The following is a 243793-nucleotide window of genomic DNA, read 5'->3' on the forward strand; positions in this document are numbered from 1 at the left end:
GTACTGCAGAAGTCCTTCAGTCCACCACAATGATACCAGCTGAACTAACCTGCATATGGTATTTGTCCCTCTATCCACTGCCTTAGGAGGCAGGGTGGAAATACGTCTCTACCAAAGGAGGTGTAAGGTGCTCCTTCTCTCCACTAGTCTGCACGTCACCCTTGGGCGAGGTGTAGCACCTGCTTAGACCCCCGATCAGGGTCATGAGAAGCCATGGGAGCAGGCGGTGGATGGCTGTATGAGCAGCTGGTGCATATCACCAGTCCTGGTTATGCGACCACTGACACCAGGCAGACAGTCTCTGAAGAGTATTGATAATGGCTGGGGTCACCTGTCTTGTAAAGACACTGCCCAGAAGGCAATGACAAACCATTTCTGTAGAAAAATTTAACGAGAACAATCATGGTCATGAGACCATGATCACCCACATCACATGATGATGATTATCTCCCGCCTGTTCATAGATTTGACAAACGCCTCAAACTTCACTATTGTTTCTGCTTCCATCACCTTCCCTGGCAGCACAATCCAGGTACCTAATACTCTCGAAAAACAGAACTTGCCTCACACAATTCTCATTTAAATCTCCTGTTAACGGTGGGAGGACTGCACAGGATTGGAAAAAAGCTGCAGAAGGTTGTAAACTCAGCCAGCTCTATCAAGGACAGTAGCCTCCCCAGCATCAAGGACACATTCAAAAGGTGATGCCTCAAAAAAGCAGCATCCATCATTAAGGATTCCCATCACCCAGGACATGCCCTCTTCTCATTGCTCCCAGCAGGGAAGAAATACAGGAGCCTAAGGACACAATCAACAAGTCAGGAATAGCTTCTTCCCCTCCGCCATCAGATCTTTTTGAATGGACAATGAACCCATGAACATTACCTCGCATTTTTTATTTTTCCCCTCTCTTTTTGCACTACTTGTACATCAAAAATAAACTTAAATATTTGTTATTGCAATATATAATAATGAAGACCATAAATTACTTCACCCTGCTACCACAACTCGTTTCACGTTATATATGTGATTTTAAACCTGATTCTCATTCCCCCCTCATCGTCAACCTATTCCTTCAGTATCTGGCATTTCAACCATAGGAAAAAGACACTGATACCAACCCGATCCATGACACTTATAAGGTTGTGTACTTCAATCAGTTCATCCCTCAGAGCCCAACTCGCCAAAGAAAATTATCTAAATTTGTCCAACCTCTCCCTATAGCTAATAGCTTCCAGGCAGCATCCTGGCGAACAACTTCTGCAACTTCTCCAAAGCTTCCACATCTTTCCTGTAATGTGGCAACCAGAACTCCATACAATTTTCCAAATGAAGCCGAACCAAAGTTTTACAGGCAGTCCCCGGGTTACGAACGAGTTCCGTTCCCGAGTCCGTCTTTAAGTCGGATTTGTATGCAAGTTGGAACAGGTACATGCGGTATTATTTAGCATCAGCTAGTCAAACATTTGTCTTAGTATACCTTTTACCTTTCTATGCATACAAAATACTTAAGAAACATATGTATTTCAATAATTAAATCAGTGCGATGCTTAGTAATAATTGTAGCTTTCATCGGGGCAGGGCCTTTCACATGCTCTATTATTCTCATTTTATCCGTTATCCTTTAAAATTGTTCCGATCATCAACCAACTGTAGCCTAACGCTTTTCCAATGACCGATGGCGTTTCACCTCTTTCCAATCACTTTATTATTTCCACTTTATTCTCAATCTTGATCGTTTTCCATCAACGGAACAGAAACACTGCAGATTCAGCAGCAGCCGCGGGCAGCGGGTCCTCACCTGGGCTCCTCCGGGTCCTAAAGTCCACCTGCACTGAGACAGGCTAAATAGGACAAGTGGGGGTGGTGCTGACTGGAAGGGGGGGTGGGGGGAGGTCAGGGTGAATCTTGCTAAGAAATGTTTAAGCCAGATACAAAGTTACACATTCAACACAGTGTTAACGGCAACGACTTTAAATGGCGGATGGCGTCATGATCCGACTTAAAATGGCAGACGGCATTCTCCTTCCTCCGTTCGTAAGTATGAGTTGTGTGTAAGTCAGACGTTTGTAACTCGGGGACTGCCTGTATACAACTGCAATGACTTCCTCGCTTTGATACTCAATGCCCCTACCAATGAATACAAGCATGCCTTATTACCCTCAGAGTTCTGTTAACAATATCCAGGAAAGGTTTAGTTAAGCATTTTTCACCATTAGGACCTTTTACAAATGGGTCTCTCTAATTTGTTGGAACTATCAACAAAAACAAAAATACAAACCCTTCAAATTCTCATTCCAATCACAAGAGTTGACCCGATGAGTTTGAATTCCATTGTAAAATAGAGCTTTGAATGAAAAGAAACAGTTTGTTTCTGTCTTTACTTTCTAATTCGAACTGAATTAGATGATGATTTAAGCAAGCTCTTACTGTGATCTTGTTACCAACAATATATGCTCCTACAAATACAGGTTTCCATCATTAATCAATCTAAGCTAGAAAGACCTAATACTGTAAAATCAGATCAAACAGATCTTCATGGGAGCTTTCTCCCCCCAATACTGCCAGAAAAGATAGGACGAGTTGACTTGGGACTTCAGAATCAGAATCAAAAATCAAGTTCAACATCACTGGAATACGTCTGGAAATTTGACGTTTTGCAGCAGCAGTACATTGCAATTCATAATAAAAAAGATAAATTACAATAAGAAATATTTTTTAGGATTAAATTAGTGCAAAAGAGAGAGCAAAATAATACTGAGGTAGTGTACGTGGGCTCATTGTCTGTTCTAATGGCGGAGGGGAGGACGCTGTTCCTAAAGTCTTGAATGTGTTTGTTTGGCCTCTAGTGTATCCCTTATTATGCTAGCAATGAGAAGAGGGCATCCTAAGTGATGGAGATTCTTAATGATGGAGATCCTTAATGATGGGTGCCATCTTTTTAAGGCTTCGCCTTTTGAAGATGTTTTCGATGGTGGGAAGGCTAGTACCCATGGTGGAGTTTTGCAATTTTGTCTGATCCTGTGCAGATCCTCCTCCACACCACACGGTGATGCAACCAGTGAGAATGCTCTCTGTAGAGATTTGCGAGCACGTTTTGTGTCATACCAACTAAACTAACATAGTGGTCTGTGACTGTATATTTTAAAATAAATCACTGTATCTAGTTTCCAGGGTGAGTTATCTACCAGCAGCACTTGGGGATAGAATGTCTCAGAATTTCCCCAAGTACATTCTGTAATGATTTGAATATTACACCCCCCCCCCAGAAATATGGGAATTTTTGATTTAAAATGCTTTATTTTGCAGAGTCCCATCCTTAGCTACATCACTCCCACATTACCCCTTCAGAAACGTCATAGAACCACCTCTGCCTCTGGGCAAACGCCAGAGAAATTCAGTTTTTGTACTTCCACTGCTCAGAACAGGACTAAAATTACATTAAAATATAAAAATTTAAGTTTTCAACTCAGAGTTTCTTTAGTTTTCTTGCCAGCAAAGTTCTACAATGGTGTACTTGGCTTTCTGGAGGAGCAGATTAAACATACATAAACATGAGTGGGGGGGTGAAATAATACGGTGATTGCTCAAGTGAGGTATGATATTCTTCTCAGGGGTTAGTCCCTCAATGGAGAACGCCTGTGCATGACTTTGTTTGACATCGTGAGGCTGACGTATGGGCAGCCACCACATGGCCCTCGACAGATTGGGGTCAGGGTCCAGAGGCACGGTGTACAAGATGACTGGGGACCCTTCACTGCTGCAGCCTTCCTCCACCTTCACTGCCATCGTGACGTGTCACCATCTTCCACCAGCTCCACCATTGAGGCCTTGGTTGGATTGCTCTTTGTCTGGATCCTCCCCCCCCTGACCTTACCACCATGGGTGACTCTACCACGAGCTAAACTCCAGATGTATAACCTCTCACTCTCGGGATCTCAGGAAATGTTATGGTCCAATTCCAGAGTAACTTGAAGGGAACAGAAATGTCTGACACCTGAAATAGCTTCAGCTGAATAATCATGTTAAATTTGTTTCCTTGTTATCCTCTTGACATTTAGCAGGACGGGTAATTTCAAAAAAAATCATCAGCAAGGTCTGGTGGTGGGAAAGGTGGCTGGGGGGGGGGGGGGGAGAAACCCGACAGTTCTAATGGACCAAAACTGGCATCAGCACTAGGTTCAGGGGAGTCTGTTCTCACCCACCCTCTGTACATAATTTCAGAAGACCACAAGACATAGGAGCAGAATTATGCCATTCAGCCCATCAAGCCTGCCCCGCCATTCCATCTTGGCTGATTTATTATCCCTCTCAACACCATTCTCCTGCTTTCTCCCCAAAACCTTTGGCATCTTTACTAATCAAGAACATATCAACCTCTGCTTTAAATGTATCCGATGACTCAACCGCCACAGTCATCTGTGAATTCCAGATTCACCACACTCTGGCAAAAGAAATTCCTCCTCAGCTGTGTTCTAAAGGGATGGCCTTCTATGCCAAGGCTGTGCCCTCTGATCCCAAACTCCTCCACTACAGGAAGCTTCTTCTCCATGCTCACTCTGTCTAGGCGTTAAATATTCAATAGGATCCTATGTGATCAACCCTCATTCTTCAGAAACTCCGGTGTGTACAGACCTGGAGCTATTAAATGCTCTTCATATTCATTCCCAGGATCATCCACACAAACCTCCTCTGTGGACCATCTCCAATGCCAACATATCCTTTTTTAGATAAAGGGACAAAAACTGCTCACCTCAAGTGCAGTCTGACCAATGCCTTATAAAGCCTCAGCAATACATTCTTGCTTTTATATCCTAATTCTCCAAAAATGAATGCTAACATTGCATTTGCCTTCCTCACAATCGACTCAACCTGCAAGCTAACCTTTAGTGAATACTGCACCATGACTCCCAAATCCCTTGGCACCTCAGAACACTGAGTTCACATTGGCCCTCACAAGTTAGACTAGTTGTGAGGATTGATGCAGACTGTTTAACGGGAACGTTATATCTGTAGTAGGAGGACATGAATGAACAAGCCAGCAGACACTCCTTTAAACAGCATAGCCCAGTGGTAAGCAGTATTGAAGATAGAATCTCAGAGTAAAAGACATACAAGACATTGTTGAGGCCTAATTTGGAAAATTGTGGCTGTTCTGGTCACCTACCTACAGGAAAAATATTAATAACATTGAAAGAGTACAAAGAAAATTTAAAAAGATACCGCGAGGACCTGAACTACAGGGAAAAGTCGAATAGGTTTGGACTTTATTTATGGAGCATAAGAGAGTGAGGGGAGATTTGATCTATGACTGTAGTCCCACAGCACAAACAGGCTCTTTGGCCCATCTTAACCTGCCAACCCAGATGCCACTGACATCTGGTCTTACTTGCTCAGGTTTGGCCTATATCCCTCTAAAACAGGGTTTCCCAACCTTTACACCATGAACCAAGGAGTCTATGGACACCAGGTTGGGAACCCCTGCTCTATACCTTTCCTATCCATGTATCTGTCTAAATGTCCTTTGAAAGTTACTATTGTTCCTGGCCTGATCAATTCTTTTGGCAGCTCATTCCAAGTACACACCACCTTCTGCATGATGAGGTGGCCCCTCCAGTGTTGTCTCCCTCTCTACCTCTAGTTTTTGATTTCCCTTGCCCTGGTGAAGACATCAGCTTAAATAGTTGACAGTGAAGGGACACCGACAGGGAAAAAAAAATGAAACAGGACTGACAAAGCTTTCACAAGTTGTACCTGCCAGTGCCATTACAGTGAGCAACAGTTAAAATCAAAGGCATACTTAGGAACATGGCAATGCCCACTGCCCAGCAAAGAAACACACCCCCACCCCCACACACACACACTCAAGCACTTGCTCAGGAAACCAAAACAGTCAATTGCCCAGGAATCCTTGTCGTGATTATCTATGGCACTCAGTTTAGAGTATCTCCAGCTTTTACAAGAACAAGAGATGATGTATAGAGCATAGAACAGTACAGCGCAGGAAGAGGCCATTCGGCCCACAATGCTGTGCCTAACCCATTAAATTATTAATCAAATGCCTAACTAGACTAACCCCTTCTACCTACACAATGTCCATTTCCTTCTATTTTCTTCACATCCGTATGCTTATCCAAACGTCTCTTGAAAATCCCTAACGTATCTGCCTCTACTACCACCCCATTCCAGGCACCCACTGCCCTCCGTGTAAAAAAAAACCCTGTCCTTCACAGCTCCTTTGAACTTAGTCCCTCTCACCTCAAATGCCTGCCTTGGTATCTATATTATGAAATTAAATTTTTAAAAAAACATGAATCCGGAAAAAAAATCAAATTCTGGAAACACTCGGCAGGTCAGACAACAGCCGTGTAGAGTGGAACAGGTCAAGGTTTAAACCGAGGACTTCCTGCCGGAACTCGCGAGTCCAACGACAAAGTCCTCAGCCCGAAGCGGTAACTCTGTTCCACGCTCCCCAGATGCCGTCTGAGCTGCCGAGCGCCCACAAACCATTAGCTTGACACCAGGGCGCAATGAAACCTCTGCTAGCGTGAAGCGCACGAGCAGTTCACACGGCTACAATAAATGCAACGACAAATACAAAAAAAAACACAACTGGATGGGGCAAAGGTTGCAGTTTCTAGCATTGTCCGTTCATAATGATTTTCTTCCATCCTGCATCTCTTGGTATATGCAGCAAAACGATTAACTCTTTCTATGCATGGAGTAGCGGGGCTGGCCCTGCCGTGCAAAAGGTTATCATCGTCAGTCGTCGCTGCCGAGAGTTTTTGGAGATGAGGCTTCTCCGTAAAGGCAGGTGCGGTGTCATCTATCACACAGTCCCGAAGAAGGATCTCGGCCCGATACGTCGACTATTAATTCATTTCCATAGATGCTGCCTGACCTGCTGAGTTCCTCCAGCATTTTGTGTGTTATCACACGTGAAGTCGCCTTTGACTCCCTCCACCGAATACCTTGAACTGGACAACGACCCACCACCTCCCTCCGCATCCGAGCCCCCCCCCCCCCCCTCCCGGTCGGGGAAAATAATTTTTAAAAAAACAACTTAAATACTAGTCGGGTAGAAAAGAATTCAACGGCGGGTTTGAATGAAGCCCGAAGCTTTCTAATGACACATTAAGTAGCCAGGATGAGGGCTGAACTCCAAAATCCAAACCCTTCTCCAAAAGCCAGTTGGGTAATCATCGGGAAAAGCGCGGTCCCGGGCAGGATTAGAGTGCGGTACAACATATTGGTCACACACAAGATAGCACTTCTAACGGTCAGCAGCGAGCTCCAGACGGCAGGTTACTTCACACAATTCCAACAAAAAAAAAGACAGAGTTATCTTTTTACCTTTGTATTTCGAAGCTGCAGCCTTTTCTCAGGAAGAATGCCCTCTTCCGCATTTTCGATTTCTTCTCTCTCTCCGCGAGGTGAATTACAATAAACCAGCAGCGAAACTCACAGGAACTGCATATGGACAACACCGGCTGGGGCAACACGGTGAGCCCTCTCCGCGAAAACACTCTCCTCAGTCCACACTGCTTCAGTCACACAAACCGCCCGTCAGCGTTACATCCGGAGAAAATGTATATTTTATTTCCCCAAGTTAGATAGTGGGGAGCGTTGTCACAGCCTGCCTTTAAACCTGGAGAAAAGGGGACTGAACTGCACCGTCTGCAGATAGTAATTAAGTCACTAGAGATGGACAAGAGCTGCAGATTGAATAGAGCTCTTCAGGGTCCTAGCGCCCCGACAAATCAGCGATTCCGAAAGAGAATCGGAATTCATCTCTCCTTTGTCATATCTCCAGGGCGCAAGGAAATTCCCTGCTCGCGTAAAGCTGATAAACAACATTCATGGTTATAATAAGTACAATAATAAAACAGCGATCAAAACAAAACAATGCGTCAAAAAGATAGTAGTTGCGTAACTTAGTCGGGTAGAGTTACCACCAAGTATCTAGGCCAGTATTTCTTCCTCACTGGACATCACTTACTGATGGAAAATGGACACTTTCGTAGTTGTGTTCATGAGGGATTAATTTCTGTTGTGCTTCCTACAGCGATGCCTCTGTGAGAGAGTCTGTGTTTTCCTAATGGACCTCACCTCGGAACCAGAGTGGAAGGTTACCCTCAATCCCGAGGGGCTGCCAAGAAGGGAAAAGGACAACAATTCAGCTGTGGATTCCCTCTGGCTTTGAAATGCTCTGGTAGGGATGCAAGAGGCGCTGAAGAACAAAATCAGAATCAGATTTACTGGCGTACATCGTGAGATTTGTTAACTTTGCAGCAGTAGTATGATGCTGGGAAAAAAACTGAATTACAGTATATATATATATATATATATACACACATAATATTTAAATTAAATACTACTTATAAGACTCCTGGCAGTGTGGAGGATCAGAGGAATCTTGGGATCCGAGTCCATAGGACACTCAAGACAGCTGCACAGGTTGACTCTGTGGTTAAGAAGGCGTACGGTGTATTGGCCTTCATCAATCATGGAATTGAATTTAGGAGCCGAGAGGTAATGTTGCAGCTATATAGGACACTGGTCAGACCCCACATGGAGTACTGTGCTCAGTTCTGGTTTCCTCACTACAGGAAGGATGTGGAAACCATAGAAAGGGTATAGAGGAGATTTACAAGGATGTTGACTGGATTGGGGAGCATGTCTTATGAAGATAGGTTGAGTGAACTCGGCCTTTTCTCCTTGGAGCGACGGAGGATGAGAGGTGACCTGACAGAGGTGTATAAGATGATGAGAGGCATTGATCGTGTGGATAGTCAGAGGCTTTTTCCCCGGGGCTGAAATGGCTAGCACAAGAAGGCACAATTTTAAGGTGCTTGGAAGTAGGTACGGAGGAGATGTCAGGGGCAAGTTTTTTTTTTAAAAACACACAGAGAATGGTGACTGCATGGAATGGGCTGCCAGTGATGGTGGTGGGGGTCTTTTAAGAGACTCCTGTCCAGGTACATGGAGCTCAGAAAAATAGAACAAACCCGAGATAATTTCTCAGGTGAGGACATGCTCGGCTGAAGGGCCTGTATTGTGCTGTAGGTTTTCTATGTTTCCAAATAAGTAGTGCAAAAGCAGAAATTTAAAAAAGTAATGAGGTAATGTTCATAGGTTCAATGTCCATTCAGAAACCAGATGGCAGAGGGGAAGAAGCTCTTCCTAAGTCACTGAGTGTGTGCCTTCAGGCTCCTGTACCTCCGTCCCGATGAGAACAAAGCATATCCTGGATGATTGGGGTCCTTAATTGTGGGTGCTGCCTTTCTAAGGCATTGGTCCTTGAAGATGTCCTATATGCTGGGGAGGCTAGTGCTCATGATGGAGCTGACTAAGTTTACAACCCTCTACTGCTTACTTGGACCTTGTCCAGTAGGCTCCGTGTGTGTGTGTGCGTTACTTACACACACACACACACACACACACACACACACACACACACACACACACACACACACACACACACACACACACACACACACACACACACACACACACACACACACACACACACACACACACACACACACACACACACACACACACACACACACACACCTACCTACCTACCTACCTACCTACCGGTACATTGGCCTTTATAAATCAAAGTATTGAGTATAAAAGTTGGAATGTTATGGTGAGGTTATATAAGACATTGGTGAGACTGAATTTGGAGTATTGTGTGCAGTTTTGGTCACCTAATTACAGGAAGGATTTTAATAAGGTTGAAAGAGTGCAGAGAAGTTTTACAAAGATGTTGCCGGGACTTGAGAAACTGAGTTACAGAGAAAGGTTGAATAGGTTTGGACTTTATTTCCTGGAGCGTAGGAGAATGAGGGGTGATTTGATAGAGGTGTATAAAATTATGATGGGTATAGATAGAGTGAACGCAAGCAGGCTTTTTCCACTGAGGCTAGGGGAGAAAAAAAACCAGAGGACATGGGTTAAGGGTGAAGGGGGGGAAAAGTTTAAAGGGAACATTAGGGGGGGCTTCTTCACACAGAGAGTGGTGGGAGTGTGGAATGAGCTGCCAGATGAAGTGGTAAATGCGGGCTCACTTTTGAGATTTAAGAAAAACTTGGACAGGTACATGGATGAGAGGGGTTTGGAGGGATATGGCCCAGGTGCAGGTCAGTGGGACTAGACAGAAAAATGGTTCAGCACAGCCAAGAAGGGCCAAAAGGCCTGTTTCTGTGCTGTAATGTTCTATGGTTCTAGTGATGCAGCCAGTTAGAATATTCTCCATGTTACAGAGAACAGAACAGGAACAAGCCCTTCAGCCCACAATGTTATGCCAAAATAATGCCTAACTGAACTAATCCCTTCTGCCTGCATTATTGTCAAATCCCTCCATTTGTGTGCCAGTCTAAGAGTCTTTCAAATGCATTTCACGTGCCTCCCCCACCATCCCTGGAAGCATGTTCCAGGCACCCACCCCTCTGTGTAATAAAAACTTGCCCTACCACCTTCTCTGAACATAACCCTCTCACCTCAAATGCATGCCCTCTAGTATTAGAGATTTCGACCCTGGATAAAAGATACTGGCCACCTACCCTATCTATGCCTCTCAATCTTACAAGTTTCTATCAGGTGTCCCCTCATAAGGAAAAGACTCGCATTTCATATACAAATGTGAATATTTTCCGTTTGCTGTTGATTTCATGGATGTGAGGATGGGTGGAGGGTGGAGAGTTTAGCATTTATCCTGTGCTCAATATATTGATGCGATTACGCAGGTACAACAGTGACTATATTTCCTTAAGAATCTGAGGAGATTTGACATGTCACCGAAGACTAACAAATTTCTACAGGTGTACAGTGGAGAGCATTCTAACTGGTTGCATCGCTGTCTGGTATGGAAGGGCAAATGCCCAGGATCGGGAAAAAGCTGCAGAAAGTTGTAAGCACTAGCCCCACCATGGTCACAAGACTCCCCACCTTCATGGATATCAAAGGCAGCATCTTTCATTAAAGACCCCCACCAACTGGGATATGCTCTCTTCTCATTATCAGCATCAGAGAAGAGGTACAGGAGCTGAAGATGCGCACTCAATGTTTTAAGAACAGCTTCTTTGCCTCTGCCATCAGATTTCTGAGCAGTCCATGAAACCATGAACACTACCTCACTATCTTGCTCTCTATTATTTTTTACACTATTTACTTTTATATATTGCTATTGCAATTTATAGTAATTTTTATTAATTGCACCATACTGCTGAAAGAAAACAATAAACCTCACAACATATATCAGGATGTAGATGCTTCACAACTTCCTGATTCTGATTTACACTTGGAGCACGCGAGGACTGAGCAAACCCAGAGGAGATGGGTGAGAGAGAGAGAGCTGGTGGGTAAGCAAGACCGGGGCGAGACACAAAACTGCAGATACCAGCATCTGGAGCAGAGATGCTTGTTTCTCCAGGCCAGAACGGGTTCAAAGAAGACAGAAATGAAGAGGAATAATCCAGCTTTAGGTTAAGTGAGGACAGTGCAAGTTGTGCGGGAGATGGGTCAACGGTCAGCCGTGATCTCACTGGCTGGCAGAGCAAGCATGCGGGGGTACCTGAAGGAACGACCAGTCTGGTGGACAGGCTCAGCAGGTGGGGGGGGGGGGGGGGGGGGGTGGGGGGATGGAATTGGAATTCACGTCGAAACTCAGGGTCCCGATGCAGGGTGTCCACCTGATAACGTGGACAAGATCTGGTGTGAGATGGGAGAGTCAGCTAGTTTTCGATGAAGGGAAAAAGGCAAGAGACAAACTTGAAAGTGAAACAGGGAGGGAGGGACCGGGAGTTAAGGAATTTCCAACAACAGACGGAAGAAGCAGGCTTGCATTCTGATAGCTGTTCCACCTTATACTGCCAGCAATTTTCAGCAAGTGTCACCTTCCATGAAGAAGCCCAACGCACAACATGAGTGGCAAAATGGGAGCTGCAGTAACAATTAGTGGGCCAGCGTTCCATTCTCTGAAAATAACTTTCTATTTCCATCCTCTACAGCTGCACAGTGGTGTCGCAGTTAACGTTACGCTTTACAGTGCCAGCGACCTGGGTTCAACTGTGCCTGTAAGGAGTTTGTACATTCTCCCTGCGACCACATGGGTTTCCTTCCACAGTCCAAATATGTACAGGTTAGTAGAGTTAATTGGTCACATGGGTGTAAATAGGTGGCGAGGGCTTCTTGAACCAGAAGGGTCTGTTACTGTGCTATATCTCCAAATAAATATCTATTTGTCTGTGGATGATATTGGAACGCTGTCATGAAGTCATAAATATCTGTCGATGTAAACACATAATGAATTCTGGTCTCTTTTTAAGCAATCACCTACGGCTCATGGTATTCAAAGTGAATTTATTATCAAAGTATATTATATATACATATACACATGTACATATCTCACCATATGCTACATGAGATTCACTTTCCTGCGGGCATGCACAGTACAACAGATAAATACAACCGAATCAATGAAAATATGCACACAGAAGACTGACAAATAACCAATTTGTGAAAGACAAATGTTGCAAACACAAAAAATAATAATAAATGTCTACATAAGTTGTAGAGTCTTTGAAAGTGAGCCCATTGGCTGTGATGTCATAAGCTCTGATGTCAGGAATCGTCATTCTGAAGGGAGTATTTGCAAGCTTGTTTATTAAAGACAATATCCCATGGCTAAGAACTAGTTACCTATTTAAACGACCCACCAGAGCCTCCTCTATATCTAGCATTTAATCTGCAGAGCATGAAGAATCTTGTTGACTTATATCTTGGCTTAATGCATCGATCTTTTTGACAGAATCATTTCACAGCATAGAAAGCAGCCAATGCAGTGTTTGTTGAGCATCCAGAATAAGGAAGGATGCAATTAGATTAAGGGTGATGCAGCAAGCTCTCCTCAGACTGATTCCTGGGATGGAGATTTGTAAAGCAAGCTGGAACTAGGCGGCGTTGACCGGAGTTTAGAAGGATGAGAGGTGATCACACTGAGAATCATAAAGTCATGGAATACTACAGCACAGAAACAGGCCCTTTGGGCCATCTAGCCTGTACCAAACTATCAAGCTGCCTAGTCCCATCGACCTTTACCCAGACCATAACCTTACCCCTCCATGCATGCTTTGATAGGTACAAAACACCTAAGGGACTCAACAGGTTAAGACCGTAAGACATAGGAGCAGAATTAGGCCAGTTGATTCATTGAGCCTGCTCTGCCATTCAATCATGGCTGATTTATTATCCTTCTCAAACCCATTCTCCTGCCTTTTCCCTATAACTTCTGACACCCTTAATAATCAAGAGCCTATCAACCTCGGCTTTAAATATACCCAATGATTTGGCCTCTGCAACATCTGTGGCAATGAATTCTATAGATTCACCACCTTTTAGCTGAAGAAATTTCTCATTATCTCTGTTCTAAATGGACGTCCTTCTATTCTGAGGCTGTGCCCTCCGGTCCTGGACTCTTCTTCTTTTGGACACATCCTTCCTCTCTGCCTCTGTCTAGGCCTAGCTAGGGTAGGTGCAGGATTCTTCACCCACACACATGTATACAGATAAATGGAAGATCATTACTCTGGGGCCAAGGTGCAAAGCACAGTACATATTGTCTCTCCCCAAGATGGCAGTGGAAGCTTAGTTGTCAAGAGTATTCAGAAATCAACAGGTTTTCAAATATTAAGGAAATCAAACATGGCTTGGGGCTTGAGGTAAGCCTTGACCTTATTGAACGGAAGAGCAGGCATGGCCGAGTACTGCTCCTATTTCTCATGTTTCTCCTGTTCCTTTGATTTATCTTTCAACATTCATTGATTTTCCTAGGCTGTCATCAAGGTGGATCGACAAAGCCACCTCTTCACTCATCTCATTCTCCCTTCTATTCTTCGATTATTTCATTGCACTCCTGAGCCTCTAACAGTGCAGAGAGGTGAGGCGATCACTGCTGCAAACCATCCCTTTCCACGGCTAAAGGATCCTTTCTGAGTCACTCCTGTGCAGCACCTTTTCGAAGTACAAAGTGAATTTATTATCAAAGTATGTACACCAAATACTACCCTGGAATATAATAGAATCAATGAAAAACTTCACTCACTTCAACGCTGAACTGATGCCACAATCTATGGACTCGTTTTCAAAGATTCTACAACTCATATTCTCAATATTTATTATCATGTTTTTTTCTGTATTTGCACAAATTGTTGCATTTTCTATGTTGGTTTTTTGTCCGTCTTTGCGTGCAGCTTTTCATTAATTCTACTCTGTTTCTTTGCATTTACTGTGAAGGCTCACAAGGAAATGAATCTCCGCAATGTACATAGTGACATATACAGAATGTACTTTGATAATAAATTTACTTTGAACTTTGTAACTATACCCAAACAAAGACGGACAAGCAACCGATGTGCAAAAGAAGAACAAATAATAATAGTACATAATAACAAACAAAAACAACTTCTTTAATAGATATAACCATTCCAAACATAACATACAGAATTCAATAAGTGAAAAACACCAGAAATATGCTGAATTAAAAGAGGAAATTGACAGATTATGGAACATGAACAGGGTGTACATTGTCCCGATAGTAATATCTATAACTGGTGTCATCCCAAAGTCACCACAGAATAGCATTAAACAATTAGGCCCACACAGCAATATCAATGTAAATCTCCAGAAAGCCACAATACCAAAAACCACTAGAATAGTCCAAAAGTTCCTAGCAAATGAGAAATGTGCGAGCTTGGGTATGCCCACATCTCAGAGTTTATCAGCTTGAGCTGAGGAAATAAATAAATAAATAAATAAATAAGAGATGGATAGATAGACAAATAACTAAATAGATAAATAGATTGATAAGCAAACAAATAATAAATAAATCAATAATACTGAGAACCTGAGTTATCACTTTCAAGGTGTCTACAGCTCATGTTCTCAGTACAACTGATTTAATTATTTATCTGGTTAGTTATCTATCCAACTATCTATCCATTTCTTTGCTTATCGATTTATTCATTTATTTGTTTACTTTTTGTATCTGTGCAGGTTGCCTTTCTTTTGCACATTGGCTGTTAGTTACGTTGTTTGTGTGTAATTTTTCAATGATTTTGTTGTGTTTCACAAAGAGGGAATCCGCAGATGCTGGAAATCCGAGCAAGACACACAAAATGCTCCGGGAACTCAGCAGGCCAGGCAGCGTCTATGGAAAAAAGTACAGTTGATGTTTCAGGCTTTTGGCAAGACCGGAGAAAACAAGGATGAGGAGTAGGTTTAAAATGTGGGTTTGGGGAGAGGGAAACAGGGTGGTAGGTGAAAATGGGAGGGTGAGGGATGAAGTAAATAGCCAGGAACTCGATTGGTGCAAGAGGTACAGGGCTGGAGAAGGTGGGAGTCTGATAGGTGGGGATAGAGGACCATGGAAGAAAGAAAAGGGGAAGGAGAACTAGAGGTTGTGTTGTGTTGTATTGTGTTTCTTTGTTCCACTGAGAACTCTTTCAATAAAGTGAATCTCAAGATGACATAAAGATACTTTGATAATAAATTTACTTTGAACTTTGAAATCCTTAAGGAAACTTCTCATAGTGGATGCTCGCACAATTTAATAACAAAGGAATTGTTTAATAGGAGGTTATAGGATTTAGTGCCAAAAACTGTTATCTTGAAATAGATGGCGTTTATTCTAGCCAAGAGATACATTTTCAGGGATTGAGGAGCCATCCCCTTCACTTTGATATAACGCACCAAAAAAAAAGCACAGTGGTGCAGCTGGCAGTGCTGAACCTCAGAGAGCCAAACACCCAGGATCAGCCCCAAACTCTGCGTGGAGTTTGCACGCTCTCCCTGTGACCAGGTTGAGTTTCTACGGGAAGCCACAGTTTTCTCCCGAATGCCAAAGAAATGGGGTGGAGAGGATCCCAGGATTAAACGGTTAACGTATAGGTTCAATTCCCACCTCTGACTTCAAGCAGTCTGTACATTCACCCTCATGACCACGTTTCTTCCGGGTGATCTGGTTTCCTCCCACATTCCGCAATGGGAAGAAGTCTCTATCCATCTTCTGGATCTGTGCCTCTTATCATCTCATACACCTCTATAAAGTTATTTCTCATCCTCCTTTGCTCCAAAGAGAGTTGCCCTCACTCACTCAAGCTGTCCTTAACATATGCTCTCTAGTCCAGGTAGCACCCTGGTAAATCTCCTCTGCACCATATCCAAAATTCCACATCCCTTCCTATAATGTGGTGACCAGAACGGAACACAATATTCCAAGTCTGGTCTAGCCAGGATGTTATAGAACTGTAACATTATGGCATGGTTCTTGAACTCAGTACTCCGACTAATGAGAACCAATGCACACCATACACCTTCTTAACAACCCTATCAACTTGCACAGTAACTTTCAGAGATCTATGGGTGTGAAGAGTGGCAGGGTGGATATACATCTCCACTGAAGGAGGTGAAAAGCACTCCTTTCCTCCACTAGCTTGTAGGTCATGCTTGGGCAAGACAGAGCATCTGCTTAGCCCACCCCCCCCCCCCACCTCCACCACCCCTGCAATCAGGGTCACGTGAAGCCATGGGAGCAGGTGGACGGTCCTATGAGCAGCCGGTGCATATCACAAGTCCTGGTTATGCGACCGCTGACGCCAGGCAGACAACCCCTGAAGTCTATTTATGTTGGCTGGGGTCACCTGTTTTGTAAACCACATCTGGAGAGAAAAAAGTCTCCTAGAACCATCACGGTCACGGAAAGACCCTGATCGCCCACATCATACGACATGACACATAATAATGATGACAGATGTGAGCCCCAAGATCCCTCTGTTCCCCCGCATTGTTGAGAATCATACAGCTCAACTTCTGCCCGACTTGTCCATATTGAACAAGATATCTGCACTGAGATGATAATTCAGTCTACAGGAGGGCACACAACACCAGTCCAGGTAAGAGGAGAAGCAAGGAGTGGCACAGTGGTGTACTTAGAACCCCTGTTGGTTCATAGCTGAGGGACCCAGGCTTAATCCTGAACTCACTCCCCTTATGACCACTCACATCCCAAAGTATAGTACGTGGGTTGATGGGTTAATGGGCTGTTGTAAATTAATCCTGGAGTAGTGGGCGCTGGAATCCAGGAGGAATCAAGAACGTGGCAAGAAGATAGAACATGGAACTTAAATATGGAACAGATTTCATAGGGAAAATTGCTGTGGGGTTGGTATCGCAAGCAGACATGGACTTGATGGGACAAATGGCCTCCTCCTACATTTTTTTGAAATATAGATGAGCTTGGCTTGAGTTGCAGCACGAGGAGCAACAATCACAGAATCTGTTCTCAAGGTAACGGCTTATGATATGAGGCAGGTTATTTGTAAGATATCGATGACTGAGGTACCGAGAAGCAAAGTACACAAATTCACCAATGGGAAAATAGCTCGTGTGTCGACAGACAAACCAAAGTCAGTCAGATATAGACAGCTAAATTGATGAAGAGATGTGTGGTGGAGAAAGAATAAACAAGAATTGACAATAAACTGGACTGGTCAAAGAACACTGAGGTTGTCTACAAGAAGGGTCAGAGCCGTCTTTATTTCCTGAGGAGACTGAGGTCCTTTAACATCTGCTGGACGATGCTGAGGATGTTCTACGAGTCTGTGGTGGCCAGTGCTAACATGTTTGCTGTTGTGTACTGGGGCAGCAGGCTGAGGGTAGCAGACACCAACAGAATCAACAAACTTATTCGTAAGGCCAGTGATGGTGTGGGGGTGGAACTGGACTCTCTGACGGTGGTGTCGGAAAAGAGGATGCTGTCCAAGTTGCATGCCATCTTGGACAATGTCTCCCATCCACTCCATAATGTACTGGTTAGGCACAGGAGTACATTCAGCCAGAGACTCATTCCACCAAGATGCAACACTGAGTGTCATAGGAAGTCATTCTTGCCTGTGGCCATCAAACTTTACAACCCCTCCCTCGGAGTGTCAGACACCCTGAGCCAATAGGCTGGTCCTGGACTTATTTCCACTTGGCATAATTTACTAATTATTATTATTTAATTATTTATGGTTTTATATTGCTATATCTCTACACTATTCTTGGTTGGTGCGACTGTAACAAAACCCAATTTCCCTTGGGATCAATAAAAGTATGTCTGTCAGTCTGTTTGTCCGGCAATGAGTTACACAGATATACAGACTAATAGCAGAGGGAGACAGAGGGGAGGAAATAGAAATAGATAGATAAATAGATAGACAGATGAATAAATAGATAGATGGAAGGATAGATAGGTAGATAGATAATTAATTAATAAATAGGTACTAATGAAGATGTGATTGCTGAAAAGCTAAAATAACTAGCGTTTGCCCAATTATTTTGGAGTTTGTTCTACAGGGATGCTCATCACGTTTTGAATAATAAATGAAATGTTCTTTTCTACAATAGGATTTGTTTGGCAGGATTTGCACTAATGGGCAAACCTTGCTGAAAGCAGTATCAGAGAGAATTATTAAACCACCTGGTTAATAAAATGGCCAGTAATAAACATTGTTCACAGAACTTATGCAGTCAGCTCCCAGCTTGTTGCGACTACTGTGCTAACAAAGCAAGCCATCAAATACAGCTTTACACTCAACCTAAACAGAAATAACTTGCATTTACATGAACTAGTGATCTCTTAAAGATGAAGGGTACTGGCTATCATACAGTTGCATTGTATCTCTCAAAGGCTTTATGACATCTTTGTATGGTCTGGTTACACTTCACATTCAAGATGCACCTTATGAATTCTATGTGTATTTTCGTGCTCCGCACTGGCTCAGTAAAGCAGCCAGCATAATCAAAGCCCCAGTGACCCCGGACATTCTCTCTTCTCCCCCTTCCACTGGGCAGAAGATAGTAGTGTGATCACTCGAGTTCAGTACAGTGTTCTCCTAAGGGGCTATCCTCAGGTGGCCGTAGAAGCTGATCTGGAATCCACATCTTCTGGTGCAGTGTGGTGGTGGATGTGATTTGTGGTTGTGTCTTTTGGTGGTTCAGACTTTACACAGTTGCTGCTTGATCTCTGCGGCACAGTGGAGGTGCTTCCATGTAACGCAGCTCCCTCATGAACAGACTTCCCCTGGGTGCATCAATGGAGTACAATGTATTCCAGTTTTTTGATGCAATGCGAACTTCCTCAGGCTAATTTTAATGCCATCTTTGAAACGTTTCCTTTGCCCACCAGGGGTTCGCTGACCTTCCTTCAACTGGGAGTGAAGGTTCTGTCTGGGGAGACTCGAGTTTGGCATCTGAATGATATGACCTGTCCATCGGAGTTGGTGTTGCTTTATTGTTCACGTTGGCCTCCTCCAGTACTCTGCTGTTCGAACAAAAGGCCACAAGACACTAGAGCAGAATTGGGCCATTTGGCCCATCGAGTCTGCTCTGCCATTCAGTCATGGCTGATCCTTTTTCCCCTCCTCAGCCCCACTCCCCGGTCTTCCCCTGTAACCTTTGATGCCACGTCCAATCGAAAACCTGTCAAGCTTGCATTAAATACACCCAACGACCTGGCCTCCACAGCTGCCTGTGGTAACAAATTCCACAAATTCATCACCCTCTCGGTAAAGAAATTTCTCCGCATCTCTGTTTTAAATGGACTGTTTTAAAAGCCTCTATCCTGAGGCTGTGCCCTCTTGTCCGAGACTCTTCCACCATGGGAAACATCCTTTCCACATATACTCTGTCTAGGCCTTTCAAAATTTGGAAGGTTTCAGTGAGATCCCCCCTCATCCTTCTTAATTCCAGAGCTATCAAACGCTCTTCATATGATAACCATTTCATTCCTAGAATCATCCTTGTGAACCTTCTCTGAAGCCTCTCCAATGCCAGCACATCTTGTCTAAGATGAGGAGCCCAAAACTGTTCACAATATTCAAGGTGAAGCCTCACCAGTGCCTTATAAAGCCTCAGCATCACATCCCTGCTCTTGTACTTTAGACCTCTTGAAATGAATGCTAACATTGTATTTGCCTTCCTCACCACTGACTCAACCTGCAAGTTCATCTTTAGGGTGTTCTGCACAAGGACTGCTAAGTCTCTTTGCATCTCAGATTTATGGATTTTCTCCCTATTGAGAAAATAGCCCGCACATCTATTTCTCTAAAGTATTTTATTTGCCACTTTCTTGCCCATTCTCCTAACCTGTCTAAGTCCTTCAGCAGCCTACCCATTTCCTCAACATTTCCTGCCCCTCCACTAATCTTCATATCATCTGAAAACTTGGCAACAAAGCATCTATTCCATCATTGAAGTCATTGATATACAGCATTAAAAGATGACCCAACACCTACCTCTGCAGAACACCACTAGTTGCCGGCAGCCAACCACAAAAATATCCTTTTATTCCCACTCACTGCCTCCTACCAATCAGCCAATGCTCTAACCATGCTAGTAACTTTCCTGTGATACCATAGGATTTTAACTTGGTAGGCAGCCTCATGTGTGGCACTTTGTCAAAAGCCTTCTGAAAATCCAAATATACAACATCCACTGCAGCCCCTTTATCGATCCTACTTGTAATCTCCTCAAGGAATTCCAACAGGTCCGCCAGGCAAGGTTTTCTCTTAAGGAAACCAAGCTGATTTGGTCATATCTTGTCCTGTGTCACCAAGTACTCCATAACCTCACCTTAACAATTGACTCTAACATCTTCCCTACCACTGAGGTCAGGCTAACTGGTCTATAATTTCCTTTCTGCTGCCTCCCTCCTTTCTTAAAGAGTGGAGTGACATTTGCAATTTTCCAGTCCTCCAGAACCATGCCAGAGTCCAATGGTTCTTGCAAGATCATTACTAAAGCCTCCACAATCTCTACTGCTGCCTCTTTCAGAACCCTAGGGTGCAGTTCATCTGGTCTAGTGCATCTGTCCTTCCAAATGGTCCTCAAAATCTTTTCCCAATCATGAGTGAAGCCCACAACTTGAAATTTAAAGGGCAACAGATACTAGAGAGGTGTAGCAGTCGTTGAAATGTGAAATTCCTGGTTAACCCCTTCTGTACCAGATGCAGCGATTCATATTGACAGGCTTACAATACACTGCGAGGACAGAACTGTTGAGTCTCTCAAAAGCAAAGGGGAAGGTGTAACGTGGAATAATACAGAAACCAAAAGCCATGGATGAACCAGGACTAGATCAGTGGGCCTTAAGCCTGGTGACCCAGGTCTGTACAAGAAAACCAGGTATGACATGCGAAGGACAATTTCAAGAGCAAAGAGACAACTCCAAGGAGTAATTGGAGGCAACATCGGATGTATGACAACTCTGGCAGGGTTTGCAGGGCAGTACTGTGGTGAACTACATATACCTGTCTGGACATGCCCCCCTGCTGACTGCTCCTGTGACTCCTCCCACAGACCCCTGTATAAAGGCGATTGGAGGCACTGCTCCTCTCTCAGTCTCCAGAATGTTGTGTGATGGTCTCTTGCTGCTGACAGTGCTTTCTTCCAGCTAATAAAAGCCTATCTCTCGCCTCACGTCTCCGAGAGTTATTGATGGTGCATCAAGTACTTCCTACAAAGTGAAACCCAGTGGCATGAACGACAGCGATGTTTCACTACCAGATAATCTCAACGCCTTCTATGCCCACTTTGAAAGGGAGAATATAACTACAGCCATGAAGATCCCTGCTGCACCCAGAGACCCTGTGATCTCTTTCTCAGAAGCTGATGTTAGGCTGGCTTTAAGGAGGCTGAACCTTCGTAAGGCGGCAAGCCCCAGTGGAGTACTGGTAAGGCTCTGTAAACTTGTGCCAACCAACTGGAGGGAACATTCAGGGACATTTTCAACTTCTCACTGCTACAGTCGGAAGTTCCCACCTGTTTCAAAAAGGCAAAGTTATACCAGTGCCTAGGAAGTGTAATGAGAGCTGCCTTAATGACCATCACCCAGCAACACTCACGTCTAGGGTGATGAAATGCTTCAAGAAGTTGGTCATGGCTAGAATGAACTCCTGCCTCAGCAGGGACCTGGACCCACTGCAATTTTCCTATCACCACAATAGGTCTCGATGGCTCTTCACACAGTCTTAGATCACCTGGACAATACAAACACCCATGTCAGAATGCTGCTTGTCAACTATAGCTTAGCATTTAACAGCATCATTCCAACAACCCTGACTGATAAGTTACAGAACCTGGGCCTCTGTATCTCCCTCTTCAATTGGATCCTTGCCTTCCTAACCAGAAGACCACAATCTGTGCGGATTGGGGGTAATATCTCCTCCTTACCGACGATCAACACTGGCACACCTCAGGGGTGTGTGCTTGGTCCACTGTCTTATTCCCTCTATACCCATTACTGTGTGGCTAGGTATAGCTCAAAGACCATCTATAAATTTGCTGATGATACAACCATTGTTGATAGAATCTCAGATGGAAATGAAAGGGCACACAGGAGTGAGATATACCAGCTAGCTGAGTGGTGTCACAGCAACAACATTGCATTCAATGCCAGTAAGGCAAAAGAGCTGATTGTGGACTTCAGGAAGGGCAAGAGGAGGGAACACAAACCAATCCTCATAGAGGGATCAGAAGAGTGAGAAATTTCAAGCTCCTGGGTGTCAAGATCTTTGAGGATCTAACTTGGTCCTAACATATTGATGGAATTATAAAGAAGCGAGACAGTGGCTATATTTCTTTCAGAATTTAATGGAAGTTGGTTTGTCAGCTGAAGCACTCAAACTTCTCTGGAATGTACCATGGAGAGCATTCTGGCAAGCTGCATCACCATCTGGTATGGCGGGGCTACTGCACAGAAGCTACAGTAAGTCATAAAATTATTCAGCTCCACCTTGGGTACTAGCCTCCGTAGTATCCAAGACATCTTCAGTGAGTGGTGACTCAGAAAGGCTATGTCTAATACCAAAGTTCCCCATCACCCAGGACATGCCCTCTTCTCATTGATACCATCGGGAAGGAGGTACAGGAGCCTGAAGACACACACTCAGTGATTCAGGAACAGCTTCTTCTCCTCTGCCATTCGATTCCTAAATGGACATTGAATCCTTGGACACTACCTCACTACTTCTCAATATATATTATTTCTGTTTTTGCACTTTTTTAAAATCTTTCCAATACTTACTGTAATTGATTTACTTATTTATTTGTTTTTTCTTTATATTATGTATTGCATTGAACTGCTGCCACTAAGTTAACAAATTTCATGACACATGCCAGTGATAATAAACCCAATTCTGATTCATGTCCATATGGTTAAAAACTCCAGCAAATTTGTTGAAATGATTTCTCTTGCACAAGTCTAATCTAATGCTATTTTCTACATGTCTTGTTACAGATTAGTTTTTAATAAACTCTAGCATTTTCCCAATTAACCTGGACCATAGTTCACTAAGCTCCCATTGTTTCCTTTTATAAATAGTGGGGGTACATTTTTCACCCTCCAATCTGCAGGAAGCTATATTTAGTAAGTTATCAACCAATGTATCCGTTCTGTCATATGGTCTTATGTCTTATTTCCACAGCAACCGAAGTATGTCTACAGTAACATCTTTTAATACTCAGGGACGCAGATTATCAGACCAGACTCTGGAGATTTATCGGCTTATAGCGCCATTAATTTCTCCAGCACTATTATTTCACTAACACTGATATCCTCTTTGGCATAGCAGAAGGGGAAATTGCTATTAAAGCACCAATGATCACTGACTGGGGCTCAATTCCCACTGTTGCCTACAAAGAATTTGTACATTCTACCCCTCGCTACACAAGTTTCCTCTGGGCGCTTCGCTTTCCTGCCCCGTTCCAATGAGGTACAGGCTGGGGTTAGTGGGTTGGGAGTGTGATGTTTCATCTGTAACTCTAGAAACTAGTTGAAAGAAAACCACAGGAGCTCGGGATAACCTGTCTACTTAGTTTTTCTTAGTAAGGCACTCACACATGATCTGCAGGCGTAATGACATATCCTATTCACGTATGTTTTACATATAATCCATAATGAATTATGAGAGTGCTCAAACAATACATTTACTCAAATATTACTGAAATATTGAATACACTACATTCCTCCCTGCTTAGCTATCAACTCCAACTCAATGTAGAATGCATCTCAACTCAAATATGTAACACATTGCTATCTAGTCATCTTATATACACAGTATATTATATAGTGCAGCTACTATACCAGTATAGAAATCCACAAGAGTGAAATTTAAATTATCCCATTTACACCTAAAGAGTTATTGCTATGAAAGATTTCTTACTCTTGTGGGGTAACATCTTTCCTGACGGTGGGGGGTGGGGGGTGTGGTTGGGCTTGTGGCTGTGAAACAATCTCAGGCTCTGGGTCCTCCTCCATGCTGGTTGTAGGAGTTGACTCTGAGGCTGCTGGAAGTGGTTCTGACAGCTCTGGACACGTTTCTTCTCCAACAATTGACTCTGCTCTCATCAACTGATCGAGGTGTTGTCTCCAGATGACATTAGGTGCAATTTCCACTGTGTAGGAGAGTGGTCCAGTTCAGTACATAATGATTCCAAGTACCCACTTTAGATTGCCTCTGTAGTCCCTCGCCAGGACTGCTCGTCTGGGAATGAAACGTCAAACCTCCTCGTTTGAGGAGCCCTCAATTTCTCTCAGCTGTTTGTCCTGCAAACTCCTGAGAGTGGGTTTGAGAAGATCTAAGTGTGAACGCAAGGGACAACCCAGGAAATGCATCTCTGGTGAGTTTATAGGATGTGGACTGTGCTGCATTGCGATACTTAAGGAGGAAACCGGCGAGCTTCTGATTCAGTTTTGGTACAACGTGTTCTGCTGGCATTGTTTGCCGTGCATTCTGAAACACCAGTCCTCGAGAAGAGGCTTCTCAACGCATCAGTGTGTGAGGGTGTGGCGGAAGCTAGTGGGAACACTTCTGGTAACCTTGTAGCTGCATCTATTGCTCCCAACAAATTTGTGCCCATGAATGCTCCAGCAAAATCCACATGAATACCCTGCCAGGGCAATGCAGGCTGTTCTCAGGGATGGAGGATGGAGAGGCCTTGCTCTTGGCATCTTCTGGATGTGTTGGCATTCTGAACAGAGTAGGGCAAGCTAAGTGATCTGCTGATCCATCCCAAGCCACCAAAGCTTTGAGCCAACACTTTCATTTTGACCATGCCTAGATGACAGGCATGTAGTTCCTCTAACACTTTAGCTCTTGTCTTGGATAGTACAACAACTCTCAATCCCCACACAAGACAAACACCCCTCCCCATCAAGGGCAAGCTCATCTGGGCATTGGTAAAATAGGAGAACTGGAACCTCTGCTACAGATTCCAGCCCTTTTGGGTTTCCATGTAGACCTTGAACAATGTGGGGTCTTTTCTGGTTTTCCTTTGGATTATCTCTGCCGTAATAGGGAGACTTACACTTTGCATCAAGGAGAGTATGTCAAGATATGTGGCATTTCCTTTTCCAAGGGTAAATGGGACAATCCATCAGCATTTCCATGGTTAGTTGTCCTCTTGAATTCAATCTTGTAATTATGTCCTCCAAGAAATGGAGCCCATCATGACATTTGTGCTACTGCTGTTAGTGGAACACCTTTCTGTGGATTGAAAATGGACGCTAGTGGTTGATGATCAGTTATGAGGGAAAACTCTCTCCGATACAAGTACCGGTTGACACATTTTATACCCCACACCAGACAAGGCCTCTCTGTCAATGAGTGTGTAATTTTTCTCTGCAACAGTAAGGGCACATGATACAAAGTCTAGGGGGCGTTCACTTCCATCACTCACAACATGTGTCATGTCTGTACCCGTACCATAAAGTGAGGCATCACAGACGAGCTTCACTGGACAATGTGGATCATAACGTGCGAGTCTAGTATCTGACATCGTTCTTTCCTTTGCCTTTTGGAAAGCCACCCCGCACCATTGCATGCACTGCAATTTCTTCCCAACCTGTTCTAATGAGTTCAAGGGATGGAGCACGGTAGCCAGGTTTGGCAGGAGCCTGTCATAGTGATTGACAAATCCTAAAGAGGAGCACAACTCTGAATGGCCTTTGGCATCCACCGCTGCCTAAACTTTCACAGCACACGGTGCAATTCTTGTGCATCAATGGTGCGATCCCAGTCAGTGATGCTTGGTTTAAAGAATTCATACTTATTGCGTCACGCTCTGAACCCATGAACTAACACCGTCTTGAGATTTTGCAGATGTTCCTCATCACCGTCACTGATAACAACGATGTCATCCAGGTAACACTGAGTGCCTGGACAGCCTTGCCTCACTTGGTTCACAGCTTTGATGCTACTCCAAAAATAAGTCTATAATAACAATAAAGCCCTTTGCAAGTGTTTGGGTTCTTCTTCAATCTCCGTCTGTAAGTAGGCCTTAGCTAAGTCCACTTTGCCGAAGTGTTTCCCTCCAGAAAGATTTGCAAAGATATTCTCTATCCTGGGCAGAGGGTATTGATCTGCTTTCAGTACTGGGTTGATGGCACATTAAAGTCACCACAGATCCTGGCAGACCCATCCTTCTTGACTACTGGACACCGACATTGTACATGGGCTCCACTCAATCTTGGAAAGAATTCCTTCAGCCTCCATGCGACTTAGCTCACAGGCTACTTTATCATGGGTGGTGTAAGGAAGTGGATGGGCTTTGTAAAACTTGGGTGTGGCATTTTCATTTAACACTATTTTACTTTTAATGAGTTGGAGTTTTCCAACGCCATCCTTGAACCCTGCTGTGGCATCATCCAGTGCCTTTCTTAGTTCACTTTCAATGGACTTTATTGCAGGGGATGTGGCATGCAAATTGCGAATGGATCTCCAATCAAATAGTAGTCGCCTCAGCCAATCACGACTCCATTATGCTGACCTTCCTGTTTTTTTTTAAAACCACAAACAAGCTCAATGTAGCTTGTTAGTTGTTGCATTTCACTGTTACAAATTTCCTCTTTTAATCAAACTCTTGGTTCTCTTGCAGCCCAGTCCTCGGCCCTGTTACTTCTCCTTGCAACTATTTATGCTATCTGTTTGGATCTAATCTTTACAACTTCAGAACAGTACAACACAGAAACAGGCCCTTTGACCCACCTTGCCTGCACTGAGGGGTGACATTTTACCCAGAGGGTGGTTCCTACATTTAATAAACTCCAGAGAAAGTGTTTAAGGCAAATACATTAACAACATTGAAACACTACTTGGACAGGTAAATGGATAGGAAAGGTTTATGGATCTGAACCAAACATTGGCAAATCTTAGATGGGGATGGATCTAGGTCAGTATGGACCATCGAGTCATAAAAAAAGTACAGCACAGAAACAAGTCCCTCAGCCCATCTAGTCCGTGCCAAACCATTTAAACTACCTAGTCCCAACTTCTCTTAAACATTGAAATTGAGCTCACATGTACCAACTGCACTGGTAGCTCGTTCTATATTCTCAACACCCTCTGAGTGAAGAAGTTTCCCCTCATGTTCCCCCGAAACTTTTCACCTTTCATTCTTAATCCAGTTGGACAAATGGTCTCTGTTTTCGTACTGTTGCCCCTCAGATTCCTATTCAATCCCTCTGGAGCTCACCTTAAACACATACTCTCGAGCTCTTCATTCCCCTCTCCAGGGAAAAAAAAGTGTGCATTCACCCTGTCTATACCCTCATGATTTTATATGTCCTTGACTTCATGCAACAGACAAACTGCATGACTCTAAGCTGCTCTTTTTTGTTTGGTACACGAGTAATCCGTTGCTGTAAGGTGGCACTTCAGTTTGACAGTAAACAATACAATCCAGTGGGAACCAAAAGATGGGTGGAAGGGAGGAATTAAAGACTTACAGGTATCCTGACCAGGTCAAATGGAGTTTTAAACTGACGACCCTAACCCTAAAGTAGTACGATCACTCGAGTCAAGTATGATGCTCTCCAAAGGGGCTGTCTATTGGTTGGTGCTCGGAGGTCTGGAGAAGCTGATCCAGGATCCACATAACCAGGGTGTGAGGGTGGATTCCCTTAATGGAGAACACCTCTGCGGGACTTTGTTTAACATGGGGAGGCTGATGTATGGGCAGCCAACACACTGTCCAGAACAGATCGGGGTCAGGGTCCAGTGGCATGGAGTTCCCTAAAGTACAACTATTTATTGAATATAGATTATGATTATAGTGCTTTAATTGAATATTATGTTTCACTATCAATATAACATAGTTTGAATAGGAGCCTATTGATAGGAGATACTAGCATGGATAGAAGATTGACTAACTGGCAGGAGGCAAAGAGTGAATAATGGGGCCCTTTTCCAGTTGACTACTGGTAACTAGTGGTGTTCCGCAGGGGTCAGTGCCTGGACTGCTTCTCACATTATGTCAGTGAATCGGATCAAGGAGTTGATGGCTTTCTGGCCACGTTTGTAGATGATACAGAGACAGATGGAGGACAGATAGCATTGAGGAAACAGAGTTTGCAGAAGGACTTACGTTAGGAGAATTTGAGCGAAGAAGTGACAGATGGAATAAAGTGTACGGTCGTGCACTTTGCATGAAGGAAAAAAGGCATAAGCCTATTTTCGAAATTGGGAGAAAATTCTGAAATCAGAGGTGCAAAGGGATTTGGAGCCCTCATGCAAGATTTCCTAAAGGTTGACTTGCAGATTTGGTTAGAGTTAAGGAAGGCAAATGCATTGTTAGCATTCATTTCACAAAGACTAGAAAATAAAAGCAAGGATATACTGCTAAGGCTTTGGTCAGATCACATGGAGTATTGTGAGCTGCTTTGGGCCCTTCGTCTAAGAAGAGAAGTGCTGGAATTCAAGAGGATCCAGAGGAGATTCACAAGAGTGCTCCCAGGAATGTTCAAGTTCACACATGTTGAATGTTCGATGGCTCTGGGATGTACTTTCTAGAGTTTAGAAGAATGATTGGAGCATCTCACTGAAACTTACCTAATTTTAAAAGCCTTGATAGAGGAGAAGTGGAGAGGATACTTCCTAGTGTGGGGAGAGTCTAGGGCCAGATGGCACAGCCTTGGAATACAAGGACATCCTTTTAGAATAGAGATGAGGAGGAATTTCTTTAGTCAGATGGTAGTGAATCTGTGGAATTCATTGACACAGACAGCTGTGGAGGTCAAGTCCTTGGTTATATTTAAAGCAGAGGTTGATAGTTTCTTGATTAGTAAGGGCATCAAAGGTTTCAGGGAGAAGGCAAGAAAATGGGGTGGAGATGGATCATAAATTAGCTGTGATGGCATGACAGAGTACTCTCGATGGGCTGTATAGCCTATTTCTGCCCCCATGTACATTAGCCAACTTGAATGCCAGTTCTCTAACTGCAAAGCCAAGTTTCTCTGCAGTTATTGTGTGTGGATTCAAAGGAAAGTAGGGGGCGAGCCTTCAAAATAATAATTCCTATATTATTTTCGCCAGCTTTATGGATGACAATAGCTAGGACAGGAGTACAGTGCACTTGAAGGTCAGAGAGAAGCATTTCAGAGATTGATGTAAACTGACTCATTTTCCTTCAACATTTCTGTTTCAAAACAGATTTACATCAAATTCTAGATATTTATTTTTCTACTTCCATTTAAAAAAAAAGCTAACTTCTTCCTTGCCTCGTAGGTAGGTTACCATGGAGACTCAGCAAATCCTGGACAGGAATTAAGAAATAGTACGGAGAAAATTTGCTAAGGACCAGAGTTATAGGGTGAGGTTGAGTCGATTAGGACTTTATTCCCTGGAATGTAAGAGAACGATGGCAGATATGATAGAGAGAAACAAAATGATGAGGGGTAGAATCAGGGTAAATACATGTAGGCTTTTTCCACTGAGGTTGAGTGGGACTAGAACTAAAGGTCATACAGTAGGTCAAGGGTGAAGGGTCAAATGCTTAAGGGGACAGTCTTCACTCCAAGGCTGGTGAGAGTGCAGAATGAGCTGCCAGAGCAAGTGGTGGCTATGGGATCAATTTCAACATTTAAGAGAAACTTGGGTAAGTACATGGATGAGAGGGGCTATGGTCTAGGTGCGGGTCAATGGTGTTATGGTGTTGTCTGTGTCTTATGCTTGTCGCTGAACCATAATCAATTCTGGTATGTTTCACATACTGGCAATAAAATGATTCTGATTCAGTACTTCCTGTAACTAGTAAAGTGGCCACATAGTCTTCCACTGCTGTAGCCCATCCACTTCAAATTTCGACATGTTGTGCTCTTCCACACGGCACTGTTGTTACGCGTGGCTATTTGAGTTACTGTCACCTTGATCCAGTCTGGCCATTCTCCTCTGACCTCTCTCATTTTAATAAGGTGTTTTCCACAGAACTGCCACTCACTGGATTTTTTTCTTTGGCACCAGTCTCTGTAAACTCTAAAAACTGCTGTGCATGAAAATCCCAGGAGATCAGCAGTTTCTGAGATACTCAAACCACCCTGCCAACAATCATTCCATGGTCAAAGTCACTTAGATCATATTTCTTCCCCTTTCTGATGTTTGGTCTGAACAACAACTGAACCTCTTGACTGTGTCCACATGCTTTTATGCATTGAGTTAATGCCACTTAATTGGCTGATTAGGTATTTGCATTAACAAGCATACCTAGCAAAGTGGCCACAGAGTGTAAATAGGAATGGGCTTTCACTGAGTTGGTATAGCCTTTTCATGGTCAACTATAGAGCCAAAGGTTTACCCCACTCCTTGTATCCAACATCAATTAATTTTCATATGTCACAAAAACCAAGAGACCAAGAATTGTGCTCTGTGGAACCCAGAATTAACAGCTATTGTGCATACATTTATCACTCCGCTTTAGATCCCATGTACCAGTCTGCCTTGACCAGACTTCCACCTGTAACTTTATCATGGAGACCACAGCAAATATACTTCCCTCACCAACTCTCCTTGAAATATTCCATCAAGTTGGTGAGGCATGACCGTGCATTTAGAAGAAGTATGCTGATTGTCGCTCATTAATCTGGCCTTTATGAGTGACAGATGATATTGTCTCTTCAATAGTTTGTCAACCAATGAAGTCAAACTGGCTGTCCAGTTATTATTCAATTGATTCTTTCCACCTTTGAAAAAAAAACACTAGTATATTACTATATATATATATAACACTAGTATATCCAGACTTTGGCTCTTGTAAGTGGGGGATTGTAAAAAGATGGTCAGACCCTCAACAATTTCCTCCCTTGCTTCTTTTAACAGTCTGGAATATTACTCACTCGGGCCTAGTAAACCTCTCAACATTTCCTCATTACTCTGTTTATCCTATCTCACACTCTTCCCCTTAACTACAACTTCAATTTCCTCTACCGTTTAGTAAAGACAAATGTATTTCAAGAACTAAAAGCTTCAACCAACCATCTGCCTAAACACATGGGCTTACTTTTCTACCCCTGATAACCATCCCACCCTCCCCTTTTCTTTAATTACCTATCTTTGCTTTACATACTTAACGAAAACTTCTTTGATTTTACCTGCCAATGTTTTGCCGTATTTGCTTTTCTAATGCTGGCCAGAGCTAGGACATTTCATATGAGCTTCACTTTGTGCTTTATCCCATTCCCTGAGCTCTAGGTGTGGATGTTACAGCCTTTTCCTTAAATAATGAAGTGCTGGGAACACTCGTCTGGTCAGACAGAGAGAGAAAAAAAATAACGTTTCAGATCAAAGATTGTTCATCAGAATTCTTATGAAAGGCTTTAGACATGAAACTTTAATTCTTCTCTATATACCATTTTTAAAGTGAACTAAAGGAATCGTTCTACTTGTCACATGTACATCAAAACACACAGTGAAAAACACGACAACAAATGCTATCTGAGGATGTGCAAGTGTCACCATACTTCCAGTGCCAACATGCCATGCCTCCAATATACGAACTCCAACCTGGACATCTTTGGAATGTGGGAGCAAACCGACATGGTCACGGGGACAAACTGTACACAGCATTTCAGTAACCAACACAACTGCAATGAGACTTTCCTGTTCTTAACTCCCACCCCTTTGCAATAAAGGTCAAGGTGACATTTGCCTTTTTTTGATTACGTACTTATTTGAGTTGCCGGCATTTGATGGTTCAAGCACCTGAGAACACATAGATCACTCTGAACATCACCCATGTTCAATTCAATCTCTTCTCATTTAGATAATAAAACACCTTTCAATTCCTCTTACTGAAGTGCATGACATTATAAACACAAAAGATTCTGCAGGTGCTGGAAACCCAGAGCAACCCACACAAAATGCTGGAGGAACTCAGCAGGTCAGGGAGCACCTGTGGAAATGAATGAACAGTCAACACTTTGGGCTGAGACCGGTCATCAGAACCTTGTGCATGACCTCATTAAACTCCGCATGCCAGCTGGTCATTCAATCAAGACAGATATCTTTGCACACACCTCCTGGAGTTAAGTTGGTATCAGAATCAGAATTCTCAAAATCAATTTAATATCACTGGTATTTCATCACAAAATTTGTTAACTTGTTCAATGAAATACATGATAAATAAATAGAGAAAAAAAACTGAGTTACATTAAGTGTATACATGTCTATTAAGTAGTTAAGTTAAAATAATAAGTAGAGTGGATATTCCAAGGTCTTGTCCCATGGACTAACAACATAAAAGTGTCCTTGAGTTTCAATGGATTGAGGTATCTCTGTCCATCCACCCTGCACGGTGCTTGATCTTCTTTGTCTTGCTGAGGTGGAATCAAAACATCTGATGAGCCCACATGGCACATCTCAAGACCCTGCCTCTTATCACAGTGCCATGGTAACGTAGCTGTTGGCGTGACATTATTACAGCTCGGGGCGCCCCAGAGTTTGGAGTTTGATTCCGGCGCTACTCTGTAAGGAGTCTCTGTACATCTGTGGGATTTCCTCATATGCTCCAGTTTCCTCTCATTGTCCAAAGATTATCAGGCAGGTTAAATGGTCTGTAAATTGTCCCATAATTAAGTTAAGGTTAATCAGGGTTTGGGGTTGCTGGGGCAGTCTGGGTCAAAGAACTGGAAGGGCCTATTCACACTGTATCACTAAATAAATACACCCCTCTGTGAGCAGAGGCCTTTTTGAGAGTTTTACTTGCCTCATAATCAGCATTATTTTCAAACAGAGTTAAGGACACATCAATTTAGAAGAAAGTACACAAGAGTATGGGCCCTTCAGCCCATGATGCTGTGCTGACCTATATAAACCTACCCCACGATCAAGCCATCTCTTCACTTGTACACAGGCTATAACCCTCCACTCTTCTCACAACCATGGGCCTATCGAAGAGTCTCTTTGACGTCCCTGCTCTAATGCCAAGCTCCACAGCACGTTCCAGGCACCTACTACTCTCTGGGTTAAAAAAAAACAACTTACTTTGACATCTCCTCTATTCTTTCCTCCACTCACCTTGAATGGATGTTCTTTGGTGTTGACCATTGTGCCTGGGAAAAGGCATTGGCTGTCCACCCTATCTAAGGAAATATTGACTAGGTAAGGACTTCAGTGCTTCAAACACTGAAGATTGAGGGGAGATTTGACAGAGGTTTACAAAATTATGAGAGGGATTTAGATATGGTAAATGCAAGCAGGTTTTGTCCACAGAGGTTGGGTGGGACTACAACTGGAGGTTAAGGGTGAAAGGCAAAAAGTTTAAGGGGAACTCCAGGCAAACTTCTTCACTTGGAAAGTCATGAGAGTGTGGAACATGCTGCCAGTGCAAGTGGTGCTTGAGAGCTTGATTTCAACGTTTAAGAGAAGCTTGGATAGGTACGTGGAAGGTAGGGGTATGGAGGGCTATGGTCCCGGTGCAGGTTGATGGGACGAGGTAATTAAAATGGCTCAGCATGGAGTCGTTGGGCCAAAGGGCCTGTTACTGTGCTATTTCTTTTCTATGACTTTCTCACTCTCTCATCAAGTTGTCTCTCATCTTTGTTCACTGCAAAGAGAAAGGCCCTAGCTTGTTCAACCTTTAAAACACATTTGTCAGACACAAATTGATCAAAAACTTCAATTATAGTTAGGAAAGGAGTCACTTACTATTCCCATCCTCATTTTGACAAGACTAGTCAAACCCATCATAAGAACAGAAGCAGCCGTAGATCATTTTGCCCATTGTACTTAGTGCACCATTCAGTAAGGCTATGTCTCATCTTTCCCCACTTCCTGCACTAACCCCTTAACCCTGGTGTAACACGGAGGGACCAGCAACGGTGCACTAGCTCCACAGTTTGATATAACAGTGGAACCTGTGGTGGGCAGGCAGCTTCATGAAGCAGAAGCCCGAGTATCTGACTTCCAGCACAATCCATACGTCTGCACCGCGACGCATGGGTGTACAGTTCAGGAATAGGGGACTTTTAGTCATCAGTTCCCTATGGAACCCAGCCGAACTGGAGTGATTGAAACACTCTTCATTCTGCACCCTTAGCACTTTATTCCAGTGTCAAAGTTCAATATAAATTTTTTAACAAAATAGGTAGAGTACCTATAAAAAGTATTCACCCCCCACCCCCCATGGAAGTGTTCATGTTTTATTGTTTTACAACATTGAATTACAGTTGATTTAATTTGGCTTTTTTTGACACTGAGCAACAGAAAAGACTCTTTCATGTCAAAGTAAAAACAAATTTCTACAAATTGTCTACATTTATTACAATTATTAAGCGCAAATTGAATGATTGCATATTTACTCACCCCCTTCAAGTCAGTATTGAGTAGATGCACCTTTGGCAGCAATTACAGCCTTGAGTCTGTGTGGATAGGGGTTTCCATCAGCTTTGCACATCTGGACACTGCAATTTCTGTTTTTTACAAGATTGCTCAAGCTCTGTCAGATTGCATGGGGATCGTGAGTGAACAGCCCTTTTCAAAAACAGCCACAAATTCTCAAATGGATTGAGGTCTGGACTGTGACTTGACCACTCCAGGACATTAATTTTGTTGTTTTTAACCTATTCCTGTATAGCTTTGGCTTTATGGTTGGGGTCATTGGCTTGTGGGAAAACAAATCTTCTCCCAAGTCACAGTTCTATTGCAGACTGCATCAAGTTTTCCTCCAGGATTTCCCTGTATTTTGCTGCATTTATTTTACCTTCTGCCTTCACAAGCCTTCCAGGGCCTGCTGCCGTGAAGTGTCCCCACAGCACGATGCAGCCACCTCCATGGTGTGTTTTTGATCACGTGCGGCGTTTGGCTTATGCCAAGCATAGCATTTAGTCTGATGGCCAAAAAGTTCAAGTTTGGTTTCATCAGACCATAGAACCTTCCTCTGGCCGACTTCAGAGTCTCCCAAATGCTTTCTGGCAAACTCTAGGCAAGATTTCATGCGAGGTTTTTCAGCACTGGCTTTCTCTTTGCCACTCTCCCATAAAGATGTGACTGGTGAAGCGGCTGGGAAATAGTTGTTGTACACACAGTCTCTCCTATCCCCGCCACTGAAGCTTGAAACTGCTCCAGAGTCGTCACAGGGCTCTTGGTGGCCTCCCTCACTAGTCATGAGTCACTCAGTCTCTCAGTTTTTGAGGACAGGCTGCTCTCTGCAGAGTTACAGCTGTGCCATATTCTTTCCATTTCTTGATGACTGACTTAACTGTACTCCAACAGATATTCAGTGACTTGGAAATTTTCTTATATCCATCTCCCGGCTTGTACTTTTCAATAACCTTCTTGTGGAGTTACTTGCAGTGTTCTTTTGTGTTCACAGTGTAGTTTTTCGCTCGGATACTGACTCACCAGCAGTTGGTCCTTCCAGACACAGGTGTACTTTTACCACAGTCATTCGAAACACTGTGACTGCACACAGGTGATCTCCAATTAACTAATTACGTGACTTCTGAAACCAATTGGCTGCACCAGTGATGATTGGGTGTGCCATATTAAAGGGGGTGAATACTTACGCAATCAATTATTTTCTGTTTTATATTTGTAGTTCATTTAGATCGCTTGGTAGAGATCTGTTTTCACTTTGACAGGGAAGTCTTTTTCTGTTGATAAGTGTCAAAAGAACCAAATTAAATCCACTGTGATTCAACGTTATGAAACAATAAAACATGAAAACTTCCAAGGCAGTGGGGTGAGCACTTCTTACAGGCATTGTATATGTTACTGAATACTACCCTGATTCCAGCTGCATGCAGGAATTCACAGTAGAACAAAGAAATACAATAGAATGAATGAAAAAATTACAAAGACTGACAACCAACCAATATGCACAAGAATAGAAACAGTGCAAATACCAAAAAAAAGAATAAATAAATAATTCCAGACTATTGGGTGTTATTATTACCTCAGCACACCCTTACATCACTCAATTTTTTAGATGCTACACAATAGCATAATTCCATTTTCAGTGACCAGTTAATGTTAGAAGCACAAAATGCTGGATGAACTCAGCAAGCCAGGCTGAGACTTTTTGTCATGACTCGAAAGGACGAGGATAGAAGCCGGAATATTGAATACTCTGACTTATGAAAGCTAATGTGCCAAAAGCTCTTCTTACAACCCCGTCTACCTGTGATGCCACAATTTGGAATGTGTATTTCCAGGTACCTTTCTGCTATCCACACACCTCATTTCCCCACCATTCACTGAGTAAGTCTGACCCTGGTTTTGCCCTCCCAAAGTGCAACACATCACACTTGACTGCGTTAAATTCCAGAGCAACACACACAAAATTCTGGAAGAACCTATCAGGCCCGGCAACATCTATGGACAGGAATAAATAGTCAACGTTTCAGGCTGAGACCCTTCATCAGGGCTCAGCCTGAAACATCGACTGTTCATTTCCCTCCATAGATGCTGCCTGTTTTACTGAGTTCATCCAGCATTTTGTGTGTACTGCTCAAGGTTTCCAGCATCTGCAAAATACCTTGTGTTTAAGTTAATGTTAGATGTCTGCTTGATAGAACCCATCCTGAGTCTTGTTTTTAGCTTGCTTCCTGAGAACACAGATTTAGCCAAATCGTACTGGAGCTTAAAAGGTTAAAATTTGAGGTACCATAAACCAGAGTTTGTGTATCTGAAATGAATATATACTCCCTCGAGTCTTGGAGTTTGAGAGGTGAGTTGCAGTATTTAAAATGTTAGAACATTTTACTGATGTGGTTAAACAGAAGCTATTCCCTCTGGCCAGGAAATGTTCAACAAGAGGCAGGGTTGGATATTTAATGCTAAGCTGTTCAGCAGCAAAACCAGGGAAAGGGAACGGAAAGGGAATTCCTTCCCAGACACTTACCCTTTCAGCATGTGTTTCCAATACTCCCTCTGCCATGTATGAACTACCTTCCACCCAAATACACTGTTTCTATCCACATCAACAGCTCTTTGGGTAGTGAATTCCATACTCTCACCACTCACTCTTCAACAGATAGCAGCTGATCTTTTAAAATCATATTATTTCTACATTTTTCAGACTTATATTTCTTGTCATATCTCTCAAACTAAAAGAGTTAAGTGGTCTTTAATATTTTTCATTAATATCAATAATACTGAAAACACTCATTTGAGCATGATGGTATATTGCCAAGTGGGTCGAGAAAACATTGTGTTAAAAGTTTATTTATTTCAAATTGAGATTTGAGTCATGCTGTACCTCTCTCTCTCCCTCTCCCCATTCTCCTTCTACCTTTCTCTTCTCTTCCACCTCTCTCTCACCTTCTCTCCCAGCTCGCTCTTTCTCCTCTCCCACCACTCTCTCTTTCTCCCCCTCCTTCTCTCTCCCCTCTCCCACCTCGGTCTCTTTATCTCTCTCTTTCTCTCCTCCCAACCTCTCTCTCTAACTCTTGCTCCCACTCTCTCTCCCTCCCTCTCTCCCCCTCTTCCTTTCTCTCTCTCTCTGTTTAGCAGTCTGTTTTGTGCAAAACTAAGCATGTATATTTATGAGTAATGAAACAGACAAGAGATAACAAATATTGATGAGATGCTTAGACATCAGGAAGTATTGATTTAGACTAATCAGAGTCAAAAATCACCGGAAGATGTGTGTGAAACAATTTAGACTGGTTTCATTGTCTTGAAGACTTAATAAATCATGGTTCAAACAACATTTATTGAGCTGACTATTGAATGAGGCAGGATATCAACAACATTGTGATAGAACCAAGTAATAAATCCAGATCCCTTCTTTATATAATCATTCACAGAATATGGGCATTAGGGTCAAGTTTGTCCCGAGCTTTCCCAGAGAAGATAATGATGAGGCAGCTTCCTGTACTGGGTGTAGATAATGCTACAGTGCTGTTGATAGGGAATTCGAAGGCTTAGGCCCAGCAACGAGGAGGTAAAGTCTGCGATGTTGTGTGAGTCAGTGGAGAGTTCTTCCATAATGACAGCCACCCGTGTCCTTGTCAGGGTTGCTTGTTGCTTTGCGAGATCCTACCTAGGCAGTGTCTCTTCCAGGTGGAACACGTGGCATTCACGGGCATCGGTGATGGAGAGTCCGAGCTGAGGCAGCTCAATCTTGCGTCCCCTTTTGGACGTGGGGTGTCGAATGAACTTCAACTGAGTTGTGGGTCCACACAGTAACCCGAGAGTAATTGGGAGGAATTTTATCTTTCATCTCTCCCCTCATTTGCTGAATACCTCAATGCATTTCAGAGGCCAGGGAGTGAGAGCCACAGTTCAGAAACACTGCGGCCGGTCTGCATGTCGCAGTCTCCCACAGCGATTCAAACCATGAGCTATTTATTAGTGCGATCACTCGACTCGAGTGTGATGGTGTCTATTGGTGGGTGTTCAGGTGTTGGTAAAACAGAATGAAGGGTGAGATCTTTCCAACTCGTTAAAATGCTCTGTCCCCCAATCTATCTCTCTGAGGTGGATTGACTTCACATCCACATGAGAGACAGAAACTCTTGTTAACAACTGGTCAGAACTCTGTGACCTCGGATGTTGCGCCAATCCCTCGGTTCTACTGTGATTTCTTGGCATAGAGTTTGACGTGCTTGAAAGGCCACACATACCCCAGATCATTGGATGCTTTGGCAACTATGCTACCACCTCTAGCACAGCTGAATTTCCTCTTGACTACTCTTGCTGGATTGTCTCTTGCCTCTCGCAGAGGAATGTCAGGAGGTTAAAGCGGAGCAGTTACCAGTGTGACTTAGATGCACAGTGAGGAGTATCCTGACTGGCTGTATCATGGCCTTGGATGGAAACACCAATGCCTTTGAACGAAAAAGACTACAAGAAGTCGTGGATTAGCCCAGTCCATTTCAGGAAGAGCCCTCCCACCAGTGGGCACCTCTACAAGGAGTGCTGCCACAACAAAGCCACATCCATCATCAGGGACCCCCATCCTCCAGGCCATGCTCCCATCTCACGGCTCCAATTGGAAAGGAGGTTCATGAACAGTTATTACCCTACAAGCATCAGTGCCTGAGCCACCGTAGATAACTTCAAACACCACGACTCTGAACTGATCCCACAGCCAATGGACTCTCTTTCAAGAACTTATGTTCTCAGTATTATTTATTTACTTGCTGGTTTGTTCTTATTTTATTGGGCATTTTCAGTTTGTCTTCTTTTGCACATTGGTTGTCAGTCCTTGTAGTTTTTCATTGATTCTGTTGTATTTCTTTGTTCTACTGGGAATGTCTACAAGAAAATGAATCTCAGAGTAGTACGTGTACTTTGATGATAAATTTACTTTGAACTTTGAGATAGATGCTGTTAGGTGCCGTGATACATTTTGTTGGACCTGCTGGTCTCGACTTGTTCCAGTGTTCTACGGAAGGATCCTCCCAGCATTCCTGCAGGAGAACCATGGGCCAGTTGGCTGGGATAGTTCTATCCATTCACTGGAGTGGAGAAGTCACTGCCAACACTCTCTAGTGACTGTGTGTTGTTGGAAGTAACACCCCGAGGTCATGCACCAGTGCTGCCCACTCAAGGAATTACCTCCATGCCTCCACTGAAAGGAATTTTTGTAAACACAAGAGATTCTGCAGATGCTGGAAATCCAGAGCAACACACGCAAAATGCTCAGGGAACTCAGCAGGTCAGGCAGCATCTATGGAGAGGGATAAACTGTCAACGTTTCGGGCCGAGATCCTTCATTGGACTGGAAAGGAAGGGTGAAGAAGCCATAATAAGGAAGGAGGGGTGGGGAAGGAGTATGAGTAGCAAGTGATAGGTGAAACCAGATAAGGAGAAATAGGGTGGGAGGGGGGGTGAAGTTATAAGATAGAAGGGGATAGGTGGAAGAGGTAATGGGCTGAAGAAGAAGGAATCTGGTAGGAGAGAGGAGTGGACTATGTGGAAAGGGAATAATAAAAGGTGAGGAGAAGAAAAGAGTGAGGGGAGCCAGAATGGGGAAGGATGAGATCGGTCGTGGAGTCGGTTCATAAAATTTGGGACAACATTGTGGGCTGAATGGCCTGTACTTTTCTGTACTGTTCTATTCCATTGTTGATGGGTATTATAGAATCCGATGAACTTTCAAGACCAATCCAGTAGTCATGGTTACCTTTGTTAATGCAAGTTTGTAACACCACCCAAGCTTCTTTCTGTTCTGTTTTGTAACTTCAAAACATCAGACTCATTCAAAGGAAGAACACAGGAGGCCTAACCTCGTGTTTGCATAGAACACACGTATCACATGGAACTGTGATGACATATGCAATTGATGTATTTTTACATATATTCTGTAACTAATTATTTAAAATGAACAAAAATGCTTAATCAATGTACGCGTATGTGTACGCGCGCGCATGCGCGCGCACACACACACACACACACACACACACATAGACACACACACACACACACACACACACACACACACACACACACACACACACACACACACACACACACACACACACACACACACACACACAATTACTGAAATATTAAACCTCAACATTTCTTCCAGATGTTGTGCATTTTCAGAGCAAGTAGACCCAGGTCTAACTCTATCATCAGATAATGGAATGGTGCTCAAAGGTAGGGGGAAGGGAAAGGGAGAAGGGGGGGGGAAGAGCGAGGGAGGGAGGGAGGGAGAGAGAGAGCAAGAGAGTGAGAGAGAGAGAGAGGGAGAGGGAGAAAGAGAGAGAGAGACAGGGACAGAGAAAAAGAGAGAGAAGTGATACCTTACTTCCATCGCAGATCTCTCCCCCTTCAACCTTCAGATTCAGTTTATCTGTCATTTAGAAACCACAAATGCAATGCAGTTAAAAAATGAGATGTTCCTCCAGAATGATATCACAAAAGCATATGACAAAACAGACTACACCAGAAAATCCACATAACGTTTGGCAATCCCTAATCCAGAGTCTGCGTATTAATATCGCGCTACCGTCTTAGCGCGTACCCCGGAAAGGAGCTCCAAATCCACCAGACAAAACAAGACCAAAAACTAAAGTTTACAAGACCTGCACAAAACCATATAGTTACAACAGTGCAAACAATAGCATAATTGATTAAAAAAAAAAGACCATGGGCACAGTAAAAATAGTCCAAAGATGTTAAAAGACTATAAGTTCAAAAGAAATCACCACACAGTTTCCACAAGTCCCCAGGGTCCCAACAGACTCGCCATCCTACGCAGGCGGCAGAAAGGAATACCCCTGCTATGGACTTCCACAGCGCCGCCTGACTCAGCCTCGCAGACGCAGCACACACCGAAAGCGACCTGACCGCAGCGGACTCTGAGTCTGTCGAACTTCCGAGCCGACGACCATCCCCTCCGGCACAGCTCCGAGCACCATCCTCTGCCGAGCATATTAAGACGGCCCCGTCAACGGCCATCGGCAACGCGACCCCGAGGACTGGGGGCCTGTTCTTCCCAGCAGAGACCCGGACCTCACAGCAGCAGCAGCAATGAAGAAGGTCTTCCTGGAGATTTCCCAATGTTCCTCCATGCTCCCACATCCGTTTTCAATTGATTATGATTGCGCACGGCACCCCATTTCACAAATAACAGATAATCAGCTCCGGAGTGGCCGCTGCAAGCTGCGTCGCGCCGCCATCTTAGAAACCTGAATAGCATTTGAGAAGTGGTCACGAGGAGACTCAGCATGTTGCCATAGAGAACTACAGCACAGAAACCTGACCTTAGGCCTATCTAGTCCAGGCTAACTCAGCCAAACCCCATTGACCCACACCCAGACCACACCCCTCCCATCCATGTAGTTATCCAAACTTCCCTTAAATGTTGAAATTAAGCCCACATCCACCACTTTTGCTGGTAGCTTGATCCACACTCTCACCAGCCTCTGAGTGATGAGGTTCCCCCTTATGTTCCCCTTAAACATTTCATTTTTCACCCTTAACCCATGTCCTCTAGTTGTGATCTCACCCAACCTCAGCAGAAAAAGCCTGCTTGCAAATACGCCTCATAATTTGTCTGCGTAACTTGTCCTGGATGCAGATTGCTGGTGTGGTCCATGGCAGGAAAGCCCAAAGACAGGTCAGGAAGTTTCCACAAGCATCCCTCACCCTTTCCCAACCACACACAACCTCCCTCTCCTCATTCTATCTGACCCTGGTTAATCAGGGCTTCAGCTGCATTGACCCGTTGAAATCATATACTCTCTAGTGAGGGAGAAGGGGACAGGAATGAGCTTGAAATCTATCTCTGCCAGGAGTTATTCTGATTGTCCTCTCCTGTTGAACCATATTTAATCTTCCTTCTCAGAAGTATAATCGGTTCAAACTCTTGCCAGACTCATTAATGACGTTTGCTGCCAAGCTTTGGAAGGAATTGACCGGGTAGGTGTTGAAGCTTCCTCAGGTTAGAGAGTGTAAAGCCAGAGGCACTAGGTCAGGACAATAGATCAACCACTGAGCACAGAGATGAGGATAAATTAATTTACAGACAGACATACATACTTTATTGATCCCGAGGGAAATTGGGTTTCGTTACAGCCGCACCAACCAAGAATAGTGAAGAAATATAGCAATATAAAACCATAAATAATTAAATAATAATAAGTTAATCATGCCAAGTGGAAATCAGTCCAGGACCAGCCTATTGGCTCAGGGTACCTGACACTCCGAGGGAGGGGTTGTAAAGTTTGATGGTCACAGGTAGGAATGACTTCCTATGACGCTCAGTGTTGCATCTCGGTGGAATGAGTCTCTGGCTGAATGTACTCCTGTGCCTAACCAGTACATTATGGAGTGGATGGGAGTCATTGTCCAAGATGGCATGCAACTTGGACAGCATCCTCTTTTCAGACACCACCGTCAGAGAGTCCAGTTCCACCCCGGCAACATCACTGGCCTTGTGAATGAGTTTGTTGATTCTGTTGGTGTCTGCCACCCTCAGCCTGCTGCCCCAGCACACAACAGCAAACATGATAGCACTGGCCATCACAGACTCGTAGAACATCCTCAGCATCGTCCGGCAGATGTTAAAGGACCTCAGTCTCCTCAGGAAGTAGAAACAGCTCTGACCCTTCTTGTAGACAGCCTCAGTGTTCTTTGACCAGTCCAGCTTATTGTCAATAAATAAAACACCCAGGATCTTGACATTGTTCACTCTCTCTACTTCTGAGTCAGAGTCACGCAGGTCTACTTGACCACTTAGAAGCACATTTTCACTTTTTATAAAACTGTTCCGGTTCCACTTTGCCCTCCCCACAATGCCGACAACTCCCCGCAGATCAGCTGTGCACCAGGGGTAGCTCCTCGGAGTGAATTAACCTACAAACACGCACCTCTGGAATGTGAACAGGGACAGTGAACATGCACAGGCACAGAGAGCTCCACACAGCCAGTACCCAAGATCAGGAGTGAACCTGCTACCAGATCATCTTCCCAGTTACAATAAAGGATTTATCCAAATTGTGGGAAGAAGCTGAAAAGTAAGTCGTGATCAGGTCCAAGTTAAATACCAGTGATGTTTACCTTGCAAAACACACTCAATTGAGATCGCTCTCAGGTTGGAGGATTTTCCATCTGGGTAGCTTCCAACCTAATGAATGAACATCAACTCCCCTAAATTTCAATCATTTCTGCCCCCTCCTCCTTCTTGTTCTTCTTTCCATTCCCCATTCTGACTCCCCCTCACTCCTCTGTTCCTCACCAGAACTTCTTGGAGGCTCTCCTCCTTTCCTTTCTTCCATGGTCCACCGTCCTCTCCTATCAGAGTGTTTCATCTTCATCCCTTCACGCCTTCCACCTATCACCTCCCAGCTTATTACTCCATTCTACCTCCCTGCTCACCTACCTTCCCCCTCACCTAGTTTCACCTGCAACCTGCCAATCTGTACTCCATCCCCTCCCCACACATTCTTATTCTGGCTTCTTCCATCTTCCTTTCCAGTCCTGAGGAAGGGTCTTAGCCCACGACAGACAGTGGTTGTTCCTCTCTGTAGTTGCTGCTGCAGCTACAGAATCTCTTGTGTTTAATATTTACCTTGCAGTAACTTGGAAATAAGACCACAAGATTATAAGATGTAGGTGCAGAATTAAGCCATTGAGTTTGCTCCACCATTATGGCTGATCAATTTTTCCTCTCCACCCCAATCTCCTGCCTTCTCCCTGTATTCTTTCACGCCCTGACCAATCAAGAATCTATCAACCTCTGCCTTAAAAATACCCAGTGACTTGGCCTCCACAGCCGCGTGTGGCAATAAATTCCACAGATTCACCACTCTCTGGTCAAAGAAATTCCTCCTCATCTCCATTCTAAATGGATGCCTCTATTCTGAGGCTGTGTCCTCTGGTCTCAGACTCTTCCACCATTGAAAACATCCTCTCCACATCCACTCTGTCAAAGCCTTTCACGATTCAATAGGTTTCAATGAGGTCACCCCTCATTCTTCTGAATTCCAGTCAGCGGAGGCCCAGAGCTCCTCACATGACAAGCCTTTCAATCCCAGAATCATTTTCATGAACCTCTTTTGAACCCTCTCCAATGTCAGCGCATCCTTAAAGGGCCCAAAACTGCTCACAATACTCCAAGTGAGGCCTCACCAGTGCTTTACAGACAGACAGACAGACATACTTTATTGATCCCGAGGGAAATTGGGTTTCATTACAGTTGCACCAACCAAGAATAGTGTAGAAATATAGCAATATAAAACCATTAATAATTAAATAATAATAAGCTAATTATGCCAAGTGGAAATAAGTCCAGGACCAGCCTATTGGCTCAGGGTGTCTGACACTCCGAGGGAGGAGTTGTAAAGTTTGATGGCCGCAGGCAGGAATGACTTCCTATGACGCTCAGTGTTGCATCTCGGTGGAATGAGTCTCTGGCTCAATGTACTCCTGTGCCTAACCAGTACATTATGGAGTGGATGGGAGACATTGTCCAAGATGGCATGCAACTTGGACAGCATCCTCTTTTCAGACACCACTGTCAGAGAGTCCAGTTCCACCCCCACAACGTCACAGGCCTTACGAATGAGTTTGTTGATTCTGTTGGTGTCTGCTACCCTCAGCCTGCTGCCCCAGCACACAACAGCAGTTGTTCTGAATTTTCAGAGAGTTCTGAATGATTAGAGTTCTCCACCTCGGAGGAATGAGATAAGACCATTAGATCATAAGACGTCGGAACAGGAATAGCCCGTGTGGCTCATCACATCTTCACCACCATTCCATCATGGCTGATTTATTATTCCATTGTCCTGCCTTCTCCCTGTAACCTTTGACACCCTTACCAGCAAAGGAGCTATTAATCTCCGCTTTAAATATCCCTAGAGACTTGATCTCCGCAGCCATCAATGGATTCCACAGATTCACCACCCTCTGGTTGAAGAAATTCCTCCTCATCTCCATTCCAAAGGGACGTCCTTGCACTCTGCAGCCGTGCCCTCTGCTCCTGGACTCCCCCACTGTATGTCCACTCTATCTAAGCTTTTCAATGTTCAATAAGTTTGAGATACCCCCTCAACGGCTGCAAGTACAGGCCCAGAGCCACCAAATGCTTCTCATGTGTTAACCCTTTCATTCCCGGGGTCATTTTCAAGCACCTCCTCTGAACTCTCTCCAATGCCAGCACATTCTTTCTTACGTAAGGGGCATGAAACTGCTCACTCACAATGCTTAGCCCTTGAGTATACCCCAGGTTGAAAATGAAACCCTCCTGACCACTAATGGATGCAAAGAACTTGGGATATAATAGGCAAGTGGCATTGCTATGATTTTAATGAATGCTGTATCAGTGTTCAGTAATAGAGACCCCTACTCCTAGTTCTTCTGTTCATGTTCTTCTCTAACTGCAACGTATCAAATTCCCTTCCAAAGTCTCTTATTGCATCTACACTCAGTGGCCCATTTATTAGGTACACCTGTACACCTGCTTGTTAACAAAAATATCTAATCAGCCAATCATGTGGCAGCAACTCAATGCATAAAAGCATGCCGACATGGTCAAGGGGTTCAGTCATTGTTCAGAGCAAACATCAGAATGGGGAAAACAATGTGATCTAAGTAACTTTGACCTTAGAATGATTGTTGGTGCCAGATGGGGTGGTTTGAGTATCTCAGAAAATGCTGATCACCTGGGATTTTCATACACAACAGTCTCTCGAGTGCAGGTTCCAGACCTTTATTATACCATGGACCAATACCATTAAGCAAGGAGTACCTGGACCCCGGGTTGAGAATCCCTGCTCTAGAGTTTACAGAGAATGGTGCAAGAAACAAAAGAAACATCCAGTGAGCGGCATTTCTCATTAATGAGAGGTCAGGGGTGATTGGCCAGACTGGATAAAGCTGACAGAAAGGCAACAGTAACTCAAATAACCACACGTTACAACAGTGGTGTGCAGAAGAGCATCTCTGAACACGCAACATGTCAACCTTCACTCAGTGACCACTTTATTAAGTAAAGAGGCCACTCAGTGTATTCTCTGGATTAAATCATAGACCTCCAGATGATTTTCATATCAATGCGGATTTTACAGCATTTCTTTTCCAGCATTTTAGCAAGTGCTCAGAATCGAGTGAACGTTGTTTATGACAGACTTTTAATCAACTGTGCAGACAATAGTCTGCTTCCATTAGATTTGAGAACAAACCTTATCTCACAATTAGTATGAATCAAAAATGTAATAATTTCAGTTCTTTCACCTCAAACAAGTCTGTGATGCTTGTGACGAACATGGTGATGAATTCAGTCACAGGAATACTAATTTGTCACTTCAGGCATAATTGCCCTTGGGTATCAGATCCAGTAAACATGTCCTGAGTATTAAGTCAGCAACTAAATCCACAAATAGATAGTTTATGATCCACTGACAGGAATAATTTTCTGTCATTCTGTCTCTGATTCACATTAAGTGGTTCGATTCTGATGTGTGTTTGTGATGGGAACTTTGAAACAGGCATTCCATGAAGTGATTTAATTGGCTTCAGCTTAGAATTTAATCACGGAAGGAGGTATGCTCATTCTCTTGATCTCTCATTTAATCCCGCATGGTATTGATCGTCAGCAGATGTTTCTCACAGTGACCGCAGGTCTCATTCTCTGCAGATTTTCATTGTTTCCAGCCATCGTTCAAACGTTTTGTATTCGTCCACGGATCATGCCACTTTCCCCCCTCATTTGTCCTTTATCCATCAGTTGCCACTTCGAGCAGCTACAGAGCTTACAGACGTCCTGCAGTATAATCATGTCAGCACATTTAGTTGTAGAGCAAGAAACAATGAAAGGCTGTAACATATCGCTCCAGAATGTACAGTAAAATTCTGATGAATTGCTGTCTGAATTTAAATATCACTCCAGATTTACAGTAAAATTCTAACAAACTGCCATCTGATTTTTCAGTAACTCGATGGTTCAGAATTTGTTCCTGTTAAATTCACTGACGCCCTGATTGCTGTACTGCCTTCAAACTCACCAGGATTCATTCACACATTCCCTTTACACTCAGCTGGGGAATTTCCCAGCTTCCCTTTACACTCACTGGGAACCTGTTCCTCCTGTTAATGTAAATGCACTAGTGACCATTCCCACTGTCACTCTAAACTCTCAATGATCATTCCCCCATCACTGTAAACTCACCAGTGACCATTCCCCCGTCATTGTAAACTCACCAGTGACCATTCCCCTGTCACTGTAAACTCACCAGTGACCATTCCCCTGTCACTGTAAACTCACCAGTGACCATTCCACCATCACTCTAAACTCACCAGTGACCGTTCCCACCATCACTGTAAACTCACCAGGATTCATTCACACATTCCCTTTACACTCAGCTGGGGAATTTCCCAGCTTCCCTTTACACTCACTGGGAACCTGTTCCTCCTGTTAATGTAAACTCACCAGTGACCATTCCCACTGTCACTCTAAACTCTCAATGATCATTCCCCTGTCACTGTAAACTCACTAGTGACCATTCCCACTGTCACACTAAACTCTCAATGATCATTCCCCCATCACTGTAAACTCACCAGTGACCATTCCCCCATCACTGTAAACTCACCAGTGACCATTCCCCTGTCACTCTAAACTCACCAGTGACCATTCCCACTGTCACTCTAAACTCTCAATGATCATTCCCCCATCACTGTAAACTCACCAGTGACCATTCCCCTGTCACTGTAAACTCACCAGTGACCGTTCCCCTGTCACTGTAAACTCACCAGTTACCATTCCCCCATCACTGGAAACTCACCAGTGACCATTCCCCTGTCACTCTAAACTCACCAGTGACCTTTCCCCCATCACTGTAAACTCATCAGTGACCATTCCCCCATCACTGGAAACTCACCAGTGACCGTTCCCCTGTCACTGTAAACTCACCAGTGTCCATTCCCCTGTCACTGTAAACTCACCAGTGACCATTCCCCCATCACTGTAAACTCACCAGTGACCATTCCCCTGTCACTCTAAACTCACCAGTGACCATTCCCACTGTCACTCTAAACTCTCAATGATCATTCCCCCATCACTGTAAACTCACCAGTGACCATTCCCCTGTCACTGTAAACTCACCAGTGACCGTTCCCCTGTCACTGTAAACTCACCAGTTACCATTCCCCCATCACTGGAAACTCACCAGTGACCATTCCCCTGTCACTCTAAACTCACCAGTGACCTTTCCCCCATCACTGTAAACTCATCAGTGACCATTCCCCCATCACTGGAAACTCACCAGTGACCGTTCCCCTGTCACTGTAAACTCACCAATGTCCATTCCCCTGTCACTGTAAACTCACCAGTGACCATTCCCACTGTCACTGTAAACTCACCAGTGACCATTCCCCCATCACCCTAAACTCACCAGTGACCATTCCCCCATCACTCTAAATTCACCAGTGACCGTTCCCACTGTCACTGTAAACTCTCAATGATCATTCCCCCATCACTCTAAACTCACCAGTGACCATTCCCCTGTCACTGTAAACTCACCAGTGACCATTCCCCTGTCACTGTAAACTCACCAGTTACCATTCCCCCATCACTCTAGACTCACCAGTGACCATTCCCACTGTCACTGTAAACTCACCAGTGACCATTCCCACTGTCACTGTAAACTCACCAGTGACCATTCCCACTGTCACTCTAAACTCACCAGTGAACATTCCCACTGTCACTGTAAACTCACCAGTGACCGTTCCCACTGTCACTCTAAACTCACCAGTGACCGTTCCCACTGTCACTGTAAACTCACTAGTGACCGTTCCCACTGTCACTCTAAACTCACCAGTGACCATTCCCCTGTCACTGTAAACTCACCAGTGACCGTTCCCACTGTCACTGTAAACTCACCAGTGACCATTCCCACTGTCACTCTAAACTCACCAGTGACCGTTCCCACTGTCACTGTAAACTCACCAGTGACCATTCCCCTGTCACTGTAAACTCACCAGTGACCATTCCCACTGTCACTGTAAACTCACCAGTGACCATTCCCCATCACTCTAAATTCACCAGTGACCGTTCCCACTGTCACTGTAAACTCTCAATGATCATTCCCACTGTCACTGTAAACTCACCAGTGACCATTCCCACTGTCACTGTAAACTCACCAGTGACCGTTCCCACTGTCACTGTAAACTCACCAGTGTCCATTCCCCTGTCACTGTAAACTCACCAGTGACCATTCCCACTGTCACTGTAAACTCACCAGTGACCATTCCCCCATCACTCTAAACTCACCAGTGACCATTCCCCCATCACTCTAAATTCACCAGTGACCGTTCCCACTGTCACTGTAAACTCTCAATGATCATTCCCCCATCACTCTAAACTCACCAGTGACCATTCCCCTGTCACTGTAAACTCACCAGTGACCATTCCCCTGTCACTGTAAACTCACCAGTTACCATTCCCACATCACTGTAAACTCACCAGTGACCATTCCCCCGTCACTCTAGACTCACCAGTGACCATTCCCACTGTCACTGTAAACTCACCAGTGACCATTCCCACTGTCACTGTAAACTCACCAGTGACCGTTCCCACTGTCACTCTAAACTCACCAGTGACCGTTCCCACTGTCACTGTAAACTCACTAGTGACCGTTCCCACTGTCACTCTAAACTCACCAGTGACCATTCCCCTGTCACTGTAAACTCACCAGTGACCGTTCCCACTGTCACTGTAAACTCACCAGTGACCATTCCCACTGTCACTCTAAACTCACCAGTGACCGTTCCCACTGTCACTGTAAACTCACCAGTGACCATTCCCCTGTCACTGTAAACTCACCAGTGACCATTCCCACTGTCACTGTAAACTCACCAGTGACCATTCCCACTGTCACTGTAAACTCACCAGTGACCATTCCCCCATCACTCTAAATTCACCAGTGACCGTTCCCACTGTCACTGTAAACTCTCAATGATCATTCCCCCATCACTCTAAACTCACCAGTGACCATTCCCCTGTCACTGTAAACTCACCAGTGACCATTCCCCTGTCACTCTAAACTCACCAGTTACCATTCCCCCATCACTCTAGACTCACCAGTGACCATTCCCACTGTCACTGTAAACTCACCAGTGACCGTTCCCACTGTCACTGTAAACTCACCAGTGACCGTTCCCACTGTCACTCTAAACTCACCAGTGACCATTCCCCTGTCACTGTAAACTCACCAGTGACCGTTCCCACTGTCACTGTAAACTCACCAGTGACCGTTCCCACTGTCACTCTAAACTCACCAGTGACCATTCCCCTGTCACTGTAAACTCACCAGTGACCGTTCCCACTGTCACTGTAAACTCACCAGTGACCATTCCCACTGTCACTCTAAACTCACCAGTGATCATTCCCACTGTCACTGTAAACTCACCAGTGACCATTCCCCTGTCACTGTAAACTCACCAGTGACCGTTCCCACTGTCACTGTAAACTCACCAGTGACCATTCCCCTGTCACTGTAAACTCACCAGTTACCATTCCCCCATCACTCTAAATTCACCAGTGACCGTTCCCACTGTCACTGTAAACTCACCAGTGACCATTCCCCTGTCACTGTAAACTCACTAGTGACTATCCCTTGTCACTGTAAAATCACCGCAGATGCTGGAATCCGGATCAACAAACCAGATGCTGGGGGATGTCAGTGGGTCAGGCAGCGTCTGTGGAGGGAATGGGCGGTTGATGTTTCTGGTGGAGACCCTCCATCGTGCACTGCTCTGAAATGCTGTTGACTTTGAACAGCATTGTGAATACGCAAATTAGTTTATTTGTTTTTTAAAGTTAGTGCAAAGAATAAATAGCAGTGGACCATGGAGAAAATGACAGAGCTCTTTTCAATCTTGAATGGTACATTAAACAAGAACCAGTGCTCTGGGTCAGCTGCTGTGGGGGCAACTATTCACATCTTAATGTGCAACTCCTGGGAGGAGAAAGCAACGCAACCTGACTCACCCCATCAGTGAGAGGGCAATGGGTAACGTATAAAAGGCCCTGTTAATGATACACAACGTGCAGTGATTTATACTTAGATAATTAATCATTTAGCTGTGTGAGTTGAAAAATTATGAGGTCTTATCACTCAATTTGGTGGTGAAAAATTAGACCTGCGTTTTATGAACAGAAAAGGCATTTATTTGTTCATATATATCTTTTATTTAGAGACACAGCATGGAACAGCACCTTCCAGCCTCACAAGCTGCCGCGCGCAGCAACCCACCTCTTTAAGCCATAGACTAATCACAGGTCAATTAACCTGCTTACCTCTTTGGACTGTGGGGGGAAGCTGGAGCACCCGGGGGAGAGCCACACGGTCACAGGGAGAATGTGCAAACTCCTCACAGACAAGGCCGGAGTTGAACTCTCAACTCCAATGCCCTGAGCTGTAATGGTGTTGTACTAACTGCTACTCTACCGTGGCACTCAAGTCATAAGTTTGTCCAGTCAACACAGGCTTCTGATACTTTCTACTGCCCGTTATGCTGCTGCGTTTAGGACACAATCAGAATCAGGTTTGTTATCACTGACATGTGACGTGAAATTTGTTAACCAGGCAGCAGCAGTTCAATGCAATACATAATTTAGCAGAGAGAGAAAAAAAATTAATATATAATAATAGTAAATAAGCAAATCAGTTACAGTATACATATATTGAATAGATTTTTTAAAAATGCACAGAAATACTGTATATTAAAAAAAGTGAGGTAGTGTCCAAAGATTCAATGTCCATTTAGGAATCGGATGACAGAGGGGAAGAAGCTGTTCCTGAGTCACTGAGTGTGTGCCTTCAGGCTTCTGTACCTCCTACCTGATAGTAACAGTGAGAAAAGGGCATGCCCTGGGTACTGGAGGTCCTTAATAATGGACGCTGCCTTTCTGAGACACCACTCCCTGAAGATGTCCTGGGTATTTTGTAGGCTAGTACCCAAGATGGAGCTGACTAGATTTACAACCTTCTGCAGCTTCTTTCGGTCCTGTGCAGTAGCCCCTCCATACCAGACAGTGATGCAGCCTGTCAGAATGCTCTCCATGGTACAACTATAGAAGTTTTTGAGTGTATTTGTTGACATGCCAATTCTCTTCAAACTCCTAATAAAGTATAGCTGCTGTCTATCCTTCTTTATAACCATATTAATATGTTGGGACCAGGTTAGATCCTCAGAGATCTTGACACCCAGGAATTTGAAACGGCTCACTGTCTCCACTTCACAGCAATGAATGTCCTCCATTTCCGTCTGCCCTTGGCCACTCAGATGCAGAAGGATTCTTCAGTGTAAGAACTTTTTTTGACCGGTCAGGGTTGTTAGCCCTGAGTTGAACCCCTGAACCTGGAGGACTGGTGTATTACTCTTAGTTTGACCTCTGCCCTTTGATCTGTTTGGCATTGGGGACACAAGCTTCCAAGCCATGTGGACCTCTTAGCTTCAGATAATTGAGTTTAAATTTTTTTTTAAAAACAGAAAATGCCAGAAACACTCCTCTGGTTAAGCAGTTTCACTAGAAATTTAATGTTTCACTTCAACCACCCTTCATCAGCTCTGATCTGCTAAACACTTCCAGCAGATTCTGTTTATATTACTTTACTGTTACTTTTGATCTTTACTGTTCAAGCTGGTAGGGTAGGGAGGCCATGCTGAACTGTCAATGGTACAAGCATTTGACTAAGGGTCATCTGCTTCCCTAATTACCGATAAAGGGATCTCATGTGTCACAACTGTGTAGGGGAGGCGAGAGTATGGTGAGGGTTAATAACCAGTAAATTGTGATGCAGGTTGCGCTAATGTGGTAATAGGGAACCACAGACGAAAGCTTGCCAGCCGGTGGTGTAGTGCAATCTGCACTGGACTTTGAGGTGAGTGGTCCTGGGTTTGAATCCAGCCAGCTCCTTGCACGCTTTCCATCAGCGCAGGGTTGAGCATTGAGCTAGCAACTCGGCCTCATTCAAAAATGCTAAAGAAATGGCAAGGTTGCTGCCTGGTGTGCCACAAGATGCGGAAAGGAACAGACTGAAGTAGAGACTTGCAGTGACCCAAGTTTCAGCAACTTCACTTTTGACTGGTCTCCTGGTGACCTATTACTTTTAATAAATCGCCCATTTTTTCAAACACAAACTCCATGTGATTTTTCAGTTTGCTCCTACACCAAACAACAATTTTTTCCCCACAAGCATCTCCAAAAAAAACCAGATTACTTGGGCACTGGTGTTTTGCTATTTCTGGAAGCAGGTAGATTCCAAATTTCTTGCAGATAAAATAGTGACCATACTTCAATAAAGTACTTCACTGGCGATTTAACAAAGTCTTTAACGGTTGCAAATTAGTGCATAATTTTTCCGGTTCGTTCTCTCTCTGTTTCTGTAAATTGGGGGTCAGGATTTTTGCTGTTTGTGTCTCTCTGGATGATCTGACATAGATATGCTTACTAATCAGATGTAGATTGGACTGCAGGATTGAGAGCCATGTGCGGTGAACTTCTCGTAAAAATAAACGCCAATTCAACATTATTTGAAAATGGTAAGCACGAAGATATAATAAGAACACTGGTACCTAATTTATGGGATATAATTCCTAGATGAAAGTGGGCAGTTTTGAAAGGACTAGAATATAAAAGAAAGGATAATGCTGAGGCTTTCTAAGGCATGGGTCAAACCACATTTGGATTTTTCTGAGCAATTCTGGGCCCTGTATCTAAAGAAAGATGTTTTGGCCCTGGAGAGGTCCAATGGAGAGTCACTGTAATCCAAGAGTGAAAAACTGAATGTGTGAGGAGCACTTGGCATCTCTGGCCTGGGTTTCAGAAGTGTGGGAGATGGATATCACTTGCAACCTAGTGGATATTGACGAGCTGGATAGAGTGCATGTGGAGAGGATGTTTCCCTTAGCGGAAGAGTCAAGGATCTGAGGGCACTGTATCAGAACAATGTCCCTTCAGAACTGAGATGAGGAGGAATTTCTCCAGGCAGAGGGTGGTGAATCTGTGGAAGTTGTTTTCACAGAGCTGTAGAAATCAAGTCACTAGGTATAGTTGAAGTACTGTATGTCTTTCATTGGTAAGGGGGTTAAGGATGAGAAGACAGGAGAAGAGGATTGAAGAAAGACCCATTCTTTCCTTATGAAGGGTCTCTACCCAAAACATCAGATATTTTATTCCATTCCATAGTTGCTGCTGATTTGTTGAATTCCTCCAGCATTTATGTGTTACATTACTTCTCCTATGAGTTATTGTCTTCTCGGCAAATTAATTCAACCATCCTGCATCCTCACTGAACAACCTTCATACTTGTAAACAATAGAGCGCATCTGCAGGAGTTAAATTGGAGAGTTCCTTCAAAAGGGGCAGGAGGCAAAGAGTGGGAATAAAGGGGACCTTTTCTGGTTGGCTGCCAGTGGTTGGTTCTTCCGTTGAGTACAGACCCAGAGCCATCAAATGCTCCTCATATGACAAGCCTTTCAATCCTGGAGTCATTTTCGTGAACCTCCTTTGAACCTCCTGCCTTTCTTAGATAAGGGACCCAGAACTGTTTAGAATTCTCCATGTGAAGCCTCACCAGTGCTTTATAAAATCTCAGCAGGATTGAGATCAACCGGGGAAGTGGGCCAGGCAATAGCAGATGGAATTTAACTCAAGAGTAAAGTGTTGCATTTTGATGAGTTAATCAAGGGCAGAACTTACACCGTGATTAAAAGGGTTCTGGAGAGTGTTGTGCGAGTACACAGTTCCCCTAGGTGGAAAAGCAGGCGCTTGCCAAGCCTTCCGACATTGGCCAGGGCACTGAATATAAGAGTTAGAATGTCACGCCACAGTTGTACAAGATGTTGGTGAGATCGCACTTGGTGTATTGTGTCCAGTTCCAGTCGCCTAGCTAGGTGAAGGATAACATTAAGCTGAAAAAGATTCTGAAATTCTTTCTGAGACTTGAGGGCTTGTGTATTAAGGAGAGACGGTACAGAGGGGGCTTGGAAAAGAAGGCACTTGCCAAGCCTTCCGACATTGGCCAGGGAGTTGGAGCCTGAGGGGTAATGTCCATCTTGGGCTTTTGTTTGCATGTCATTCTAACTCTCCTTCCCACTCACACACAAACCTGTCCATCCTCGGTCTCTGCCATTGCTACAGGATGCCAAATGAAAACTGGAAGAAGGATATCTCATATTCCACTTGGCTAGCCCATATCCCAGTGGTTTGGTTATTGAATGTTCCAATTTCAGGCAACTTACACCCCGACCAAAATGCTCCCACACACACCCAGATTCAGGTTTGGATACAAATTCATATTTATCTAGCACCTGTTCAACGCTTCAGTGGTTCCATTTAATATCAGAGTGTACAATCTGAAATTCGTACTCTTCACAGACATCCACGAAACAGAAGAAAGCCCCAAAGAATGAATAACAGAAAAAAGGTTAGAACCCCAAAGCATTCTTACCCCCTCCCATGCAGAAACAGCAGCAAAGCATCACCCCCTTCCCCCTCCCTCCACTTGTTCCAGCAGGGAGCATCAGCCCCACCCACCAAACAAGCAATAGCAAAGCCCCCAAAGAAACCATAATCTATGTCCATCAAAAACTAGTCCATAACCCAGCATTATATATTGAAAAATAAGGTAAAATGCATCTATCTATCTATTTATTTATCCATCAATCTTTTTCTTCTCCTTTGGTTCTTCCTTTCCACACTTTACCCCCGGCTTGTTCTCCATCAACCCCTTCACATTGGATTCCACCCATCACCTACCATCCTGTATCTCATCCCCAAACATACTGCAATCTTCTTGTATCCTCTCCGTACAGCAGCAGGGTCTTGGCCCAATATGTTGACTTACACCCTTTGCCTCCACAGATACTGCTTGATCCACTGGGTTCTTCCAGTGCCCCGTTATTATCCTTCACTCCGGTGTCTGCGATCTCTTTTATCCTCTCATAAAGTCACAACGTTGCTGGTTCCACTGTGTAAAAACATAAGTAGAGTGAAATGCATCACCAGAACAAAAATATCGCAGAACGTTTAACATATTAATCACAGAGGCCAATGTAATACATCATAGACAGCCACAATTTCAGCATGAGGAATCTACGATTAGACATAAATCTCAGAAATCTGAAACAAAAATTCATCAATTATACACTGATAGATAACAACACTGAGTACACATATCGTGAATGTACGAAGTCAGACATATTCAAAGCCAAGCTAAATATTGGCAGAATAATGGCTAAAAATATCAAACTCAATTCTGTAGCGTTGTTGCTCATCTTATCGATAGCCAGTGAGTAACCACGGTAACATTAGTGAAAGAGTAAAATATCTGAGAGAGTTTGAAGGCAAAGCATTACCCCAGTGAGTCAAGTTATGTTCAAGAGAGTGTCCCTAAGCAACCAGAGGAAGATTAGGGAGAGGTGAGAAATGATGGATTAATTTCACAGAGAACAATAGAGTAACAGTAGAGGAGACATTGGAATTTGAAGAGAAATGTGGTGGCAGATGGCTTTGTCTTTGGCCTGGTGCCTGTTTCAATCCAACTGCATTCTACTTATAGAGAGCAGGACAAGCTGGCCCCCTTCACTAAGAGACCGAGGAAGTGCTCATACGTGTAGTGTGAATGGTTGAACTTAAACAGCCTCTGATAGTCTGAGGCATTTACAAACTAATGGATCAATATGATTAAATACAACGTAAAATATTAAAATGCTTTAAAAAAAAATAACAAAAAGGCACAACTACGGTAGCATAGCAGCTAGCACAATCATTCTACAGAACCAGTGATCACCAATCAAAGTTCAATTCCCACCATTGTCTGTAAGCGTTTGTACATTCTCCCCACAACCGCATGGATTTCCTACCTGTTGTGCATTTAATATTTCAATAATATCTGAGCAAACCTGTATATATTGCTTGATTAAGTATTCTTGTTCTTTTAAATAACTAATTACAGGTTATATGTAAAAATATGTTAATTACATATATCATCATGCTAACATGTGATACGTGCGCGCCTCTGTTAAAGTAAACTCGAAGTTAGACCCGCATTTTGGACTCTCATGACTTCCTTTGAATTAGTTTAATGTTTTAAGTTACAAAACATAACACTAACTAAATGTGCTCTAGTTTCCTCCCACATATAGGTCAGGGTTAGTGAGCTGTGGGTACACTATGTTGGTACCATAGAAACATAGAAAACCTACAGCACAATACAGGCCCTTCAGCCCAAAAGGTTGTGCCGAACCTGTCCCTATCTTAGAAAGTACTAGGGTTACCCATAGCCCTCCAAAAGTCTCTTAAAAGACCCTATCGTATCCGCCTCCACCACCGTTGCCGGCAGCCCATTCCACGCACTCACCAATCTCTGAGTAAAAAACTTACCCCTGACATCTCCCCTGTACCTACTCCCCAGCACCTTAAACCTGTGTCCTCTTGTGGCAGCCATTTCAGCCCTGGGAAAAAGCCTCTGACTATCCACATGGATAGCATGGTGACATTTGCAGGCTGCCCAGCATAATCCTCGCTGATTTGATTTGATGCAAACGACGCATTTCACTGTATGTTTCAATGTACATGTGGCAATTAAAGCTCATCTTTAAAAGCAGGTGAAATCAAGAATGAAGAACTTAAAAATTAAAGTGCAATCAAGAAACGGTTGCTGCCTGCTCTTACCCTTTCACCGGCAGCTTGAGCTCTTTGTGCATGAATGGTAACCAGTCCTCCCTGATGTAAAGCATGAACCGCTGGCTCTCAGTCAGATCAGTGTGGCCGTAATGGGTGAAGAGGCAGGAAAGTGAGAGCAGAAGCCCTGTGTGACACTGGGGAAAATCCATCAGGAGCAGTGTGCTCTGTTCTGTCCAAAGCTCCTTGGAGAGGTAACAGGAAGGTGACACTGGGGATGGGAGATTTAGTTTTGTGAAGCTGGAGGTTCTTCACAGACTGGCAGAAGTTCAGGTAGACCTTGATAGAGATGTCGGGGTCGTTTTTTATGCAGAGAGTGGTGAGTGCGTGGAATGGGTTGCCGGCGATGGTGGTGGAGGTGGATACGATAGGGTCTTTTATGAGACTCCTGGACAGGTACATGGAGCTTAGAAAAATAGCGGGCTATGGGTAACCCTAGGTAATTTCTAAGGTAAGGACATGTTCAGCACAGCTTTGTGGGCCGAAGGGCCTGTACTGTGCTGTAGGTTTTCTATGTTTCTCTACGTTTCTATACATCAGGGTGGTATGATAGTGTAGTGGTGAGCACAACACTACATTACCAGCGACCTGGGTTCAATTCCCACGCTGCCTATAAGGACTTAGTACAAACGTACATTCTCCCCCGTGACTTCATGGGTTTACACCAACATTTATCCTCCCACACTTCAAAGGCACGCCAGTTGGTCAGTGAGTTGGTCATTGTAAATTGTCCCATGATTAGGCTCGGATTAAATTGGGGGGGGGGGGGTCGCTGGGTAGCATGGTTCACAGAACCAGAAGGAGCTACTCCACACTGTATCTCAATTAAAAATAAACAAACAGATAAATAAATAAGGGAAGGGGAAAAGTTTCTTGTAGCAGAAGAGTACAAATTTTATATCTCTTTTCTCTTGATCTTCGCAGTCTTTCCTTCATTCCACACCCCCCCCCCCCATTCCCCTATCTCCCAGTTTCTTCCTGTCCTCCCACAGGGTCCCCTCTCCCCACTGCTTATCTGCCCACCCCACATCATTCATTTGATCCCATGTTCCACTTTCCTTTCCTATCAGATTCCCTTTCTTGCTTCCACCTCTCATCTCCCAACCTCCGCCACTACCTCCACTCTTCCCTTCTCAATCTGCCTACCACCTGTCCCTCAGCTGGATCCAGCTCCTGCTGGCTATCTCCCCTCTACCCTTCCAGACCAGATGAAGGGTCTCGACCTGAAACATCGACTGTCCCTTTCCCTCCACAGATGCTGCCTGACCTGCTGAGTTCTTTCAGCATTTTGTAGTTTGTTCAAGATTTCAGCATCCGTAGTCTAGTGTCCCCACAAATTTAATGTGGCTGGCAGACACCAAGAAACGGAAGGATAAATATCTTTAATTATTTTTATTTTAGTGATACAGCATGGAATAGGCCTTTCTGGCCCTTCGAGCCAGGCCGTCCCAGCAACCCCCAACAAACCCAATTAACCCTAACAAACTCATGGGAGAATTTACAATGCCCAATTAACCTGCACGATACGTCTTTGGCCTGTGGGAGGAAACCAAAGCACTGGGTAAACCCAGAGAGAGGACGTACAGAGACTCCTTACAGGACGGGGGCCGGGTTTGAACTTTGAACTCTAGAATGCCCCAAGCTGTAACAATATCGCGCTAACCGCTGCACTACCATGGTGCCCTCTACTCTAGGAGTTGTCATGATTGGGAACTGTCTTAAAGAAGGCAATAAAACTTCCAAAATGAATAGAATAACAAGAAAGAGGAAAATCGAGTCTGAGTATGGGAAAGGAACAGGGCAGTGGAATTAATTAGATCACAAGATGGCAGGCATGACAGGCGACCTCTGGGCCGTCTTTCTGAGAATGTCGCAGTCCCAGTAAACTCAGTAGGACTCAGGGAATTTAATAAAGCATTAGTCAGACAAAATTTGGAGCATTCTGAGCAATTTTGGGCCCCTTATCAAAGAAGTGATGTGCTGGCATTGGAGAGGGTCCAGGGGAGGTTTTCAAGAATGATTCCATGAATGAAAGGACCGGTGTATGAGGAGCATTTGATGGCTCTGGGCCCGTACTCGCTGGAGTTTTAGAATGACGGCGGGTGGGGAGGTGGGGGGGAATCTATTCGAAACCTACTGAATATTGAAAGGCCTGTGAACGTGGAGAGGATGTTATTGGGAGAGTCTGGGACACAGCCTCAGAAGACGAGAACTCCTGATAAATATCTCCCTCACAGCACTGTGGGTGTACCTACACCTCAGGGACTGCAGCGGTTCCAGAAGGCAGCTCATTGCCAATTTCTCATTTGTGGTTTTAGTGATGAATGTTGTGGGTTAATGATGCAACTGTTCCACACTAACCACACTAGGGCTAAGGGAATGCAAAATTTAAACACAATTAATACTGTGAAAAGCAGATGCTTGCAGGAAAGAGCAATCCTGCATCCATTGCGACATGTGGCAAAATGGTGAAACAGGTGGACTGGTAAGAAAGTGTGGACATCCAGTGAAACAGAACACTGAACTGAACGCTTGTTGAGTTGCCTGAAGACCCACTGGTGTTAAGTAACTCTGTCTCCAATCTATAAATAGATATTTGTTGAAGAATTGATTTGGGATCCAAAATGCATAAGTGAAAATCCTGGAATATCCTTCTAAAGATAATGGCCAATGCATCACTTTACAACACCAGCAAATCCCCGATCAGAGTTCAACCAAGACTGGGAGTGTAGAGGACAGTGAGGACGGACATCAAACCTTGTAGCATAACGTTGACCAGCTGGGAAAATGGGGCTGAAAAGTGGTGTTGGGATAGACGTGAATCATTGCGCTTTGAGAGGAAAAACTACAGTACGACTTACACTGTAAATGTTGTGGCATTGAGATCTGCCGTAGAACAAAGGGACCTCAGAAAACAGATCCATAATTCCTCGAAAGTGGCTTTACAGGAAGAGTCAAAAAGAAAACCTTCAGTACATTGGTCTTCATAAATCAGAGCACTGAGTATCAGAGTTGAGGTGTTAAGTTAAAGATGAATATGAAGTTTTGGTGAGGCCTGATTTAGAGTTGTACAAGACATTGGCAAGGTTCTGAGCACCCACCCAGAGGAAAGAAAACAATAAGCTTGAAAGAGTGCAGCGAAAATGTACAAGGATGTTGCCAGGATTTGAGCACCTGAGTTATAGGGAATGGTTGAATAGGTTAGGATTTTATCCCCTGGAATACAGGAGAATGAGGAGAGATCTTATAGGGGTATACAAAATTATGAGGGATATAGATAGTGTGAATGCATGCAGGTTTTTTCCACTGAGATTGGGTGAGATTAAAACTAGAGGTCATGAATTAAGGGTGAAGGGTGAAATCATTACGGGGAACCTGAGGGGAAACTTCATCATGCAGAGGGTAGGGCGAGATGCAGGTACAATGTAACATAGGAGAAGTTTGGATAGGTATATGAATGGAAGGAGTTTGGAAGCAGAGATATGGGCCAGGTTCAGGTAGATGGAACCGGGCAGAAGATCAGTTGACATGGATTAGATGGGCCAAAAGGTCTGTTTCTAAGCTGTAATACTCTGCACTTATTGGCCTTTTAATTGATACACCTGTATGCCTGCTCGTTAATGCAAATATCTAATCAGTCAATTGTGTGGCAGCAACTCAATGCACAAAAGCACGCAGACATGGTCAAGAGGTTCAATTGTTGATCAGACCAAATATCAGAATGGGGAAAAAAATGTGATCTAAGAGACTTTGACCATGGAATGATTGTTGGTGCCAGGTGGGAGAAGAGTCGAGAGGTAGTGATAGGCGACTCAGTAGTCAGGTGAACAGACTGGAGATTGTGTGCACGTGAACAGGACACCCAGTTGGTATGTTGCCTCCCTGGTGTCAGGGTCAGGGGCGTCTTGGATTGCATCTACACATTTGGCGGGGAAGGGAGAGCAGCCAGTTGCCTTGGTGCATATTGGTACCAATGATGTAGGAAGGAAAAGCAAAGAGATCCTGAAAAGAGAATTTAGAGAGCTAGATAGAATGCTGAGAAGCAGGACCTCCAGGGTAGTTGTTTCTGAATTGCTGCCCGCGCCACACTCCAGTGAGGGTAGAAACAGGATGATCTGGCAGATTAATGCGTGCCTGAAATGCTGGTGCAGGGAGCAGGGCTTCAGGATGTTGGATCAGTGGGATCTCTTCTGGGGCAGGTATGACCTGTACGAAAGGAACGAGTTGTACTTGAACCTGAGGGGGGGGACCAATATTCTTGCAGGCAGGTTCGTTAGAGCTGGTGGGGAGGGTTTAAACTAATTTGGCAGAGGGCTAGGAGCCGGAGTGAAAAGACTTAAGATAGGATGGATGGTAAAAAAACAAAGATAGCGTGCAGTCAGACTTTCAGGAAGGGCAGACAGATGATAGGACATAATTGCAGCTGGCAGGATGAGTATCAGTGCATTATGGAATCAGAATCTAAAAGGGTAGCAAATACAGTACTCAAAAGTGTTACATTTCAATGCACGTAATATAAGAAATAAGGTTGAAGATCTCGTTGCACTATTACAGATTGTCGGGTATGACGTTGTGACCATCAGTGAATCATGGCTGAAGGATGGTTGTAGTTGGGAGCTCCAAGGTTACACATTGTATCAGAGAAAGATGAAAGTGGGCAGAGGGGGTGATGTGGCGCTGCTGGCATCAAATCATTAGAAAGATGTAACATAGGATTGCGGTCGGAAGATGTTGGATCCTTGTGGGTTGAGTTAGGAGCCGGGGTGAAGGGACAGGCTTCCCAACAGTAGCTGAATTGTGGACTACAGATTACAATGGGAAATAGAAAAGGTATGTCAAAGGAGCAATGTTATGAAAGTCATGGGAGATTTTAATATGCAGGTAGATTAGGAAAATTAGGTTGGTAATTGATCCCAAGAGAGTGAATTGATTGACTTCCAAGATGGCTTTTTAGAGCAGTTTGTTGTTAAGCCTACTAGGGGATCAGTCATACTGGACTGGATGTTATGTAATGAACTGGAGGTGATTGGAGAGCCCAAGGTAAAATAACCCTTAGGAGACAGTGATCACAATATGATTTGAGTTCAACTTGAAATTTGATAGGGGAAAGTAAAGTCTGATGTAGCAGTATTTCAGTGGAGCAAAGGGAATTACGGTGGGATGAGAGAGGAGTAAATTGGAAGGAGATGCTAGCAGGGTTGACAGCACAGCAGCAATGGTTTAAGTGTACCAAGTGTTAAAGGACGTGAGGGAAGAGAAGCGAGTGCAGTTACTATTACAAGAGAGAAGGTGCTCAAAAAGCTGAAAGACCTAAAGATACATAAGTCACAAGGACCAGATGAACTGCACCCTGAGGTTCTGAAAGACATAGCATTAGAGATTGTGGTGGCATTAGAAATGATCTTCCAAGCATCATTGGACTCTGGTATGGTTCTGGAGGACTGGAAAACTGCAAATGTCACTCCACTCTTTAAGAAAGGAGAGAGGCAATAGAAAGGAAATTATAGACCAGTTAGACTGACCTCAGTGGTTGGGAAGATGTTGGAGTCAATTGTTAAAGATGAGGTTATGCAATATATGGTGACACAAGACACGATAGGGCAAAGTCAGCATTGCTTCCTTGAGGAAAAATCTTGCCTGATGAGCCTGTTGGAACTCTTTGAGGAGATTACAAGTAGGATAGATAAAGGGGATGTAGTGGATGTTGTATACTTGGACTTTCAGAGGAGGTTCACAAAGATGATTCTGGGAATGAAAGGGTTATCATATGAGGAATGTTTAATGGCTCTGGGTCTGTGCTCACTGGCACTTAGAAGGATGAGGGGGAATCTCATTGAAACCTTTTGAATGTTGAAAGGCCTAGACAGAGTAGATGTGGAAAGGATGCTTCCCATGGTGGGAGAGTCTAGGACAAGAGGGCACAGCCTCAGGATAGAGAGGCTTCCATTTAAAACAGAGATAGGGAGAAATTTTGTTAGCCAGACTGTGGTGAATTTGTAGAATTTGTTACCACAGGCAGCTGTGGAGGTCAAGTCATAGAATACACAGTATTTAAGGCCTAGCTTGACAGGCTGTTGATTGGCCACGGCACCAAAAGTTACGGAGAAATTGCCGAGTAGTGACGTTGAGTAGGGGAAAAAGAATGATTGAATGACAGAACAGACTTGATGGGCCAAATGGCCTAATTCTGCTCCTATGTGTTATGGTCTTATGGTCTATGGGTGATTTGAGTATCTCAGAAATTGCCGAACTCCTAGGAATTTCGAGCACAGCAGTCTCTGGAGTTCACGGAGAATGGTGCAAAAAAACAAACAAAACATCCAGAGAGCAGCAGTTCTGTGGGTGAAAATGCCTCGTTAATGAGAGAGGTCAGAGGAGAGTGGCCAGACATGAAGCTGACACGTAGACAACAGTAACTCAAATAACAGTGTATTTCAACAGTGACGTGCAGAAGAGCATCTCTGAATGCACAACACATCGATCCTTAAAGTGAATGGATGGGCTATAGCGGCAGAATACCATGATTATACACTCAGTGGCCACTTTATAAGATACACAAGGTACATAATAAAATGGCCACTGAGTGTATGACTCTAAGTAATGTCTATAATTAGAGTAGCACAGGAAAACAATGAAGGCTGAATCGACATAACTCTGGAATGGACTGCCAAAGAATACAGTCTGGGAATATTTATTCTATTTCATTCTCCATCCAAACTTCCCATTAAATCTCTCTGAGTGTATATTCAGGGCCTTCTGCTGCTATTGCCTATCCACTTCAAGGTTTGACGTGCTGTGCGTTCGGAGATGCTCTTCTGCTGTGCTAGTGTGATACACGTTCTCACCATTCCCTGAAGTGAAGATTCTTCGGATTTCACTCTTGCACTTACTGGAGGACATATTTGCGATCTCTAGTTTTGGGTTCCTCCACACCTTCAAAGCTGCAAGTTGAAATTCTAGGTGACACAGGTGTTGCTCTCTTGGAATCAGTGTCCTGACTTTTCAAGGTGGCTGGGGTCCTGTTGGAGTCTGTGATCTACAGCTGCGCTCAAGCCGTGGTTCTTCATGGTGGTCACCAAGCAGCCTGCTGTTTTCGATATCTCCAAGAGTGGCCTGGAAGATGGGTGCTTCAGAGTGCGGCCCTGTGGCCCCGTGGACGAGTTGATTCCACGTCAGTGTCGTCAACTGAAGCACTGTGGGAGACCAGAACATCGAGGCAACAGTGTATGCTACTGTCAAAATGAGCAATGCTGGACTATAACATCAAAACAGCGAGCTATAGGTCTTCCTCTTGCTATAGCAGAGCAATACCTCTCTCTCCCTTGTGTGTGTGTGTGTGTGTGTGTGTGTGTGTGTGTGTGTGTGTGTGTGTGTGTGTGTGTGTGTGTGTGTGTGTGTGTGTGTGTGTGTGTGTGTGTGTGTGTGTGTGTGTGTGTGTGTGTGAGAGAGAGAGAGAGAGAGAGAGAGAGAGAGAGAGCCTGAGAGCCTGTGGCATGTTGAACTGTTCGGGTGAATAGTGCTTTTTGATGGACTTTAGATCATGGCCTCTTTGGGAGCATTGCTATTCCTTGCATGACGGGTGGTGGGGGAGCTGATGCCTTTTGCTGAAGCTGGTGGGTGATGAGGAGGAGGGAAGGGTTGATGCTTTTGCTGTTTGTGTGTGGGAGGGGGAATGGCAGGCTTTGTGATTCTAATGCTTTCCTGTCATTCACTCTTTGGGGGTTTTCCTTCTGTTCTGTGGATGTCTGCGGAGAGTAAGAATTTCAGGTTATATATTGTATACTATACATTCTCTGATATTTAGTGGAAGGATTGAACCATAAGCCTCACTCTTCTGGTCTGCAAAGATCAAAGGAGTTTATTGATGCCAGAAACCAATGGAGATAGAGGTGGCCCCACATTGCCAGCACAATTAGCTAGAACTTGCAATTGTTATGTAACCCATGCTAACGAACTTTATTACTTGAGTGCTTATATATAATTGAGGCCCTGCGTTGGTCGGGGTTGACCATCAATGTTTGTCCCAGCTATCTACATGATACACAGGCCAGGGCAGCACAGTGTAGAGAGCAAGCTATTGCCCTTGTAGCATGCTCCCCCTCTCCACACATCTGATGAATCCAAAGGAGTGGTGGAGACCGATACAGTTTGGCACCAGCGGCACAGCAAGAGTTTTCAGTCAGCGTTGAACTCAACGTAGGACTGCCTTGGGGACTCTAGCTTTAGAATTTTCCCTCGTGGTTTACTCCCGAAGCCTTCCCCATGAAGTGGTATAGCTGCAAGGCGATGGGGGTTTGAGATCAGGGTTTTCCTTCTCCTGAATGAGCTGTCAACCATAACTGACGAGACCCATCTGCCCAAAGCGACTGGTTTTAAGGCGCCAGTAACTTGCTTTTGTTCCTTATCCTGTTAATAGAAATGGTTCCACTGGGCTTCGTAGCTAAGCTACACAAAGGCCAGGAGCTGGACTTGGTTGTCAGAGGCTGTTTGAGGCCCATGCCATTGGGAGCATTTAATAGGTCTCCATTATCACCCCTGACCATAACAATCTTATTGACCTGAGATAATATATAATAGAAGCCTATATAGTAATAGGTTAATATGCCAGGCACTCATTCATCAATGATGTTTGTCCATTGTGTCCAACAATGACAGGAAACCTATACGGGAGAGTTTTGAAAGTGGAAAAGCCATTGCACTGGGGCAGGTCCACTCTCTCGCCTTCAGCAGTCCGGGTCCAGTGGTATGAACGAGCATCACAAACTGGGGACTTGCAGTGGATGACCATGACGTCTTCTGTTCCTTGTTATTCCCTCCAAGTGTTGCAGAACCGCCTTCCTGGCTGCTGGATCTCACCGTAGATCTCATCCATTCAGTTCAGCGGAGCTGACTTCGCATGCTAGGACAGGCATGTCCCTATCTCACTGGGATACGAGGCCCACTGTCTACCCTCACCTGGTTTAGCCCACCTCTTGGAGTGGCGTACCAGGGTGTGGCTGCTGTCGCATGCAAGCAGCTGCTTGGAGCCACAGGTGAGAGCTGAGTGTCCGGTGGGGACCGAAGGTGCGTGAGCTGCCCCAGAATGGACACATCAATCCCCTCCACCAGAGGTGTCACCCCTCCCTGGTCACCCCGCAAACCACTGCCCAACACCCAAGCAATAAATCACTCATGGCCAAGATGCTTGTGCTTTATATGGACAAGTCCCTGGTAGACCGAGATGCATTGCTTGTTCCCCTCTCCCTTTGAATCACTTTCCTTTCCTGCCATATGTTCCTCACCCTCCCAGTAATCTTATCTGCGGTTCCTCAAACCATTTCATTATTCTGTAAACAAACCAGGCACCGGCCACAGGGCAGCCCTGACACCGCCGACTCCAGTTTAAAGCCAAAACCGAGCGAAAACAAGATTCGTTAAAGCAGCCCGCTGTGAACAAACAGCTCATTCCTTTCAAATGTCTGCGGAAGAATGGACACTGACAGCAGAGCTGGCTACCCCTGATAGGTAGACTTAGAGTCACACAGCAGAAAAACAGGCCCTTTGACCCCCTGAATCTGCTCCTGCCATCAGGCCCCCATTTCCACTAACCACACTAACCCCATTTTATTGTTCGCACGTCCGCAATATCATGGCGGGAGCAAAGAATGTTGGGAGTCGAGAGGGAGGGGTGTGGGACAGGCGGCACCAGGAGTGCCAGGGGCGGGGTGAGGGTGGCACGGGCGCAGACCCATCCAGTCCTGAGACACCAGGCAAGGTCAGACACTGGAGAGCAAACCTTTTCGAAAATGTTGCTTCCTCGGAACATTTCTGTGATTGTGATAGACAGCTTGAAGCTGAACACAAGTATAATTTCAGACTACTTGTATCACATTTGAATTTGGGGAAACAGTAAATTAATTTCTATTGAATATAATGCCTTTAATTCCATGATGGTGCTGACGCATTGTCATAATTCATCTAAGATAAAGGTGTTTTGTTGGTGATTTTCATTTGTACTCAGTGTCCGACAATAATCAGCCAGCATTGATGGGTTCCAGTTGCCCTGATACTGCTTCTCCATGACTGTAATGTCCCAGTGAAACCTTTCACCGTGTTCGTCACTGACAGTGCCAAGATTTGCAGGGAAGAAGTCTTAACTGAATCTTCAGTGACATGTTGCACTACAAAGCCATGAAGTGCAACATGTCACCAGAGATTCAATTTGTTTTGTTTCTGCAATGTAATGCAATATATAAAATTATTACAGTACTATGCAGAAGTCTTAGGCCCCCTAGCTATACATATATATATATATATATATATATATATATATATACATATACATATATATATACGCGCCTGAGACTTTTGCACAGTACTGTAAATAGAAGGTTTTCGTTGTAGCAAGATAACGTAGCGCAGCCAAGGAATATAAGCAACCAAAAGCAACAGATGGGAAAATGCAGGCTTCAGATTAGTGGCATACAATCAGACCAGTTAGTGTGGCAACCGTTCCGTCTGCAAAAGACATCGTCTGTGTAAAGCACCTAAAACAACCCAAAGCTGAGCAAATCACAAGCAGAAGTGAATTTCTCTTTGCTCTTCCATTCTAACACAAGATGTATTTCAAAGCATCAAAGTTCTGAATTGGCTGCGGTATAAAATAGAGTATGCAGGCACATAAATATTAAGAAGCTCTTATATGTTTTAAATAGCTGAGATGGTTTCCACATGAAGTATAAAAATATAAGAGGCCATTTACAACCAAGGAAGTAGGAACGACAATTACTATTTAATGAAGGAAGGACACAGAGGTCACCTTGAGCTCTTGATTCTCGGGAGCCCAGGTTTAAAGGATTTTTTGAAACCTATTCGATATTGTCAGGAGAAGCAGGCTGCAGTATCCTGGGGAGAGGTCCTCCTGAGGAAACTCGATGGCGCCTGCTGAGTTCCTCCAGCATTTTGTGTGCCATCACAAGGTTTGGGGCCCTGCAACTCATCAGTGCTGTACAGCACATCAAAGAGTTAGATCAGCTTCCAAAACCCTCACCGAATTTATAAGATCTCACTGAAATGGGAGAGGAAATTACGTTTGAGCTGCTTTTTATTCATTAAAAGAAACTCTACTGAGGTGAATTTAAATTGCTGCCCAACAGACATGATAGAGATACCCCAATATCTACAGTGTAATAAAATGCAGCTTGGGTTTCTCTGACAATACCCTCATTAATGTACCAGACATCATTCCTGGCCATTCCAGCTGGATGTCAGGGTTTCACCTTTCCTATCACTGTATGGGGTAAAAGTATGTGATGACTTAGATTCATTTATTTATTAATCACATACACCTCAAAACGTTTGGTGAAATGTGTCATTTTGTGCTAACCTAAGGATGTGCTGTGGGCAGCCCATGTCATGGTCCCAACTTAACAGCAGCAGACATCCGAGTTTCAGCGCTCCAATTCCCGAGAGTTTGGTGAGCTGCCGCTGTCCCTTTAAGACTCAGACAGCCAATTATTGCCTGCCACATTCCTTCATGGAAAGTCTGTACTTAATGGCCTCACGCTGAGCACTCAGGGATCAATTGAAGGAGTTCCATTTCTGGAACTACTGTTTGTGATTTTGCCTCTGGATTCTGTTTGTGTTGTCTTGTTTATTTCAAGTCTGCATGTATTCCAGACCTTACTCTGCACTTGGTTCACCACCATCCATAGCTCTCTAGCTACAGCCCGTACTCGTCACCATACATTCTGACACCAACAGCACATAAACAGGTGGTTAATGTCCACTACTTCTCTGTTCCCAAGTCCCCCCTGAGCTCCAGACCAGTGTACGGTTGACCTCAGCACTGGACGGTTACTTTGGAGGCTGTACCAGAGGAGATGTTGTAACCTGATGGAAGTGGGCCTCCCAACTTTTTGAATTAGTACACCTCTGTCAAGGCCGTCCCTCACTGCTCCTGAGAAATGGGGATAAGTACAACCTCGCTAATCAAACCCAAACTCTGCAAAACCCAACTGACTGTATCCCAAAACAGATTGCAAGTCCACAGGCTCAGTCAGGATCAGGTCAGGTTTTGATTTTAGACCAATTAGATCTCAAGTTGTGAGGCACAGTCTGTGAACCACTGAAGCCCTTCTGGTGAGGGTATGTCTACAGTGCTGCTGGATACAGAGATTTGGACCCAGCAGTAATAAAGGGCCAGTGATACATTTCCAAGTCAGCATGCATGTTACTTATAAGGGGGAACCTACGGGTAGTGGTGTTTCCCATGCACCTGCTACACTTGCTCTTCATGACGAAGGTCAAAGATTGGGAGATATCAACTCAGAACAGTACAGCACAGTGCCGACCCTTTAACCTACTCTAAGATCAATCTAACCCTTCTCTCCTCCATTTGCTCCATGCCTCACTGGGTAAGTGAGAACCCTATATTACGAAGATTAATAACTTTGAAGATGCTACACGTTTTTTCCAGAGAGGAGGGGAATGGAGACACAAGGGACTGCAGTAACTGGGATCTGGAGCAACACACAAGAAGCACGAGGACCTCAGTAGATCAGGCAGCATCTATGGAGGGAAATGGACAATCGATATTTCATAAGAGCATAAGACATAGGAGCAGAATTAGTCCACTTGGCCCATTGAATCTGCTCTGTCATTCCATCATGACTGATTTTTATCCCTCTCAACCCCATTCTTCACCCTTCTTCCTGTAACCTTTGACACCCTGACTAATCAAGAACCTAATGATCTCCACTGTAATTATACCCAATGACTTGACCTCAACATCCATCATGCAATGCATTTCACAGATCCACCACTCTCTGGCTAAAGAAATTCCTCCTCATCTCTGCTCTTAAGAGATGTCCTTGTATTCTGAAGCTGGTGGCGACCTCTTCATCTGGGCTGGATTAAGGGGGAAATGAAGGATAGTGGATGCATTACTAATCAAGCAGGAAACTTAGCCTTGAACACCGTCAATGTTCCTATGATTTATTGATTATTGTCCTAAGTTTTATTCATTCTAGTCAGAACAGGAGATAGCCAGAAAGGCAAATTACAGAGCAGATTCAATGGGCAGAATAGCCTGATTCTGCTCCTATGTCTTATTGTTTTTGGAGCTGCATTCCACCAGACTCTTGACGCATCTTCTAGATGGTGGATACGTTCTGGAGGTCAATAAATGAGTTACTGAGCACAGGATACCCAGAATTTCATGCAGGTGGAGAAGGAACATGGGCAGGAATGGTGTTTTACCCCTAGGAGAGCAGAGTTTGCTCTTGGTACTATCTCCTGTCCTAAAATGGAATCAATAGACTTTGGCCCTGCTGTCCAGAGTAGTGGCTCAGCTCTGCTAACAGTGAGATGAGTAGTACAATATCAGGATTAAGGGCACTGCGATATATCAGCCTTGGGAGTAACCATTGCTGGTAATGCAGGAGTGATGTGGGAAGGACCCCACTGATTAGTGATGGGTTACTGAGCACTGGGGGTCTGGGAGCGTATGTTATCTAGGGGGCTAAAGGGTGCCAGGGTGGAGATATATCTTTACCAAAGGAGGGGTAAGATGCTCCTTCCCTCCACTAGCCTGCAGGTCACCCTTGGGCAAGGAATAGCACCTGCTTAGCCCCCCGATCAGGGTCACGTGTACCCATGGGAGCAGGTGGTGGATGGTCGTATGAGCAGCCGGTACATATCACAAATCCTGGTTATGCAACCACTGACGCCAGGCAGACAGACTCTGAAAAGTATTGATAACGGTTGGGCTCACCCGTCCTGTAAAGACATTGCTCAGAAGGCAATGGCAAACCACTTCTGTAGAAAAAATTGCCAAGAACAAACATGGTGTTGGATAGACAATGATCACCCAAGTCATACGACACAGCACATCACGAATGAACAAAAGGAAGAAGGTTCGGATTATTGCTTTATCCAGCTCCACAAATATATTACTTTGGAAAACAATTAGGATCCATATACTTCATGAGACCAGCTCCTCAAGGGTGACATGGTAGCATAATGGTTAGCACAATGGCTTTACAGCGCGAGTGATCATCGATCAATGTTCAATTCCCGACGCTGTCTGTAAGGCTTTGTTGGCTTTGTGGAACAGTCCATTTTTCAAGTCTGTACGGGTAACCATCCCCCCTTTTCCTTCGCTACATCGATGACTGCATTGGTGCTGCCTCCTGCATGCATGCTGAGCTCGTTGACTTCATTAACTTTGCCTCCAACTTTCACCCTGCCCTCAAATTTACCTGGTCCATTTCCGACATCTCCCTCCCCTTTCTTGATCTTTCTGTCTCCATCTCTGAAGACGGCTTATCTACTGATATCTACTATGAGCCTACAGACTCTCACAGCTACCTGGACTATTCCTCTTCCCACCCTGTCTCTTGCAAAAATGCTATCCCCTTCTCACAATTCCTCCGTCTCCGCTGCATCTTATCTCAGGATGAGGCTTTTCATTCCAGGGTGCAGAAGATGTCTTCCTTTTTTAAACAAAGGGGCTTCCCTTCTTCCACCATCAACTCTGCTCTCAAACGCATCTTTCCCATTTCCCGCACATCTGCCCTCACCCCATCCGCCTGCCACCCCACTCGGGATAGGGTTCCCCTTGTCCTCACCTACCACCCCACCAGCCTCCAGGTCCAACGTATAATTCTCCGTAACTTCCGCCACCTCCAACGGGATCCCACTACAAAGCACATCTTTCCCTCCCCCTCACTTTCTGCTTTCCGCAGGGATCACTCCCTACGCGACTCCCTTGTCCACTCGTCCCCACCATCCCTTCCCACCGATCTCCCTCCTGGCGCTTATCCTTGTAAGCGGAACAAGTGCTACACCTGCCCTTACACTTCCTCCCTCACCACCATTCAGGGCCCCAGACAGTCCTTCCAGGTGAGGCGACACTTCACCTGTGAGTCGGCTGGTGTGGTATACTGCGTCCGGTGTTCCCGGTGTGGCCTTTTATATATTGGTGAGACCCGACGCAGACTGGGAGACCGTTTCGCTGAACACCTACACTCGGTCCGCCAGAGAAAGCAGGATCTCCCAGTGGCCACACATTTTAATTCCATGTCCCATTCCCATTCTGATATGTCTATCCATGGCCTCCTCTACTGTCAAGATGAAGCCACACTCAGGTTGGAGGAACAACACCTTATATACCGGCTGGGTAGCCTCCAACCTGATGGCATGAACATTGACTTCTCTAACTTCCGTTAATGCCCCTCCTCCCCTTCTTACCCCATCCCTGACATATTTAGTTGTTTGTTTTTTTCTCTTTCTCTGCCCATCACTCTGCCTGTTCTCCATCTCCCTCTGGTGCTCCCCCCCCCCCCCCACCTTTCTTTCTCCCGAGGCCTCCCGTCCCATGATCCTTTCCCTTCTCCAGCTCTGTAACCCTTTTGCCAATCACCTTTCCAGCTCTTAGCTTCACCCCACCCCCTCCGGTCTTCTCCTATCATTTCAGATCTCCCCCCCTCCCCCTCCTACTTTCAAATCTCTTAGTATCTTTCCTTTCAGTTAGTCCTGACGAAGGGTCTCGGCCCGAAACGTCGACAGTGCTTCTCCCTATAGATGCTGCCTGGCCTGCTGTGTTCCACCAGCATTTTGTGTGTGCTGTCTGTAAAGAGTTTGTACCTTCTCCCCATAACCATATGGATTTCCACCCAGTGCTCTGGTTTCCTCCCACATTCCAAAGAGGTACACTTGGGGATAGTGAGTTGTGAGCATGCTATGCTGGAGCTGGGAACATGGCCATATTTGCAGTTTGCCCGCAGGACAGCCCTCTGACTGTGCTGGTCATTGGCATAAATCAATGTTTCAATGTACATGTGACAAATAAAACCAATCTTTTCTTTCTTTCTTTAATTAAACAGTTTGCTTTAATGCACACCAGTCAACTGAGCAGCCTAGTAATGCTGCAGTCAACATGAAATGTGAGACACGGTGTTGATTTAATTTAAACCGTAACAATAAAGTTAAATACCAACCAGTGTATTATATATTCAAACTCAGCCAATGCAGGAAAGGAAATATCAGAGATCTGGAAAAGTTCTCAAAAATCCCTCAAAGCAGAAGAAAGACATCGTATGTGCTGGAAATACAAAATGTAAACAGAAACACTGCATCTACAAGTAGGTCAATGTCTGTGAAGGTCGTTTGTGTTTTCAGACGCTCATACAATATAGATGGAGTCCACTTGACCCGCTGAGTCTAAGCCAGCCCCCAGAGCAACACCATTCCCTTTCACACTTCCAATTCACATGCAGTGAGTGCCTCTGAAACAAAATGGTGGTTATGTCAAGGAGCATAGTGCATTTCTCCTGGAGTATCTGTGGCATTGGCTGAGGGACCAGAGTCATTAAACATTTTCCTCTTTTCTAAAGTGGTGTCTGCCTCTTATTAATTCAGGCTGGATCTTCATGCAAGTAAAATATGTGTTGATTTATGCAAGAGTACACATAAAATGTTTCTAGGGCCTAAGATACAGAGAGCAAACTTGGCTTTTAAAAAATTCTAGATGCAAATAACTACAGTCTTGTAAAATACAATTCACATCTTCATCCCCAGCGAATACTAGTATGAACTGGGATATGATAAGCAACGCATAAGGAACTCGGAAGGTCAGGCAGCATCTATGGAAATAAATAAACAGTCAACGTTTCGGGCCGAGACTCTTCTTCGGGACTGGAAAGGAAGGGGGAAGGCACCAAAATTAAAAGGTGGGGGGGGGGGGGAGGGGAAGGAGGAAAGCTAGAAGGTGATTGGTGAAGCCAGGTGGGTTAGAAAGATAAAGGACTGGAGAAGAAAAGCATAAAATAAGCACCATATACAGTACCTTGATCTGTGTCTCTCGAGTCATGTTCTCAATGGTCAGCACAGACTAGATGGATCAAAGGGCCTGTTTCCATTCTCAATGATCCAATGATTTCTCCGTTCACCATTAATCACCAAGAAATGTTGTCCTCACCAATTCACGTCACCTGTTTATGTTCACCTGGAGTCTCTCTTACCTTCCTCAGTCTCCATGTTAGTTTTACATCATCCAATGAAACTTGGATGTGTTCCATTTGTTCTCCTCCTCTTACTTATTGTATAGACCTGGAGTACAGGCAAGTCCGAAGTACCAGGCCTGGAGTTTGGGGTCATCGGCGGGGTCCTGGGCTCAGTGGCGAAGATCGAAGTCAGAAGGTCTTCTGGAAGTCCGGATCTCAGGGTCCAATGGCTGAAACCCCGGGTTTGCGTGTTTGCAAGTTTACTGGGGAAGTCTGCAAATCTGTGAGTCCACTGGAAGTCGGAGGCCCAGAGGCGGCATGTCCTGGGGCTGGAGGCCTGTGTGTGTGCGTGTGAGCTAGTGAGTGGGTGGGAGGGAGGAAAGGGGCTTGCGTTGTTGCTGCTAACCTGTTGCTGTTGTTCTGCTGAACTTTGGGGGCAATCCGTGTGGGTTCTGGAACATGTGTCAACACTTGCGGGCAGCCCCCAGCACATCCTTAGGCTGTGCTGACTGTTAACACAAATGACGCATTTCACTGTATGGTTCCATGTGCATGTGATGAATAAATCTGAATCTCAGATTATGAAGTGTCTTCACCAATGTCTTCAGTGTCCCACTAGTCACATCGTCCCAACTTCAAAGTAACCTTTTTTTATTCACACTCCCTATTCTCTGTCTGGTAATACAAATACTTATTTGCACCTTTAACACCATGTTGTCTGTGTGATCTGTTTTTCAAAGGCCTTCTCAAAGCCTAAACTCATAACATCTTTAGATGTCTAGTCTGGTGCTTACAATCCACGTTATAATTCCAGGTTGGCTCTGCCCGATCTGATTACCTCTTCCTTAACATTTCCCCTGCTACTGGTGTCAGGCTAACTGATCTATCGTTAGTTTCTTCACTCTGTCCTTTCTGAAATATTGAAGTTACATTTGTTACTTCCTCCTTTGTGGGAGCCATTCGGGAGTCCATGCAATTTCTGGAGTTACAACCAATACGTTCAATACCTCCATAAGCACCTCCTTCACATCATTATGCCAGGATGTATCACCGTTCAGATACAGGATGTATCACTGTATCTCTCCAGTACTAGTGTTTAGCAATGCTGGTGTCTCAGGCCTTCTCAGAAGGATTCAAAGTACATTTATTATCAAAGTATGTATGCAGTTTACAACTCTAAGATTTGTCTTCCTAAAAATAGGCATAAAACAAAGTAAAACTATGGACCAGTTCGAAGAATACACCTCCCCACGTGCAAAAACCACAAATTGCACAAACGGCAACAAAAAAAAACAAGGGAAAATGCAGAATACAAAGCAGAAAATCAAAAGGCATATTTCAGTTCAGCTCACTGTTCATTATCTGCAGGTTGTATCGATTGAAAAAAATCGGTCAAACTAGCAACAAAGAAAAAGGAGCCTCTGGAAACTAGAATATATCATAAACATGGATTAGAGTCCACAATCCACAAACCACTTTGACTAAACCTTGCCCCAGGACCACCCTCTGACAGCATTGAGGGAGAGAGAGAGATCATTCGAATACAAGGACCTTCCCTCGGGAGTAGCGAGTGAGGAGGAGAGAGAAGCCGTCACATGCAGACACCTTCCTCCAGCAGCAGACAGTGAGGTTACTCGAAGTTTGTAGCCAATTTTATGAAAGTAGAGATAGACATGGTAACCGGGCCTTCAGGCCCAACGAGCCCAGACCACCCAATCACACCAATGCAACTAATTAATCCATTCATCTCTGGGACATGGGAGGAAACCAGAGCACCTGGAGGAAACCCATGTAGTTGTGGGGAGATGTATAGACTCCTTACAGACAGTGAACTCAGGTCACTGCTCAGTAACATTAACCGCTACCATACCATGCCACCATAAAGATTTGTCATGTGTACATGGAAACATACAGTGAAATGTGGCTATTTTGTGAGGAGTCTATGTCTTCAACCAGGAAGAAGTTGTTTAATTTATTCATTATTTTCTTAATTCCCGGTATAATCTCCCTCTTAACTCATTTTACAGAAAGCTCTTACAACCTGTCTTTGTGTTTCTCATCAGCCGCTTCCTGCAGTCTAATTTCCCTATCAATACCCCTCCCTTATATAAATATGTCAAATTTAAACCGCCGGCATCTTGAATGGATTCAAACTCACGCCTCTGGGTAAATGGTGCTTTAACTCCATTTGTTTATCCAGAAACATGCCCACTTATCCAGCACACAGACACAGCTGCTGTAGGAACTTGGTCTAAGCAAACTGGCTGCTGCATTTCCCGCAGTCATGCACTTCAGAAGTACATCTTTGGCACTGAAGTGTCTGAAAGATGCAATAGAAATATGAGTCTTATTTTTATACATCTTTCAAATACAGGGAAGCAGTCATAGAGAACAGAGGACAGAAACAGGTTCTTCGGCCCAGCCAGTCCATGCTAATTGCCTAGTCCCATTGACCTTCACCAGACCATAATCCTTCATACCACTCCCATCCATGTACCTATCCAAACTTTTAAATGTTGAAATTGAACTCGCAAGCACCACTTGTGCTGGCAGCTCATTCCACACTCTCACCACCCTCTGAGTGAAGACGTTTACCCTCATGTTCCCCTTAAACTTCTGTATAGCCCTGCCAAAGGGTTTTGGCTGGAAACCTCGACTGTACTCTTTCCCTAGATGCTGCCTGGCCTGCTGAGTTCCTCCAGTGTTTTGTGTGTGTTGCTTGTAAGTATGTGAAGCAGCAGGAATAAAAGATTAAAAGGTGGACCAGACAGTCAATCACCAGTCATGTGATTGGTACTCTCCTTTATTGCATCTGAGGGTGGGGTGAGTATAGTTCTAACGTTTCTTCTTCACTGACTGTTCATTCAGCGACTCCCAGGGGAGCAGTAACAGTTCAGAAGGGAAAAACAAACTGTCTGGCCACTGCTTTCTAACGAATCACATCAATGCATTATCCATCTCCACTATTTCCAACAAAATTAAATGCATGCCATTGTTGGAACACAGTATCATAGAAAACTACACAATACAGATGATCATCAGGGCTATGCTAATAACCAAGTCAAAGAGTCTCATCGATGACATCACAGTTTGATTGGCTTCTGTTACTGCTATATGTAATGAAAGTGATGAAGTCAAGGATGTCTAATTATTTGTCTTCACCGCCTACTTCAATCAATGTGCAAAAAAGCCCAACAAACTGTGCAAATACAAAAAGAATGAGCAGAAACAAAAGAGAGCTGCGGCAGGAAAGGAGCGACCATCGCCAGGGAATGCTCTCTTCTCACTGCTGCCATCAAGGAAGAAGGTACAGGAGCCTCAGGACTCACCCCACCAGGTTCAGGGACAGTTATTACCCCTCAATCATCAGGCTCCTGAGCCAGAGGGGATGACTTCACCCAACATCACTTGCCCCATCACAGAACTGTTCCCACAACCTATGGACTTACCTTCAAAGGTTGTTCATCTCAAGTTCTTGATATTTATTGCTTATTTATTATTATTATTATTATTTCCTTCTTTTTGTATTTGCCCTGTTACAGAATCACCCCTTGTAATAATGAGCAGTGAGGCAGAGAGAATCGGTATTTACCAACAAGAACCTCTATTAAACTGACAAGTATGTGAATTCATACACTAAATGCCTTGTGTACACACCCGCTAAGTTTTCCTGACCTTCCATGAGCACTCAAAGAACAGAAAAGATATCACCAGTTAAAAAGGAGTTTCTGCTGCTGGCCACATGTTCCTCACCGTCCCATTTTGAATCTGTGGTGAGAGTGGGAGATGGGGAGTGTCAGGCTTTAGCTCGAAGGAAGTTTCGGCTCAGAAGAGGCCGTGGCTCTGGGTAAATTGTCCAGTTAAGTTGCCCTTTTTTCTAAGTCAAGAGTACTTAGTGTAGTTTAAATGGCCGTTGTGTGTTCTTCATGCTGGTTGTTGGAGTCCTGGGAGACCCAGAGTCTCCCAGGGAACTATGTCTGCGTGAAATGCGTCCGGCTGCAGCAGCTCCTTGAAGACCGCGTTAGAGATCAGGAGCAGCAGCTGGATGACCTTCAGCTTGTACGGGAGAGCGAGGAGATCATCAATCAGAGTTACGGGGAAGTAGTCACCCCTAAATTGCAGGAGGTGGGTAGCTGGGTGACTGTCAGGAGAAGGAATGAGAAGGTAAATAGGCAGTTAGCACAGAGCACCCCTGTGGCCATTCCCCTCAATAATAAGTACACCGTTTTGGATACCATTATGGGGGAATGACCTCCTGGGGAATGCCATGGATACCAGGTTATTGGCACTGAGCATGGGTTTGTGGTGCCAAGGAAAAGAGGGAGAGGAGGAGAGTGTGGTGATAGGGGACTCAATAGTCAGAGGAACAGACAGGAGATTCCGTGGACATGAATGCAACAGCCGGATGGTATATTGCCTCCCAGGTGCCAGGATGAGGGACGTCTCAGATCGTGTCCACAGCATTTTGCAGGGAGAGGGAGAGCAGCCAAGGTCTTAGTACATATTGGTACCGATGACATAGGAAGAAAAAGCAAAGAGGTCCTGAAGGGAGAATTTAGAGAGCCTGCAGAAAGCTCCAGGAAAGCTGCAGGACCTCCAGGGTAGTAATTTCTGGATTGCTACCTGTGCCACATGCCAATGAGGATAGAAACAGGATGATCTGGCAGATAAAAGTGTGGCTGAGAAGCTGGTGCAGAGGGCAGGGCTTCAGGTTCATGGATCATTGGGATCTCCTCTGGGGAAGGTATGACCTGTTCAAAAGCGACGGGTTGCACCTGAACCCGAGGGGGACCAATAACGGGTCAGGTTTGTTAGAGCTGTTGGAGAGAGTTTAAACTAATTTGCCAGTGGGATGGGAACCGGAGTGAAGGGGCTCAGGATGAGGTGGATGCTAGAAAACAAAGATAGTGTGCAATCCGACTGTCAGGAAGGGCAGGCGGATGACAGGACAGCCAGCAGGGCAAGTATCAGTGCTTTAGAGATGCAGAATCAAAAAGGATAGCAAATGCAATACTCAAAGTGTTATATCCCAATGCACGGAGTATAAGAAATAGGTGGATGATCTTGTTGCACTATTACAGATGATCAGGTATGAAGTTGTGGCCACCACTGAATCATGGCTGAAGGATGGTTGTAGTTGGGAGCTGAATATCCACGGTTACACTTTGTATCTGAGGGATAGGAAGGTAGGCAGAGGGGGCGGCGTGGCTCTGCTGGTAAACAACTGCATCAAATCATTAGAAAGATGTGACATAGGATCGGAAGATGCTGAATCCTTGTGGGTTGAGTTAAGAAACTGCAAGGGTTAAAGGATCCTGGATGGCCGTTACATACAGGCTTCCAAACAGTAGCTGGGATGTGGACCACAGATTACAACAGGAAATAGAAAAGGCATGTCAAAAGGGCAATGTTATGAGAGTCATAGGAGATTTTAACATGCAGGTAGATTGGTAAAATCAGTTGGTAATGTACCTCAAGAGAGTAAATTTGTTGAATGCCTAGAGGAGTTTGTTGTGGAGCCTACTAGGGGATTAGCTATACTGGATTGGGTGTTATGTAATGAACTGGAGGTGATTAGGGTAAAGGAACCCTTAGGAGACAGTGATCACAATATGACTGAGTTCAACTTGAAATTTGATAGGAAGAAAGTGAAGTCTGACAAAGCAGTATTTCAATGGAGTGAAGGAATTTACAGTGTACGAGAGACAAGTTATCCAAAGTAAATTGGAAGAGATGCTGGCAGGGATGACAGCAGAGCAGCAATTTGTTGAGTTTCTGGGAAAAATTAGGAAGGTGCAGGATAGATGTATTCCAAAAGCAAAGAAATACTCAAATGGCAAAATGGTACAACTGTGGCTGACGAGGGAAGTCAAAGCTAATGTAAAAGCAAAAGAGAGGGCATACAACAAAGCAAAAATTAGTGGGAAGATAGAGGATTGGGAAGCTTTTAAAAACCTACAGAAAGCAACTAAAAATTATAGGGAGGGAAAGGATGAAATATAAAAGCAAGCTAGCAAACAATATCAAGGGGGATAGAGAAAGCTTTTCCAAGTATATAAAAATAAAGAAATATAAAAAATAAAGATGAGAGTGGATATAGGACCGCGAGTAAATGAGGCCAGAGAAATAATAAAAGAGGGGCAAGAAGATGGCAGATAAACTAAATGAGTACTTTGAAAAGTCTTGGACTCCTCACCAAAAAAAGATGTGCTGGTATTGGAGAGTGTTCGGAGGAGGTTCACAAGGACAGTTCTGAGAATGAAAGTTTGTTGTATGAGGAATGTTTGATCGCTCTGTGTCTATACTTGCTGGAATTCAGAAGGATGAGAGGGGATCTCATTGAAACCTTTCAAATGTTGAAAGGCATAGACAAAGCAGATGTGGAAAGGGTGGTTCCCATGGTGGGGGAGTCTAGGACAAGAGAGCACAGCCTCAGGATAGAGGGGCATCCATTTAAAACAGAGATGCAGAAAAATTTCTTTTGCCAGAAGATGGTAAATTTGTGGAATTTGATACCACAGGCAGCTGTGGAGGCGAGGTCGTTGGATGTACTTAAGGTGGAGATTCGGAGGTTCTTGATTGGCCACAGCATCAAAGGTTACGGGGAGAAGGCCAGGGTTCAGAAGGCTGAGGAGGGGAAAAAAGAATCAGTCATGATCAAATGGCAGAGCAGACTCAATGGGTGAAATGGCCCAATTCTGCTCCTATGTCATGGAATCTCCACGTGTCCATGGAGGACCTCACATCCGTGATAGTTGGTTTTGACAGATTTACCGCTGCCAGCACACTTGAAGCATCTGCTTTTATATCCATTTCTTACCAATTCAAATATTACATTCCAGAGTCATAAGCTGTAGGTCATGTGTCTGACCTTCAACTCCTTTTTATTGGCTCTGCTCCAGGCCAACCTTCACTTTTTGCCCTCTTCCCAGCAAGTGACAACCAGTAATTTATGGCTCTTTGTTCCCAATCAGCCATACACTTGAATCATGCAGACCACATGCTGACCAACATTCACAAACCTGCATGTTGCATCCAACCGAGGAACACCTCACAAATAACTTCTTATTTGGAAATGATCCCCAGTTCAGCAGATTACCAGAGGCATCGTTGTGTCTTCTTTAAAGCACTGATCAAGAGACTAACACACAAGATGGAGAACACAACCTCTTCATAAAATGGCAGAGTCCATCTCCTCCCTCATGGCAAGAACAAAGGCAGATGATCTGTCTGTTTTCGCTGTCCTTGAGTCATTTGAATTCACCAATTTGTAGACTGTAGTTCTTTCTAGCCAACAGCATAGTTTGTTGGGTTTTTTTTGCACAATGGTTGTTATCCATCTTGTTGGGTGCAGTCTTTCAACAATCCTATTACATTTACTGTGAATTCCGCAGGAAAATTATTCTCAGTGTTGAATATTGTGACATATATGTACTTTGATAATAAATTTACTTTGAAGTTTGGACTTTGATATAAGCATGCAAGAAGGCCAGTTTCTCCTCTCCACTGCCTCAATAATGTTCCATATTGCCAAGTTAAAATTCCTGGCATGTATCTGAAACAGGAGTCCCATCAAGATGTCAGAGGTTAGTTACAGGGAGCTGATACAGATGGCATTTGGAATGCTTTTCCCCAAGCAACAGATGCTAGGAGGTGAATGGAAGAGATTGTTTCAATGTGTGGAGGAGGAGGGCATGCTTATGTTCTTAAATAAATACTCTGTCTCTCTCTTCACAAAAGAGGTGGAGCACAGAGACACTAGGGAATGGAACATAGAAGAGTACAGCACAGGAAAAGGCCCTTCAGCCCACAATGTCTGTTCTGAACATGACACCAAATTAAACTGAATCTCTTCTGCTTTTCCGTGACCTATTTCCTGCATTCCCTGAATATTCATGTGTCCGCCTGAAAAGCTCTTAAACGCTATCTTAGCTGCTCCCACCACTACTCCTGCCAGCCCATTCCAGGCACCGGGCACTCAGGGTGAAGTATTTGTCTTGTACATCTCCCTTAAACTTTTTCCTCTTAACTTAAACGAATGCCTTCTAGCAGAGACGCAGGAGACTCTGCAGATGCTGAAATTCTTGAGCAACACATGCGAAATGCCAGAGGAATGCAACAGGTCAGGCAGCACCTGTGGAGGGAAATAAACAGTTGACGTTTTAGACCGAGACCCTTTATCAGGTATGGACTTCATGAAGAAGCCCATTTATTCCCATCCATTGATGTTTCTTCCCCTCGATAGACCCTTCCTGACCTGCTGAGTTCCTCCAGAATTTTGTGTGTTACTCCAGATTTCCAGCATCTGCAGAAACTCTTGTGTTTATGATGGACTTCGTCAAGACCTTGAAGAAGGCTCTCAGCGTGAAACGTTGACTGGTAATCCATTTCCACAGATGCTGCCTGGCCTGATGAGTTTCTCCAGCATTTTGTGTATGTCCTTTCGCATTTATGTCAAAGGGTAAAGCTGTAAATAATTGGATATGATAAACTTAAAAAGAGAAAGTATTGAAGGCACCAGGAAGGATGTGACCAAGGGACCTCTTTTTGCAAACCTATCCTAAATATTCTTCAGCTTCTTAAATCATGAACTACCCAATGCCCAATGGAGTTAAATGTTAAAATAAGCTTTTTTGTCACATGTACATCAAAAAGTCAAAACATACAGAGAAATGTGTTGTTTGCTTTAAATCAGCAAGGATTGTTCAGGGGACAGCATGCAAGTGTCACCAGGCTGATCAAATTAGATCAAATTTCTACTCCATTCTGATGTTTGGTCTGAGCAATAACTGAACCTCTTGACCATGTCTGCATGCTTCTATGCATTGAGTTGCTGCTACATGATTGGCTGATTGGACATTTGCATTAATGAACATGTGTTCCTAATTTAGTGGCCAATGAGTGTACTCAGTGACTCCCTTCCCTTTATTCCATAATCTGCTACCCTCTATTAGATTCCCCCTTCTCCAGCCCTTTATTTCTTTCACCAATCAACTTCCCAGCTCTTTACCACCCTTTCCCCTCCCCAGTTTCACCAATCACCTGCCATCTTGTACTTCTTTCTCCCCTCCCCCACCTACTTTCTCTGAATTCTCATTTTTGTTTCCAGTCCTGACGAAAGGTCTCAGCCAGAGACATTAACTGTTTACTCTGACCCTCTGAGTTCCTCCAGCATTTTGTGTGTGTTGCTCTGGATTTCCAGCATCTGCAGATTTCCTTGTGTCTGTGTACTCAGAATAATCTGGAAGCCCAAGAGTCAGGAACGAAATGCGCTTATAGAGGTGTAACTGTTGTGGGGAATGATTAGATCTTGCTGCCTTAAATCTGTCTTCCTTCACTTCTTCTGCAGCCTCTTGTCCTTTCAAATGTGGTCCAGCTACTGTTGGAGCCTGTGACCTACATTTTGGTGTCGTGTTTTCCGGCCGATTGGAAGATCTGGTGCTTTTCTGTCTCTGAGGATCTTCCAGGGGGCCTGCAGCCTCGAGGCCAAGAAGCCTGGAGATGGAGGGCAAGCCCTCGATTGGCTCCATTTCTCGCCGGCCTTGCTGATTAAAACACAGTGGAAAATTGAAATTGTGCAGCGGGCGCAGAAGGTGAGCGGGTGTTCAACGCTGTCTACCAGCCACCCCCCGCTCGCTGCTGCCAGAGGACGGTATCTGAGTGACGGTTTTTCTCTCTCTTCCTCTCGCTCGCTGCTCCCGGAGGAAGGCCCCTCCATTCAGATAGTCTCTCTCTCTCCCTCTCCCTGGATGCCGGGTCTTGGGCAGCGCAGTCGTGGATTTCACGTTATCACGTGTTTCTGGCTTCATGTCACTCCTTTTTGGTTGTTGCTCTTTTGGGCGATTTTGAGTCGGGGCAGCCTAATGAAAACTGAATATGCCTGAACTCTTCGATTTTTGTGTTTTATATTCCATGTTTTTCATCTTTATTTTGTTGCTAATCACACCATTTTATTTGTGCACAGGGGTGGGGGGGGGTGACATTTTTATTTGAACGGGTTCCACTGTGTTTCTTTGCTTCGTGGCCGTCTGTGGGGGGAAGACGAATCTCAGGCTTGAACACCGCATACATACTTTGATAATAAATGTACTTTGAAACTGAGGGGGCAAATAGGTATACTTTACAGCTGCTGACACTGTCATTTCTAACCCCTCAGGGACAACACCTTGATGTGCTGCTTGCAGAGAGACGGAGGTACCTGTAGTGGAAAACAGAAAAAAACGAACTTGCTCGGAAATTGCATCTCTCCACAACAGCTGCAGATCTGACGGAACAAAAGGCAGGGATTGAAATCAGCTAACGGAGTCTGTTACTTCTTCTGAATGAGTGGTGAGTTCATATGTTAACCGGTTGCATCCATCATTGCAAATTAGTCAGTTGTCATCACCAACCTCTGCTTCTGACAACGGCTTTCAATGATGGTGGAGAACTATATCTGAGATTTCCAGTATTCATCTGGGCCACATGAAAGGCACCATCCACCAATAATCCTTTCAGTAAACCGTCAAAGGTACCTGCCAAAAAAATTAATGAAGCAACAAGTTAGGTGACAAAGTGGGAATGTGGACCTTTTTGAAACAGGGAATTATTGAGTAATGTGGCTTCAGATGTGGAGGAGGGGATGGCACAGAAAGTTTAGGATCGACCTGACTGGAACAGACTCTTGGAGGTCATTCATCTCAACGCAGTTTGCTGGAGTGGGTCATCAAAGATGTGGCATTTTCCCAGAAGAGCAGGAAAGTGGAAGTAAACTTACAAAGTAGAAGCAGCAGCTTCTAACCCACTGCACCATTGGATTAGATCTTGACTGACACACGTGCAAACTGGCGGAGAAACTCAACCTTGAGTCAGTTTGATCTGCTGAGTTCCTCCAGCATTTTGAGTGTGTGTCGCTCAAGATAGCCAGCATCTGCAGAATCTCTTCTGTTCAGATGCTGACTGACCCGTTTGCGACTTCAATTCTGCATTCATAGAAATCGGAAGGAGAGAAAGAAGGATTAGGATTATCTGTCACATGTACGTTGAAACCTGCAGTGAAATGCATTGTTTGCGTCAAATCAAATCAGTGAGGATAGTGCTGGGCAGCCTGCAAATGTCACAACATAGCATGTCCATAACTCACCAACCCTAACCATACCCCTTTGGAATGTGGGGAGAAACTAAAGCACCCCGAGAAACCCACGCCGTCACACAGGCAATGTACAGACTCCCGCTGCAGGAACTGAACCCCGATCCTACAGCTGGCACGGTAAAATGTTGTACTAACCGCAACACTGCTGTGACACCCTTATTTATACTGATTTATACTTGTGCGTATGGGCTACGCCGCAGCCGACACCGTAGCCCTGAGCCGTAGCGAGCCTGCGTTGGTGTGCGCCCAGACGCTAGTTGGTGGCGGGGATTCTATGCCACTGTGTTGAGTTTCATTGTGAGAGACATGGATGAGGAAATGCACTTCAAACATTTTCACATGTCAGCAGGTAGATTTGACGATTTGGTTCATCTATTTCGTAGCGGTGTACGCACAGCCTACAGACACGGCGGAGAAGCAGCAACTGGAAATGTGTAGGAGGAAATGTGATGCTACAGGCAGACCAATCACAGTTGTTGCAGTCTACGTCGCCACGACGCGTGAGTAACTTTTCCAGAGAGGTTCACGTCACTCTACGGCATAAGGCACGGCATTTGTACAGCACAGGGTACGCGACACCTAGGGCATAGATGCGACGCACAAGTATAAATCAGCCTTTAGAGTCAGGGATACTTGCCCACTAAGTCGATGCCAATCATCACGCACACATTTATTGTAATCCCAGTTTATTTCCCCCATATTCCCACTAATTTATCCCAACTTTCTGCCTCTCACCTATATTCTAGGGACAATTTTCAATGGCTAGTTCATTTGCACATCTCTGGGATGTGGGCAGAAACTCAAGCAGCTATGATAAACCAGCAGGATCACCGAGGGAACGTTCAAACTCCCTCCAGCCAACAGCAGAGGAACTGTGCTGGAATTGTAAGTTAACACCTCCACTAGCATTACTAGCCTGACAAGCCAATGCGTATAACTTATGTTGTACAATGGAATAGAGAGCACAGTTAAAGTTGTGTTCTTTGTATCTGCTGTGAGCGCCCGCAAGGAAAGGGTAGTGTATGCTGTCATAAACACACTTTGATAATAAATTTACTTTGAACTTTGACTGTACGCTTTCACCTGTTTACTTAATATGTACCTGTCACAAAAATATTCAAAGTCTCTGCTTCCACTGCCTCAGGGGAAGAAAGTTCTGAACGCTCACTGTCATCTAAAAGAAAGAAAAATTATGTTTTAAATTATGAAGGTCAAATTTGAAAGCAGAATACAGTGATATTGGCAGGAATCTTGGCAGTGTGGAGGATCAGAGAGATCTTGCTGTTCACATCTGTCGTTCATTTGCTATGTGCCATGTTGTATAACGTGGGCGACCATGGTCTTTCCATGGCCATGATTGTTCTTGGCAAATTCTTGTGGTTTGCCAGTCTCCTGGGAAGTGTCTTTACAAGACGGGTGACCCCCTAGCCATTATCAATACATTTCAGAGATTGTCTGCTTGGTGTCAGTGGTCGGATAACTAGTGATATACATATGACTATCCACCACCTGCTCCCATGGCTTCATGTGACCCTTTTCGGGGCGTTAAGCGGGTGCTACATCTCGCCCAAGGGAGATCTGCAAGCTAGTAGAGAGAAGCAGTGCATTACACCTCCTTTGGTAGAGACGTATCTGGATCCCACCACCCTCTACATCTACAGATCCCATGTTGGTTTGTTAAGAAGATGTATTGTGTGTCGGTCTTCAATAGTCAGGGGATTGAGTTCAAAAGTCACTATTCTAAATTGCTGCCCATATATTTTAAACAGTGACTTCTGATTCTATGCCTTGTCACCAGAGGAAGCATCGTCTCTGCAACCACCCTATCAAGACACCTTATATGTTCCAATCAGGTTTCTCTCACTCTTTTAAACTCCAGAAGATACAATCAGAGCTTGTCAACATTTTACTCATGAGAGGATTGGATGATAGAAAAATGGAGGGCTATACAGGAGGGAAGGGTTAGGTTGGTCAAAGAGTTGGCACAACATTGTAGGCTGAAGGGCCAGTGCTGTGCTGTAATGTTCAATGTTCTATTTTTTTGTTCCATGAACCACCCTTTCTATAGATTAGTAAAGTAAATCTGCTTTAACCACCTCTCTTAAAGAAGCAATGGAGAGTCATAAAATGGTTAAGGGACCAGCTGTCAGAACTCTAGACCATAGACCCAGAGATTTGAGTCACGGTGACAGAGAAAACATAAATCTCAAGGTTGAATATGGCTTACATACTTTGATAATAAATTTGAACATTTAATTTACAAAATATATTAATGAACATATATTGTAAATCTGGATTTTTTAAAATACCATGATGCAAAATAAAACATTTGATTCCCTAATGATCAGATCTGCATACCTACCTGGTCTGGCCATTCTGTTGACTCTAAAATGTCTGCTCAATTCAAGGATAATTAGATTGGGATGATAATTGCAGCTATTACCAGCTAAAATCTACATTCTGTGAACAAATGAGAAAAAAAACACAGGCATAGTAATTCTCATATCTTCAGTCCTGACCTTGCAGAACGTGCCTGGCAACATGGAGGTCACTGTGGAACATCCCTGGGAGGTGGAAGCTCCTCTTCCAAGATAAGCTGCTGAACGCTGTCTTCAGGGGCCTCCATCATCAGGAAGCAACTAGTCACTTTGAAGAATCGTTATCAGATGGTAGATCAATAAGTAAAATCCCCTGATGGTTAAACATTTTATAAATGATTTAAAGGTTGAAGTAAGACAGAAGATAAATGGATAGAAGTGAGCAGTTTCAAGTTGCTGGGCGTCAGCACTTCATAGATCTATCCTGGGCCCAACACAATCATGAAGAAGGCATGGTAATGGTTTTACTTCAAAGTCTGGTATGGGGACTCCAATGCACAGGATCAAAAAAGGCTTCTGAGGGTTATAGATGCAGCCAGCTCCATTACAGGCAGGTTGTCGCAGACTTCTGGACTCTGAAAACATGCACTCCTTCCTCGATCACATTTATTTACTTGGGCACAAGGAGAACAGCCTGGCCCCTGTCACCAAACTGCTCTGAAGTTTAAACAAAGAGACACTACTTTCATACAGAAATCGTCTCATTACCATAGATTCTGATATTGATCCAATAGAAATGTTAATTTCTGAATCCCAACATTTACATATTCACATGCCAATCATAATACATTTTCAGGCGTTAATAACCTATTTAATGTACGTATTAAATAACTGTTCAAAAGTACGAGTTGTCCTAGAATCCTTTGCTTGCATTAAAATACTCAAGGTCACAAAAATAAATACATAGATATTGTTAAAGGTGAATAACGAGTTAGTGTTCATGGGTCTATGGACCATTCAGAAATCTGATGACAAAAGGGAAGAACCTGTTCTTAAAGTGTTCAGTGTGGATCTTCAGGATCTTGTGCCATCTTCTGATGGTAATAGTGCAAAGAAGACTTGTCACAGATGGTGAGGGTCTTTAACTCTTGGCGATGTCCCAGATGGTGCAGAGGGTTGTGCTTGTGGAAGTTGCAGCAAGGCACGGGTTAAAAAGGTGTGCTGACAGAGCAGGGGGCAGACATAGTACAGTCACAAGCTGAACAAGGTCACTGGGAGCTGGACTTCCCTTTTCTGAATGAGGAAGTTCATTAAGGCAACGGTCAAGCTGATAAGCTGACAGAGACAGTGTGCAGTCACCCAGGCTGAACACGGACCTTGAGAGTCTAATGTTCCTTTGCACAGTCTTTCTGTTCAAGTCGGGGAACCAAGATCACTGAACAAATCAAGACAAGATAAGAATGCAAATGAAGACTTCCCCTTGAGGAAACCATGCTGATTTTGGCCTACTTTGTCATGTACCTCCAAGTACCCTGAAACCTCATCCTTAATAATCAACTCCAACATCTTCCCAAACACTGAAGTCAGACTAACTGGCCTCTAATTTCCTTTCTTTTCCCTCCCTCCCATCTTAAAGAGTGGATTGACATTTGCAATTTTCCTGTCCTCCAGAACCATTTCAGAATCTAGTGATTCTTGAAGAGTCATTACTAATACCTCCACAATCTCTTCTGTCACCTCTTTCAGAACCCTGGGGTGTAGATCATCTGGTCCAGGTAATTTACTTACCCTCAGACTTCTCGTCTCCCAAAGCACCTTCTCCTCAGTAATAACAACCACACTCACTTCTGCCTCTTGATACTCTCAAATTTCTGGCGACCCACTTGTGTCTTCCACAGTGATGACTGATGCAAAATACTTAGAAAGACTGACAAAGAATCACTGTGCAAATAAATAAACAAGTAAATAAATAAATGGAGAAATGAATACAGAGGATTCCAGTTAATTGGGACACATCAGGATCAATATATTTTGACCTAATTAAGTGACTCCCCAATTAACTGAAGTTTCATGGAAATAGCTTAAAAGTTATAAATAAGACAAACTACCATTTAACTGAGTAACAAATTATACAAATTTATATTTAAATGAAATACACAACAAATTTGAACATTATCAATACTACTACGGTACAATAAAACTGTGTATTAGTTCCTAATAGTTATGGGCAGAGGAATTCATCCAGTGTATGCTGCTGTGTTCTTTAGATTGACTGTAAATGAACAAAATCAGCGCAGACACCTAGCACAGATAACAGATTGCCTTTGTACAATGCTCCAAATCCTCCAAATCTTCACTTTCATTGTCGATTAACATTCAAGTCGATTGTTGATACCTTCAGATCCTTCATAATTCCCCAATTGCTGAAGTGGTGAAATTGTTTCATTTTTATTCCAGGCAATTTCTAGCAAGTCTGAATGCTTGAAACCTTGGTGAGCAAAACAGTTCTGAATTGCCTTACTGCTTATTTCATACTAATTACCAGTGCTTTTTGAACACAAAGACACACAACTGATGCTATTTAAAAACAGGCAGACAAATGCACAAGTTTGACACTCATTAGAAACCGCTCAGCAACAATATCCTGCCCCAATTAAGCAGCATAGTGTCCCAAATAATTAAAGATAAACCTGGTTATTTTGTTGATTAGTTTTTCTTTAAGAGTTGGCCCAAATAAGCAGCTGGTCTGATTAACCAGAATCCACTGTAGTGAATTGTCAGCACCAATAATAGATTCTAAATTACAGTATATTTGATGGTTTTCATTACATATTCCTCTTAAACAGCACATCAGGTGGGTGTATTGAAAATGGTGGATAATGAGATAATATATTAATTTTAATAGCTGCTTAGAAAGTCACAAAGTCAGACAATATCAAAATGCTCTTGGTTCCTGTAATCTGGCATCTTCATTAAATACGCAGCAATAGCTTCAAACTTTGTGCCACAATGGACAATTACTCGTATGTTAAAACTTGGCTGGTGGTCTAACAGGATGCATTGTAATTGGGTTGCAGAACTTACACGCAGGTTGTTGGTTATAAAAGGGCCAAATACCAGGATTAGGAGCAGGAGCAACCATATGGCCTCTCAATCTCTGCCATCCAATAGGATCGGGTCTGATGTGATCTTGGCATCAGCTTCACTCTCCTGCCTAATCCCCATAATCCCCGAATCCCTCAGGTCTTGAATCTACTTCACAGCCCCACGGCTCTCTGCCAGAGATTCACCACCCTCTCCGAGAAGAAAATGCCTCTTCATCTCAGCACTAGCCTGGAAACCCCCCTCTTCTGACACCCCCACTGGAGGGAGTACCTTTGCAGCACTGACCTTTTTAAAACTCTCGAGGTCTAGTACCTTTCAATAAGACAATTCCTCGTTCTTCTCACCTCGGTGACTAGAGGACCCAATTTGCTGAACCTTCACATGTAGTACTTCTATGCCAGAATCAATCTAATAAGTCTTTTCTGTACTCTGTATAATGTAAGAATATCCCTTCTTAAATAATGGAATTAGTTTATAATTGTCAGATGTAGCGAGTGTGGTGAAAAGCTTGAGCTTGCCTTACATATAGTATTACATAAAGACTCTAGCAAATTTCTATTGATGAACAACAGAGAGTTCATTTGACCAGTTGCACCATCGTTAACAAAAGCTGCAGAGGAACGTACACTCAGGCGGTGCTCGTCTCCTCACTATCGAGGACATCTTCGAAAGGTGATGCCTCATGAAGGCAGCATACATCTTTAAGGACCATCACCATGCTGGACATGCCCTCTTCTCATTACTACCATCTGGGAGGAGTGTGTGGCCTGAAGGCACGTACTCAATGTTTTAGGAACAACTTCTTCCTCTCTGCCATCAGACTCCTGAATGGACCATGAACGTCACCTCACTATTCTGCTCTCTTTTTGAACTACCTGTTTATTTTCTTCATATTCCTTATTGTATCTTATAAATGTTTTTATGCATTGCACTCTACTGCTGCCACAAAACAACAAACCTCATGACATTTGTCAGTGACAATAAACGTGCTTCTGAGAAACCTAACTGAGTCCATACAGATCAAATCAATACACAGTACATTGAGGTAGATCAAGGTTAAACAATAACAGAAAGCAGAACAGCTGCAGGGAAGTGCAGTGCAGGTAGACAGTAAGCTGAAAGTTTATAATGATACAGATTGTATGGTCAAGATTCCATCTTATCTTACTAAGGAACCATTCAATAATCTATTAAAACTGTGCTTGGGCCTGGCTGTATTTTAAGGTTACACTGTGGTCTCACCAATCCCTGGGCATTTTCAGTAATTTAAGTGGCATGTCAGCAAAGCAGTTAGCACAAGGTTTTACAGCGCTAGTTGTAAGGGCAGGGTTTATTTCCCACCACTGTCCAGGGATGTAGAGTACAGGAGAGGGTTAGTAAGTTGTGGGCCTGCCATGTTGGTGCTGGCAGCATAGCAACACCTGTCACAGGTTTTCAATGTATGTTTCAAGAGTGGAGAGTTAGATACAGAAACACAAACATCTTCAGGTCTTAATGAATAGAGTTAGCAGCTAGATCATTCAAAGGACAACCATTCACTAAAAATAATTGTCACGTGTAACCTTCCAGCTACAGTCAGACACCATTGTCTGGTGGGAACGCGGGTCCTTGTTCACAGAGGGAGACCCACTTCAGAGATTTATTTTGGAAACTGACAAGGCACTCACTTCTATCAGCACTTGTAAAATACTTTAGATAGATAGATAGATAGATACTTTATTCATCCCCATGGGGAAATTCAACTTTTTTCCAATGTCCCATACACTTGTTGTAGCAAAACTAATTATATACAATACTTAACTCAGTAAAAAAAATATGATATGCATCTAAATCACTATCTCAAAAAGCATTAATAATAGCTTTTAAAAAGTTCTTAAGTCCTGGCGGTAGAATTGTAAAGCCTAATGGCATTGGGGAGTATTGACCTCTTCATCCTGTCTGAGGAGCATTGCATCGATAGTAACCTGTCGCTGAAACTGCTTCTCTGTCTCTGGATGGTGCTATGTAGAGGATGTTCAGAGTTATCCATAATTGACCGTAGCCTACTCAGCGCCCTTCGCTCAGCTACCGATGTTAAACTCTCCAGTACTTTGCCCACGACAGAGCCCGCCTTCCTTACCAGCTTATTAAGACGTGAGGCGTCCCTCTTCTTAATGCTTCCTCCCCAACACGCCACCACAAAGAAGAGGGCGCTCTCCACAACTGACCTATAGAACATCTTCAGCATCTCACTACAGACATTGAATGACGCCAACCTTCTAAGGAAGTACAGTGCCTTCCTGCACAAGGCATCTGTGTTGGCAGTCCAGTCTAGCTTCTCGTCTAACTGTACTCCCAGATACTTGTAGGTCTTAACCTGCTTCACACATTCTCCATTAATGATCACTGGGTCCATATGAGGCCTAGATCTCCTAAAGTCCACCACCATCTCCTTGGTCTTGGTGATATTGAGACGCAGGTAGTTTGAGTTGCACCATATCACAAAGTCCTGTATCAGTTTCCTATACTCCTCCTCCTGTCCATTCCTGACACACCCCACTATGGCCGTGTCATCAGCGAACTTCTGCACATGGCAGGACTCCGAGTTATATTGGAAGTCTTATGTGTACAGGGTGAACAGGACCGGAGAGAGTACGGTTCCCTGCGGCGCTCCTGTGCTGCTGACCACCGTGTCAGACCTACAGTCTCCCAACCGCACATACTGAGGTCTATCTGTCAAGTAGTCCACTATCCAATCCACCGTGTGAGAGTCTACTCCCATCTCCGTTAGTTTATCAAACACTGCAACATCCATTAATACTTTAAGTCCATCAAAACTAGTCATTGGATAGGACACTCCGATTCTGAATCCGTACCATTGTGACGAGACAGCAAAAGTCAATAAATTAATAAATTTATGCAAATCAACCCTGATTGAAATTGTCGATTTGTAACTGATAGAAAAGTCATTTGTCAGGGCTGAAATGTTTATGTGACTTGGGGATTTCCTGTTCAATGGGAATGATACAGAGAGAATGCTGTAGAAGTATAACCTACTGGATATTTTGGCAACGTTTATGGAATTTCATCAAGGCAGAGATGCATTAATGGCAACACTGACTTGCCAAACTACAGAGAGGGAAGATATCATTTTCTGGCAGAGATCCTGTTTTTTTTAATCAGTAAATCCATTTACCTAGCACAGTCTAGTTTCTGGTGGCATGAAATAAACTTTTAGTAAGAAAGGTAATTTGTACTTTCAAAGAACTCAGAAAGTCAGGCAGAATCTATGGAAGGGAATAAACTGTTGACATTTTGGGGTGAGACTCTTCATCATGACTTGAAAGGAAGGGGGAAGGAGGAGGAGTGCAAGCTGGCAGGTGATAGGCAAGACCAAGTTGGGGGGGGGGAGGATGAAGTGAGAACCTCAGAGGTGACAAATAGAAAAAGTAAAGGGCTGAAGAAGAAGGAACCTGATCAGAGAAGAGTGGACCATCGGAGAAAGGGGAGGAGGAGGAGGGGCACCCACGGGAGGTGAATGTCTGGTGAGAAGGGGTAAGCAGAAAGCCAGAATGAGGAATGGAAAAAGAGAGAAGGGGGAGGGCTGAGATATTACCGGAAGTTAGAGAAATTGATGTTTATGCCATCAGGTTGGAGGCTACTCGGACTGAATATGAGGTGGTGCCCCTCCATCCTTGGTTCCTCCAGCAATGTGCGTGTGTTGCTCTGGATTTCCAGCAGCTGCAGAATCCCTTTTATTTATAATTTCTAGGTTTTGGAACTAAAGACCATTCACTATTTTCACTGACTGAGGGCTTAATTTATTAACTGGGGATGGAAGTTTTTCTTGAAATAATACCCTGAAATAGTATACATTTACTTTCACAAAATGGTTAAATGGTAGAGAGTTAGTTAGACTATCTGTGCGCTCTGGTCATGCTAGTGATCTGCCTGTTCTGCTGGTACACACACAGATCCTCTTTCCAATCCAGTATTCTGTTATTAAGATGGAAGATCAGACCATTTGGTTATGGAACAGACCTCAAACTAGTAGCATCTGGTTTATTTTAGCCTACATCTTTTGTATGTTTAAACAGGACTGGAATTCCAGAAGCAATATGAGGTGGAACACCTCCATACTTTCATGATGAGGTCACATGATAGGGTAGCGATTAATGTAATATTTTACAGCGCCAGATATTGGGGTTCAATTCCTGCCACTGTCTATAAGGAGTTTGTACCTTCTCCCCCCGACCACATGGGTTTCTTCCAGGTGCTCCAGTTTCCTCCCACAGTCCAAAGATGTCCGGGTTAGTAGGTTAATTGGTCATTGTAAATTGTCCCTTGATTTGACTGGGGTTAAATCGAGAATTGCTGGGTGGTGTTTATCTCAATAGATAAATGAAGTTTATACGTTCTTCCCGTGGGTTCCACCCACACTCCAAAGACATATAGGTTAGTGATTTGTGAGCACACTATGTTACCATTGGAAGCATGGCAACACTTGCTGGCTGCTCCCAGCATGGCTTCGGTCTGTGTTGGCTGTTGACGCAAGTGGCGCTTTTCACAATAAGTTTCAATGTACATGTGACAAATAACGCTAATCTTAATAAATTTATGCTAACTCTCAAATCAATCCTATCAATCTCCTTCTCTCATGTACCTCCAGAAATCCAGTCTCTCTCCCATAGCCTTCAACTACACCCCGACACTTCCTCCACTGCCCCATACAATTTAAAGTTACTGATTAAGAGCAAGCTCTTTGACCCACGAGGTCATGATGCCAAATTAATGTAAATATCTTCTGCCTCCCCATGATCCATATCCCTCTACTCCCTGAATGCTATAAACACAAGAGATTCTGCAGGTGCTGCAAATCCAGAGCAACTCACACAAAATGCTGGAGGAACTCAGCAGGTCAGGCAGCATCTATGGAGAGAAATAAACAGGCGACATTTCGGGCTGAGACTGGTGAAGTTCCCCAGTCATGATGAAGGGTCTCAGCCTGAAATGATGGCGATTTACTCGTTTCCAGAGATGTTGCCTGACCTGCGAGTTTCTCCACTATTTTGTATATGTTGCTCTCTGAACACACCTGTGTTTATTTAAAGACTTCTTGAATGCCAGTATCATGCTTGCACTACTATCCCTCAATCTCTCTCATTCCAGGAATTAAGTTCTAGTCTATGCAACCTCGCCTTGTAACTCAGGACGGAAAACATCACTCAGATAGAAAGCAAAAAGATTTTGAAAGAAACTTTGATTCTGCGGCAACAGTGAGGCAAGGCAGCTCGAAGTGGTACCAGTACACCAGCAGATTTAAGAAGGGAATTCGATAACTGTTCATGCTGGAGTTATTACGGGTAGAAAGTGCTGAGTCGATCCAAATGAATGGGCAGATAGCCAACCGTCTACAACTTTGGAGTTTGCTAAAACGCTTATGATTTACAAATGAATTAGACTGGAGCAGAATCAATAAAACGGAGCAGAATCAATAAAACTGAGCATTTATTGCAAGTACATTAGAGTGGAACATGTGCCTACAGTTTAACTAGACCCAGCACTCCAATCAATTTTCCAGCTGCAGTTTCTGTTTTACAAATTTTAAAAAAACTAGAACTACCAGGAAGTTAGAACTTACTTTTTAAGTGCTGGCAGTCGGATGAAGTTACAGACATTTTGGGTTTTATCAGCAAACACAACTTCAGAGAAAAGTGCCTATAAATAGTAAATTATACGTATGATTCATTGCTGGTCTTCAGACAAACTAATTTCCAGCTTTAATTAAGCATTTCAGACAGAAACCATGTTTACACTAAGAACGTCAATGTCCATTCCTCTCGAGTATTGCTAAGAGCCTCACCATAAAAGTAACAGTCCTACTAGAGGGCTAAGGCACAGACGAAAGGAAGGAGATCTTCATGGCATCTGTCCTGTTACTCTCTTTTAAGAGTCACTCCAGGGATTTTCCAAGATTCCCATCTTGCACTATCCAAAAAAATAAATCATGACATACTCAGACAAGGTCACGTATCGGATGTAAAGAATCAGCAACCCAGATGGAATCTATGTTAATGTTAGAGTTTAACTCAATGAGAAAAATGCGAGTCTGGACCAAAACTGCAGGACTGGTATTAACAAATGCAATGTTTAGAAGCACTAAGGTTGGAAGTTTAGAAAGTATTTTGCTCCATTTAACTACAGGAGATGAGTAACTGATCCCCAGAATTGGAGGGTTGATTGATAAATGAGAGGAAACTGAATGGTTTTGAGCTGATTTTGAGTTTTAAAAAGCCACTATTTTTATTTTTATCTTGAGGAGATAGGAGTGGAACTCGATGTTTGCTAATGTGATCATGGGAGTTTGTACATTGTATCCATAGTAAGTTCTGCAAAAAGCAGGGTTGGTGGAACCTGACTAATTGTATCACAGCCCGGTGTGGAAACACCAATGCCCAAGAATGGAAAAGCCTACAAATGGTGGATACAATCCAGTCCATCTCAGGAAAAGCCCTTCCTGCCATTGAACACATCTACAAAAAGCACTGCCACAAGAAAGCAGCATCTATTCTCAAAGACTCCCACCATCCAGGCCATGCTCTCTTCTTGCTACTATCTTTGGGAAGGAGGTACAGGAGCCTTAGGTCCCACACCACCAAATTCAGGAATTACCCTACAGCCGTAAGGCTCCTGAACTAGAGTGGAAAATCTCACTCACCTCAACACCAAACTGACACTGAATACAACCTACGGACTCACTTTCAAGGACTCTACAAAACACATTCTCAGCATTATTTATTTAATATTATTATTACTTTGCATTTGCACAGTTTGTTGTCTTTTGCATATTGGTTGTTTATCAGTCTTTGTGTGTAGTTTTACATTGATTCTATTGTATTTATTTGTTCTATTGTGAACACCTGCAAGAAAATGAATCTCAGGATAGTTTGATTTTATTTTGAGACTCAGCGTGGTACAGACCCTTCTGGCCCAATGAGCTGCAATGCCCAGCAACCCACCGATTTAATTCCAGCCTAATCATGGGACAACTTACAATGACCAATTAACCTACCGACTGGTACATCTTTGGACTGTGGAAGGAAGCTGGAGCACCCGAAGGAAACACATATGGTCATGGGGAGAACTTTCAAACTCTTTATGGAGCTAGAAGTGAACTCTGAACTCTGATGCCTCATGATGTAATAGCATCCCATTAACCACTATGCCACCAATACGTACTTCTATGGTAGTCCAGTCACAAACAAGAGAAAATCTGCAGATGCTGGAAGTCCAAGCAACACACACAAAATGCTGGAGGAACTCAGCAGACCAGGTAGCATCTGTGGAAAAGAGTACAGTCAACGCTTCGGGCTGAGACCCTTCATCAGGACTGGGGAAAAAAGATAAGGAGTCAGAGTAAGGAAGTGAGGGGAGGGGAGTAAGAACCACAAGGTGATAGGTGAAACCGGGTGGTGGGGAAGCGGTGAAGTAAAGAGCTGGGAAGTTGATTAGTGAAAGAGATACATGGCTGGAGAGGGGGAAATCTGATAGGAGAGGACAGAAGGCCATGGAAGAAGGGGGTGGGGGGAAGAAGCACCAGAGGGAGATAGGTTGTAGAATCAGTTCAGAGTTGAGGTGAGTGAAGTTATCCACGCTGGTTCTGGAGCCTGATAGTTGAAGGGTAATAACTGTTTCTGAACCTGGTGGTGTGGGACCAAAGCCTCCTTAGGGTAACAGGGTAAGAACCAAGAAATTTTAGCCAGAGGTTTGTGCTTCTGAACGGAAATAAAAACATTAAGAAACACACTGGAAAATACCCACAGTTTGTATCAAAAAAAACTTAAATTCAATCAGTATCTGAAGATGTTGCATTCGGCATTAAGTCCTCTGGGCTGTAGTGTGCTCAGGTAGAAGAGGGTTCAGTTCACAGAGCTGGTGTTGAGCTTTGGTGGAATTCTGTAAGGGACCAAAGATATTGAGGTCCAAGTGGGAATGGGCTGGAGAATTAATCCAGTGACTTAAAACTTAGGGCCACCAATGACGAGGAAGTACCCAATCCCCTCTTCTCTGCCTGACAAAGACCTTCATCATAACTGTTTGTCCAGTGTTCAAGAGGCACAATTCACACCTTGCAGTTCCTAGTAACCCAGCTGGTTAAAGAGACGGTGCACACCAGCAGTGTCGATGGTAATACAGGCTGGGACCTGTGGGGCATACGCACACACACAGACATAATGCTCTGAACACATCCGCTCTTCTCGCTGCTGCCATTAGGCAGGAGGTACAAGTGCCTTAGGTCCCACTCCACTAGGTTTAGGAACAGTTATTACCCTTCAACCATCAGGCTCCTGAACCAGCACGAATAACCTCAACACACACAAAATGCTGGAGGAACTCAGCAGGCCAGGTAGCATCAATGGTAAAAAGTACAACTGATGTTTCAGCAGGTTTTGGATCAACTGTACTTTTTCCATAGACGCTGCCTGGCTGCTGAGTTCCTCCAGCATTTTGTGTGTTGCTCGGTTTTCCAGCATCTGCAGATTTTCTCTTGTTTATGAATATCCTCAACTGTGATTCCACAACCTAAAGGCTTACTCTACAAACTCATGTTCGCAGTATTATTTATGTATTAATTGTGAATTATTATTATTGAAGTTTGTCTTCTTTTGCACATTGGTTACTTATCAGTCTTTGTGTGTAGCTTTTCATTGATTCTATTGTATTTATTTGTTCTACTGTAAATCCCTGAAAAAATGAATCTTAGGGTAGCGTTTGGGACATAATACTCACTTTGATAATAAATTTACTTTGACCTTTGAACTCTCCGATCTTTGGGGGGGGGGGGCTGCTGAGAATCTTCCCAAATCCATAGACATTCTTTGAAGTAGTATGGGAGCCTTGGTTCCTGAAGAACCTGTTAAAACTTGGCGGTCATTTGCCATAAAGGAATATAAAACAGGCAAGGATTGTGTGAACCCTGCGGGGCAGTCGGAGTGTTCAGCTTCATATTGTAAGCGCTTCCTCACTGTGGCAACATGGAGTTGGACTCCTGTAACCCTGTGATGATATGCGTTTAATATCAAAACCAACAGCCTTTATTTTCTGTGAAAAAGAAGATTGAAATTGAAAGCTGTGGATTGTTCCTGAGCATACTGCATGCAGACAGGAAGAGACAATTCGTTAAGCCTTGAGATAAAGATCCAACTGAGACATAAAACCAGCTGCAGTGACAAAACAAGGTCATGTTAATATTGAAATATGGAACACAAGTTTTCGATGTACTTACAGTGCTCCTCACGGAGTAAAGCTACAATGGGCAAAAATAAATTTTTATTAAATGCTGCAAATCAGTGAAAACGATAGCAAAGAATCATAAATAAGGCATTCTAGTTGCACCGATCCCTGTGCAACACCACTAGTCATAAACTTCAGATCAGTAAACCACCCCTCTCTCATTATCCTGTCTTCAATGACCAAGTGAATTTTCTTTTGTTGACACTGACACCATTTTCTGCTCGCTTGGCTTAGCTGGACAGGACACTTAGCACATCCACAAAGGAGATATGGAGGTCGAATTCATGTATGGTAATCATAGGTGCTTTCTGTGTCCAAAAGATACATAGAGATATCTTGCTTCCCTCCCCGGAAGGCTTGTAGTGGAAGTCCCCCAGCATTCCTAAAGGCAATGTTGAACTACCTGCTACCTGGGAAATCTTTGCAAAGTCTAGAATTTCCGGATTTATACCTGGGAAGCAGGGTAGCATCATGGTTAATGCATCGTTTTACAGCACCAGCGATTGCCAATTGGGGCTCAATTCCTGCCTCTGCCTGTACCATGGAGAGCATTCTGACAGGCTGCATCACTGTCTGGTATGGAGGGGCTACTGCACAGGACCCAAAGAAGCTGCAGAAGGTTGTAAATCTAGTCAGCTCCATCTTGGGTACTAGCCTACAAAGTACCCAGCACATCTTTAGGGAGCAGTGTCTCAGAAAGGCAGTGTCCATTATTAAGGACCTCCAGCACCCAAGGTATGCCCTTTTCTCACTGTTACCATCAGATAGGAGATACAGAAGCCTGAAGGCACACACTCATCGACTCAGGAACAGCTTCTTCCCCTTTACCATCTGAGTCCTAAATGGACATTGAAGCTTTGGACACTACCTCAATTCTTTTAGTATACAGTATTTCTGTTTTTGCACTTCTTAAAAAAAATCTATTCAATATATATTTATTATTGTTCATTATTTTTTTTCTCTCTCTCTGCTATATTATGTATTGCATTGAACTGCTGCTGCCTGGTTAACCAATTTCACGCCACATGCCGGTGTTAGTAAACCCGATTCTGATTCTGGTTCTGCCTGTCAGGACCATGCACGTTTTCTCTGGATGCTCCGGTCTCCTCCCACATTCCGAAAACGTACGGTTAGAGTTGTGGTTAGTGAGTTGTGGGCGTGCTATGTTTGCACAGATGTGTGGTGACATTTGCGGGCTGCCTCCAGCACAATATATAACCATATAACAATTACAGCACAGAAACAGGCCATCTCGGCCCTTCTAGTCCGTGCCGAACGCTTACTCTCACCTAGTCCCACCGACCTGCACTCAGCCCATAACCTTCCATTCCTTTCCTGTCCATATACCTATCCAATTTTACTTTAAATGACAATATCAAACCTGCCTCTACCACTTCTACTGGAAGCTCATTCCATGCAGCTACCACTCTCTGAGTAAAGAAGCTCCCCCTCTGATCCCACATCAGTGTTCACTGATTTGACTTGTTGCAAACAACGTATTTCACTGTATGTACATATTTCACAGGGGGAGTATGGGGTGTCCAGGGTAGCCTCTCTGGTGAAGGGGTTTGTTGTGTCCATTCCAAGGCAGCTCACTCATTTTTGCTGCCCACCAGACACTCAGCTCTCACCTATGGCTCCAAGTAGCTGTTTGCATGTGACAGTGGCCACACCCTGGTACACCGTGATACAGATGGGCTAAACCAGGTGAGGGTAGCTGGTGGCCTTGTACCCCGGTGAGATAGGGACGTGCAAAGTCCGCTCCATTGGACTGGGCAGATGAGAGCTACGGTGAGATCCAGTGGCCAGGTAGGAGGTCCTGCAATGCTCGGTGGAGTGTGAAGGGCATGACAAGGCACAGATGTCATGGCCATCCACTGCAACCGAGGAAGATACCAGTCTGTGACACCTGTTCGTACCACTGGATCCAGACTTCCGAGGTCGAGAGAGTGGAACTGCTCCAGTGCAAAGGCTTTTCCACTTTAAAAACCTTCCACACAGGTTTCCTGCCATCGTCAGCTACGATGGACAACCACCACCGATTTCACTATGGTGTAGATTGGCAAATAAAGCTAAAATCGTTTTGCTGATTGCCAAGTCATGTAATAGGCAGGGAATTAGAGACAGGTTTACCGGCTGCTCACTAATAACCCATGCACTGTGAACACAAACTCTCTACACAGGAATTTATAACGGAGAAGATGGCTACACAGAAAGCATCGAGGTTATGTTGAGTTAAAGAAGGAGTTCCATATTGAACCCCCTGCCACAAGGTGACGGGTATTATTGAATGTTAACAATGCAGGCGTGGGGGAATGGAGCTGCCTGTACAACTGGGGCCGTTCTGTCCACCTCCAGAGATGCAAATATGGTGTGCAAGTCCTGCCCTTTGCAAACAACTCCTTACTGAGAGCCAAGCCTTCTAGGTGTCCTAGAACAAGGATACCAGGGTGCAAGTCTGGGCCTCCAGTCTGCCATCCATCAGACTCAAAGTCAGACAAAGCCGAACCATTTGGGTGTATAGTCAGAGAGAGATCCATTATGGGAACAGATCATACAGCCCACACTGACTATCCTGATCTATTTTATTCTCCCTCTATAAATTTCCACCCCTATCCTACCAAATATCCACACTCAGACAACACACTAGGTCTAATTGTACAATTCACTGGGACCATCAATTTAGCAACCTGCTCATCTTTGGACGTGAGAGGAGAAGTTGCTGCTGTTAGGGTGATGGAAGAGGGACACATTCTCTGCTGGGTGGAAAGCAGAAACAACCCAAAAGCCACGTGGTTACGGGTTGGGTAGCGGTTAGCGCGATGCTGTTACAGCTCAGGGTGTTTGGAGTTCAATTACTGCACCGTTCTGTGAGGAGTCAGTGGTCGTCCTCCCTGTGGAATGCGTGGGTTTTCCCAGCTGCTCCAGCTTCCTCTCACAGTGCAAGGATGTACCAGGTAGGTTAATTGATCATTTCAGGTCTCAGCCCGAAGCGTCGACTGTATTTCTTCCTATAGATGCTGCCTGGCCTGTTGCATTCCACCAGCATTTTGTGTGTGTTGATTGTAAATTGTCCCTTGATTAGGTCGGAGTTAATCAGGTTTGTCAGGGGTTGCTGAGGCGGCACAGCTTGAAGGGCCAGAAGGGCCTACACCGTGCCCTTTCACTAAATTAATAAATAAATAGTCCAGTGATCAAACTGCAGTCCATTTCATAATGTAGGATACGGTACAATTTTACACTGATAGAGGGAAGCAGAGGAGATAAGAACTGAAACCAGCTCAGTATGCAGGAGATGGTCAAGAACTGATGTGGTGAAATAGGGTAAAGCCATAATGTAGGAGGCCAGTGGTGGGGTCTGACATACCCCCTGATTGCCCACCACGCAATTCAAGGTCTTGGGCCTGTCACTGCAACAACCTGTTGGAACTAGTGGAAGGGGCATCTTCACAGACCGGCTCATATCAAGAATCAACACACACACAGCACATTTGATAGGTTTTTAGGTTAATATTTATAAAGTATAAAACCAATTTATTTTTAAAGCCTTTCAGTCTATGGCAACCCAACAAAAGGACAAAAGCATCAGATCCTAGGAGCATAACAGCAGCCAAATATTATCATTTGCAGTTAAGGAACAAAGACATGTTCCCTACAGTGGAGAGTTCATTGCCGGCAGTGAGAAAACTGTTATACATTGGATGGCTCACTTCTAGAGATCAAGGCCAGTGGTAGCAACATGCAATAAACTGCTCATTTATTTTTCTCCACATACAAAAAACCAAAAGATGAAAGGCAATTGTGCAACCCTTGTGCATAGACATTGTGGACACCACAAACATGGTACACTCTACTTTAGTTCCTCCATTTCCTGGTAGTTAGACCACATGTGAGTGTTGAGCATGTGCCTTTCTGGTTTTGGAACCTGCTCTAGGATGAGGCCAGAACATCTTGGGAATTAGTCACTGACTGGAATTTGGAAATTGGTGAGTCTCAGATAATCCCTGGTTCTCCTCCTGGGAATGGGATAGAAAATAACCCTTGGATCTTGCAAGGGGAAAGGACTTTGAAGCCCTTACAAAGCTTCAAAAGGACTAGATTAGCTGGGGGAAATTGCTGGAAGCAATGAGTACAAGGTTTAGCGAGATGTTAGACCATCTGTGACTTGCACCGAGGCAGTTTGCTGTACTATTGAGTCTTCAGTGCTGTTGTCCAGAAGCTCATCCTCTGAGAAGCTGATGTGTAGGCAGGTCTCGTTGAGTGGTGGAGAAAAGGGCAGGGTATTGTCGGTGTGGTCCAGAGGCCCCTTGCAGCTGCTGGCCAGGGTACTGAAAGGAAGATCTACCTGAGGGTTTGATTTGCCAGGTGGGTGTCCGCAGCGAGCAGGCGGGGTGGTGGCCGTCCCATCCTTCCCTGTGTCTGTCACCGTGGGGGGCTTGTCTGCAAGCTGGAGCTCTGTGGAACAAAACCTCTCGTCGGTGGGCAGCCAGGCTTCAGAATCAAACTCAGACGGAGCAAAAGTGCAGGAGGAAACATCCGTGAAACTCGACTCGTGCGAGGTCTGGTGCAGGCTGTTGACCATTACCTGCTCAGTGCACCGCAAGGCGGGCTCAATAGCGAAAGGGAGGGACCTCGTCTGGCGCTTTCTCGTAGCAGCTGGTGGGGGGTTGAGTCGCGGAATGGCATGATTAACCCTACAAAGAAGAGGAAAGGAACCATTAAAACTTGGCTGGCAATGTTACAAGTTATGCTTAACTATATCCTAAACCACTGTCCCTGAGCCATGGAACTGCAGACAGCCATCATTTCTTATTTAAAAACAATTATTTGAGGATAATGTTGGCTGTGTGAAATACTTGGCTTGCCAGCTGCAATTAAGTGTCTGGATAGATAACTCTGCACACAATCTATAAATGGATTTTTACATTAGTGGCCTGTGTTTTGCCTTTCAGATGTCAAATCTGTCGGACACGGTAACTGTCTGTAATTTGGCTAATTTTATGGCTTGGCATGGAATATGAAAAGAAATGCTCCAGTAATGCAAACAGCTGGATAATAACCACATTGATAAGTTGATCCATTTGGGTTGGAACTGTCGCTCTGAATGTCAAATACTTCAACCCTCGCAATCTGAAAAATACGCCTTCATTTTTGAAATAAGAGTTCAAAAAATATATATATTTAGAGTTCCAGCTCTTGTGGCCCAATGAGCCCACACCGCTCAATTACACCATATGATCAATTAACCTGCAAACCCATGTATCTTTGGACTGTGGGAGGAAACCGGAACACCTGGATGAAACCAAGTAGTCACATGGAGAATATACAAACTCTTTACTGATGGTGGCAGGAATTGAACCCGGGTCATCAGCACTGTAACAGCATCACACTAACTGCTACGCTACTGTAATGATCCTCGTTTGCAGGCAGTGTTTGGTGATCTCGTTAATACCCTCCCATTTTGATCTGGCCCAGACCTTTATTAACCAAGTCCAACATTAATTACTTTTATTGGGGTCTTCTTTTATCCATCACCTATCTTATTACGAGTGAGAAAGAGGTGCCAGATATTGTAGGATATTTTGTAAGTAAGGAGAGGGGGTCGGTTTTGGGATATCAGACTTGCTTAAAATTATGTATGTGTGGGAATGTTTGTGGGTGAAATTGGAGGGGGCTGAGCATCAGGAGGTGTTACTTGGTATCAGGGTGCTTGTTGTGGGTGCTTAGAATTAATGTGGAGGACTCCTGGTTGTGTGACCACCATTTCCACTTGCCCACACTGCACCAGAATCAGTGGATCCCGGATCAGCCTCTACAGCCACCAGAGGTCTCACCAATAGACAACCCCTTAGGAGAACATCATACTCGACTTGAGTGATTGCACTGCTACTACTGAATATGTTTAAGCAAAGGGGCGTTGCTTTAGGTTGGTTGGGCACTTAGTATCAGGGGATGTGTTTAGGGTCAGGGTGCAGGGTTTGGGTTAGTTCAAAGTCAAGGTTATTGTCATTCAACCATACACATGTAGATCGCCAAATGAGATCCTCCAGACCAAGATGCACAATACAGTATATAAGACTCACACATAACAATTAACATAATATTACTACAAATACTAAGGTGCATTAACTGTATGATACAAGTTAAAAAATCAACAGTATAACATTACTAACTCTTCATGTGCCCATAATATCTGAATCAGTTCTAATTAATTCAGCTAATGGTTCTATCACCAACACAAATAAAGCAGGTGATAATGGTCAACCTTGTCTAGTTGACCTTGTTAACTGAAATGATGTTGAAATTTGGCCATTTGTCACCACTTTAGCTTTGGGGTTAGTATTTAAGGTTTTAATCCATTTTATAAAAGATACTCCTAATCCATAGTTTTCCAATACCTTAAATAAAAAATCCCATTCCAATCTATCAAATGCTTTTTCTGCATCCAAAGCAAATGCCACACTCACTTCTTCCCTCTTTTGTGCCAAATGAATTATGCTAAATAACCAAGTTACATTATCTGCCGATTGTCTATTTTTAATAAATCCTGTTTGGTCCATGTGTATTAATTTTGGTAAGTATTTAGATAATCTATTAGATAAAATCTTTGCTATTATTTTATAGTCTGTGTTCAACAAACAAATAGGTCTATATGATGTTGGCTTTAAAAGATCTCTGTCTTTTTTTGGCAATACTATTAAAATAGCTGTTGAAAAAGATTCTGGAAGTTTATGCGTTCTTTCCGCTTGGTGTATTAGCTCCGTAAAAGGAGGAATTAATAAATCTTTAAACTTTTTGTAAAATTCAGGCGGAAAACCATCTTCTCCTGGAGATTTATTACTCTGAAGTGATCCTAGAGCTTCTTCGACCTCTTTTAATGTAAAATGCACATCTAATCCCTTCTGTTCTTCCGAATTCAATTTTGGGAGAGTTATTTGTGATAAAAACCTTTCTATCTCAACAATATCATTTTGTGATTCTGATTGATACAGTTCAGAATAAAAAAAATTTTAAGTTTCATTGATTTCTAAAGGTTTATAAGTAATTTTATTTACACTTGTTCTAATAGCATTTATCGTTTTGGAAGCCTGGTCTGTTTTTAACTGCCAAGCAAGAATCGTGTGTGATCTTTCACCTAGTTCATAATATCTCTGTTTAGTTCTCATAATTGCTTTTTCTGTTCTGTATGTCTGAAGTGTATTATATTGTAGCTTCTTTTTAACAAGTTGTCTTTGTTTTTCTTCTGTCATATATCTTTGAGATTCTTTTTCCAATTTTGTAATCTCTTTTTCCAATTGATCTATTTCTACCATATATTCCTTCTTAATTTTAGAAGTATAACTTCTCAAATATGCCTTCATTGCTTCCCATAATATAAATTTATCATCAACAGAATGTGAGTTTGTATCTAAAAAAAACTGAATCTGTTTTTTCATAAAATCACAAAAATCTTGACGTTTTAATAATATTGAATTAAATCTCTATCTGTAAATTGATTCCTCCTTATCCATCATTATCATTGTCATTATCAAGGGGGAATGATCTGACAATATTCTTGCTTTATCTTCCATATTTTTCACTCTGTCTTGAATATTTACTGATAGTAGGAAAAAAATCTATCCTTGAATATGTTTTATGTTTATTTGAATAAAATGAATAATCTCTTTCTCTTGGGTTAATTCTTCTCCATATATCAACCAAATTTAAATCTTTCATCAATGATAAAGTTAATTTTGCTACTTTTGGTTTTGTAACAACCTTTGTTGACCTATCTAAAACTGGGTCTAGACAAAAGTTAAAGTCTCCACCTATTAATATTTTATCGTGTGCGTCAGCCAAATTCAAAAAAGCCTCTTGTATAAATTTTACATCATTTTCATTTGGTGCATAAATATTCATAAGAGTCCATAGTTCTGAAAAGATTTGACAATGTATAATTACATATCTTCCTGCAGCATCAATTAATACATTTCGTATTTTAATTGGTAAAGTTTTGTTGACCAAAATTGCAACTCCCTCGCTTTTGAATTAAATGAAGCTGCTATAACATTTCCGACCCAGTCTCTCTTTAATTTCTGATGTTCTATCTCTGTTAAATGTATTTCTTGTATAAAAGCTTTATCTATTTTCATTTTCTTAATGTATGTTAAAATTCTTTTTCTTTTCACCGGTCCATTAAGCCCATTAACATTAAAACTTTAAAAATTCAGTAAATTAGTCATTATTTTTAACAGGGTTACTCCAGTCTATAATAATACATAATATTTCAACTCTCATAGTATCTTGGGGAATTATTTTAAAATTCTCCATGTTGCTATGTGTCTCCCCTCCGATCATCCAGGCAAAGAAAGAAAAATAAAAGAAAAATAGATTATAAAGAAAAAAAAACCCCTGCTAATGTTGTGAATGAAAAAAAACACAACATTACCCCCCTCTGTTGTGCGGGTCATGGCAAACGCCATGATTACACACGTGAATCCCGTAGTGATCGATCCGCAGTTCCCCCAGCTCCCCCATAACATGAAAAAAGTATATATAAGAAAAAATAATATCACTACTCTCGATTAATATTTCTCAAATTTTTACCTTTCTCCCCCTGTATCATATAATTAAAAGTATATTTAAATATTCTTCTGTCCTTAATGTCCATCAATTCACTTCACTGTCCCCGTCTTCATCTTTAATCTGTTTCACTTTTAAATCTTTACTGTGTCTAGCGAATATTTGGGAGTTCTTATGCAAACTCATCTACATCCCGATGATCAGTAAAAAATCTTCTTTTTCCGTCATCCAAAAAAATTATCAGTGTTGCCGGGTGGCGCAATATAAATTTATAACCCTTTTCCCATAAAACTTTTTTCGGTGGATTAAATTCCTTCTTTCTCTTCAAAAGGTCATAACTTATATCAGTATAGAAAAGAACTGCTTTCCCTTCTATCATCAATGGCTCATTTCTCTTTCTGGCACATTGGGCAGCCGCCTTCAGGATCTTTTCTTTATCTTGATATCTTAAGCATTTTATCAAGATTGGTCATGGGTTTTGATCAGGTTGAGGTTTTGGTCTTAAGGCTCTGTGGACCCCTTCGATTTCAATCAACTGGGTTCCCTCTTACATTTCCAAATTTTCCGGGATCCATTTTTGAAAATTTTTTATTGGATCCTCTCCCTCTATCTCTTCTTTAAGACCAACAATTTTAATAGTATTTTGTCTACTAAAATTTTCAAGCATGTCTATTTTTTCCAACAGTCGTTTTCTTTCTGATGTCCAAGCAAGAATATTATCTTCCATTTTATTCACTCTAATAGTGTCTCCCATTATTTCTTCCAGCTTTTTAACTTTCTTGTCCATTTTCTCCTGTTTTTTTCACCATTTTAACAGTCTTCATATTTTTAATATCTTCTTTTATTATTTTTAATGTTTTTAATTCTTTTAATTCATACATTATTTGCGCCAAAGCTACTCTTATGTCTCCAGAATATCTTCCACCTCCAACCTCTTCCTGTTGTTCTTCTTTTACCTCCTCATCTTCATCTGTATGTTCCAGAGAATCCGAATCCACCTCGGGTTCATTTTCACTTCCACTTCCAATCATAGCTGGGATTTGTAGTTCAAATTGCTCATATTTGCGCATGCCCTTTCCTGCGCGCACGCGCAGTTCCTGTTGTTTCTTCTTGGAGACTGTTGATGTTGCCGCCAATTCCTGTTCTGTATCGCCGGAGGTGAGATGCACTTGAGTCCGAGGCTTCTTCATGGCGGCCGGGCCAGCTTGTACTATCTTCAAAGTAGTAGTTTTCTTCTTTGTCTGTTTAGGAGGCATATCTAAGGAAAATCCTGAGTAGTTTAGACGTAGTTTTTAGAAAATATTTACCAACTTTTCTTGACTTAAACATTAATTTATTAGTTTTTTACTGGAGTGCTGGATTTCCACGTCTCGATCCTACGTCATCACGTGACGTCCCCCCCCCTTAACAGTTCTTGTCATAATACTACAGTACCTCCTGCCTGATAGTAGGAGGTCAAAACGATTGTTGGACGGATAGGAGGCATCACTGACAATACTCAGGGCCCTGTGTATGCAGTGTTCCTGATAAATACCTTGGATTGGTGAAAGAGAGACCTCACGGATCCTCTCAGACACCTTGCAATTCCAGTAGGAAATGGTGATGCAACTTGTCAGGGCACTCTTGATGGTGCTCCTGTAAATATTGGTTAAAATGGGGAAGGGGAGCCTCACTCGCCTGTCTCCTCAGGAAGTGGAGATGCTGCTGGGCTTTTTTGACCAAAGAGATGGCGTTGAGAGACCAGATGTTATGGTCTGTTACGTGCACATCCTGAAACTTGGTGCTCCTAGCTCTCTCCACGGAGGAGCTGTGTATGTGCAGCAAAGAGTGGTCAGCCTGCACCTTCCTAAAGTCCACAACCATCACTTTGGTCTTGGCCACATTGAGACTCAAGTTGCTGCGCTCGCACTGTTGTACCAGCCGCTCTACCTCCTCTCTATATGCCGAATCGTCATCATTGTTGATGAGGACAACCACTGTTGTGTCATCAGCGATCTTGATGATTCCGTTTGAATGGATCTAGCAGTGCGGTCATACGTCAGCAGCATGGTCAGCAGCGGGTTGAGTATGCAGCCCTGGGGAGCGCCGGTGCTCAGCTTGATGGAGCTGGAGATATTTCTGCCAACAGAGACTGACTGTGGTCTTTCTGTCAAGAAGTTCAGAATCCAGTTACAGGGAGAGGTGCTGACACCCAGTGAGGACAGTTTACAAGTTGCTGAGGGTTGATCGTATTGAATGCAGAGCTGACGTCAATAAACAGTATCTTGGCATTGGAGCCACCATTTTCCAGGTGAGACAGGACAGAATGGAATGCAGAGGCATTATGGACCAATTAGCAAATTATAACGTGTCCAATGTAGCAGGAAGATAGGATATTGCATTAAGGTTAGGGCACATGCTTTTGGTTTTCTCCAGGTGCTCTAGTTTCCTCCCAGATTTCAAAGATGTACAGATTAGTAGGTTAATTAGTCACATGGGTGCAATTGTGCAGCACTGGACCAGAAGGGCTGTATTTCTAAATTTAAGTAAAGTAGATTCACTTACATTAACTCTATTCTATTTTCCCCACATTCGTATCAGCTCCCTCCAAATGCACAACAGGATCAATCTACAGTGGCCGATAAACCTACCAACCTGTATAACGTAACTAAGAGCAAATTTCTTATTGAATCCCAGATGTACTTATTTACTTGCCTTCACATTCCCCAGCTTCTCTGGTGGGATTTGTACTCACGTCTGTGGATCAATGGTCCAGAAATCTGCTGGTCCAACTAAAGTACTACACTACCACACCTGCACTACCACTCCCTTCACCAAACAAGTAACTAATGCTGCTAGGAGCTTGAAATGAAAGCAGACAATGCTGGAGACACTCAGCAGGTCGGGCAGCATCTGTGAAGAGAGAAACAGTGATAACATTTCGGGCCAAAGACCCTTTATCAGAATTACAATGACCTCACCCATTCAGATGCTTATTGTTTGTATCTGTTGTTCCTTGGGGTGTATTGAGATTTACAGTGAGACCCAACAGCCAAGAAGGAGATTCTATAATGCTCCGTGGAGAGTGAAGGGCATGACAAGGCACAGAAAGACGTCATGGTCATCCACTGCAGCCAAGGAAGTCTCCAGTTTGTGATGTTTCTTTGTAATCACTGTACCTGGACTTCAGAAATCAAGAGAGTAAAACTGCCCCAGTATGATGGCTTTTCCATTTTAAAAACCTTCATATGCCGGCTTCCTGTCAACGTCGGACACAATGGACAACCACCATTGTTCACGGACTATACTTCTGCCTTCAATATTATTCCAAGCAAACTCATCACCAAACTTCGAACCCTGGGAATCAATGCTTCCCTCCGCAACTGAATCCTTGATTTCCAACAGATCACAGTCAGTGAGAATAGGCAGCAACACCTCGGCCACAATTATTCTAAACACTGGTGCTCCACAAGATTACGTCCTCAACCCTCTTCCTCTACTCCCTGTACACATGACTGCATGGCCCGATTCACCTCTAACTCCATCTACAAGTTTGAAGATCATACCATTGCAGTGGGCAGGAAGGAGAAAGAGTGCTCAGTGACATGGAGTCAAGAGAACTGCTTTTCCCTTGGTATCAACAGAACAAAGGAGCTGGTCATTGACTTCAGAAAGGGGTGGAGGTGCACATGCTCCTGTCTATATCAATGGTGTTGAGGTTGGAGGGTTGAGAGCTTCACATCACCAATAACCTGTCCTGGTCCACAGAAAGCTCATTAGCACCTCTTCTTCTTCAGGAGGCTAAAGGAACGTGGCATGCCCCCGTCGACCCCTAACAATTTTTATCGATGTACCATAGAAAATTTCTGTCTGGATGCAGAAATTGCCTGGTATAACAACTGCTCTGCACATGACCACAAGAAACTGCAGAGAGCCGTGGGCACAGCTCAGCACTTCATGCAAACCAGTCTCCCCTCTACGGACTCTGTCTATGCTTCTCGCTGCCTCAGTAAAACAGCCGGTATAACTAAAAATCACACCCACCCTGGCCATTCTCTCTTCCCCCCCTCCCACTGGGCAGAAGATACAAAATCCTGAAAGCATGTACCACCAGGCCCAAGGACAGCTTCTACCCACTGTTATAAGACTCTTGAACAGACCATTTGAACAATAAAGTATGCTGCTGGCCTCAAAATTTACCTCATTATAATCTTGCACTTCGTTGTTTACATGCAGTGTACATTTTTGTTAGCTTTTACACTTTATTCTGCAATGTTATTGTTTTACCATATTCTAGCTCAATGCACTGTGTAATGAATTCGTCTGTACGAAGAGTTTGCAAGACAAGGTTTGCATTGTGTCTTGGTACATGCGACAGTAATAAACCAATAGCAATGGGCAAACATGCAGGTGACAACTTCACTTGTATCTCAAATCCTTTCATAAACAAAAGAGGCTTAGCATGATGCTATTGAATTAGAGGGTATGAATTATAAGGAGAGGATGGACACACGTTGATTTATTTTTTCCTCTGTGGAGCATTAGAGACCTGATAGACATTGATAAAATTACAAGAACTTGGACAGAGGAGACAGATTGAGTCTCCCCCCCCCCCCCACCACCCCCACCCACCCCGGGTAGAAATTTCGGCATTTGAGGCAAGAATGGGAAAGATGAAAGGAAATGTGTGGGGCAAGTTTCATGTCATTTTATTTATTTATTTTGCAACACCACGCAGAGTAGGCTCTTCGAGCTGTGACACCCTAGCAACCCCCGACACCCCAATTTTTAGCCCTAAGCTAATCAAATTACGATGACCAATTAAAATATCATATTTTTTACTGAGTTAAGTATTGTATGTAACTAGTTTTGCTACAACAAGTGTATGGGACATTGGAAAAAAGTTGAATTTCCCCATGGGGATGAATAAAGTATCTATCTATCTATCTATCTAACCCACCTGGTATGTCTTTGGATCATGGAAGGAAACTGGAGCCCCCAGGGTTAGCCCACACTATCTACAGGGAGGATGTACAGAGGCTCCTTACAGGACGACCTTGAACTTGAACGCCGAACTCCATCACCCCAAGCTGTGACAGAACGCGCTAATTGTCCCAAAGAGAGTGGAAGGTGGCTGGAAAGTGCTACCAGGGACATGGTGGGATATGGGTCATGTGCAGGCAGAAGAGATTTGGTATAATTTGGCATTGCGTTCAACATAGTAATCATGGGTTGATAGGAAGAGTAGGAAGGGCAATGGTCAAGGTGCAGGTTGATGGGACTAGGTAGAGTAATACTATAGCATGGACTAGATGGGCCAAAGGACCTGTTTCCGTGCTGTAGTGAATCAGAATCAGGTTTAATATCACCAGCATATGCCTTGAAACCTGTCATCTTTGCAGCAGCAGAACAATTCAATAGACAATAATTGACTCTATAGTTGGCTCTATGACTCTATGCATTTATATTTATTGTGTTTTTTTATTGAGTTCTTCATGCTCATTCTGATTTTATATGCTGCATTGGATCTGGAGTTACAATCATTTCATTATGCTTTATACTTGATGAATGACAGTAAACAATCTTCAATTTGAATTTGAAGTCCAACGCCACAGAGAATCAGACAAAATAACGTCAATCCTTCCGAAGCAGTGGGTGAAAATCCCGCAGAACTTGGCCGCAAGGAATCAGCTTGTCACCTCATTCAGAGGTCAGCAATAAATGTTGATCTCCCCAGTGATATCCACACTCCAGAAATAAATTGGAGAAGAACAATTAAGGAATCCCTCCTTATAGCCATTACTATTAATTCAAAGAAATTTGTCGTTGTTAGGAGCCTAGAACCAGTCACCTTCCTTTTACACTAAATAGCCGAGATGATTGAATTCAATATTGATTTCTATCAAAATCCTGACAGAAGGCTCCTTTATTTGAAGTTTTGCTTTGAAGTTCATTTCCAGAGCTGTCTGTAAGGAGTTTCTACGTTCTCCCTGTGAACTGTCTGGGTTTTCTCCGGGTGCTCCAGTTTCTTCCAACAGTCCAAAGACACACCGGTTAATTGGCCAGTATAAATTGTCCTGTGATTAGGCTAGGGTTAATAGCCTATGCATTTGCTGAGAGGTGCAGTTCATTGGGACAGAAGGGCCTGTATCTCCAAATAAATAATAAATAAATAAACCTTAGTCCCATCAATTTGTCAGACTGTATTCACAATCAATTACCGCCCTTCATTGTGAATACCAATTACCAGCACTCCTTAGCTGCGTAGGATGGCAGGATGTCGGAAAACAAAAAGTTAACCTGCTCAGTGAAGGCAACTTATGATTGTTGGAGACCTTAATTTCAGGAAATTAGAAGAGACACGTTGTTTCATTAATGAGATTAACTTTGGTAAATGTCACAGCACTGGCAGTATGTAAAGTTCATCTTCATTAAATCCAAGATGAAGTGGCTTCAGGAACGATTTAAAGAACAGCAAACTTGCAAAGCACCAAGGCTGGGGGCAAATGGACAGCAAGGAAGTCTGTCAAATCTTCATCTCCATAGATGCAGCATCACCTGCTGAGTTACCCCAGTACTTTGTGTATGTTGAGCAGGATCTGGACCAGCTAGAAAAATGGGCTCAGAAATAGCAGATGTTATAGGGCTTGTTTTGATGTTGTCCTGTTGCTTGTAGAGTTTTATTTGTAGTGCCAAGCATCGCTGGCAGGCTATGTGTTGGTTGTTCGCAAGAATGATATCAGGAATGAAAGCGTTAACATATGATGAGTGTTTGATGGATCTGGGCCTATACTCATTGGAGTTTAGAAGAATGGGGAGGGGGGGAATCTTATTGAAATCTATTGAATATTGAAAGCCCTAGATAGAGTGAACAAGTAGAGGATGCTTCCAATAATGGTGGAGTCTTTTTATGGAACTCATGGTAATTAATTGGAATTTGTGAAATTCATTGGAGGCCAAGTCATTGGGTATAATTAAAGCAGAGATTGATAACTTCTTGATTAGTAAGGAGTCAAAGGCTACAGGAAGAAGGCAGGAGAAAGGGATTGTGAAGGATAATAAATCAGCCATGATGGAATGGAGGAGTAGACTTGATGGACTGAATGGCCTAATTCTGTTCCTATGTCCTATGTTCTTATTTCACTGTATGCTTTGATGTACATGTGATAATAAACTTGAATTTTGAATCTAAGCATTCCTTTCCCAGGCCATGTAAAAGTGACCAATGGCTACTCTATCCCGTTAAAATTATGGGATGAGGGAGGTGTGAAATTGCCAGGCAGCCTCACTTCCAAACTCTGCCAGACACATGTTGTAGCTGTGGAAAGTTTAATAACTTTCTAACTCGTAAAATGTTTCTCTTTCTTCACGTCACCTGACCTGCTGAGTGTTTAGAGAATGTAAGACACAAGAGATTCTGCAGATGTTAGAAACCTTGAGCAACACACACACACAATGCTGGAGGAACTCAGCAGGTCAAGCAGTATCTATGGAGGAGAATGAACAGTCAACGTCTGGGACTGAGAAGAGTCTTGACTCCAATTACATGTCTAGACTCCGTAGATGGTGCCTGAGCCACTGAGTTAATCCAGCATTTTGTGTGTGTTTCTGAAATGTTATGTTTGTATTCCATATCTCCAGCATGTGCAGTGTTTTGATTTTCACACTTTGTGGCTGATTCATGCACAGGTATTCGGGCATATTCTGGAATTAGGATATAGAGTAAATATTAACTTTAGTGACTAATCTTCAGGTGTGAATGTGGATTGTAGATGAATTTAATATGCAGTCCTGAACAATGGCTTTCCCAGAGCCATGGACTAGGGTTGATTGCAAACCAGACAAAGCTGATTAACATTCATTTTGGGTGTCTGGAGTGTGGGTGTGAAGAAGGAGGTGTGTGAAAAATATATGTAATTCAAAGGAAGCATCGTAAATACTTGGTAACTATAGAATTGCCCTGCTGTTACCTTTGGTCTTCAGCTACAAAAATGTCTTGTAATACTGAGTCGGGAGGGCTCTTCCTCCAAGAGTGTCACTTGATTCAAAAAGGCAACAATTATACCCGTGCCTAAGAAGAATAACAATGGCTGCCTTAATGACTATTGTCTGGTAGCACTCACATCTACAGTGATGAAATGCTTTGAGAGGTTGGTCATGACTAGACTGAACTCCTGCCTCAGCAAGGACCTGGACCCATTGCAATTTGCCTATCACCACAATAGGTCGATGTCAGATGCAATCTCAATGGCTCATCACATGGCATTAGACCACCTGGACAACACAAGTACCTACGTCAGGATGCTGTTCATTGACTATAGCTCAGCATTTAATACCATCATTCCCACAATCCTGATTCAGAAGTTGCAAAACCTGGGCCTCTGTACCTCCGTCTGCAACTGGATCCTAACCGGAAGACCACAGTCTGTGCAGATTGGTGATGACATATTCTCCTCGCTGACGATCAACACTGGTGCACCTCAGGGGTGTGTGCTTAACCCACCGCTCTACTCTCTCTATACACATGACTGTGTGGCCAGGCATAGCTCAAATACCATCTGTAAATTTGCCGACAATTTAACCACGGATGGTAGAATCTCAGGTGATGACAAGAGAGTGTACAGGAGTGAGATATGCCAACTAGTGGAGTGGTGCCACAGCAACAACCTGACACTCAACATCAGTAAGATGAAAGAGCTGACTGTGGACTTCTGGAAGGATAAGACGAAGGAACACATAGAGGGATCAGAAGTAGAGAGAGTGAGCAGCTTCAAGTTCTTGGGTGTCAAGATCTCTGAGGATCTAACCTGGTCCCAACATATTGATGTAGTTATAAATAAGGCAAGACAGTGGCTATACTTTATTATGAGTTTGAAGAGATTTGATATGTCAACAAATACCTTCAAAAATTTCTATAGATGTACCATGGAGAGCATTCTGACAGGCTGCATCACTGTTTGGTATGGAGGAGGGGGAGCTATTGCACAGGACCGAAAGAAGCTGCAGAGGGTTGTAAATTTAGTCAGCTCCATCTTCGGTACTAGCCTACAAAGTACGCAGGACATCTTCAACGAGCAGTGTCTCAGAAAGGCAGAGTCCATTATTAAGGACCTCCAGCACCCAGAGCATGCCCTTTTCACACTGTTACCATCAGGTAGGAGATACAGAAGCCTGAAGGCACACACTCAGTGATTCAGGAACAGTTTCTTCCACTCTGCCATCTGATTCCTAAATGGACAATGAAACCTTGGACATTACCTCACTTTCTAAAAAATTATAGTATTTCTGTTTTTGCACGATTTTTAATCTATTCAATATATGTAACCTGTACAAAGTATACTGAATAAGATTTACTTATTTATTACTTTTTTTTCTTCTATATTATGTATTGCATTGAACTGCTGCTACTAAGTTAACAAATTTCACGTCACATGCCGGTGACAATAAACCTGATTCTGAATCTGATTCTGATTCAATACATGTTGTTTGTTTTTGTTGAATAAAAAAACTTCAATATCCACTAGCTTCACTGTCACTCCAGAGGTAACAATGTACTTTACTGTACCTTTCGGACTTTGCTTCGTGGCTCAAGTCTTCAAACGTCAATGAACCCACAACCTCTCGCCTGGCATTCCTTTTCCCGTTCACCACCGAGCCTTCGACCTTCCCGCTTGCCTCTTCCTTCCTGTTCATTGTTGGGCAGATGCTCGTGTCCAGTGTTAGGTCAACATTTGCTTTCCCCAAAGACTGAGGGTGGTGGAAGCGGCCCAGGTTGCTGGGCTCTGGAGAATCAGGCAGAACGTTTCCAGGGGTCGAGGTGGAAGGAATATTCATGATGAGGTCATGGTGTTGAAGATTCAGCAATGAAATCTGCTCCGAAATAGAGCTCATACTCTGATCAGCTGGTGGTAAAGAAAATATTAAAGTTACTTGAGTATAAAAGCTGAGAGGTCACGGTTTGGTTTTACATGAAGCTAGTAAGGTCACACACAAAAATGCTGCAAGAACTCAGGTCAGGCAGCATCTATGAAGAGGAATAAACAATTGACGTTTGGGCCCTTCACAAGTTCTGGAAAGAAAGGGTGAAAAAACCAGAATAAGAAGGAGGTGGGGAAAATTGGAAGGAATACAAAGTTGACATCTGGCGATGGTAATGATTATTCATCCCCCAATCGACAATGCAGGGGCAGATTACCGGCTGCTGGTGGAACCTCGTCTGTCTATAAGGAGTTTGTACTTTCTACACGTGACTATGAGAGTTTCCTCTGGGTTGCTCCAGCTTCCTCCCACATTCCAACACATATAGGCTAGGGTTAGTAATCTGTGGACATGTTACAATGGCATCAGAAGCATGGCAATACTCGCAGATGGCCCCCAGCACATCCTCACACTGTATTGCTCATTGACACATTTCACTGTATGTTTCGATGTAAGTGTGACAAATAAAAACTAATCTTCAATGACTTTTAAGCTTTAACCTTGATGTGCATAATTGGACTTCCTCTAACAATGCTCCATGTAAAGAAGTGCTCTTTTGCGCGATGGGTGTTTGAAGTCTTCTTTGAACTGGTTTCCATGGTGCTTCTTTGTTTCATGACTGCCTGCGAGGACACATCTTCCAGATGATTTCTTTATACTTACTTTGATAATAAATATACTTTGAATCTTTAAACAAAGAGGAGGACGGTGATCAGAGGGGAAAGAATGTAACACTGAAGCTTTTATAAGGCATTGGTCAGACTGCACTTGGAGTACTATGAGCAGTTTGGGACCCTTATCTAAGAAAGGAAGTGGTGGCATTGGAGAGGATCCAGAGGAGGTTCACGAGAATTATCCTGGGAATGAAAGGGTTAATGATGAGTGTTTGATGGCTCTGGGCCTGTAGTCAATGGAGGTTAGAATGAGGCAGATCTCATTGAAACCTAGTGAATATTGAAAGGTCGAGATAGAGTGGACGTAGAGTAGGGGAGTCTAAGACCAGAGGGAATGGCCTCAGAACACAAGGACGCCCCTTTAGAACAGAGATGAGGAGTAATTTCTTTAGCCAGAATGTGGTGAATGTGTGGAATTCATTGCCACAGACAGATGTGGAGGCCAAGTCATTGAGTATATTTTTATTATCCCAATGAACAACAGGAAAGCTCGTTACCTGTCTGCTGGGCACTCAGCCTCATCTCCAGGTCCTTGAGGTGCCTGACCAAGAGAGAGAGATGCTGCAAGAGGTCTCGGTTCTGCAGCATCAGCTGGTGAATGCGAGCCTGTGACTCCATCCTGGCTGCCGTCTCGGCCGATAACTGGTCCTTCAGTAGGTGCACCTGCCGGGACACAAGGAACAGAGAATCATGGAGAAATACAGCATAGAAACAGGCCTTTCAGCCCATCCTGTCTGTGCTGACCCTCAAACATGCATTTTGATATTAATCCTATGCTTCTCCCATCTTACTCCCAGCAACTCTCTCAGATTCTACCATTTATCCTCATATGAGATGCCATTTTGCTGCCACTGAGCCCATATTTGCTGGAGTTTAGAACAATGAGGGAGGATTTCATTGAAACCTAGTGAATATTGAAAGGCCTGGATAGACTGAATGTGGAGAGGATGTTTCCTATGGTGGGGGAGTCTAGGACCAAAGGGTACAGCCCCAGAACACAAGGACATCCCTTTAGAACAGAGATGAGGAGGAATTTCTTTAGCCAGAGGGTGTCAAATCTGGAATTCATTTCCACAGGCGGCTAAGGAGACCAAGTCACTGGGTATATTTAAAGCAGAGGTTGATAGGTTCTTGATTAGACAGAGCATCAAAGGTTACAGAGAAAAAGCAGGAGAATGGGTTTGGGAGGGAAAATAAATCCGCCATGATGGAATGACACAGCAGATTCAATGGGCTGAATGGCGTAATTCTGCTCCTATGTCTTATGGTCTTATTTACAGTGACCAATCAACCTACTAACACTTGAGTCTTTGTGGCTATTAGTTCTTTCATGTTACCTGAAGTCAACTCATCGGTTCTCTTTGAGATATTTGTAGGGTGAAACCTGCTACAGAGCATTGACTCAAATTATCTGTGCTTTTCCTGGATATCCATTATCAATTCTGCAGAATCACCCTCTCAAAATCTCACACTTACCCATTGTATTCTTTCAAGGACTCCACAACTTATATCCTCATTATCTACCTATCTAACTATCTCAGGGTTTCCTAGCCTAGGGTGCACAAACTCCTTGGTAGGGATCCATGGCATAAAAAAAGTATGGGAACCCCTGATTATTTGGTTTTTTTGTTTATTTATTTGCATAGTTTATCTTCTTTTGCACATTGGTCATCTGTCAGTCACATTGATTTTGTAGTTTTTCATTGATTTTATTGTATTTCTTGTTCTACTGTGAATGCCTGCAAGAAAATGAATCTCTAGATGCTGACATATACGTTCTTTGATAATAAATTTACTTTGAACTAATTACTCTCTTTCATAGAAGCTCCTGTTGATCGTGTTTGATATTACTGTTTTATTTGCAATTATCTTCCCCCTTTATCTATTCTTTCTCTATTTTGTCCAAACAAAATTCCCTGTCTTTTGGTCTACCATTGGCATTAGCCACTCTGCAGTTTTTTTTCTGTAAATATTTTCTTTCACTTCCTCAATTTTTCTTTAACATCCTCGATTTAGAGGACCTGAGTTATAGGGAAAGGTTGAATATGTTAGGACTTTAAATAGATGGGAAATCATATACAGAATTATGTGGGATATAGATGGGGTGAATGGGGTGAGACTACAACTAGACATTGTAGGTTTAGGGTGAAAAGTGAACTATTTGAAGGGAAGCTGATGAGCTTCAAGCAGAAGTGGAGGATGCGGGTTCAATTGTAACACTGAGGAGAGGTTTAGATAGGTACATGGAAGGGAGAGGTATGGAGGACCATGGTCTGGGTGCAGGTTGATGAGAGTTGGCAGAAGACCAGTCCAGCATGGACTAGATGGTTTGAAGGGTCTGTTTCTGTTCTGTAGTGCACTACAACTTAGTTAACCACGGGTGGTTAATCTTTCTCATTACTTCCCTCTTTCTAACTGGGATAAATGAGTCATCTGAATGGTTAAAGGATGCAATAGACTAGTTTGAATGGAAAATTCAGTCAGTACTAAGATTAATCCAAACGGACACCCAACATTTCAATATTACTAAATGATCTACTGATGGTTTAGCATTGAATCAAGTCTATAGCTTAAATAACAGTAATTTCTTTCTTAAATTTCCTATTCATAAGATTGGATAATGAGTAAGCAGCCTTCATCAATAGTTTGCTGTGGCATATTCCCCCCCCCCCCCCCCCCTTAAGGGACATTACAGTTTTACATATATAAAGCTTCTTAAGGACAAGGTTGAAAGAAAATGGAATATTAACCCTCACCTGGTGAGGCCACCACTAAAGCAGTTCACAGTTGGGGCGTTGGAAGCCAACAGGGAAGGCTGGTGAATGCTCCCACAGTGAACTTGGCTGGGAGTGCCTCAGCAACTCAGTGGATCTGAGTGCACACACGCTGAAGCTCCTTAACACACTCATCACTGGCGAATGTGCACCAACCAGCACACGACAGGAAGGGCAGCAGGGTTGCATGGCAGTTAGTCCACCCTATACAACGTCAGCGATTACCATATAACCATATAACAATCACAGCACGGAAACAGGCCATTCCGGCCCTCCTAGTCCGTGCCGAACTCTTAATCTCACCTAGTCCCACCTACCCACACTCAGCCCATAACCCTCCACTCCTTTCCTGTCCATATACCTATCCAATTTTACCTTAAATGACTCAACTGAACTGGCCTCTACTACTTCTACAGGAAGCTCATTCCACACAGCTATCACTCTCTGAGTAAAGAAATACCCCCTCGTGTTTCCCTTAAACTTTTGCCCCCTAACTCTCAAATCATGTCCTCTCGTTTGAATCTCCCCTACTCTCAATGGAAACAGCCTATTCACGTCAACTCTATCTATCCCTCTCAACATTTTAAATACCTCGATCAAATCCCCCCTCAACCTTCTACGCTCCAATGAATAGAGACCTAACTTGTTCAACCTTATTGATTAGCAATCAAGGTTCAATTCCCGCCAGTGTCTGTAAGGAGCTCGTTCGTTCTCCCCATGTGAGCGCGTACATGGGATTCCTCTGGGTGCTCCGGTTTCCTCCCACAGTCCAAATATGCATGGGTTAGGGTGAGTGAGTTGTGGGCATGCTACATTGGCGCTGAAACTGCGGTGAAACCTGTGGCTGCTCAGCACAATCCTCTCTGACACAAGAACAACACATCTCAATGTTTGGTTCAATGTACGCGTGACAGATAAAGCTAATTTCTATCTTTGCACTGATCGTTCCTCCTTTGAGAAATAGAACGGCAGTAATGAACCATGTTTCACTCTCTTAGAGGTTCACAGTCAGTTCATCACATCTACCGTCTAAATCGAATCCTCTCCTCGGCAAGGCATCGTGAGACTCAACCCAGCATCAGTCCCAAGTAAATGTCAGCGACAATTCGCTGCCCCCTAAACTCTGATCCCTGTCAACCTGCCTGCCTTTCTTTAAATCCTTTTAACCCCAGGGTCAATATTGTAGCACTGATTTCATATCTCAGAGCTGTGTTGAGCCAAGTTACTGCGTCATTATAAAGCCATCTGCTCTGGTGAATCACTGATTCTGATGTAATTGCTGCGGGTTTATTGAGTGAACTCTCGCAATGATGCTACTGAATGCTGCGTTCTACCTGCCTCTCTCACCGACCCATACACCAGATTTGTACGTCCGTACAAGAAACACTCATCATTACAGAATCAGCATCACCTTAACCAATAATTAATAGATTATTAGTTTATTAGTAGATTATTAGTGAGCTGCACTGTAAAATAGTGGCTCGTGCATTGTCTTTTAGCATGCCGAGTGCAAGATTGGGGGTTCGATTCCCGCCATAGTCTATTAGGTGTTTCTACATTCCCTCCATGACTGTGTGGGTTTCCTCCAGGTGCTCTGGTTTCCTCCCACATTCCAAAAGACAAACGGTTGTGGGTATGTTGGTGCCAGAAGTAGGCTGTCCAGCGCGATCCTCGCTGATTTGATTTGACACAAACTACACATTCCACTATGTGGTTTGATAAACATGTGGCAAATACAACCAATCCCTAATAGATTGCTTTCAATAAGTTATTAATTACAGCTGGGACATAAATGCACTAAGTATTCGCACCGCACCCCCCCGCCCCCCCACACCGCTATACAGTGCCTGAAGCCACAAGGCTGACGTGGGTTAAACAGGGATGTCAAGCAGGGGAATATCAAATGTCAAATGTAACCTGGTGCTTACATTACAAGCTCTCAATCCTATCCTTGTGCTGAATATAATTAAGACATAGGAGCAGAATTAGACCATTCAGCCCATCAAGTCTGCTCCATCATTCTATCATGGCTGATTTATTTTATTTCTCAACCCCATTCTCCTGCTTCTGGTGCTCTTACCTTTGATGCTCTTACTAATAAAGGACCTATCAACCTCTGCTTTAAATAAACCCAATGACTTGGCCTCCATGGCTGTCTGTAGCAATGAATTCCACAGATTCACCACCTTGGCTAAAGATTCTAGCAACACGCACAAAATGCTGGAGGAACTCCGCAGGCCAGACAGTATCTAGAAAAGAGTACGGTCGACGTTTTGGGCCAAAGGGTTTCAGCCTGAAATGTCGACTGTACTCTTTTCCTAGATGCTGCCTGGCCTGCTGAGTTCCTCCAGCATTTTGTGTGTGTTGCTTGAACTTTCAGCATCTGCAGATTTTCTCTTGTTTGCATAAAGAAATTCTGCCCTATCTCTGTTCTAAAGGTATGTCTTTCTATTTTGAGGCTGTGCCCTCTAATCCTAGACTCCCTCACTACAGGATTCAGGAGCAACATTGAGAGGTGAAAATCTCAAATACTGCATCGGAAATTCACTGATAATGTGCAGTTCTATTCCAATCTAGCAGTATTTCTGTGAGGTCTCTATTATAAACAAGTTAGGGCATCCCAGCTGTGCAGATTTTTCTTGTGGGAAGTGGGAATTTTGGATGGGCTCCCTCTCACCCGGGTCTGTAACCAGCTGAGCAGATTAAATGGCTGTGGCCTTAGCCGGTCTAATCACCAGACAACAGCCAAAGCCCTGGTCACCTCCGCTAACACTTCCTGCAATGATTCATTGTGACGTGGTGTTTGATAATGTTCTGGTGAAGTAGCCTGGGGTTGTTTACACTGCTGAAAATGCAATATAAAGACATATTGTTGTTGAATCTATTCAAATCTGTCAGGGGCCCAAGTTAAGGGAAAGTGAGCAGTTGGACGATAAATAACCAGGGGAAAAGGGACCAGTGATACAGAGGGGGTGGGTATGAGTGACTAGAGCAAAGGTGACCAGTAACCAGAGGGTGAGAACCAATGGAAGGCAGATACCAATAGTCAGAAGGAGGGAGTGGCCAGTGGTCACAGGGTGAGAATAACCAGTGACAAATGGCCAGTGGCCCGGGGAGAGGGGGGGGGACGGCAGTGACCAGAGGGCGAGTTTATGTTATCAGTTATCGGAGAGAAGCCCTAGCTAGAGAGGCAGGAGTTACTGGACAAAGGAAAGGGAATGAATGACCAGTGGGCACTTAGATGCAGAGATCGAGTTACCACTAGGTAGGGAAATGGAAAGACATCTCAGGCTGCAGGGCAGTGAATGAACAGACTGTCACCCAGAAATGAAGGAGAGGTGAAGATTCAGAGACAACAGCAGGTCTGGGGCTGAAGGATGGGGAGATTTCGGAAGCAGTGAAGGAGAAACAAGATAGGAAAGTAAAGGTGATCTTTTGAACAAGTAACACTGTAAACCTTCACACGTTCCCGCTGCCATTCCAACAATACCAGTTCACACACATACCGGACAGATATCATTAAACAGGGGACCTGGCTGTCAAACAAAACACAGTGGCCACCCAACCCTCCCCAATTACAGCTTGTTCAAGGTTAAATGTTTGATTGGTCAAGCAGAGAGAAATCAGGAGGAAATGATTTTAAAAAAATAAATCGGCTATGATTGAATGGCAGAGCAAACATCATGGGCGGAATGGCCCAATTCTTCTCCTACGTCTTTCAGTCTAAAGTTGTTAAAACAAGTTTGCAAGGCAAACTTACTCGCAGCAGTAAAATTATTCAGATACCGCTCATTTTAACAGGTAACTGTGTAAATATAATTGTTTTGCCCAGCAGAGAGCACCAGTTTTTGGTTGTGCTACAAATGGATTATTGATTACTGATCGAGGGTCTGATCCTCTGAATCTGAGGACTTTCGACAGCAGTCACGAAGAAGGCACCCTAGTGGCTATACTGCACTAGGACAATGAGAAGATTTGGTGCATCACCAAAGACTCTTGCAAATTTCTACATATAACGTGGTGAGCATTCTGCTTGGTTGTATCACAGCCAGGTAGGGAGGCTCCAATGCCCAAGATCAAAAGAGGTTACAGAGGACTGTAGGCTCAGCCAGCTCCATTACGGGCATAGGCCTCCCTGACATCGAGGACATTCTCAAAAGGCAATGCCTCACGAAGGCGGAATCCATCTTTAAGGACCTTCACTATCTGGGGTGTGCCTTCTACCATCAAGGAGGTGCCAAAAGAGCCTGAAGACCCACACTAAGCATTTTAGGAACAGCTTCTTCCCTTCCGCCATCAGATTTTCTGAACGGTCCATAAACCCATGAACAATACAGACAACAACACACACAAGATGCTAGTGGAACACAGCAGGCCAAGCAGCATCTATAAGGAGAAGCACTGGGTCCTGTGGGTCCTGATGAAGGGTCTTGGCCCGAAACGTCGTCAGTGCTTCTCCTTATAGATGCTGCCTGGTCTGCTGTGTTCCACCAGCATTTTGTGTGTGTTGTTGTTTGAATTTCCAGCATCTGCAGATTTCCTCGTGTTTGCTCATTGAACAATACCTCAGAAATCCTTTTTTGCACTGTTTGTCTGTCCAACTATCAATTCTTTTCATCTATTTATTTATTTATTGTAACCTATGGTAATTTTTATCTCTTGCACTGTGTTGCTGCAAAACAACAAATTTCATAACATATGACAGTGATAATAAAACCAATTCTGAATACAGCCAGGATCAGTCTGCAGCGCCATCTAGTGTAACTGCAGTGCAAACACACACCTGGGCAAACTTTGAGACATCTCGAGTCTTGGCCCAAAACGTCAACCAACTATTTACTCTTTTCCATAGACGCTGCCCAGCCTGCTGAGTTCCCCCAGCATTTTCTGTGTGTTTTTTTGGACCTCCAGCACCTGCAGATGATCTCGTCTTTGTGAGACATCTTTTCATGATCGCTCACTGGTGTGTTTATACTGACAGATGACGTAGTTCTCTGCTGCTGTAGCCCATTCACTTCAAGGTTCAATATGTTATGCATTCAGAGAGGCACTGTTGTAACATGTGGTTACGCGAGTTACTGTTGCCTTCCTGTCAGTTTGAACCAGTCCTGTCATTCACCTCTGACCTCTCATTAACAAGGCATTTCTGAACTGCCACTCACTGGATTTTATTTTGTTTTTTGCACCATTCTCTGTAAACTCTAAAGACCGTTGTCTGTGAAAATCCCATGAAATCAGCAGTTTCTGAGATAATCAAACCACCTCATCTGGCACCAACAATCATTCCATGGTGAAAGTCACTTAGATCACATTTCCTCCCCGTTCTGATGTTTGCTCTGAACAACAACTGAATCCCTTGACCATGTCTGCGTGCTTTTATGCATTGAGTTGCTGCTATATGATTGGCTGATTAGATATTTGCATTAATCAGCAGGGGTATAGGTGTACTTAATTAATTGGCCAATGAGTGCATATGGACTTTGATGAACGACTTTGATAGAAGAATAAGACTTTCTAAAATAGAGGGCATGAATTTCTCTACAAGGTCAAGGATCCTAGAAATATGTGTGAATTTGGTCTATACTGGGTTAATGTTTCAACACCTAGTTACTTAGATAACCCAGGCATGCAAATGGACAGAACAACCGGAGACATGGAAATAGTCTCCTTCTTCATTTCTGGATAACAACCACCTTACAAGAAAATTGGCCATTACCAAGCCAGCAGCTTATGCTGAATGAGCACTCACTGAAACGCAGGTCACCATGAACAAGATGCATATTGATTTATTACTCCTATTAGCCAGTGGCTCACAGCCTCTTAAGCTGTAGCATTATAACGACATTCAGTAGCTCACTGTCCAGAGGAGCACATCATTAGGGAAAGCCCAGTTCCTCATTAACAGCACCACGGGAACATGGAATACGGTACAACCCGCTGCTTCTCTCGTCCTTCACCACAGCCTCCTGAACAGCTTATTTGTGGGCCAGGAACTACTAGGAATTCTGAGCGAGAAGCTGAAGGGTCAGCAGAAGAATCCACTGCAGATTCTGGAGCTGGGGGTGGGGGGCAATGGAGTGGTTGAACTTGGAAGATCATAAGCAAGTATGCTCAGTGGCCACTTTATTAGGGCCGGGAGTGGAACGGCGTGATCTTCCTCTGCTGCAGCCCATCGCTTCAGGGTTCGATGTGTTGTGCATTTAGAGATGCTCTTCTACACACGACGATTGTAACGTGTGGTAATGTGAGTTACTGTCGCCTTCCTGTCAGCTTGAACCAGTCTGGCCATTCTCCTCTGACCTCTCTCATTCACAAGAGAACTGCTGTTCACTGGATTTTTTTTTTGTTTATTCACCATTCTCCATGAATTCCGGAGACTGTTGTGCATTAAAATCCCGGGAGATCAGCAATTTCTGAAATACTCAAACCACCCTGTCTGGCACCAACAATCATTCCATGGTCAAAGTCACTTAGATCAAATTTCTTCCCCATTCTGATATTTGGTCTGAACAACAACTGAACCACTTGATCATGTCTGCATGCTTTTATGCATGGAGTTGCTGCCATGTGATTGGCTGATCAGATATTTGCATTAATGAGCAGGAGGACACTCAGCCCATCAAACCTAGTCTGCCATTCAATATTACTGTAGCCCTCAACTGCTCCTCTGTGCTAGTTCGCCACTGTCTTCAATCTGCCAACCTAAACAATGTAACAGACAGCGACATTGAGGTGGTTTCACTAGTGCGAGAATCTTAAATAAGAGGACATCATTTCAAGACAAGGAGCCAATTTGAGGAGCCAGCCTCCTCACAAAGGGTGGTGAATATTAGGAATTCTTTACCCCAGAGAGTCGTGGAGAATCTGCTCAACAGTCTGACCTTCATAGCTCTCTGGGGTAGAGAACTCCATGCCCCTCAGATCAGCCCCTGATCCTGAAACTTTATCCCCTCATTTGAGACACTCTCACCAGTGAAAACATCTTGACATCTATGCTGCCATGTCCTCTTATCTAAGATCATCCCTCATTCATTACAGACAAAAATTATCATCACGCCTGTTCTACATGAGAGAGCGTGGCAGGGAAAGTTTGAAGACCATTCAATATTAGTCCAATCGCCTTACAGTGCCGGTGATCACTGATCAGGGTTCACTTTCCGCCAACGTCAGTAAACAATTTGTACGTTCTCCCTGTGGCTGCGTGGGTTCCCTCCAGGTGTTCTGATTTCCTGCCACTTTCCAAGGATGCACGTTAGGGTTAGGGTGGACATGCTATGTTGGCGCTGGAAGCTGGCAACGCTTGCGGGCTGCACACAGCACAATCCTCATTGATCTGATTTGTCGAAGATGATGCATTTCACAGGATGTTTTCATGTTTCAATATACTAAATCAAAAGTCAACATAAGCTTCTTATCAAAGTATGTCTTTGTAACCATATACTACCTTGAGATTCAGCCCCTTGCAGGCATTTACAGGAAAATAAAGAAATACAATAGAATTTATGGCAAACTATAAATAAACAAGGACTGACAACCAATCTGAAAATTGTACAAATAATTTAAAAAAAGAGAACATGAGTTGTAGAGTCCTTGAAAGTGAGTCTATGGGTTGTAGAATCAGTTCAGAGTTGAGGTGAGAGAAGTAATCCACACTGGTTCCAGAGCCAGCATTGGGTTGTAGGGTAATAACTGTTCCTGTACTTAGTGGTGTGGGACCCAAGGTTCCTGTACCTCCTGCCTGAAGGTTATAGCAGGAAGAGAGCATGGCCTACATGAGACAAATAAAGCTAAACTTTATCTCACCCTATCCCATCTAGCAAAAAGGCTTATTGACCAGCTTCATGGTCTCTCCAAGTGTGCACTCTGATTCCCTTTGTTCATTATGGCCCCACTTCTCCCCGTAACACTGAAGTACCATGCCAAGCACACCCTGGGATTCACTTTCCACGTCTATCACAGAGGCAGTGGTCCAGCCCCAGATGTAGTTCAGAGATCGGGAGTCTCTGCTTGCTCCCGCACCACACCACCCACCTCCCCCCCACAGCAGCCGACGGACATACCTGAGCCATGACCACCTGCGTCTGCTGCTGCTGCTGGAGGAGTTGGGACTGGAGCAGCTGCAAGTGGTGGTGGGAAGCCAGCGGAGTCAGCGAGGAGCAATGGCTGCCGGGAGACTGTGCTAGCTGAGAGGACGATGCAAAAGGAGTCCCTTCCCTGGAATCCTGAGGAAGCAGAGAGGAACAAATCAGGAACATTTTATTCCAAATGACCCCCAACAAATCAAAATGGGAAAGTATTATTATTTGGTGAAAATGATTGGGCAATTGCTCCATCAATCACCCTTGGTGACCACACTACTATGACTAAGGTCGATTTTGAGCACACCCTAAAAATACAACCATTCTCCACTCACTGCATTTAACTGGTGAACTGACTGTAGTTTGTTACCTCTGTTATTCAAACCAATCAAAGTTTGGGGCAAGATGGTGCTGAGCTGTGATGTCTGTTGAGGCTCAGACTTTTCTTTGGTCCATAGGGATCATTTTGGGGACAGCGTTGGGAGTTAGGGATCAGATTAGGGTTTGGGGAAGGAATATGAAGGGAGGTTAGAGTCAGGGGCAGGAGCCTATGTTTGGAGTCTAGGTCAGAGCACTCTCTGCTCGAAGGCCAGCGATCCCAGAAGTTGGGTGGATAGGTGCTGAGGACAGAGACCGACAACCCCCAGATCAGCGAGTCCTGGATCAAAGATCCATGCATAGCCGGCAGCCAAGGCCCGAAGGTCAAAGTCCTGTGACCAGTGAGTCCTGATGTAGTTGGAGGACTGCTCTGTGAGTCTGGGGTCAAACATGGGAGGCCCAGTGACAACCTGGGGCTGGAGGCCTGACTGTGTGTGTGTGTGAGTTCAGGAAAGGTGCTTGTTTTGCTGTTGTTGTTCTGTTGAGCATTGTGGGCAACAATGATGGCGGCAGAATGTGTCTCAACATTTGCGGGCTGCTCAGCACACCCTCAGCTTGTATTGCTTGCTAATGCAAGTGGCTGTATGTTTCCATATACAATCTGTAAATTGATGCTGTTTGCTGCATCACAGACCACTTCCAGTTCATGTGGATAGAGATAAAGATTAAGCCAATGCTTAAACTTCCTCAGTTTTACCCTCTGTTCCTTCAGTGTTCTGCGAATAAGCCTGTGAAACATTATTCCTATTAACTAATAAATCATTCATTCAGCTTTCTAATATTTCTATTGGCCAGGGTGCTGTTTGTGAGTTCTTGAGATCTTGAGATATGGAGTTTGGCCACCTGGTGCTTAGCTCCCGGTAGGGTCACCCATGGTGGTAAGGTCAAGGAGGGAAGAATGCTGACAAAGAGTGACCTAACCAAAACCTGGCCTGTCAGCCTGAAATCCAACCAGATATCCCAGCCCAATCAGCAGATGTGTCACATTCACGCCACTGTCCTTCGAACATGGAGCAAAGATTGATTCTTGTAATTCTTTTATTTGCCCCTGATGCAGATTGGATAGTCAGCCTCTTTTTCTTAGGGCTGCAATAGCTAATACCAGAGAACATCCTTTTAAGGTGAGAGCAGGGAAATTTAGGGGAGATGTCAAGGGTAAGTTTTTTTACACCGAAGGTGGTGGATGCATGGACTGCGCTGTCAGGGGTTGGTGGTACAGGCAGATACGTTAGGGACTTCTAAGAGACTCTTAGATGTAAGAGTCCCTTCAGTGGGTGAAAGTAAAATGGAAGGCTCTTTAGGAGGGAAGGGTTAGATTGCTCTTGGTGAAGGTTAAAGAGCTGGCATGACATTGTGGACCAAAGGGCCTGTTCATACTGAAACCACAGCCCCACCAATGGGTTGGTGTACAGTGCCCTAGCTCTCGATGGAACACGTCCTGAGGAAATGCTCTGCAGAATTCTCACCAGCATCCTGGAAAATCTCTGCTTTCTACTCATCCACGGGACTTGGCCACTGCTGGCAAGGCTGCTGAAGGTCATTTTCAGGACTCACTACAGAGTCACCCTGCTACAGTTCGGGAGACACAGACAGGCCAGACATGGCAAGGACAGCAGATTTCCTCCTCAGTGGACTAGACAGGGTTGTTGCAACAATCAGCAGCTTCATGGGCCTCACCACTGATGCTGGCATTTTATTCCAGTTTTTGTTTAATTAATTTCTTCTACTTTCATTTAGAGAAACACCCATGCAGCCCAGTGAGCCAAGCCGCCTATCAACCCATCTAATACTAAAATACTAGCCTGATCACAGAATTGTTTACAAGGACCAATTAACCTCCTAAGAGGTATGGCTTTGGACTGTGGGAGGAAACTGGAGCACCCAACAGAAATGAACTCTGAAACTCTGATGCCCCGAGCTGTAATAGCGCCGTACTAACCTCTACTCTACCGTGAACGTACTCGTTGTAATGATGAGATTTGTCCACAGATAACCAGCCCACAGCCTCTCCCTCACCAGTCCTGCACATCCGAACCATAATGCAGTCCCCAACTAATCGGACGCCCAACTCTGGAGATAGAAATTGGGCATCGTGATACCTGTTTCATGGGTGTACTTTAGGGGCTTTGTGTTAAGGGAAGCCATCTCCACAGAGTTCAGGATGAGGTTAATATTATAGTGAGCCTCCTGAACCCACGTGAACAGGGATCTGGAAAGCACAGAACAGTTGGAATACTAATACTGTCCAGAGGTCCTAAGGATCTCCAATAAGCTGTCATGAAAAGCATTACAATAATAAACTGCACAGGCAGTATTGATTTAATGAGGTACAAAACAAGTTAATCTCGCTCTAATGAGCGTGTGATCTGCATGGCCTGCTGAGTTTCTCACTGGAGAACATGCAGGAACTCTGACTGAACTGCCCATGTAGTGATGCAGCTGCTCCCCCTCTTCCAGCAGAGCATCACGCTCGCATCAGTTGTGCTGCCCATGAACATATTCTGCCTTCGCTTTGGAAGATCGAATTTGAAGGCAGAATACAGGGTTAACGGCAGGATTTTTAGCACTGTGAAGCAACAGAGGGATCTGGGGTCCACATCCATAGATCTCTCAAAAGTTGGCACGCAAGTTGATAGGGTGGTTAAGAAAGCGTATGGTGTGTTCGCTTTCGTTCGTCTGGGGATTGAATACAGAAGCCATGAGGTAATGTTGCAACTCTACCAAACTCAAGTTGGAGCCACTTGGAGTATTGTATTCACTTCTGGTCGCCTCATTATAGAAAGAATGTGGAAGCTTTAGAGAGGGTGCAGGGGAGATTTACCAAGATTTACTCCCCTCTCGCTGTATAACACATCTCTGCTCCTTGATTAATCAGAAAAAGGGCCTGTGGCATGTCAAATTGTTGGGTGAACAATTAACTTTTGTTTACCGCAGATCATGGTCTCTCTTGGGGGCTTTGCTATTGCTTGCTTGGTGGGTGGTGGGTGCTGACTCTTTTTGCTGAAATAAGTAGGGGAAGGGGAGAGGGAGCATTGATGCTTTTCTGAACCTTGTGTGTAGTGGGGGGGGCTTTGGGGGTTCTAACAATTTTACTGTCAATCATTCTTTGGGATACCCTTCCGTTTTTATGGATGTCTGTGTAGAGCAAGAATTTCAGGTTGTACATAGCGTACATTCTCTGATATTAAATGGAACTATTGAACTATTGAACCAGGACTTTTCCCTTTGGAGTGAAGGACAACGAGGTATTGTTCTTGCTGATAAATACCCATTGAGCATCAATTTACAGGACATGTCACTCAGAGAATTGGGCTACATCTACATATTGTTTTCTGTAACTATAAGTTTACTTGCTACCTTCTATGTGCTCCATGTGCCTTGTGATGTTTTGTTTGGCTGTATTCATGGGTATTCATATATTGTTGAATGAAAATTCAACTTGAACTTAGACTAGTGTACTATGTTCTAATGCCAGCAGTCAGGGTTGTTGTAGCATTACCGCCCCTATCTGCAAACTCCACCCCAGGCGGAACATGGCATCACCTCCAAGTTACAGAACAGGAGGAGGTCACTGGCTTCATGCAAGAAAAATCCAGCTGGTCTCGTTCCCCTGCCCTCTCCCCACAGCACTGAAAGCCTTCCTTTCAGATCTCTACCCAGTTTACCCATTAAACACTACAATCAAATCTGCCTCCACCAATAAAAATTGTTCCTCGTTGTGTAAAAATACCTCTCTTCATGTCAACCAACTCAAAGTGCTGGAGGATTCTGGACCTTGATTGCACTAACTTCTGGTAATAATTCCCTACGATTTTGTCCACCCTCTCCCCTCCCCACCTCGCTCTTTTTCCATTTCTCATTCTGGCTCCACTCTCACTCCTCTTCTGTAGAATCTGGGAATTGCTTAACCAACAGTAACAGCACAAATTGAAGACACAGAAGTTTCTGCAGATACTGGAAATCTTAAGCACCAGGAGAAACTCAGCAGGACAGCTAGCACCTATGGTGGGAAATGAACAGTCAACCTTTCAGGCTAAGACCCTTCATCAGGATGCAAAGCAGCAACTGTCTATCTCCCTCCAGAGCTGCTGCCTGACCTGCTGAGTTTCACCAGCTTTTTCTTTGTATGTGTGTGCGTGTTGCTGCAGATTTCCAGCATCTGCAGTTTTTCCACAGCTGTCCGTGGTAATGAATTCACAGTCTCACCACCCTCTGGCTAAAAAGAAAATCTGTTCTAATGGGATGTCCTTGCATTGAGGCCCTGCCCTCTGATCCTAGACCAAACCACCCCTCCCTTCCATTATTGAAAACATTCTCTCCAGATCCAATTGTGACTTGGCCACAAACCAGCCAATGTACAAGGGAGTCATTTGCTTGAGTTGATGAAGGGGGAGCACAATGTCTTGTTTATAGTAATATATTTGCTTGTAATTCCTCCAGTTGGACAACTAAATAGCCTGAAGCAATAAAATCAAGCCAGCTGCTGATAATCTATTGAGCTCCCTTAGGTTTCAATTAGAAAATCAAGAACATTTCTTCCCTACTGAAACTTGACACTATATTAAGTGGCAGAGTAGCACAGCTAGTAGGGCTGCTACCTCACCGTTCCAGAGACCAAAGTCCAATCCCAATCTTGGGAGCTGTCCATGTGGAGTTTGCATGGTCTCCCTGTGACCAGTTTTCCCCAGGTGCTCTAGTTTCTTCCCACATCTCAAAGACATGGTGGTTGGATGGTTAATTGGTCAATGGTTCAATTTAATATCAGAGAATGTATACAGTATACAACCTGAGATTCTTACTCTTCACAGACAGCCACGAAACAGAAAAAAAAATCCAAAGAATAAGTGACAGAAAACGTTAGAATCCCAAAGCTCCGCTTCCCTTCCCCTACACAAGCAGCAGCAAAAAAAACATCAACCCTCCCTCCTCCCCCTTCGCTCACTTGCTCCAGCAAAAGCATCAACCCTCAGGTCAAGATGGTGCTAGTGAACAACAATTCCTTGGGTGACATCTTCCAGTTAGTCGATTATTTCACTTTTTCTGTGTCTTCTAGCTATTCTTATTTTAGTTCTTTTTCAGAAACTGTTGCAGCCTGTGATTTACAGTTTGGAGTTTGATCGAGTGATCTAGCGCTCTGCTGGCCCCAAGAAAATTCGAGGAGAGGATCGTGAGAACAAGATACCTCGAGCAGAGATAGGCCATGATCGACTCCATTTCTCACCGAGGCGTCGAGATGAATGTGGAGGACGCCAGGTTGGTGGTCACTCTCTACGAAGGCCACATCAGACCGGAAGTTGAAAGGCTGCAGGTCGGCAGTCACTCCCCATGGAAGGATTGAGTGTGAGCTATCGCTTTCCTCAACACTGACAGAGGTAGTTTTTGAAATTCCAAGACTTATGTGATTATCGGTGTGGACTCTAATTTGTATTGCTCTCCTTCAGCCTTCTGTGTCTTCTTTCATGTTGCTGTTTTCCAGGTGGGTGATACGTTAGTTCCTGTGCAAGGGAGGGGTTAGGGATTTGGGGTCTGATGTTCTTATTGGTGCTTATCCAAGAGAGTGATCTGCTAGTTTTTTGTGTGCGAGGAAGTGGGTTGGGGGTTTGATGTTATTGTTCCTGTTGTTTCTGCACGGAAGGGGGTTGGGGGTTAGGGGTTTGATGTTATTGTTCCTGTTGTTTCTGCATGGGAGGAGGTTGGGGGTTAGGGGTTTGATGTTCTAACTGCTTTTTCTGGGTGGACGATCTGTTACTTTCTGTGCAAAGGAGGGGTTGATGGTTCGAGGTTTGCAAGTTCTGCTTCTTTTTCTTTTTTGTGTGGGAGGGGCTGATGTATTTTCTTTCAATGACCCCCCCCACATGGTTTTTTCTGTATTTCATGGCTACCTAGAGAAGATAAATCTCAGAGTTGTATTCTGCATACATACTTTGATAGTAAAATGAACCTTTGAACCTTAGTGGTAGGGGCCAATGGCATAAACAAGGTTGGGAACCCCTGATTTAGTGTAAGTGTGTGCTTGATGGCTGGTGCAGACTCCATGAGTGGAAGGAGCCATTTCCACGTCATGTGACTCAACTGTCAACGCACTCTTTTGAACACAAAGCACTTTCAAATGATGTGAAAGATGCTAATGACAGGCAGGTGCTTCCTTCATCCATCTAGCTGTAACACTCAGTACAGAAGCAAAGAAGGTGTGCAGCACACCATTTATTAATCAGTGATTGAAGATTAAATCTAGAAGGTAGAATGTATTGCAAGTACCTGGTAGTTTTTCTCAAGCAGAAGCACTGACTTATCGATTTCCACCTCAGCCCCATCACAGTCACTGGAGTTGTAGTGTTCAGCATCCTTGTCCACTCTCCCATTCCGCTCTGCTCGAGCTACCTGGTAACCTGTGAGTGAGACAGACTGGAGCTGAAGACAATCCTTTTTACATTAACAGTACTGGATATATTTAACCGCAGTTAAAAGACTAACTATAGTTACTTTAGTGATACAGTATGGAGAAGGCCCTGCCAGCCCTTCAAGCCAGACCACCCCAGTAACTCCCGACAAACCCAATTAACCCTAACCTAATTGCGGGACAATTTATACTGACCAATTAACCTACTCGGTACGTCTTTGGACTGTGGGAGGACCTGACGAATACCCATGCCTTCTTGGCAAGGATTTACAGAGACTCCTTACAGAATGGCATTGGAAATGAACTCTGAACTCCAGAATGTCCCAGGCTGTAACGGCATTGCGCTAACCAATACACTATCATGGCACCCATTACTTAACGAATACTAACCATCATTACAAGATACACGAGTTCATACCAGCTCTCTGACACAGAAACAGGGTTTTCTGTGCCCCATACAAATTCACCAGCCACCTTGCTTCATCTAACACTAACAATATTCTTCTTTCCTTGTATGGCTACTGAACGTCTCCTGCAATGTACAGGCCCGTCTTCAACAATAGAGTCATAGAGCATTAAGGCACAGAAATTGGCCCTTCGGTCCATCTAATCCATGCCAAACTGTTATTCTGTCTAGTACCACTGACTCGTACCTGAACCGTAGCCCTCCATACCCCTCCCATCCATGTACTTATCCAAACTTCTCTTAAATGTTGCAATCTAACCCACATCCAACACTTACACTGACAGCTTGTTCTACATTCACACCACCCTCTGAGTGAACAGGTCCCCCTTAGGTTCCCCTTAAACATTTCACCTTTCACCCTTAACATATGACCTCTAGTTCTAATCACACCCAACCTCAGTGGAAAAAGGTCTGCTTGCATTTACCCTATAAATACTCCTCATAATTTTGTATGCCTCTATCAAATCTCCCCTCATTCTCCTACACTCTAGGGAATAAAGTCCAAACCTATTTAACCATTCCCTATAATTCCAGTTCTCAAGTCTGGCAACATCCTCGTAAATTTTCCCTGTACTCTTTCAATCTTTTTGATATCTCAGTCTTGGTATTCTTCATTCTACCTAATCTCTCTGTGAAAAAAAAACAATTACTAAAGTCCTTACTGGTTTAGCAATCATCTTATATTAATGACCTCTGGCTCTTGACTTCCTCCTAACCAGAAACCCTATCAAAAACACAAGAGATTCTGCAGATGCTGGAAATCCAGAGCAACACACAAAATGCTGGAGGAACTCGGCATGTCAGGCAGCATCTATGGAGGGGAATAAACAGTTGGCATTTGGGGCTGAGACCCTTTATCAGAACTCTTCACGTGGTCCTGATGAAGGAAACGTTGACTGTTTATTCCCCTCCAGATGCTGTCTGACTTTGAGTTCATCCAGCATCTTGTTAGCCCTATCAAAACACTTCCATTCTTAAAAACATCTGTTGGTTAATCCTTGCACTGCTCCCCAACCGAAACCTTCTTAAGAGATGAAAGGTCACACATGATTACTCATTCTGATAGTTAAAATGTGACCTTCCCAGTAGCTCTGTGTTATCGAGACCAAACTCGACATGGTACTCTATGTATGGCTTCCAGTGAGGTTCAACAGCACTTGGCAGTTCTATTTATACCAGCAAAGCTGAGTTTCTCTGCTCCTCATTCACCATCTGGAAGCTCCCCCTGCCAAGCAAAACAAGATTACTTTTCCCTTCTCCCTCAGAACACCACCATCTGCATCAGTCTCCAAACGACTGACACCAACCAGCCAGCAGCTCCACGCAAACATTATAGTCTGGAGCATTGGTCCTCTCACACCCTGTAACCTAGAACAGCGTGATCCTCACTCTATGCCGAGTGTGAATGGTGGAACTTACCTCCGGAAGGCTGCTCCTCTGTTGCGTTGTCACTTGCTCCGTCTGCATTCTGCTCTGCGTGCTGTAAACTCAGCTTATGACAAACCTCGAAGGCCTGTCCCACTGTACGAACAATCCGCATCGCTTGGCTCTGAGGCAAAGAGATTCTGTTCTGTATTCAAACTTACAAATCATCCACTCATTAACAGTACCTTATAATGTTGCTGGAACATCTACTTCTGCCTTATACACACCCAGTCCCTTAGCTACTGCAGCCGTGTGTGGCAACAAATTCCACAGATTCACCACCCCCTGGCCAAAGGAATTCCTCAGTTTTAAAGGGACGTTCCTTTATTCTGAAACTGCTCCCTCTCCTGCTAGTAGAAATATCACCTCCACATCCTCTCTACCCAGGCCTTTCAGTACCTGGTAGGATCAATGAGAATCCCTCCATCATCCTTCCTTCTGAACTCCATCGAGTGTAGGCCCACAGACATCAAACGCTCCTCATACACTCAGTAGTCACTTTGTTAATACACCTGCTTGTTAATGCAAAAATCTAATCAGCCAATCACGTGGTAGAGCATACAGACATGTTGAAGGGGTTCAGTTGTTGTTCAGTCCAAACATTGGAATGGGAAGAAATGCGATTCTAAGTGAATTTGACTGTGGAATGATTGTTGGTGCCAGATGGGGTGGTTTGAGTATCTCAGAAACTGCTGAGTTCCTGGGATTTTCATTCATAGAGAATGGTATGAAAAACAAAAAAACATCCAGTGAGTAGCAGTTCTGTGGGTGAAAATGTCTTGTTAATAGAGAGGAGAGGAGAATGGCTAGAATGGCTGACAGGAAGGATACAGTAACTCAATTAAACACATGTTACATCAGTGATGTGCAGAAGAGCATCCCTGAATACACAGCACATCAAATTTGAACTGGTTGGGCTACAGCAGCAGAATAACACCAGTATGCACTTATTGGCCAATATATTAGGTACAGGAGGTACTAAATAAAATAGCCACTGAGTTATGTTATGTCTTTCCTTCCTGGGGTCATTGTTGTGAATCTCCTCTGTACCCTCTCAGGGGCCAGCACATTTTTCCTTTGATACAGAGCCAAAAATTGTTCAGAATATTGCCCAAACTAGCAGATTTTCTCCAGCAGTTTGCCTGATCTTTTCCTGGTTCCAATGAAAGGTTCACCGATCTAGAACAGCAATAATGCTTGTTTTTCCTCAGATGCTGTCTGGCCTGCTGAGAATCTTCAGCATTCTCTGGAATCAACCTCTTTCACCAGGAAGCAGAGGCAGGGGAAGAATCCAGGTACAACATGGGAAAAGTTTTCCCTGCAGATCTGCTCAACACCAGCTGACGTTCATGCAACCTTGTTAGTGCATCAAGCAGGGAACTTGCAGAATAAGTTACAAGTAAATTAACAACTTGGAAAAAGGAAGCAAATGTAGTGTATTTACTAATGGCACTAAATGGAAAAGTGTTGAGGATGCGGAGAGTCCTCAGAGAGATATAGATAGGTTAAGTGAGAGGGCAAGGATCTGGCAGATGGAGTGCAGCATAAGGAGAAGGAGCTTAGGAGGACGATGGCACCTAACAGCGACTCCTTTGCTTGCCTCTTCAGAAACAGCTCTATTTCTATCTTTAATATCTCTATTTTTCCCATTCAGGGTTCTTTTGAAGACCCTGACCTGGAGTTACACGCTGACTTCGGTTCTTTGCGGGAATAGCACCCGCTCTTGTGGTCTCATGACTGGCCACTATTCGATATGCCAAGGAAGTGGCCTAGAAGGTTCCAGGATTTTGCGGCTCTGGAGGCGGGCAGACTCGAGGTCGGTGCCTCCACAGGAAATTGGTGTGTTGTGGGAGATGGGAGATCAAAAGCAGCGAGCTGGCTGCTGGCTGTGTTTCCAGAGACCGGAGTTCTTTGGGCATAGAGCTCGGAAAAAGCAACTCAATAGACTTTTAACATGATAAAACAGTGAGTTGTTTGTTATATCTCCCCTCTTGCTGTGAAATGGGGACACCTCTTTTTCTCTATTAGGGAGAGAGACAGAGCCTGTGGTATGTCAAATTACCGGGTGAACAAGTAGTCTTTGGAGTACTACAAGCCTGTGTCCTTATTGATGCTTGAGTGCTCGGTGGGGGGCACCGATGCTTTTTGCTCGTGGGGGGGGGCCGTTGCTTTGCTGCTGCTTATGCGTGAGTGGGGGGAGCTGGGGATGGGGCTTTGGGGTTCTAACATTTAACTGTCATTCATTCTTTGGGGCACTTCTCTGTTTTCATGGATGTTTGCAAAGAAAAAATATTTCAGGACGTATATTAAATACATTTCTCTGACATTAAATGTACCTATTGAAACCTTTGAAACAACGCTGGTAAAAGCGAGGTCATCTACTTTGGGAAAAAAAAAGGATGTCAGATTAGTACTTAAATGGTGAAAGATTGCAGAGGGACTTTGGGAGTGCTTATGCATGAAATGCAAAATGCTGGTTTGCTGATGCAACAGTTCTTCAATATAGCAAATGGAATGTTTCTCTTCATTGCCAGAAGGATTGAATTTCTGAGCAGGGTGGTTCCTACAACTGTGCAAGGTACTGGTGAGGCTGCACCTGGAGTATGATAGTTCTGGTCACTTTAAGATATATTGGTTTTGGAAGTAGTGCAGAGGAGTTTCACTGGGTTGATTTCAGAGTTGAGGGGATTAGCCTATGAGGAGAGATTGAGTCGCCTAAGACAATACACACTGGAATTTAGAAGAAGGATCTTATAGAAACCTAAAATTATGAAAGGAATAGATAAGATAGAAGCAGGAAAGTTGTTTCCATCTGTAGGTGAGATTAGTACTAGGGGACATTACCTCAGGATTTGGGGGGAGTAGATTTAGGACGGAGATGAGGAGAGGCTGCTTTTCCCAAAGAGTAACAAATGTGCAGCATTCTCAGCCAGGAAGGCAGTAGGGCCTATCTTATTAAACACAGTTAGATAGATTTTTGCACAGCTGGAGAATTAAGAGCTACAGGGAAAAGGCAAGCTGGTGGAGCTGAATCCACAGCCAGAGCAGCCATGATCTTATTGAATGGTGGAGCAGGCTCAACGGTCCAGATGGCCTACTCCTGCTCACATTTCTTATGTTCAGTTAATGAACAGGTCATTCAGTCCAACTGAACTGTGCCAGTGATAATGCTCCTCAAGTCTCCTCCTGTCTTCCCTGATCTCAACCTATCCCCAGTCCTGCATTCCTTATACCTTCATGTGCTTTCCCCTTTGAAAATATCTACGTGTGCCTTCTGTGACAGTGAGTCCGTGTTTTAAACATTAAACGAAACAAGACCCTGAGGAGGCATCAAAGGACAAACGGTGAAATGTTTCCACAATTGGGAGAAACTCCAAGAACATTCATTGTTGAAAGAATAGGGAGTAGTCTTTGAGATGCAAAGGAACTTTGTCCTGCAATGGGCAGTGAACCTCTGACATTTTTCCCCCTGGAGCTTACAGCACTGGGAATATTTAAAAAGGGACAGAAACACATTTTTAAATGATCGGGGAACTGAGGGTTATGAGGAACTGGCCATGATCATATTGAAGAGTAGGGCAGGATCTAGAGTAGGTTACATGCACAACATTGTGGGCCAAGGACCTGTAATGTGCTGTAGATTTCTATGCTCTATGTTCTATGACTATGGGGCCAAGTAGCCTACTGTTGTTCCTGTTTCTTCATGTTCTTACATTTTCTAGGTAAAAAAAAGTTTCTTCAAATTCTCAGTAGGACTGTTTTATTGATGATAGTTACAGCTTGTAGTTTCAGATCTGAAAAGTAAAAAATGTTTTCCCTACTAACGCCACCATGAATGTCTCTCGGCCAGCCCTTGATTTTCTTTTTTGTTAAAAATGCACTCAGAGGCATTGAGCTTTTCCCATTGCCTCAGGTCTCACTGCCACAGGAGGAATATAACATATATATGTATTTATAGTGGGAAACACGTGAAGGAAAAGAAATTGGAATTGGAATCAGGTTTAATATCTCCGCATATGTCATGAAATTTGTGGACTTTACAGCAGCAGTACAATGCAATACATAATAATAGAGAAAAAGAAAACTGTGAATTACAGTAAATATATATATAATAGTTAAATTAAATATGGAGTGCAAAAATAGAAATAAAAATGTAGTGAGGTAGTGTTCACACACAAAGTGCTGGAGGAACTCAGCAGGCCAGGAAGCGTCTATGGAAAAAGTACAGTCGATGACGTTCGGGCTGAGGCCCTTCAGCAGCACCGGGTCCTGTTCGGACTGGTAGTGTTCAGGGGCTCACTGTTCATTCAGAAATTGGATGGCAGAGGGGAAGAAGCTGTTCCTGAATCGTTGAGTGTGTGCGTTCAGGCTTCTGTACCTCCTTCCTGATGGTATCAATGGAAACAAGGCATGACATGGGTGATGGGGTGGGGGGGGCTTCCTTAATGATAGACACCACCATTTTTGAGGCATCACTCCCTAAAGATGTCCTGGATATGATGGAGTTTAGTCTTCATGATGGAGCTGATTTACAAACATCTGCAGCTTACTTTGATCCTATGCAGTAGCTCCCCCTGTCCCTCTACCAGCCAGTGATGCAGCCCATTAGAATCCTCTCCATGGACATCTGTAGAAATTTTTGAGGAATGGAGGACTGGGGATTGGGTGAGATTTAGGGAAGGTAGGAGGAGACCAGCTCAGTAAGACACCTTGGCCAGTATGGATGATTTGGGCTGAAGGTCTGCGGCTCTATGTCTGACCTGCTTCCCCTTCTGGCTTCGCTGACCTCCCATGTCGTGACATTATCCCAGCACCAAAGCTGAATGAAAAGCACACACACGTGAACATGCACAGGCACACACTCACACATGGCAGCAGTGGTCACACACCAGCGCTGGAATTTGTACCTTTTTCTTTGACTTAAACACATTGCATCGGAAGGTATTGCTGATACCATCCCTGGCGATATAGCTGAATATCTTCAAATCTTGGGAGTCATGTGATACATAGAATATTCTGGAGAGACAGAAAGGTTCCAATGATGAGATATCTCCTAACATCGTGACGCATTACTACATATAAGAGTCAAAAATACAAGTGCAGTGAGGCACAGTTAGTAATACAAAAACTTCCTTCTCACTGAAGATAAAAGCCTGGAGCAAAAGGGATAAATAGTCTGGTTCATTGTGTAAAATCTATAACTCAGCGCCTATCCTGTTGTGGTAAAAATAAGACAATAGACAATAGGTGCCGGAGTAGGCCATTCAGCCCCTCGAGCCAGCACCACCATTCAATGTGATCATGGCTGATCATCCACAATCAGTACCCCATTTCTGCTTTCTCCCCATGTCCCTTGACTCCACTATCATTAAGAGCTCTATCTAACTCTTTCTTGAAAGCATCCAGAGAATTGGCCTCCACTGCCTTCTGAGGCAGAGCATTCCATAGATCCACAACTCTCTGGGTGAAAAAGTTTCTCCTGAACTCCGTTCTAAATGGCCTACCCCTTATTCTTAAACTGTGGCCTCTGATTCTGGACTCCCCCAACATCAGGAACATGTTTCCTGCCTCAAGCATCCAATCCCTTAATAATCTTATATGTTTCAATCAGATGCCCACTCATCCTTCTAAATTCCAGTGTATACAAGCCTATTGATGGATTATTGACCTCACACTTAGCTCGTCATAGCCTTGCAAGTTATTGTCTGCCTGTACTGCACTTTCTCTGTAACTGTGACACTTCATTCTGCAAGCTGTTATTGCCTTTCCCTTCTACTGCCTCAATGTACTGACGTGATGAGATAATCAGTATGAACGACATGCAAATCAACAGTTTTCCACCATACTTGGTACATGAGACAAAAGTAAACAGTTATTAGAAAAATAATCTTAAACTCACCTGATTTCACCCATCACCCGCCAGCTTATACTCCTCCCCCTCCCCCACCTTCTTATTCTGGTTTTTCCCTCATCCTTTCCAGTCCTGATGAAGGGTTTCAACACGAAACGTAAACTGTTTATTTCCCTCCATAGATGCTGCCTGACCTGCTGAGCATTTTTTGTGTGTTGATCATAAATGGTGAGTGCATGAGAAGGACATTTTTTTCTAGCCATGCTATGGAAGGAGCTTCTTAGAATTAGTTATCCTATTGGGAAAGATCTGCCCACATTGGTATTTTATTAAACTTGTCCAGTTCAGACAGTTGTCTTATTCAATGGGTGACACAGTAGTGTAGTGGTTAGCACAACGCTTTACAGTACCAGCATCAGTTGCAGTGGCTAGGGCACATGATACCCCGCAGAGTGTTATACAGCCAGCTACATCATGGTCATCACTCAGCTGGAGGGCTGAAGAAGCGCTATAAGGATCAGATGAAGAACGCTTTAAGGAAGTGCAAGATCAGACCTGAGGACCTGGAGGATGTTGCTGCTGACCATAACACTTGGCGACAGCTGTGTAGAGATGGGGTTTGAATTCTGGAGATGGAAAGAACAACCAGAAGACAGCAGAAGAGAGCCAGGAGAAATGCAGCCATGGTTGCCACCACTACCACCACGACCGCATATACATGTCCCACATGCAATAGAACTTGTGGGTCCAGGATAGGACTGTATAGTCATCAAAGATCTCACCGTTAAAGGAGTGGACGTCATCATCCACACTGTATCTTAGTAAATAAATAAATAAAAGATCAAACTTACACCTAAAGCTGCAGATGATAAGAACAGGATCAGGCCATATAATCCATGAAGGTCATGTTGAATTTCCAAAATATTTGTTTTTATTATTTCTAATCTCATCCAAGTTTCTACTGATTTTCCCACTTGTCTTCTGATTGAGAAGGCACAGACAGAGACGGGGGAAAGCACTTATTTACCTTAACAGCAAGGTCAATGTCAAAAGGACATGGATTTAAGGTCACAGGCAGAAGGATTAAGTAAGTTTATTTTAAAGTTAATTGCAATTTAATGCAGACAAGTGAAAGGTATTGCACTTTGGAAGGACCAACTAGGGTAGTCTTACATGGTGAGCAGTAGGGCACTGAGGAGTGTGGTAGAATATAGAGATCTGGGAGTATTGTGTCCAGTTTTGGTCACCTACCTACAGGAATGATATAAACCAGACTGAAAGAGTGCAGATAAAATTTACAAGGATATTGCTAGCACTTGAGAACCAGAGTTATAGGGAAAGGTTGAACAGGTTAGGACCTTATTCCCTAGAACATAGAAGATGAAGGGGATATTTGATAGAGTTATACAAAATTATGACGGGTATAGACAATGTAAATGCAAGCAGGTTTTTTACCACTGAGGTTGGGTGAGACGACACTAGAGGTCATAGGTTAAGAATGAAAGGTGAAATGTTTAAAGGGAACATGAGGGAATACTTTTTCACTCAGAGGGTGGTGAGCTGCCAGCACAAGTGGAGTATGGGGGGTTGATTTCAACATTTAAGGTAAGTTTGGATAGGCACATGGATGGAAGGACTATAGTCTGGGTGCAGGTCAATGGGACTAGCAGATTAATGATTTGGCATGGACTAGATGGGCTGAAGGACTTACTTCTGTGCTGTAGTGATCTTTGACTTGACTTACACTTAGCTGGTATGGTGGGGATCTTGAGCTCCTATCAAAAACCCCCATTATGTTTTAACCTGCTCTAACCTATATACCCATGTCCAAACAGTAGGAGATGCAAGTAGGCAGGACGGTAGTTTGACAGTAGGTGTGTACTCCATAGTTTGAACAGTCTCTTCTGTGCTGTAGGTCTTTATGAGACTGTAATGTCTGTCAGTCCAGCAGCTTCTAATAAAATGGAAACTCCTGAGATAAAGTGACAGAGCATTACAGCACATAAATAGATCTATTCTACCCATCTAGTCTGTAACAAACTTTTACTCTGTCTAGTCCCATCAACCCAAATCTGGACCATGGCCCACCATACCCCTCCCATCAATGTACCTATCCAAATGTCTCATAAATGTTGCAATCGAAACTGAATTCACCATTTCCGCTGGCAGCTCGCTCCACGCTCTGAGTGAGGAAGATCCCCTCAGCTTTATCTTTAACCTATGACCTCTAGCTCTAGACACCCCACCTCAGTGGAAATAGCTTGCTTGTATTTACCCTGTCTATACCCCTCATAATTTTGTGTACCTCTATTAAATCTCCCTCATTCTCCTACACTACGGAGGAAAAAAGCCCTGTCAATGGGCTGCAAGCAAAATTTGGACCTGTATTTCTCCATAACATAAGATTAAATTTAGCCAGCATTGTGAAAGTGACTTCCAACAGAACCTTACACTGGAACCAGGGAGACTACAGCCCTTGACAATTCAGTCATGCTAAGCTACACATCGAACTTCAGGCCACGTTTAATTTTCTGTGTTACATGGCTAAAGAGGTGCAGTGGAGAGGGAGCTAATTAAAGGCTGTGTCCAGTACTGACAAGCTTTGTTTGCACAGATCAGCAATCTTAGAGCTACAAAATTCACTCTATAGATTGCTAATGCAACAAGACGTACCCTATCCTTTGTTTTAATTGAATACAGAGCAGTCCAGCCCACAAAGTTTGCTGTACCAATTAAATTAGTAATCAAGTGGCCAGCTAAATTAATCCCTTCTGCCTACAGTGTCCATATCTTTCCATTTTACTCACATTCATGTGCCTATCAAACTATCTCATAAAAGTCCCTGATGTATCTACCTCTACCACATCAGACAGTGCATTTCAGACACCCACCAATCTCTGTGTGAAAAAAATGCCCCATATCTTTGAACCTACCCTCTTGTTTCAGGATTTCTTTAATTTAAATCATCTTCCTAGTCAACATTCTAGTGTTTTAGCTATAAGGAGGAAGCCTTTTTAGCCCATTAGGTCTACACTGGCTCTCAGACCAATCCTATCCAATTCTTACACAAACTTCCATCAACTCCACTCCGAAGGTCCAGGAGCCTCAGGACCCACACCACCAGGTTCAGGAACAGTTATCACCCCTCATCCATCAGGCTCTTGAATAAGGGTGACTTGGTAGTGTAGTGGTCAGCACAACACTTTACAGTACCAGTGACCCAGGTTCAATCCCCCCTGCTGTCTGTAAGGAGTCTGTACGCTCTCCCCGAGACTGCAGGGGTTTCCTTTGGTTTCTCCAGCTTCCTCCCACAGTCCAAAGACATACCACTTGATAGCTTAATTGGTCATTGTAATTGTCCCATGATTAAGCTAAGTTTACATCAGGGGATTGCTGGGTGGCATGGTGCTAAAAGCTGGCAGGGCCTATTTTGCACTGTATTTCAATAAATAAATTTTAAAATTCTCAGTTAAGAAGAATGATGGATCAAAATCTCCCCTTTACTGATACTATTGAACCAACTGACTGCCATTTATTTTGGCAACAAATCATCTTAAGTTTCAAAATTGTTCTTCCCCATTCCTTTCCAGTCCTGATGAAGGTCTCAACCCAAAACATTGACTGTTTATTCCCCTCCATAGACGTTGTCTGACCTGCTGAGTTCCTCCAGCATTTTATGTGCGTTGCTCTGGATTTGCAGCATCTGCAGAATCACCTGTGTTTAAAATTAATGTGTCTGCAACTCTATCATACTATAGTCCAAATACTTAGCTGGACATAGACAGTACCAGTAGTTTCAAGCATTTCCAAACAAATAAATTAACTGCTACCTGTAATATCATTCCTGTGGTTCTGAAAAATCTTCCAATTGTAGGAGACCAATGAAAGGAATATTGTCTCTCAAACAGGGGCTAGCTCTTTGTGCCTTCATAACTTTCAAAGCAATTTTGTTTCTCAACATTGTGTTTTCCTTACTGACACTCAAAAATTCAACCCACTTCACTGTGTTTTTTATGCACAAGGGAACTATTTTGAGCATGTAAGACTGCACTGGCATTCACCCCCATGTTAATTAGTGCCCATCAAACCAGGCATGATTAACATTACCACAGCTGATAACAATGACATAGGAAGGAAAGGCAATGAGGTCCTGAAGAGAGAATTTAGAGAGCTAAGCGGAAAGCTGAGAAGCAGGACATCCAGGGTATTAATTTATGGATTGTTGCCCTTGCCACGTGCCAGTGAGGGTAGAAACAGGATGATTTGGTAGATTAATGCGTGGCTGAGAAGCTGGTGCAAGGGGCAGGGATCACTGGAATCTCTTCTGGGGGAGGTATGACCTATACAAAAGGGATGGGTTGCACCTGAACCCGAGGGGAGCCAATATTCTAGCAGGCAGGTTTGTTAGAGCTGTTGGGGAGGGATTGAACTAATTTGGCAGGGGGGTGGGAACTGGAGTGAAGGAACTCCGGAGAGGACAGGACAATGGTAAAAAAAAAACAGATAGCGTGCAGTCAGGCTGTCAGGAAGGGCAGGCAGATGACAGGACAAAATTGCAGCCAGCAGGGTGATGTTGTGGCCTTCAGTGAATCGTGCCTAAAGGATGGTTGTAGTTGGGAGCTGAAAGTCCAAGTTTACACATTGTATCAGAGAGATAGGAAGGTAGACAGAGGGGATGGTGTGGCTCTGCTGGGAAAGAACAGCATCAAATCATTAGACAGATGTGACATAGGATCAGAAGATGTTGAATCCTTGTTGGTTAAGAAACTGCAAGGGTAAAAGGACCCTGATGGCAGTTATATACAAGCCTCCAAACAGTAGCTGAGAGGTGGACTGCAGATTACAACGGGAAAAAGAAAAGGCGTGTCAAAAGGGCAATGTCAAAGGAGATTTTAACATGCAGGTAGATTGAGAAAATCAGTTGGTAATAGATCTCAAGAGAGTGAATTTGTTGAATGCCATCGAGCCCCAGCCGAGGCAGCATGTTGTGTCCTTGAGCAAAGCACTTAACCACACACTGCTCCAGTCCACCCAGCTGAAATGGGTAACGGAAAAATACTGGGGGTTAACCTCGCGATAGACTGGAGTCCTATCTGGGGGGGGGGGGGGGGGGGGGGAGTCTCGTACTCTCAGTCGCTTCATGCCATAGAAACCGGCATAAGGCTCAGGACAGACTTTATCTTTAACTACTAGGGGATCGGCTATACTGAATTGGGTGCTATGTAATGAACAAAGCTTAAGCTAAAGAAACCCTTAGAAGCCAGTGATCACAATATGATTGAGTTCAACTTGAAATTTGATAGGGAGAAAGTAAAGTCTGATGTAGCAGTTATTCCACGGAGTAAAAGAAATTACAGTGGTATGAAGGAGGAGTTAGCCAAAGTTGGAAGGTGATGCTAGCAGGGATGACAGCAGAGCAGCAATGGCTTGAGTTTCAGGGAAAAATGAGGAAGATGCAGAATAGATGTATTCCAAAAACAAAGCAATACTCAAATGTCAGAATAGTACAACCCTGGCTGTCAAGGGAAATCAAAGCTAACATAAAAGCAAAAGTGAGGGCATACACTGCAGCAAACATTAGCAGGAAGATAGAGGATTGGGAAGCTTTCAAAAACCTACAGAAAGCAAATAAAAGAATCATTAGGAGGGAAAGATGAAATATGAAAGCAAGATAGCAAACAATATCAAGGTGGATAAAAAAAGAGAGATGAGAGTGGATATAGGGCCGCTAGAAAATTAGGCTGGAGAAATAATAACAGGGGGGCAAGCAGATGGGAGATGAACTAAATGAGTTTTTGCATCAGTCTTCACTGTGGAAGACATTAGCAGTGATCCAGGTGTTGAAGGGTGTGAGGGAAGAGAAATGAGTGCAGTTACTACTATAAGAGAGAAGGTGTTCAAAAAGCTGAAAGACTTAAAGGTACATGTCACCCAGACAAGATGAACTGCACCCTGGGGTTCTGAAAGAGGTAACCGTAGAGATTCTGAAGGCATTAGTAATGATTTTTCAAGAATCATTAGACTCTGGCATGGTGCCAGAGGACTGGAAAATTGCAAATGTCACTCCATTCCTTAAGAAAGGAGAAAGGCAGCAGAAAGGAAATTATAGACCAGTTAGCCTGATGTCAGTGGTTGGGAAGATGTTGGAGTCAATTGTTAAGGATGAGGTTATGGAGTTTTTGGTGACACAGGACAAGATGGGACGAAGTCAGCATGGTTTCCTTAAGGGAAAATCCTACCTGACAAACCTGTTGGAATTCCTTGAGGAGATTACAAGTAGGACAGATAAAGGGGATGCAGTGGATGTTATATATTTGGATTTTCGGAAGGCCTTTGACAAGGTGCCACACATGAGACTGCTTACCAAGTTAAGAGCCCATGGTATTACAGGAAAGTTACTAGCATGGTTAGAGCATTGGCTGATTGGTAGGAGGCAGTGAGTGGGAGTAAAAGGATCCTTTTCTGGTTGGCTGCCAGTGACTACTGGTGTTCTGCAGTGGTTGGTGTTGGGACCACTTCTTTTTATGCTGTATATCAATGATTTAGATGACGGAATAGATGGCTTTCTTGCCAAGTTTGCAGATGATACAAAGATTGATGGAGGGGCATGTGGTGTTGAGGAAACAGGAAAGCTGCAGAAGGGCTTAAACACATTAGAAGAATGGGCAAGAGAGTAGAAAATGAAATATATTGTCGGAAAATGTATGGTCATGCACTTTAGTAGAAGAAATAAATGTGCAGACTATATTCTAAAATCCAAAAATCAGAGATGCAAAGGGACTTGGGAGTCCTTATGCAGAACACCCTAAAGGTTAACTTGCAGGTTGAGTCAGTGGTGAGGAAGGCAAATTCAATGTTAGCATTCATTTCAAGAGGTCGGGAATGTAAGAGTAGGTATGTGATGCTGAGGCTTTATAAGGTACTGGTGAGGCTTCACCTTCAGTATTATGAACAGTTTTGGCCTCCTTATCTAAGAAAAGATGTGCTGGTATTGTTGAGGGTTCAGAGGAGGTTCACAAGGATGATTCTGGGAATGAAAGGGTTATCATATGGGGAATGTTTGATGGTTCTGGGTCTGCACTCGCTGGAGTTTAGAAGGATGAGGGCAGATTTCATTGAAACCTTTAGAATGTTGAAAGGCCTAGCAGAGTAAATGTGGAGAGGATGTTTCCTGTGGTGGAAAAATCTAGGACAAGAGGGCACAGCCTCAGGATAGAGGCGTGTCCATTTAAAACAGAGATGGGTAGAAATTTCTTTAGCAAGAGGGTGGAGAATTTGTGGAATTTGTTACCACAGGCAGCTGTGGAGACCGGGTCATATTTAAGGCAGAAATTGATAGGTTCTTGATTGGCCATGCCGTCAAAGGTTACGGGGAGAAGACCAGGGAGTGGGGCTGAGGAGGGGAAAAAAAGGATCAGTCATGATTGAATGGCAGAAGAAACTCGACGGGCTAGATGCTGCCTGACCTGCTGACTTCCTCCAGCATTTTGTGCGTGTTGTCAAGTAGCTCCTATTTTCTACACTGATGATAGAAATTAAAACCTTCCAGGGAGATTTTTGATCACACAAAATGCTGGAGGATCAGCAGGAAGTCAGGCAGCATCTATGGAGAGGAACTGTATGAAGGGTTCTTGGCCCCAAACATCAGTGGTTTCATTCCCCTCCACAGATACTGCCTGACCTGTCGAGTTCCTCCAGCATTTTGTGTGTTGCTCTGGATTTCCAGCATCTGAAGATTCTCTTGTGTTTAAACTTTGATCTTTACTGGTCACGCAAACAAAGAAAAGAGAATGCTGCCCAGAATGAGGGCAATTGAAGGGTCTGCACTGTCACATGGCTCTTCTACAGATATCTCCCAAAGAGCAGTGCAACTTCACAAGTTAGTGCTGAACTGTGTGACCTCTGGCCTTTTGATCAGCCACTACCTCATGCAGGATAGGGGCCACGCATCACTCTGATGCTGTTTGGTGATTGGTTCATTATTGTCACATGTACCAAGATACAGTGAAAAGCTTCGTTTGCGAGCCACCATGAAGAGATAATTCAAAACACAAATTCATCGAGGAAGTACAAAAAGGAGAAAACAAATACAGAATATTGGTGTTGCAGTTCCAGAGAAAATGCTGTGCGGGTTCGAAACTGAAGGGCAAGGACTACAATGAGGTCAATTCAGAGATCAAAAGTTCATCTATAGCTCAAATCTGTTCAAGAGTCGAAAACTAACTAGGGTGGCACAATAGTGTAGTGGTTAGTGTAATGCTTTACAGCACCAGCTAGAAGATCGTGGTCAGATTCCCTCCGCTACCTTTCGGAAGTTTGACATTCTCCTCATAACTGCATGGATTTCTTCCCACGTTCCAAAGATGTATGGGTTAGGGTTTGTGTGTTGTAGGCATACTATGTTGGTACCAGATGTATGGTGAGACTTGCAGGCTGCCCCCAGCACAATCTTGCTGATTTAATTTGATGCAGATGACACACTTCATTGTGCATTTCGATGTACATGTGACAATTAAAGCTAATCTTTAATCTCTAAAATAATGGGGCAGAAACTGTCCTTCAGCTTGGTTGTACATGTTCTACTCAACGGGAGAGGGGAGAAGAGAGAATGTCTGATGTGTGAGGTGTCCTTGATTATGCTGGCTACATTCCCAAAGCAGCGGGAAGTACAGTTGGAGTCAGTAGAAGGGAGGCTGGGCCAGGAAGTACATGGTAGGTTCCTAAATACACTGGAGCATAATGGGTGCCATCTCTCCTCCATTCTCCCTCACCTCGGGGTCAGCTCTGTTCACAACACAAACTGTTAGGTGCTTTGAAGAGAGTTTGAACACTGTCCCACTTCCCAAAAGTCTGGAAGGCCCTCTGCTCAGAGGGCCCAACAACCACACAGATCCCACTTAACTCAGTGATTCACGCACCAAATACAACAGTGTGACTGGAGGAATTTTTGCCCAACTTTACAAATTTTCAGGTGGGAACCAAATGGTTGTTGGTACTGCACTCAACACATCTTTAATGCAGGTAAAATAATAAATTACACTTTATTGACCATAACTTCAATAGTTATTTTTGCTCATACAGTATTAGTACTAATTACTGTCTAAAATACCAAACAATTCAGAAGTTATACTAACTACTGGCAATACATTTTACAGAAAGTTTAAAGAAACTCAGTGTAATCCAGAGTAATGAGTTCACACTGGGTTCATATGTAAGCTGTTCACAGTGATTGGGATCCCATAAATAGATTCACAGTGACTAGAATTCCACGAGGAGAGCACACGGTGTTTGAGATTCCATGTACAGATGTGCTAAAACTCCCAAGAGACTTCTGTGAATGCCAAAGAGTTATTTTCAATGGTTCAATTGTTCCATTTAATAACAGTTTCCGACAAATCTCTAATCAGACCATCATTTCTATAAGCGATATAGTACCTGTAGATAGGGTCGTGCATCACCAGCATCTTACTCTCATCCCATGTCCACTCCTTCCTCTGGAACAAGAAAATGTCCTTTAATGAACAGGTGACCTCCATCACATACACAGAGCACAATTCTCACCTTACAACCAGAACAGTGTTCCAGCAGCCCTGCACACTCAGAAGCACTCACTTTCAAAACAGGAGTGTGTACCTTTGCTTTCCTGAACAGCAGGATTGTTGAGCCAATGGATTGTGGCTTCTAAGGTGGAGTACAAGGAAATCTGATTTCTTGTGCACCAATTTAACAACAGAATAAATATAAAAATGATTCTAGATCGATTTATAGAATATTCTGTAGAATATAGAATAGATTTATAGATTTACAAAAACAATTTACAAAAACTATGGAGAATTATCAGGCCAGCAGAAAAGGTCATTGGCTGCAGTTTACCATCACTACAGGACTTTATGTCTGGGATAAAGAACTTACTTACTGCCCATTACACTACTAGTGCACCTCTATATGGAGGTGGAGGATTCTTCATTGCTATTTCCATGACAATTTTTTTTTGACCAGTCAGGGTTGAACCCCCAAACCTGGAGGACCAGTGGACCAGTCTTAGTCTGGCCTCTACCCTTTGACCTGTTCGGCATTAGTGACCCTATCAAGAGCCTAAGCATAAAGCCTTGACTCCAGCCAATGTAGGTCTCCGGGTCATTGAGGCACGCAAGCCTCCAAACCAGGACAAGGTTGTTGTTCTCTTGGAGGCAAGGCAAAGAAATGGGCAGGAAAAACCATTGTGGATACTACCCACCCTGCAAACTGCCTTTTTCAAAAGATCCCTTCTGCAACGTGTTTCAGGGCTATTAAAACAAAAACTTCATGCCATTTTAAAACTTTCTTTTCCCCAGGCAGTTAATCTGATCAACCATTCATGTTAGCCACCCACTCCACCCCCTGTCTGACTACTACCTCAGTCAGCGCACTGCACAATAAACACTTTAAACCACTTTTTATAATGCTTTTTATATTGTAAATAAATGCTAGTATTTATGCCATTTTATTCCATATCAATACTTTAACCTCTAACTTTGTTTTTACATCTTTCTTTATAATTGTTGAATAGTGTTTTTTTAATGCATGTTGCACCCTGACCAACACACCACAACAAACTCCTAATACCTGTCAATGTACATGGCAACAAAAGTTGATCATTGATCCTTTATAAATGGATAACACAGCTTTGGAAGCGCAAACTAGGATCAGAGGATGCAAATCATAACACAAGAGATTCTGCAGATGCCAAAAATTCAGAGTAACGCACACAAAATGCTGAGGGAACTCAGCAGGTCAGGTAGCATCTATGGAGAAGAATAAACAGCCAACTTTTTGGGCCAAGACACATCATCAGGACCTTCACCATGAATTCCAGTGAAGGGTCCTGACCTGAAACAACAGATCTTTATTCCTCTCCATAGATGCTGCCTGACCTGTTGAGTTCATCCAGCATTTTGTGTGCATTACTACAGTCAGAGGATGTACCTGTAAAATGACGATTCTTGTGAAACACTTTAACTTACCCATGAACTGTTCAGTGGCGCTCAACTGCCAGGATCCTAGGCCATAGGAGCAGAAATAGGTCATTCAGCCCATCAAGCCTGTTCTGCCATTCAATCATGGCTGATTTATTTTCCCTCTCAAACCCATTGTCCTGCCTTCTCCCCATAACCTATGACATCAAACCTCTGAAGGTTCAGCTTTAAGCCTGAGCACTCAATGGTAAAGTGCCAGAGATCAAGTCTTTGGCATCCTGTTTAGCAGCAATCATTCACACAGTCTGTGGCCATCAAGTGGAAAAGGCAAATGTGATAGGAATGAGCATTTAGTGTTAAATGGTTTTAGTGACCTGCTAGATTAGTTATATACCATTATTTTCAAACCTTATGTCAAGTGCAATGAAATAAATTGATTAGTTTTAACGAACTGCTAGATTAGTGAGTAAATTTATCCAGCACAGTTGTTTTTTTTCTAATCTTATATCCAAGTGTAACGAAATAATTTGGATTTATCCATTATGTATGTGTTGTGCATTAAAATGAATACTTTGAAGGCTTCTGGTACAGGTGGTCATCTGAAAGAGCCTTTGACAGAGGAGCTTGAAGCGGTTGATGAAGGATCTCTCTGCCACAGCAGTGAAGATGTTTCATATTCCGTGTAACTTTTAAAGTGTCCAGGTAATTACACTAAAGTTGGTCTACGTCATCTTTAGAAACAAAATGATAGATCAATAGGGGATGACAAACACTTTGGTGTTTTGCTGAGGTTGTCATTCATGCAATGATAGACCGTCTGCATTCCCCTAATTCTTCACAATCTTCACCAATTGTTCCACATGTTAACCCTTTACTATGAATTATTTTTCAGAATGCCAATATCGCTGCCAATGCCAGTATTCATTACCCAGGCCCAGGCTCCCTGGACCACCAGGAGAAGATTAGGTGTTCACCAGTAGTGTGCTGTTTAACCCTACAGAATGGCAAGAAAGAAGCTAGAAAGCTGACCTGCAAAGTTAACTCTGCTTCTGACGGCAAGCTGGGATAGTCTGGGCAAGTGGCTAAGTTAAAGCTGAATGCACTATGAACCTTCAACACACATTCCATAGAGAGAGGGCATGGGGGAGAGCAGACAGCAACAAAGAATGACAGGTCTGTTTCTCTCTCAGATGCTTCCTGATTTGATGAGTACATCCAGCACTCTTTGGGCTTCAGTTCAGGTTTCCGACATCTGCAGCATTTTGCTTTTGGAAGTTACACCCTGCCTCCACTGGGAGGTACATGAACACCATTAAAAAGGCACTTGCACAGGTACGTGAACTTCGGCATGGACAGTCCCAAGCTCATCCTGCAAAAGGAGGCGGCTTGGAGATGGGGCTAGCAACCCCATCCTGTAAAATCCCAGTGCTACAGAAACATCAACAGTAGCTCCAAAAACTTCATTCTTGGGAGAGGAAGGAGAAGAGGGACTACACCTGGGATAACTCTAAAGCAGGGGCTCCCAACCTTTTTTACGCCATTAAGCAAGGGATCTGTAGCCTCTAGGGCAGAGGTCTCTAAAGACTGGCCAAGGACAGAGGACTCTGGCAAGCTGCTGTTGGCAGCCTATGCACCAGTAGGGGCGATGGACTTAAATACAGGTGCATGGATAGAAGAGTTTAGAACAGGGGTTCCCAACCATTTGTATGCCTTGGACCCCTACCATGAACAAGGGGACCACAGACCTCAGGTTGGGAATGCCGGGTTTAGAGGGATAGATGTCAAAAGTGGGCAAGTGGCACAAGTTTAGGTGGGCATCTTGGTAGACATGGAGCAGTTGGGCCAAAAGACCTGGTTTCATGTTCAATGGTCTAGAAGTAACCCCCTGGCTTTATCGTGGCACTGAAGAAATTACATCATATGTTTTCCCAAGTATCTGCAATACCATGCAGTAACTTCAACCCAAATCCTAAGAGTGGAGATGACCTGGTCACCATCAATGCTGTGATGATATATTACACAGTTCAAGGTTTGTGGCGATAGTTTTGACAGGGTCAGAGTTTGCTCTATTAAAACAATGGGGCTGAGAATGCACAAGACACAATTCTAAAACAGGCAATCGAGGGGATCCACAGCAATCAACTGTAAAATCCACTGAGTGTATTTAAGCAAAGATTAATAGGTTCTTGATTAGTAGGGACATCAAAGCTTGTGGGGAGAAGACAGAAGAATGGGGTTGAGATGGATAATAAATCAGAACAGACTCAATGGGCTGAGTAGACTAATTCTGTGCCTACACTTCATTGTCTTATGAAGATACAAACCGATAGACTTACCTTTTGCTTTTTCCTCATTGTGACCTTCACTCCATCCACTGACACCACAATGCTCACTTTTTTCTTTTTGATGTTCTTGGCTTTAAACTCATACTGTGAATAAAACAATATCAGAGTTACTTCCTGCCTAGCTCCACTCCACAGCCGTCAGCTCCACAAGAAAAGAAGCTGAATTGATAGTGGAGGCATTCCCCCACATCTCCCAGCGAGTCATCAGAGCTCACAAGCCCATCAGCAAATGGCGGAGAACCAGACAGGGTAATTTTGTGTGCTTCTGGTTACAGCATAAGTGCTCATTTTGCTGAAGATTTCTCTGCCTCCTAGCTCTGGTTGCCTTGTCCAGATTGCCCAGGAGACATCAATCATAGTGCGATCCCCAACATTTCCCTCCAGCACAATATTTCACTACATTGAGATTCAAACTGTACGTCACGGGCTCCAACAGTTTCCATAACACAAACAAGACAAAAAGAACAAGCAGAAGGTGTAAGATAAGGGTAATAATTAGAAAGATTTGCTATCTGGAAGATTTCACCCAAGGCATTGTTGTTCACTGGTACCATCTTGACCGCAAGACATTTCAGCTGTCAAATGTCATCTGTTTATTCCCTTCCATAGATGCTGCCTGACTTACTGAGTTCCTCCAGCATTTTATGTGTGTTGCTCTGGATTTCTAGCATCAGCAGAATCCTTTCATAAGTCATTTATGAGTTTCTCCAGGAGATCACTTGTAACTCTGTGGACAGACTTTGTGGCAATGAGGATACTTTGCAATGTCAGTCATTGATAGAGCCCTCAACATCCACTCCCTCACTCCAAACATGTTTTATTGTTTAATTTGATAATTAACCATATTAACACTGGATTAATATGCACTAATTATCATACATAGTTGAATGATTATTTCCTAAACATAATCCAGCCATGAACACTGAATAACTTCCACCCCACCACACTCACCGAGTTGCGCAGAAATAGCTCCGAAGTTTTGCGTCTGCCACTATATTAGGAAACTCATGTCCTTTAGCATATTTTAGCATATCAGAGCTTGGAGGCAGATAGACAGCAGTCCGCCCCAGTGTCCGAGACATGGCCAATTTGTCACTTCAGATTAGCAAAGTCTCAAAACACTTCAGGCCATGTGAAAATGTAACGTATCGAACAGCTGCTTTGATGCTGAGGGAGTGAAGAGACTTTTGAATCATGTATCCTGCCCTCTGCAACTTGAACATAATCTATCAGACAACATCTTATATACCAGAAAATGAGGGTGAATTGCAGATGTGAAACAGGTGATTGGTTCAGGAGTCTGAATGCAGTGTGGAAACAATCTGATAGTAGTGGGGAAGGAGTTGTTCTTGAATCCGTTAAGACCATAGGACATGGGAGCAGAATTCAGTTCCTTGAATTTGCTCCACCATTCAATCGTGGCTGACTTATTATCCCTGTCAACCTCATTATTCTGCCTTCTTCCCATAACCTTTGACACCCTTACTAATCAAGAACTTATTAACCTCCTGGATGGAGGGGTGGAGATACCTCTGGGAGGTATAGGGTGCTCCCCCTGCTGCTAGCCTGCAGGTCACCCTTGGACAAGGTGTAGCACTTGTTTAGACCCCCCCACCCCCCGATCAGGGTCACATGAAGCCATGGGAGCAGGTGATGCATATCACAAGTCCTGGTTATACAACCACTGATGTCAGGCAGACAATCTCTTGAGAGTATTGTATGGGACATTGGAAAAAAAGTTGAATTTCCCCATGGGGATGAATAAAGTATCTATCTATCTATCTATCTATCTAATGGCAGGGGTCACCCAGCTTGTAAAGACACTTCCCAGGAGAAGGCAATAGCAAACCACTTCTGTAGAAATATGTATTAAGGACAATCATGATCACGGATAGATTGTGATCACCGGCATCATATGACAAGGCACATAACGAACGATCGAGTGATTAACCTCCACTTTAAGCATGCCCAATGACTTGGCCTCCTCAGCTACCTCTGGCAAAGGATTCCACAGATTCACCACCCTTGGACTAAAGAAATTTCTCCTCATCTAAAGGGACATCCTTGTATACTGAGGTTGTGCCCTCTGGTCCTAGACTTCCTCACTATAGGAAACATCTTCTCCAAGTCCCCTCTCTAAACCTTTCTGGATGTCCAGCTCTTCAAGCTCCTGTATCTTCTTCCAGAAGGTCAAAGAGAGAAAAGGGAATGGCCAGGGTGGCATCCTTGATGAAACTGTCAACTCTGGGGTTGTGTACTCACTGAGGCTTGAACCCATAACCTCCAATCTCACAGTTACAAGTGCTACCCACTAAACCAGCCGTTATAAATCTTCTTTACCGCCTTGTATGACCAACCTCGTTTCCAAAGTGCAAATAAAACTTCCTTTCAGAGCTCTAAAATTGTGTCAATGTGCAGTGGATCCTCACAAGTAGGTCTCTCTAGGAAAGTGCCACTATTACAAAGATGTCCCTGCGAGTTTGTCTGTGTCTAGACTGTCAGCATGTGGGAAAGAGTCAGAGAGTTGGGGGTGGGTCAGATGATGTGTTTCAGCTCTTCTAGAGGATCCCAAGGATAATGTGACAATTTTCTAGGGGGTCCAAGACAGCATATCCATTAGTTACAGGGTGTCTGTAGGAGCATGATTATTTCTGTGTGTCAAGAAATCCATTACAACTGGACTAGGATTGCCTGGAATGTGCCTATACCTGCCAGCAACCCCGGAGTTGCTCTTTCACTTGCAGGGCATCCCCAGGAACACACCATAACTTGCAATTGGTCCCCAGAATTTTAAAGGATTCACATGGCAGGAGTCCCACACAGAGTGCAGGTAAAATTGTAAACCCACACTGTGTTTGAGAATCAGCCATGAGTATGCTCTTCTCATTGCTACCACCGAGGAGAAAATAACAGGAACCTGACAATACACACTCAGTGTTTTAGAAACAACTGCTTCTCCTTCACCATCAGATTTCTGAGCGGACAAACAACCCATGAACACTACCTCACCATCTTTGCTCTCTTTTTGCACTACTTATTTAATTTTACTTTTTTATATATTTCTTATTGTAATTTATAGTATTTTAATGTATTGTCCTGTACTGCTGCTGCAAAACAACACATTTCACAACATCTCAGTGATATTAAACCTGATTCTGATTCTCAATCCCAGCGTTGATGACAGCCAAAATCATTTAACGTCTGACAACTCTCTCCCTGACGTATCATTTGGGCATTTTACTGGCTCTAAACAGGCTGCACCAACCCATCGTTGCAATGTTTCAGTAACAGATCCTGGCCACTGGAGGCCTCTATAAGCCATGGAAATGCTCAGGTACCTCCAAAGGCCACTTCATCTTACAGCCGCAGCCTTGGATTCACCAGAGACCCGCTGCACAAACTGGGTCCACTCTTCCTCCTGCAGTAGTTGATTCTCAAAATGCCAGACCACCTTGACCCTCACACCGAGCCTCTGGCTGCCCCCACCACATTATTGACCTGTGTTAGTTGTTGATGTAAGAGTGCATAACACTGCACGTTACCATGTGACAAATAATGCTAATCTTTATATTTACACTGGGGGCAATTTACAGAGGCCAATTAACCAACCAGCCTGTGCAGCTCAGGGCTTTGGGAAGAATCCAGTGTACCCAGAGGAAACCCACTTGGTCACAGGAGAATGTGGAAACTCCACACACAATGCCCGAGTTCAGAATCAAACCTAGAATGCTAGAACTCTGAGACAGCAGCTCCACCAGCTGAGCCTCCACACCACCCAGGGATACAGGACACAATTTCCAAAACAGCAGATGATGCAGAGCTTAAGATGCATCACAAACAGTGAGGAAGATTGCATTCTTCTTACAGAGAGTGAGGAATCACTCAGATTCATCGCAGGATTTCTCTGCCCCAGGGAGTTAGTTCATGGGTGAGCCGAGGACCAGAGTGCACAGCCTCGGAATACAAGGGTGTCCCTTTAGAACAGAGATGAGAAGGAATTTCTTTAGCCAGAGACTGGTGAATCTGTGGAAGTCGTTGCCACAGAAGGCTGTGGAGCCCAAGTCATTGGGTATACTTAAAGCGGAAGCTGATAGGGTCTTGATTAGTAAAAGTGTCAAAGGTTATGGGGAGGAGATAGGAGAACGGGGCTGAGAGAAAAATCAGCCATGATGGAATGACAGAGTGGACTCAATAGGTGAATGGCCTAATTCTGTTCCTATGTCTTATGGCCCTACAGCTGTTGTAGATCAATGGATGTATGCAATAATGAAATAAATATTTTTTTGGAAGATTCCTGAATTGAGAGCTATAGGGAACTGGCACACAAGAGGAGTTAAGGCCTGAGACAGCACCAGTCCAGCTCACGTTGAATGACGGGGAAGACTTGAGGGCTGAGTAGCCTACCCCTGCTCCCATTTCCTTGTGTTCTTGTACAGAAAGTAGCAAAGGCAAGCCACTGAGAGCCAGATTGGTGGAATATGCAGTTAGCTGACAACACACACAAAATGCTGGAGGAACTCTGGAGTCTGTGCGGCATCTGTGGAAGGAAGTGAACAGTCGATTTTCAGTCGTGGTGAAGGATCTCGGCCTGAATCGTCACCTGTTCATTTTCTTCCACAGATGCTGCCTGACCTGGTGAATTCCTTCAGCATTTTGTGTGTGTGGATCCAGATTTCAGAACCTACAGTCCCTTGTGTCAGGAGATCAGACATAGATAAAAGAAAGTGGTTCGAAGGAGTCATAGGCTCATAAAGGTTCTCAGCACAAAATAGGCCCTTTGGCCTAACTCACCCTTGTCAACCAAGGTGCTTAACTCGACGAAGTTTAGCCCATATCTATTTAAACCTTACCTGTCTAAAGATCTTTTAAATGTTTTGAGACCTGGGCCATGGCTAGAATCAACTTCTACCTAAACAAGGACCTGGACCCTCGGCAATTTGCCTATCACCACAATAGGTCTACACTGGATGTAATCTCACTGACTCTCCACTCACCCTTGGATCACCTGGACAATAGTAATACTTACGTCAGACTGCTGTTTATTGACTACAGTTCAATGTTCAACACAATCATGCCCTCAGTTCTAACCAACAAGCTCCAACATCTGGGCCTCTGTACCTCCCTTTGCAACTGGTTCCTTGACTTCCTCACTGGAAGACCACAGTCAGTGTGGGTAGAATCAATGAAGTTACTGCCTCTCTGGCCAGAAGTTGTCTGTAGTTCTCAACATCGATGAGCCCTCGTTTATCTAACTCTAGCTGAACTATATTTAGATGAATACCAAGTTGATTGCACAGAATTACTCCCTCCAGCAGCTGAAATTTGTCTTTTGGATGGTTTCCAGGGAAGAGTGGTCTATTTTTTTTCCCTTCTTGGGGCGTGCTTCCTCTGTAACAAAGTTCATCTAATGTCACATTGAGACTAAGTAAAATAGGTTCTTGGTGATTTCTTATTCAATTTCTGTTTCCAACAAGATCCTCTCCATCTCCCCCCCATAACATCTCCTCCTCGCTGACAATCAACGCTAGCACACCTCAAGGATGCATACAGCCCACTGCTCTAATTTCCCTACATCCACGTCTGTGTGGCTAGGCAGAGCTCAAACACCATCTATTAATTTGCCGATTACACAACTATTGGCAGAATTTCAGATGGCGAAGAGGAGGCGTACAGGAGTGAGACAGATCAACTGGTTGAGTGGTGTCACAGCAGCAAACTTGCACTCAACATCAGTAAGACCAAGGAATTGATTGTGGACTTCAGAAAGAGGAAGTCGAGTGAACACACACCAGTCCTCATCGAGCCTGCAGATCATGTTCAATCCTCATCTCCTCACTGCTTCAGGAGCCCTCAACACTAACCAACACCACTGTTAGCAAATATAACCACTGAAAGGATATTAATCTGAATAAAAACAATGCAGGGAGAGAGAGAGGGGTGGGGAGATTATGAGGGAGAGGAAGAGGGAGATGGGTAGTGGGGAAAGGATGAGGGAGGGAGAGAGGGTGAGGGGATGGTAGGGTGAGAAGGGGGAGGAAGAGTGAGGGAAAGAATGGGGGGGGGAGAGGGAGAGGATCTTGTTGGAAACAGAAATTGAAAAAGAAATCACCAAGAACCTATTTTACTTAGTCTCAATATGACATTAGATGAACTTTGTTACAGAGGAAGCACACCCCAAGAAGGGGAAAAAAAAGACCACTCTTTCCTGGAAACCATCCAAAAGACAAATTTCAGCTGCTGGAGGGAGTAATTCTGTGCAGTCAAATTGGTATTCATCTAAATATAGCTCAACTAGAGTTAGATAAATGAGGGCTCATCGATGTCGAGAACTACAGACAACTTCTGGCCAGAGAGGCAGTAACTTCATTGATTCTACCCTGGATCACTGTCAGTGCAGACTGCAAGTGGTAGCAACAGGGTAGAAAGCTAAAACTCTGCAGATGCTGGAAATCTGAAGTAAAGTCGAAAATGCTGATCACTCAGCAGATCAGAAAGAGAAACAATGTTAATGTCTCAGACCAAAGACCCATTTTCAGAATAAAGAAAGACAAAGAATACAACCAAGAGAGCTTCTGCACTATAGTCATCCAGGAATCCTATAATTATCATGCAACATATTTTATAGTAAGCAAAAATGGCAAATTTAATTGGCTATGATACTGCTGGGGGTGGTACGGTAGCATTAAGTTATTGCAGAGCCAGTGAGCCGGGTTCAAATCCCGCTGCTGTCTGTAAGGAGTCTGTATGTTCTCCCTGTGACCGTATGGGTTTCCTCCAGGTGCTCCAGTTTCCTACCACGTCCCAAAGATGCACGGGCTATGAGACTAATTGGCCACATGGGTGTAATTGGACAGTACTGTATCTCAAAATAAAATACAGTGAAATGCATCTTTTGTATCAACGACTGACACGGTCCAAGGATGTGCCGGGCCAGCCTACAAGGGTCACCATGCTTCCAGCACCAGCCTAGCATGCCCACAACTTAGTAACCCAGTGAAATGATGATCTTTGCATTTACTCAAACTTTATATAAGGACAGATAAGTCACACAGAATTAAAGTGGCTGCAGTACAGTGCAAGACATACAAATTATTCAATTTTACAGAAATAAGTAGTGCAAAATGGAAATAATGAGGTGGTGTTCATAGGTTCATGGAATGTTCTGAAATCTAATGGCAGAGGGGAAGAAGTAATTCTTAAAACATTGAGCGTGGGTCTTCAGGCTCCTGTAACACCTCCCTGATGGTAGTAATGCAAAGAAGGTTTGCCCCAATGATGAGGGTTCTGCCACTGTTTTATCCACCTCTTGAAGATGTCCTCAAGGCAGGGAGGGGTGAACCTGTGCTGGAGATGGGTAAGACTGTAACCCTCTGCAGCCTCTTATGATCCTGTGCATTAGAGCTCTGTACCACACTCTGATGTAACCAGTTGGAATAAAGATTCATCTTGGTTTCTAAATGCTCCCTTTTAATTCCATTATAAGGCTTTTCTCCACCAGAAGAGCAAAGCTCAAATTTCCTTACTGACCAGTACTACCTCACAAACACCAGAGGTTACTGAGGTTTGACAGCTCTCCTGAAAAAAAATCATTTTTAATTTCAATAATATCCTTTTCACACCAGCCTCCTCCCAGTTAGAATAAATAAAACCATCATTCAGATGTGTTTTAATTTTAAAATTTGTTTTTCAATATCTATTCATCATGGCTAAACATAAATAAATGCAGATTAAACATTTTGGAATGATGTTTCGTTAATACAGGATGAGCCTGCATTAATCTCATATGATTTAGTTTGTCCGTGTGTCTGTAGAGATTGTTTATTGTAAAATCTCACTGTTTCGGATGTCCATACTGACCTTTGCTAAGACCCCTGTTCTCATTTTTAAATCGCTTGCTTTACAAGAGATACAAGATTAAATATATATTCCGCCTGTGCACAGGGCTCTCGATGTGCTTCGACTGATAAATTAGAAGCGGCTGCAATGAATGTCACCAACTCCAGTAAAGAAGCAGTTATCTCATTAGTATCAGTCAGAGGTTTGCCAGATAGAGAATCAAGCCATCAGCCATATACCCTCAACCATCAGGCGCCAGAACCAGAGTGGATAACTTCACTCAACCTCACTTGCCTCATCACTGAAATGTTCCCACACCTAGGGACTCACTTTCAAGGACACTTCATCTCATGTTCTTGATATTTATTGCTTATTTATTTATTATTATTTTTTTCTTTCTGTATTTGCACAGCTTGCTGGCTTTTGCACACTGATTGAATGCCCAGTTGGTACATTTTTTCATTGATTCTATTATGGTTATCATTCTATTATGGATTTATTGAATACGCCTGCAAGAAAATAAATCTCAGGGTTGTATATGGTGACATATATGTACTTTGATAATCAATTTACTTTGAACTTTGAAAACTAATCTTTGCTCTATGAACTGTTTGTTCTGTGCTGTTATGATCCAGACATCGGCACCTTGGTTCCTGCACTTCAATACACGGAGAAACTGATGCAGGATGAGATATAATCAGTTGAATGAGACTCTATGAGTCGAATGTAGGCAAAAAGGTATTTTAGCATAGAAAGAGGCCATTCGGCCCATTTAAACTGTACCACGTCTATATAACTTCAGCTGGTCTCACTCCCTGGTTTTCACTCCATAATCCAGCAAGTTCATTCTTATCAGATGTCTGCCCACATCCCTTTGAATGCCACAACTGGATTTCCCTTCCCTACTCACCCTGTAGAGCATTTGACCTTAGCTACTCCCTAAGTAAAAGACTTGCCTCTTGCTACTTTTGGCCAGCTGCCTTCAATCGGTGTCCTCTTGTTCTTGAGCCCTCTGCCACTGGAAACAATCTCTCCATCTTCCATTTCAAGTCAAGTCAAGTTCAACATGTAACTGTATATATGCACACTGTCAAACAAGACAACGTTTCTCCGAACCAGGGTGTAAAGCTCAGTAGTACATACAACACACAATCACTTAGTAAGAATTAAATCTACAAATCAATTACGTATAGATAAACAAAGTAATGTGCACAAACTAAATATTGCAGGGTACAGTACAAATTATCTGGTGACACTTCCAGTGTGCTGTGGCAGGAAGTTCAGAAGCCTAATGGCCTGAGGGAAGAAGCTGTTTCCCATCCTGGCCATTCTTGTCTTTATGCATCATTCTCTTGTTTAATGGCAGAATGTCAAAGAGGATGCCCATTATGAATTTTTCTTTACTATTTATTCTTTTTATTTAGAGATACAGAAAAGTAACAGGCCCTACCGGTCCAACAAGCCCACATCTGGATCTCAGTACAAAATGCCAAACAACCCTTTGCCACTGTGGCTGCTGTTCAACCAGCTGAGTTCCTCCAGCCAATTGTTATTTCTTTGTTCCTCATTCTAGCATCAGCAGTCACAATATGTCCCCTTTGTTCCAAGGAGAACAATCCCATTTGCTCCAATCTATCCAGAGAACTAAAGCTCCTTATCCTAGAATGATTTTCGTAAATCTCTTTTGCATCCTCTCCGAAGCATTCTAGCCTCGCAAATGTTCATTTGTGGCTCAGAATCAGGTTTAAAAATGCTGTGAAATGTGTTGTTTTGCACCAGCAGTACAGTGCAAAGCATAAAAATTACTGTTGGTTATAATTATAATTGCATAGCAGTTGGCGCAACACTTTACAACACCAGTGATCACCGACTGAGTTTCAATTTCCACCACCGTCTGTAAAACATTTGCACGTTCTCCCCATGGTTGCGTGCATTTCCTCTGAGTGCTCCAGGTTCCTCCCACATACAAAAGACATATAGATTAGGAATAAGGTTAGGAAATGGAAGTGTGGCAGCACTGGCAGGCTGCCCCCAGCACATCCTTGGACAGTATCAGTCACTGATGCAAAAGGCACATTTCACTGTATATTAACTTACCCACACCACCCTATTACAGCCATGTGACAAATTAACCTTTACGCCTTTAGAATGTGGAGGAAACTGGAGCTCCAAACAAAACCCACGCAGTCATGGGGAGAACGTACTTGGACAGTGGCGGGAATTGAACCTGGCTTACTGGCGCCATGATAATGTTATGCTAACTGCTAAATGATAACCTTGCTGCCTCAAATATGCTTTGATGTGAATTGTCCAATAAAGTTAATCTTTACAGGAAGGTAACATTTAACTCCTGAAAAATGCCTCATTTCTACTGGTAGGAAAGTTGATCTACCATCAACGTATCACCTCTGGAACCAAAGAAGCCCATGCATTTGACCATTGTTATAACCCCATTAAGAATGTTTACCGTGCCATCCCACACCCACACTTTGTACAGTCCAATATCATGGTTATATTTCTACTCCCTGAGTACTGAATAGGCAGAGACTGAAGACCACAGAATCAATAGTGAGGACTAAAAAGGTATGGTCAAGGGAGGTGGAGGAGTGTTTACAGGACTGGTTTGTGTTAGTGGACTGGACAATCATCAGGGATTCTTCTTCAAATCAGAATGAATACCCTGTAATTGTCACTAACTTTATCAAGACAAGTGTGGATGAGTATGTGCCTTCAAGAACATATCAGATAGACCCAAACCAAAAGCCATAGGTGAAGCAGGAGATTCACAGTCTGCTGAGGACTAAATCTGTGGCATTCAAGACCAGTGATCCAGAGATATACAGGAAGTCCAGGTACAACCTACAGAAGGATACTTTTAGGACGAGAAAACAATTCTGATTGAGGTGAAAGATGGAATCAGATGCACGTTAGCTCTGGCAGGGTTTGCAGGCCATTCATATGGAGAAAAAGCTGATTCTGACAATATGTCTGTGATCTTACAATTAATATGGTTACTGGTATTATATTTCACTCTGGGTTAGTCCACCCATCCCCAGATAACAATTCTGTTCTGGTGTTTCGTCATCCTCTACTACTTCCCTTCATATGGTTATCTTTCCAATGAATGACAAATACAGGATTAGGTCAAAGGGCACCCACTCTTTGACAGAGATGGAACTCATTGCTTTCTCCCTTGGGTCATGTACTTCAGCAAGATTAGCCCTGTGTGGGTGTAATGTTGCTGCCAGCTGTTCACAACGTAACCGGTCTTTTGGATTCTGTAATATTTCAGAGGTTTTACTTCCTATAACTTGGACAAGTCTGTCCTCAGTCACAACCTTCAAAGTTCTTCCAAAGTCACTCAAAGACAACAAGCCCCAACTGAACAGTCCGAACAAACTTGCAATCTGTAAAGAATTTTCACTGTTGGGATTCCGCGCAACAAGTAAAAACCTCATTTCTGAAGTGGTTCTTAATCTGATCAACCATTCTAGTTAGCCCCCACACACCCCCTATTACCCCCTCAACTGCACTGTAAAGACTTTAAACTAATTTTTATAATGCTGTTTGCATTGTATATCCAAGCTGATGTTTATGCACATTTTATTCCATATCTATACTTTAATGTCTAACTTTAAATAATTCTTTATTTTATATAATTGCTGAACGCTGTTTTTGTTGCATGTCTCACCAAAACTCCACAGCAAATGTGATGGTGAATAAAGTTGATCATTGATCCTTGCAGCAGCCAATTATCCACATTTCCAACTCCCCCAAACAGCGGTGGGAAAGTTAATTAGTTATTGTTCTTACTTTTAAAACTCAGAACAGGGACATCCATCCCGCTGGTTCCAAGTACAGCAACCATATCAATCTCATTCTCCTCTCTTTATTCCTCTGTACTCCTACAGCTTGTTCTCTCTCCTCTGCACATCAAGGTCAATTTATTGTCAAAGTGTGTATATGTTACCACCTTAAACCAGAGGGGCAATGCATAAAAATTAACTATAAATTACAATAAGATAAACATATTTTTAAAATTAGATTAGTAGTGCAAAAAGAGAACCAAAAAATAGTGAGGTAGTGTTCATGGATTCATGGATCATTCAGGAATCTGATGGGGGAGGGGAAGAAGCTCCTCCTAAAAAATTGAGTGTGCATCTTCAGGCTTCTGTGCCTCCTCCCTGATGGTAGCAATGAGAAGAGGGCATGTCCAGGGCGATGGGGATCCTCAGTGATGGATGCCGCCTTTTTGAACATCACCCTCCCATCGTGCTGATGAGGTCACCCATATCTGCCAGCAGACTTCCTTCTGCTCAGGGATGGAGTTGATTATCCTTGGATCGATTCGGTTTTGCTTTGTGACATATGTCAGCTTTGGAGAAAGTCCAAGGAGAGTTTTCCCACCCTCGCCTTACTAAAGAAAGAATGGCAGATATACCAAGCCAAGTTTGAACCCACAAAATCCCAGAGGAACTCAGCAGGTCAGGCAGCATTTACGCAGAGGGGCAAACAGTCAATGTTGCAGGCCGAGACCCTTCATCAGGGCCTGGATGCTAGAAATCTTGAGCACACACACAAAATCCTGGATGAACTCAGCAGATCAGGCAGCATCTATAGAAAGGAACAAGCAGCCAATATTTCGGGATGAGACCCTTCATCAGGACCTGTATGCTGGAAATCTTGAGCAACACACACAATATGACTCAGTGGTTAAGAAGGCATACGGTGCATTGACCTTCATCAATCGTGGGATTGAGTTTAGGAACTGAGAGGTAATGTTGCAGCTATATAGGACCCTGGTCAGACCCCACTTGGAGTACTGTGCTCAATTCTGGTCGCCTCACTATAGGAAGGATGTGGAAACCATAGAAAGGCTGCAGAGGAGATTTACAATGATGTTGCCTGGATTGGGGAGCATGCCTTATGAGAATAGGTTGAGTGAACTCAGCCTTTTCTCCTTGGAGCGACGGAGGATGAGAGGTGACCCAATAGAGGTGTATAAGATGATGAAAGGCATTGATCATGTGGCTAGTCAGAGGCTTTTTCCCAGGGCTGAAATGGCTAGCACAAGAGGGCACAGTTTTAAGGTGCTTGGAATTAGGTGTAGAGATGTATTTTTACGCAGAGAGTGGTGAGTGCGTGGAATAGGCTGCTGGCAACAGCTGTGCAGGCGGATGCAATAGGGTCTTTTAAGAGACTCCTAGATAGGTACATGGAACTTAGAAAAATAGAGGGCGATGTGTAACCCTAGGTAATTTCTAAGATAGGGACATGTTCGGCACAGCTTTGTGGGCCAAAGGGCCTGTATTGTGCTGTAGGTTTTCTATGTTTTTATATGCTGGGAAACTCAGCAGGTCAGGCAGCATCTATGGAGGAGAGTGAACAGTCAACACTTCGGTTTAGATCCTGATGAAGGGTCTCATCCTGAAACATCCACTGTTCATTTCCCTCCATAGATGCTGCCTGCTGACTTCCTTCAGTAGCACGTGTGTGTGTGTTGATTATGAATGAACTACACCACTTTTTGTTCCTGCTTCTGTAAATGGCATGATGATATGGAACCTCCCACAGAGAGTTCAGCATGAAGTGACTTGCCTCACCTAATCCAGAAATATCTTTGCACAACCTGTGAAACTTCCTTTGAGAATAATAAACACAAGAGATTTTGCAGACGCTGGAAATCCTGAGCAACGCACACAAAATGCAGGAAGAACTCAGCAAATCAGGTAGCATCAATGGAGAGGAATAAACAATCGCGTTTTCAGGGTGAGACCTTTCATTAGGACGTCACTAGGGTGACACAGGAGCATAGTGGTTAGCATGATGCTATTGAAGCGCCAGGATTCTGCCGCTGTCTGTGAGGAGTTTGTACGTTCTCCCCGTAATTGCATGGGTTTCCTCCAGGTGCTCCAGTTTCCTCCCATATTCCAAAGAGGTACAAGTCAGGTGGTTCATTGGTCACATGGGTGTAATTGAGCGGCGTGGGCTCATTGGGTTGGAACAGCCTGTTTCTGTGCTATATCGATCAATAAAAGAAGGAATAAATAAATAAATTGACAAATCAATAAATCAAAGTTCAATGTAAATTTTATCATCAAAGTACATATGTTTCACCAGACAACCAGAGATTCATCTTCTTTTGGGCATACTCAGTAAATTTATAGAACAGTAACTATTACAGAATCAATGTAAGACCACCAAACTAGGGCATTCAACCAGAGTGCAGAAGATAACAAACTGTGCAAATAATTAATCACTTAATTAATTAATTAATACGCAAGCAATAAATATTGAGAACATGAGATGAAGAGTCCCTGAAAGTGAGCCCATAGGCTGTGGGAACATTTCTGTGATGGGGCAAATGAACTCGAGTGATGATGGTTGAGGGGTAATAACTGTTCCTGAACGTGATGGTGTGAGTCCTGAGGCTCCTGTACTTTCTGCCTGATGGAGGCAACGAGAAGACAGCATGTTCTGGGTGGTGGGAATCCCTGATGCTGGATGCTGCTTTCCTATGACAGAAATCAATGGAAAAAAACAGAAGGGAAAGGAAAAAGAGAATGAGAAGGAGGAAAAGAAGAAATAAACAGGCAAAAAAAGCACAAATAGAAACTATAGATACATCGAAAGATAAATAAACAGCCCTATGACTGCGGTGAATGTTGCAGGTTTGACCTTTGATGTACCATGAGCTGACCATCTTAAGCAAAAGTACTGTCTTTACACCAGCTAAGGGCTTATAGCTTTGGCAGGAGGGGTTGGAAATGGGCTAATGTCCTAAATATTCACTCAAACAGTCTTGGCACCTTGAAGAAGTGATAGGAGATAAACAGCAGTGTACTGCATTAAATGTAGCTCAGGAGCACAAAGCACTTGGAAAGCATGCAGGGACTGCTTTGAATTGATAAATACAAAACTATAGAAGTCATAGATATCTTAACTTTACAAAATAATTTCACACCCTGTATAATTTATGCAATAGTTCAAGTATTCAAAAGGATTAATAATAAGGCACTTCACATTCCAGAACAGATCTTGTGATTGTTTCGAAAGCTAAGCTGTTTTTATCTAAAGTGCAAAAGGTCACAAATACAAGCTAACAGCCTCTTCCATTATTAACAACACTAATTAAATGCTTAATAGAGGGAAGCGTTTAGTTTTTGTCGGACTATTATTTTCCATCTGGGTTGAAGCAAGCAGAACTTAACTGAAGGCACAGGAGGTAGAGCCTGCCGTCAGAAACACACCAGACTTGAAGAGGAGAAAGGCAGCAAGATTCCATAACTGTGATCAGGAAGAAGGCACATCAGTAGCTCGACCTCACTTGGAGATTGAAAAGATTTGGTAGGTCACTAAAGACTCAAGCCAATTTCTACAGATGTACGGTGGAGAGCATTCTGACTGGTTGCCAAACCATCTGGTATGGAGTCTCCAAGGCACAGGATTGCACTAGGCTGCAGAGGGTTGTAAACTTAACCAGCTCTCTCATGGTCACAACCCTCCCTGCCATCAAGGGCACCTTCAAGAGATGATGCCTGAAAAAAGTAGTATCCATCATTTAAGACCCTCAAGCATCCTGAGCACGGCCTCTTCACATTTCTACCATCGGACAGGAAGTACAGAAGCCTAAAGACAAGACCCACACTCAGTGTCTTAGGAACAGCCTCTTCCCTTTGCCATAAACCCATGAACACTACCTCATTATTCATTTTATGTCAGCACTGCACTGCTGCCACAAACCAACAAATTTCATGACATATCTCAGAATCAACACCTGCCCAAGGAAGATCCTGGACCCAGCGCAATTTGTCTATTGCCACAATAGGTCTACATCAGACAAGATCTCAATGGCTGCCCACACAGCCTTGGATCACCTGGACAATACAACTACCTATGTCAGGATGCTGTTTATTGACTATAGCTCAGCATTTAACACCATCGTTCCTACAGTCCTGATCGAAAAGCTACAGAACTCTGGCCTCTGTACCTTCCTCTGAACTGGATCCTTGACTTCCCAACCGGAAGACCACAATCTGTGTGGATTGGAAATAACATCTCCACCTTACTGACAATTAACACTGGTGCTCCACAGAGGTGTGTGTGTAGCTCACAGCTCTACTCTCTCTACACTCATGACTGTGAGTTCAATACCATCCATAAATCAGCTGATGATACAACAGCTGATGATTGTCGGCAGAATTTCGGACAGTGACGAAAGGGCGTACAGGAGCAAGATATACTAGTTAGTTGAGTGGTGCCACAGCAACAACCTTGCACGCAACATCAGCAAGATCAAAGAGCTGACTGTGGACTTTAGGAAGGATAAGATGAGGAAACACAAACCAATCATCATAGAGGGATCAGAAGTGGAGAGAGTGAGCGCTTTCAAGTCCCTAGGTGGGGAGAGGAGAGAGGGAGGGGGGGGAGAGAGGGGAGAGAGAGAGAGAGGGGAGAGAGGGGAGAGAGGGGAGAGAGGGGAGAGAGGGGAGAGAGGGGAGAGAGGGGAGAGAGGGGAGAGAGGGGAGAGAGGGGAGAGAGGGGAGAGAGGGGAGAGAGGGGAGAGAGGGGAGAGAGGGGAGAGAGGGGAGAGAGGGGAGAGAGGGGAGAGAGGGGAGAGAGGGGAGAGAGGAGAGAGAGAGAGAGAGAGAGAGAGAGAGAGGAGAGAGAGGAGAGAGAGATATAGACCTAACCTGAAGGCAACATATTGCTGCAGCTATAAAGAAGGCAAGATAATGGCTATATTTCATTAGGAGTTTGAGGAGATTTGGGTTGTCAACTAAAACACTTGAAAACTTCTACAGATGTACCGTAGAGAGCATTCTGACTGGCTGCATCACCATCTGGTATTGGGGGGAGGGGGGCTACTGCACAAAACGCAGAAATTTGTAAAATTAGTCAGTTCTATCATGGGTACCAGTCTCTGTAGTATCCAAGATATCTTCAAGGGGTGGTGACTTAGGAAGATGGTGTCCGTCACTAAGGATCCCCATTACCCAGGACATGCCCTCTTCACACTGTTGCGGCCGGGAAGTAGGTACAGAAGCCTGAAGGTGCACACTCAGCAATTCAGGACCAGCTTCTTCCCCTCTGCTATCCAGTTTCTAAATGGGCATTGAACCCATGAACACTACCTCAATACTTCTTTTATTTCTGTTCTTTTGCACTACTTTTAACTTAACTATTTAATAGACATATATATTTAATATATATTTAATGTTTTGGCGCGTGGCCAAATGGTTAAGGCATTCATCTAGTTATCTGAAGGTCGCTAGTTCGAGCCTTGGCTGAGGCTGCGTGTGGTGTCCTTGAGCAAGGCACTTAACCACACATTGCTCTGCGACGACACTGGTGCCAAGCTGTATGGATACTAATGCCCTTCCCTTGGACAACATCGGTGGCGTGGAAAGGGGAGACTTACAGCTTGGGCAACTGCCGGTCTTCCATAAAAAAAAACCTTGCCCTAGCATGCGCCCTGGAAACTTTCCAAGGTGCAATTCCATGGTCTATTGAGACTAACGGAGGCCTACATATATTTAATGTAACTTAAAGTTTTTTCTCTGTATTTATTTATCATGTATTTCATTGTACTGCTGCTATAAAGTTAACAAATTTCACAACATATGCAGGTGATATTAAATCTGATTCTGACTCTTGATTCAGTGACACAGCAGGCAGTGTTACTGCCTCATGGTTTCAACGACTTGGGTTCAGTCTGGACCTGCTATCTGTTGGAGAGTGAATGTTCTCTGTGTCCATGCAGGTTTTCTCAAGGCGCTCGGATTCCTGCCCACATCCCAAAGACGTGCTGCTTGATAGGATAATTGGGCACTGTAAATTACCTCTAGTATTAACGGGGCACAGTTTAAAGTTCAAAGTAAATTTATTATAAAGGTACATATATGTCACCATATACAACTCTGAGATTCATTTTCTTGTGAGAATACTCAATAATTCTATAGAATAATAACCATCATAGAATCAATACAAGACCGCCCAACTAGTGTGTTCAACCAGAGTGCAGAAGACAACTGTGCAAATACAAAACAAAAACTAGTAGTAATAAATAAATAAATAATCAATAATTATTAAGAACATGAGGTGAAGAGTCCTTGAAAGTGAATCCACTGCTTGTGCTAACATGTCACTATTGGGGCAAGAGAAGTTGAGTGAAGTTATTCGCCTTTTGTTCAAAAGCCTGATGGTTGAGGGGTTACAACAGCTTGTGAACCCGGTGGTGTGAGCCCTGAGGCTCCTGGACCTTCTGAGTGGAGTTGATGGATATGGGAGAGAGAAATCAGTGTAGGAATTGGATAGGATTGGACTGAGAAGGCAAAAAGGCCTCCTCCCAAGTTTTAATAAACCAGGAGAAGAGTGTGAAACTATCTGACATCAGCTGGGCTCTGAGATAAGAAAAATAACAAAGACTGGATTCAGCCTGAGGAAAACAAGGAGATCTACACTTTGAAAATGCTTGAAAAAGAACTCTCGTCGCCGAGAATTGGAATCAGGACTGACAACAGAATGTGGTGATGTGTGTTGGGAAGTGGGACTGGGTATTTCAAATCCGAGCAGAGTGAGGCAGGGCTTGCATCTCTGCAGACTTAAATAAAAACAAAATACCCACCGTTGTCTGGAAGGAGTTTGGACATTGTCTCTGTGACTGCGTGGGTTTACTCCGGGTGCTCCAGTTTCCTCCCACAGTTCAAAGAAGTACCAATTGGTAAGTTAATCGGTCATTATAAATTGTTCTGTGATTAGGCTGGGATTAAAATGGGTGGTGTAGCTCGAAGGCCCAGAGGGCTTATTCCACGCTGTATATCAATAAAATAAAATAAATACAGTAAAAGCAAGCGATACTCAGCAGGTCAATCAGCATCCAAATACACTTTGTCTACTGAAATATGCAAAGCAATCAGGAGTTAGTCATTCAGATCTGCTCTCACTCAATATAATCACAACTGAGCCTCCAACTCAATACTGAGTTGCTGATGCCAGTGTCCAGTAATCTACCAACTTCTTTCTTAAATATGCTCAGTGACTTGGCCTCAGCCCTCAGTGGGAGATAATTCCATCAGTTTGCCACCTTTTGAGTGAAGAGATTTTCCCTCATCTCCGTCCTAAAAATCTTACCCCAAATATCCTGAGATTTGCGGTTCCTTGTTCAAGATCCCCCACTTCAAAGATGAATGCCAAATATTAGTTTTCTAAACTGTTAGCTGTACCTGAATAAGGAACCTGAATCTTTATTTTCAGTGACAAGTGTATAATGACACACAGTTCACTCTGGCACATCGACATTTTCCTAACTCACACCATTGAAATAATACTCACCCCACGGCTTTCCCTACCAGAGGATAGCTTCAATATTTATCCATATTGTACTGCATCTGAGTGATCTTTGCAGTAAAATATAGCCTGTTGGTTCTGAGCACTGGCTTTCATCTCTCCAGCACTCTGGTGTGTCTAGATACACTAAAACAGGACACACTATTAAACTTTCCACTGTCCACTGGAGGACTCTATTCTGCTAATTTAGGATCTAACCAGCAGCAGTTCAGAAAGAGAAGCAGCCAGCTTTGTAAATATACCCACCTTAAATAAAAATCCTGTCAAAGAACATAAGGCAGCTGACCTTAGCAGCACCAGCTCAAAGAAGGCTCCATCCCAGTGAGACAATAAACTAGAGGTGATAAGACAGAGAATGCAGCAAATCATCCACATTATTATTTCTGCACAACTGGAGTCTTAAACAGGAAAACAAAATGGTCATTCCACCTTCCGAGCCTACTCTGCCATCCAGTGATCCACAACCTCATCACTGACTATCTGATCCTGATTTCCTTTGACTCTGTGTCCATCGATCTCAGTACAAGTTGTACTCAACATCTTGGGCATCAAACATTCTAATGATTTCCTAACTCTTCATTTCAGTTCATTGGTAGTTTGCTACAGCACCAGCAGGGTAGGTTCAAGTTTAAGTTCAAGTTTAATTAACATTAAGCCATAAATGAATACCCATGAATTCAGCCAAATGAAACAGCATTACTTCAGGGTTCAAGGTACAAAACACTGTGCCAAGATTCATGCACAGCACAAAGCACATATAAGATATCAGTAAAATACAATCACACAAAAGATATAGTCCAAGACCCCGAGTTCATGAAAGTTGCAGCAGTCTGCAATCAAACACAATAAAGTCCATCTTCTTTATCTTCTGCAGCGAACACTGGGGAGCAGCAGACTCCAGCTTGGACGTCGTGTCACACCCCCTCCCCTAAACACCCACCTTCCCCTTCACCTGGTTTCACCTATCACCTGCCAGCTTGAGCTCCTTTCCCACACCCACCATCCGATTCTGGCTTCTTCCCGCTTCCTTTCCAGACCTGATCAAGGGTCTCGGCCTGAAACATAGACTGTTTATTGCTCTCCAGAGATTCTGCCTGCCCTGCTGAGTTACTCCCATATTTTGTGTGTGCTGCTCTGGATTTCCATCATCTCCAGAATCGCTAGTGTTTATAATAGATTTCACGTCTGAGGCTGCATTGTCGGAGGACAGCCAACGTCTGTCGGTTTTAAAGATCCAAACAACTCCCACTTTGTGTTGGCTGAAGCACTGCTGTCAGTTCTGACAAAGGGCAACAGACCCTATGGGCTTTCTCTTACATGAGTGGATCAATGACGCTAACAAAATACTTCAAGAAGTCTTCTTCTCTTCCCACAGATGCCGTCTGACCTACAGACCCCTTTAACACCCGAATATAAATAAATCGATTTACCGTGACAAGTATCATGAGGGCTTTATACTTCTCAACAGTTTGAAGGATTTTCTAATTTATCGGTTGTAAAATGTTTCCTCTGGCAAGGAATCAAATGCAAGGATAATGCCCTGGGGAGACAATGAGGGTTCAAGTACCCCATTGATAAGGAAGCTCATACAGGTTGTAACATGGGCTGCCCCTTTCTCAAGTGATGGACTCATCATGGGTACAGTCCTCCCCACCATCAAAGACATCTGCATGAGATGATGCCACAGGAAGGCAACATCTATCCTTAAGGACATAAGAGGTACTGCAGATGCTGGAAATCTACAGCAACACGCACAATGTGCTAGAGGAGCACAGCAGGTCAGGCTGTATCTGTGGATGGGAATAAACGGTCGAAATTTTGGGTCGAGACCCTTCATTGGGACTGCAAAGAAATGGCGAAGAGGTCAGAATCTACCCCCACTGCCTGGGCTATGCCCTCTTCTCATTGCTGCCATCTAGCAGGAGGCACAAGCACCTGAAGACCTGCACCTCAGGGTTCAGCATCAGCTACTTCCCGACTGCCATCAGTCAAAATCAAAGTCAAAGTAAAATTTATTATCATAGCACATAAACATTACCATCCTCCGGCAGCCTCAAGCAAAAGGGAGGGGAAATAAAGTCCTGACCTATTCAACCCTTCCCCATTATTTAGGTCCTCAAGCCCCAGCAATAAGAAGTCAATTAAAAAGTACCACAGAATATTGAGGGATGCACAAGAGGTGTAGATGCGGTCACTTTTCCAGGGACAATAACTGTGTCAGAGGTCACTGAGTATGCAAGGCCATTAGTGCAAATTAGTCACTCATTTATCATATCCAGGAGCAGCCCTGAGGCATCCAGGCTGTGAATCACTTTGAATCATCTCAGACATGTGAGATATGACATCTGTGTGAACAAACAAAAATTATATTGCAGGCTCACTCGGTGTAGCCACTGAACAGTTGTCGGGTGCAGTGAGGTGATGGGTGGCGGGGAGCCTGATTATTCCACGAGCACCACAAACAGAGAGACTGAGTGTCTGAGAGGTTCTAAACACCAGACAGAAGCTCATGCATCACTACCACAGCCGAGGACAGACTCACTATGATTAATAAGGCAGTTTTCAGGCGCAGCAGGAGAAGACACTTCACCATTCCGCACATCTACAAGGAACGCAGAGCTCAGCAAGGAAACGCAAGAGGAAATAGGGATCAGGAGACACGGGATGTTGGAATCCTTCCTAGTTGAGGAATCACACCTACACTGAAATTACCTCAATACCATTAAAACCTCATAGGGCAACTGTAAACTTTGCAAAACCCTCCATCCTCTCAAAGGATTGTGTGGGGGAGCACACACCCCCATATTAGGACCTACAAGTAGAAGAACGAACTTCTAAGAGAAACACAGGGAAGATGGTACCACCACCTAACACGAGAAGTGTTCAATTTTACTCTCTCTAATGTCGTAGGAAAGCAGTACCCATCATCAGATGTCCTCATCACCCAGGCCATGCTCTTTTCTCGCTGCTGCCACCAGATAGGAAGTACACGAGCCTTAGAGCTCACACCACCAGGTTCACGAACACTCACTATGCCACAACCACCAGGCTGTTGAACAAAAGAGGATAACTACACTCACTCGCCCATCCATTGAGATGTTTCCACAACCAATGATCTCACTTTAAAGATTCTTTATCTTGTTATTTCATGTTCCTATTATTTATTGCTATCTATTTATACAGCAATAAATCTGTGCCGGGTTGAGCATCGAGCTAGCCACTTGACCTCGTTAAAAAAAAAACAAGGGTCGAGTCAGGAACGTTCATACCGTGACCCGGTTAATCTGAAAGGAGACCAATTCTGACACCACGCGCCAGACAAGAATGGCTGACTGTCTGGTGTGACAAGCTATGAGGATATCTATTTATATTGCATTTGCACAGTTTGTTGCCTTCTACACTCCACTTGATCTTTCATTGATCCAGGAATAGTTATAATTCTATAGATTTGCTGAGTATGCCCACAGGAAAATGAATCTCAGGGTTGTACAGTATGTGGTGACATATATGAACTCTGATAATAAAAAGTTGCTTTGAAATTTAAATGAAATTACAAATAATTGGAAGAATGATGTTCCTGTTAAAATAAATACAGCAAGGTAAAGCACGTTCTAGAGTACGTATACAGCTTTCACCATTGGATGTAGATTGGATTACCCGTTAAATAATGCATGGACGTTGTGTGTTCAACATGCTCAAAACTATACGGTGACCATAATTGGAGAGGTTGAACATTTTCAACAGATCAGGAGTTTAGGCAAAAAAGTGGCAGATGGAATAAAGTGTGGAGAAGTGTATCGTCATGCACATTGGTAAAAGGAGAAAAGGCGGAGACTATTTTCTAAACATGGAGTGAATTTAGAAATTGGAAGTCCTAGTGCAGGATTCTCTAAAGGAGGGGTTCCCAACCTGGGGTCCACGGACCCTTTGGTCCATGGCATAAGAAAGGTAGGGAATCCCTGATCTAAAGGTTAACTTGCAGGTTCAGTCAGTAGTAAGAAAGGTGAATGCAATGCCAGCATTCATTTTAGAGGGCTAGAATTTAAAGATAATGCAGATGCTTTAGAAGGCATTGGTCAGACCACATCTGGAGTTTTGGGCACACACAACAGATTCTGCAGATGCTAGAATTCTTGAGTAACACACACAAAATGCTGGTGGTCAGACAGGATCTATGCAGGGGAATAAACAGTCAATGTTACGGGCCGAGACAATTAATCAGAACTGGAAAACAAGGGTTGGAGCCAGGAGCTCCAGAGTAAGAAGATGGGGGAAGAGGAGGAGGCAAGCTGGAAGGTGACAAGTGAAGCCAGGTGGGTAGGGGATGGGAGAATGAAGTAAGGAGGTGGGAGGTGACAAGTGAAGCCAGGTGGGTAGGGGATGGGAGAATGAAGTAAGAAGGTGGAAGGTGACAAGTGAAGCCAGGTGGGTAGGGGATGGGAGAAAGAAGTAAGGAGGTGGAAGGTGATAAGTGAAGCCAGGTGGGTAGGGGATGGGAGAATGAAGTAAGGAGGTGGGAGGTGACAAGTGAAGCCAGGTGGGTAGGGGATGGGAGAATGAAGTAAGGAGGTGGAAGGTGATAAGTGAAGCCAGGTGGGTAGGGGATGGGAGAATGAAGTAAGGAGGTGGGAGGTGACAAGTGAAGCCAGGTGGGTAGGGGATGGGAGAATGAAGTAAGGAGGTGGGAGGTGACAAGTGAAGCCAGGTGGGTAGGGGATGGGAGAATGAAGTAAGGAGGTGGGAGGTGACAAGTGAAGCCAGGTGGGTAGGGGATGGGAGAATGAAGTAAGGAGGTGGGAGGTGACAAGTGAAGCCAGGTGGGTAGGGGATGGGAGAATGAAGTAAGGAGGTGGGAGGTGACAAGTGAAGCCAGGTGGGTAGGGGATGGGAGAAAGAAGTAAGAAGGTGGGAGGTGATAAGTGAAGCCAGGTGGGTAGGGGATGGGAGAAAGAAGTAAGGAGGTGGGAGGTGATAAGTAAAAGTGTTTAAGGGCTGGAGAAGAAGGAATCTGATAGGAGACGAGAGTGAATACTAGGAGAAAGGCAAGGAGGAGGGGCACCAGAGTGAGGTGACAGGCAGGGGAGAAGAGGTGAGAGACCAGAATGGAGAAACAAAGAAATGGGAAGGAGGGGGAAAAACAGCATCCATTCCCAGGATGAGATTTCCTTTCCAGGACATCAGAGATGTCATCCTTGTTCACCCCATCTTCCTGTCGCCTTAACAGTGATAGAGTTCCTGTTACCTAGCACACCATGAGACTCTGCATCCAACACATCATTCTCCGCAACTTCCGCCATCTCCAAAGAGATCCTACCACCAAACGAATCTTTACCTACCCCCAACTAACTGCTTTCCACAGGGATCACTCCCTGCACGATTTCCTTATCCATTTGTCCCTCCCAGCAAGCAGCCAAAGTACTACACCTGCCCATCCACCTCTACCCTCACCTCCATTCGAGGCCCCAAAAAGCCCATCCAAGTGAAAAAACACTTCACCTGTGAATCTGTTGGGGTCGTCTATTGTAATTGGTGCTCCCGGTGCAACCTCTTCAAAATTGGTGAGACATGACATAAACTGGGGGAACCGCTTTGTCAAAGTGGAATTTCCCAGTGGTTACCCATTTAAAGTCCTATCCCCATTCCCATTCTGCCGTGTCCTCTTCTGCCTCAATGAGACCAGTCTCAGGGTGGAGCAGCCACACCTCATATTCTGTCTGGGTAGCCTCCAACCTGATGGTATGAACATCAATTTCTCCAACTTCTGCTATTTTTCTCCTCTTCTTCATTTTCCCTCTCTGGCTTCTCATCTATTTGTCTCCTGCCCCTGCTGCCCCTCCTCCTCCTTCCCTTTCTTCCATTATTCACTCTCCCCTCCTATTCTGTCCTTTTCCTTTTCCACCTATCACTTCCCATCTTCTCACTTAATCCTCCCTCGCCCATCTGCTCCGCTTCACCTATCACCTTACAGTTTTTCCTCATCCTCCTCCTCCCTCACCCCCCATCTTCTTAATCTGGTTTCTCCCTCCTTCCTTTCCAGTTGTGATGAAGGGTCTCAACCCGAAATGTTGACTGTTTATACATTTCCATAGATGCTGCCTGACCTGCTAAGTTCCTCCAGCACTTTGAAGTACTATGACTAGTCCTGGGCCCCATTACCTAAGAATAGATGTGCCAGCATTGGAATGGGTCCAGAGGAGTTTTATGAGAATGACCCCAAAAATGAAAGGGCATGAAGATCACTTGATTGCTCTGAGCCTGCACTTGCTGAAGTTTAGAAGAATAAGAGGGCATCTCATTGAAACCTACCGAATATTGAAATGCAAATACAGTGGACCTGCAGAAGATGTTTCCAGTAGTGGGAGAGTCTAGGTCCAGAGGGCACAACCTCACAATACAAGGATGTCCCTTTAGAAATGGGGATGAGGAAGAATTTCTTCAGCCAGAGGGTGTTGAATCTATGGAATTCATTGCTACAGATGGCTGTGGAGGCCAAGTCACTGGGTATATTTAAAGTGGACTTTGATAGGTTCTTGATTAGTTGGGGCGCGAAATGTTACAGGGAGAAAGTAGGAGAACAGGGTTGAGTGGGAAGCAATGAAGCAGTGGAGGCTCAGAGCAGACCCGATGGGCTGAACAGCCCGATTCTATTCCTATGGCTTTCAGTCTTACTTTAAATGAGGAGAAATTTCATGAAAATTACCCAGTAACAAACCCGATGACTGTCTTACAATGATCTGAATAAATCCACTGAGTTGCTTCTGTGATGCACCATTAATGCAGAGTCAGCCCTTATTAAAATATAATGAGATGAGATTACAGCTCGAAAGTGGATGGTAATTCATGGGCTTCATTAGTGCTGAGGGAAGGCATGTGATGGGGAAAGCTGGAAATGAATGCATACATAGATGTGTGCATCCCTTTGACGAGGTGCCGCACATGTGGCTGTTTAACAAGATAAGAGCCTGTGGTATTACAGGAAGGATACTAGCACGGATAGAAGACTGGCTGACTGGCAGGAGGCAAAGAGTGGAAATAAAGTGAGCCTTTTCTGGCTGGCTGCCGGTGACTAGTGATATGCAGCAGGGGTTGGTGTTGGGACTGCTTTTTAAAATATACGTCAATGATTTGGATGACAGAATTGATGGCTTTGTGGCCAAGTTTGCAGATAATACAAAGATAGGTGAGAGGCGGGTAGTTTTGAGAAAGCAGGTTGTCTGCAGAAGGACTTAGATAAATTGGGAGAGTGGGCAAAGAAGTGTCAGATGGAGTATCGTGTAGGGAAGTGTATGGTCATGCACCTTGGTAGAAGGAATAAAAGTGTTTTCTAAATGGGGAGAAAATTCAAAAATCAGAGGTGCAAAGGGACTTGGGAGTCCTTGTGCAGGATTCCCTAAATGTCAACTTGCAGGTTGTGTAGGTGGTAAGAAAGGCAAATGCAATATTAGCATTCATTTCAAGAGGACTAGAATACAAAAGCAAAGGTGTAATCCTGAAGCGTTATAAGGCATTGATCAGATTGACTGACCCAATCTAAGAAAGTAAGAGTGATAATAAATCAGCTATGATTGAATGGCGGAGCAGAATTGATGGGACAAATGGCCTAATTCTGCTCCTTTGACTTTTAGTCCTAGAGATGTGCAGTTCTATTGTATCTAAGCTTGTAGCCGGGCAACAACAGTCTGGACACATTCAATGCTGCATGCTGCCCGCAGCTTGCATTTCCAGACAGCAATGGTGCAGCTGGTAGCACTGCTGCTTGACAGTTCAACCCTGATCTCCAGTGTAGTCTCAATCTCTCTGTGGCCACACAGGTTCCCCCGGAAGCTCTGGATTCCCCTCACAGCCCAACGATATGCAGGTAGGGAGGTTAGTTGTCCACTGTACTGTACATTGCTTTAGTGCAGGCGGCAGAATCTGTAGGCAGTTGACAGGAATGGTGAGAGAATAGGTTACAGGGAAAAAACAGTGGGAGATATGATTGTTGTGTGAGCTACTATTGACTTGAAGGGCTGATTGGTCTCCTACAAAGCTGTCAGGAAGTATGGAACAACACACACAAAAACCTGGAGGAACTTAGCAGGTTGGGCAGTATCTATGGACTAAACAGTCGACATTTTGGGCTGAGAGCCTCTATCAGGACCTGATTCAGTCCTAGGCCGGAAATGTCAACTATATATTCCACTCTATAGATGCTGCCTGACCTGCTGAGTTCCTCCAACATTCTGTCTGTGTTGCTCTAGATTTCCAGTTGCATCAAGGACTGGGCGTGGCCCATCCTGGGGTATGAAGCCCATGTGTGTGAGGGTAGAGGCCTGTCCTGGGGTATGAAGCCTGTGTGTGAGGGGTGAGAGGTGGCCTGTCCTGGGGTATGAGGCCTGTGTGTGAGGGGTGAGAGGTGGCCTGTCCTGGGTTGTGAAGCCTGTGTGTGTAAGGGGTGAGAGGACTGTCCTGGGGTGTGAGACCTGTGTGTGTGAGGGGTGGGAGGAGGCTATTCCTAGGGTCTGAATCATGTGTATGTGAGGGGTGAGATATGGCCTGTCTGGGGTGGCAGGTCTGTCCTGGTGTGTGAGACCTGTCCTGGTGTGTGTTAAGGCCCATCCTGGGGTGGGAGGCCTGTGTGTATGAGGGATGTGAGGCCTGTGTGTGTGAGAGGTAGTAGGGTGGGAAAGAGGCCTGTTTTGTTCTGTTGTTGTTGTTGTTGCTTCATGAGTTGTTCAATGATGTGTGTTGTGTTATTGTTCTGTTAAACATTACGGGCGTGCTATGTTGGCATTAGAATGTGTGAAAACACTCCTGGGCTCTCTCGGGCACACGCTTGGTTGTTAGCGCAAACACGCATTTCACTCTAAGTTTCCATGTACCTGTGATAAATTAATCTGAACTTTAGGAGGTCAAAAACACCAGAGATTCTGCAGATGCTGGAATTCCAGAGCAACACACACAAAGTGCTGGAGGAATTCAGCTCGTCAGGCAGCATCTACAGACAGGGATAAACAGTGTCGACATTTCAGGCTGGGACTTTTCCATCCCGTTGCGCTTCAAGAGTCATGGCCTGAAACACTGTATGTTTATTCCTCTCCATAGACACTGTCTGACCTTGCTAATTTTACCTGTGTTAATTTGGCATGTCGAACATGGGTACGATACCATGAATAGCACGGCCCCAGGGAGTACTGAGGAACAAATGGACTCTGGCGTACATGTCGAAAGATCCTTAATGATGAAAGCACAGAGGAGTAAGGTGGTGAAAAAGGCATAGAACACAAGCAAATGACTGAATCAATTACTAGTTACGCCACAGCCGGAATACTGCGTGCAGTTCTGGTCCTCACAGTATCAGGGGTGCGTGACTGCACTGGAGAGGGTGCAAAAAGAGATTCACCAGGATGTTGCCCGAGGTAGAATGCTTCAGGTACAAGCAGAGAATGGGTTTGTCTTCCTCAGAGCCAAGGAAGCTGAGAGAGAACGTAACAAATGTATGCCAAGTTATGGGAGGCCAATAGACAGAATCTTTTCCCTTTGGCACAGCTGTCTAAAACCAAAGTGTTTAAGGTGAGGGTTAACAGGTTTGGAAAGAGATTGAGGAAGAATTTTTTATACAAAGCTATACCAGTTTATGAGAGGCCAAGGGCAGATAGTCAGAACCTGTTCCCTTTGGCAGAGTTATCTAAGAGCAAAGGGTATAGGTTTAAGGTGAGGATTAAGGAGCTTAGAGGGGGACTGAGGAAGAGGTATACAAATAATAAGAGGCACAAAGACAGAGAACATTGATTTCTCCTTCCGGTTAAAAGAATCCCTCCCACTCCCTCTTCTTCTATTTCCCACTCTGATTTCCCAGCTCTTCTCACAAGCCTATCACCTCTACCTGGTGCCCCTCCTCCTTTCCTTTCTCCAATGGTCTATTCTCCTCTCCTATCAGATTCCTTCCACTCCAGCCTTTTATCTTTCCAACCTACTTGCCTTCACCTATTGCCTTTCAGCTATCCTTCTTCCCCACACCCCACCTTTTCATTCTGGCGTCTTCCCACTTCCTTTCCAATCCTGAAGAAGGGTCTCGGCCCGAAGCATCAACTGTTTGTTCATTTCCACAGATGTTGCCTGACCCGCTGAGTTCCTCCAGCATGTTGTGTGTGTTGCAACGTATAGTCAGTACTCCACGATGCACTGGGAGACAAACATCTGAGCATTCACTTTATAAACCAGATAGAAGGAAGCAAACTTAAAACCACTTCCATTCACAACACTGCACCATGCTCCAACTGCATCAGGCTGCCAGGCTGGCTGAATGCAATTACAAAGGTTGAGGAGACTTGAGCTTTGTGTCCGATGTTTCCCCATTATTTGGATTAGTCTTCAATCTAACATTTTACCATTAGACGTTGCAAACAGTAACAGAGTTCTGTGCAATTAAGGAAGCAAAGGAACAAATAAACCTTGCCTATAAATTTTGCAAAACGGACTAGCAGGTTTCAAGGTTACACTGACATGTATTAATATTAAACATGCATTAAAATGCAGCAAGTCAGAACAGCCCATGCTCGTGACAAGTCACAACAGCAATAAAGTCACAGGTCCACTCATCCTTCAAACCAGGCTGTTTTTAGGACTTTTAAATCTCGGTGCAACAACCTGCGACCTCAGTTGGCAGTGTTCAACATGGAAGAAGATGTGACTTTTACGTATTTAATATGAATTAAATTTCACAAAGGAACAAGTTAAGCTATGTGAATCTATTAAAGTGTTTAAAGGTGTTATTTCTATAATATGGACATTATCTATACAAGTCCAAACACTAACATTAGTAAAGATATGGCCAAAATCTCCCGCTAGATTTTCAGAAACAAAGTGGTCTTTTTTGATGTGGAAAATAAAATGTTTAAAAAGTGCCAGAAACAGCCTGGTCTGAATGCTGTGTGGACTTGTGATTTTATTACTGTGGTGACAGAGACAATGATAAGAGTTTTCTTGCCCTTAAAAAAAACCCATTTCAATAACCCATTAGTTGCATGTTATTGTTACTGAGTGCTGTCGTAGGAAAGCAGCGTCCGTCATCAGGGACCCCCACCATCCATGCCATGCTCTTTTCTCACTACCGCCATCAGGAAGAAGGTACAAGAACCTCAGGACTCACACCACCAGGTTCAGGAGCAGTTAATACCCCTCAATGATTAGGCTCTTGAACCAGTGGGAATAACTCCACTCAGCTTCACTTGTCCCATCACTGAACTGTTCTCTCATCTCTAAATAAATAAATAAACCAGTGGATTCACCTTCAAGGACTCTTCATCTCATGTTCTCAATATTTATTGCTGATTTATTTTTTTTGTGTTTGCACAGTTTGTTGTCCTTTGCACACTGATTGTTTGCCTGTCTTGTTGGGTGTGGTCCTTCATTGATTCTATTTTGGTTCCTGGATTTGCTGAGGGTGCCCGCAGGGAAACGAATCTCAGGGTTGTATATTGTGACATATATGTACTCGGATAATAAATTTACATTGAACTTTGAAACCAACTTCCATCAATATTTATTTAATTACTCAGATTTGAAATGTTGAACTGCAATGTTTGGATTGAAACTCCGTATTGTGTCTCTGGATCAATGGCCCAGAGCTCTGCTTCTGGAGTATTAGCATCACCGCGTAACGCAGCCGGGTGGCTTTGGAACCAATGGGTACATCCAGATGAGTTCATTGTCATGCACACATGAACTATGAGACAGAGCCACAATGAGAAACTTGCTCACTACCTCTCAAATGAACAAGCTTTCAAATGGTCAACTTCTCAGTCATCGCCAGCAAGCCCAAAGAGCTGATTATTGGCTAAAAGAGAAAGAAGCAGGAAGGCCTCATTAGGGGATTGCAGATGGTAACTTTAAGTTCCTCGGTGTTATCATATCAGAGGGTCTGGCCTGAAACCAGCACATTACAAAGAAGGCACGGCAGCACCTCTACTTTGTTAGAAATTTGTGTAGATTCAGCACGTCAACAAAAACTTTGACAAACTTCTATAGATACTCAGTGGAGAGTGTCCTAACTGGTTGTAGAAACACTACTGCTTAGGAATGGGAAAGTCTACAAAAAGTGATGGATACAGCCCAGTCCATCACAGTCAAATCCCTCCCCACCACTGAGCACGTCTACAAGCAGCACTGCCTCACGTAAGCAGCACCCGTCATCCACGCCATGCTCTCTTCTCATTACCACCATACAGGAGCCCCAGAATCCACACCACCAGGTTCAGGAACAGTTATTACCCCACAACCATCAGGCTCCTGAACCAGTGTGGATAACTTCACTCACCACAATGAGCCCCAGAACCCACACCACCAGGTTCAGGAACAGTTACTACCCTACAACCATCAGGCTCCTGAACCAGTGTGGATAACTTCACTCACCAGAACTCTGAACTGATCCCAAACCTACACTCACTTTCAAGGACACTAAAAATCACGTTCTCAGTATTATTTATTTCTGATTTGCACAATTTGTCTTCTTTTGCACTGGGTTGTTCGTTAGTCTTTATCTATGTATAATGCTTCATAAATTCTATTGAATATCTTTATTTTCCTGTGAATACCTTCAAGTAAATGAATCTCAGCGTGGTATATGGTAACATATACATACTTTGATAATAAATTTGCTTTGAACATTGCTTGCATGGCACATAGGTACAGACAACTCCACATTAACAACAAACAACTAATTGAATACACCTCCTATAGTACATACATAACCAGTTAGATCCTCCACATTTCAAAACACAAATGCACCCGTGTTTGCCTCACTTTATTTTAATAGTAATCAAACTGTCAGTGATGAGGTTCAAACAGCAAATTGAGTGCAGTGCGCACTTCATGCAAAGGACTCACTTAGTCACTTAAGTTTTGATCAGATTAATCACTTATGTATAAATCAGTTGTGCTTTACCCAGTGTGAAATGCATAACCTGACCTCCTCCTACAGATTTCTAACACACTGCGCCAATGTCTAGTTCATGTTGCTCATTAATTCTGACGCTATACACTTAGCCGACTTTCACGATGTTTCCACAATATCCTGTGCCTCATTTCCCAGCCTGCGCCATGTCATTGCCGACAAGCCCGAGAGTGTTCGTTTTGTGATTATATCTGCCCGCCCCACGTCACTCACGACTGCACACTCAGAAGGAAAGCATTCTAGTCTGTCTGTCGAGAGAGGAGCAGCAGTGAGGTCATCAGCTCCTGACTGAACGTACCTTGGCTCAGTTTTCCCTCACCTGCAGTATTCGGGCAAACAAGGATCAACTTTATTCACCATATAGATTTACATGTGGTGTCAAGCCACAACATGCAATAAAAACAACAGCATTCAACAATCATAAAGAGTTACAGAGAAGTCAAGTTAGAAGTACAGGCATAGAATACCATTACAGACATTCATATGAATAAAATGGAATACTAGCATGTGTTTACAATGTAAACAGCGTTATAAAAAGAGGTTTAAAGTGCTTAGTGCAGTGCTGTGATGCAGGTAGTCAATTGGTGGGGGGTGGGTGGCTAACTAGAATGGTTGATCAGATTCCTGGGGAAAGAAAGGTGGGTAAATCTGGTGATCCTGGTGATCATCCATCATTAAGGACCCCCATCACCCAGGTCATGCCTTGTTCTCATTGCTACCATCAGGAAGGAGGTACAGGAGCCTGAAGGCCCACACTCAACAATTCAGGAACAGCTTCTTCCCCTCTGCCATCAGATTTCTGAATGGACATTGAACCCATTTACACTGCCTCACTACTTTTTTTTGCACTATTTAATTTAACTATTTATTCACCATATACACACAGTTCACAATTTTTATTATTACGTACTACTGCCACAAAGGCAACAAATTTCACGACATATGCCAGTGATTTTAAACCTGTGATATGCCAGTGATTATTAATACCATGAGAGCAGGTGGTGGATGGTCATATGAGCAGCTGGTGCATATGACAAGTCCTGACACCAAGCAGACAATCTCTGAAGAGTATTGATAATGGCTGGGGTCACCTGTCTTGTAAAGACACTGCCCAGAAGAAGACAATGATAAACCACTTCTGTAGAAAAATTTGCCAAGAACAATCATGTTCATAGACCATGACTGCCAACATCATTAGACACAGCACATAATGAAGGTGATGATTGTTGAAGTTAAATTATTCTCTGTTTGTGAGTGACTTAGACAGTGTCAGAATTGTACATCTATCCCCAATACAGACTGTCAGGATGTCCAGTGTCTAGCTCAATCACATTGTAGAGAGTGAGGCTCTTAACACCAAGGACTACCAGTCTCGTAGGTGAAAGCCCCCATTCAGGCTGGTGATGCTGTGCCAAGCCACAGCTCTCAATGGGAACCTGCACTGCACCATCGAAGCAAGTCAGATGGTTGGTACAGCTTGTTCTCCAGGCAAAATGTCAAACAGATGGGCTGCAAACAAATAGGAATTCTCTGAGGACCACGAGATGGTTAAAGATTGATGAAGTCAGTAGATCAAAGTGAAATGAGACTTGCTGGCTGTCATCAACGTTTATAACCTCAACAACATTACAAACCAGGGAGGAGCAACACTTCCTGGCAACAGTTAGGGACTGGCTACAGTCAGACTTCCTGGCAACAGTCAGGGATCAGCTTTAAAGGTCACAACGTCACTCACGAGAAGCAGTAGAGTAAAACTCCAATAATCTGGTACCCCCAACACTTTGGTAGTGCTGGGGCACTATGGTAGCTCAGCGGCTAGCGCAAAGCTACTACAACTCAGGGCCAGAGTTCAGAATTTAATGGTGGCATCCCCTGTAAAGAAATTAGTGCGTTCTTCTCGTGCGCGCATGTGTTTCCTCCAGGTGCTCCGGTTTCCTCCCACAGTCCAAAGTGATATCGGTTGGTAGGTTAATTAGCAATTGCAAATTGTCCTATGATTAAGCTAGGGTTAAGTAGGTGGGTTGCTGGGTGGCATGACTCGTTGGGCTGGAAGGGCCTGTTCCACACTATATCTCTAAATCAATTAAATAAAATAAATAAATAATATTTTCGATGCTGTTGGATTCTGCTCCAATTATCCATATTTTTGTCTGACTTTCTTTACACAGTATGCAGTAGTAAAACAAACTTTCCAGCAGGTCCAGTACTTTAATTCCAAGATGCCAGCTCCAGCTCTAAAGAAAAATAAAAGTTAATTTTTTTAGATTAAGGTTAAAAATAAATATTAGCTTTACATGTACACACGTCATATGTACATCAAAAATTACAGTGAAATGCAAGGCCACCTCTGGGCCTGCAAACTACAGCCCCTGGCCCAGACTCACAGACATCGGCCCTCCGACTGCCGTGCATGCCATTGGGCCTCTGACTCACAGACAATAAGTTACGATCATCCCTTCCTCATCTCCACCTGTGTTGTCTTAATTAACACTTCATCCTGAAGTCACAATGGCCCCGATGAATGTCAAGATCTGATTTTGGCATGCGGGCAAGACTGAAGTCAGGAACACTGCCAATAAGAGGAGTTTCCCAGAAACAGCACGCTCGATTGCCAATTCAGCCAAAAAGCTCCCGGGCCAAGCAGCAGGAGATTAACTGGAGGCAGAGGCCGCATGCAAGAGGTTGTGGCCTTGGGATTCAGCTGGATTAGAGCTGAATAAAGTTACATGTCTTGTCCTCCTGGCTCACAGTCTGTACCGTTAGTGTCCATTACTTAATGAACCCAAATCTTCCTGTCTCCTTTTAGTGGTCAGCTAGACTAAGCTGATATCAATCATATGTCAGGCTTGGCTTTCAGGGGATTCCCTCCATTCGATGCAATGCAGGTTTTTATCTGGTTTCAATGTGGTTGGTGGCTTTGTTTTGTAATGCAATAGACTATAACCACGGCATAAGTTCATCAATTCATTCTTTCAATACTTTTTAAAATATTTTTGAAGGCAGAAATGTGCAAAAATAAATATTGCAAAGGCTGGAAATCTGAAATAAAGAAAGACATTTCTGGACCACTTCAATGGATCAGGTGGCATATGCCAACTAAAGACCTGCTGAGTACTTCCAGACCTTTCTGATTTCATTTCAGAATAGCAGCATTAGCAGTATTTTCATTAACAATTTTTTTCACATTGCTAGTCCATTAGACATTGTAGAACTAGATCAAGTCCTAAAGATTAAAGATTAGTTTTATTTGTCATATGTACATCGAAATATACAGTGAATTGTTTGTATCAACAACCAAGACAATCTGAGAGTGCTGGGGACAACCCACAAGTGCCGCCATGCTTTCGGCACCAACATAGCATGCTCACAACCTACTAGCCCTGACTCATATGTCTTTGGAATGTAGGAGGAAACCTCAGCACCCGGAGGAAACCCATGTGGTCACATACAGACAGCGGCAGGAATTGAACCCCAATCTTACAGCTGGTGCTGCAAAGCGTTACTCTAATCACTATGCTACTAAGTGGCTAGGGTAGCATCTGAGGGCAGGTAAACGCAGAAACTGGAATCATTCAAATTAGCAACCCAACTAGGCACTCATTTGAAACATTCTCTGAACAAATAACGAGATTCACCACAATTTTGTCATGAATTATTACCGACTTGCACCAATCTGTAGTTCAATATTCATGGCCAGGGAAACTGAATTCATGAGGAAGAGTGTTCTGCTTCAGTAACGCAAGGCAGTGATGACACCTGACCTGTTGTCACGTGTACAGTATGAGGATCAATGTTAATGCATTGGAAGTAGTCCAGTAAAACATACTCTGAGTGTGTTGTCGTAAAAGGAACGGATGGGTTTTTATTCACTGGAAGTTTAGATGAACAATTGGGGACCGAATTAAAATGCAGTAGATCCTGAGAGGTCCTGACTGATTGATTTTAAATTTATATTTATTGTGTGTGCTTTGTATTTTTATTGTGTACTTTATATTTATTGTGTTTTAATATGCTTTATTATTTTGTTTTTTTATTTATATTATTTTGGATCCGGAATTAACTCCGCCTTTACACTCATGTACTGAAGAATGAAAATAAACAACCTTGAATATTGAAGAGGCCCTGATGAAGGGTCTCAGCCTGAAATGACAACTGGTTATACTATGCTGGGGCAATGGCATCAGTATGGGTGATGCCCACAGGCTCAATGAGCTGATTAGAAAGGCTGGCTCTGTTAGAAACTGGACACACTGGTGGCTGTGGTAGAACAAAGGACCCTATGGAAAGACCTGGCAATTCTGGACAATGGTTCTCACCCTCTGCATGCCACCTTGGCTGAACAGAGGAGCGCTTTTAGTAATAGACTAAGACAACTGCGCTGCTCCAAAGAGCGCTATATGAGATCATTTTTACCCTTGGCCAATAGGCTCTATAATGAGTCAACCTATTGCTAGGGAAGTGATGATTTCCCCCCCCCCCCCCCCCGCCCCACCTCCTGTTAGACTACTTGAGGTAACTTATTTTTTATTCTTTCTTACTTCTCTTCTAATATTTATATATTTGTGCACTTGAAACACTAATGTGACACTGTAATTTCCTTTGGGATCAATTAAGTATCTATCTACCTATCTATCTATTAATTTCCATTGATGCTCTCTGACTTACTGAGTTCCTCCAGCATTTTGTGCGTGTTGCTCTGGATTTCCAGCATCTGCAGACTTTCTCATGTTTTTGAATCTTGAATTTCTGTATTCACTTAAAGCAGATGCCTTAGTAACAGAGGTCACTAACAGTGGTGATTAGCAAAATGATTTACAACGTTAGCAATCCCAATCAGGGGTTTTAATTCCTGCCACTGTCCATAAAGAGCTTGTAAGCTCTCCCCGCAACTGCATGGATTTCCTCTTGGGCACTGCAGTTTCCTCCCACGTTCTAAAGACAAACGGGTTAGGGTTAGTAAACTGTGGGCTTGCTGCATTGACTGGTGGGCTGCCCCCAGCACATCCTCTGACTGTGTTGGTTATTGACGCAAACAACACATTTCACTGTACGTTTGTGTTTCAATCCACGTGACAAGAAAGCTAATCTTAAATCTTCTTTAGAAGTTGAATGAGGCAAAGGGACAGCCACAATGTTTAGAATAAAAAAAGCAATTGAAGTTTTCGGTGCTAATGGCTTCACCGATGTTGGAGAGTAGAACCCCTCCATATAGTATTCACCCACCTGATTATCCCTCTGCACTACCCACTCCTTTTGTTCTGTGTTATGGGTGAACTGCAACCTTATTCATCAAATGAGAAAGAAATTAGATCACTTGCCTTTAACTAATTCTTTGGTTAATCAAATTACAAGCTTAAAATCTTTGTAAAGGTATCAACTGGTGACTCGGGATTCTCACCTATATTTCTTTTAAAATCAAAATCAGCACATTCAGATCGCACCTTCAGATTAAACAAACTCTGGAGCAGTTAGGTTAGTTGGAGTCAAGAAATTCTGCCGCTCAGCTCTTCATATCTCACACACTGACTGCAGCTCTGCAAAGCTTCCACAGAGGTGCAGCTCTCCAACAGCTGAGTTCAGGATCAGACCCAGATGAACTAACGCCAGATTTAAAAACAAACCAATTCCACATTAAATACCAAAACCAACTGATAAAGAATTTGAAGATCTCCAAAGCCATAGTTTTATTTTCCTTATGTACTGAAAGCCTTGAACTAACACATTATTAATTTCCAGACCAGCCTTGGTGTGGATGTGTATATCTTTATGAACATGTGTTGCCTTTTTCTATTTTTGCTTCATCTAGCCCCCTATTCCTGCCAGTCCAGAGAAAATTTAACAAATTTCACTGTCTAGTGGCATATTTCCAGAGGCAGTCACGCTAAAATGATCCCTGTACATCTGTCTCAATCACAAAAGGCAGATTATTTTTGGACAGTGACACCACTGACAGGTTGACTGATCGGATATGAAATTCCAGACTGTTAGGTGATTTATTTTCCCTATTTTTGTGCTCTTATTAATTTTTTCCTGGTTCTGCAGTCACAAGGTAATTACTGATTTAATATGATGTGCTTCGGAATAAAATATAGTCTCCATGTACATCCAGACCCTCCAGGATCCCAATGGTTTGACAGGAACATGATTGGACAGGATGGCCGGATGATAAGGAGAGGTGAAAAAGCTTGTCAAAGAGGTGAGTTTTCACAAAATCACAGAATTATTTCAGTGCAGAAGTAAGTCATTTGGTTAAGATCATGGAAGGCCTTACATGAGCATTTTACTGAGACACTGTGACTCCTAATCTGGAGCTAACTGCGGACCTATGTTATTGAGACCATAAAGTGTAACCATAAAGTAGGAGCCACGTATCTATTTTCTATCTGCAGTGTATTCTGTTTTGTGTGTCTATTGTGTTTATTATGGTAGTTTGTCACATGGGTGGGGGCGAGGTAAGAGCAAAGAGTTTAATCACATATTCATTCTTTGTCTTTAGTTTGGTTAGTTCAGTTAGAGTTTGTTAGAGTCAGAGATAGAGACAGCAGGGTATGGTATGTTTTTGTTAACCACTTAATGACACTTAATATTGCTCAATATTAAGTTGAAGAAAGCTTAAATTTATTATGCTAAGACTGCTTATTTTGTTACATGCTTATTTAGTTTTAGGTTCATTAGTGCTTATTGTTTCAAGATTGCTTATTTTGCCAGTAGCTTAATAAAGGATCAAATTTATTTCTTCAACTTTAAACCTTATTACTGAATTCAAGTATCAGGTGTATCATACAGGATTAACCCCCGCCCCTATGTTTGGTCTGTAACAGCAGTGTTGGATTGTTCAAGTAGCTGCACATTAGTGTAACAGTTAGTGTACTGTTCTACAGCACCACTGACATGGGTTCAATTTCTGATGTAGTTTGTAAGCACTCCCCGTGACTGCACGGGTTTCCTCCAGGTGCTTCGGTTTCCTCCCACATCCCAAAGATGAACAGGTTAGATTTTGTAGGTTGTGCGTATGCCAGAAGAGTAGTGACAGGCTTGCCCAGCACAATCCTCGCCGATTTGATTTGACGCAAACAATGCATTTCACTGCACATTTTGATGAACATGTGACAAACACAGCTAATCTTTATACGTGATCGTGGCCTGGAGTTTGCATGTTCTCCCTGCCACTCAATAGGTTTCTTCTAGATGCGCTGTGTGCTCCTATATAGGTGTGGGTTGCTAAATTAATTACCCACTGTCAATTCTACTGTGTAGGCAAATGGAAGAATCTGAGGACATTAATGAGGACCCAGAGAGAAGTGGAGTGGAATCATTGTAGGATTAGTGTGAACATGGGGTTAATGGTTGGTTCAGTCTCAGTGGCCTCTATACATGCCATATGATTCAATAAAAACAGCACATATATAATATAACAGAGGATCAGAGGTGGAGGGGGTTAATAACTTTAAATTCCTGAGTGTTATTACTTCAGAGGACCCGAACTGGACCCAGCATGTAAGTGCAATTATGAAGAAAGCACAACAGTGTCTCTACTTCCTTGGGAGTTTCAAAAGCTTCGGCATGACATCAAAAACTTTGACAAACGTTTATAGATGTTTGGTGGAGAGTGTATTGACTGGTTGCATCATGACCCAGTATGAAAACACCAATGTCTTTGAATGGAAAATCCTACAAAAGGTAGTGGATTTAGCCCAGTCCATCATGGGTAAAGCCATCCCAACAATTGAGCACATCTATGTGAAGCACTTTCGTAGGAAAGCAGAATCCATCATCAGAGACCCAGATAATGCTCTCTTATAGACAATAGACAATAGGTGCAGAAGTAGACCATTCGGCCCTTCTAGCCTGCACCGCCATTCTGAGATCATGGCTGATCATCTACTATCAATACCCGGTTCCTGCCTTGCCCCCATATCCCTTGATTCCCCTATCCATAAGATACCTATCTAGCTCCTTCTTGAAAGCATCCAGAGAATTGGCCTCCACTGCCTTCTGAGGCAGTGCATTCCAGACCCCCACAACTCTCTGGGAGAAGAAGTTTTTCCTTAATTCTGTCCTAAATGACCTACCCCTTATTCTCAAACCATGCCCTCTGGTACTGGACTCTCCCAGCATCTGGAACATATTTCCTGCCTCTATCTTGTCCAATCCCTTAATAATCTTATATGTTGCAATCAGATCCCCTCTCAATCTCCTTAATTCCAGCGTGTACAAGCCCAGTCTCTCTAACCTCTCTGCGTAAGACAGTCCAGACATCCCAGGAATTAACCTCGTGAATCTTCTCGCTGCTGCCATCAGGTAGAAGGTACAAGAGCTTCAGGACTCACACCATTGGGTTCAAGAACAATTACCACCCCTCAATCATCAGGCTCTTGAATGGCAGGGGATAATTACACTTACTTGCCCATCCATTGATATGTTCCCACAACCAATGGTCTCACTTTAAGGACTCTTGTTATTTCATGCTCTCGTTATTTATTGCTATTTATTTATACTTGCATTTTCACAGTTTGTTGTCTTCTCCACTCTGATCTTTTATTGATCTTGTTATAGTTACAATTCTATAGGTTTGCTGTGTATGCCGGCAGGAAAATGAATCTCAGGGATGTATGTGGTAACATATATGCTCTCTGAAAATAAAATACACTTTGACTTTGAAATGGTAGCATCCGTGACTCTTTGGATATAATAGCCTGTCCTTTTAGAACCAGTGTGTCTATGCTGATGACTACATGAGCAACTCCAAAACAGCAGACCATTTTACCCAATGTATCTACTCTCTATGCCTTCATAACTTAATTGCACTCACAGCTACCCTGATTGGGTTGTTCAGATCACAGGCTCAAATTTGCCTAGCTCTACACACGTGGCATGTGATAACCGATCTCTCACTCCCTAAGTTTAGTGCAGCAGTGAATTCCGTTCCCATCTCTGCAAAACAAAACTGCCTTCTGTCCTTCTTCATTAATGGCAGCCTTACTACCGGTACTTCAATTTGTCAGAGCAGTGCACCAGCTAACACTACTGTATGAAGCACAAAGCAGAAAAATGCCTGCATTCTTACTACTATTTTAGTCACACACACAGTAGTGTGTCTTCCACACAACGGCACAAGGGTGAGTCAGCCACATAAATAAAGAGAAACAAGGACAAGACTGTGTTATTAATCTCATGTCCGCCAGTTCAATGGAACTACTGCTGTCTATGACCTTAGTCCACTCTCCTCTTCACCATACATTTAAACATATTTTGGTTAATAAATCTCTAGGGTTTAAAATTAAATGACCCATGATGCTGAGCATTCCTAATTTTTAGATCTACTTGTGTAAATACATTTCCTGGCTTTATTTACATTCAAGTCCAAAATTCACTGCATTAATTTTGTGCCTGCAATGACAACTAAAGCTTAGACACAGGACATGGTTCCTGACTGATTAGTTCATCCATACTTGTTGGTGTTGCAATTCCCAGCTGGATTTAAATCTGCCCAAGGACATGATGAACAATATTAATCTATTAACAATATCATTGAAGCAACTGGACCTTGAGTATGTGGGTGTGATGTTGTTTAGAAGAATGATCCACCAAGTTACTCAACTCACACACAAATTGAGAATTAATGGTCCTCAAAGACATTAATACAGATTTTCCTCATTTTTTCCTAATTTTTTAAAATAATGACAGACAGACATCTACACGGAGCATTGTTGCAGGAAAGCAGCATCTATCATCAGGGACCCCCACCACCCAGTTCATTCTCTCTCCTCGCTGCTGCCATCAGGAAGAAGGTACAGGAGCCTAAGGATTCACACCACCAGGTTCAGGAACAGTTACTACCCCTCAACCATCAGGCTCTTGAAGCAAGGTGGATAATTTCACTCAGCCTGACTTGCCCCATCATTGAAATGCTCCCACAACCTATGGAGGGATAAGAAATGGAAAGGATGAGCTATTTCAATGGGTGTCAATACCTCTAAGGATCTATCCTGGGCCCAACATATTGATGCAGTTACAAAGAAGTCACAACAGCAGCTGTGTTCCATTAAGAGTTTGAGGAGATTTGGTACGGCACCAAAGACACCTGCAAATTTCTGGTAAGGGTGTGGGCACTGCACAGGATCAAAATAAGCTGGAGAAAATTGTGAACCTAGTCATCTCCAACAAGCCCACTAGCTTTCCCAGCATCCAGGACATCAAGGAGCGATGCCTCAAAAAGGCAGCATCCAACATTAAGGACCCCCATCACCCAGGCCATGCGTTCTTCTCATTACTACCATCAGGAAAAAGTGACTGAAGACTGAAGACACACACTCAGTGTTTCAGGAACAGCTTCTTCCCCTCTGCCATCCGATTTCTGAATGGACACTGAACCCATGAGCATTGCCTCACTATTATTTTTTTTCTCTTTTCACACTACTTATTTAACTTTTTATATACTATTTACTGTAACTTTCAGCTTTCATTATGTGCTGCAATGTACTGCTGCTGCATAACAACAAATTTCACAACATATGCCAGCAATATTAAACCCGATTCGGATTCTGGGACTTTCAAGGATTCTTTTTGTATTTGCACAGTTTGTTGTCTTTTGCACAGTGGTTGAACACCCAGTTGGCGCGGTCTTTCATTGATTCTATTATGGCTATTATTCTTTTATGTATTTATTGAGTATGCCCACAAGAAAATGAATCTCAGAGTTGTACATGTGATACAAATGTACAAAGTACTTTGATACTAAAGTTACCTTGAACTTTGAAATACTCAGGCAGTCAGGCCACAATAGTGGAGAGGCAGATGTGACAGCAAGGATGTAATGATGAGGTTTTATAAGGAAGGTATTGCTCAGATCGCATTTCAATTATTGTGAGCAATTTTAGGCCTTGTATCCAAGGAAAATGTTATTTACTATTGTTTATTATTGAGATATAGCGCGGAATAGGCCTTTCTGGCCCTTCAAGCCAAGCTGCCCAACAATCCTCCAACTTAATCCTGGCCTAATTAGAGGGCAATTTACAATGACCAATTTACCTGCCTTTGGACTGTGGGAGGAAACCGAAGCACCCGGAGGAAACACACGCGGACACGGGGAGAACATACAAGCAGCGGCAGGAATTGAACCTGCGTCTCCTGTCCCATAAAGCAATGTGCTAACCACTACGCTACTGTGCCGCCCTTGGAGAGGCTCCAGTGGAGTTGCACAAGAATGACCCTGGAATATACAGCTTCACCTCAGAGGAGCATTCATTTGATGATCCCGGTGCTGTACCTGGAGTTCAGAAGATACTGAAAGGCCTGAAAAGAGTAGACATGGAAAGGATTTTCTATTAATGGAAGAGTCAAGGATCTGTGGATACAACCTCAGAATGAAGGGACATACCTTTAAAACTGAGATGAGGAGGAATTTCTTCAGCCAGAGGGTGGTGAATCTGCTGCAACAGAGTTCTAGGGAGCCAAGTCATTGGGTGTATTTAAGGCAGAGATTGATTGTTTCTTGATTGATAGAGGGGTTAAGGGTTATGGGCAGAAGGTGAAAGAGATTGAAAAACCTTGAACATGATTGAATAGTAGTGTAGACTCGATGGGCTGTATGGCCTAATTCTGCTCCTATATTTATGGCCTTCTGCTCTTGGAGCAGAAATCATTGAACAGAAATATTAACTTTCACTTTCCACAGATGTGGCCTGACTTGCAGAGAATCTCAGGGTTATTCTATCCTAATTTTAGATTTCAAGCATCGGCAGGTTTTTACTTGCTGGTGGTTGCTGAATGGTATAAAGGGATGTCTATATTCCACCGAGCTTCAAAATCCACTTGAAATCACATCCACTGTCACTGAAAGGAATTTGCTCTGATCCTCTCAGGAAGCTTCACAGTCATTACCTCACACCAGAGCCATCAAATGCTCCTCCTAGGTTAAGCCTAACATTCCAGGGTCATTCTTTTGCAACTCCACTGGAGCCTCTCCAAGGGCGGCATGGCAGTGTAGTGACTAGCACAATGTTTTAATGGTACAGGAGACCCAGGTTCAATTCCCACTGCTACTTGTAAGTTCTCCCCGTGACTGCACGGGTTTCCTCTGGGTGCTCCGGTTTTCTCCCACAGTCATTGTAAATTGTGTAGAAGACCAACACATGATGATCCTCACTGTCATCTTTAACAGGGACTTAAAAGAGACCATAAGACATAGGAACAGAATTAGGCCATTTGGCCCATTGTTTTTGCTCTGCCATTCCATCATCAACATTACATAACACAGGCGATCATGGTCTCATGACCATGATTGTTCTTGGCAAATTGTTCTGTAGAAGCGGTTTGCCATTGCGTTCTTCTGGGCAGTGTCTTTGCAAGACGGATGACTCCAACCATTATCAGTACTGCCTGGCGTCAGTCGTTGCACAACCAAGACTTGTGATATGCACTGGCTGCTCCCATGGCTTCACATGACCCTGATTGGGGTGATGGAGGTGCTAAGCAGTGCCACACCTTACCAAAGGGTGACGTGCAGGCTAGTGGAGGGAAGGCGCACCTTACAGCTCCAATAGTAGAGACATATCTCACCCCACCACCCAAATTCCATCATGGCTGATTTATTATCCCTCTCAATCCCCTTCTACTGCCTTCTCTCCATAACCTCTAACACCCTTACTAATCAAGAACCTAACAACCTCTGCTTTAATATCCCCATTGACTTGGCCTCCCAGCGATCTGTGGCAATGTACAGGTTCAGAATGAGTGGATGCTTCAGAGGGAGGTTACACAAACATGGGAGTGAAAAGGGGATAGAAAGAGATTGTTGGGTTGAAAAAAAACAATGGGGAAATGGGCAAATGTAGAAAATAAAAGTCTAGGTAAGCTTAAGTAATGAAAATGTTGTGGTTTGTTATCTTTTTCAGTTGCAATTTGTAATATCGAGAATGGTAAGCCCCACACACAATAAACAGTTGACATTTCAAGCCCAGACCCTTCATCAGGACCTGAGGAGCACAAAAGTACCATGACAAACTTAAAAATGAAGTTTTCACTGTTTAAACCTCTCTGTATTGGTACGTGGGAACAATTTTTTAAAATCGAACTGTTTGCAATTTCCTTAGGATGGGTGTCAAAGATTTGCTTTTCTTAATGTTCAGCATGGTTTATGTTACATGATAATAAGTGAGCAGTGCCATTGAAGTAGTCTAATTGGATCTTACTTACAAGGAAAATGTGCAAAACAACTGAAAGATTTGAAAACTGCCACAAATTGTCAGCTCTGAGTCTTTAATTGGGATGAGGAACACTTATGAACTGTATATTCTAAAGCAGTGACATTTCTCACACAATTTGCTCAGGCAAGCCTTTCTCCCAGCTATACTAAATAACTGCACACATCGCAACACACTGGGAGCACAGATCTTCAACATAACACTGACAAGTGCCTGTGGGCAACTAAGAGTCACTTAGTGTTGGGAATGGATAATTGACTAGGAGATGCAATTTGCACCAGACTGAAAGGAAGGCTTTTGCAAGACATTTTCTTCTAACCTTTGATTACTTCATATTATTTTCAGATCTCCCAGAATCCCGGATCTCCTCATCTTGATCTGCAGTTGGGCTTCTAGGCTTTCTGGTCAGTAACCTGCCCAAATTTGCAATATATTTTTTCCTCCAAAAGAATTAAATCTGCTTGCCTCCTCTAATAAGTTACGTTTATCCAAATTGTTACAGAAGCACAGAGACGATGTTGATAAGGTATGTTGGGCACCATGAAAGCATAGTAGTTGGAGAAACACTATTACATCTCGGGAGCTTTGGAGTTCAGAGTTCAAATCCAGCACCATTTGTAAGAAATTTGTATATTTTCCCATAAACGCATGGATTTCCTCCATGTAATCCAGTTTCTCATGTGTACATAGAAGCATACTGTGAAATGCATTATTTGGGTCTAATCATATCAGCGAGGATTGTATTGGGGGCAGCTTGCAAGCATCGCCACACTTCTTTCTCAACATAGCATGCCTGCAACTTACTAACCCTAACCCGTATGTCTTTGGAATGTGGGAAGAAACCAGAGCACCTGGAGGAAGACCACATGGTTATGGGGAGAACACACAAACTCCCTGTAGACTGCGGCAAGAATTGAACCCCAATCTTACGGCCTATGCTAACCACCGCACTAATTAATTGTGGGAGGTTCAGAAGAACAAGTGGAGATTTCATTGAAATATACAAAATTCTGGTAGGATTTATAGGCTAGACACAGGGAAGATGATTCCTTGGCTGGGGAGGAGTCTGGAGATAATGTCCCAGTCTCTGGATACCAGGCTCAGATATCTAAGACTGGGATAATTTTTTACATATAGGGAAGACTACATAGTTTCCTTCCTTGAAGGACATTGCTTCACTCAGAGTGGTGAACTTGTGGAAATCTCTGCCACAGAATGTACTTAAGAAAGGAAGTATATTTCTCAACACAGTAAGTCACCAAGGAGATGAGGAGAGAGCAAGAATATGATACTGAGGTAAAGGTCTAGCCACCTCCCTATTTAATGACAGAGCTGACTGGACTATTCCTGCTCCTATTTTACTAAGCTTGGCCACTTTATTAAGTATGCTTGCTCATTAATGCAAATATCTAAACAGCTAATCATGTGGCAGCAACTCAATACATAAAAGTATGCAGACATGATCAAGAGGTTCAGTTGTTGATCAGAACAAACATTAAAATGAAGGAGAATTGTGATCTAAGTGACTTTGAACGTGGAATGATTGCTGGTGCCAGATAGGAAGGTTTGAGTATCTTAGAAACTGCTGATCTGCTGGGATTTTCACAGACAACATTCACTAGAGTTTGCAAAGAATTGGGTGAAAAACGAAAAGAAGAAACATGTAGTTAGCAACAGTTCTATAGGAAAAAATGCCTTGTTAATGAGAGCGGTCAGAGAATGACCAGACTCATTCAAGCTGACAGGAAGGTGACAGTACCTCAAATAACCACACGTAAGAACAATGGTGTGAAGAAGAGCATCTCTGAATGTATAACATGTGGACCCTGAAGTGGATGGGCTACAACAGCAGAAGACCACAAATGTACACTCAGTGGCCACTTTATTAGGTACAGGAGGTACCAAATGAAGTGGCTATTGTGTGTATATTACTGGAGCTCAGCTACAATTAATATAGAATCAGAAATTCAAACACGAGTAGCTGAGGAATAAATCATTAAATAATTATATATTCTTCAGATGATGGGAAATGAATTTAACAAATAAATTTTAAAAAACCTACTATTCTTATAAAAAGTAGCATCAGTGATTGCAGCCATGAAATTTCTGGTTCAATCCAGTTCACAAATGTATTTCAAAGAATTTCAGAATCAGGTTTAATATCAACTGCATATCTCATGAGATTTGTTAACTTTGTGGCAACAGTATGCTGCAATAGATAACTGCGAATTACAGAAAGTACATATATATTAAGTAGGTAAATTAAATATGTCGTGCAAAAAATAAATAACAAATAGTGAGGTAGTGTTCATGGGTACAAATTTCATTCAGAATTCTGATAGCAGAGGAAAAGAAGTTGTTTCTGAATCGTTAAGTGCGCACCTTCAGGCCCCAGTACCTCCTCCCTGACATTAGCAATGAGAACCGGGCATGACCTGGGTGATGGGGGTCCCTAATGACGGATACCGCCTTTTTTGAGGCATCACTCCTTGAAGATGTCCTGGATATGGTGGAGGCCGGTGCCCATGATGGAGCTAAGTTTACAACTCTCTGCAGCTTGCTTTAATCCTATGCAGTAGATTCCACCCCATACAAGATCGTGATGCAGCCAGTTAGAATGCTCTCCACGATACATCTGTAGACATTTGCAGGTGTTTTGGTACTACCTTATTCTTGCCTGCAGATGAATATCCACCAATCACACTGACACCAAAATACCTCCTCAGTTTGCGAGCAATAAGATGGACAAAAAATGATATCCAAAGCATCATCAGCAGTGAAGTATTCCCCAGGTGCCAACTTAGACACATGGAGAAAAGACAATTAACAGATATTTCAGAGTTATGTAGGTGTTGTTGATGGAGTTAGCACTCTGGTAATGAGAAACTGGCTTGTTAACTTCTGCAGTATTTATATTTCATTAAAACAAGGATTAAAAAAAAACCCATCATTTTGTACTTGGGCCAATTGAATGAATAGTTTCCCAAAAGATGTTATCATTTTTTATAACCCAACACTTCAAACAGTACAGGAAAAAAAAGTTTGGAAAGTAATAATTCCCAGTAGCACCCAAGCCTGCAAAAAATAAAGCACTCAAAATTTTAAAAGTATCAACACTGGTGATCACACGTAAATGGAACTTACTCGGCATTGGCCAATCAGGCTGAAGAAGCTGTTTCTGTGTCACAGAAACTATCAGATTATCACAAAACCCCCAAGGAGACAGCTGAAGATAATCTGTCTTCCTTAATTGATCGGATCTAAATGTTACTCCTGAAAAAGCAAACCCATCAGAACCACTCAATAGTGGTGAACAGATTTGACAGGGTAACACACACAAAATGCTGGAGGAACTCAGCAGCTAAGGCAGCATGTATGGAGAGGAATGAACAGTCGATGTTTTAGACTTTTTTGTGTCCCAATGAAGGGTCTCAGCCTGAAACGTCGACAGTGTCTATTGCTCTGGATTTCCAGCATCTGCAGAATCTCTTGTGTTAATGAAAAAGATATGATATTCTTTCAGTGTTCAAATAAATACAATGTGGTTGCTGTTATAACTGTTGTTCAATTGTTCAGTGGTTCCATTTAATATCAGAGAATGTATACAGTATACAACCTGAAATTTGTATTCTTAACAGATATCTATGAAACAGAAGAAAACCCTGAAGAATGAATGACAGAAAAATGTTACAATCCCAAAGCCCCTCATTCTCCCCTCCCATGCCCAAGCAGCAGCACAGCATCAATCCTCCCCCTCCCTGTTCCCTCACTTGTTCCAGCAAGAAGCAACAGCACCCATTAAGCAAGCAAAAACAAAGCCACCAAAGAGACCATGATCTACAGACCATCAGAAACTACAGTCCATAACCCAGCACTTTGATCACACACACACACACACACACACACACACACACACACACACACACACACACACACACACACACACACACACACACACACACACACACACACACACACACACACACACACACACACACACAAAGACATTAAAGACAGGAATTTAAGATGTTTCTCAAAGGAGCTCAAAGAAGTCGACCCTGACACCATCTTAGCTGCAGTTGTACCTTCCATAGTGACATTTTTCAGTTTCACTTTGGAGTTTGGGCTTACACCTTATCCCATAGCTGAATGTAACTAAACACTTCACGGGCGTATTACACAGAAAACAAACACAGGTAGGCATTGACACATTGCAAATAGGTTGCACTGATCTGAAGGCACAATGACTGTAAAGAGAGGCATGTACCAATATTTATCATTAAAGTGTATTTTCTGAAATTGAAGTAGTAATACAAGGAACTACTGAAAGTGTAAAACTGTCAGTGCTGCCTATACCCCGCTGGGTAAATGGTGCATACACCCAATGCTCCTGGTTCATTCATTGTAATACAAATTACATCTGGTCAAAATAAAATGGGAAAAACAAATTTACTGCCTATAAACTGAGATATCAAGGCCTAATGCCAGCATGATTTATAGCACTGCTGCACAACTTGAGTCCCTGAAGCATCAGTTCAAAGATCAACATCTCTTGGAGTTGAATCATCTTTGTCTCAACATGTTCCTGTAAGTATTTAGTTGATTTTATCTAATTATATGGGCGGGGATGCAATGTTTTCCAAAACTAGTTTTTATCTTCATTGACTGAAGCCCAAGTCCCAACAAATATTAACATTTCTGGAAAAATTACTATCATTAAATTATAAAATTAGCTCCAATTCAACTATTTGCAAATCTGTTAAGATTTTACCCTCATTTTACTTAAACCTTAAAATAACAGAACTTTACTTAACAAGTCAGTTTCTTGTCAGAAACATTTATACAACATACAATTATCTGTTAATTGTCTGTTCTCTTTGTATAGTCAGGGTGGTCCTCCTGCTTCAATTGGGGATAAGAATTTCTACTGCAGTACTCAAAGAGATATGAGCATTGTCCTACCTGGTGTCATGGGAAAGGCTAGTGCTTAACAAAGAACTCTAACAACCACCAAGGATGTGTTAAAGAAGCCCTTTACAATAAGCTCTGCGATCATGCAGTGAAGGTATAAATTAAAACCTTTGAACATTTCCAATTCAAAGTAAATTTATTATCAAAGTACATATATGTCTCCACATACAATTGTGGGATTTGTTTTCTTGCAGCTATACTCAGGAAATCCAAGAAACATAATAGAATCAATGAAAGACCTCACCCAACAGGACGGACAAATAACCAGTTTGCAGAAGGCAACAACTGTGCAAATACAAAAAGAAAGAAAAAGAAGAGATAAATATATATACTGTATAATAATTGGATAGATAGATAGATGGATGGATAAGCAGGCAATAAATATTGAGAACATGAGATGAAAAATCCTTGAAAGTAAATCTATAGGTTGTGGGAACAGTTCAATGTTGAGTTCAGTGTTGGGGCGAATGAAGTTGAGTGAAGTTATCCCCACTGGTTCAAGAGCCTGGCGATTGAGGGGTAATAACTGTTCCTGAACCTGGTGTGTGGATCCAGAGGCTCCTGCACCTCCTTCCTGGTTGCAGCACTGAGAAGTGAGATTGTGGGGGTAATTGATGGTGGATGCTGCTTTCCTGTGACAGTGCCCTGTGCCAATGTGTTAAATGGGGGGATGGACTGTGTTGTATCCACTATTCTTTTACAAAAGAACAGTGGATATGGGCTTTTCTACTGAGGGTCAATGGTGTTTCCATACCAGGCTATGATGTAACCAATCAATATACACCCCACCACATACCTACAGAAATTCGTCAAAGCTTTAGATGACATGCCGAATCTTCGCAAACTTTTAAGAAAATAGAGGCGCTGCCGTGCTTTCTTCATATATTTGTTGTACCTAGGACAGATCCTCCAATATGATAACAGCAAGGAATTTAAAGTTGCTGACCCTCTCCACCTCTGATCCCCTGATGAGGACTGGCTTATGGACCTACAGTTTCCTCTGCCTGAAGTCAATAATCAGCTCCTTGCTCTTGCTGACATAGAGTGAGAGGTTTTTGTTGTTGTAGCACCACTCAACCAGATTTTCATTCTCTCTCCTATATCAGGATTTGTCAACACCTTTCATTCAGCTGCTTAGCATCAGTCATAAGTGTTACGTGGGTAGAGCAGGGACAAAGCACACAGCCTTGTGGTACAACTGTGCAGGTGGCGATTGTGAAGGAGAGGTTGTTGCCAATCTGAACTGACTGGGGTCTACAAGTGAGGAAATCCAAGATCCAGTTCTGTTAGAGGATTCAGATTTGCTTGGGATTATTGAGGAGTTACGGAATTATGTGAATATAGCAGATATTAGTCCCTCACAACACTAATCTTAAGCGTCTGGCTCTCTGTCCTCAGTCAATTTTAGACAGTTGGCCCTCCTTCCGCGGATTCTACACGCGGATCGGGAAAACCCAGAAGTTCTCTCTCCAGCACTCATTATTTGAGCATGTACAGACTATTTTTTCTTGTCATTATTCCCTAAACAATATGGTATAACAACTATTTACATAGCATTCACGTTGTATTAGGTTTTATAAGTAATCTAGAAATGACTTAAAAGTACATGCAGTCCCCAGGTTACGAATGAGTTCTGTTCTTGAGTCTGTCTTTTAGTCGGATTTGAAGTCGGAACAGGTACATCCTGTATTATTCAGCATCAGTTAGTCAAACGTTTTTCTTAGTATATAGTACATATTTTACCTTTCTATGCATATAAAACACTTAAGAAACATATGTATTTCAATAATTAAACCACTGAGTTACTTAGTAATAATTGTAGCTTTCATCGGGGCAGGGCCTTTCACATGCTTCATGAAAATTGTTCCGATCATTGACCGACTGTAGCCTAACATTTTTCCCAATGACTGATGGTGTTTCACCTCTTTCCGATCGCTTCATTACTTCCACCTTACTTTCAATCATGATCGTGATTATTTTCGTGAACAGAAACACCACGGATTCAGAGCTGCACTGCCAGGTCCTAATGTCCACCTCACTGAACATGTTAAATAAAGTCCGAGGTTCTGCTGGGTCCTAAAGACTACCGCACTGAGCCTAAATAAGGGACGAGCATCCGCGATTTTTGGTATCCGCGGGGGTCTTGGAACCAATCCCCCGCGGATAAGGAGGGCCGACTGTATCTGTGTGAATTAGTTTCTCCCAGTAAAAGTGTTTGAAACTTCAGAGGTGTCTTATCAATTGCCATTTGCTTCCACTGTAAACATGTACCTCAAAGGAACATTTGACAGACACAAAATATATAAGTAAACAATACCATTGTACTGAATCACCTGTTGTAACTTCTAATCTAAGGGTATAAGATTGTGATGTACATTGAGAGATTCAAATGAGACGGTCTCCAAGAGAATGCCTGCTTCTCATGAGGAATACTTTCATATCCACCAACTTCTCCAGTTTCTCCAGTAACTTTATTCGCCACCACAGCAAAGTTGATGTGCGACTTGGATGAGAACCTGTAACTTATGGAATTCTCCTGCACCTACCTACTGTGATCTTTGCTGGTGCTGTTGAAGCAGCCTTGGTGAGTTGCTACAATACCTACTTGAGAAGTTGTTCCTGGCATCCTCCCCTGCCCCACTTCCTTTCCAATCCTGAAGAAGGGTCTCAGCCCAAAACATCAATTGTTTATTCATTTTCATAGATGGTGCTTGGCCTGCTGAGTTCCTCCAGTGTTTTGTGTGTGGTACTTAAGAAGATGCATATCACAGCCAAGGTGAAAGGATGGACGCTGAGGGCTTTGGTCCTCTTGTTACATCGATGTCAGCTGCTTCCAATCTAAATGTGCAGATCTTCCCTAAATTCACAGTTCTTCAAGTTCAAGTACTTCTTCTTTACTTAGGGTCCTGAGTTATGGGGAAAGGATGAATAGGTTTGGACTTTATTCCCTGGAGCGTAGGAGGCCGAGGAGAAATTACATAGTGGTATACAAAATTATGAGTGGTTTGGATAGCGTAAATGCAGGTAGGCTTTTTCCACTGAGGTTGGGTAAGACTATAACTAGAGGTCATTGGTTAAGGGTAAATGTAAAATTTTAAGGGGAACTTCTCTACCCAGAGGGTGATGAGAGTGTAGATCGAGCTGCTGAAAGAAGTGGTGGATGCAAGTTCGATTTCAACATCCAAGAGAAGTTCAGATATGTACATGGATGGGAGGGCTATGGAGAGCTACGGTCCAGGTGCCAGTTAATGGGGTTCGGGAGAATAGTTGTTAGGCATGGACTATATGGGCTGGAGAGTCTGTTTCTGTGCTGTAGTGTACTGTGACTCTGACATGAAAGTGAAATTCAACACTGTACCAGCACCAGTCAGCAGGCCACATCGGGTCTTCCAACTAAAGGAGAATGAAATTCTTGCATTGAGATCCTGGGGCTGGGATAACTTGCCTCCAACAAAACTGGATGTGACTGGGGCTTCAATCTCACCTTACCCATAAAATTCAGTTCTTTTGCCCATATTTGGATCAAGAGATGAGTCATTCTAGAGCAACCTGACCTAGCATTTATGAGCAGATGATCCAATAGGTTGTGCTGTTTAATGGCCAATGCTGAAGATGATTAAATTAATTGTTGAGTTACTCACAGTCTTGCAGGACTATTTGGGCTAGAGGTTTAGGTAGAGCTGGAGCACAAATCATTATATACCCTTTAAATATATCCAATGACTTGACCTCCACAGACATCTGTACCAATAAATTCCACAGATTCACCAACCTCTGGCACAAGAAATTCCTCACGTTTATTCTAGAGAGATCAACTATCACCTTCATTGTTAGGACTGTTGACCATTGTTTCTTATCGTACAAAGCAAGCAGAGTTGGCAGAAGACTGGCATCTGTAATGGTAGCAATCTCAGCCAGAGAGCAAGGCAAATTACCAGCTTCCGATTAAGTTTGATTCATTTTATTTGTCACACGTATATCGAAATGCATCATTTGAGTCAACAGCCACACAATCCAAAAACATGCTAGGGTCAGACCAAGAGTGTTGCAATGCTTCTGGCACCAACATAACATGCCCACCACTTACTAACCTGTACATCTTTGGAACGTGGGAGGGAACCAGAGCACCTGGAGGAAACCCATGTGATCACAGGGAAAACGTACAAACTTCCCGCAGACAGCTGCTGGAACTGAGCCCGGGTCGCCAGCACTGCAAAGAGTTACGCTTGCCACTACTTTATTGTACTGCCCCCCCCCCCCCCCCCCACCACACTACCTCACTTGCAAAGACAAAGTGGATTGTGAGGTCAATGAATTCCAATGATCTAGAAAAATCAACCACTAAAAAAGTTCCAAACATGTCCAGGAATATTACTGTACTGAAATCCAAAGTGTCAATATTATTATTTGATTATGATTTTGGAAGTGAATACAATCACATCTTGGTCTACAATAGATGATGCCACTTTATAAAGTGAACCTCAGTTGTAATTTCAGGGAACATCAGGGAGATGGGAATGTGACCACTCATATGACTATATCTAAAGTTTCAATAATGGAACTAAAGCACAAGGCATCTGTTACTGACTGCAAAGTCTAATCTAAGAAAATGCCTGTTGTTTGGCGTCTATCCAAGCATCTCATTCACTCCACTGTCACAATAAAACCAAACTATAATGTTCCCAAATTATTTAATTAATAAGAGCCTCTCTCCCAGCAGCTATGGCAGCCAGTTCAGTAATGATTAATGGCTTGAGGAGAAGCAAGTTGGCTTTAATAACCATAAACACAACGGGTTCTGCAGATGCTGTAACACATACAAAATGCTGGAGGAACACAGCAGGTCAGGCAGCATCTATGGAGAGGAATAAACAGTCGATATTTCAGACCAAGACTCTTCATCAGGACTGGTAAGGAAAGGGGAAGAAGCTGGAATAAGAAGGGGGGGGGGGGGGGGGGAAGGGAAGAAGAACAAGCTGGAAGTTGAAGCCAGGTGAGGGGCAAGGTGAGTAGCTTGGAGAGGTGGGAATGAAGTGAGAGGTTGGGAGGTGATAGATGGAAAAATTAAAGGGCTAAAGAAGAAGGAATCTGAGAGGAGAGGAAATTGTACCATGGGAGAAAGAAAGAGGAGGTGAAATAGAGGGACGTGATAGGCAGGTGAGAAGAAGAAAAAGGATAAGTGTGGAGCCAGAATGGGAATAGAAAGAGAGAAGAGGGAGAGGGGAGAAATGACTGAAAGTTAGAGAAATTAATGTTCATGCCATAGTCGTGGCCAGCTCCAGACTGTTACAGATCCCATCCTGCCTTGACATTTCATATGACCGTATGACATAGGAGCAGAATTAGGGCATTCACCCATTGAGCCTGTTCTGCCATTCACCCATGGCTGGTTTATTATCCCTCTCAGCTCCATTCTCCTGCTTTTTCCATGTAACCTTTGATATCCTAAGAACCTATCAGCCTCCAGTTCAAATATACCCAATGTCTTGGCCTCCACAGCCGTCTGTGACAATACACTCCACAGATTTACCACCCTCTGGCTAAAGAAATTCCTCCTCATCACTAACAAGAGAAAATCTGCAAATGCTGGAAATCCAAGCAACACCCAAAAGTGCTGGAGGAACTCAGCAGGTCAGGCAGCATTTAGGAAAAGAGTACAGTTGACATTTCGGGCTGAAATCCTTCGGCAGGACTGTCCTGAGACCCTTCCTAGCAGCAAGAAGAGAGCACAGCCTGAATGCCGGGGTTCTTGATGATGGACACTGCTTTCTTGTGGCAGTGCTCGTAGATGGACAAATGGGCAGTTAGAAGGTTGCTGGCTAGTGAGCATCTCCATCATTCCAGCTTGAAGGGCAGAGGGTCTATTCTGCGCTGGATGGATAGATAAAGGGAGGGAAAGCAGGAAGAAGGGAAGAAAGGAAGAAAGAGTGAGGAAGAGAAAGGGAGAGAGAGGGAGAGAAAGATGTGCAAATATAAAAAAAATATTAATAATAAAAACATAATGCTGAGAACTTGAGTTGCAGAGTCCTTGAAAGTGATTTGATAATAGAACACTCAGCCTTGCATGTCCTACATAAATATTGCATCTAGTTAATTTTTCTCATCATAGATATCGAAAGCCAAATCTCCTATGGTTGCATAACAGATGGATGAGCTGTAGTAGGCCATCAATGTGATAACTCATCAGATTCCAGCAGTTGTGTATACAGATCTTAGGGACAAAGTTTACTGAGAGGCATAAATAGCTGCCACTGCAAATGAGCAACTTGTAAACCACACCAGGTTATAAACACACAGAGATTCTGCAACACACACAAAATAATGCAGGAACTCAGCAAGTCAGGCAACATCTATGGAAGGGAATAAACAGTCGATGTATATGGCCAAGCCTCTTCATCAGAACAGACAGGAAGGGCAAAGAAGCTAGAATAAGAAGGTGGCAGAGGGGAGGAGTACAGGTGATAGGTGAAGTCAGGTGAGGGGGAAGGTTGGTGACTGGGGGAGGAAGAATGAAGTAAGAAAGTGGGAGGTGATAGGTGGAAAACGTTAAGCCTGAAGGAGTAGGAATCTAATAGGAGAGGACAGTGGGAGAAAGGGAAGGGGGACCAGAGGGAGGTGAGGAGAATAAAAAAGGAGAGGAGAGGAGCGTGGATCATGTGAGAAAGGGAAGGAGGAGGAGGAGAATAAGAGATGATGAGCAGGTGAGTTGGGCCTGGTGGGAGTGAAACACTGGTGACTTTCTGATTATGCTAAATTGGCAGCTTGAGAATTTTACAGATTTGGTAACCTCACTGGCAATCTGATCAATACAGCTCAGGTAAACGCTTGGTTCGTGCTTGTGAAACTGCACCTGTACATCCCTGAGGGGGAAGAGTGGCGTGGTTAAATCAATAATTATAACAACACATGGCCAGGAAAACATTTACTTCTGTATTTTTTAAGATTAGATAAAGATTAACTGTATTTGTCACATGAACATTGAAACATACAGTGAAATTAATTTGTGTCAAATCAAATTGAGTATTGCGCTGGGCAGCTCGTGACTGTCACCATGCTTCTTATGCCAACATGACTGTAGATCCTTGGAATAAGGGAGGAACCTAGAGAATAGCCGTGCAGTCACGGGAAGAACATACAGACTTCTCACGGGCAGCAGCAAGAATTGAACCCCGATCTTACAACCGGTGTTGTAACTGCTACACAAATGTGCAGTCCCTTGCCCAATGGCAGTTTATTTGGGGAATCTAACAGGCAAAGGCTTGCATTCCAATATGTTCAAGAAATCCCATGCCCTAGGCTGTGGAGGTGAAAGCATAGTACCAAACTTGATGTTTAATTTACCCCTCAATTTTCTAGTTTAGTTATAACTCCTCATTTTATTTTTTTTTAAGACAGACAGCACTGTAACAGGCCCTTCCTGCCCAACTATCATGAGCTGCCCATTGACACCCATGCGACCAATTATTCTACTAACCTGTATGTGTTTGAAATGCCGGAGGAAATCCACTCGGTCACTGGAAGAATGTACAAACCCCTTACAGAGAACGGTGGAATTGAACCCGGGTTGCTGTTACTGTTAGTGTTACACTAAGCGTTATGTTACCATGATGCCCCAATGATTATGATTTCTTCATAACCATCAGTGTTAACCAGCAAACAGGTACTCTGCCTCAGGAGAATTGCTAACCTTCCAGAGTAGGTTAGTGTGAGAATAAACACTATAAAGATAAACAAGATAAAGAACAGGTGAGAAACTTGCTGCTCTTTTTGGGATTTTGTTTTACAGCTAACAGAACAAGCAGAGAAGGTTAGTTTAACCATGCACACTCCTGTTATTTGAGGTATGCACGTCTCTAGAGAGGAGACTCAACCCTTAACCTTCTGATTTTAATGTGAGAGCACTATTTACTGAGTTCGGGCTAACCAGGCTGCCAACTAATGTCTCTTAAAAATCCCAGTGGACATACTTCTCAGCCCTCTGTATACTCCTTGGAGCCCTTTGCGTCCCTGCCAAGCTGTGCGGCTACCATGGAGACCCTCGACCCTCGCCCTGTCTGCCTACAGACGTGCTGCGGCAAAGCCTGTCCCCTGCATAGCAGTAGCGTTCTTCTCCTACTGGAGAGGAGGAGCCAGATGGGGGTGCGGGGAAAGCCCCTCAATTATTATTGTGGCATTGTACTACCCCAGAGTGTAACAGGAGTGGTAGCAGTGCTATTGATGTGTATAAAAGCAACAGAACTGTACTGAAAGCATTAATGATGAATGTAAGGAATGAAGAGGCATCGAACAGTTTATTATTGCAAATATTTTTTATTATGAAGAACTTGATACAGGAGGACCACAGAATGGGGTGCTTCCACTACTGGAGAGGGGCCGCTGGGCTGGGTGAGGAAGCCTCTCAATTATTGTACCACCCCAGGGGCCAATGGAGTGGCAACAGTCCTACTGGCTTTAAGGAATGCAATAGAATACTACATAATACATTAACTAAGAATGTAAGAATGAAAGGCATTAAAAGGTTTATTCTTGCAAATATTTGTTCTGTTAAAGTTTGATGTACAAGAAACTATTATGCATATTTGGAGTAATAAGTAGATCCCTGTGCTACTTCAAGCCTTAAATGAGAATGAACCTTATTCCAGATCGGAACCTATGAGAACCATTCAATATTGTGGTGGAAATGCTTGCTCTCAGTCTTCGTCTATACAGACACAGATCAGTCCTTCAGCAAAAACAGGTCACATAAATACTTCTACCTGTAAACAAATGCCTAAAATTCAATGGATTAAACTCAGATGTCAGTTGGCAGAGTGGGGCAAAGTAAAAGGATTTCTATTCCATCCCTATAACTGTCACCCACTACCACCACACACTCGTATCACCTGCCCATCACCTCCCCCAGTTCCTCTCCAACTTCCCCATCTTCCATGGTCCACTTTCCTCTCCTATCAGATTCCTTCTTCATCATCCCTTTACCTCTTCCATTATCACCTCTCAGCTTCTTACTTCATCACCCCACCCAGCTTTCTCCTCACCCATCACCTGCCAGCTTGTATTCCTTCCTCTCACCCCCACCTTCTTATTCTGACTTCTGGTCTCTCTCCTTCCAATCCTGAGGAAGGCTCTCGGCCCAAAATATCAACTGTTTATTCACTTCCATTGATGCTGCCTGACCTGCTGAGTTCCTCAGCATTTTGTGTGATACCCTACAGCCGTCACCTACTGCCAGAACCTACTATACACCGGCCATACTGGCCACAACACACTTACACTTATTAACACACCCTACGCCTATCACACATCCTACACCGATCACTCACTATCAGAAACTACCACACACCAGACACCTCGACTTCAACACCTACCCCACCACCACACACCCCACTCAATCACCCATTAACACAACATACCATACACAAGCCAAGCTGACCGCAACACAACTAACCCACCACCACACACCCTAAACCTGTCACCCACTACCAGGATCTACCATATACCAGCCACCTTAATGACAGCACACCTAACCCCAGCACCACACACCCTACATCAATCATTCAGCACCACAACCTACCATATACCAGCCACCTTGACTACAACACACCTATCACCCACTATCACAACTACCATACAATAGGCACCCTGACCAAATAGTCTACATCTTCCTCCCACCACAACCCCCCCCCCCACCTGCCACCCTGACCACAACCTACAGCCTGCAGAGACCCAGCCACAGTTATTCTATTCTCAAAATCCTATAAATCTGTGAGCTCCCACCCCTGCCCCCTCCTCATCCCCTCTTCCCACGCCATTAGCAATATTATTGACCCACAAATTCTCCTTAATTTACAATATTTCAAACCCCTCCTTTGCTCCTCCTTGAGGAGGACTGTATCGGGTGGCATCAGGACCTCTCCTTGGTAATGCTTTCTAATCAGAAATCCAGCAGCTCTTCATAGATCTTCAGAAATGGTAAATAGCTCAATCCAAACATATTTACACTTTCCATTACAAAGTGAATCTGAAATCGCTCTTCAATTTTCTAAAACAGAAAGTAATGACACTTCTTAAAAGCTTCAGGCAATGAGGTAATCTGAAAAGATTTCAACAATTGCTCTTTCACCACCAAGGTAATCAGAGCCAAGACATAGACTCATCACATTCCGTTTTCTATTTTGGTTTTTATTTTAACCCTGGAATTTACACAGGTGAACTTCTAGGACATCTGAAAACTGAAGTGTTTCAGGAAAAGGAGATACACAATATGAAGAGTGTATGTAAAAAAAAATAACATTGTTGACTGCAATGTCCCTAATAGATTCCTCCTTCAGCTTGTCATCTAACCACCCTATTATTCCTGACACTCTACCGTCACAGTGTGTCAATTCTTACCCTGCGCTGGAGGCCGAATTGTTCAATAGAACTTTATTGTCATTGCTTAAGATGTTGATTTAGGCCCCAGGCTAAATTGAAAAGGTCAGGGTGTCGGGGCCAGAGGCGATGGACAGACCAGTTCAGACTGCTACTCTCCGATTTGGCTCTGTGCTGAACTACGGGACCCTCTTTGCAGACTTCTGTTCAGAGCACTATTTGCTTATGGTTATTTTGCATGATCTGTTCATTTTCTCTGCACATTGGGTGTTCCGTAGTTTTTTAATATATGGATTCTTTTGGGTTTATTTGTTTCATGGCTGCCTGTTAAGGAAACAAATTTCAAGGTTGTATAATGTACACATACTTTGATAATGTGTGTACTTTGAAATTTGACAACAGGATTGTGGTGCTTCTCCAGTCTGTGTAAAACAGATATATACAAAGCATGCACGACAGCTTAATAAAAATAAATAATAAATTTCCATATTTATTCAAAGGCCATTGGCGAGCTGGGTGTAGCATTGTTTGGCTGCACACCAGCCCTCAGGAAGAAGCTGTTTTCCAGTCTTACTGTATTGACTAAGATGTTTCTGTATCTCCTACCAGATGGCAGGAGATTGAACAGACAGTGTGCAGGATGAAATGGGTCTTTAGGGATGGTACCAGCACCATAAGCATTGAGAGTTGTAGATTGTCACAATATCTAGTAGCTGAGTCCCATTGATGTTCTGAGCTGTCCTAATCACCCGTTGGAGTGCTTTGCGATCTGTCTTGCTGCAGCTTGAGTACCGCACTGTCATTCTGTATGTCAGTATGCTCTCTGTCGCACACCAATAAAAGTTGGCCAGCAATTTTGGGGCAGATTAGTTCTCTTTAAAGACCTGGGTTAGAGCACTGTGTAAGGGCATAGGTGGGAGGGAGGAACTGATCTTGTTTTGCTGTTGTTGCTTTGTCGCTTGTTGTGTTCTGTGTTGTACTGCTGAACATCGTGGACATGCTCTGCTAGCATCAGAATGTGTGGGGACATTAGAGGAGTATTTGTGACGTTACTGGGAACCCTGTGTTCTCAGGTCAGGAGCAGAAAGAAACCCCATTCTGAAGGAATGTACCACCTCCCAAATTATCCAGCTGACAGACACCCCCGTGACAGAGTCTTTGGGTCCACCTCAGAACACGGTGAAGAGGATGATCCCAAGGGACAGCCTGGAGTTAAAATGGACGTAATGGTAAACCAGGGGTTCCCAACCTAGAGTCCACAGAACGCTCAGATAGTGGTAAAGGCCCATGGCATAAAAAAGCTTGGGATCCCCTCTTTTAAAAAAATGATACATAAGAATCTCAGCCAATACACCAAAAAAAGACATTAACAACAATATCACAAAATAGACAAATATTTTCTTTGTCACATTGAATTTGCTGCCAAAAAATACAACAACTTTCAATGTACAAAGAAATATTCTGAAAAAACCCATATTAGTTTCTTGATATACATGCTGACAAAACACCCCAAAATCCAGAGCCATGACAAGAAATACTGTTGATTATTGGTTAGTGTCCGAGAAACATTAGTCATGCGCTCTATCATACTTATTACAAGAACCTAAGTCAGTCCAAAACACTGGTCTGACTTCACCATCACTCCTAATTTGGTGACCTGTAACAGGGTAAGGCTACATGCAGTAACTGATATGACATTGAGTCATGCAGAAGTTTAAGTCCAAAAGAACATACAAGATAAGAGCAGAATTAGAGCATTCAGCCCATTGAGACTGTTTGGCCATTCAATCATGGCTGATTTATTTTTCCCTCTCAGCTCCATTCTCCTGCCTTTTCCCTGTAATCGTAGACACCATTGACGAACTATCAACCTCTGTTTTAAATATACCCAAGGACTTGGTCACCACAGCCTCTGTGGCAATGAATTCCACAGATTCACCACCCTCTGGTAAGAGAAATTCCTCATCCCTGTTCTTCTATTATGAGGCTGTTCCCTCTGGTCCTATACTCTCCCACTACTGGAAACATCCTCTTTACAGCCACTCTCATCTAGGCCTTTCAATACTCATAAGGTTTCATTGAGATCCTTCCTTATTCTTCTGAACTCCGGCGAGTAAGGGCCCAGAGCCATCAAATGCTCGCCATACCTTTCTATCCCTAGGATCATTCTCATAAACTTCTTCTGGACCCTCCCCAATGCCAGCATATCCTTCCTTAGATTGGTGGCCCAAATTACACACATACTCCAAATGTAATCCAAGCAAAGCCTTATAAAGTCTCAGCATTACATTCTTGCTTTTATATTCTAATCCTCTCTAAACAAATGCTAATATTGCAGTTGCCTTCCTTACCACCAACTCAACCTGCAAATTAATCTTTAGGGAACCTTACACTAGAACTTGCAATCCTTAAAGAATGTTACAGATGAGAAAACAAGTTTTTTTAAAAGTAATTAAAAGCTTATAGAGAAAGAAACAGCAAGGAGGTGCTTAGTCTCACTAACACAATAGGTCACATCTTGAGTTCTCTCTATAATTCTCATCACCACATTACAGGAAAGATGCAATTGCATTAGAGCGGGTGTGAAGGAGATTTACGAGGATGTCGCAGGATTGGAAAATTTTTATTTGCAAGGAAAGATTGGACTGGATGAGGTTACATTTTTGTAACAGAAGAGGTCGAGAGGAGCATTATTGAGAAATATAAATTCATGAAGGGTCATAAGAGAGTAAATGGGAAGAACCCATTTCCCTCAGCAGAGAGGTCAGAGACCAGGGGACATAGATTTAAAGTATTAGAAGGGAAGCTGAGGAAAAATAATTCACCAAGATTATACAAGTGTCTTAAACTCACTGCCAGAAAGAATGTCTTATTTATAAAAAAAAACATTTAAACAGTACTTGAATGTGTACATGAAGATCCAAGGCCGATTGGGCAGTGGACTTAGTGCTGGGAGGTGGGACAAGATTATATTTCGCGTTTGTGACTGATCACAGACATGATGGGCCAAACAGCCTTCTGCATTGCAGATGATCCCATGATACTTAAAGACTTCTAAAAGGTGGAAGGCTTACAATCTCAGGGCCAGAGAGCTAAATAATTAAATGCCTAAGCCATTCAACTTCTGTAGACATACAGCTTGCACTGCCAATGACTCCAACATTACTAATTCTGAATTCTCAAAGGCTTACACTTTCACCATTAAAAACAATTCAGAAATAAATCAATGCTGAACACACAAAAAGCAACCTGGCTAAAACATCTTTCTTTCAGCTGAAAGCTAAACTCACCTATTAACTCTTCAGTGTGACTGGAATGGGTTAATCGCCAACACAGTCTGGTCATACTCGGAAGCAAAGATTGTCCCAAAACCACATAATCCTACAAGCACTCACTATTCCTCAGCCCTTGTTCCTCAGATGCAGTGTGCATGCCAATCACACCTTGGCACAAGGTCATATACATTCCAAATGCCATGCCTCAGTCCATGCTGTATACCAGTGAGATGAGATTGACACTTTTTCCTATTGCAAAACTGAAAGCCATAATGTTAAATAACCGACCAAGCCTAAAAAAGTACTGTAAATGAGTTTTCCTTAATAATGAACTAATGCTCCCTGCTGCCAAGGCTTCTATTCACTATTTTTGTGCTCTTTTTATAAGTCTGCACAAGCTGGATAAATGCCAACCAAGTTTATAAGTTACTTTATAAACAGTGCAAAAAGAGAGCAAATTTCACAGCATACATCAGTGATAATAAACCTGATTCTGATTCTGATCTCTGCCTGAAAGGAGTTCTTTGAAAAAGGGGTTGCAGCTAAGATCAGTATTTGTCGACGAACTGACCCCAATTCTCCTTCTTTTTCCCATCCCTCTGCTGGAGAGCATTCCAGGTCAAATGGACAGCTCTTCTATACAAGCTGGACAAATGCCAGCCGAGTTGGCTGAATGGCTTTAGCTAATGGACGTAGAGTTAAGGTGAGTTGGAAAAGAACCAGAAATAAGGTGAGTTCTGTTTATTTTAATATTCAAAGGGTGGTGAAAACAGTTAGGGTAGCATTTTTTTAAATAATTGAATTCTCAAAGGGAAAAAGATTTAAAAGAAATGGGGTGTAGCCCAATACAGATTCACTTGGGCCAAATGGCTTCTTATTGTGCTTTATCACATTGTGGTTCTATGATTCTCAACCACAACCACAGTTGGCTTTAAATCTTAGATATATATCTAATCTTAGATCAAAAACAACTTTATAATTATCACTTGCATACAAGATAAGAGGAATAGATTGGGTAGATAGGCAGAGACATTGTCGCGGAGCAAAAATGGTGAATACAAGGGGACATCATTTTAAGGTGATTGGAGGCAAGTATGGGGGGGTATCAGAGGTAAGTTTGTTTACACAGAGTGCTGGATACATCAAACACCCTGCTAGCAGTGGTGGTAGAGGCAGATACATTAGGGACATTAGAGAAACTCATGGATAACATAAAAATGGAGGGCTATGTAGGAGGGAAGGGTTAGATTGATATTGGAGTATGTTTTAAGGATGGCAGAACATTGTGGGCCAAAGGACCTGTACAGTGCTGTAGTATTCTCTGTCCTAAAAATCTATCTCTATCATGTTTTCTGGCAACCCCTTCCATACACCCACCACACTTGTGTGACAATCTTGCCTCTCAGGTTTCCTTTAAATTTATCCCCTCTCACCTTTGATGGCTCTGGGCCTGTATTCACTTGTTGTAGTTTGGAGGCTTGCATCCCTCACTGACCCAGAGACCCATGTTGGCTAAAGTCAGGGCTTTATGCTTAGGCTCTTGAGAGGGTCACCCATGCCAAACAGATCAAAGGATAAAGGCCAGACTAAGAGTGGTCCACCGGTCTTCCAAGTTTGGGGGTTCAATTCAGAGCTAACAGCCCTACTGGTAAAACAAAATTGTTATGGACTTGCATGACTGACAGCAGTGAAAACTGAGGGGAAGCTACTAACACAATGAAGAAAGCCCTGAACACAGCCAAAGATGGAGACCTTCATTGGTGCCCTAAACGCCAGGGGCATAATGGACAGTAAGTAAGCAAGCATACATGAAATACATTGAATTCCTGCTAATACCATATAAAGCTTGTGTTGAATTCTGCAAACTCATTCACGTAACCATTTTGGATTGCTACAATTGGTTCCAATAGACAAGAGCTGCAAATTAGAAAAGGTTGCTGCTTGTAATCACCATGCCGGAGTTCCTCATGAATGGGTATTTGATAAGGATAGGGTGACGCAACTGAACTGCCTGCCAACTATTAGTGACACGAATACAGAGATTTTCCTAGCTGGGTCAATGCTTTGAGAAAAAAAAGCAATCAACCTTCAACTCAAAGGAATAGAGGAAAATAGCTGATTTCCAATCCCACCATAGACTTTAAGCACTTAAACAAGACGTACATCTTTATTGTTGATTCCTTCAACGATCTAGTGCAATGTGGAAATTAGCTTCTTTTCCAGGTTCAAGTTGCAAATAAAGGAAACACAAATGCTTATGATCACAGACCATGTCAAAAATTAAGCATAACAGCAAATAATTTCAGGCTCTACCTCAGCTAACAGAAAACCAGCACTATATGCAATGTTTGATGTAATCAGATTCCATATCTGATTTTTGTTTTCAAGGTCAAAGGTGGCTCCAGGCTTAGAGAGCTGATAAACTCCAGACCGGAATATTGAACAACAGGAGGCCATAAAGCCACCATTTAATTAGAAAATAATAAAGTTAATTGTGAACTCAAAAATGCTGGACCTGTTCTGAACTTGAGAGTAATCTACTCAAAGCACATAAACGTTGGAGGAAACAGCCCAGTCCATCACAGGAAAAGATTTCCCCACCACTGAGCACATCTACACAGAGCGCTATTGGAAGAAAGCTGCATCCGTCATTAAGGACAACCACCATCCAGGCCATGCCCTCTTCTTGCTGCTACCATCAGGAAGAAGGTACACAAGAGTTCCCAGCCTGGGGCCCATGGCATAACAAAGGTTGGGAATCCCTATGGGAACCTTTATGCCACCTGGTTCAGGAGTAGTTATCATCTCTCAGCCATGAGCCTCTTGAACCAGTCAATAACTACACTCACCCCAACACTGAACTGTATCTACAAGCTATGGATTCACTTTCAATGACTCTACAACTCATGTTCTCATTATTTTTGGTTGATTTTCCTTATTTGCATTTACATAATTTGTTGTGTTTTACACATTAGTTGTCTGTCCATCCTGGCTGTGTATACTTTTCATTAATTCTATTGTGTTCCTTTGTATTTACTGTGAATGCCAACAAGAAACTTATAACTTGATAATAAATTTACATTGAACTTTGGAAAATAAACAAAACTTAGTTAAAAGGTAGAGTATTTACTTTATTTGCACAGATATTTTCTGCTTCAGACTGCCATTTGGAACTCAATGAATTCTGTTCGACATACAAGAACTGAGTTTAAGTATTTTCATCGACATGCTGCCTCACCAAGAGCCTATTTCATTGATTAAAAATCCAACATCTGACACCAATAAATCTTTCTCTCAGAAAGATAAACAAGTTGCTCAGTTCAATAAAAATAGTCCAATCCTACACTCTGCCTGGTGTCTGGATGATTTTTTAAAAATTTTGTTTTTATTTATTATTTACATATATAGTGTGGAAAAGGCCCTTCCGGCCTAAAGAGCTGCTCCATCCTGCCACGCACCTATTTAAAAATCAAGTCAAGTCAAGTCACTTTCTATTGTCATTTCGACCATAACTGTTGGTGCAGTACACAGTAAAAATGAGACAATGTTTTTCAGGACCATGGTGCTACATGAAACAGTACAAAAACTACACTGAACTATGTAAAAACAACACAGAAAATAACTACACCAGACTACAGACCTACCCAGGACTGCATAAAGTGCACAAAACAGTGCAGGCATTACAATAAACAAGACAATAGGCACAATAGAGGGCAGTAAGTTGGTGTCAGTCCAGGCTCTGGGTATTGAGGAGTCTGATAGCTTGGGGGAAGAAACTGTTACATAGCCTAATCACAGTACAAATTACAATGACCAGTTAACCATCTAACCTGTGTTACGCCCGTGGCCCCCTCCTTTTTGAGAAGCGCAGGATCGCTATTGATTCGGGTCAGGAGACCCAGGAAATGAGGGAGTGACACGCAGATTCCTCAATGTTTGGAATGTGTCCTGGGCCTCCGAGAGACAAAGCCACGGCTAACGGCCATTATCTCTTGGAGACGAAATTGTGTATTGAGTACTGTACGATTCATCGAAGCCCCCAGGCAATGAACCGAGGGGGGTTGGTGGAGGGATTGCATCATCCCAACCTGATTGACATCTGAGACCCTGTGAGTCAGGATAAAAGAGGGTCTGGGGAACAGCCCCTTCAGACGCACCAGAAGAAATGCTAGAACTCCTGTAACAGCGTAATAGCGAAAGCCGGTGGAAAAGCCCACGTGCATCCTTTTCCATTTGCCTCGGAATTGGTGGGCCTTTACCACGGAAGCACAGCTTTAGCTAACAACAAAGGGGAAATCAGCCCCCAACGACTCTCGAAGGATTGACATCATAAAAGGAATGGGCAAGTTAAACCTCCGTCTTTCTCTTCAACCAAAAAGCTGCAGCTTGAATGAACTTGAGTGACTTTTATATTTCCATCGGACAATACATTATCCCCTAGACAACGATAGAGCTATTTCTTATTGATTATTATTATACCCGCGCTTTTAGATTTAGTATTGACGACGTATATTATCTGTATGTTTGCATTGATATTATTTTTGTGTATTTTTATCAATAAATACTGTTAAAAATAGTACCATCAGACTTTAACGGACCTCTCTATCTTTGCTGGTAAGTGACCCAGTTACGGGGTACGTAACACCTGTAGTTTGGACTGCGGGAGGAAATTGGAACACCGGGAGGAAACCCACAGGGAGAACAGACAAACTCCTTACAGACGGTGCCAGAATTGAACTCTGAATTCCGATGCCCCGAACTGTAATACCATCCTACTAACCACTGAGCTGCTGTGGTGCCCAAGAGTGGTACATAATGCAGTGCAAAGCAGAGACAAAAAAAATCTCTAATTGTATTTTGGAAGCCAGAAAAAAATCACTTTGTTCCTGCCCTTTGTAACATAAATTCAATAATAAGTAGCAAAGCATAGTTACCTTTTCCTTTCAATCATTGTTCATTTGATATTAGACAATTTGTGCCATATTTCAGACAATAAAGTACATGAGAACAATCAACAATTCGTAAAGAATCAAGAAAAAATGAATTATTAAAATATAAAATACTTAAAGGTTTCATCATTGTTCATCAATGCCATCAAATCATTTGTCATATCAGTAACAGTATTTTACAGGATATGCAATCCTTTATAGTTGACTTAATTCATAACCTCAAATTGAAAGAATTATACCTGACCACATTTACCACAAATAACAGGCCAATAACCACTTCATCCTAGAGTTACACAGCTCCGAATCCTGCCTCTCTAGACATTGCAGCGTGGTTAAATCCTTAATTATTATGCTGTGTATTCAGTTCAATTTGATACGTTATTAAACTTGACTGACATCCTAATAAGAAAACCACTGCAGTATGTTGTAGCAGAGTCGGGTTACAACTTTACCAAAGAATGCCAGAGCAATTATAGTTATCTTTTAATATTAAAATGTTGATCTGTAAAACAACAGTTATTTTACATTCAGAACTACACCGATGCCCAATAGCCCCAGGACAATACATGTCTAGCCAAACACCATATTGGAGATGCAGCAATTAAGGCAACCTGAATAAGGGTGATAAGGCATCTTTTTGTAACCAGCCTTTATTCTAGAACTTGTTTGCATTGTAATAAGACTCCAAAGAAGGATGGAATTGTATGAAAATGCTCTGTAACTCTAAACCCAAGTGCAGCTCTGGCAACCGACAAATGGAAGATATCTCTGTGTACTTCATTGGACAGAGGCCAGAAATGGGAAAAGAGGAGAAAGTTAGAGAAGGTATAATGATTGAAGTGACTGCAGGAACAATGGCACAGTGGGTGTGGAGAATGATGTGAGTCGTGTCGGAAGAACAAAGGAGAAAACTATTTTTCGCTGCAGGCTTGCACCCGGTAGAAAACACTGAAAGGAAGACAGGAATGGATACAGAAAGAGCTGAAGGTAAAGGTGTAATGGGGATACACATAGTCTTTGGAAAGATATCAGGACCTAGTGCCAGTCAAGATATTGCATTTGATGTGTGGCAGAAGTTATGGAAAGTAAAGGATGGCCAGATGAATATTAAAGATGCATCTTCACATTGTATACCTCAAAAGGCAGGATTTCCCAGTAGCCACCCATTCCAATTTGATTTCCCGTTACCATCCCCACATGTAGGCCCTCTACTGACATGATGAGGCCACATTCAAGTTAGAGAAGCAACTTCATAATCAGTCTGGATAGCCTCCAACCTAATGGCATGAACATCTATTTCTCTAACTTCTGGTAATTTTACCCCCTTCACCCTTTTCCCTTTTTCCATTCCCCATTCTGACTCCTCTCTTACCCCTTCTCCTTTGGCTCCCCCCCCCCCCCCTTACCTCTTCTCATCTCGCTCTGGTGCCCCTTATATCCTTCCCTTTCTCCCATTCTCTACTGTGTTCTCCCATCAGATTTCTACTTTCTTCCCTTTATCTTTCCACCAATCAACTCCCAGCTTCTTACTTCATCACCCCTACACACACACACACACACACACACACACACACACACACACACACACACACACACACACACACACACACACACACACACACACACACACACACACACACACACACACACACACACACACACACACACACACACACACACACACACACACACACACACACACACACCTTAAGCTCGCTTATTTCCCCTTCCCTTCCAGTCCTGATGAAGAACCTCAGCCCAAAATGTTGACTGTTTATTCCTCTCTGTAAAAGCTGCTTGACCTGCAGTGCTTCTTCAGCATTTGGTGTGTGTTCCTCAAATTCCAGCATCTGCAAAATCTTTTGTGTTTATGTTAATGATGTTGATGCCACAGGTAATCAGGTTCATTAGGACATCAACAGCAACATAGTGAAGCTACTAATTTTCAGTTTTGTTGGAAAAGCCAATATTTTATCTCATCCCTCAGAAATACAAATACAGAACACAGAACACTATAGCACAGGCCCTTTAGCCCACATGGTTATGCTAACCATTTCACCTTCTCCAAAATCAATCTAACCCTTCTCTCCCACATAGTCTTCCATGTTTCTATTATCCATGTACCTATCTAAGAGTTTCTTAAATGTCCCTAATGTATCTGCCTCTACCACCACCTCTGGCATTGCATTCCACACACTCACCACACACTGTGTAAAATACCTACCTCTGATGCCCCCCCCCCCCCATACTTTCTTCCAATCACCTTAAAGTTATGCCATATTGTATTAGCCATTTCCACCCCAAGAAAAATTATCTGGCTGTCCACTCAATCTATTCTTCTCAAATTCTTGTACACCTCTATCATATCATCTCTCATCTTCCTTCTCTCCAATGAGAAAAGCCCGAGCTCACTCAACCTATCCTCATAAGACATGCTGTCTGATCTAGCATGTAAATGTCCTCTGCACCCTCTCTGAAGCTCTTATATCCTCCATATGACCTGGACCTTTCTGACAGAAACACTGGAAACATATGCCATCAATTTTTCCAGACATCCTTACTTTGACTTATTACATACACTTCTGGCTTTTGTTCCCTTCAGAAACAGCCTGCAGCTAAGGAGAAAAGCATGATATGCAACATTCACGTGAAGTAGTCATGTGCTCTATACCCGCTTCCTAAGCAGGTTATTTAGGTGATATAAACGCTGCAGCAGTTTGATTGCACTGTTCACTTATTAACAGCACCACGAAATGGAGCGAAGATCAATGCTTCTTATGACAAACAGCTCAGAGGCCAAAAAGGTTTGGAGGAGGACTGAGTAACCAATACACTTCAACGTCTCAAAGTCATTGTCAAAAGGGTTATTTATTTATTTTTCTTTAGAGATACAGTGCAGAACAGGCTCCTCTGGTTTAATGAGCAATTTACAAAGACCAGTTATCCTACTAACCAGTACACTTTCGCACTGTGGGAGTAAACCAGAGCACCCAGAGGAAACTCCCACACGGTCATGAGGAGATGTCATTACAGACGGCACCGGAACTGAACTCCAAACTCTGACGTTTCAAACTGTAATACTGTTGCGCTAACCACTACACTACAACGGAAGGTGGTGTATCTAGATGAGCTCTTGAATCTCCAAGTCAGGAAATGCTGGTAAATAGGATTAGTACACACAACTGCTTAATGGTCAGCAAAATCAGAATCGGGTTTAAATATCATTGACATATGTTGTGAAATATGTGATTTTGTGGCAGTAGTACACTGTTCTACATAATAATAAAAATCTTTAAACTGCAAGAAGAAATATATATGAAAATTAAATTAAACAACCTGTGCAAAAAGAAACATAGAAAACCTACGGCACAATACAGGCCCTTTGACCCACAAAGTTGTACCGAACATGTCCCTACCTTAGAAATTACTAGGCTTACCTATAGCCCTCTATTTTATTAAGCTCCATGTACCTATCTAAAAGTCTCTTAAAAGACCCTATCGTATCTGCCTCCACCAGTGTTGCCAGCAGCCCATTCCACGCACTCACAACTCTCTGAGTAAGAAATTTACCCCTGACATCTCCTCTGTACCTGCTCCCCAGCATCTTAAACCTGTGTCCTCTTATGGCAACCGTTTCAGCCCTGGGAAAAAGCCTCGGACTATCCACACATTCAATGCCTCTCAAAGCAAAAGAAAAGAGAAAAAGTATGCACATACAAAGGTTGTGCACATGGGTTCATTGTCCATTCAGAAATCTGATGACAGAGGAGAAGAAGCTGTTTCTGAAACATTGAGTGAGTGTCTTTAGGCTCCTGTACCTCCTCCTTGATGGTAGCAATGAAGAGGGCATGTCCTGGGTAATGGACATCCTAAATGACAGCATAGACATAGTGGCCCATTACCCACTCCTAAGACCTCAGAACGGCATTAAAGCTATCTTTCCTGCACAGTATTAAGTGAGTGCTGCATTTACTGAGGTACATTGCGGTATTCTCTATTGGGTGGACAATAAAGGCTCCATGGCACTATTCAAAGAAAAATGGGGGATTTATTCCTTAATGTCCCAGCTACTATTTCCCTGTCAACCAATATCATTAAAAAATGCAAAACTTCTGGGCTTTACAAACATTACTGTTTGCAAGAGCTGGCTGTGTGCAAATTTTCTCCTGCACTCCATGTTACAATAATGTTTATACATCAGAACCATTTCATTTGGTGCAAAGTTACCTTTGTACCTAATGAAATAGGTCATTCATTAAGTGCAATTCTTCTTCTTAAGCCCCATCACCCGTATCGGGGCCAACGCCGCCAACAGTAGCTTGCCAGACTCCTTTGTCCTGGGCCAATCTTTTAGGTTGTCTCCAGGCGTAACACATCTTCTTGGTGTATCCTTCCTCTCCCAGAGATGAGGTCTTTGGAGCTTCTGTTGGTGTTTCTGTAGCACTGGGTTTTCTGGGATGGGTGTGTAGAAGCCATGTATCTGTTTTCAATCTGCACTGTATCTGTGTTGTGTGTTTATTATGGTAATTAGTCACATGAGTAGGGGTGTGGTAAAAGTGAAGGAAATAAGTTACATCATTGTTCAAAGCAGTTTGATTGTAGATGGGGACAAAAGGAAGTCATGTCTTTTGCTGACCACTCAATTATGCTTAGCTTACATGTGGGTATGCTTAAGTTTCATCACTTCAAGATTGTATGTTTTCTAATAAAGGATCAAATGCATATCTTTGATTTCCCATCACTACAACAGGGACCATGTTTCTCTTGTCCTCACCTACCACCCCCACCAGCCTCCGTATCCAGCATATGATCCTCCACAACTTCCACCACCTTCAACAGGACCCCACCACTAAGCACATCTTTCCCTCTCTACCCCTCTCTGCTTTTCGCAAGGATCGTTCCCTCCGCGACTGCCTGGTCCACACGTCCCTCCCCACAGATCTCCCACCTGGTACTTATCCCTGCAAGCGTAAGTGCTACACCTGTCCCTACACCTCCTCTCTTACCACCATTCAGGGCCCCAAACAGTCCTTCCAGGTGAGACAACACTTCACTTGTGAGTCTGTTGGGGTCATCTAATCCATCCAATGCTCCCGGTGCAGCCTCCTCTACATCGGCGAGACTCAACGCAGATTGGGGTCCACTTCGTCGAGCACCTCCGCTCTGTCTGCCACAATAGACATGATCTCCCGGTTGGTACCCACTTCAATTCTGCTTCACATTCCCATTCAGATATGTCTATACATGGCCTCCTCTGCTGCCATGATGAGGCCAAACTCAGGTTGGAGGAGCAACACCTCATATACCGTCTGGGTAGTCTCCAGCCCCTTGGCATGAACATTGAATTCTCCAACTTCCAGTAATTCCCTCCCTCTCCCTTCCCCCATCCCACTTTCACTCTGTCTCCTCCTTCAGCTGCCTATCACCTCTCTCATGATTCTGCCTTCTTCTACTACACAGTGCTTTCCCCTTACATCCCTTCACCTTTCCTGCCTATCCCCTCCCCCACCCCTTGATCTTTCCTCTGACTGGTTTTTCCCCTGGCACCTACCAGCCTTCTCCTTCCCACCTTCTTTATAGGGCTCCTGACCCTCCCTCTTCAGTCCTGACGAAGGGTCTCGGCCTGAAACGTTGACTGTTCGTTTCCACGGATGCTGCCCGACCTGCTGAGTTCCTCTAGCATGTTGTACGCGTTGCTTTGACCACAGCATCTGCAGTGCACTTTGTGTTAACTAATTCGTAGGGTCACTGGCAGCAGCAATTGTTTTGGTTCTGGTTTTGGTTTGGTTTGGCCATTACAATGGGGTTGCTAGCTCTATACCCAAACCCTCCTTTTGCAGCCAGCCTTGGGACTGTCCACAGCAGAGTTCATTAGGTGGAACGTATATATCTAATTCATTTTAGATATGAAGGTACCGATAATGTGGTCCAGGTGTCAGCAGAAATGCAAGAGCTGCTTTCAATAACCAATTTATCTCAACACCCGTGAGCAGCATTTTCGTGGCTAGCTTTTTGCAGAATTACTGTTCAATCAGATGTTCCCCTTTTTTGTATTCATTGTGCAGCAAGGAACAGGTTTCACAACAGTAATTGTTGATGGCAAAAATATTAGGTAACATTACACAATATCCCTTAGCTAATTTGAAGTGACTGTACCAAACAAAAACAACTGAAAATTCTTTTTAGCAAATGGGGCAACACATCATCAGTTCTCCCTTCTTCTGCTGTTAAAATTCACAGGAAAATATTCCATACCAACAGAACATAAGAAATAAAAACTAGAAAGGCCATATGACCACATAAGCCTCCTCTGCCATTCAATAAGATTACCTTTGACTTCATCCTGATCTCAACTCCACTTTCCTGTAATGAAGATCTGATAGAAGTAGACAAAATTATGTGGGTGACGGTAGGGTAGACAGCAGGAAACTATTCCCCCCCCCCCCCACCTCAGTAGAAAATTAGAGGGAAAAAGTCTAGAGCAGATTGGAAGAGAAGTTCCACCCTGAGATCTGGAAGCTACTGCCTAAATTGGTAATAGAGACAGAGAGTCTTGAAACGTTTAAGGAGCTGGACATGCATTTGAATCTCCAAGCCATTAAAAGGCATGTAGACCAAATGACAGTAAATGAATTAGAATAAGTAGGTATTCAATCGTCTTTGTAGGAGTTGTCGAGCTATACATTTATTATCTGTGTTGGAGGGGGTGGCGGTAAAAGTGAAGGGAATAAGTTACATATTCATACTTATTTTGTGGCATTTCGTATCTTGGGACCATGGAGGTCCTATCTTTGCTGACCACTGAGATAACATAGAAATCCACAGCACATTACAGGCCCTTCAGCCCACAATGCTGTGCCAACCATGTAAACTACTCTACAAACTGTCTAGAATTTCCCTACCGCATAGCCCTCTATTTTCTAAGTTCCAGATATATATATATATATCTCTTACAAACCCTACTGTATCCACCTCTACCACCATCGCTGGTAGTGCATTCCACATACCCACCACTGTGTGAAAAATTTACCTCTGACATCCCCCTAGTACCTGCTTCCAAGCACCTTTAAACTATGCCCCCTGTTGTCAGCCATTTCAGCCCTGGGTAAAAGCCTCTGGCTATCCACATGATCAATACCTCTCATCATCTTATATACCTCTATCAGGTCACCTCTCATCCTCCATTGCTCCAAGGAGAAAAGGCCAAGTTCACTCAACCTATTCTCATAAGGTATGCTCTCCAATCCTGGCAACATCCTTGTAAATCTCCTGTGCACTCTCTCTCTACTATCCACACCCTTCCTGTAGTGAGGTGACCAGAAATGAACGCAGTACTCCAAGTGGGATCTAACTAAGGTCATATAGCTTTAACATTACCTCACAAAACTTGAACTCAGTCCCACGGTTGATGAAGGCCAACACACCACATGCCATCTTAACAACACTGTCAACCTGCGTAGCAGCTTTGAGTGTCCTATGGCTCAACGCTCAATAATGTTTAATGGTATGTTTGCTAATTGCTATTAAAGGATCAAAATAAGGAATTCAACTCTTCGGAGCAATCACTGGAGCCGTGGGCAACTCCATCTGGGGTCGCAGGCTGGCAGCAATTGTTGTTTTGATTTTGGATCAATTTTTGCCGCTACAGTCTGCATGGACATGATGGGCCAAATGGCCTGTTTTTTTTTTGCTGTTTGACTCTATTGTTCTGTAACTTCCTTGTTTTAAATTGGTTTAGTGGTTCATTATCAACACATGCACCAAGGTACAATGAAAAACCTTTCTTGCAGATTACAAATACAGATTAATTGATTACAACAGTGTATTGCGGTAGTAAAAGGTAAAACAATAACAAAGTGCAGAATAGGTTACAGTTACAGAGAAAGTGTTGTTCAAGTACAGGTAGTCCCCGAGTTATGAACTTCCAACTTACGGACAACTCGTACTTACGAACTGAGGAAGGAGAACGCTGTCTGCCATTTTAAGTCGGATCGCGACGCCATCCATTTTAAGTCATTGCCGTTGACACTGTGTTGAGTGTTTAACTTTGTATTTGGCTTAAATTTTTCTTAGTAAGATTCACCCTGACCCCACCCCCTCCCTGTTCCAGCTGGCTGGTGGCGTAGTGAGATCAGCATCGGGCTGGTGAATGGAGGTTCCTGAGTTCGATTTAGTGACAGACCGCTCCCGTGCCGGGTTGATGTTGAGCTCGCAACTCAACCTTGTAAAAAAAAACACTGCCACCTTCAGTTTAAATTCCCACGTGGAATATTGTGGAGGATCAAATACAGTACCCAAACCCAGCACAGCACAGCCCCCACTTGTCCCATTTAACCTGTCTCAGTGCAGTGGAGTTTAGGACCCGGGGAATTCAGTACGGTGGTCCTTAGCACCTAGCGGACCTCAGGAGCCGGCATAGCTCGGGACCCGCCACCCACAGTGTTTCTGTTCCATTGACGGGAAGCGATCGCGATTGAAAATAAAGTGGAAATAATAAAGCATTTGGAGAGAGGTGAAATGCCATCGGTCATTGGAAAAGCATTAGGCTACAGTCGGTCAACTATCAGAACAATTTTAAAGGATAACGGATAAAGTGAGAATAATGGAGCATGTAAAAGGCCCTGCCCCGATGAAAGCTATAATTATCACTAAGCAACGCAGTGGTTTAATTATTGGAATACATACGTTTCTTAAATATATGCATAGAAAGGTAAAATATATACTATATACTAAGACAAACGTTTGACTAACTGACGCTAAATAATACAGGATGTACTTGTTCCGACTTACGTACAAATCCGACTTAAAGACGGACTCAGGAATGGAACTTGTACGTAACCCGGGGACTGCCTGTAAACAGTTAGTTGCAAGATATCAATGGAATAGATTGCTAGTTCAAGAGTCCATTTTATCATACCAGGGAAACATTGCTTAAGTAGTGTATCCAAACCTTGAATATATTCAACCTTACATCCTCCAGAGCACTGAGGAATTAAAGATTAAGATTCACAATTAGTTTATTTGTCACATGTATATTGAAACATGCCGTGAAATGCATAGTTTGTGTCCATGATCAACACAGTCTGAGGATGTGCTGGGGGCAGCCTACAAGTATCGCCATGCTTCCTTTGAAAACTATCCCTAACCTGCCCATCTTTGCAATGTGGGAGGAAACCAGAGTAGCCAGAGGAAATCCATGAGGTCAATGGGGAGAACTTACAAGCTCCTCACCGACAACAGCAGGAATTGAACCTGGATTGCTGCTACTGTAAAGTATGAGACTTTACAGAGGTGGAGAACTCCAGCAGTAACCCTGGGGAGAAAAAAAAAATTCTCCTATCTCATTCTTAAACTGATCACCTTTTTTTTGGAAACTCTAGTCACAACTTCTGGAATGCCAGATGAAGGGCAACACCATTCAACATCAACCCCCTCAGAATCTCATGTAATCATCTCTTTAACAAGGGATTATTACTCACTGAACTGCGAAACTCAGCAGGCTGTCCAAGTGTTGGAGGCATTCACAGCTACGTCAATAGGAAAGAACCAAATCAAACCCAGAAAACACAGGGAAAAAAGACAAAAAATAAAATCAAACGGTCTTGGTGGAGGGAGAAACTGGATCAACATTTCAGTCCATGAAGGATCATCAAACCAAATTCTTGACTCCATTTTTCTGTCCACTGCAAAGTGCTTCCAGCTAAGTCCATCTCAGTCAACAGCACCCTCAGAATGTATGAGGGAGGAATGCTGCTGGATAATGATTATAATTGCAGTTCCTGGCTAATTTTATTTTACCAATTTCAACGCCTTTACCTGGATGAGATCAGCCCTTTGACTGTGGACGAAACTCACTTACTACAACAGAGAAATCCCTTGCCCACAGGCAAATCTCTTTTGTACACACATTCCCATTGCCAAATAATAAGCGTTCGCTGTGACACTTCTGCTTACAATAAACTAATCTGATTCTTGCAAATGGATGTTTGTCTGGTGATATTCTGCAACAAACACTTCTGCTTAAGCAGAAGAGACTCTGCAAATGTTGAGTAACACACAACATTGTGTTACATTTTGCAGCACAAAATGCTGCAGGAACTCAACAACATAGCAATTCGGAATATGCTTAAGTGTTGAGCTCCAATGTGTATCCATGGACCTGTACTCCCTGCTCCAATTCACAAGGGAACTCAGTATTATTCTAGGCTTCATGACTAGATCTACCAAGGCAAATACTGAAAGTATTTTTCATGACTCAAACTTCAAAAGTAGAAGAGTTTCTTTGAAAGTCTTAAGTAGTAATATTTTCTTTAACATACATGTTGCCATAGAACACAGGAACACAGTACTTGCATTATATACACAAACACAACAACCAGCATAAATACAGGAGATTCTGCAGATGCTGGAAATCCAGAGTAACGCATACAAAATGCTGGAGGAACTCAGCAACTCAAGCAGCATCCATGGAGAGGAATGAAGGGCCTCAGCCCAAAACGACGACTGTTTATTCCTCTCCATAGATACTGCCTGAACTGCTGAGTTACTCCAGCATTTTCTGTGTGTTGCTTGCATTATATAGTGCTCTCAACAAAAAAACTCAGGTTGATACTCCAATGTAGTACCGAGGGAGCCATATTGTGTCAGCAGGATACTTGTCTGCTCTGTCAAGATGGTCTAAATCATGAGATGAAATTATGTCATACTTGATCAGCAGAATTCTGCCCATTCTAACAGCAAAACACAGCAGATAGTGGAAGTACAAAGTAGACAGAAAACGTTGAGAAACTGAGTATCTGTGGAGAGAGAAATAGAGTTCCAATCCACAGGTATTGCCTGATCTGCTGTGTATTTCCAACATTTCATTACCACAAGAATGTCTGCAGATGCTGGAAATTCAAAGCAACACATACAAAACATTGAAGGAACTCAGCAGGCCAGGCAGCATCCATGGAAATGGACAGTCAACATTTCAGGCTGAGATCCTTCTTCAAGACTGCAAAGGAAGGGGGAAGATGCCAGAATAAAAAGACGGGAGAAGGGGGAAGGAGGATAGCTAGAAGTGATAGGTGAAGCCAGGTGGGTTGGAAAGATAAAGGGCTGGAGAAGAAGGAATCTGATAGGAGAGTGGACCATAGGAGAAAGGGAAGGAGGAGGGGTCCCGGGGGCAGTGATAGGTAGGTCAGAAGAGGGAGAAAGCTAGAGTGGGGAACAGAAGAGGAGGGGAGGGGATGGAATTTTTTTAAACCAGGAGAAATCAATATTAATGCCATCAGGTTTCAAACATTTTCTGTTTTAGTTAAAGAATTCCCAGGACCTGGGCTGCAGTTTACACTTCACTCAATCTCACAAAAGCAGATTATGGTACCATTAACACACTGCTGTTGGTAGGAGCTTACAGTGTACAAATTGGCTACTTTTCCCAATCACACTTTATATAACACACACTGATTCTCCCTGAAAAAGGTTCTTGAAATGGCAGTCTTTCATTCATGTTCATTGTGTGTTTTAATGGCCTAATATTTATTTATTGAAATAGTGTGGAATGGGCCCTTCCAGCACTTAGAGCCTCGCCACACAGCAATCGCCAATTATCTTGCAGGCATACTCAACAAATCCAATAACCATAATAGAATCAATGAAAGACTGCACTAAAAGGGCAGGCAACCAGTGTCCAAAGATAACAAACTGTGCAAATTCAAAAAGAAATATTAATAATAAATAAGCAATAAATATCAAGAACATGAGATGACGAGTTCTTGAAAGTGAGTCCATTGGCTGCAGGAATATTTCAATCAAGTGAGTTATCCCCTTTGTTTCAAGAGCGTGATGGTTTAGGGGTAACAACTGTTCCTGACGCAAACAAGCGAAAATCTGCAGATGCTGGAAATCCAAGCAACACACACAAAAATGCTGAGTCTAATCACAGGACAATTTACAACGACCAATTAACCAAGCAACCAGTACATCTTTTGGACTGTGGGAGGAAACCGGAGCACCAGGAGGATACCTGAACGGCCACGGGGAGAACGTACAAACTCCTTACAGACAATGGCAGGAATTGAACTGGGGGCCGCTTGTATTGTAAAGCATTGTGCTAACCACTATGCTACAGTGCCGCCAACATGTTAAGTATGCATTAATCAAAATTGTCCAAATCCACCACTGAAGATTAATAGTAGTGCAATCACTGGAGTTGAGTATGACGTTCTTCAAGGAGGTTGTCTATTGGTGGGGCCTCAGGGGGCCTCCTCCTGTACCTGCTATTGGTGTGTCTGTTCTTCCAGCTCATTCTCAAAATGTTTGTTAAGGATCTTTTGTGGCATTGTCCCAGAGCTCTCAGATGCCGGCTGTAAGTAGTCCATGATTCAGCTCCATACAGCAATGGAGGAAGAACCACTGTTCTATAGACCAAAAGTTTTGTTTGGATCTGTAGATTGCAATCTTCAAATTCTTTTTCCCTATATCTTGCACAGGTTCCACTTCCACTACTCTGAGGTGGTTGGACTCTGAGTGAATCAGGAGCCTCAAGATTCACACCACCAGGTTCAGGAACAGTTGTTACCCCTAAACCTTTAGGCTCTTGATTAAAGGGGATAACTTCATTTGCCCGTGACTGAAATATTCTCACACCCAATGGACTCACTTTCAAAGGACTCTTCATCTCATGTTCTCCATATGCATTGCTTATTTATTATTACAGTATTTCTTTTTGTATTTGGACACTGGTTGCCTGCTCGGTTAGCGTGGTCTTTCATTGATTCTTTTATGGTTATTGGATTTATTGAGTGTGCCTGCAAGATCATGAATCTCAGGGCTGTATATAGTGACATATATGCACTTGGATAATAAATTTACTTTGAACTTTGAATGTCTGATTTTGAGGAGAGACTGCTCGATATCGTCAACTTTTAAGGGGGATATTATACCAGCCACCGAGAATGGAGACTAAAAGACCAACATTCCCTGCATGTGTCCAGAGAGACCTTCATCTCCAGGTGACACCGCACCTGCCGACCCGCCTGTGATGTACAATGGAACCTCTGCTACATCACCCCACCGAGTCTCCACACAACATGTCACACATTCAGAAATGCGGGAAAGGTTCCCAACACTCACCCGAATCCTCCGCATAGCCGCCACTATCTCCACACGGCTGTTTGGCCTCGGCACGTCCAGGCTCCCGACGTACTTGAAATAAAAAGGGTTCATTGTGTTAGTGTGCAGCTGGCAGCGATATCCCGGCTGGGCTGCGCTTCAGGAGACAGACTACCGTTGGTTTCAAGGCCAGCCTGGAAAATGCCGCCGTCGCTTTTGTTAATTTCGAACTGCTAATTGAAACCGCGACTCCATCCCAACCAATGCAGTGAGCGGCTTCAGTTCAAACCCCCGCTCTTTCACTAGCCACGACAAGGCATGATAGAAGTTCAGGACGTGCTCTGAATTCAAACCACAAGCAACTTAATCCTTTACATAAAAGCCGCGAATTCCCTAATGCCCACAGCTCTACCGCATGTTTAAGTGATTAAATCCTAATATTCCTCTTCAAAATCTTCCAGCAGTTCTTTTCACGGGAGGGGAAGGCACCCATGCGAAACAGTTTGGTTTCTGAATGGTGGTGGTGAGCCAGGGCTGTTTTACTCACAATTCTTCGCGCCTTCTGCCCCCCTCGGATTTAACCTGGTCACACGCCTTGTTTACTCTAAAAGGGAAAATGAGACAGTGCCATGGGAGGTCGGTACCTTGGCCTGGAAGTGAATGCCGTGCTGGAAAGCCTCCTCGTTGTGCAGCGGAGTCCTCGGGTCGCCAACATCGTCCACCAAGTTGTAGCCGCTCCTGACCGGCATGTTCAAGGGTCCTCCCGCCGTCACACACCGTCGGCAGCGCCGGCGCCAGCAGGTGCATAACACCCGGAGCAGGCTCTCGCAGCGCGGGGTGAGGGGAATTCCGAGCCGGGATCAGAGCGGGGAGGTGGGGGGAAAGCGGAGGGGTGTGGTGATGATGGGAGAAAGACAGGGAGAGAGAGGAGGGAAGAGAGTGAGAACGGAGGATTTGAGGGGAAAGGGGGAGAACGGGGATGGGAAGGAGGGTGTGGATGGAAGTAAAAAGCAAGGGGACAGAGGAGAGGAGAGGGAGGGAGAAGGGTGAAGTAAGAGAGAAAGGAAAGGCTGAAGGGAGGAAGATAGGTGAAGGGAAGAGAGGAAGAGGTGAGGGGAGAGAGATAGACAGAGAAGGGTTCTCACACAGCACAGAACTAGAGAAAGTCAGAGCGCGGGTTCCCAGAAAAAAAAGATGAGAGAGATTCGCGTCCAAAGTGAAAGAGTTAAAATGCAGAGAACTATCTGGGCCGACCTCCAGAACACGAGCGCCGACACGGAGCAGACCCTCCTCGGGACGCTGGCAGCTGTCAGGGCCCGGAAAAACACATCCGAATTGCAGGAGTTCCTTCAGCCCGGCAGCCTCACCTGCCGGCTCCCGATCCCTCCCTCAGCCGATCTGTTCACAATAAGGAGAGGGAATCTGGGCAATTGGCTTGGAGGATTTCCAACTACTTGTAACACACGTAGCTCACGCCCGGGGCTCTGCACACACTGTGTGTGCCATTGACTGTTTGAAAACGCTTGTCTCATGAGCCAGGAACCTCACTCGTCTCTTTCCCAATTGGATCAAAGTTGCATCACATGATTAGCCACACACACACACACACACACACACACACACACACACACACACACACACACACACACACACACACACACACACACACACACACACACACACACACACACACACACCCCCCCCCCCCCCCCCCCCCCCCCCCCCGCCTGGATTGTCAGGAAATGCGGACGCTCTCCCGTGATTGGACTCTTCAGTGGTTAACTTGCGGATTCTGCGTCCCCGCTGCAGCTCCGGCGGCCGAGCCACGCTATTCTAGCAAGGCAATATACATCCTAAAGCTTGAAAATCGATTTAATGCTCCCAGTAATAGATGAAACATTTGCCTATTGAAGACTGTCAACAGGATATGTCCCTACAATGTCTCTTCTGGGGTTTGGGAGATGAGGTTGAGAATCTGTGCCTGAATTTCCTCTCCATCGACTTTGGAACTTCTGCAGGGATCCCGTCTGCTCCTGAACCTTTGCTATTTCATCGGCAAAACCAAACAAGGAACTCGGCGGATTAGGCAGCGTTTGTAGAGGGAAATGAGCAGTGGACGTTACAGGTGCATTCCCTTCGTCTAGGCTGCCGTCTAGATCAAGCGTTATTATTATAGTTGGTTTACGTTACTTACTTACTGTCCATTACACCACTGGCGTTTAGGGCAGCAATGAAGGTCCTCCATCTCTGGCGGTGTTCAGGGATTCCTTCATAATGTTTCTATTGATTCCTTCATTAGCTTTCTGTTGGTTTTCATTACCGTTAGTCATGCAAAACCTGGATGAAGACTCAGGAATACTGTCTCACTCAGATGTGGAAGGATTCTTCATTGCTTTTTCCATAACAATTTTATTTTACCGGTCAGGGTTGTTAGCCCTAAGCTGAACCCCCAAACCTAGAGTACTGGGGAACCACTCTTAGTTTGTCCTCTACCCTTTGACCTGTTTGGCATGGGTGATGCTACCAGGAGCCAAAGCTTAAAGCCCTGATTCCAGCCAACATAGCTCTCCAGGTCATTGAGGCACCGAAGCCTCCAAACCAGGACACAGTTGTCCTCTTGGAGGAGAAGGTATACATACCTTCTCCTCCAAGAGAAGAAGGTATAAA

General features: G+C 43.4%; 1 protein-coding gene across 4 annotated transcripts; it reads right to left on the bottom strand.

Moving 5' to 3' along the window:
• Nucleotides 1-104766: 104766 nt before the first annotated feature.
• On the bottom strand, nt 104767-242358 carry LOC140731197 (carboxyl-terminal PDZ ligand of neuronal nitric oxide synthase protein). Of its 4 annotated transcripts, XM_073052651.1 has the most exons (12): nt 241771-242358; nt 241148-241219; nt 193468-193494; nt 159133-159225; nt 155277-155335; nt 144898-145006; nt 139985-140114; nt 137958-138088; nt 131304-131465; nt 120967-121132; nt 119383-119719; nt 104767-105970 (listed from the first exon to the last, which is right to left on the bottom strand). In XM_073052651.1, exons 1-12 carry the CDS (start codon nt 241873-241875, stop codon nt 105415-105417), a joined length of 1947 nt encoding a protein of 648 aa, XP_072908752.1. In that variant the 5' UTR covers nt 241876-242358; the 3' UTR covers nt 104767-105414. The 4 variants fall into 4 exon arrangements, with proteins under 4 accessions (XP_072908752.1, XP_072908753.1, XP_072908755.1 ...); XM_073052652.1 differs by lacking the exon at nt 193468-193494; XM_073052654.1 differs by lacking the exons at nt 193468-193494; nt 241148-241219; nt 241771-242358 and adding an exon at nt 237508-237564.
• Between the last annotated feature and the right edge of the window lie 1435 nt (nt 242359-243793).

This window comes from Hemitrygon akajei, chromosome 7 (assembly GCF_048418815.1).
Source record: "Hemitrygon akajei chromosome 7, sHemAka1.3, whole genome shotgun sequence".
Classification (NCBI taxonomy): domain Eukaryota; kingdom Metazoa; phylum Chordata; class Chondrichthyes; order Myliobatiformes; family Dasyatidae; genus Hemitrygon; species Hemitrygon akajei.

Coding starts and splice junctions, on each gene's coding strand:
- LOC140731197 (XM_073052651.1), bottom strand. CDS start 241,875: ATGCCGGTCAGGAGCGGCTACAACTTGGTGGACGATGTTGGCGACCCG. Junction 241,220..241,770: donor GCATTCACTTCCAGGCCAAG/GTACCGACCTCC, acceptor TTTTATTTCAAG/TACGTCGGGAGCCTGGACGT. Junction 121,133..131,303: donor CGCAGGTGGTCATGGCTCAG/GTATGTCCGTCG, acceptor GTGTCCCGGCAG/GTGCACCTACTGAAGGACCA.